A 288,358-nucleotide genomic window follows, 5' to 3' on the forward strand; every position below is an offset into this window, starting at 1 on the left:
ATATTCACATTAATCTATTTAATTATTATTATTTTATTTATTTATTCTAAAATTCTATTTTAAACAATTCATTTAAAACTTTCGACTTCCGAATTAAATTTCTATTTCTGAAAATTTCAATATTCACATTAGTTCATTTAATTATTATTATTTTATTTATTTATTCTAAAGTTCCGTTTTAAACAACTCATTAAAATTTCCGACTTCTGATTTAATTTCTAATTTCAAAATTCCAATACTCACATTAATCTATTTAATTATTATTATTTTAGTTATTTATTTCGAAATTCCATTTTAAACAATTCTTCAAAATTCAAAATTCGGAACTTAATTTCCAATTTCCAAAATTCTAATTTCTTTCAAATTTAATATCCAAAATTCCAATTCTTAAATTTAATTCTCAAGACTCCAATCTTCAAATAATTTTCGAGACTCCGATTTCCAAATAAATATCCAAAATCAAGTTTTCACTCCAATAGTTTTAATTCCATTTCGGTTCTTAAATAATCTTCTGATCTTCTTGATTTTACATAAGCAATAATGAATTCTTCATAATTCTAAAACACGGAATTTGTGAGACTAGTTCATGAACAATAAATTGGGCTTTGGTGGAGGGGGGCCATATGATTGATCCCTATTGATTGTCAACTGTTGTGCTTGATATATTTTGCTTGATCTACATTTTGCGCTCCGATATGCATGAGCTATAATTCGTATTCGTTAATTGTGTACTAATCCCGTTTCTTGATAGCGCATTGTGGCTCGTGGCTCAGGTACGCATACACTTTCATTTCGATCATTCTCTATGCATGTTCCGATTTTCATATGTGCATGATTTGACTTAGGCATCCATTGACTTTCTTATTGATTGCCACGTCGACTTCATTTTATTAGTAGAGACCCGACTTTAGGGGCTTAGAGGGGTGCTACGGTCTTTACCGTACCTTCCCGATGAGTAACCTGACCCCCGAACCCGATCCGGTTTTTTTTCACAGACCACCTTTTCCAAAATAAGGAGTCACACTTAGGGTTTTTCTTTCTTATTTTGTTTACCCTTTAAAAATAAAACAAAAATAAGTGGCGACTCCAAGTCATTTTCTTAAACAATAAAAAAATCAAATTTTCAAATGAAAATCAAGCTCGCCATCGAGTGGGAAACGCATTGAGCCGAAATGCGAGGTCCACAATTAGCTTTTTAAAAATGGATATTTGGTTAAGAGGTTTAGAATAATCCCTAATTAAAAAAAAACTTTTTTTAATGACAAATTAATCTTAGTTAAATTCATAATAAATAAAATTTAATAAAAAAGAATATTGGAGTGAGAATGAGTAGATGTGTTATAGAAAAATGGTGACATAAAGAGGAGGATTTAAGTGGAAAGATTTCGTGTTTGGAGGCCGAGAAAATAAAAAAGGACAAAATTGTTTTTGGAAAACAAAAAAACAAAAAAACAAAAAAAACAAAAAAATGGGAAATGAAAAAGAAAGGTAATTTCGGGAGAGGTTATTTTGACAGGTTGGAGTGTCATTTTGAAGCATGTTTCTGCAAATCCCTGCCCTGTGAATCACCAAAATCTTCCTAAACTCCATTCCTTGTAGTTATTCACCAATGTTCCGTTTTCTCCTCAACTCCAATTCAACTCTTCTTCGCATCTTCTCCTTCAGACCGCTCTCCTCCGCCACCGCCACCTCCACCGTAGATTACCTCACAAATACCCTGGGCTTTGCCCGCGAGTCAGCCGTCGCTGTCGCCGAGGAACTCAACATCAAAACCACCACCAGGCCCGATTTAGTTGTCCAACTTTTCAAAAGCTACGGTTTCACCCCAACTCACATCGCCACCATCGTCTCCAAGCACCCTTCTCTCCTCTTAGCCGACCCAGTTAAAACCCTCGCACCCAAGCTTCAATTCTTTTCCAATAATGGGGTCTCTGGTTCTGCCCTCGTCCACATTGTCTCCGCCGACCCTGTGATACTCAGACGAAGCTTGCAGAACCAAATCATCCCCTGCATTTCCTTCCTCAAAAAGGTCTTACCCACCGATCACAAAATCGCGTCTCTCCTCACTGCCAAGCGCGGCACTTGGGTCGTCCACAAGTTTTCTGAAAAAATGGTGCCAAACATTGAGACACTGCGAAGCCATGGCGTGCCGGAGTCGAATATTTTGCGGATGCTGATCTTGCGACCGCGGACACTGTCGTTCAATACTGGTGCGTTTAAGGGCATCCTTAAGAGGGTTAAGGAAATGGGGTTTGATGAAAACGGTTTGATGTTCATTCATGGGGTGTGCACATTATGTGGAATGAAGAAGGCAAAATGGGAGTCAAAAGTGAGTGTCTTCAGGAGTTTTGGTTGGGGGGAGGAGGAGGTTATAGCGTTATTTGTGAAGCAGCCCAAGTTTATGAACTCCTCAGAAGCAAGGATCAAGAAATCCTTGGATTTTTTTATGAATGAGTTGCATTGGATGCCAGAGGATATTTCCAAGTACCCAATTGTGCTTTTCCTTAGCTTTGAGAAGAGAGTGGTCCCCAGGTCTCGTGTCCTTCAGCTTCTGATTGAAAAGGGTCTTGTGACTAGAAGGAGTATGGGGAGGGCATTGATAATCCCTGAAGATCAATTCTTGAAAGTTTTTATGTCCAGTTATGAAAAGAAGATCCCAGAGCTGTGGGAGATTTACCAAAGTAATAAAGTGGGATTGCCCCGGTCAGCAGTTTCAGTTTGAGTGGGGCTTGCAGCTACAATTTAAGTAAGACATGTATTATTAAAAAATTTTGTTGTCTATTCTTGAGTATCATTAGATTTATATGGGTATTTGGAAAAGGATTTGTATCTTTATTGTTCAATGATATTTGTTCTAAAAATGATTAGCTTCAAGTAGAAATCATCTTATCTACTAACATTAGTGATGTTGTAGATGAGGTTTTTTTTTTTTTTTAATTAATAATATCTAATATTCATATTATTAGATCTTTTGTTTCTAGGTCTGTAAATGAGTAACATTTAAATTTCGGTAAGAAAATGTTTACTTGAGAACTAACTCAATTCTGGATAAGCAATTTGCAGTAGTACCTCCAAAGATATTATTCTGTTTTATTTTTTTCTTGAATTTATGTTTAGTAAATTTCACAATCAGAATTCTTTTTGTTTATTTTCCTTGGTTGTATATGTTGGTAAGATGAAAAAAATTTCAAGTTTCAAACACTAGAATTTTTCTTCATAATAGTTTGAGATTCTTTCTTGCTAGAGCCATAATGTAAGAGCTCAGGGACTGATCTTTTTCTAATCTGTTTAAGAGAAGCAGAAGTCTTACATGCTATTTTTGGGAGTGGAGTTTTATTTTTAAATTAAGAGTTTCACCTAATGTAGAAGATCCTGCAATTAAGGATGGTTCAGTAAGAACCTATGATTCCACCTTTTTTAATCTTGTCTTTGAGCCAACTAGTGCAACTATTGCGGATCTCAGCATTAGTTTTGAGAATGGCTTTATATTCATTTTAAGCAGCCATAAGGATATTCAAATTTTTGGAATTCACCCTCCTTTTTTGATGCTTGGAGGCATTTAGCAAATCTGATGGCCAAGTGGGAAGCCTAGCATGTTTGTTCTGGGTCAACACCTTAGGAATAACGAACAAAGAAATGAAATAAATCGCCAACCTTAATGGAGTGCTTTTAACTAAGATTAGTCTCCCTCCTTTTGAAAGATATTGTCTTTTCCACAATACATGTCTTCTTTGAAACCTCTCTACCACCAAATCAAACACCATGGTTGATTTAAAAGAGGCACATAGAGTAAGCCCCAAATATGTGGTAGGTAACCCTAGCCCAACACTAAAGCTAACTCTTCCACATTTGATACACCTTCTATTGGAATTAGCTAACTTTTTTCCAAATTAATTCTTAGTTAAAAAACTCTCTCAAACCACACTAGAGTCTAGCTAAGGGATGACACTTGTTATTGGCTAGTATCACAAAAGATGAGAGTATCATCCACAAAGAGAAGATAAAACACCTTCTTCCCCCCTCTACCTCATCCTCCCACCTTGAATCCCAAGATGACACCCCCTCTTTCCCACCTTTTTCAAAAGGCAACTAAGAGAATCCATGGCCAAGGCAAACAAGAAAGTGGAAAGAGGAACTCCCTACCTCAAATCCCTAAAACTTTGAAAAAAAAAACCAGCAGGCGTCCCATTAACAAGAATTGAAATCTGGTTGAGGAAATGCATCATTTTATCCATCCTATCCCCTTCGGGCCAAAGTTCATCCTTTCCATGCCAGCAACAAGGAAATCCCACTAACATGATCATAAGCTTTTTCGATGTCAAGCTTATAGAAAACACCACTAACTAGCTAGAGCCACCTAATAAAAGCGAGCTTGTGGCTTGAGAAGATTCAAAGAGACTTTTTGGGAGTGATCATTAGAAGTCAAACCACCTATTGTTAATTGGTCAATTGTCGACATGGAGAAAAAAGGGGGAGGTCTTAGTATTAGAAGTTTGGATGTGCTCAACAAGGCCTTGATTAACAAATGGACTTGGAGTTTTGCAACGGAAAGGGACCCTATTTGGAAAAGGGTTATAGTAGGGAACTTAGGGAAGAGGCAGGGGGATGAAGGTCATGCAAGGTAAAGGATAGGCCAATGGGCTTGTAGAAGGCAAGTAGAGAAGGATAGGATGTTGTTAAAAGTAGGTCTTGTTGCATAGTGGAGAATGGATGGGGGGTAAAATTCTTGAAGGATGGGTGGTGGGGTGAGTCAGCTTTGAGTGATTCTTTACATCTCTTTTTACTATTGCCATTGCAAAGAACTCTTAGGTGGCAAATGTGTTGGAGTAGTAGAAGCAAGGGGATGTTTGAGCCCTTGTTTTGTTAGACAATTACATGAGTGGGAGTTCGAAAGAATGGATGAATTTCTCTTAAGATTACAAACGAAAGCTGTAAGCAAAAATGGTGGGGACAGGGTGGTTTGCTTAGGATTGAAGAGTGGTATGTTTTATAGTAAAATCCTTATACTCTTATTAGATGATGAGATATGATTTCTTCTTGAAAGATACTATTTGGAACCCTTATATATCAATGAAAGGGAGATTTTTTGTAGGGAAAGCAACTAGCATCGTTACCATAGTTCAGTTGAAAAAAGAGGGGTCGAACCTTGTTGAATAGATGCTTCTTATGTAAAAACTAGAAAGAATCAGCCGATTGCCTATTTCTTCGTTGTACCAAGACGAGTATCTTGTGGCCACTAGTCTTCTCATTGTTCAGGGTGGAACTAGTGATATCAATTTCAACTAAAGAGACCCTTTTAAGTTGGTAGAGATCTTTTGTGGGGAAGAGAAGAAAGAAAGCATGGCGGGTTGTTGCCTTATGCATTTTTTTGGACTGTTTGGAAGGAGAGAAATAAGAGGTCCTTCGGGGACATGGTATAAATGCATCAAATGCTAAAATTCTCTTTTTCATGTTTATTTTGGAGTTGGTGAGGGTGGGGTTAAATGAAGCGACAATGTCTATGGTAGACTTAGTCAATTGGTTTGGTGTTATGTAATGGGAGTTTTTTTTTTTTTGCTTTTCTTTTTCTCTTTTTCAATCTTGCCTTTGATGCCCATGTCTACGACCAATGTACTTTAGTGCACTCTTGCTCATGGGGGCTATTAATATATCTTTTTGCTTGCTTGTCAAAAAAAGAAAAAAAAAAAGGAAAAAAGAAAAAAAAAAAAAGCTTGAAGTTTGTTTGAAGGTGTAGTTGCACACACTATTGTAGCTAGAGAATTAATTTGATTCTTTTTACTGTATTAAGTTGTTGTTGGAGCTGTATGAACGACATTTCCTCATCTTATTTTCTTTTCCTTTTTTTTTCTTTCTTAAAAAAATAAAAAGGAAAAGAAAAAAAAAAATTCATGCTTGGAGATGGTGGAGATTGTGGTCTAAAAGTAAGGCAAGGAAATTAAGATAGCTAAAATGTGGCATATGGTTGCTCTGCAGGAGCATTTAGACCGTGTTGGTGTGATAAAAATAGAATTGTTCTAGAATTAGGAATTGGAATTTGATTAGGTTATTCAATTAAGTTTCCTATGCTAATTAAGTCTAATTTATATTATATTATGATTTTGTTATATTGGTAAGTTTCCTATGCTAATTAAGCCTGATTTATATTATATTATGATTTTGTTATATTGGTTTCTACTTTATTTAGAATTCTAGTTTATGTTTCTCATTAGGAATAATTTCATTTTTTTTTATCAATATTGGTTTCATTAGGAATAATTTCATTATGATTAGGATTGCTTTCCTATTATATTTTGGATCATGATTAGTCTAAAATTGTAGACACTTATTTGTTCATTATTCATTCAATTAAATTATTTGCTTAGAAACTCTCTGGAATTTATAAAAGAACAGTTTTTTGTTCCTTTCTTTATTCTCACTTTCCCTTTCTTATTCTGCTGCTCAAATTGGTATCAAAAGTCCAAAAAAACCATAGATCTCTACTATGTTTGGATGTGGTAGAGGTGTGGTGAAAGAGAATACCAAAACCAGCAATGAAAAAGGACTAAGATGGCTTCAACAACATGAAATAAAGGAAGCACATATGGAAAGTCCAGAAGGCAATTGTAAATGCTTGGACATACTGAAAGGTAGTCATGAGGATAAAACTTTTGAAGTAGAAGAAAACGATTCCATGATGCCAGACAAAGAGATAGCAAAGAGTGGAGTCGGTTGAGAGATAAATTGATTTGTGCGCTTGGTTTGGAGAAGGGAGAAATTAGAATCGAAGTTGTTGATTTGTTTATAGATGATTCACGCTAAAGATTATTTGGATTGGGAAGCAAGTTTGGAGAACTATGTGAGTGAAAATCTATGGTTGGATAGAGAGTTGTTTTTTGTAAAGCTTAGGTTGAGGGTACTGCACTTCAATGGTGGAAGAGAGTTAAAGAGCAACATCTTCAACAAGCAAACTGGAAATCAACACATGGGAACATATGAAAGCAAAGATGTGGAAACAATTCCTCCCAGTGTATTATTCTATGAGTTGTATATGTGACTCCACTCATTGAAACAAAGAGGTACTTCAGTTGACTTTTGAGTTTAATAATCTCTCGATTCCGGTTGGTTTAGATGAGAGTAATTAACGAATGACATCTTGTTACTTTGTGGGCTTGAATTGAATCAATTAGAGATGAAATGGAAGTGGTTTGTTTGTTCAACTTGGAAGATGCCCTACAACATGCCTTCATGGCCAAAAAGAAGGAATTGTGAGGTACAGGAAAACCTATATTTAGGTGCTTTGGTGGTAATGAGATTATTGTTTCAAAAAGAGATTGTTGAAAAGTGAAGTTGCCCTTTGAATAGCATACTACCCATTGCAAAATTGCATGGTTTCAAAAGGGAAAAAAGATGTTAGTTATTTCCTGTTGTGTAGTGAAGTTTACTATGAGGGATGTTATTTATGATGATGCTTGGTGAGATGTTGTGCCTGTGGATGCTTGTCACATTCTGTTAGGAAGAATGTGGCTATATGACAAAGGCATGTTTCATCACAATAAACCCTGTACATTTTCATTCTACAAAGATGAAAAGAAGTTTGCATTAGCTTCGTAAGGAAGAAGATGCTAATACCTCCAAAACAACCACATTAACATAATAGACGGCATGAGTGATGTGAATCAGAAAAAGATGATGCTGACAGCAAAAACACTGTCCTTGAAGAGATACAATAGTAAGAGTATATGGCTTGCTGAACATAGTTGAGAAGGATGAAATGACTGAAATATATGTGTCGAAGCTGAGTCCCTACCTGGAGAAACTGATGCAGAAGCATTTAAGAATACTAAGGCCAGGCCCCTTTAGTGTAGTAAAATATAATTGTTTTGGAATTAGCAATTACAATTAGAATAGGTTGCCATATATCCAAGTTTCCTATTTTGAATAGGCTTTATTTATATTCTGACTAGGATTTATCATATTGGTTTCTGCTTTATTTAGGATTCTAGTTTATGTTTCCTATTAGGAATAATTCCATTATGATAAGGATTGTTTTCCTATTATATTTAGAATTAGGATTAGCTCTATAAGTACCTAGGATTATAAACAATTATTTGTTCATTATTCATTCAATAAAATTATTTGTTTAGATACTTCCTCTCTGGAATTTATTCCAGGAGTAGTTTTTTATTCCTTCTTTCCCATTCTTTTTCCACTAAGTCAAGCTGTCCTTTTTGTGCAAGCATTTTTTAAATGAGATGGAAGCCCATATGGAGATTTTGGAAGATAATTATGAGCTTTAGACTTATTGGACAGTAGGGTTGGATATGAATTGAAGATGGTTTTGTGAATTTAGATTTCCTACCGATCCACAAAACTTAAGATTTCCCACTAATCCATGATGACTACTCTGATTATATTGATAAAAAAAATGACGATTACTCTTATTGTATGAATGTGTGTGAGTTCTAATCTTTTCGTTCATTGATGATGAAGATGTCAAAGATTGGGTTGCAATACTTCTTCACTATGATGAACATCTGAAAGATTGAGTTGTAATTTCTTAGATGTACAAAAGATTGTCTTGAAAATAAAGCATTTCTAGAAGATTGTTTTGTGGGCTAGGATTCTCCACCAATGCAAATAAAGGCAAAAAATGAAAAATAAAAAATCAAGATAAAAGAAAAAGAAAAATGGAGGGGAGGGGTGAAACATTTTGAATTGAAAAAGAAAAAAAAAGAGTAAATAAGACTAAATGAAAATTTAAAAAATTAATAAAAAAAGAAAATTAAATATAAATATGAACTGAACTTGATTTTATTTCGACTACACTGCCAGAGATTGGGAGGAAATTAATAAAACTCAACTACATTGTCAGGGATTGATACCACAACAAAAGTACTGATTTTATCTTGATACAACATCTCAGTACCCAACTAACAAATGCTACAAAACTCTCACCTTCTACTACTATTTGACATTTATTGATATGATTTCAATACATCCTTCTCCTTATCGATTATTCATGACTATGCTATAGCTGTATATCTATCCTGGTGTCAAAATTTGCCCTCAACACCAACTACCAAATCTTGTCTTTTAGTTCATGATTTCTCCTGTCTCTTCATCTGGTTCTTGCCTTGCTTATAGAAGTGCGAGAAGACTATTGAAAGGAAGGTCAATGTTGAGGAGGAGAATTGAAGAAGCAACACGAACATTCAAAGGAGAGCACCACCAGTATTGTCACCCACCTCCTCCACCTTGCTGGAATTTAAAGTTGACCACCACCCCTTTCATCAATCAAGATCCAATATTGTTGTTGGTTACCACCACTGAAGAAGAAGAAATCTGGGCTTGAAAGGCAGCAACAATACCACCATTTGACAGATATAAAAGGGGGAGCAATCCTCCCATTTGGGCTTGTGAAGTGTTTTGATTAGTAGGTTGTAAGGTTAATACTTATGTTTGGAGCTTATTGTCACTTTTGAGTGCTTATTTTTGGCTTTCTACTTGCTTAACATTCAATATGATTATAAATTTTTTTTTTGGTTGAATATTTTGGTGATATATATTACAATATCTAGATATATTGTGGTTGCAGCTATAATCTCTAGTGTGCTATATCTTTACTATTTTTCTGTAATTTTTCGTTGGAGCCCACAAATATTTGGCCCATGGAGGCACTCTTGGAATGGATTTTCTAAATTACATCTCTAAGAACTATACACTGCACTTAGTGCTAACTGGAAAAGCAATTGGAAAGGAGTACCATTTATTATCATTCACATCCAGTGTTCAATTGCTGAATTAGATGGTACACATGCATATGAGATATAAGATAAGATTCCAATCCTTATTACACCATATAAGTCTGATAAGACAATTTCCTTGCTCAACAGTTTAGTAGCTTAACTGGAGACAATTTTATTCAGGGTGTACAGCTCTTATTCCCCTACCATCTTCTGCAATCCAGCTACAGTTTGGATTCCAATGCTTTGGGTATATTTTTTCTAGCAGGAAGTCGTAAATGTTCAATATCTGGAGCTTCAACTTTGGCAAAGTAATGATCAACCATTTCATCGCTAACTAGCTCCAGTTTTGAAGGCTCCCACTGTTGGAAAAGAGGAAAAGAGCAAGTTCATGTGTTACTTTCAAGCACTATAATTTAAGAGGTTGATGTATAAAGGAAGAATATTTTTCTCTACTAGTGTAATGAATGTCCTATAGCTCAAAAGGACCAGGGGGTCCAGGACTAACCCAAAAACATTTCTTTACCAAATCAGTACAATATGAGATTTTAAAGAGATTATAATAGCCCAAAACAAAGTATATCTATTCCCTAATGTCTACCCAAAAATTCTGTCAAGCAATAAATCTCAATATAACAATCCAAGCATTCAGATGTGATGTAAATGTACAACTGTCAGAAACTACCGCTTATGAGATACAGTATAACCTCCCATGGCATCTAGTTCAGGTCCATGAATATCATTTTTCCAAAGCTTTACTCCAAGCCATTCCACCAACAAATTCATTTTGTAAAATTGGTTTTTATACAAAGAAAACCATTTTGAAAAGTATGCTAACATCATTTTTGCCTTTGTCAATTAAAAATTAAAGTTATTTACCATCGACAAGGTGTGTTTAAAGAGGATTGCTAGCATAGATGTTAGGGATGACAATGGGGTGAATTTTTTTGAATACCTGCTTCCAATGAGACAGGTTTGAAATTTAAATAAATAAGTTTTGGACGAGTTTGATATATATATATATCTTTTTTTTTTTTTAAACCGGGGCAGGTTTAGGTATTATTTTATCCCACCTTGCCTTGTCTTATTTAATTTTTTTAATTGGGGCAGAGATAAAATTTATTTTGAATATATAAATGTAACAAGATTGGGAAAGGAGTGACCCATTCTGAACCCCATTATCATCCCTAATAGATGTTTCATTGCAAAATCTTCAAGAATAGTGCATAGATTGCACGGTCTTTGTGGCATTAAGAATAAATTGCAACTCAACCTTTTGGAGTAAAATTTTGAATAACAACAAAGGATACAAAAACCTAGCAATCTTTAGCTTTGGAAATTATAGGTCGAAACCTAAGTGCAAAAGACCCTAACCCTAAAGAGTACTAATGCTCCTTTATTATCTTTATTTTAAAACCTTTTGATGTGGTAAGTAGTTAGGTGATGATTAAAATGGAAAAATTAAATGAAAAGTCAAGAAATACAAAATCTTTTGCTCAACCCATTGCATCTTCTGCTACCTAGCAAGGTGATAAAAAAAATGGTAGAAGGTTTTGGAAAATAAAAGTAGTTTTCCAACCTCAAATGCCCCTTGAAACGAATGATTAAGAATGTTGTTAACTAAGGTGGTGTTTGTTTTTTTGGCCTTTTGCTGAAAATCATTTAGTTTTAAAATTTAGGTTGTTTGTTTTTTTACTTTTTCATGACTTATTATAAACTTTTTACTAAAAAGAAAAAGCCAAAATACGTGGCTTTTTCTAAATAGAAAAAATAACACAATGGTTTTTTTTACTTTTTAATACTTAATAGAAATAAAATACTACAAAAACAAACAACCTAATATTTAATACTATTAAGTATTAATGTTCTATTTAGAATTAAGTAAAAAAACAAACACCACCTAAGTCTAATGCTAAACCAAACTCTTAAGTCGCTAGCTCAAGTAAGCCATGGACAAGATAAGCCAATTTTTTTCTTCTTGCATAACTTTCATACCACAAATAACTAGCTACTTCACCGTGCAGCATCAGCAAGACTAAGGGTAACTCAAGGCAATAAGAAATCGAAGTGACCAAAAATCTAAGCATAAGCAAACTCAAACAAATAACTAGTCAAAGGATTTCAGAAAATTTTCAAATTCCGGAATCAATGCCAGTTCTATCTGAACAATTTGCACTTTTCCCAGGACCATATGGATCGAAGAGGATGGAAAACATCCAATACATGGGCAAAGTAAAGAAAAAGGTGAATTTGAAACATCAGTTTCCAGTTTTTTAGTTAGAGTTGAGAACACTAGAAACATGTAAACAGTTTGTCAAACAAATTCTAAACATTTGAACACACCCCTATATACATGTATATTCATTTTTTGAGCAGTGAAGGAACATTATTTCTCTGCTTGACATGCAGTGTTAGTCCAAATCTCAACAAACAATGCAAGCTAAATTTTCAATCTCAATAAAGATGATACCAATCCAAATGCCCATTATTTGAAGATCCACACACTCATATGGATCAAACTTCTCTAAATCAAGGGAAAGGCTAGACTAAAATTGTCTTAAGAGATCTTTGAGAGCAATTAATGCTAAGTGTTTTTGAGTTGCAATCTAAGCTTCTAGAAGATTGAACTAATACTTTCCTGGTTCATATACGTATATAGTACACAATTTGGAATATCATTTATTTGAGGATAGGGGGGTCTGTTGATCTTAGATTAAACACTTATGCAGAATATATATTTTTGGGCTGCTAGAACAATCATTTTATTGATGAAGAGTGCTGAATTTATACATGAGCTTGTAATTGAAATGACATTAGAATAGCAGAAAATCAAGCCACTAGATGATGAACAACTACTTTCTATAAAATAGAAACCAAATCTTGACCAAATAAAAAACAAGAAAATATTTGGATATTGCAGATTTTGTGCAAGACTCCAGCTGCAATATTTAGCTTCAAAATTCAAATTCCAGTAGATGCTAAGGCAAAATTCAAAATTCAACACTCCTCCTTTACTTAGTAGATGCAAACTCCAAGTCTTCCACGTAGAAACTCAAACCTTGCTTTAGGAAGAGGTTTAGTGAATATATCGGCATTTTGACTCTCCATGTTGCAATAGACTAGCCGTGATCTCCTTCCTTCCGCACCTCTCTTAGAAAGTATAGTTTAATCTTGAAGTGCTTTGTTTTGCTAGTACTCGAAAACTTGACATCTCTACTCACCACAATTTTATTAGTTTATGGTAAGTAAATTCTATAAGCCTTTGAAGTGTTATTGTATCCAACGAAAATTCTCATCTCTGATTGTTTATCTAGCTTGTCCCTTTTCACCTTAGGAACGAAAGAGAAACATCAGCAACCGAATGTTTTCAAATTCATTACTTTAGGTTGATAACCAAACCAAGCTTCGAAAGGGGTCTGCTTCTTTAACGCTTTTGTTGGCAATCTGTTCAGCAAATATACTGCTGTACTTGCAGCTTCAACCCAAAATTTTTTAGGTTGATCTTTTTCATACAAAAGGCATCTTGTCATCTCTAAAATCGTTTTATTTTTCCACTTCACGACTCCATTTTGTTGTGGATTGTATGGTGCAGTGAGTTGGTGAACAAGGCCGACATCTTCACAGAATTTGTTAAATTTCTTTGATGTGTATTCCGCACCATTATCTGACCTTATAACCTTGATTTTGCATTCGCTTTGGTTTTCAACCCTAGCCTCATATCTCCAAAATACATCAGCTACTTCAGACTTGGTGGTCAGAAAATAAATCCAGCAAAATCTAGTGAAGTCAATAAATGCAATGTAGTACTTACTCCCTTTCAAGGATGGCGTCTTTTAAGGTCCACCAACATCAGTATGCACCAGTTGCAGTTTTTGGGTTGCTCTCCAGGATGTTTTCTTTGGAAAGGGAAGTTTAGTTTGCTTCCCATATTGACAAGTAGCACATATAGGAAGATCTTTTTCTAAGTCAGGAAGTTCTTCAGCTATTTGATTTTTCTTCATGTAGAGCACAACATCATGATGAAAGTGCCCGAGCCTTCTATGCCAAATCATTGTTGTACCATCTTCTTGTAAAACAACAACATGCTCATCTTCTAGTAAATTCAAGGCAAAACTCTTGCCCTTCATTTTTATGTTAAACACCTCTTTGCCTTCAACATTCTTGATAATGCAATTCCTATCTTCAAACTAAACTTTAAATCCTTTCTCAACGAGCTGTCCAACACTGAGTAAGTTTTGGTCAATGTCAGACACAAACAAAACATCAGTAATGAGTTTCAAACTTGTTTGGCTTTCGATAGGAACCGTTCATTTGCCCTTCATTGGAATATACCCACCATTTCCAATTCTGACTTTGAAAATAGCTATTCTATCAAGTTCTCTAAAAAGATCTTGATCATTTGTCATGTGGTTTGTACAACCACTATCCACAAGCCAGTTTTCAGAGGTGTTTTTATTAGCAAAACACGTTGCTGCAAACAATTGCTCCTCCTGACATTGGTCAACTACTGCACTAGTTTCTTCCTACTATTGATTTTTGCAAATCCTCTTCACAAGTCCTTGTTTACCACACTTGTTGCATTTCACATTTGGTCTCCACCAACATTTTTGTGGAGAATGATTTGTCTTCTTGCAATGAGGACAAGGTGGAAAAACTCCATTTGATGGTTGTTGCTATTTGGCTTGTTGTTCTTCTTCTTGTTCTTCTTTCCATTTTTATGGCCTGCATTTTTCTGCATTCTTGCTTGAAATGCTCTTACAGTATCTCCTTGTCTCATGAGTCTTCTTTGTTCCACAACCTCCAAAGAATGTAATAATAATAGTTGACAGATCCTTTGAATTCTCCAAAGAGGAAATTGTAGCTTCATATTTTTCAAGAAGTGTAACCAATATCTTTTGAACAATCTTCTCATTGGAAAATTCTTTTCCAAGCAGCCTAACTTTGTTTGCTATTGAAAGAAATTGTGCAGCATAGTCTTTAACAACATCAGACTCCCTCATTTTCTCCATTTCAAATTCTCGAATCAAGTTCATCACCTACATGTTCTTGATTCTTTCATCTCCTTTGTATTCCTCCTTGAGATACTCCTAAATTTCTGCAGCTAAATCAATTTTCATGATTTTGATGAGAATTGATGGTGAAACTGCAGCAAACAAGCAACCCTTCACTTTAACCTTTTTTGTCTTTCTTTCTTTATGCAACTTCATTTGAGCCACAGTTGGATTGGCTCCTAGGGGAGGAACTTCATAATTTTCTTCCACTGTTTCTCAAACATCAAGTGCTTGTAGATGAATTGTCATTCTAACAGCCCAAGTTTCAGAATTGTCTCCATCAAGAATTGATGGTGCAACTGTGAGACTTGACTCCTCCATTGTTAGATGATTTTAGAAGGTGTTTGGGTTCACTCATGGTGTTTTGGTTTCACTCACCTCACGAGTCTTTAGGTGTTTAGGCACTCTCAAGGTATTTAGGCTCACTCAACTCACTGGTCCCTCAAGATAACTTCTGCTCTGATACCACAATGTTGATATTAGATTAAACACTCATGCAGAATATATATTTTTGGGCTGTTGGAACACACATTTTATTGATGAAGAGTGCTGAATTTATACATGAGCTTGTAACTAAAATGACATTAGAATAGCAGAAAATCAAGCTACTAGATGATGAACAACTACTTCCTATAAAATAGAAACCAAATCTTGACCAAATAAAAAACAAGAAAATATTTGGATTTTGCTGATTTTGTGTAAGACTCCAGCTACAATATTTAACTTCAAAATTCAAATTCCAGTAGATACTAAGGCAAAATTCAAAATTAACACCCCTCTTCTTTTGGGAACTCATACGTCCTAGTGGGGGTGAATTATGTTTCAAATTAGGTGGTGTCTGTTGTACGCAAGACCAATGATCATGAAGTGATGCTGAAATTGCTCAATGAGAATATCTTTTCTAGGTTTGGGATACCTAAAGCTATCATTAGTTACGGGGATTCTCACTTTCGTAATCAACCTTTTGCAAACCTGTTGTTGAAATATGGAGTAAGGATAAGGTTTCTACACCTTACCATCCTCAAATGAGTAGATAAGTGGAGTTGGACAATAGGGATATTACAGGCATTTTGATGAAGCTTGTTAACACCACAAGGATTGGTCCACGAATCTGGTTGATACTTTAGAATGTCTTTTTATTGAGTTGTCTATGGGAAAGCATGCCATCTACCCATAGAATTGGAGCATCATGCATACTAGGTGATCAAGAAAGTGAATTTGTGATTGGGATGATGAGAAAATATAACTTGAATGAGTTGGAAGTTTAAGGAGTTTAAGGGGAGAATACTATGAATGCCAGAGGAGAACGAAGGATAGGATCAAGTTCTACAATAATCAAATGATTTTGAGGATAGAGTTCAAGCCAAATCAAAAGGGGTTGTTATATGACTTAAAGCTTCATTTCTTTCCAAGTTAAGATCAAAGTGGATAGGACTTAAAGAAGTTGGTCCCTTTGAAGCAGTCACCATCCTCAGTCCCAAGTTTAGTAATGAATTCAAGGTGAATGGTCAGATGCTCAAACTTGGTCTGGAGAAGTATAAGGAGGTCCAGGAGGCCTCACTTGAAGACCCCAAGAGCTGAAGAGTGGAGAGTAAGTTTAGCTTTCATTTCATTTATTTTATTTCTTTTAGTTTGTTTCTTTTGGTGGATAGGTTTTCTTTTTGTTTTTTTGTTTGATGTGCATGCTGAGTAGATTTATAGAGTTGCAAGGAAGTAACTGAGGAGAATGAAAAGGAAACTTCTATTTTGAAGCAGTTCTAGTCGTGATAAATTGAGCACCAAGCAGGGACAAGACGATCACAATAATGTTCAATTGTCCCATTACACTGTGATCATCTCAGTGTTATGAAGAAACAATCATGAATAATCAATCGTCTTTGCCTATTTCTTTAACAATTTTTTGTGAAACAAGAGCAATGATTAATGAACAGATGGGAAAATGATCGATCGACTTTGTTGGATTCTTAACCATTCTAGGTGAAACAAATGGCAGCAATCAAAACATATTACACGTCCATGCAAAAATTATCAATGCACTCCTAATACAAAAACTATCATGCATAGCAACTGTTAGAAATTAGATTTTTCTCACCAAGGCACCACCTAAGGGAGCTTTATTTACTAAAGTGGGATAAAGGTAACTCCCTTTGACTTCAACCTTTTCTCTTACTTCTGAGATTTGTACACAATAAGGACATTGTGAAATTTAGGTTAAGGGAAAAGGAAGAAGTACCACCATTTTTTTTAAACATCTAATTAGATTCTTTGTTTTTTCAGAATTTTGCCTATTGATATCAGTCTCTTTCATTGCAATGTCTTAACATGCATCCTTGATATTGAGAATCCTTTTTAATGCTTTACAAAAGACCTAAAATTAGGTTAGAATAATTTTCTTCATTTTGAGGATTCTTTCGGGGGAAAAAGTGTTTCAGAATTCATAAGAATTAATTTAATTTGCTAAAGAGATGAATGCCTAGATCATTAGCTAGAAACTTTAAGAGTTTCAATTCTTTCTTTACTACTTAATTCTATGAAAGACTCAAAGAACACTGAGCATCTTTTACGTTAGTTGTGTCTTTAGGAGGCCAATGCTTCCTTGAGTCTTTGTTGAGGAGTGTGTGTGAGTGAACTGCATTGAACACCTAAAAAAAAAAAGGAGAAAGGGGAATGAGCCTCCTACTTGAAAAAAAAAAAAAAGAAAAGGATATGGGGCAAATAAACTGGAAATTGAACCTTGTTTTAAAGAGCTTAAGGTGAAACCCAAGGGGTTAGTGGCCATAAGTGGTCTCCAAAGCCTAGTACCCAAAATTGAATAATTAGGAGCTTCCAAGGAATCCTTTTTAAGCCACTAAAGGGATTACCAATTTGAAGAAGAAGAATATGTTAGCTGGTTCATGTTTGTCCCCGCCGCACCCCCCACCCAAAATAAAAATAAAAAATAAAAAAAGGAAAAAAATGAAAAAGAAAAGAAAAAAAGGAATAGAAAGGTGAGTTCTAACATGTGTTAGAGGATATAACCTTACTCGAGTTGAAGGGAGTTAGTCTTTTGATAGCCACAATGAGAAAGAACTTTTATACTCGAGTCTTTGATGGAATGAGTTGTAAAGGTAATTTGAAATGATCAAGGTAGACACTAGATATCTCTTGATTATTCATCACTTGATAAATTGATGCATATTGATGACACTACTACAAAAATAGTTTATGGTGTCACTATTTACGGTGTCACTTTTAAAATAATGACACCATAGGGTTTATAATTAATGAAGGTGACATATAAAAAATCTTCAATTGAGGTAGTTAGATGATATTAATTTTATATTTATAGTGTCATTTTTTGGGAAGTGACATCATATAAAATAAATTTTTTTAAGTATAATAACTTAATGAGCCCACTTTTAGAATTAATAATGATGGATACTATATAAAAATCCCATTGTTTCCATATCTCACCTACAATCCAAAAAATCTCAATATATAAATCCTATATATAAAATCATGATCTTCTTCAACCTTTTCTCTCACCCATCCATAGTCAACACGCTCAAAACCGACATTCTTCACTTTGTGGACTCCCAGGTAACCTAAAATCTCTTGGATCTATCATTTTTTTTTTTCTTTTATTAATATCATTATATTAATTGTTTCAACATCTTTGTATTATGGTTTTTGTGAATTGTGTTTTCTTGAGTTGTAGGGAAAAAAAATTTAGATTTAATCTTCTAGTATGGAAGAAAAAACTATAGATTAATTGATTTTTTTAATCTAAACCAAACACATGATCAAGTCCTTAAAAAAAAGTGAAAAACAGGAAAAAAAAAACGCGTTATTCCCACACATCAATGGTTCACTGTTTTAAGGTACAATAAAAATTCAATCGACCAAACAGCTTACAGAAAGCTATCCCTCACATCTTTGAAAGACAGCCAACAATAATAATAATTAGTGATGGAAATCCATTATTAATATGTGTGTATGGTTGTGAAGCATTGACTTGGAACGCGTCCAATTAATGATGATGGGAAAGAAGAAAATTCATGGAAACTTCTATGAAATTACAAAACTCTCCAACCTCTCTCTTTCTCTTCCCTGCTAAGCAAATTACGTCATTTTTTTTATATTATTATTTCTATAATAATTATCCCCATATCTCATAAAGTTCTTCAGAAGGTGGATCATTCTCTCTCATCATTTCACCAAGACAAGAAGCTCTTCGTCTTTGCCCTAATTTTAATCATTGATTTAGGGTTTGGTTGGATTCAATGGGACAACAGCAATCCAAGGACGAGTTGCTTCATCAGCAAGTCGTTTATGGCAACGTTGAAGGGATCAAGCACTTTCCAGAGAAGGCGCGGGCCTTGAGGTATTGCTGAAATTATTGCCTCTTTGTTTGGTCACTGAGATGGCTTTGGAAAATGATGGAAAATCTTTTGTGTTGTGTTTTAAGCCCAGTTGATTGTAGGGTGTTTTCCCCGCTAGTTTTTGGTTTGCTTCTCGGCAACCATTGTGGTTGATTGAGTCTATTTCGATGGGGTTAAGGGCTTGTTTGGGTTTTTTCTCAACGACCAGACTGGTTCCGGTTCCAGGATTATATAAAGATGTTTTCTGTTTCCTATTTTCTGTTCTAGAAACGTAAAATGACTTCTGAAAAACGTGCTTTTGGGAAACCAAACAAAACAGGTCATGGGTTTCTAACTATGATGGTTTTGGTGCAGTGGACCGACAGAGAAGGAAAGACTCCATTGATTGTGGCGTGCATGTTTTCTAAACTTTTTAATATGTATTTGTGTGAGAATGACAGGTACAAAATTTTTTTAAGATATACTATCACATAATCATCCTTTCTAAAAAACGAGAGAGGAAAAAAAAAAGAATGATTTTTCTGTTTGTATCTAAGTGGGAATGAGATATAGAATTTCGTTGAGAGTATCCAACCCCAAAAGGACCAATCCGGGAAGGCATGTGTGGTATTGATGGGAGATGATAAGATGGAAATCATAACCATAGCCATGTTCTCTCTGTGTCTTTCTATCATCTTCAATTAATTCATGGACATAAATATTTTATTTAGTTTTTATATTTTGTTTATTTATAGTTTATTTAGTTTCTAAAATCCAATTAGCTAGATATTTTATTTGATTTTATTTTTATATTTAAGTAGTTGAGTTTTGGAAAGTTTTTATATTTTGTTAATAGAAATAAAAATTTTATATTTTTTATTATTAGGAATTTCTATTTTGTTAAATTGTAAGTATCTATCTCAATAAGAGATTATTAATATTCAAATGAAAGTGATGAAAGAGAGTAAATATTTTAATGCTCAATTATATTTTAATGTTATTTTTTTTTACATAAGGGTTTATTTATGTTTTCAATTTTGAAGTTCCCTTTCCAAGTCCATCAACAAAAGTAGTGTCCAACCTTAAAATGGGCATGTGTGGTATTGACAGGAAATGATAAGATGGAAATCATAACCATAGCCATATTCTCTCTGTGTCTTTCTATCCTCTTCAATTAATTCATGGGCATAGATATTTTATTTAGTTTTTATATTTAGTTTATTTATAGTTTATTTAGTTTCTAAAATCCAATTAGCTAGATATTTTATTTGATTTTGTTTTTATATTTAAGTAGTTGAGTTTTGGAAAGTTTTTATATTTTGTTAATAGAAATAGATATGAGGACTTAAAGGGTTTATATTTAGGTAGTACTTGAGCCAAGGAAAATGATAGTCCACTATCTTGACCCTATGCATCACAAACCATGTGAGGACTTAAAGGATATCGTAAACATGTAAGTTCTTCCTATTATTTTTCATAGTATTATTTTTAAATAAAAAAAAATACATTCACCTCAAACACATTTTTTATTATTATTTATATATATTAAAACATATAACATTTACCTATTTTAAAAATGTACCCATTGAACTTATTTACATAGGGCTCTTCGAATATTTGCAAAGAAAACATCTAAGAGGGAGCCATCTTAGCAACTAGTGCAGGTGACATCCAAAAATTTTTCTTTACACATTAGCTTATGCATTTGCACCATTTATATATGTGAGTACTAATGTTATTTTATAATTGATCGATTAGTGTCCAAGACAAGGAAGGTTCGAATGTGGCTACTTTGTTATGAGATTCATTAAAGAGATAATTTTTTATCCTACAATTATTGCTTCAAAGGTATTACTTATTTAATGAATTGTACATAGTTTTAGGCTTCCAAATGTTATGCATTTTAATGTTATTTTCTTATTTGATTTCAGTTTGGTAATAAAAAAAAAAACATATTCTCAAGTAGAATTCAATGAAATTATAGGAGAATGGGCTATTTTTGTGCTACAACTAATCATGAATCATGTTTGATGCATCATGATCACCATGCATGGTGAGTCCCTTAGCTACTACATGAATTTTTCCATAGGTATTGTATAGTAATGCTTATTCTTTGAATAATGTTTCTATTTGAAAAAAAATAATTAATTCTTAGATTTGTTCATTTATGATAACATAGATCCATGTTTATTTTCTTCAATAAAAATCTCTAAAACTTATTAAATTTTGAAATGCAGGTATACACTCTTGGGAGGGTGAAATGGAGAATAAAAAGAAAGAAGAAGGCAACAAGATTTTGGGTTTTTAAATGCAACTCTTATGTCATACGTTGTAGGACATAAACGTTACTTTAATTGCAACTGAGAAATTTAGATTTTTAGATAGGACTTCTATGTCATTTTATGGTTAGCCGGTTTTATGCTTATGAAATGGAGGTATACATGAATCTTGGGATCTTTAACATTTCTAAATCATGTTTTGGTATGTATTCACTCTTCTTTTTTAGTTTTGATGGGTTTGATATGTTGGACGTACTATCCTTTTGTGAACATTTGATATACAAATATTATTAGATGATTAATGTATTATGAGTTATTCCAGAAACATTACAGAAAAATGAGTTAAATATAATATGATTGTTATATTTATGGACAAAATATAAACAGGTTAATCTTATTAATTCATAAGCATTATAAAAATCAACAACTAAAACCAATCATATATTCCACAATAATTTACAATGATGTGATACCATAACTCAAAGGTGATGCATTTAATGTGACATCATAACTCAAAGATGATGTATTTAATGTGACACCCTATCATCACTAGAAATATATGGTGTCACTTTTGAATGGGTCACCATTTATCTACTTTGGTGTCACTTCCAAATACGTCACCAATTGGTACCCTCTATGGTGTCAGTGGAGAAGGTGACGCTATGTTGTAGTGACACCTTATGTTTATGGTGACTCGTTATAAATGTCACCATATACCTTTTTCCTTGTAGTGTGATAAATACATTTGAGTTTTGAAGTGTCATGAAGTTTAAAAATCTTGTTATGTTCTAATTAAAGCATCTTGTGCAGTTTTGTTGGAAAATGAGGGTTATACTTTTGTTGTGATTATTATTCTCTTCTATTACTAAATACTATAAATATTTAGGTTTAAGAGAGTGATTAACACTCAAAACTGTACTATTTTCATGCTTAAAATCTTGATTTTATCCATACTTTTGAGTGTTAATAAGATCTTTTTAACTTGAATACTTGTTGAGTCTCATTTTGGGGCAATGTGTATTTAACTGAAAAATGCAGCAAACTAGAAGCAAGAGATGAATTTTAGGATAATTCCAAGGAAACAAGGTTGCATGGGGTTGATGGAGGAAAAGACAAGAGCCAAAGCTTTGCCCTTAATTCTAAGCAGCAAGTGGAAGAAAGAGATGAGGGCTTAAGTACTGTCAATTGTCCGAAGAAGTGGAGAGAACAATCGTACCTCTATGAAAGGCAATCACAGAATCTAGGAAGGATGATCAATCATCCTAGTGTATTACAATCAATCATCCTGATGTAAATGTGCATTAATTTGAAAATGAGGGAAGCTCAGTATACAACGAGAGATGATCACAATTGTCCTAGTGTATAGCGATCCTCCTAAACGACCCTATGATGGTCTTGTCGCTTTATGAAGAGCAAGTCCCCATGCACTGAAGTGTAGATCATCTTAGGGAGCTCCTGAATTTCCTTTCTCATTAAAAATCACTATTCATCTCATGTATTAAAAATGTGATCATCCTACATATTAAAGTGCAATTAAGCAGCACACTACAAAGGCTACTTATCATCCAGGTGAAATCTTCAATTGTGACTCCCAAATATCTTTCTCTTATTTCTCAGTAAAAATATGGATTTTGAGAGTTTGATCTCATCCATGAGGGGCTAAGAATACTATTTCTGGAGTAGTGGCAAAGTGGATAGAAGCTTCAGAGGAGAACAAGAGAGAAAGTGGTAATTTTTACTTTGATTCTTTCTGTTTTGATTTTATTAAACGGCTGATAGATTCTCTATGTAGTTCTGATTAAATAAGATGCAGTTGATACTCAATGAGGTTCTAGTGATGTTTGTGAATTACTTGGCCATTAGACGACTTAATTTGATCTATTGTGATTGCATTGAAGATGCACAAATCCTGAGGCACGTATCCTGATGCACGCATCCCAAGGCACGATCCGTTGCCTGAAACCCAATATGTCCTAAATTTCTATGTTATGTTAGCCTAATTCATTACCAATAAAAACATAATAGTCCAAATGGATTCTTCAAAATGGCTTCTCCTAAAAACATAATAACCCGACATACTTTCTAACATTTGAAAAATAAAAAAAGTTCCACACTTTGTGACTTGTTAGAGAGTCGATTGAGGGAACCCATTCTAAGAACACAAGTAAAGATCCTTGTTATAAAGATCTTTTTTCCTGGTTCATTTTAGAATAGAAGTAAAGATCCTTGTTGCAAGCTAATATAGAGTGCAGTTTCTCATGCAATAAGATATTACTGAACTTGCTTGAGTACATGATTATAGCCATTTGGATTGTTTTTCACTAAACTAAGAATTCTAGACAATGATTAATGCGAAAGCAATGCATGCAGGATGTGGAGAATATATATGAAGTCCTTGCTAAAAACATTATTCAAGACATGTTTCCATTAAATCAACAGAAAGTTAATTGAGAATCAATCATAACAAAAATATGAATGGTGCCAAGTATTTTCTATAAAGAACAAATATAGCAGTTTTTTGTACCTTGGGCTTTTTGCCTTTCTCAAATAATTTTGTTCTTGAACCCTGAAACATTAAAGTCTTTGTTATAGTAGTTCCACCTATGAAAATAGTTATATATACATATATAGATAGATAGATAGATGGATAGATAGACAAATACCTCAAGGAAATCAATGCTGTGTATCCCTTGAATGATGTGATAACAAATAAAATAATCACGGACTAAACAGTCCTCAAGTTCTTGCATTCGTGCTTCTCTAATCTAAGCATAAACCAAATTGAACTTTTGTTAAAGACAAATAGTAGAATTATTTATTAAATTCATAGTTAGAAAGAATAAGATAAATAATAAGTTTTAAATTCCCGATGAAAATGAAGAATCATTTATAATAGTCCTACCGATCTAAGAGTAATTTTAAGGCTTGTCGGAGAAGCTGATTTCATGGAGCTTATTGCCTCAATGATCCAAGCATCACTTCCATTTGCAACCTCATTTTGCTACAAGTGAAGGTTTAATTATGTGTGTAATCAATACTTCAAGCAATATCATATGGTTAATACTTCAAACAATGGAAGAAAACAATTTTAACATTTATACTCACCAGCAATAACAATATTTCTTCAACTGTTTTTGCAGAGAAACATTTGTTGATAATCTCCAATCTATTTTTTCAAAGTATATTTAGGTCACTAAATGTCAAGGAATGTCATCTAGAGTGTGTTGCCAACTCAATAAACATTCTTTATTAAGTGTATGAAAGAAAAACAAAAATAGGGATAAACAGCACTAATCACCTCATAAAAGCACTATCTTGTTTTAGGAATGTTTTCCTTGCAAATCTATTGATAACCTTGGGAATGGTTGAAGTATCTGAAGCTGCCTCAGACAGTGCAGTTTCCAATAAAAGGAGATCCTATAACAGGGAATACATAATCAATTTAAAATCCTTACCATTATTCCTTTTCATCAATTTCATTTTACCAGCACCTTTTGAAGATTACTCCAAATTAGCTTTGAATTAAAATACCTTTGAAAGGACAAAGTGAGTTGCAAGACCACAAGCAAGCATTTCAGTTCCATTGAGCTGTGCACCAGTAAGCCCTAAATATTCTCCTTCACACCAATTAACACAAATAAATGAGAATGAGATGAAACCTCATGAGTTGATTGACTCGTATAAACATGTGATTTAGAGTTTTGATATGGGAAAAGAATAATTTCTAAAAACTTACAAGAACCTTTTAAAAGATTAGATGACATAAGAATTATTTTGACTATTACCAATATTAAGGTAGTTTAAGTAGTTTTGTTTTTGTGTAAGCCAGTCTTGGGGTTTGAGTTTAATAAATGATCGCCTCCTCTTGTTTTCGAATCTATCACATTCTAGCTAAAATTAATAGTAAATCATCTTATTACTTGTTGTCACTATGACTTCAAAAAGCATTATAGGGAGTGAATAGAGGGATGGGTAAGGTTTATGTTGATGTGATAGGTTGATGATATTATTCTATCGTTGCAGTGAATCTCATACATCATACATTCTAGGAGTTTTATCGGTTATAAATGACCTCAAGCTCCTTGATTCATATTTTCAAGGTACATATGTGTTGGTTGTATTAGTGCATATGGCTATGGTATGTAAAGAAGATAGAAATTCAGAGAAAATATCAAAATATGAAAGAAAATTTGAAAAATCATAGGTAAACATTCAAACGCTAGTAGAGAGAATTCAAATATCATCCTGATGAATGTTCAAATGCCCTCTAAGAGATATTCAAACATCTACCTAATGTTAGAACATCCCCTACTAAGCATTCAAATGTTAGTTTGTTCCTATTGTTTTTAAAACCATTTTTACGTATTTTTGAGGACTTCTTGATAAATTTAATTTCAAAAAGCCTACTTTCTGTATCCTTCTAGCTATAAAGACCTAACATTTGAAGACTGAAAAAACTATGCATCTGATCTTTCAAGAACATTCTTGAAAGTCCTTTCTATGAAAGAAAAGGCACATCCATTTGCCTGACTAAACACAAGGTTGAGGTTGGCCTGGCCTCTCATTCATCTTGCAAAGTCTCCTAAAATTTCAATAACAATGGATCACACTAGGTTGCCAATGATCAAGTTATTCACAAGCATCAAAGGACCTACAATGAGCACCCCTTATATTTCAATCAAGGATGAATTGCATAGAGAATTTCCACTTATTTAGTGATTACCAACTCAAGAAAAAATAAAGCATAGAGAAAGTTTACCCCCTTTTTCTACTATTCCTCATCTGAACCTTCAACCTTCCTTCCTACTCCTCCAGACCAAAGACTCAGCCACGTATGGTTATGATAACACACTTAAAAACCGTGGTGGAAATTGATGGAACACAGAAAAATAAGAGAAAGGAATTGAATTGAACCATATTGAAAAGCTAAAAGCAAATTGAACTGTATTTATGTAAGCAAGTATGTCATTGAAAAACCTAAATGTCATATATCTGAAATACACGGAAAGAACCATATTGTTCTCAAATCATGGGGTTTTCTGTGCCCTAAATTTTAGATTTTATAATAAAATAAATTATAAATCTTCTTGCTAGTTCCGAATTGGTTACTAATGAAGAAATCCAACAGTTTGTATAGAAAAAAAATTAAAGGAAACTTAATATTTTGAACTTAGAGAGAATGACAAAAATCAGAAATAGAGAAAAAATTTTGAGCAGAGTTGGAGAAAGGATTTTTTTAGCATGCGTTGAAATATGCTCTCTATTTTGATACCAGATTCGACAAAGCATCATAGCATACTTCAGGAAGCTGGATGTTGATTTCAACAAAGTGCTGATTTTATTGAAGCCACATCAACACCAAAATCTTGAACCTGACTCTTGGTAGAGGGGTGGAGGATTTTAGCTCTAGGTTTTAATACATGGACACAAGTGCTTTGATATGGAATCAAGAAAGAATCAATAACATTATAAATGCATTGAGTTCAGGTGTCAAATTGTTCAATGATGGAAGGCTTGCCCGGATTTTGGAGTTGTTTGTCAAGGTGTATTGAAGTATGTATTGTAGTATCAAAGCATTTCAATACCAGAATATTTTTGTTGCCTATTTTTCATTCAAACTGATGAGGTTTTGCTGTAACTTTCTTTAGTAAGTTTGAATATATAGGCTTTGGGTTACCATTTGATGATATGGAATAATGAGATCTTCCCATTGGATGATTTGATTCTATAAATAGGTTAGGCTGTTAGTAATTGGAGAGCCTTTTGGAACATTCTAGTTCCAATTAGATTAATTTTCAATTTTTGAATTTGAATTCTCCCTTCACATTCTCTCTATTTTCGATCATTTTCTATCATTTCCTTTGGTGCCAAATAAGGAGAATAAAGGCCAATTTATCTATGCTTAGTGGCTGAACTCTTACACATTCAAAGGAGGGCTCCAAGGTAAAGATCAAAGCTAGAAAGTGTGTGTTTCATAGGTTAGAGTTTTGGATTTCTTCATCTTAAATAAGAATTCTCTGAAAATCCCTCTTGAAAAGGCATAGTTGATCTTTTGTAGATAATGTGAATGCTTGTTTAAGATATAAGATTCAATGATTTTCTCTTGGATTACTTATGACCAAACTTTTGATGGATCATAGGATGAATGAGCTCCAAATTCTAGAGATCCAGAATTCTAAAGATTCCGAGTTAGTTTGTCTTGAGAATGAATCCTACTTAAGGCTAAGATCTTATCCAAAGACACAAATCCATCTAGAGGGACTTCCACATCAAATTCATTCATTTTTATTTTGTTTTATAAGTCAATGCACTCAAATATCTTCTCATGGTACTAAAATTTTATGTTCTTCAATTTTCACAAGATTTTGATCTTAAGTTTCTAGTAAATTTTCATTCAAAGGTCTTATAATTAACTAAAAAAGTCCTTGTGGAGACAACCTAGCTGCTATAGTTAACTCTTTTTTATTAAATTCATTTTTGGTTTTGGGAACTATAGACTATGATCAATTCAAGATCAGAGTCAAATCTAAAACTTAATTGTGAACTTATTTTAAAAGAGATTTCAAAGAAATTAAACATTAACTAAACAATAATAATATGAAATAATCATTAATGAACCTAAAATTGACCTTTAATTGTTGCATCGATCTCACTCAATGACAAAGCAAAACCAAATGTTAGCATCATTGTCAAGGATTTGGTCAATCTAAGGTATAGATCTATGGAACTTCTAGAAAATTTTCTTTGGGTGATACACTACTATAGACTTTGTGGATCTAGCACAAGTTTTGTAGATTGTGTTTTGTTTGCTTTTGTTCTAGTCATGTGAAAGCAGATGTTGTTGTATGCACATTTTTTAGAGAAGGAACACATTTTGGAAGATTACAATGGATTTTAGAAGCTAATTAACAATAAAATCATGAAAGATCAACCACACAACCAACACAGTCATAATATGTCGGTTTAAGAACCTTTTCAACAATTTGGGTATATAAGTGATCATCTTACCCCTCTTAGGATGGATTCTTCATCCCTTTTTGTGCTAATTACTAAGCACATTGCAATCCACCCTTAGTTGGCACCGCCCTTGCCCATTTTTAGAGGAGGAGAAAGTGAAAATGCTTATGCACACCATTAGGAAAAGATTTGCTTAATATTTCAAGATGCTAATGGTCGCATTGATCTCAAGAGGATGAAACTCTTTCCCTTGACACTTAATGACCATGCCAAGCCTTGGCTCATCACTCTTAAGGCTAAGAAGGTTCAAAATTTGATTGGGTTGCAGGCTGCCTTCCTTCACAAATTCTTTTGTGCTTATAGAACCAATAGTCTCAAAAGAGAAATCTTGAATTTCATGGATAAGAAGGGGAAAATTTTTTTGTTAGCTGGGATAGGTTTAAGGAGGCTATTGGTGCATGTTCACACCATGATTTTGACAACTCTATGATGGGATGATACCTCAAATGAAGCAGTTAGTTAAAACAATATTTGGTGGAGACTTCTTTGCTTGAAAGTTCAAGCTAGAATACATTCTTAGCTAGAAGATTAGAGGAGCCAAAATCAAAAGAGAAAAAAGTGTTGTTCATGAAGTTGGAATAAGATGTCAAGCATGTGCAATTTATGAATCAATGGAGCATACTACAAATGCGTCCCACTATTCCCATCATTAAAGAAATCTTCAATGAGCAAGCAAATGCCATTAGGATGAGTATTGGTATCAATTGGAAGATGTTTAGGCAGCAAAGGAATTCTGGTTGGAGGAACCACGCAAACCTATCTTAAAGGTCAAGGAATGAATCAAGGGAGTAAGGAAAATCAATAGGAACAAGCTCAGTAGCCCTAACTTAATGCTTAAATTTTATGTGAGAGAAGAAAATTAAGTTTAATGCTTAAGCTTCTCAAGTGATTACACAAAATCCAAACAACCTTGAATAAGCTAAATATTGAAGGAAACATTGAAAGGAGGAAGTTTCTAGCTCAACCTCAACAAAACCCTAGAGTTGTATGCAAGTTAGGAGAAGGTAATGCTGGCAATTCTAGTCATGAGGAGGTTAAGGTTATAGTAACCTTGAGCAGTGGAAGGGTATTGACTTTAATAAAAAAAATAATAATAATAGGATGAAATTGAGAAGAATGTTACTATTAAAGGGAATTAGAGTTCTATAGTTTCTTATTTAAAAAATTTAAACAACAAGAAGGACGAACAAAAGCATGAGGAACCAGAAAAAGTGGAAAGGAGAAATCAAATGATAGTTGCTCCATTTCTAGCTACTTCAAAAAGGAAGAAGATAGATAACAAATATTAGGTGTTAGAAATTTTAAAGCAAGTTAAGGTCAACATTCCTTTCCTTGACATGATGAAACAAGTTCAAGTTTGTGCAAAATTCTTGAAGAACTTGTGTATTGTCAAGAGGAAATTTCAATTGATAAGAAGACCTTTTTAATTGATCATGTCTGTGCTATCATAGAATCCAAGACCTTGATCAAATATCAAGATCCTGGCTATGCAACTATCTCAATTTCAATTAGAGAATCTTTTGTGGAGAAAGCTCCAATGGACTTGGGAACTAGTGTAAACTCTTACCATGTTCACTCTATAAAATATCAAAGTTTGAGGAATTGAAAAAAAAAAAACACACATCACTATCTTTGGCAAATGGGTTAATCAAATTTCCTAAAGGAATGGTGGAGGATGTGCTTGTGCAAATAGACAAATTCTACTATCATGTGGACTTTGTAGTCTTGGACATTGAATCGATCTAAAGATAGGTAAATGTTGTGCCAATTATTCTAGAAAGGCCATTGTTAACTGCAACAAATGCACTAATTAATTGTAGAAATAGAGTTTTGCAACTCTATAGACCAACATATTTCATATGAGTAGATAACTAACTAAAATTAAAGAGGCAAATGATGAAAAGATGTTTCTTCTTGACTCAATTATCCAAAAGCATGTTAATGGGTGTTGAAAGATGAATTGAATAACCTTTTAGTTGAGTTGCAAGATATGGAAGAGTCATTATCAGGTAGATGATGATGTTAAGGAGTTGTGGAAAGAAGAGGATGATATATTCATTTCTAAAAGTACTAAAAAAGAGGCTATAAGTAACAAAGATGAAAATACATAAAGGAAGCCACTTACAAAAGGCCTTAATTATGCATTCTTGGAGGCTAATGAAGGAAAAATAGTGATTATTTTTGCTTCTCTCACATATGATCAACAAGAAAAATTGATGAAAGTGGTGAGGGGATATAAGATGGTTATAAGTCGATCTGTTGAAGATCTAAAGAGAATCAGTCTATTAATTTGTACTCATCATGTCTTTTAGGAAGGGGCCAAATCAGTTTGTGAACCATAAAAGAGGTTTAATCCTCATGTAAAAGGGATGGCTAAGCTAAAGTTATCAAGTTGCTGAATGCTAAAATAATTTACCCAAATCCAATGGGGCTTAGGTGAGTCTAACCCAAGTTGTGCAAAAAAAGAAAAAAAGAAAAAAAAAGTGGATTCATTGTGGTAACTAATGAGAAAGGGAAATTTATACCAACTAAACTAATTATTGGTTAGAGAGTTCATATAAATTAACAAATGCTTGATATTGTAGAGAAAGGGTCACTTTTCTATACCATTCTTGGATTAGACCTTAGAGAGAGTTTCTAGCTATCCTTTCTATTTTTTTTTTTTTTTTGGATAGGTACTTAGGCTACTTTTAGATTGCTACAACATCAGAGGATAATAGAAGATGAACTTTACATGTTCTTTAAGCACCTATGCTTATAGAAGGATTTCATTTAGATTATGTAATTGTTGACTACATTTTCGATGTATATGGACAACATTTTTCCATCCTAGTTTGTAGAGTATAATAGAGGTACTCATAGACAACATAACTATCCATGGGAATTTATTTGAATCATGTTTGGGGAATTTGTATCTAGTTTTGCAAAGATGCATAAAAAATAGATGGTGTTAAATTATGAAAAATGTCATTTTATGGCCAGTAAAGGGATTATCCTAAGCCATATTATATTTGATAAGGGGATTGAAATGGACTCAACTAAAGTGAAGCTAATCTTGAAGCTACCAAGTCCCTCTTCAGTTAAAGAGTAAAGCAATTCCTTGGTCATAAGGGTTTCTACAGAAGATCTAATAAGGACTTTTCTAAGATAGCTCAACTATTAGGTGTCTTATTGTTGAAAGAAGCCAAATTTAATTTTAGTGCTCAATGTTAAAGTGAATTTGATGTGTTGAGAGAAAAACTAAACTCTTCACCACTGGTGAGACCATCGAACTAGAATTTACCATTTGAGTTGATGTGTGACACTAGTGGCATAGCTCTTGGATCTATTTTTGGACAAAGAAAAAAATGTTAAATCTTACGTGGTTTACTATGCAAGAAAAATGATGAATGATGCATAAAGGAATTATAACTTAATAGAAAAGAACATCTAGTAGTAGTTTATGCTTTGAACGAGTTAAGATCTTACTCGTCGGTACATCTATGATATAGTAGTTGACTGTTTGTTAAGAGTTATTATTAAAGTTAAGAAACAAGAAAGAAGAACCAATCATTAATGCTTTTCCATATGATGTTTTAATGGTTGTGGGAAATCTTCATTGTTACACTCACATTGTCAAGTACCTTGCCATTGGTAAAATGCCACTTGAATGAAATATTGGAGCTAAAAGATTTCTTTCTCTTGAAGGTGAAGTATTATATATGGGATAATCCATATTTTTATAAGTATTGCTTAAATCAAATCATCACAAAATGCATACCAAAAGGTAAAACTCAAGCTATTTTGAAAATGTGGTATGATGATGCTTATGGTAGTCACTTCACCACCAAGAAAATAAATGCCAAGGTAGTTGAACCACAGAGTCTATATTGGAATATGATGATGAAAGATGCATGAAACCATATAAAGAGTTGTAAGAGATGTCAAAACATGGGCCTAATTAACAAGAGGTGATCTATGCCTCTTCATGATATCCTTATAGTTGAAGTCTTTGATTGTTAGGGCATAGATTTCATGGGCCCATTCCTAATTCCTTTAGATACATATACATATTGATTGTGGACTATGTATCCAAGTGGGTGGAAGTTATACCTTACAACTCAAATGATCATAAAGTTGTAATCATGCTCCTAAGAAATAATATTTTCTCAAGGTTTAGTATGCCAAGCTACTCAATTATGATGGAGGAAGTCATTTTTGCAATAAACTTTTAGAAACCTATTGGATCTTAAGATGTCACTCAGCTCCCACAACAAAATATGTATAAGGAAGGTAATAAAAGGTCTCTGCCTAACATGTGGCTAACCTCACTTTTGCAACAAAACAATTGGGAGAAACAAGATCATTACCTAGGTTTGAGCAAACTCGAATTGTAGATCAAATACCAACAATCTTGCCTTTGGTTTAGAATGAATTGTAGCTCAATACACATGATCTTCTAATCAATTCTACTCGGTGTATCATCGAGTGGGCAATGATGCTTTGAGAGATTTGAATTGAACTTGTTCTTGAACTAAGAGAAAACTCTTTGGTTTTGTTTTTTGATAGATTTAGAGATGAAAATGAGAGGAATAATTTAAATTTGATCTTTCCGGCCTCCTTTATATACTAAGGTGGAAAATACCAAAATATCCTCCTTTATTAGAAAACAAATCCAATCTCCAAGTCCCATAGAGTCTCGAATTTCACATACAAAATTTACACCTATGAAGGTAGCTAAACCAGAGACTAATGGAACATCTTATTATGGTTCCCATGAAATTAATAAAACATAATTTTATACTCAATCAATCAATCAATCCACTAAAGTAGACAAATTGCACTCCACTAATTAGGTCAAACTACATAAAGTTGATAGTTATCTCACAACCTACTAATCGTTATATTTGTTCCTCATGTATTGATGTTTGTAATATGGTTGGTATGTGTTATCCACCAATACCTTACATTTTTAGCTTTTGAGTTACAAATTCACATTTTCCATGATCAATTGATGTTACTATATCCTAGAAGTATAAAATATCAATTCCACTAATCAAATGGAATTACCCTTGTTAGAATTGAGACCGAGAAAGCATAAAATGATGTAACAAATTGAGATTCATTCATAAATTTATTTATACATGTTTCTTGGTTTCCCTTTATCCCGTATGCATTAATTGGTTATCTAAGCATGAATGCCTACATCACTTGCGTTGTACATAACTTGGGTGCATTAAGAGTTGCATAGAAGATCCAAGTCATGGGTTCTTTGCAAAGTGATGAGTAATCCATAGTCGGTTCATGGATTTGGGCAATCCATCCAAGATTGTAGTGCACTACCTCCAACAAATTGGAGGAATGACTTGTCTTGGTCATCGAGATGTTTTTCCCATGGTGAGTACACTAGTGTATGTGATGCATACAAGACAGGGTTTATGGTGAATCACGATGTAAAGATATCAATTGTCTTGGTTCACTAAGCTATTATACTGCATGGACTCTCAGCTTTGAGAGGATATTGAACCTATGCCAAAATCAATAGGAGGCTTTGACTTATGGGTGAGACCCTAAAGTGGTCATATATCCCTATGGATTAGGTCATTATTGATGGAGGCTAGTGACAATAGATATTCTTAATAGATATCATGGTATTGGAACGGTATGTCCCCTTAGGTGATCCAAAGCACATGTGATTTAGAAGACTATGGCCATAGCATTTCACTTAGTGAAATTTGACATATAATTTTTAGAGGTAGAGTATGTCAATTGATCATTTAATAGGGAGGACTTGTAACTCAAGGATTTGATTGGTAATCTTGATAAGTGATAGTACTACTTTGTTATATTATAGATATCAGTTTATGGGGAGTCTACATGCAGTGAATAATAAGTTACGGATTCGAGCTTTGTCATATTTTTATTTTTACATAGAGTACTAAAGTGTAGTTGATTCTATGTAGTGAGATGTTGAATCAATTTCAGAATTGGATTATGAGGGAGCCAATATTGTCTTATGATTGTCAATGGTCCCCATTTGAGCTCATATACCTTGATGGCATAGTTAATAAGGGTTAGATAAGCTTTAGGTTCATTTATGTGCATAAGGGTATTTGGTAATTACACAAGGTTGCATAGGGGTTAGTGAGCGGTACCTCTAGATTGGTTTAATTGATTAATTGGATAACTTTACTTGGTTAATTAATCAATTAAAACCCTTTTTGAGTTAGATTAAGTAACCCAAGCCTATGTGGGCTTAAGTCACTTAAACCCAGTAAGGAACCCTATAAATACCTCTTTAAGGGTTAAGGTTTCTAATGAGTCTTCTTTCACCATCAAAGAGTAGAGAAAGTTTTAGCCTCCAATCTCCTAAACACCCTACCATTTAGAGTGCTAAGGTTTGAGGTTGAGTCATCAAACAAAAAAATATGGGTTTATGAGGCTTCCGACAACTTGGTATTTGATATTCTCCAAACATATTTGATTTGGGAACATCCAAATCAAAGGTAAAGTTTTCTAAAAGATTTTTTTCTAGATCCTTGAATGTTAAAAATGTTATATATGCTTCTGTTGCATAGGATCTAGAAGCCTTAGGAAGTTTTCATGCACCTAACCTAAGCCGAGGATAGGAAATAGAGAGGTTTGGGATTCCCTACAATCTTGATCAAGGATTTAGCTTCATCATACATCTTAGAATTACTGAAAGGAGATATATCATTCCTAATACATGGCATATCATAATGCATATCTTAGGTACACACAAACTATATGTTGAATCAACAACCACCTAAGATCATGAGAATGTAAAACTTCTATGTGAGTCCCATTTGAATGTGATTCAAAGTGATTGTTAACCCAAATAGTAGCCTGAATACCTCTTAAGGTTAAGAACTTCTACAAGATGGTATCTAGAAGAATACATGTCATTTACACAGAAATAGACATGTTCTCCATAGGTGTTGTTCAATTTGTAACCATAGACATTGACATGCCATCTCAAAGACCCACTTTGATGACTAAGACAAGTTATCCTACCTACATGGGTTGGTGACATACCATAACACTACTAAATTTTCCCAGGTTCATGAATTGTTGTGAATAATAGTATCAATTTATTAGGAGCTCACAATTGTGTTCCCTATGTATCCACAAACTATGGACAATGTGAAATGATGAAGCTGAGTGTCCATCAAAACAATAGAAAGAAAGAAATTATCAATGCACATGATACAAGGCTTAAAACCCAAAAAAAAATTTGATGAAGTAATTACTCCATATCATCCTCAAGTAATTGATCAAGTAGAGCTTGCTAATAGATAAATTAAGGGGATCCTAATGAAGTTGGTCAACATAAGTAGAAAATACCGGTTAGTTAAGTTGGTTAATTTTGTAAGATGATAGAACTGCATATAAAACTAATCTTAGGATGTCTTCTTATTGAACTAATCTTAGGATGTCTTCTTATTGAACTAATCTTAGGATGTCTTCTTATTGAGTTGTATATGAAAAGGCTTGCCACTAACTAGTATCTTGAGCACAAATCATATAAGGTTATTAAAAGACTCAACTTTGACTAGGATCAATTTAGGGAGAAGATTAAGCTTGGTTTGACGCAATTAGAAGCATTGAGGAATGAGACATATGAATATAGCAAGGAGTCCAAAGAATAATAAATGTCATGATGTAGAGATTCTAAGGAGAGAATTCAAAAAAAGAAAGTGTTACTATATGATAAAAAGCTTCACATTTTTCTTGGAAAGTTAAGGTCTAAATGGATTAGGTCTTATGTTGTGAAGTTGGTGCATCCTTCTAAGGTCATCACTATTATCAATCCTAGATTTGGAAATGATTTTAAGTTTAATGGGATGAGTCTGAAGGAATGATTTTAAAAGACTTCGAGCTTAAGAAAAGGTGACCTACCTTTAAGATGAAGAATGAAGAAGCATGGTTGGTCTTTTGTGTATTAGTAGAATAGGCTTGCCTTTGTCTTGTTTTATTTTTGTTAATTTTAAAATTTGTTGACACTTTCTGTGAAGTTTTGCAAGAAATGATGAGTTTGTATATGCAAAGATGAAAAAGAGAAGATATGAGTGTTGAGTGAGGTATAATTTGAGAATTAAAGGGGGATATAAGTCTTGAATATCATTTTTGAAAAGTGATTTGGAGAGTGATTTGAATGTGTGGTTCAAATTTGGAAAAGAAAGTTTAGAGAATTATAAGTACTTGAAATGGATTTTGAAAAATGAAGTTGAAGGAGTATCTCAATAAAGGCAATGGAAAATCAAAGCATTTCAATATCATTTTTTATACTAGTTATTATACTTTGATGGTAGGTGATATATCCAAATAGTCATTTAAAGTTCAATAGAATTTATGCATGGAATTGATCATATTCAAAGTGTAGATCTAGTCTTAGGCATGAATCTATTTGGATGATACTTCATTCATTTGGTAATTCTCTACCTTTTATATGTTTCATCAAATTCTGAGTCACTACATATTCATTTCATCATGGATACTTTATCAGCTCATTATTTCAACTTTAAATTAATTTAATCTCATATTTTCATCAACTTGAATGAAAAATCTTAAGTTTTAGATGAACAATCCCTATGAAGACAACCAAATACTATACTAGCTGGTTGTTTCTTTAAAAATTCTTTTTAGCTAGGGAGATGAATAGAGATACACACAATAGTTGTTGCCAAAACATTTCTTTAAATTAAAGTTTTTGAAGGTCACAAAATAACATTATTATGCCTTGGCTTAGCCATATCAAAGCCTTATGTATATATATATATAGATAGACACACATTCTTTTCTACATACTTTTGGCTATGAGAAATAAAAATTTCATATTATGATAGTGTGAAATAATTAGAAATTACAATAGAATTAGGAAACTAATTAATATATAATATTTATTAAATGCCTTTCAACATAAGTTTTTCAAAGAAAGCAATGCTTGGAGTAAGGAATTCCAAACCAAGAAAACTCTCCCTACCTTATAATCATGTTGATAGCATAATGTACATGAAAAGAAAATAAAAAGAATAATTAAGAGAGAAATTGAAAAAAAAAAAAGTGAACTCTGAAGTTATATATTTTCAACTACCGAACCCTACAAGGTTACAATCATAATGACTATAATGAATACTTTCACAATAATTGTGATAGTTATATGAATATATATATATATATATATATATGAAAGGTATAACATGGAAAATTATGATATGCATAAATTTATGTATATGTTTATAACATATTTATTATTTTCCTTCATTTTTTCCTTTTTACTTTCCCCTCTACTTCCTTTCTCTAGTAGTTTTCTTGAAACCATCCAAGAAGAAATAGAAATTTGGTGATTAAGAGTAGGAAAACATGGTGAGTGTGAGAGCAGGAATAGAATTTGTAAGGACAAATCGGATGATCTTGTCTAGGGTTGGTAGAAGATGCTTACATCTAGGCCTGCTTATAAAAAAAGCCATGTAAAAAAGTATCACTTCCATAACATTACTTTAAATTTCACTCTAAACCAACCTCTTGATTAAGGTCTTAGATATGGGTGGTTCTCTATAGATATATTCTTATATGTTACATTTATGTATTTAATTCTCTTAGGTACCAAATCTAGAAAAGATGCTAAATCTAAATCATTGAAAAGTTAATTAATATATCAGTTCCACCAGTTTATTGTTCATCCTAAAATAGTTGCCCTATATTATTAGTTGCAACAATCAAATTTGACAAAGTTTGAGTACTTTCAAGGTATGTATTCTCAAAAAAGTATATGTTGAAATGCTACTAAAGAATTATAAGAACTAAAGACTTTAATTACCAAAGAATCCTGGGAGCCTAGAAAGGAAATACGATACACCAACATCTGGAAAATGTCCCATTTGTGCTTCTGGCATAGCAAATACCTACATAATTCAGCAAAGCAATTATTTGTTATCAACATTTTGATATATGGAAAAACAATAAAAATGCATGTATATTAATAAAATGATTTTGGTTCTAATTATGGTAATATTTCTAAACTAAAAGACAGATTTTGTGACTGAAATGAATTACAAAACTATAAATTATATCCTTTAATCTTAAGATATATCCTGGTATCTCCTAGTTTTCTTCTTATTTACATGCTTAAATAATGAAAGGGTTCATATATAACTATATACCTAATTCCCTTATGGAGAATGTAGACAATTGGAAATTACACACAAACCAACAGAATTGACTTCCCCAATTTCCTGTTGATTTACAGTCAAAATGGCTCCTTACTATTTTAGAAACAAATCTTTGATCTTGTTAGGTGGCTTCTAAAGCCTTCATTTTAGGCAATTTAGTCCCAAATCCTCAGTTTTGGTAGTAGTTCTAATGTCATAAATATCATACTTAATTTTATAATAAATTATCATGGATGACATGGATATGAGCTCCTTGATAGTGTGATCTAGGGTAGTGAGACCCTAGAGACCATGCTAATATGGGATGACCATGGGTAATATACTTGTGTACAGGTAATGGATTGATTAACATATATGCCCAGACCTACGGTTACATGTTTTACATATCATATAATTCTTTAAATGTTATTATGATTATGCTATGATAATTTCTTTATAGTAAAGTTATTATATGATATATTTTAGAATTGTTTTTACCTTGCATTGAAAAATCATAACATTTATATATCATGCCTAACCACTAGACTTTTGTTTACTTTATTTAATCCTTTTTTTTATATGAGTAGTTGAGGATGAGGGTACTTTTATTGCCTTAGGGTTATTCAATTGGGTTCCTAATCCTCAAATCTTTCCATTTCATTAAGTTTTACAAGCTTTTTCACAATTTTCTTTAAAAGTTTGGAAGATTTTGACCTTCCTTATTTTCTTCTAGACCTCACCTCCAAAAACTAATCAAAGAGTTTTCACTCATTCAAAATCCAATTCACCTTTCAAAACTCTCCACTTCCCTTACACTTTTTGGTACCTTTTCTAAGAGGTTCTACACCCAACTCAACAAGTTTTAAAGCTACATCCAAAACCCTATTCTTGGGGACACAACATTGGAGCATAATTTTGTAGGCAGTCATGAATGAAACTTTTTGTCTAACCACTATATTTAGCAATTAACTAGGAATTAACATATGAAGATGCTTGATAGTAAGTATTTTATCTATGTAATTAATAATCAACCCTAAGCAATAGGCAACTACCTCATGAAGAAAACTAAAAATGAATACCAAAAGAAACACAACTAAGAGTGCATTTGGGAGTGATTCTAGAAAGTGTTTCTAGCATTTTTAACACTTGAATGATAAAAATTTTCAAGTATTAGAAATATTAAAAGGGCTTCCTAATATCACTACCAAACGGGCTCTAAGATTTATAATAATCAATTCTTAAAAGCTAAACATGAAAGCTGATTGTAAAATAAGATGTATATGGTAACAACAATATTAGTTGAGAATACATATCAAAGCTTATAAAGAGAAGGAATAAGCTAGTACCGTGTTCTCAGTCACAACTCGAAACCTTGAATTCATGGACAATCCAACACCTCCACCCATTACAATCCCATTAATAAGTGAAACCTTCAAAGGTTATAGGGTAAATGAAAATTAGAATAGAAGGATTTATTTCTTATGTTTTGTTATTACCATAATAAGACAAAATCTCACCAGGGTCTTTTCAGAAGTAGCAAACAAGTAGTCTAAGGTGATTTGTTTCCTGTAAAAACTTTCACCAAAGCTCCAATGTCCTATGTATTTAAGAAACATATTAGGAAACAACAAATATGAATTCACACCTTAATTGAAGATGTGATTCAACCCAAAAGACAATTTTCCTGGTTTAGATGTTTGACTTTTATACATTTGAGAAAATACTATTTTTCTTATTTAAATGTTTAACTTTTGTGTATTTGAGAAATGAACATTTGATTAAGGATTGGAGTAGTAGATAAAAATGTACAGCACCTGTACATTTATTACAAAGATGGTGATAATGATGAAGAATAAAAGAAATAAATGATAAATTTCACCTCCATATATAGATAAGACCATAGCAACAACATCTCCACCTGAACAAAAAACTTTTCCTTGTCCCTACAATATTTAAAATAAAAAAGAATTAAATTAGAAAATAACATAGTAAATGCCATTATTATTAAGCATTTAACTCTAGAAATCAACAATAGATAACAACCATATATCTATCCCAACATTATGTAATAAGATTTTACCATAGATTAATTGCATAAAATTAATAATCTTAAACTACTATTTTAGCCAAGTTTATATTAAACAATGATTTATTCAAAAGAATACTATACAAGTCTTAGAAAGTTAAAAATATGGTGCTTAAAAAGAGTTCCATACTATGCAATTTGCAATTTATGTAATTCTTTTCATAAAAGGTGAACTTAGAGGACATATGCTAAAAATGAAGTTTGTGTAAAACAAGTTGAGATCATCACTTTTAAATTCTCAATATTGATCTCACAATCTAAAGTTTCAATTTTGTACATAGATTTAGTTAATTGAAGTTTAGAATAAATTCCCTAATGATATGGTTTTTTTTTACCTTTAGAATCAACAGCTTGACTGTAGGATCATTCTCATAAACTTCCAATTTCCTCAAAATTTGAGTGATCTGCACAAAAAATAGTATTTTATAGAACCATCAATCAATTGTATAATTTTAATCCAATATCTCATTTTTTATTCATAAATACAAAATTAAAATAAATGTGGCATTTATAAAAAGAAAGAGATGAGGAGAATGATATATGTGTAGAGATATTTAAGTTTAATATGACAATTATTATATTAAGTCAAATGTATGATGGCATAGAAAGTAATAACTACTTAAATCTAACAAGATACCTACAACTCAATTCCATCAACCTCATAGAAGGGCGAGGACATTTGGATTGACACTTTCTAATGATTATGAATTAAGATATTATTTTCCACATTCTCATTCAGAAGCGTTATTTCTTCAACTTGTCTTAAGAGATACCTTTCTTAAGCCTTTTGTTAATGAAACCCTATCTTCTTTTTTTTTTTTTTTTTTTTTTTGTCCACAATTCTCACATGGTATCAGAGCAATGATCAACATAGGGCCTTTGATAGAAGATTTCATGAAAGAACTATGCATTCCATCCATGTTTTTCATGGATCCAACTTTGTGATGGGTTGGCTAGGGTTGTAGGGGGCAGCGCACCCTTGCCTAAGGTTTGGGGTAGAGCCCCGCAAATAGCTTCAATAACTCTAAATCTATTTTGAAAAGGATTTTTGGAAACTTTGAAGTAGATATTTTTTTTGGGGAAGAGGTTTTCACAAGCAGAGGTTTCACAAGCAAATTTGAAGATGTTTCTTTTACAGCCATTTCGGAGGTTCGATTATTTGATATTTTTGCTTGCTTTGTTTTGTTTGAATTATATTGTGGTCAAATTATTAGTTGATAATGGTTGGTGAAAGAAATGACTCTCGTCATTCCATTAGTGTAAGATTAAATGGAAATAATTACTCGTATTAGAGTTATGTGATGAGAAAATTTTTGAAAAGAAAAGGAATGTAGGGTTATATTAGTGGTGTCTTCAGCAAACCTATAAATGATAGGGATGAAAAATATCTTGATATATTAGATAGTTAGAAAGCAAACAACTCAACTATTCTAACTTGGATTAATAATTCTATTGAGCATTCTATTGGCATACAATTAGCAAAATATAAGATTGTAAAACAAGTTTCAGATCATTTGACACAGTTTTACACATAGTCAAACATTGAAAAACAATATTAGTTGGAGTTTGATATTTAAGCAGTACAAGAAAAGTATATGAGTATCCAAGAGTTTTATTCTATGATCTCTAATCTTTGGGATCAGTTGGCCCTCACGGAGCCTACATCTCTTTAGAGCACTATTGATTATCTAGCTCATTGAGAGAGACAATGTCTTGTTCAGTTCTTAATGGCTCTTCGTGATGATTTTGAGGGGCTTTAGAGAAATATTTTGCATTGTCATATCCTCATCCCTTTATTGACATAGTAGTAAGTGAGCTTCTAGCTTAAGAGACACATCTCAAGACTTAGGTAAGAAAAGGCCCTTTAATCGAAGTGTTTCCTTCTCTGTTGCACCATTTGAGTCGATTCATTCTTATATGTGAGGACCCTCCCCTATTGCCACAAAATGGGGGGTCTTAATATTATGAATCTTTTTATTAATGATCACACTCGATATTGTTAGGTTTATGTAATGAAGCATTGGTATGATTTTATACATGTTTATACTACTTTTTGCTCATTTGTTAAAACTCAACACTTTGATGTTATCAAGTGTTATAGTGATTTAGGTGAGGAATATACATTTACAACATTTTCTGAATTACTTATCTCTGATGGTACTATGCACCAATCCTCTTGTACTAACACTCCTTAATAACATGGGGTCGTTGAAAGAAAACATAGACATATTATTGAGACCACTCACTCCCTTATCTTGTTTGCTAGTGTCCCAAGTACATTTTAGGACAAAGTTGTTCTCACTATTGTGCATTTGATCAATAAAATACCATCTTCTCATATATCAGGTTTATCTTGCTATAAAAAGTTGTATGGTCACCCTCAACTCTTTTTTACGAGTGTTTGGTTGCATTTGTTTTGTTCTTCGTCCTAGTGTAGAGTGTAACAAGCTATCTTTATGCTCCACCATTTGTGTTTTTCTTGGTTATGGTGAGGGTCAAAGGGTTATCGTTATTATGATCCTATTGCTCAAAAGTTATATATTTCTCGTCATGTCTTCTTCCTTGAGCGTATTCTTTTCTTCTCTATTCCTACCAAGTGTCATACCTTGCCAAAGTTTAATATTATCTGCATTAACCCTTTCTTTAATGATCCTTTTGACCCTATACCCCCTACTATCTCACCCATATCACATAATGTTCCCCCTCCTGTCACTCACTTACCTCCTCCAGGCAACTACGAATAATGGAACTCGTGATATTTTTTATGCTCCACTCTCCACAGATGATGCCTCTATGTCTCCTCCTTTGATCATCTTAGCACTTTCTGTGATTGCAAATCCTTTTATATCTCTCTATCTAAAGCGTATTTGTAAATCCACTCAATTATTAGATTTTGCTTATTCTTGTTATTCTCCTTCATTTACTTCATTTTTAGCATCTTTTCATAATCTTTGTGAGCCTACCACCTAAACAGAGGTTGTTTTTAATCCTAATTCACAATAGGCTATGGCTGAGGAAATTTCTACTTTACATCAAACAAATACTTAGGATTTGGTGCCTACAGGTTCTTGTTGGGTTCATAAAATCAAAACAAATTCAAATGGTTCAATTGAGCGGTACAAAGCTAGGTTGGTTGCAAAGGGCTTCACTTAAAAATATGGTATGGACAATGAGGAAACTTTTGCACTAGTTGCCAAGATGACCACTATCTATGCTCTCATTGCGGTCGCCTTTGTCCACTACTAGCAGATCTCACAAATGGATGTTAAAAACACTTTCTTAAATAGAGATCTTAAAGAGGAAGTTTATATGATACCTCCTCCTAGTGTTTCTCACAACCCTGGAGAAGTTTGAAAACTCAAAAAAGCTTTGTATATGGTCTTAAACAAGCCCCTTGATCTTGGTTTGAGAGGTTTTCTACAATGGTTACTTCCCTTGGTTTTTATTCTAGTGCTCATGATTCGTCTTTTTTTGTTAAGTCTAACTATGCTAGTCGTATTCTTCTTTCACTTTATGTTGATGACATGATTATTACTAGTGATAATGTTGATGGTATTGTAATGCAAAAGACTAAATTGGCTCAATAGTTTGACATGAAAGACTTAGGTTATTTACGTTACTTAGGTATTGAGGTTGCTCGTTCTCCTAAGGGTTACCTTCTTTCTCAATCTAAATACATAGCAGATATCCTTCAACAAGCTCAGCTTATAGATAATCAGACTATTGATACTCCTCTGAAGCTTAATGCTCGATATGCCCCTACAAATGGTACTCCTTTTCCTGATCCCAACTTTGTATCAAACCCTAGTTGGTAGCTTATTTTACCTCACTATTATTTGTCCAAATATTGTTTATATTGTGCACCTTATCAATTAGTTCGTTGCATTTTCCACTACAATTCATTAAGCTGTTGTTTTTCACATTTTGTACTATCTTTAGGGTAATTTTTGTTAGAGTCTTTTCTTTCCTTTGACTTCCTCTTTGGAGCTTTGTGCATACTATGATGCTGATTGGGTTGGTAATCCAATTGATCATAAGTTTATTACTGGTTTTTGCATCTTCTTAGGTGAATCTCTTATTTTGTGGAAGAGTAAAAAATAGAAAGTTGTCTCTCGATCTTCCACTGAGGTTGAGTACCATGCTATAGCAACTACCATAAAGGAGATTGCTTGGTTGCATTGGTTATTAGTAAGTATGTGTGTACCTATTATTACTCCTATTACTCTTTACTACGACAACAAGAGTATCATTTAGATTGCCCGCAATTCAGTTTTTCATGAGCAGATCGAACACATTGATATTGATTGTCATATTACTCGATAAGAACTCTAGCGTGGGACAATTACTTTGCTCTTTGTTTATTCTTTCATGCAGATTGTTGATTTCTTCACAAAGCCTCTAACTATTCAATAATTTCATTTTCTTGTTGGCAAACTCTTGATGTTTCTTGTTGCCACATCGTGAGTTTGAGGGGAGATGTTAGATAGTATTTTAGCTTAGTTATTTTATATTATGAATAAGGGTATGATAGTCTTTTAGCTCTTCTTGTTGGGCTATATAAATTTTTTTATGTAATCTCTTTCTTAAGCCTTTTGTTAATGAAACCCTTACTTTTCTTCTTCTTCTTCTTCTTCTTCTTTTTTGTCTTTAGAATTCTCATAGTTCAAAGTATTAAAACTCCTTTTCTCTAAAAAAAAACCTCAATAGAATGTTATGGCTTTGGCACATGTGATTAGGGCATTGGAACATGATTAAAGGCAAAAGTAAGAGCAAGTCAAGGATCTACTATAACCTAGGTTCTTTGTCTAGCATACAAATGAACTTAGAATTCTTATCAAATTAAGGATGGTAGGTTAAGTTAATGAAATGAATTAATAATGATGAAAAAAATATAAAAAATAAGTTGGATAAGTTAAAATGTATTTTTCATACAACTAGTCCCTCAAGTTCATTTACATAGCTATTACTTGTTTCTACTACCCTCATCCCTAATCTTTAAGTTTATGCATCTACCTATTCCAACCATAATGTGCCTCATTGATCCTCCCACTTTCTTTCAAGGCTTCAATCAAATTCTCTTTCTCTTATTCTCCTTTGACCTTTACTATTAATTTCTTGTTTGGTATGAGATCTTGGTTGAGTCTAGCTAATTAATCCCCTTCATAACATTTTGGTATCCCATTTCATCGATCATGGGTCATCTAGCTACTGCTTATCAACTTCAACACCTACAAATATTTTCTTAAAAGAGCCCAATAATTGTTTTTCTCAACATCTTTCTTCAAATTTTTCTCATTTTTAATTATAATTTGAAATATTGAGTTTGAAATATCCATTAAATTTATCTGTATGTTTCATTTAACAAATAGAAATGAATTTTCATCTTACTTTTTTCTCCTTCTTTCTAAGGGGTCAAAGAAAGCTTGAGATTCACTTTTCATGTCATAAAAATTATACAAATATGAAACCTATCTAGGCAACTGAGATTGACATATCCGTATTACTTTAATTTAAATCATTTATATATCAAAATTATCCAACTAATTTATTGTTCCCACTTCACTATTTAATCAAAAATCATAATGCAGAAAAAAAGAAAATTAGAAAATAAAAGTATGAGAAAATACCTTAAACCATGAATGCCTATATCAAGGAAACCACTAAAAGAGGCCATAGGAACCACTTTTAAAAGCTTAATAGAAATACAAATATTTGTCAACCTTGAGTAATAATGCTATAATTGAAGATGGAACTTGGGTTTGGAACTTTGATCTTCCATCGCTTGACTCCTTGACCATGTCATGAACCTATTTTACTTTGTAATGAAATGTATCTAGAACTTATTGAAGCAAGCATCTTAGCCTTTAAGACACCCACTCATCACAAAACCAACTTGATCCAAATTAATATACCTCTCTTAAGAGTTTAAGCTTTCAATTTCAATATCAGTAAGAGATAAGAACTCTTTAATTCTTAAAAGTAAAATCTTAGAAAACCAAATTCTCTCCAAAAATTTGAATGTTTTATCTAAGAGAAAAAAGTTATGTTTGTCTAGGCAGTTTTTTGTTTTAATTTTCAAAGAAAACAAAATTATGCCTAAGAACATGTTCAAACAATGTTTTATCATTTTCGGTTTTTAGAAAACTAAGCTCACAAAATTGAAAGGGAAAACACCTATTTAGTGTTTTAATTTTCTTTACGAAAAGTAAACCGTTTTCTAAAGGATTAAAAACAAAGAAGAAATCAAATCACATAAATGATCTCATAGAACCTACAATATAAAAAGAATATGAATATTATAGATATAAAACAAATGTTTCAATATGTTTTCATTTTTTTAATGACTTTTTTGTCCATAAAAGACATGTTTTTCTCTCACATGTTTCTTTTACTTACTTTCATGAATTGTTTTAATAAGTAGAATACAATGTTTGTTGGGTTGAGATACACATGTTTGTCTTATGCTTATGTTTTGAAGCATATGAAAGCATAATCTTTCCATGTTGAGTATGTTTTTTGTGTTCAAATAAGAACTTAAATTGTAATTTTTGTAAGTGTTTGATATGCAGGAAGTCTAGATAAGTTTCTATGTTCATTTCAATACATCGTGGTTTATGTTTGAATCAAACTAATTTTGTATATATATATATGTGTGTGTGTGTGTGTGTGTGTGTGAGAGAGAGAGAGAGAGAGAGAGAGAGAGGGAGAGAAAAAAGTGTTTCCCAAGATAAAAAAAAAAAAGCTACTTTGGTTAAATAAAAAATTAATATTAATAAACCAAGTATGAAAACCATCATTGGTGAGAGAGGGGGAAATCCCCTAAGGATAGAAAGGACCACTTCAACCATTAAAAAATATTTTTTAAAATCTAAGTGTAAAAGTCATTATCACTATAAAACAAAAACAAACATCTAAAGGAAAATGTTAAAAGAACCTAAGGATTAGGTTCATGTGCTTGTTAAATAAAAATCAGCACATTGTAAAGGTAGTAACTTGAATTTAAATAGCTTGTCTCATAGGGTGGCTAAGCCCTCAATGTGAGAGTTATAGGTTTGCCAAACTCATATTTGACAAGAATTTCACACCTATTTCCCACCATTCTTATAGTCACCCCAAGTGCATGTATAAAAAAGTGGACAAAAAAAACATACTTAGCTTTGTTTTGTTTTTTGTTTTTTACTTTTTTTTTAATCATGAATTTTTTTTTTTGTACAACTCTTAAAAAAGTTCTATTAAGTCATCCTTCCATCTTCAACACCAATGTCATGGGAGGTAACATCTTTTCATCATAATATGTTTCCATTAGAAAAGCTTACTATCTCCACATATAAAGATATGCCAATATGAAGTACAGTACAATGAGGAAAATATCAAACATATATCGAGCAATAGTAAATAGCATACTGGACAAGAACCCTAACACAATATATATAAATATGAAAAGATTGAATGAAAACATTAACTTTGAATGATTCTTTTGTTAAACCCTTAACTTTTGTAATAAGATAGAAATCGATTGAGGTAAAAAGAAGTAAAGAGTTTCAATAATCCTGCAATTGTTTAAAAGAGTACAACAACATAAAATTAAGCAACATATTATTCTATTTACGAGTATGCATATTGTGGATGCTTCACTAGAATGTTGAACAGTTTTTTTATTTTTTTTTTCTTTTACAAAAATATAAGACACCAATGATGTTTGATTTGATGTTTTTAGAAAATACAGTGTTTTCAAGGGGTAATAAATTAGTGTTCTCTAGAGGTCTTGTAAAAACTATTTTTAAAATTATTATGACATGGAGAAAATGAAGGCTTTTCAATGGTTGATGATGTTATAAATGAAGATATTAAAGTCCAAAACCCAATGTTATTATCTCCAATTAAGAGAGAGAGTTTGAGAAGAGACAAAAAGTTTTAAACAATTTAAATTATCTTATGCCTTAATTATCTATTATTTGAAAACATTGATCAAAATGTTTGAGTTAGATTAAGAGTATAGTAGTTGTTGAATATTTTATAAATATTATACGATATGATATAGGATATGCTAGAATGAAAAAAAAAATCAAAATACTTGTGCACACTTGCACATTTAATTTTTTACTTCACCCTCGATATTTCTATCCTAGTTCAATTTCAGGAGTCTTTTGTATGAAATTTTTATGAGGTGAATAAGTTGAAACCAAATAACATTGGGACTAAGGGTTTAATATCTTGGATAGAGGCCTAGTATCTAGATTCAACTCAAAATCTAAATTGATAATGATCCAGAAGAATATTTTTTGTACTCATTTTATCACACCTGGTGCACATAGAAAAGTGAGGTAGGTTAAAAGCCTTAAGTGTCTAAGTTGTTGTATGATGGATTTAAGTTATATTATCCTTAAGGTTGTTGGGTTTGATTTGTTTATACTAACAAAAAAAAAACATGGATAATAAACTTTTCCAAGAATGTCTATTGAGTAATAAAGCTCTTATTCTAAGGCAAGAGTTGAAATTCACATTAAAAGGTAAATATCTTAAGGTTGAAGCATATGAGGATAAGTGTATATTTGATTGAAAATCAATGTATGAGTTTGAGAGGAATCCTCAATGATCCTAGTGCATTGAAGTCTTTTTGCTTAGGAACCACTTACTTTGCTAACCACAACATGAGCTAAGAGACATAGTATAATGCATTGCACTTTCCATCCTAATAATAATTTTGTGAGGTAAACTCCACTTCTGTCCAAATCATTAGAACTTGGAATTTAGTGGAACCTTTGAACTAAAAAGCAAAGTTGATAATGCAACCTAGTTTGAACAATCTCGCCTTAAGAAGTTGAAATGCAAATAATTTTGTTAAAACAGATATATAAAGTAGAGGCTTTTAGTGGTGACTCTGTCAAAATGCATAGGGCATTCTTAGCTTGGTGTATTTTTATCTTCATTAGCATTACTAGGGGATAGAAATGGATTGGTTAAGGGTGTGATTGATGCATATATTGCATGGTAATGAACAAAAAAAAAAAAAAAACCACATCTTATGTTTGATTTTAGCATTAAATGAACTTCTCGAGTAATTGATTGTAGAATTCCCCACAAATGTTGCATTTTCTCATATTTCCCTTTGGTGCTTAATGTTTATAACTATTTTGATAAATAAACATGGTCATGAAAACCTTTTGACTTAATTCAAGAGGCATTGACATAGTAAGAGCATAGCCAGAGTAGCAAGGTTGCATAAAGCTTGATGGTACTCAACCCTATTTCAACAAATCATTAGTTAGAAGTTGGCTAAGAGGGTTAGATATGTCCAAACAAACCTAAATAATTTTATTTTTTTGAAACTTTTATACTCATTGAAGATCAAATTCATCCTCCCAACCTTTGAACATCATTACTTAAACATAAAAATCAAGAAAGATTAATGAAAAATAGAAAAACTGTTAAGAAAAGTAGATAGCTCTCAACAAAAAATGACGCAAGGATGGCACCACCACAATCCCTAGTGTCATTTCAACTTCCTTTGGCACCATTTTGCATTGTGCAAGTTCAAGCCTTAACAAATAATAATAATAATAATAATAGTAGAAGTAGTAGTAGTAGTAGTAGTAGTAGTAGTAGTACTAGTACTAGTAGTAGTAATAATAAAAGAAATAATAATAATAATTGTTAGAATCATGAGTCTACATTGTATGTTAGCACTTTTTTTTCTAGTCATTTTCTGGCTTAGGAAAATTTTTAGATAGTGACTTACTCCATTGAAGATTCAAGGTTGTTGTTCACTCAACTAGAAAGTCAGAGGTAATTTTAAAAAGGTTTGGCTTATGGCAATTTAGGTATTTAAATGGCTAAGGAATATCAATATTCTTTTTTAACTAAAATGCTAATGTATTGGTTTAGAAAAACAGGAGACACTCGAGATATGGAAGTAATGCTCAAACGGTGGAAGCATTACTCAAGCAATGGAACTACTTAAATACTAGAACCGCTTAAGCACTTATCCAATGCTCAAGTGTTTGAGGTTCTCAAGCAGTAGGTAAGTGCACTTGAACACTTGTCCCAAATATGTCAAAATATGGCAAAATATTTTTTGGAAATTCATGAATACTGTATTTGAAAATTTTGAGATACCAATCTCCAAGGGCTTGGAGGCCTATATAAACTCTTCTTTAATCCATTTAGGGTTAGACACTTATAGAGGGATTCAACTTAACTTACCTTATCATTCCCAATCTCTCAGAAGGATTCAAAGCATAGAATTTAAGGTTGTTGGAAGACCTATATCCTTTTAGCGAGGTTGAGGAGAATTCTCTGGAGAAATAGGAGATTGTCGCATCACGAATAGATCAAGTTGTAAGTTTTAGAGAGTAAGTCTTTAAGGTAAAACAACTAGATAATTCTATCTGACTAGATCTCATATAGTGGATTTAGATTTTAGGTCTTAGACCCTAGGGTTTTTTTATCTCCACAATTAGTGCGGGGGCTCTCCACATAAAAAAATCTTATGTCTCTTACATATTGATTTGATTTTGGATATTTTGTTTATTCCTAATACCTCTTAAATTAATTTGGGTTAATAAATTTCAATCTTTCTTTTATAATTTTTAAAATACATTCATTCATCCCCCTCTAAGTGTTACCCTACTAGACAACATTATTTCAATTAACATCAGAGAATGATAAAAATCAAATTTTTATAGATCCTACAAGTCCAATATGGAACAACCAAGGTTTGGAGCTCCCCTAAACAGTCCACTATGCTTTGATGAGAGTAACTATCCCATTGGAAGGCTCAAATGAAATTTTTTCTAAAAATACAAGGAGAAAAGGTCTAGAATTCAATGGAATATGGAGCCCCATTAAAGCTTGGTCTGAATGGTAAATCTACTAGTGAATTTAAATCCAAACAAGAATGGGACAAATTAAATAATGAAGGAAGTAAGGCCAATGCTCAGGCTCTCATTAGCATATTTAACGGGGTATGTCCTAACAAATTTCGCAAGATAGCAAATTGTACATATGCTAAGAAAGCCTAAGACATTCTCTAGGTTACTCATGAAGGTACTTCTATTGTGAAGTTATCTAAATTACAAATGCTTACTTCCAAACTTGAAAGCCTTAAAATGCAAAAAATAAAAAAAAATCATAATTTCTTTTTCTTTTATTCAAAATTGAGTGACATTGCAAACTTCTCTTTTAACCTAGGAAAACAAATCCCTAATTCTAAAGTGGTAAGAAAAATATTAAGATCCTTTCCTAAGAAATTTAGGGCTAAGGTCATTATTATAGAGGAAAGTAAGGACATTGATTCTATGAGAGTTGGTGAACTTGTTGGTTATATTCAGAACTTCCTAATTCTCAAAGTCCTAAAGAGTCCACCTTTAAGGCCTCTAAGAATGAAGAAAAAGAAATTGAAAATCCTAATGATTTAACTAAAGATAAACTTGCTCATATGGCCAAACAAATTAAGCAGGCCATGAGACTAAGAAGAAGATCAAATAAAAATCAAGACTTTGGAAAGGGAAAACAAATGAATAAATATTTTAAAGAAAATGAGAAGGGATTCTCCAATGGTAAAGAGATAGATTGTTTTAATTATGGAGGTTGAGGACATTTTGCTACTAATTGTCCTAACCCCAAGGACATTAAGAAATCCATGTAAGCTACTTGGAGTGACACAAATTCTAAAGAAAGTGACTCCACAACTTCTAAAGATGTAAAGTATGAGTAGAATGATTATTTAGCTTTTATTGTATTTGTTAAGTGCATGATAGTGATAGTGAGTGTGAATATACTATTGAAAAGAATGATGCTTATCTTGATAATCTTGTTGGTGAACATCAAAATTTGATTGAAAAATATTTGAGAAATCATGGTATTCTTGATGCTCACAAAGCTAAAATTGAATTGCTTGATAAAAAGAAGGCTAATCATCTTAAGAAAATATGATTTCTTAAGTTTGAACATTATTCCCTTCTTGAGAAAAAGAAAGTTATAACCCAAGAAATTGGAAAAATTATTCTCCCAAGACATGTGTGAAGTGATGAACAAAAAGGTAGAAATCATTTTCATAAGGCATAGAATAGTGGATAATTGTTATGCAACCATCATCTTTCTTGATTAAACTAGAAATGGTGAATCTAATCTCTATGCTTTTCAAAGACACATTTGTTGAGTATTTTTAGAATCACTAAATTAAAGCCATGATATGGCCTTGCTAGGAAGGCCTCTTAGAAAGACTGAAACCAAAAACAGTTTCCATTGAGAAGGTAAAGAATTCTCTCTTTTAATGAAGTCATATGGACAACTGTCCCTTTTTGTACCTTTTATACTCATTCAAAATGATGTTTTCCTGTCTCCTATACCTTTGGAAGTTAGACTCCAACATTGAGGCATCTTACATGGTATAAATGTAGCACCTAGATCATGTTTGATGGAAATTCTAATACTTCTCTAGTTTGTAGTAGGGCTAAATTTGATGTCATTGAGTTGTGGCATAGGAGGCTAGGTCACATAAACTATAGAGATTTAGTTCACATAGCTAACAAAAACCTAGTTAGAGGCATCCCCTAATTGAGTGGTCAACCCAAATCTATTTATGATGAATGCATGAAAGGTAAACAAGTGAAAAGTACACTAAAAAATATTCAAGGGATTAACATTACTAGGCCTTTAGACTTTCTCCATGTGAACCTCATGGGTCCAATGTGCATTGAAAGTAAAGATAGGAAAAGATACGCCCTTGTGGTAGTTGATGATTTTTTCAAGTATTCCTTTGTTTGTTTTCTTAGGGAAAAATCTAAAACCATTGAGCACTTGAAGTCCTTATGCAATAGAATTCAAGTGGAAACAGGTCATCCAATCATTATGATTAGAGTGATAAAGAGGAGAGAATTTGACAATATAGATGTTAATCTCTTTTGTAACTCAAAGGAAATTAAACAAGAATAACTAGTTCCTTGAACTTCTCAACAAAATTGAGTGGTTGAAAGAAAGAATTGAATCCTTCAAGAAAAGGCCAGAGTCATGCTCCACATGTATGATACCCCTATTTTCATTTTTTGGCTAAAGCCATTACTACTACTTGTTACATTGCCAATAGGGTTTTTCTTAAGTCTCACTAGAGAAAACTTCCAATGAATTATGGACTAGGAGAAAACCTAACCTTAAGTATTTTAGGACATGTAGCAGTGCGTTTTATATTCTCAGAACCTAGGAATGTTTGATTTAAAATCTGATTTAGGTATCTTCCTAGGTTATTCTAATAAGAGTAAAGCATATAAGAATTATAATCAGAATTCTAAAGTTATCCAAGAATCCTAAAATGTGATGGTTAATGATATAGGGTATGATTTTTTTGGATTAAACCCCTAAAATCAAGACATGATGTAACAAAGTAAGACTTAACTATCCCCCTGCTATCCCTCTGGTGTATTGACATTGATTTGAGCATTCAACACATATATCTTACATTGTACATGACTTGTGTGCATTAGGAGTCTCATAGAAGATACAAGTTGTGGGTTCCTTGTAAGTAGATAAGTTGTCCACAATCGGTTCATGGATTTGGGCAATCCAGTAGAGAATGTAGTGCATCACCTCCTAATTGGAGGGATAGTTTGTCTTGACCATCGAGATAAGTTTCCTATGGTGAGTGCACTAGTGTATGTGATGCACATTGGACAGAACCTATAGTGAATCATGACGCAAGGCTATCAATTGTCATGATTCACTAAGCTACTATACTACATGAACTCTCAACCTTTAGAAGATATTGAACCTATGCCAAAATCAATAGGAGGCTTTGACCTATGTGTGAGACCCTTAAGTGGTCATATATCCCTATAGATTGGGTCACTATTGATGGAGGCTAGTGGCAACAAGTATTCTTAATAGAGGCACCATGATATCTCATTGGATTAAGATAGTGTGTTCCTTTGGGTGATCTAAAAGACATGTGATTATGAAATTTGTGGCCATGGTGATTCCTTTAATGGAATTTGACATATGCTCCTTAGAGTTAGAGTATGTCATTTGATCACATAATAAGTGGGATCTATAACTGAAGTATTTGAGAGGTAATATTAATAGGTGATAGCACTACCTTGTTAGATTACGGACTCTAGTTCATGGGGAGTCTGTATGCAGTAGATAGCATGTCACAAACTTAAGCACTTGGTGTCTCGTTGTAATATACATAGGGTACTAAAGTACAGGTGACTCTCCATAGGGGGATGTTGAGTCAATTTCAGAATTTGATTATAAGGGAACTAACACTCTTATGGGTCCTAGTGGTTCCCACTCTGAGTTCATATTCCTTCATGGCACGATTTATGAGATTTAAATGGGTTTTTAGTTCACTTTTGTGCATAAAAGTGTTTTGATAATTACGTAATGTTGCACAAGGATAAGTGAGTGGTATCTTTAGATTGAGCTAATTGATTAATTAGGGCTTATATGGTTAATTAATCAATTAGCAACCTTTTTTGGGCTAGATTAAATGACTTATGCCCATGTTGTCCTTAAGTCATTTATGCCCAACAGGAATCCTATAAATACCCTTTTAGGGGTTAAGGCTTCCATGCCTTGCCATTTTCTCCCTACAGTCTAGAGATAGAACCCTAGCCTCCACTCTCGAGATCTCTACCATCTCAATGCCTAGACATAAGGAAGAGTCATTGGGCAAAATATCATGGTGTTTACGAGATCCGTTATGACTTTGAAGTTATCTACATCGATTGGAATCGATTCGAGAACATCTAGATCAAATGTATATTGCTTTATTATCTAGGTCTATGATTTTTATGGTATCTATATTGTTTTTTAATACCTAGTTATCCACTCCAATAGATTTAGAGGGCCTAAGACAGATTTGCATGCACCCTATGAGATCTAGGGTATGGGAACGAAGTTATTCAAGGTTCCTAACAACTATTATCAGAGCTAGGTTAGGTTCTAGCATGTTAGATTTGTTCTAGGGTGTGCTAACTCTGTGTTGTAGGGTTGTTTTATTCATCCCATGACCCTAAGGGATGAATGAATGCAATGTTTTTATTTATTCAATTGAATAAATCAATATATTTGGATTGATTATTTATAATTATGATGCCATCTATGCCTTCTATTTCTCTAGATTGAGTTGTACACCCCATAAGGGTTATAAGATTTTTATTTGGTTGTAAAAATCTTTTCTTTTCAACAGATGGGTTGTAAGCTCCATTATAGGAGCATGGGAATTTTTATTATTGTAAAAAAAAATCGTTTTTTGATATCCATTTATGGTGACCCAAGAGAAGAAAAAGAATCTTGAAGGTTCTTTTTAAGATTCTACGCTGGTTAAAAAAGAAAGAAGGATTATTGGAAAATGTTGTTTTGAGATCCATGGTTGCATAGTGATGTCAAATTGAAATCAAAATTGGGACTACCTTCCATTAGTTTCTTGGGCAACTCATATATGGATTTGAATCTTAGGAAGTCACGAATCCAATGGTTTAATAGGATCGCAATTCGGAGTTAAAACAAGGGAGATATGGTCAATTGAAGTAAGGTTGTGCAAAGTGCATGGCTGCACAGTGACATCAAATTTGAGCCAAAATCGAGACCACTTACACTGAGTTTTCTGGGGTAAACCACCTATGGTTTTGAAGCTTAGGAAGTCAAGAATCAAATGCTTCAAACAGATCGCAATTTGGAGTTGAAATGAGACAATCGAAACAATGTTGTGCAAAGAGCATGCTGTTACGGGATTGCATATGGATCCAATTCCTTTTGATTGTTTGGGCTGAATTTTGGGCTTCTCCTTTTGGGCTCACTTTGGTGGAAATTGGGCTTTTTGGGTTTTCTATTTTCATTAACCCTATTTTTGGTTGCAATACTATTTGTAGTAATTGGATTTTATCCAAATTTTAATTATCAAATATGCAATAGGATCCCTAATGCCATGGGAAAAACACTATTTATTAAGTTGGAAAAGTGGAAGGAATAAGGAAAATAAAACTCATGAGGATTTTTGAATATGAGAAACAAAAGTTCCTTTCTTGGATAAGGTGCTCTCAAGATTATTCAAAATCTCATAAATTGATAATTTCCTTATTACACAAGAGTTTCCAATTTGAAAATTAAATATTTTAGAAATTTTCATTAGAGATAATTTATCATTAAAAGATTATTACCAAAAGGTTTAGTAATTTGATGGGAATAAATTTCTTTGAAACATTTCCTAGATAAAATATTTATTAATTGGAATTATGTATAAAAGGAGAATTTTATGAAAATAGATTTTAAAATTTTGAGAGTGGATATTTGATCAAAATTCATTTTGAAAATTATTCTCATGAAAACTTTAAATTTTTCATGTTCATATTCTCCTATTACACTAGTTTTCCAACTAGGAAATAAATATTTTTAAAAATTTTCAAAATAGATAATTTATTCATCAATGAAATTACTAATGGTTTTAAAATGCTCTTATTTATCTCAAAAAATTAAGTGGAAGAGGGTCATAAGCAAGTCCACGACCTTCATTGTCGAGCCCATCTTGATTTGGGTTCATCACCACCCCCATGGTGGGGTTCTTTACTTGGTGACATTGATAGTTCAAGGACAATGGTTATACACTTGACATTGGATATGAAGTAGTAGAATCGCCCTATGCAGTCCCACTTGCATAGTCCATGGGCCAAATAAAAAGTATGTTGATTTTGCCTTTGGATAACTTTATGGTTAAGGCAGAGAGATCAATCTAAGAGGGTCTCCAACTAGTAATAAGGTCATGACCTACCCCACATAGGCTTTATTCCTATGATACTAGGATACCTTGGAAAAGGACATGTAGTTTAAGAGCGCTACATTTTTTCTAAATTAATTACCAATTGCCATGAATGTTCAATTATGTCATATGCTTGGTTATATTCTTTCTTACAGGTATCATGTTAATTTTATTATCACTCACTTTCTCACAATAGGCCAAGCACAACTAATCAATTGGATTAATTTTATTCTACATATAGTAACTAATTGCATAGAAGCTAGTTTAGGAAGAGCTACCTATTCCTTATGAACTAACCTAGCAGAAGAAAAGAGTGGCTTATCAAAGTGTATTAGACGGATCAAAAGACTAAGTGTCTAATACTTGGATTTTTGGGTAATGTGTCGCAACAGCAACACATGTCTATTATTAAAGACTTTGAACACCAATATTCATATGATGTTAAAGACCTTGCCATTTCCTTCAAGACGGCTAAGAGGATTCTCAAATATTATAGGGTGTTCATATGGAAGTTAGAGGTTCTTCAGGTTATTCTACCAAAAAGAACAACAACAACACCAAATAAGGAAATTTCAAGATAAGGAATAAGAGGGTAAGCTTAAGGGAAAGTAATTCCTTTGTGACCTTTTAGGACACTAGAAAAGGAATGTCCAGTTTACCTAAAATAAAAGGATACATCATTTTCTCATTGTTGAATATTTAATGGTGGATTTCACCATTATTGGTGGATAAATTCCAAGCCCACTATTTGTAAGTCCTTATAGGGTATTCAACAAGTGAGAATGTTAAATGATGGGATTAAACTTCCCTTAGCTTCAAATCCAAGGTTAGTTGTGCAGGTTAGTGGGAGGTAATATCTTCTTCTCTTATATGTATTCCTTTATCACTTTGCCAAGTGATGAGAATTGTCAAATCTCAAGATTGAACCTAGCACTAATTAAACATTTGGTATCTAGACCTAAGTCATATTAATCTAAATAGGATCCAAAGATTAGTAAAGTGTGGACTCTATGATTCTAGAAGATCTTTGAGTCTACGAATCCTATATAGATGGTAAAATGACTAAGAGGACTAGAGCCAAGGAATATTCAGAGTTAGTGCATACTAACATGTATGGAACTTTTAGTGTCCATGCATGGGGAGGGTATGGGTATTTCATCACTTCTAGTGATGATTACTCTAGGTTTGGATATGTACATAGGAAATTTGATGCCTTGGATACATTCATTGAATTTATGGCTAGATCGGATAACCTATTAGGTATACATACCAAGTCACTTCAATTAAATCAAGGTGATATGTCTACTAAGTTTGATTCTTTTCATTGGAGTACAGGATTATTTCTTAGTTATGTTTACCAAGGCCTATATTGCAAAATGGAGAAGTGGAAAGAAGATATCAAACTTAGATGGACATAGTGAGATCGTGGATAGGTTTCTCATATTTTTCCCAGATTATTTTGGGGATATGTCTTATAAATTGTGTAATACCCTTTTTTAAGAGGTACATCAGTTTATAAGATATCTAAGAGTATTTTTGGGTTATCATCTTTATAGTCAGGATCATTAGAAGATATTTGTTAACACAAATGTCAAAATTTTTATGAAGACTATATGATAAGAAAGAAGGCAAAGAGTGATATAGATTAGAGGATATATTAGAAGATAGTCCCCCATTTCATTGGATTCTATGGATCCAAAGGGTTAAAGGCATACCATTCTTATGATTTCTAGTACACCAATGCCTTATCGTAGTGGAAGGTTTATATCCCAAAGATTATGATAAAGCAATGAGCGGTATTTGTGCTCACTTAAGGCAATAAACTGTGAAGAGGTAGTTAGAATCTTTGTATTCTAACATAGCTTAGGTTTCTATAGAAGCACCTAAAGGGATAAAACCCATAGGTGTAAGTTGGTCTACAAGAGGAACATAGGAGTAGATGGAAAGCTTAAGTTTTATATGTCTAAGAGTATAGTTTGAAACTTTGTTTCAACTATGAAAAACCTTTTCAACAATGGTCATACTCAAATCCATCAAATTACTCTTATCTATTATAGTATGTCTCACTTATAAGATATAACAACCAAACATTTTCATAGCAAAGGGCCTTTTGTGTACAAGAAGGCACAGGAAAGTGTAGTGATGCTCTAAGATCTTGTAGGTAGAAGACAATGTACTCATTGGATTTGATGTAGGAATATTATCATTAGTCAAGATCTGGTAGTTTACTCATTTCTAGAAGAAAATATAGAGGAAGACACAATATATTCTTGGGGTTAAGGTCTTTTAGGACTGCAAGAAAAGAAAAATAGCACCATGTCACCTACATTGATAAGCATTTGGTCAAGTACATGATGCAAAACTCTAAGAGGGGTTTGTTACCCTTTGGGTTTGGGGTTGTCTTTCTTACGATCAATGTCCTTAGACATTCATGGGGAGAGATTGCATTAAGGCTGTATTCTATGACTATGCAATGGATAATCTTAAGTATGTGATGCTATGTGCTAGATCAGATATTGGCTTTTTTATAGGAATAATGAGTGGATATTAGTCTATTTCCTTATTAGAGCTTTGGGCGGATGTCAAGCATTTACTCAAGTATCTTTGGAGAATGAGAGATTATATACTTGTGAGTCTTTGCGATGAGTTCGTACTCTTTTCATATTGGGAATTGGACATTCAGTCTAATGAGAACTCTCGTAGATCTACCCCTAGGTATGTATACACTCTAAGTAGATTTTGTTGCTTCTATAGCAACAAAAGAAGCTTTTTGGCTTATGGGTAGTTCCCTTGGCTATATCATCTAAGATACTATTATGTGATAATAGTGGGACGGTGACATAGTCTAAAGAACTAAAGTACCACTAGAAGAGGAAACACATAGAAAGTAAGTGATACCTTATTTTGAGATAGTACATAGAGATGATGTGATTGTGGAGTAGATTCTTTCTACAACACTAGTCTGCTTTTAGGGTTAGTTAGAGTTTGTTGGGATTGAGCCCTTAAAAGCAAGACATAATGTAACAAGGTTAGACTTAACTATCCCTTTGCTATCCATTTGGTGTATTGACATTGATTTGGGCACTCAACCCATGTATCTTATATTGTATATGACTTGTGTGCATTAGGAGTTTCATAGAAGATACATGTCATGGGTTTCTTGTAAGTAGATAAGTTGCCCACAGTCAATTCATGGATTTGGGCAATCTAGTAGAAACTGTAGTGCATCACCTCCTAATTGGAGGGATGGATTACCTTGGCTATCGGGATGGGTTTCCCATGGTGAGTGCACTAGTGTATGTGATGCACATTGGACAGGACCTACGGTGAATCATCACGCAAGGCTATCAATTGTCATGATTCACCAAGCTACTATTCTACATGGACTCTCAACCTTGATAGAAAATTGAGTCTATGCCAAAATCAACATGAAGCTTTAACCTATGGGTAAGACCCTAAAGTGGTCATATATCCCTATGGATTAGGTCATTGTTGATAGAGGCTGGTGGCAACAAATATTCTCAATAGAGGCACCATGATATCTCATAAGATTGAGACAATGTGTCCCATTGGGTGATCCAAAGGACATGTGATCATGAAATTTGTGGTCACCGTAATTCCTCTAGTGGAATTTGACATAAGCTCCTTGGAGTTAGAGTATGTCATTTAATCACATAATAAGTAAGATCTGTAACTAAAAGATTTGAGAGGTAATCTTAATAGGTGATAGCACTACCTTGTTAGATTATGTATACTAGTTCATGGGGAGTCTGCATGCATGGATAGTAGGTAGCAAGCCTGAGTACTTGGTCTCTCGTTGTAATATACATAAGGTACCGGAGTGTAGTTGACTCTCTATAGTGAGATGTTAAGTCAATTTCAAATTTTGATATTAAGGGAGCTAGTACTCCTATAAGTCCTAGTGGTCCTCGCTCTAAGTTCATATTCCTTAATGGCACGGTTTATGAGGGTTGAAAGAGTTTTTAGTTCACTTTTGTGCATTAAAGTGTTTTAGTAATTACGCAAGGTTGCACAAAGATAAGTGGGTGGTATTTTATGGGTTAATTAATCAACTATCAACATTTTTTGAGCTAGATTAAGTGACCCAAGCCCATGGTGAGCTTAAGTTACTTAAGCCTAGTAGGAAGCCTATAAATACCCCTTTAAGGGTTAGGGTTTTCATGTCTTGCCATTTTCTCCCTAAAATCCAGAAATGGAACCCTAGCCTCGACCCTTGAGATCTCCACCATCTTAGTACCTAGACACTAGGAAGAGTCATCAAGAGGAAAATCATGATGTTTACAAGATCCATTACGACTTTGGAGTTATCTACATCGATTAGAATTGATCTAGGAACATCTGGATCAAAGGTATATGACTTTAGTCTCTAAATCTATGATTTATGTGGTATCTATATTGTTTTTGAATACTTGTTTATCCGTTATGATAGATTTAGAGGGCCTATGATATATTTGCATGCACCCTACGCGCTCTAGGGCATGGGATTAGAGTTATCCAAGGTTCCTAACAATGATTAGTAAGTGGTTAAATATGAAAATTTAACCTAGGAATCAACTAAAGATAACCTTAAAAAAATGGATAACTTAGAAAACAACATTGAAAGTATCCTTGAAAAAGTTATTAACCCCAACAAGGATAAAGAGGCACTTGAAATTGCTCGATCGGGTGAAGTAGGAAATAAACCTAAATCCAGAGTACCTAAAAATCACTTATCTCAAATGTAACATAGATAATCCCATGGTTACGAGGAGACAATCAAGACAAAATGAGATAGGCTTTGTTTGCTATACCTTCTAATTAGGGTAAAAGAATGTAGAGAAAGCCTTGGGAGATGAATCTTAGATTACAACACTACAAGAAGAATTAAATCAGTTTGTTAGGAATGATGTATGGTACTTAGTCCCTAAGCCTAAAGACAAAAATGTGATGGGTACAAAGTAGATATTTAAGAATAAACAAAATGAAAATAGGGTAATTATGAGAAACAAAGCTAGGCTAGTAGCCCAAGGATACTCCCATTGAAGAGATTGATTTTGAGAAAACCATCGCACCTATTGCTAGGTTAGAACCTATTAGAATCCTCCTAGCCATTGCATGCTCATTGAGGATGAAACATTTTCAAATGGACATCAAGAGTGCTTTTCTAAATGGGATTCTTAGTGAAAAAGTTTATATTGAGCAACCTAAGGCCTTTGAGGATCATCAACTTCTCAATCATTTTTATAGGTTAAAGAAAGCCCTTTATGGATTAAAACAAGCCTCTAGAGCTTAGTATGAGAGGCTTACAACTTATCTTTTAGAAAATAGTTTTGAAAGAGGAAGAGTTGATAGAACTCTATTCATTAACAAGTTTAAAGCTAAATTGTTGGATACTCAAATTTATGTACATGATATCGTTTTTGGAGCCACCTCAAGTGATCTTGCCCTTAACGCTGCCAAGAAGATTAAATATGAATTTGAGATGAGTATGGTACATGAACTCTACTTCTTCCTAGGACTATAGATTAGGCAAATTAAAGATAGTATCATTCTATATTAGTCTAAATAGACTAAGGAGTTAGTGAAGAAATTTGGTCTTGAATCCATCAAACACTCTAGGACACCTATGAGCACGACCATGAAGCTTTTCAAGGACACATCTAGAAAGGATGTTGAGCAAACGCTTTATTGAAGTATGATAGGGAGTCTATTATATCTCACTACGAGTCGTCCAAACATCTCATTTTAATGTTGGAGCTTGTGCTAGGTACCAGGCAAACCCCAAAGAGTCACACTTAACTTTTGTTAAAAGAATCATATGTTACATTAGTGGTACTCTAAACTTTGGGTTATGATATCCTTATGATTCCTCTCTTGATTTGCTGAATATTCTAATGCTATCTGAACCAAAAATGTAAAGGATAGGAAAAATGCTTCTAGCACTTGCTTCTTTGTCAAGGATTGTTTAGTTACATGGCTTAATAAGAAACAAAATTTGATATCTTCGTCTACTGTTGAAGTAGAATATATCACGGTATGGAGTTGTTGTACTCAACTCCTTTAGATGAAACAAATTCCCAATGATTATGGAGTTGAGAAATGTACGATGAACATTTTTTGTGACAACGCTAGTGTTATTAATATTTCCAAAAATCCTATTCTTCATTCCCATAATAAGCACATTGAAATATTTCATAACTTTATTAAGGATTTAGTTGAAAATAAGGTCATCTCTCTAGAGTTTGTCCCAACTGAACAACAATTGGCAAACATATTCAACAAACCCTTGGATTCTCTTAGGTTTGAATTCTTTAGGAAATCTTTGGGCAGATGCCTAATTGATCTATGTCATAGAGTTGGGGCTTAAAGGTTATGTTCTTTATCGCTTCTTTCCTTTATTCCTTTGGTCTTTACCATATCTTCTTTAGGCATTTGATTATTTGTGTTTACTTGTTTTATTAGCATGATTTGTAATATCTCAAGTGTTTGTTAATTAATCACTTTTAAGATACAAGATAATTGATAAATAAACATCTTTGTATAGTAGGAAATCAAAAAAAGTTACACTTTGTAATTGATTAAAAGGGAACTTCTTAAGTTTAGCTAAGAAAGTAGATTTTAGCTTCTTTGGTAGAATCAAATGTCATGCTTAAATCTTTTGTTCGACCAAAATCAATATTATTGTTTCCGAAGTGAGTTAAGGTGATACTGATTTATTGGCTAAGATCAATTCATATATATATATATATATATATATATATATATATATATATATATATATATATATATATATATATTCATGGTTGCATTTGTATCCACTTTGGGGGTGTTTCCAAATGTTGCAAGTGAGCAGCATATGTAAGGAAAAAAATATATAAGATCATGGTGTACAATGTCTCCACTTAGAAAAAAAATGATATCTAATTAAGGGGGAATTAAGTTGTGTTGTATGCAGATCAACAATGTCGTATTAAACAGAAATATGATGATCTTAGAACAAATTGACTAGATGTGTTTTTAATTTGATTGGGCATGACTTGATTCCTTATGAGAATTCAATCTAAAAATATAGAACTAGACAGTAAGCTATTGTCCCTTGAACATCAATGTTTATGCTTCTATGTTGATCTTCTTATACTATAATTTTTATACATTGAGTTTCTAAACTAAGATTGGGACTAATTATACTCTTTAGATTTGGAATATCATTTTTGTTCTAGTTAACCTATATTATCTGAGCATTCTACTTGTTTTATTACTTTTTTATTCTAATTTTCCAAGTTTTGTAATTTAAATTTTGCCTAAGTTAATTAGTTAACTTGCTTCCAAAGTTCCTTCTTGTGTTTTACATTTGTTCCTTAGTTGTTCAGTTAGTGTTCCATTTCTTTCCTAGTGCTGTCTATACTACTTCGATCACTTGAGCACTAGCACTGGTTCCACCACTCAAATGGTTGTGCTTAAGTGACCATAAATTGTATCCGGTGGTGCTTCACGCGGTCTCATTGCCCAAGCATTCTTTAAGTTGTTTCCAACGTCACTTCCAACATTCGCACCACTCGAGCGCTAATCCTACATCCAATGTCCTGAGCGGCTATTTAAAGTCTTTCAGCTTGCATTTTGAATTCATTTTCTCCTCTTAGCTATTTCAAGCATTCTAGGTTGTTGCTTTGTACTTTCTAGCTTTGTTTCATGTCATTTCTATTGTTTTGTTTGCACAGTATTGTTGAAGACTTCGTTTTAAGTATTTCTAGCTATTTAGTTTTCATTAGATTTTTTTTCTTAAGTTTTTGTAGCTTTCACTTCTTTTTTATGGCTAGACGTCGTCATCACAAGGAGGTTACTCTTACCACATCTCCAAAGTCTATTCATGGCTTTCTTTTCCAAGGTTTATTCAACCTAGATGACCTTTTTTTAGAGTGTTTTCACTTCGAGAAGGCTTATGATCATTACTGCTCTAGTCTTATGGGTCGTAGAGTAAAGGTAGAGCACCTCATTGATCTTAGGGCTTTCCATGACACTCCTCTCCCCACTCTTGTTCATGCTTAAGGGTAGGAAACCTTGTTTACTCTTTGCGAGACTTCGTATCCCACTATGTTCAAATGTTCTATGCAAACATCCACTCAATCTTTGGATATATGTACTTCATTTTCCTATATTTGTATCCAGAACCTGTTTTTATATTATATATACCTCTCTTATGTTTTTTCCTGTTTATATTACTTTGTCTATTTTGTGACAAAAAGAAGGAAATACATGCTACATAGAGGGAACATGATATATAGGGGGAGTATTTACTTTTTGAGATGGAGTGTTTATAATTTTGAGATATTGGAGGGAATTAACTTTAAGATATTGGGATAAACCAAATTACTTCTTGGTTACATATTTCAAAAGTTCAAGAAAGAACACGAATTTTTCATGTGATAAATCTTTAATATTCTTTCGAACTTCTTTGAATCATAAAATACATAGGAAGCTTTATTTCATGATCCTCATTGCATATATTCTAGTTGGTGAAAGCACTTGGTGCTTTTCTCTTGACCAACTACTACTTGTAAAGTTTTTCCTATGTTTGGTTGATTTGCATGTAATCAAGTGTGTTTCTCTTTGGATTTTGCACATTGATCTCCTTATTATCATGTTTTGCTTCCTTAACGATATTTTATGTCACACAATGCTTTACACTTGGTATAGTTGTTTTTTGTGCATGCAAGTTACAAGTTCGAGAGAACAAGTCTACATTCTAATGCGATTTTTGTCTTTTCTTGTGTTGTTTTTAGATGAGTGTATTTGAGTGTTATGTAAACTCCATTATGAGAGTTTAGAGGGATTTATGTAACAATGTTTTATAAAAAAAAATTCAAAATGGGAGATTGTTAGGACAATGAGTCTACATTGAATATTCAAGGTTGTTGTTTGCTTAACCGAAAAGTTATAGATAAGTCTAAAAAGGTTTAGCTTATAGCAAGTTAGGTGTTTAAAGAATTAAGGAAGATTGGTATTCTTTTTTAACTACAATGCTAATGTATTGGTTTGGAAAAATAGGGGATGCTTGAGCAATGAAAGCAGTGGTCAAGTGTTTATCCAACACTCAAGCGGCTAAGGTGCTTAAGTGGTGGGTAAGCGCGCTCTAGCGCTCATCCCGAATCTGTTAGAATATGGCAAATATTTTTTTGGAAATTCACGAATATTGTATTTGGACAATTCGAGATACCGATCTCCTGAGGCCTAAAGGCCTATATAAAACCTTCTTTAACCCATTTAGAGTTGGACACTTACAAAGGGATTCAACCTAACTTGCTCTATCATTCCTAATCTATCAAAAATGATTAAAGTATCGAATCTAAGGTTGTTGGAAGACATGCATCCATTCAGTGAGGCTGAGGAAAATTCACTTAAGCAATTAAAGATTATTGCGCCACAAACATGGATCAAGTTGTATGTTCTAGAGAATAAGTCTTTAGGGCAAAGTAGTCAAGTAATTTGGTGTGACTTGATTTCATATAGTGGGTTTAGATTTAAGGTCTTTGACCCAGTGGTTTTTTTTATCTCCATAATTAGTTTGAGAGTTTTCCACATAAAAAATTCTTGTGTTCCTTGCATATTGATTTGATTTTAGATATTTGTTTATCCCAAATATCTCATAAATTAATTTGTAGTATAATTTTTAAAATACACACATTCACTCCTCATCCTTCCCCTCCTTCTTCCTCCCTCTTTGGGTGTTACCCTACTTGGTATCACTTTCCTAACCCGTCTTAGCTTAATTTCATCTTAATCCTTCAAGATAGCATGTTGCCCACATTTTTAGACATGTCCTAAGCCACCAAAGGATCCCCCACCTTATTTTGATACCTCCACATGACATACTACTTAGGAAAACAATCTTTTTTAGCTAATGAAGAGGACTTGGAGGTCCCTTGGAAATGAGCTCTTCTATAATCCATTGGGCACTATTGTTGGAACTTGAATCTTTGTAATGTTTTGCATATTTTAAGAGTTCCATAATGCATCAAATACTTTTATCCCGATTTTATTTGCATCAAGTTTCATAATCTAGTTTTCTATTAACTTTGAACCTTAACATCATATATCAATGGTTATTGAATCATGCTTTATTTTTTGTTCTAGTTTTGGTACTAAGTTTATATCTTTTAACTACTTGTTTAGGCTAAAAAGGAGATTTTTTGGACCTCTCTTTTGCCTACAAAATCACCCTTAAACCTAAGTGATTTAGTAATGAACTTGGCTTATGAATTGAATGTCTAGGTAATCTCAACTATAGTGAGTCAATTGAAGGTCATTTCATAGAAAGAAAGGAACCAATAGATCCTCCAATCATTAGCTATTTTGCAATAGTTTTTTAATTCAATTTTACTATTTTGCACTAGTCTTATTTTCAACCTTGTTAACCCAAGCTTCTTACCCGTTTTCAACAAAATTCATTCTCCTCTTATGCAAGCTTCTTCCATGTTTTCAACAAAATTCATTATCCTTTTTTTGAACAATTGAGCTAAAGAGTTTTTCTTAAAAAAATTCATTCACATTTCAAATCTTTCCATTTCTCCTATACCATTATGATCATCAATCTCCTTGTGATTTGACACTCAATTTATCATAAAATTGGAACTACAACTAACTCCCTCTATTTAGGGATACGATGCTTTGACGTACACATTTGGGAGAAATATTTATGAACAATTAAAAAAAATTAATGACTATGGCATATCAAATTAATGCAAAACTATTTGCAATACATAATTCTTACTCTTGATGGAAATCATGAACCAAATAGCAAAGTGGTTGTACCATGCTATCAAGATAAGTTTTTTAATCAAAGGGTCTTATTATTCTCAATGTCATTAAGTCATATTAGAACATAAAGTTTGTAGATGCACATTTCACTCTATTGCCCATTTCAATAATCTCACTATGAATATTATCACTTTTGCCTCATATGTCAATCATTGATATAGTTGTAGTCAAAGGCTTATTCTGCGTTTGAAATTATATAAAATTAACACAACCATGTCAATCATAGCCGACCATTAATATAATGATTCACTAGATTATTTGTCTTGTGTAAAAGGACTTCTATGTTATTTTACTTGAAAGAAAAATACACAATTATCTATGTGCTTAACAGCAAGCAACAATGGCACCAATGAAACTCTTATTAGGATTTATATATATTAAGAAGCTAATTTAAACAATTGCTAGACTCCTGGAGTCAAAAACACAAAATAAAAAAAATATACAAAATAATAATAATAATAATAATAACAACAACAATAATAATAAGTATTCTAGAGCATATCATCCATGAAATAGTGAAAGTTATTTGGATTATTTAATAACATCGAATGACTTATAGATAATGAGCAAATTAGCAATCAAGTCCAACCTACCATTTGATAAGTGAGACTATTTAATTTGTTAAGTCTATATTGTATCATCTTTCACACACATGCCTTATAGATAATGAGCAAATTAACAATCAAGTCCAACCTACCATTTCGTAAGAGAGACTATTTAACTTGTTGGGTCTATTTAGTATCATCTTTCGCACACCTGGGCTTTCTTCAAAAAGAACCTGCCAATGACGATTTGCGTGAATTAAAAGCAATCAACACCAAATAAAATAAATGTAAGTTTGTCAAGTGAAAACCAGCCTCCATGTATACCGCACCTTTCACCTACCTATTGATAAGAGATTTTTTGTGTAAGAGAAAACTTGTTCACCTTAATTTTCTTTCTAATGTGATATGTAGAACATGCACACACTTATTGAGTGTTATATGGTGTATATACTATAATCCCATTTATCCTTTCTCAAGTGAAGTCGTGTTTATAAAGTAATACTCATTTTTATTACTTCTTGAAAAAAAAAAGATATTAGCATAGAAGTATGAAAAAAATACAAAGAGAATATATTTGATAAACTAATCATTTTCTCATCTTTGCATTAATTGCTAGGAGATATTCACCACTCTAAAATCAAACTTACAAGTTTTAAACCCTAGACTTGTTAAAATAACTAGGCCAAGTAGTTATTAGTATTGTTATTACTACTATCACTATCAATATTGTTATTATCACTATCACTATTATTGGCTAATTAATGTAACGTGGGAAAGGATAAGAGTTTAATAATTGTAGTAATTCTTTATATTAAAAAAATTAATAATTTCACTAATAAATGTTAGAATGGTGACTTGAAAGCAACATAGATAACTATTTAAAAAGCAAAACATCATTTACAAAAACTTATTACAAAGTATGGGAGGTTGGCCTATTGATTTTTGGTTTAATTAAGAGTTTGATATATATATATATATATTACGAAGTATGGGAGATTGGCCTATTGATTTTTGGTTCAATTTATTTTTGTGCCATGAGGATTATGATGTATATGTTAAGAGTCTCTGTCCTACAAGGATTATGAATTGGTTTTGTCAACGCATGGAGTTCTATAAACAAATCTAAGTCCTTTGATCAGAGTGTGTAAGAATCAGTTTAACCAGAGTTGTTAGAGTGACTTCAGTTAATCTTTGTGATTTTAGCCAATCTTAGTGGCTTTAGCCAATTTGTGTGGAGAAAGCTCTCTCAATTTGATTTTGTAATTTTGATTTGAAGATTAGTGAATTGATCATCATTGCCCAGGAAATGTAGGTAAAGACATTCTTATCGAACTTGGTAAATATTATGTCTCGTTTTTTTATGCCTATTGCTCTTGTTATTTATCTTTATATTATAGGATAATTTAATTTGTATTTTATATTATACTTTTGACGTCTTGGGATTAGGTTAAATCATGCACAACAAATGGGTATTAGAGCATTGATTCTATCTAGGGTTAGTTCAGGGCTATTTGTTATTGCACTAGCTAAAAGAAAATGGTAGAGACTTTGTTGTTTAAAACAACAATTATTAATGCAAAATTTGCAATAGAGAAATTTGGTAGAACTAATAATTTTAGAATAAACAAGAATTAATCAGTAGGTTTATAGTTTCATTTGCTTCTCATAAAAGCTTAGAAGTGCTCCGTTATGAAGGAGACATCTGCAAAATTTTGTGGAAGACGTTGGAGGACAAGCAGATGACAAAGAGTCTAAAAAATTGACTCTATTTGAAGAAAAAAACATTTTTGCTTTCTATATCAACCAGGTTTTTCTATGAATGATCATATACTTGCATTTGATAAAATCATAGTAGATTTGTTGAATTTAGATGAGAACATTACATATGGTAAAAAGACCTTATTGTTATTGAATTTGTTTCCTATTTCTTAATGAGTATGAACATCTCACCACCACCTTAATTTGTGCTAAGGATACGATAACTTTTGATGTCATGCCTTCTGCTTTGTGAAGCTTTGAATATAGGAAGAAGGACCAAAAGAATCATAAAGATATGTTAGTAGAAGCTTTAATAGTGAGTGATTGATCTCAAAGTTGGAAACAAAGAAGATAATGCTCAATCTAAAGGCAAACCTATAGAAGATGAATATGCCTTTTTTCATGAAAAAGAGCACTGAAAGAAGGATTGTCCTAAGCTATAGAAGAAGAATAAAAATGAGATAGTCTCTTATGCTTGTGTGGCTAAGTTTTGAGATGATGAGTTAAACTTTGCTTTGGTTGACTTATCCTTTGTTTATAACTTAGATGAATGGACTTTTTATACTAGATACACTTATCACATATGTCCTTACCAATAGTGGTTTTTTTGCTTTGAAAAACTAAAAAGTAGAATTGTTTACATGGGTAATGATAATGCTTGTGAGATAACAAGAATAGGATCATCTAGTTGAAGACCCATGATGGATCAACTAAAACTTTGACAGTTATTTGATATGTTCCTAGTATGAAGAAGTGTCTCATCTCATTGGGAATATTAGAATCAATGGGTTTCATTTTTACTATAAAAGATGAAATTTTGAAAGTTATGTCAGGTTAACTTGTGGTTATGCAAGGAACAAAGAAAAATAATTTGTACTACTTTCAAGGGAGTACAATTGTCAAATTAGTGGCTACATCAAAAATAATGAAGGAGATGCTTCAAATCAAGCACTTCCTTACCAACAAGATTCAATCATTATTAGTAGACCAAGAAGAGAGATTCACATGCCTACTTGATTCATTGATGTGGTGGCATATGTACTTTCAATAATAGAGAGTAATGTATCTTCTTTTTTCTAATAATATACAGTGATGTTACTTCTTACTAGTTGGAAGTGGTTAATAATTTGCAAATTTGAACACTTTGGGGCATATGACTCCTAAAGGCCCATTTAAGGAATCCTTTTGCCACAAAGATTATGATATGACAATTTGTTGTAGGTTAGGAGTCCTTGTCTCACAAGGATTATGAATTGGTCTTGTCAAGGCTTAGGGTCCTATAAATAATTGGAGTCCTCCAGTTAGAAAGTGTGAAAATGACTTCAACCAAAGTAGTTAGAGTACTTTAGTCAATCTTTGTGGTTTTAGCCAATCTTAGTAGCTTTAGCCAATTTGTGGAAGAAAACTCTCTTAATTTGATTTTGTAATTTTGATTTAAAGATCAGTGTCTCCTCTTTCATCTCTATTTCTCTTGCTATTTATCTTTATGTTATAAGCTAATTTAGTTTGTATTTTATTTGGTGCCTTTAAAAGTTGTGTGAGATTAGACAAAAGCACAAGGAGACCAAACTAAAGTTTTTCGTTCAAAAATTTATCACATTAAAATTAATTATGTTTTCCCAGTAACATCTTTTTGTTACTACTTAACCATATCAATTGAATGTGTTGATGCACTTGATCTACCTATCTTAGACGAAACAATAATCTAAACAAGAAAGTAAAATTTCTTGTCTTTGATCCTCAATAACATCCCTTTGTATTTTTATTTTTTTTATATAACACTTTCTCAATCTTTAATTTCATCTATTAAAACTCATATAATATGTTTTATTGTAATCAAAAGTGCCAAATATATGAAAAATATAAAATACCAAATACAAAAATAAAATCATCAATTAATATAACAATATCTTATATCAAGCCAATCATTATTCTTTCAAATAATAAGACAAGAAATCAGGCTATGTGCCCAACCAAAAGTACAAAGGAAGATAACAAAGTATACAAGAAAAACCAAAGAAACTTGCAAACTGCAGGTAGAGATTCACAACCTTATTCATGCAATCAAATTGCCTGATTAATATGCATAATCTCCTTTATATATTCACATTAGTGGATTAAAAAAACCAAAACAGAAAGGCTTCCACTCCAAATGAATTAAAGCTACACCCGATATATAGTGATCAATTAAAAATAAAAATAAAAATAAAAAGAATGTTCATTGTCTGTTTTAAACTAACAATCTGACCCACTTTCAAGACTAAAAGAAATGAGAAAATAATTCAACTTTCTTCCATTTTAGTTTCTTTTTCCATGCAAGCCAAACCCAAGATATCTCTCTCAGCAACAAAGCTACAGCAAGCATATACACAACAGAAAATACCTGGTCAGTCTCTGGTAAGGACAAGAACCGGGAAGCCATGAGAGATAATGGAAAGGGATGCGAGAGCTGTGCTTAGCAGATGAAGTTTTATATATTCAATAATCTTAGTAGGTGGCATACTAAGCACGGCTCTCGCATCCCTTTCCATTATCTCTTTAACAACAATAATCATTCACGGCTGCACAGCATTTAGTATGCCACCTACCATGTTAGGTGCTTTATAGTGACATGTAGAGTCTGCTTTATCCAAGCTTACTAGGTTGTCTTTTCTGCTGATTCAACTCTACCCCAAAATCCTGGCCTTACGGTTTAAGAAGATGCTAATTCACCCAAGTGGTACTTATTGAATAAGGCATCTCAGTTGTGAAAATATGCATGGTGGTGCCTTTTCGGTAGGTACGGGAAAAATACCCTTCAATGTTGTAGCAGATCCTATGTTTTAAGAGAACATTTGAGAGTAAGAAAATAAAGACAAAATAAATAAATAAATGAAAAATAGATTTAATAGTGATAAACTTTTTTATATTACTTTAATCGTATTTTAGTTTTTTTCTCTTTTATATAAAAATTAAATTAATTTGAATATATATACATTTTTAATTAATTTTAATTATATTTTTTTATAATAAATATTTTTTATTACCTTTTTTATATGAATATTAAATAATTTGAATATACATAAAATTTTAATTATAGTTAATTTTTTGTATCTTTTATAATAAATAAATAAATATGAGAAAACCATTTTTTAAATATATTTTTTTCTTTTCTTATTAATTTTGGAACCAAACATAACTTTAATAATTTTTTAATATCAATTTTTTTTTTTTTCATCAATGCCAATATTGAAAGACCTCTCTGATGCAAAATAAGGACACTTGTACAATCCACTCTCTTTCTCCACCTTTTTTTTTTTAAATTTTCCTAAGTATATTATTTGAATCTTAGATTTTCATCTAAGTATTTATTAAAACCTTATCACATTCACTAAAATTATTAACCCTATTTTCCTTTTTTTTTCTTTTTTTCTTTTTTTTGTGTGTGTCTCTTGTTCTCCATTATTTTATATCCCTTATCATGTCATTTAAGAAACTGCTTCCCCTTTTTAGAATTATTAATTTCCCCTTCTATGTGAGTATGCTTTTTATGTAGATAGTAATATTTCATCAAAACATATCCTATCTTTTCAATTAATTTATTAGACCACTACATATGTAGGCTTATTAGCTAGCATGTCACTTCAGTTATTAAGGGATCTATTTACACTTTGCTTTGTCTTTTCTCTCTTTTCAGCTGCTCTCAATCAACCCACTTCTATGCAAGAGGAAAATGTCGCGATATATCGCCGAAATATCGTGTGTCGGAGGGTATCGACATGATATTTCTTGGAGAAATGGACCGATATTTCGCCATTTATCGCGATAAATCGGCGATTTTTATCCGATATATCGCGTGGTCAACGGGGTCAACGAAAGTCAGATCCGCAACAGTGCCCGTCAACGCGCTACAGTGCCTCCCCATTTTGCTTGGGGCTGAGAGGATTTGAACCCCAAACCAAAAGGTTTGGGGTTCACCCGCTTACCACCTGGGCTAAGTTGCCCTTTCATACATAATATGCAACAGCTATATATATACTTAAATTAATTATATAAAGAAAATATAAGAATATTTTAAAGAGCAAATTAATTATAATTATTTTATAATTAAATGCAAAGTCTTTTAATTAATTACCAAAAATATAAAAATTATATAATTTTCTTCATAATGTTTTTAATATCATTAATAATTAATTAAATATTAAAAAATTATATATATATCATTATTTATTTTACATTGTTTAATACAATTGAATTAAATGGATCATATTTTAATACTAATATATATTTTAAAATTAGACATATTATAATCAAATATCATAATATTAGGTGTAATTTAATAATAAATGTACACTTATAAAATTCATATTTTTATCGATGCATACGATATTATTATCAAATATGATAAATCATGTTATACATATATCAAAATTTTCAATAAAATAACTTTAAAATGTCTATTATACTTCTAATTATATTATTACGAGGTTTTCCTTACATTTTCATGAGTTTTTAACAATTTTAAGCTTACCATATTTTTTTCCAAAATATCCACCGATATATCTCCGATATATCCGATATATCCGTAAAATCGAAATACCGATATATCTGTGATTACCGATATTTTCATCCTTGCTTCTATGATCTTTCTTTAAGTTCTTTCCCATGAATGTCATCATCCAAAGACCTAATTTTTGACACACCATTAAATACAGAAATAATCCTGCCCATACAAGAGATGAAGTGCTAGTGCTTTCATTGGATTATGTTACTTAGTTATTATTCATTCTAATAACTTTTTTAATAGAAGTAATATTTCATTAACCAACATCTTATCTTGTTAATTAATTTAACTTAATTTTGGAAAGATTTTAGTTCCCACCTGTCATGAAGATTGAATGTGTCTTCATGCCTCATTGAAATCTTATTTGAACCAATAAAATTATTTTTTTAAGTCATTTTTTATGGGTTTGACTTTGGTGCATAGCTATATGTGTATGATACATGGTGGATTAAATTTCCAATTTAAAAAAAATGTTGTGATTTTTCTCTAAACTTTTAATTTTGGGAGTTATGTTTAGTTGGGTATTTGTTACTAATTAAGGATCACCAAGCATGACAGCATGTTACTAAATTATCAATATTTTATTATAAATTGATTATCTATGAATTATAAATTTATGAGTTTATACTTGTATTTGATTAGTTTAATACTTTAATTTAAATATTAATTATACTTTAGAACTTTAAAAGTAAATTTATGCTCTTGAACTTGGACTATTAAAAATTTAATAATTCTTTTTTTTTTTTACTTTGGAATATGTAAATTTGTGTTGTAACTTAAAAATATTAATTTTGAAATAGTGATAAATTTATTATAGATTTATAATTTATAAAGAATGGATAGTGCAAGTGAAACAGTAATGATATCAAATTGGTATCTAGCAATTGGATTTTTTTTTTTTTCTATATAAGGCTACAATTGTTGTGAGTTACAACATATAGAAACTAGCTACACATTTCGGTTAGTTTGTTATAGATAGGATTAGCAAAACAATATTTTAAGCACGTTTTTAGCTGGATATGCCCAACACAATAGGCAACTCTATGCTTTTAAGTGAATGCGACAAAGGTTGTTTGGTTCCTATCAACATTGGGCTAAAAACCTGCTTTTAAGCACGTTTTTTTTTTTTTTTTGTATTCCCTTATAGATATATTTTTCTTTTTCTTTACGGTTCCAATTTTCTACAATTTGGCTATGGATTTTTAAAATTCTTAAGTAACTTTTGAATGATTCCTTATTGAAAATGTAACTAAATTGGCAATAAATTTTGTAGTACCATTTTAGTTTTCAAAAGGAAAACCTGGAGGCTATGTTTGATTCGGAGAGTTTGAAGGAAAATATGAGAGAAAAAAAATAGAAAGGAAAAGTATAAGAAAGGAAAATGTGAAGAAAATTAAAAATAAATTTAAAATCAATAAATTATTTTTATATGTTATTTCAAACTTTTTTTCATTTATTTAACTCTTTTACGGAAAGATTAAATAATTTAAAATTTTACAAATCTGTTAATAATTTTAATTATATTTTAATTTCTTTTGTATTTTCCATAATAATAAAAAAATCATTTTCCTTAATATTTTTTTTCTTTTCCTATTACTTTTCAAGAACCAAACATGGTCTTAATTAGGAAATGTACTAAATCTTAATGCCTTAAAAAAAAATTAAGTAGTGCATTTTTTGCTCACATATAAACTTATAATCATAAAAATATAATGTATACCTACCCGAAGTCTTCAACTAGATTTTGAGCCTTCAATTGGACTTAAACTCCGATCAAATCAAAGATTTAGCTATAAACTACTCAAAAGATTTTTCATTTCTTGCTAAATCATTGACAGTTCAGAATTGATTCCCAAACATTTCATAAAGTTGATAATTATTTTTATGAATTTCTAACTTGATTATTTTGTATGTATAGCGCATAGAAACTATTCTTTAATTTTCCCATAAATAAATTCAACCCAATTTTGAATTATTTCATTAATCCTACAATAAATGAGAATTATAATATCAAAATGATATCTAATAATGGAATATTTCACAAAATTATCAATTTGGCAATTACTAGAAAGGTCTTAATTGCATATTAATGGCACAACTGTAATAAGTTAAAACACATAGGAGCAAGCTACACATTTTTTCTATTTTGTTCCTTGTAGGTGGCCTAAACATATTTTGGGAAAGTTTTGTAAACCCATTAATCCTATAATAAATTTGAATAATGACATGGATAGATATCTAACAATTTAATATTTTTTAAAATATTAATTTGACAAAAAAGACTACATTAAAAATGTTGTCTTTTCTTGCTAATAATCTTATATGCTATGTTTGGTTCTCATAAAGTTTGAGAGAAAATGTAAGGGAAATAAAATAGAAAAAAAAAAGTAGAAAGAAAGAAAAATGGAAGGAAAATAAAAAGTAGATATAAAGTCAATAAATTATCTTTATATATTACTTCAAATTTATTTTATTTATTTAACTCTTCTACATAAATATATAAATAATTTAAAAATATATAAGTTTGTTACTAATTTTAATAATATTTTACTTTTCTTCATATTTTCCATAATAAAACAAAACATAAGAAAATTATTTTTTTAAACACTTTTTTTCTTTTCTTAATACTTCCCGGTAACCAAACATAGCCATAATAGATGAGGATTATAATATCAAATAGATATCTAACTATGACATATTTTACAAAATTATCAATTTGGTAATCACTAGAAGATCTTAAATTACATATTAACCACACATTTCTCCTATTTGGTTCCTAATAGGATAGGCCTAAAAATAATTTGGGAAAGTCGAGGTAAACTCATTAATGCTATAATAAATTTGGATTATAACATCAAATAGATATTATCTTAAAATTAAATATTAATTTAGCAAAAAAAATACATTAAAAGTGTTGTCATTTTTTGCTAAATCTTAAAACTATTAATTCTTCATGCAATCAATTCTAATTATTTGATTTTCTTTAATAACTACTCTCTTCTTCTTTCCAATTTCACCAAAAATAAAAAAGTAGCCACATTTCTATGGTTGTGTATAAACAAAGTGTAATACCTTCCATTGAGTCTTGGAATATATATAAACTATGACCAAATCAAAGATTTAGCAAAGAACCACCTAAGAATTCCTGCCAAATCTTTTAGTGTTCAAAGTTGATTCCCAAACGCTTCATGGAACGTTGCTTCGATTTTCCAATAATAAAATGTATCCTAATTTTGGCTATCCTCCTTACTCTTATACCAAATTTTGATTATGATATCAAATTGACATCTAACAATTGGATTTTTTTTTCTATATAAGGCTACAATTGTTGTGAGTTACAACATATATAAACTAGCTACACATTTGGGTTGGTTTGTTACAGATAGGATTGGCCAAAAAATATTTTAAGTAGGTTTTTAGGTAGATATACCCAACATATTAGGCAACTCTATACTTTTAAGTGAATGCGACAAAGGTTGTTTGGTTCCTAACAAGGATGAAAATATCAATAATTACGGATATATTTGTACTTCTATTTTACGGATATATCAGCAATGTATCGAACAAATATTTTGACATAAAATATTAATAAACCTAAAATTAATCAGAAATTATAAAAATATAAGAAAAAACTCTTAAAAATAAAATTATAAGTATAATTGATATATATATATATATATATATATATTATATTTGATAATAATATTGTATGTGATAACAAAAAAATATAAATTTTATAAGTATACATTTATTATTAAATTATATCAAATATTATTCAATAATAATATTGTGATATTTGATTATAATATGTCCAATTTAAAAATATATTTAATATTAAAATTATAATTCATATAATTCAATTGTATTAAATGATATAAAATTAATCAGAAATTATAAAAATATAAGAAAAAACTCTTAAAAATAAAATTAGAAGTATAATAGAATTGTAATTGATATATATATATATTATATTTGACAATGATATTGTATGTGATAATAAAAAAATATGAATTTTATAAATATACATTTATTATTAAATTATATCAAATATTATTCAATAATAATATTATGGTATTTGATTATAATATATCCAATTTAAAAATATATTTAATATTAAAATTATAATTCATATAATTCAATTGTATTAAATGATATAAAATAAATGATAATAATATATGTATAATTTTTAATATTTAATTAATATATTAATGATATTAAAAACACTATGAAGAAAATTATCATGATAATTTTTATATTTTTTGTATTTAAATAGATGAAAATTTTTCATTTAATTATAAAATAATTATAATTAATTTTTTCTTTAAAACATTTTTTTTTTAAATTATGTTTATATGTTGAATTAGAGTATACATATATTTGGTGCAACTTATATAATGGGGGGCAAGCTCATTGCATTGCAAACCTTTGAGCTGGGGCTTGAGTTTGACTGCACAAACCGCGTTGACTGCACCAAAATAACCTAATAAATAGGTAAAATATCAATAAATTCCAAAAAAATCGATGAGATTCACGATAAATTGTCAAAATATCGAGATATCGATATTTCTCCCACATATATCGTGTCGAGGTCCACTGATAGTCGATATTTTAATCACTCATTCCTAACAACACTGGCCTAAAAACCTGCTTTCAAGCAAGTTTTTTTTTTTTTTTTTGTATTCCCTTATAGATATTTTTATTTTTCTTTACAATTACAATTTTCTACAATTTGGCTATGGATTTTTAAAATTTGTAAGTAACTTTTGAATGATTCCTTGTTGAAAATGTAACTAAATTGGCAATAAATTTTGTAGTACCATGTTAGTTTTCAAGAGAAAAACCTTTAGGCTATGTTTGATTTGAAAAGTTTGAAGGAAAACGTATAAGAAAGGAAAAAGTGAAGAAAATTAAAAATAAATTTAAAATCAATAAATCATTTTTATATACTACTTCAAACTTTTTTCATTTATTTAACTATTTTACGTAAAAAAATAAATAATTTAAAAATATACAAGTCTGTTAATGATTTTAATTATATTTTACTTTCTTTTGTATTTTCTATAATAATGAAAAAAATTCATTTTCCTTGATATGTTTTTTCTTTTCTTGTTACTTTTCAAGAACCAAACATAGCCTTAATTAGGAAATGTACTAAATCTTAATGCCTTAAAAAAAAAATTAAGTAGTGCATTTTTATGCTCACATATAAACTAATAATCATAAAAATATAATGTATACCTACCCCAAGTCTTCAACTAGATTTTGAGTCTTCAATTGGACTTAAACTCTGATCGAATCAAAGATTTAGCAACAAACTACTCAAAAGATTTTTCATTTCTTGCTAAATCATTGACCGTTCAGAATTGATTCCCAAACACTTCATGAAGTTGATAATTATTTTTATGAATTTCTAACTTGATTAATTTGTATTTATAGGGCATCGAAACTATCTTTAATTTTCCCATAAATAAATTCAACCCAATTTTGAATTATCTTATTAATCCTACAATAAATGAGGATTATAATATCAGACAGATACCTAATAATTGAATATTTCACAAAATTATCAATTTGGCAATTATTAGAAAGGTCTTAATTAGTATTAATGGCACAACTGTAATAAGTTATAACACATAGGGGCAAGCTACACATTTTTCCTATTTTGTTCCCTATATGTTTAGCCAAAACATATTTTGGGAAAGTTTTGTAAACCCATTAATCCTATAATAAATTTGAATTATGACATGGATAGATATCTAACAATTGAATATTTTTAAAAATATTAATTTGGCAAAAATACTACATTAAAAATGTTGTCCTTTCTTGCTAATAATTAACCATTTGAAGATAATCCATAAATGCTCCAAGAAGATAAGGGTTTTTTTTTCCTTTTTTGGAAAAATTGATGATTCATTTGTATTCATAGGGCATCAAATGGTGTCTTAAGTTTTATATTAATAAATTTAACCTAATTCTGAAAATTAAATATAATTGGATATTTTTCTAAATTACCTATTTAGTCGTCAAAAGAAATATTTTAATTGGTAATAATTTATAACCAATGTTTTTAGAACTAGACTAGTGATTGAATTGGAAAAGTTATTAATTCATGGTTCACTAGTCAGACGCGATCGAATCAGTGACGTCGTAAATTATAATTTATGTATCATATAAAATTTAAAATAATTATAAGAAATTAAAATTATATAGAATTAAAAAATTCAATAATATTTCATTTTTATATTTGACATATCAAATTGAATGATGAAGATAAATATAAATATATCAACATTTTAAATTTTATTTAAATATAACATATATGATATTTAAATATAAATACATATTTAAAATATAAAAATTTATAATATTTAATTTATTTGCATGTATTTTTTATATATTATTTTGAAAATATTATATTAATTAATTTATATTATTTTTATATTCATCATTATATAGTTATTATAAAAATAAATGTGAAAGGGTATATAATAAAAATTTGAAGAAAAAAAAAACATTAATCATTTTGATTTGCAACTATGATAAAATGAAGAAGTTTCATAACTTAATGCTCAATCTTCAATTTTTACACCTAAATGTCTCAGGCTCAAGCATTCTAGCTTGCAAAAAAAATTTCTTCTCACTAACTAATCCCATATCGGAAATGGATCAAAAATATGTAGGGATTATGAGGTATAAAAGATATGCAAGAATCATTAACTTACAAGACTAAGAACTTATTGGGCTTGATGATAAATGGGTTAGATAGACTCCTCATGGAGTGATCGGATCCCTAGAAACGTCGTCGTTTTGGCCTTAAAAAAAAATTCGAATTTTTCGATTTGTGAATAACTACCCAGTTCGAGCTGTTCACTGGTTCAACCGTTGGTTTGTCCGATTCACAGGCAGTTTGATGTCAAACGATTTTTTGGGATGGGCTGGACAGATTTGGTCACCGATCGTCAATTGAATCGGCCAGTCTGAACCAGTTTTTAAAACATTGTTTATAACATATAGAACTAAATTACACATTAGGGTTTTTTGGATCCATCCTAACATTGTAGGTTAAAAAATGTTGTAGATATGTTTAATACATTGAGAGGCTTACGTATTTCCAAATGAATTCTACAAAGTAGATTTGAGGTCGAACATAGGCCCTAGTCAACCTATTGGGAATGTTAACTTAAAACCATTGGTACATTGATTTGGCTCATCCTCACTTGGTATGCTAAGAATGCATTATGAGTTCTTTTTCTATTAAAAAAGAAAGTTAAAAGTTGGGTTTTGATATAAAATATTTTTTTTTTCTCCAAAAGTATTCTCTACTATGTAATCAATTCTAACTGTTATGCTAGAAAGTATCTCAATTAAGTTCTTGTTGAGTCAATTTGTAAGTCATTGATAATTTTTAATAGGACATATTCATGTAAGGGACTTTCCTATTATTATCAAGGAAATATCCAATGAGATTTTCTCTTAAAATTAGGTATCTTTGATAATTATAAAATTAGTTTCCTATATGAAATATTCCTATGTAATTAAAAAATATATATTATAGGAAGTGAATTTGAGTAATAGAATGAGTCTCCATTTACATACATGTAATTGTGGCTTTAGGATTTGAGAAATCTCACCATGTAATCTCATTCAACTATAGTGTAAATTTTTCTTTCTCTTTGCTTGTAACCATGGGCTTTACGCCAAACCATATAAAGCGTTTTGTTTTTATTTATTTTCCATTTTTTTTAGTTGGAAAGTTTGTATATGATGAAATCTCTTACAAATCCCTTATATTTAAAAAGACAATTGTTCACTTTCATAAGGTATGTCCTTTAAAGACCACTTTGATGAGTTCAATAAAACTATGATGAATTTGTGGAATATTGATATATTAGAATTGATTATGAAGACCAAGCCATAATTTTGATATATTATTTACTGAATTCTTATGAACACTTTGTAGATAAAATGATGAATGGTACAGATACTCTCTCCATAGAGGATGTTATGGCAGCCCTAAACTCGAGGGAGTTGAAGAAAAGGTAGTTTGAGAGTAAAAAAGAAAGCTCAAACCAAGGTTTGGTGGTAAGAGGAGAATAAAAAAGAAAACTAAGGCTAAGAAAGATCAATCCAAATCTAAATCAAAGTCCTAGGGAAATAACAAGTGTTTTAATTACAACAAGGAAAGATACTATGTGAGAAATATCTATAAAATAAATTTAAAAAAAACTTCTAATTTTGGTGATGCAATAATTACATAAGAAAATTTGGATACTGCAAATGTCTTTTTACTTACGGTTAGTAGCTCAGGTGATAAGTAGATATTTGATTCAAGGTGATCCTATCATGTCTTCCAATAAAGATTAGTTTAGTACCTACTAACTAATAGATGATGGGAAGGTTCTCATAGGAAACAATGTAGCCTACAAGCTTATTAGGATAGGTACAATTTGAGTTAAGATGTATAATGGCATTGTAAGGACATTAACTTATGTAAGACATGTTCTAAACTTGAAGAAAAATTTGATTCTACTAGGGAGATAGATGCCCATATAAATATGGAGATAAATTAATAAAAATTTCAAAGGGTGTTCTCATTGTGATAAATTGATAACAAAGTAATGATCTTTATACTTTGCAAGGCAGCATGGTTATAAGTGTAGCTAATGTTTCAACTTCCAAAATCAATTTATGAGACTACCAAATTGTGGTATATGTGACTTAGACATATGAGTTAGAGAGAATTACAATTTTAAGTAAACAACATTTGCTTAGAAGAGAGAAAAAAGGAGAACTAGATTCTTGTGTGTGTTATATGTTCAAAAACATTGTAAGGTTAAATTTAGTGCACCTGATCACAAGATTAAATGTACTTTGGATTATATAGATTCAAATCTTTAAGGACCATCTCTAATTGTATCACATTGTGGTAGAAGATATATGTTAATCTTAATTAATGACTACACTAGAAAAATCTAGTTATATATCTCGAAACATGAGAATGATGTTTTTGAGAAGTTTATGGAATAAAAATCTATGATAAAAGTAGACAACAAAATAGATTAAGTGTTTGAGAACTAACAATGGCATGAAATTATGTGGGAAAGAGTTCAATGAGCATTGCATGAAGGAAGATATTATGATATACTGCATGGTTAAATATACTTTACAATAGAATGGTGTAACAGAATGGATGAATAGAACTCTTCTAAAAAGAGCATAGTGTATGCTTTTGGGTGTAGAGTTGTCTAAGGAATTTTGGGTTGAAGCAATTAATTTAGCTTGTTATCTTATAAATAAATCTCCTTCAATTTCTATTCATTGCAGGATTCTTAAAGAGGTACTATATGGTTCTCTTGGTAATTATACAAATTTAAGAATGTTTTTATTGTCTTGTTTGTACTTATGTAAATGAAGGTAAGTTGTAACCAAGGACAAGGAAACACATATTTTTACAATACATAGATGGATACAAATTTTTAGGTGTTCTTATTCAAAATCCTTTAAATTTCTTATTAGTAAGGATGTGACTTTAAATGAACTAGAAATTGTTGATAGTGAAAATAATAGCACATCTTGGTAATTTTACATGCTATTGAATGAACTTTTAGTTGATATATTAAAAAACCTTGAAATTAGGTTTCTTAATTTAGTTTTTATAAATAAATCTCTTCTACTAAGCCATGGTTCATTCTTTAAAAAAAAATGATATTTTAGACAAAGATAAAAGTGTGGGAAAATTTTCCAATTATGGGCCTACATATTAACGTCAATTGTACATGTGTGCTATCTATTATTAACCTATTAAAAGTGATCGGTTAGGTTAATTAATTTATTAGGCTTTTAAGGCATCTCTTAAGGGGTATGGGCTTTGCAATCTATAGAGACCATGTATATTAAAACAACCACAAACTGATCTAAGTAAGGTTTAAATACTCAATTCATCAAATCCATTAAAGCTACAAGTGCAATAGTAAAACCAAAGGGCATCACCAGAAATTCATGGTACCTATATCTAGTACGAAAAACAATCTTAGGCACATCCTTACCCTTGACTTTAAGCTAACGATAACCAGATCAAAGGTCTATCCTAGAGAAAACACTAGCACCCCGTAACTAATCAAACAAATCATCAATTTTAGGCAATGGGTACTTGTTCTAATGGCCATCTTATTCAACTCCTTGTAATCAATACACATTTTCAATGTCCCATCTTTCTTCTTAATAAAAAGCATCGGGGCCCCTAAGGTGACACACTAGGTCTTATAAAGCCTTTGTCAAGCATCTCTTGGAGTTGTACTTTTAGCACTTTGAGTTCTAAAGGTATCATATGATAAGGTGCGTTTGAAATAAGAGTGATCCCCAAATAACGTCTCAATAGTGAACTTCATCTCTCTTTCTGGTGGAAGCCTAAGCAAATCCTCAAGAAAAACATCATAAAAATCTTATATTATAGGAATATCATCCAACCTTATATTATTGTCATCGCTCACAACATACGCCAAAAAACCTTGGCACTCTTTCTCGAGTAAAGATTGAGCTTTCATAATTGAAATAAATTGCACCAGTATATGAACAAAACTCAAGCTAACTTGGAATTCAAAAGGTCACCTTCTTATGAAAACAATCAACTAGGGCATGATGAGTTGTTGACCAATCCACCCCCATTATAATGTCAAAATATTTTAAATTAAAAAGAATCAAGTATGTGGGTAAATTTTATCCCCAATCATGACAGATTGATCATCCCTAAGAAACTTACTAGCCAACAGTGACTTCATAATTGGTGTGGCAAACATATCAAATTCTAACAAGCCAATAGGTAAACAAGTGATACAGAAATAAAAGAATGAGTAGCTCCTAGATCAATAAGAACTTGAAGTGATTAGGAATGGAACTAAACAACACTTATGACAACATCAAATGAAGCCTAAGAATCTTGGTATGTCATTGTAAATACTCTCCCTTAAGCCATGGGCCAATAGGTAAACAAGTGATACAGAAATAAAAGAATGAGTAGCTCCTAGATCAATAAGAACTTGAAGTGATTAGGAATGGAACTAAACAACACTTATGACAACATCAAATGAAGCCTAAGAATCTTGGTATGTCAATACTCTCCCTTAAGCCATGGGCCTAGGTTTCCCTCCTTTCATTTTCTAAGCCTGAGGATCCTTTTAAAGTAGACAATCTCAAATCAAATGACCTTGTTAGCCATAACAAAAACATGTCCTAGTCTCTCTATAGCATATGGTACCATCATCTCTCTTACCACACTTAGTGCAAGCAAAGAGCTCAATAAGAGACCATTGGGACCCATGAAAAAATATTGGCTCCCTCATAATATAAATTTGAAGCGAACTCAACACTCCACTAAAGAGAATCAATCACACTCTAATATTCTATGAAATTACAATGAGACAAAGCCTAAGCTTGTGACTTACTATCCACGGCATGCAAAACCCCTATAAACAAGTGTTTATAATCTAACAAGGTAATACTATTAACCCATCAAGATTATCCCTATAATTCTTGAGTTATAGATCCTCTTGTTATGCAATTAACTGACATACTCTAACTTCAAAGAACATATATCAGATTCCATTAAAAGAATAACAACAACCATAGTTTTCTTAATCACATGTCCTTAGGATCACCTAAAGGGACACGTCTCGATCCCATGAGATATCATGGTGCCTCTATTGATAATATTTATTACCACCGACTTCCATCAACAATGACTCAATTTGTATGGAATATATGACGATCTTAGGATTTCACCCATAAGTTAAAGCCTACTATTAACTTTAACACAACTCGATATCCTCTCAAGATTGAGATTTCATGTAGTATAGCAGCTTAGTGAAGTTATGACAACTAATAGCCTTATGTCATGACTCATCGTAAGTCCTGTTTAATGTATAACCATACACATTAGTACACTCACCATGGGAATCCTATCCTGACAGCTAAGATAAGTCATTCCTTTTATTAGAAAATAGCACGCTATAGTCTCTAATACACCTAAGTCATGTACTATGTAAGTGATATGAACGTGAATGCTCACGTAATCAATTAATGCATAAGGGATGATAAAAGGGAATTAGAATCATAAATAAATGAATTTATTAACCTAAAATATGTTACATTATGTCATATTTTCCAAGGCTCCACCCAATATGGAGTGCCTTAATCATTCCCTATATAGGGGTAACAATCAAGTTGGAGTTCAATTAATGATGGTTTTGGTTTATGCAAAGATTCACATGTTTGTGGGTTGCTATAGTTGTTTATTTCAAATAAAGACATCTTTTTTAAAACCATTACATGAAGTCTCCATGGACACCAAGACTCCTTAGCTTTTTTATCTTAAGACTAACTTTTTTATCAATGAAACAATAATATACTATTGATGTGAATTAATAGAGTACATCTTTGTAGCATATTGTGAATCTAGTTGAGAATTAAAAAACTTGTCCAACTATGATCTCTCCACTTGAATTTCCCATAATAGTGTCTCCTCATAAGGTTTAGTCACTAATTCAACTTGACCAATGTTTTCAATATTTTTAAAATTATGGTGATGGTGTCAAATGATATTGAATTGAAGAAGACTCCACTAGGTGCTTTGAATCTGGATTTTTTAACATGTTACAACTTTTCTCATCCATAGCCACATATTTCCTTTAGTCCTTTTAATTACCTTATGAATAGCTAAAAAAGAAGTATAAATTTTAGCATCATGGTCTTCATCTTTAGGAAATTCAAATCCCTTCTCTTCATTACTTTGAACATCTTCAACTTCCATACTTTCATTATCACATTCTCTTTTTTCATTCTTTTCCTTATCTTCATTCACCTTATCCCATAAATAGATGGAATTAGAGCACTAGTAGGGCCACAACCATAGTCTAGTGTCATAACATCATTATTTTCTCCATACAACAAATGTGTGAAGTTGCCAATTTGTAAATAATAGGCACTTGTTCAACGAATAACTCAACTTTATATATCCCAAATTTCTTAGTCATTTTCAATTTCCAAATTGCAACTTGTTATTCCTTATTAGACAAGGTTGGAACTTATTTCCTCTTTCATAAGATACCTATAATAAGAACTAGTTGAAAATATTCTACATTATGTTAGTTTTGAGTATGTCATTTTCAATAACTATTCATGTGTTGTCCTAATAGGTCCATCCATAGGTTCAACCACAATTATATCCCTAATATATTCAACATTTATTTGTGTCTTCAACATTTCTCTATTATAAAAACAAAATATTGGAAGTAAAGAATACAAATCTACATAAAAAAAAAAAAACAAAATCAAATCAATATCCCTTTTGACCACAAAATTGCACAATAGAAACAACATCAATGATGTCTATCTTCAATTTAAGCATGCATAATTTAGAGGATACTTACTTTTATAGTAGATCATTATGCAATCACACAATGCAATATAAAAATCATGTGTGATCAACCAATCAAAACTTTATCACTTGATGACTTAATTTTAAACAATTGAAATTTTAAAATGGCAATACCAAACAAATCATAGAATCTTTATCACTATTCTTGGTATTTGAAGACATTTATCTTCTACTTTTCTATGCAAAACAACTTGAATAAGCATTCTCAATTTCCTTAGGTACATGTCCCTCTCAATATATAATTAATGTTCAAAGTATGCAAATACATGATGAATTCAACTCCCTTGAAACTATAACCTATAGGTACCTTCAAATTATTTTGCTTTCGAAATATTAACTATTATAAGGAATATGAGAACAACTTCACACACACACACACACACACACACATATGTATATATATAAGAATGGTTCACATGCTAAGTTTAGTGAAAGGGAGCATCAAAAACAAAAATAGGATGTATCCCACACATTTTACAATGTTTGGCTCCCAAAACCATTTCTTGTTGTGACAACATTCACCATAGCTTTCTTGAGAATCAACATAATGTTAGAATATACCCCACTACCACTTGTTATTTACTACAAAACATTTAAATCAATTTGCTAATGCACATTCCTCATAATAAAAACTTTGACCAAAATGACTTCTCAATGATGTTATTTTCTAGAAGCAATTGCTATTTTATGAAATCACACTCTTCATTATTTTTGTTTTCATAAGTTTTCTTAACAATTTGATGAAAAGAAAGTGTCGGTCCATTATCCTTACTTTTTAATTAAAGACCAATTTTTGCCAAATCACCAAGCTCTTAGATTCATATGAGCTTAAAGATTAAAATAAAATAAAATCACATTGCATGCAAATTCACTTTCTTCAAACACTTTTGAATGTTAGTTCATAAACAAAAACATAACAAGCCATAAAATTTGACTTTTTCGATCATTTGTGTAGTAAAACACATGGAAAAAGGAAATTGAAGACTCTAAAGAACAAAAGAAGACATTAAAGCTTATATCGATTTAGATTTGAATTCTTTGTTAATGCAAGTTTGCAAGATTAGGGTTAGGGTTTCATACAAGAAATAACCGAGAAGAAAGGAAAAGGAAATTAAAAGATTAGAGGAGCAAAATGGGCAATTTCTGCCCCTAAATATGTGGTCAATAAAATCATTGTACACCAAAGAAAAAAAGAAAGACATTAATGCACGATGTAGAGGAGATGGAACAATTTTTCAAAACAACTCATTGAAATTTTTAGTTCAAAAGGGACCAATTTTCCGCCAAATTCCATAAGCCCCTCCATATGCACTTGAAAAAAAATGCATTGATTTAATTTTATTAGAAAAACTAATTATTTTTAGAGGTCTAATGATGGGAAAAAATTACTTATACTTTCTTTTTCAACATAGCACAAAACTAGGCTTCAAAAAGTGCATTTTCCAATGGGAGAATTGTGCTTTACACCCACTTTGGCTTGATAATCAATAAAAACTCCTTCAAATATCCATAATTGATTACAAGGATATAAGGTAGGAATGGGCAAAAATAACCCTTTTGACTTACACCCATCATTTTTGTCTTTATACCACCACTTTTTACATGTCACTTCCATAAAATTCTTTCTTATTTAATCATTATTTATTTATTTTTCATTGTTTTTTTTAAACTCTTTTAAAAATAATTGAAAAATCAATTTTATTTTCTATTTTTAAATTATAAATAAACAAAAATTAATTATATTAATGATTCAAAAACTAATTTGGAAAATACTTTAGAAAAAAGTATCAATTTAAATGAATAAAAATTATCTTTTACATTTTAGAAGTAAATAATTTATTGATTAAAACACTATTTAAAATAATTATACTTACCATTTTTTTCTTTTATACTAAAAAGTATTTTAAAGTTTATTTTTATTTTTTACAATTATAAAATAACAAGTTTTAATTTTTTTTTTAATCTTCTTCCTTTCTTATTTTAATAATTTTTTGAATATAGACTCTTGGTAATAAATTATATGAAATGTTGCAAATTTGTTTATTAAGAAATTTTTTTAATGATTTGAATTAATTGAAAATTTATTGAAATAAGAAAAAGAGAGAGAGAGAGAGAAAGAGGATGGATGGAGAGTTTTTATTTTAAATATTTAATTAAAATGCTTTCGTATTTAGAAATGGATTATATCATTACATAGTACAATAGAGATTGAATTTTTTTTCATATAAAAGAGTTGAATGGTATATTTAATCATTTTAAATGAAAACAAGTAGTTCAAAATTATATAGATTATGTTTGAGTTTGGTTTTAAAATATTTTTCTAGTTTTTATTTTTTTAGTTTTAAAAATAACTTTAATTTTCCATATTATCTCTTTTTGAAAATATGTTTAATTAAAAAATGAAAACTATTTTTAAAAATAAAAATTAAAGACCTTGTTTAATACTATTTTTTCTATGAAAATAATAAAAAGAATTAAATTTCATTAATTGATTATTCTTTTTTATTTTTTCTATTAGTTATTTTAATAATAAAAAAATATAATATGTTCACAAAAAAATCGGATTTAAGTTTTTCGTTTTATTTATTTATTTATCAAACTACTAAAATCATGTTTAATTTGTGTCACTGTACAAGTGTATTCACTAACTGTAAAAGGAAAATGCACTTAGTGTACAAGAGGTGTAAAAGATTATCATTTGTAAAAAATTTCAATCAATTTTGAATCATTCCTTTATTTTCCTTGTTACTCACGATTGCATACCCATGTCATGCATTTTATTTAACTTTCAAATGGAAATTTCGATACTTTCCCCAATAATGATGTTTGAGGAAAAAAATTTAACCCTAATTCATCCACATTTTTTTCAACTAAACCATTAGAAATATGGTAACACACGTATATGGACACATTACTTAGTAGAGATATATTGCATCATTGAACAATGGTATTACACTAATTGTACAAGGTAAATGTACTAAGTGTATAAGGGTGTACAAGATTACCATTTGTGAAAGATTTTAATTGATTACGAATCATTTCTTCATTTTCCTTGTCACCCACGGATTGCATACCCATGTCATGCACTTTATTTAACTCTCACATGAAAATTCAGATATTTTCCCTAATAATAATGTTTGGGGAAATTTTTTTGCCCTAATTCATCCACCATTTTCTTAGTCAAACCATTAGAAATATGGTTAATATACTTACGTGGACACATAACTTAAGAGGGATATATTGCGCCATTATACAATGGTGTTATACTAATTGTACAAAGGAAATGTAGTAAGTGTACAAGGTTAGCATTTGTGAAAGATTTTAATCGATTTTGAATCACTTCTTTATTTTTCTTGTCACCCACAGATTGCATATGAAATTTACACTACTGTACAAGGGTATTTACATTGACTATACAAGACAAATATACTAACTATATAAGACGAATGTATTAACTGTACAAGAGGTGTACATAACTACTTTTTATATGTAAGATTTCAATCAATTTTGAATCATTTTTTTTCTTGTTACCTAAGGATTGGACATTTTCCCCACACACATTCCTTTATCTAAAAATTGTTTCAATTTGAATTTTTAAATTTCATCATCCCAAAATTGTAATTGCATATTTCGTTTAAGTAGTTTTAACAAAATTTTTTAGTACATTTACATCTCATATAAATGAAAATTAACCACAATATTTAGGTATTACATTTTTTGTAAAATAAAATTAATATAAATGGATAAAACATTAGTGTCATTGTTTCAAATGACATAAGACAAAATAAACAACATATAATAACTGTTTAGGAAAAATTATAAATAATTTTTACCAAACTATGTCATTTAAATATTCCCTACCAAAATTAAAACAAATGAAATAAAATTAAATTTAATCATATTTAAAGTGTTTATTACAAGTAAACAGAATGAAATATATATTTTACTATTTTACCCTTTAAAAAAAATTTGTCAGTAGAGATTAAAAAATAATATTTAAATAGAATTAAAAATGATAAAAAATTATCTTTGTAACATTTGTAATTTTTTTTAAATATTTAATTTAAATTATTGAGTTAATTTTTTTTTGTTGTAATTATAGTTTTGAAGATTCTATGATTTTTATATTATTACTTTTAATTTATTTTCTTTGATTTTTTTTATCTTAAATTTCATCTAAACTTGTTTTTTCTCATACTTTCATATTTTCTATTATATCCTTATTTAAGATGATTTTTCATTTAATTTGTGCTCCATTATATTCACTTTTTTATTTTAATGTGTTTTTATATCTCTTTGCATGATAAAAGATTTTGTCATTTTTCATTTACAAAACTTTATACAAAAGATATCATGTATGAGAAAAAAGAAGAAGAGAAAATTATGATATAATTACATGTACATCTCTTAATATGATACATTTGTTTGACTTGATGATATCATGTTTTAAAAATTTAAACTATGTCAAGTTTACATTTATTTCATATTGAAAAGAGTAGTTTAATATTTTTTAAATTATTAAATTTTAATACATTATCCAATTAAAAATTAATTATCACCATTAAATAAAATATGGTCATGTTACAAAATAATATATTAAGACAATGTTTATGTATTGTCTATAAAATAGAGAAAATATTCAAATAATTGTCTATAACCTTAAAGATATTTATATAAAAAATAGCTTATATATATATATTAGAAAAAAATAATAATAATATTTTTTAAGGTGTTTAAAAAATATTTATTATATAAACTTGACTAATATAATTAAGGGATAATGGTCACGTGTCTTGCACATGCAGACCACTCCAAACACCCAAAAGGGAACTTGGCGCGCAGGAGACCAATTTTTTAGGGTTTTAGACAGGGTTTGCCATTTCATTTCCCCGCTCTGAAGTGAGAGCACAACATTACAGATAGACTCTGCTGCATTTTAATGGCACTCGAATGAAACCCTACTTCACCCCCACCGCTCTCTTCCACCCACCAATGGCCTTCTCTGCAGCTTCTTCGCTCCTCCGCCACCAGTTCTCCCTCCCTCTCCACCATCGTCTCTCTTACCTCCGCTTCCTCTCCGTCACTGCTCCTCCGCGGAAACCTCATTTGGTGAGGGCTCGCCGCCGGGACGACGAGGAAGGAAACGGGAGCTTGGTTCTCAAGGAAAAGGATGGCCGAGACGGGAGAATTGTGCCCACCGAACTGCACAAGGAGGCCACCGAGGCCTACATGGCCTACGCCATGTCGGTGCTGCTTGGGCGCGCTCTGCCGGATGTGCGCGACGGGTTGAAGCCGGTGCACCGTCGGATTCTGTGAGTAGTGCTCCTTCCATTTTGTTCCTTTTTTTCCCTTACAGAGAAAATGTTGGAAGTAAAATGGTGACCGTTGGCTAAAGTGCAGCAAAAGAAGAGGGAACCCAATTTTGAATGTTGTAGTTGAGTTTCTAGTGTTTTTTTTCCCATTGAATACCCTGTTTGGTTTTTAGAAAAACTAAAGAAAGCGAAAAATTTTAGTCTTTTCTTTATGTTGGCTCATCGCCTGAAAATCAAAATCTCAACTAAGGAAGAACTGTACTAGGTTTAGTTGAGATGAGTGGAGGCTTCTATGATCTTGGGTCTGAAATGATGAAAATCAGTTGCTTTGAAATTGTATTATATTGCTAGCACGTCTTTTCTGACGTGAAATTTGTAACCTCAAACTTGTGCTATAATAGCAGCCTAAAGCCTTGATTGTAAGCAATCAACCTCATTGGTTTTTTGTTTGTTTGTTTGTTTGTTTGTCTTCCCCCCCTTTTCCCTTTTTTAATGTAAAAGAAGAAATATATTGGTAACAAGGCAAACGTTATGAGGAAGGATGTGCAAGTCTAAGCATGAGGGGGGTTTAGGTCTTCTTGGGGTTTCTTTAAGGAATATGGTTCTCTTTCTCTGTCACTACAAAAGGAATATGATTTCTTATTGGTAAATATCTATGAAATTTTTCTAAGGAGCAAAAATCTCTATCATGCATTTCATCTAGAGTAGGTGTGATTTGCTAAAAGCCTAAAATAGTGCTTGGGAGGTCACTTTAGTAGCAAAGCATTCTCATTATTGCCCTTAGAAATCCATTTCTTTGGGTTATCACCAATCCTCACCTTCTTTTTAATCCATTTTCATAGACATACTGAAATTAGCTTTTATGAGGACCTTCGAGGGAAGCTAGCTTTTGAAGTTTCTTTTTTCCTTGCTTGTTTAAAATTTAAGAAGGGGGAAAAATTATTACTCAAGGTCTATTACTTCTTTGACTTGGTACTTTGACTTCAACACAAATCTTAAAGATAGGAAATATAGGGTATGTTTGGACAATTCTCAAATAACAGTTTTTGAGAATAGTTTTCAAAAACAATTATCTTATGTTTTCTATAACAAAAGTTTGTTTGGGAACCTAGAATATTGACAACTTGTTTTCTATGTTTTCAAATATTTCTTAAAACTAATTGTTGTTTATAATGCTTTAATTTCAATTATGCTTTAATTTCTATGTTTCCCAGAATAAGTTCTCTTGAAACTGTTGTCAAAAATTTACTAAATGTGTTTTCAAGTCTAGGAAATAGTTTTCTGTTTTTAAGAACAAAAAAATGCTTTTAAAAAGAGTTCCCAAATAGGCTAATAGTTTTTTTTTTTTGGATAGGCAAATACAAGGTTTATTCTTTTGTATTTTTCTCCGAGTTCCTCTATCTGAGTTGTAAAATAGCCATTTGGCCAAACTAATTTGAAAAACAAAGATCTAAGGTCAAAGCCATTCCTATGGTTAATTTATCAAAGAAGGTTAGTATAAATAGTATGCTTCAATTCTAGAGGCAAGAGGATGAAGAGCAGAGTGCTTTGGCAGTTTTCTCTTTTAGCCACAGTTTAGGTGATTGGAATGAAATTGCTAATCTTTGAGGACAAGAAAGTGCTTAGGGATGGTACTTGGGAGCCAATCAATGAGTTTATTGGTATTTCTTTGATTCTTTTCTTTGTACATAACTAGTAGCGAAGCCATCATTGTGGGCCTGGGGGGGGGGGCCTTTAAAAACGAAAATATCTTTTTATTTGTTTAATAATTAGAAAAAGATAAAATGCAAAAATACAAGTTTGTCCCCCAAAGAAAATAATTGTGTGAAAAAAATAGAATGAAAACAATTAGATAAGTATGGATAGAAAATAGATTTTATAAAATATTTGTGTTTTGTTTTTATTTTTAATTTTATTTAATGTTTATAAAATTAATTTTTTTAAAGCCTAATATGCATTATAAAATAAATTCAAATTTAATGATTTTTTCTTTTAAGAATTTTGCATTTGATATTTTATTAAATATTTTTTGGTGATGTTGATTTTGAGCTTTTTAAAATGTTTATATTTTTAAGTTTAATCAAATAATTGCTAATTTACAAATGCCTACATAATTATTTAAATTACACATTGTTTAATTGTTGGTAAAATTAATTTTTATTTAAATATTTGCTATTTTATTAAATAGTTTTTAGTGGTAGGTTGTTTTCAGTTTGACATTAAATTTTTTCTAAATGTTTAGGTTTTTAAGTTTAATCAAGCAGTTGCTAATTTACATCTAACTACATAAATTTTAATGATGGTACTACATTTATAGTATCACATTACAAATAAATTTTAAATAAAAGTTTACAATGATCAATTGATCTGGGTAATTTATAAGACTTTATATATATTATTCCTAAATTATAGAATATATTTCTTGGATCTGGAGTGATAATTTTTCATTTGTTCGATCTCAAAATTCTCACTGCAGATTTGCAATGCATGAATTGGGCCTTTCATCACGAAAACCATACAAGAAATGTGCTAGAGTTGTTGGAGAGGTTAGAATCCACTTTCAAAGTCATTTCACATATTGAAGGAAGAAATAAGCATTGTTTCTTATGGACTATTATGGTTTTATTCTTTTCTTTATCTAATTGTTACTGTTGGAATTTTTGATGCTTTTATTGTAGGTTCTGGGGAAATTTCATCCACATGGAGACACTGCGGTCTATGATTCCTTGGTGCGAATGGCACAGGTAATTTTATGATTGCATATAATCGATTAACTGCTGATGGAGAGGGATATTGTAAGCAATGAATAACCGATTTACTCTGTTCACTTGCAATTATTATATCTATATATTCTGATCAACTTTCTCGGGAAGTATGAAATTGGGCTTAAGTCTGATTGCCAATTTGCCAATTTTATATTGTCATCCAGTTATGACATCTTTTAGTGATTTGATTTATTCTCCATGGGAGACTAAAAAAATACTGAATCAATTGAAAAATAATCTGAAGAGGAGTATATGCATTGTATGATGATGTAATACATATCATTTTACAGATATTTCAATTTTTAAAAATTTAATACAGAAAACTGATTGAAAAACTAAAAGTGTGAATGGATATGAGATAGGTATTACTACTATGATTGAAGCCAAAATGCTCAGAAAGCAATGCCTAGCGAGTGGATTGTAGATGGACCACATTGGATTTGGTGGAGCAAAGTGGGAAGAAAACTCCTATTAAAAGAAAAAGTGGAAAGAAAGGATCTTTTCCTTATAGTTTCTTTGAAGGGGAAATTTAATATTTCTGTGCATTTGTTCAGGACTGGAAGATGTTCTTCTGCACTTCCCCCTAGCCAAACCCAAGAGAAAGGGGAAACTTTTACTCTTCACTTTCAAGTAGTATTTGCAGTAACCTAATGTGCCTATGGCTTTAGCTATAACTTGTTCTTTTCACTTGCACTTGTTTCCTATCTACGATTGAGAAACTATTTCTCTTTGTACCAGCTACCATCAACTTCCAAATTGCTTGTAACTGTATATATTTTGCAGATTTTAGAAAAGGTTTTATGAATTGCTAGTTTTTATGAGTTGGCTAATCATATTCTTATTCATTGTGGGATGAGAGATAGTTTTTGTTTTTGTTATTTTCTCTATTTGAGATTTTCGGTTACTTCCTTGGTTGGTTAGGGAGTTGTTGGAGCTTGAGACTTTTTCCTTGGAAAGTTGGAAGAGGCTTTGGAAGCTCATCTCTATTTCCTTGTTTTATCTGTTTGGCAAGAAATAAATAGATTTTTGAGGGCATGGATAGTTTGGAAGTGTTGGGGTATCTGTATTAGAGGTGCCTTTCTCACACTTTGTGAGAATTGAATGGGGATAAAGCTCCTAGCCCTGATGGGTTCTTTTTGGCCTTTTGACAATTTTGTTGGGATTTTGTGAAAGAGGAAGTGTTAGGCTTCTTCATTGAGTTTTATGATTGGGAAAGGTTTGTAAAAGGTCTGAATGTTACTTTTTTAGTGCCAATTCCTAAGAAAGGTGGCATCAAGGATTTGAAAGATTAGAGACCAATTAGTCTGATGGGTGGGTTGTATAAGCTTTTAGCTAAGGTTTTGGCCAATAGGTTGAAGATGGTGGTGGGAAGGGTGGTTTCTAAGTTCTAGAATGCCTTTGTTGAGGGGAGATAGATCCTTGATGTGACTCTTATTGCTAATAAGCCTATAGATTCTATGTTGAGGAGCTATTCTAATGGAGCTATTTGCAAGCTTGATATTAAGAAGGCTTATAATCATGTTTATTGGGACTTCTTGCTAGCCATCTTGATAAGGTGGTTTTTGGTCAAAAAAAGGATTAGATGGATCAAAAGGTATATTTCTACGACAAATTTTTCTGTTCTATCACATGGTACCCCATTTGGTTGCTTCCAAAGTTCTAGAGGGCTAAGGTATGGGGACCCTCTCTCTTTCTCTCCTTATTTATTTGTGGTGGCGATGAAGACACTCAATTGTCTTTTGAAGAGGTCAAGAGAAGGTGGTTTTTGGTCGAGTTTTAGGGTGAAGGGGAGGGAGGGCGAAAGGATAGAGGTTTCCCATTTGTTCTTTGTTGATGATACCCTTATCTTTTGTGAGGCTTCTCAATCTCAAATGGTCTAATAAAGTTGGCTTCTAATGTGGTTCAAAACTATATTAGGTATGAAAATCAACCTTGAGAAAAGGGAATAAGTCCTCATTGGTGGGATTGTCAATGTGGAGGATTTGGTTGCAAAGTTGGGATGTAGGGTAGGAAACCTTCTGTCTACCTATTTGGGTATGCCTTTAGGAGCTCCATTGACAATAGAAATGGTGTGGGATAGGTTGGAGGAAAGGTTTTGATAGAAGCTATTAATGTGGAAAAGACAATATATTTCGAAAGGGGAGAGACTTACTTTGATTGATAGTATCTTGTCCAATTTGCCTATTTACTTTGTCTATCTTAAGTATTCTTAGAAAAGTCAAAATGAGGCTTGAGAAGATTCACAAGGATTTCCTATGGGAATGGGGTGCTTTGGAGAAAAAGCTGCATTTAGTTAAATGGTCATAAAAAAGAGAAAGGGAGGGCTCAACATCAAATGTCTTTCTAGTCTTAATAGGGCTCTTCTAGGGAAGTAGAGTTTGAGATATGCCTTTGAAGGAGAAGCTTTTTGGAAACAAGTTGTTTAGAAAAAATATGGAGAGAAGGAGAAGGGGATTGGAGGTCTTCCATAGTGAGGTGGGTATAAGGTTGGGCTATGAAAAACTATTAGGAAAGGGTGAGACCTTTTCAATAGTAAAACTTCTTTTGAGTTGGGGGGTGGGAGAAGGGTTAAGTTTTAGAAGCAGAGGGAATTGAGAGAGAGAGGGTTGCAGACGAACACTGGACAAAATAGGCGTGATCGATCTAGTGGAGGAAAAGCATTATCATCCGAAGAAACTATCAATGAACACATGGATAAGATCATGGGGGAAAGCTCATGCTTCTTCCGCATCGACTCCATATCCTTTGAGTTGTGGATTGATTGGACAAAGAGTAGGGGTGAGGTGCAGATAGTGGAGAAAGGCAAAGGCTTCCGAAGGTGGATCAAAGCAAGTAGAGGGGTAGTGGTGTGGATTCTGAAGTCTCTGGAAGCTTGCTGCAAATGGAGAGGGAAGAAGTTGTTCAAGGGAGACGTGAATGATCGAGGTAGGAGGTTTAGGATAGAAATGTGTCAAAATGAAGTTGGACGTTACCTTTTGCTTTCTGTCCTTTCAGAGGATGATAGGAGGAGATATTTCATTATCATCCCAGAGGGTTTTGACCTTTTGGGTTGGGACTTCATGAGACGTAAGTTGAAGGAATTAGCTAAAATTGGTGATGACTCTAAGTTTGGAGCAGAGGTCTCTTGTACCTATGGTGGAGGGCATGGACCTTCTCTTGTTAGACTCGACTTAAGCTATGTAGATGCAACCAAGAGCAAGGCAAAAAGGAGTGAGGAAGTTTGGGTTGAAGTTGGGAATGAGGCTTGCACTTCGAAGTTGAAAGATCTCAGCCGATTTTTGGTGGGAAGATGGGATATTGAGGACGAGGCAGCTCCTGACTTAAGGGTGGTGGAGATTTGGGCAAACACCCATTGGAGCTTCTATGGTCAAGTGAGCGTAGCTGCCTTAAGAGATTCTTTGTTTTTGTTTGAATTTACTAATGTGGGTGATGCTCAAAAAGTGTTGGGGGAGGGGAGTTGCTTCCTTAATGGTGTCCGATTATCCCTAGACTGGTGGGCTCCAACTGTGGGGTGTTCTAGGATGGAGTTCCAGAGGGATGTATCCTGGGTGAGAATCCCAGGGTTGCCTTTACAGTTCTGGAGTATGGAGTTCTTTAAAATGGTGGGGGATGCTTGTGGGGGTTTTGTAGATGTGGATGAGGAGACCAAAGAGCCCCGTTACAGGAAGGGGGCTAGAATCCTAGTTAAAAACAATGGAAAGGAGGTGCCTGGAAGATTAGAGGTGATAGCTGGGTTTGCCTCGTTCTCTGTCCCGTTGTGGTGGGAGGACTCGGTGTGGTTCTCAGCCCTTCAGGAGGCGAATGTTCTAAAGCCTCAAAGGGGAGTTGAACCGGTGAGCAAGGCTTCCTTCGAGCAGGAAGAAGGGGGGGTGCGATTCAAGTACTGTGGTGCGCGTGGAAAGGGTGTGCTATGGAGAAGGAACTCCTGCTGCAGGCGTAGGTGACAGAGTCATTGGATGGGGGCTTCGGATTCCTGAGGAAAAAGCTAGGCAAATAGACTGTGAAGGTCTTGTTTCTCTGCAAGAGGATGCTGGTTGGTGAAAGAGACTCCTGACGCGATAAAAAGTGGGGCAGCTGAAGTGGTAAGGAGGGATGGAAAGAAGCTTCTTGGCGGTGGAAGGGGTCCTGAGGCTGGACAGGGTGGGCAAAGCTCCAAGTGGGCCGAGCTGGTGTTTAGGGACTCTTTGGGAGGGCCTATTAGCACTCGGAAGCCTAGTCTCCATCGGGCCAAGTTTTCTTTTAAGAAAGTGGGTTTGGGCTTCTCTAAAAAGGAGGGGCGATGGGCTGTGTCTATTAGGCCCAATAGAATAAAAGGGCTTAAAAAGGGGTTAGCCCATGCTTCTCCTAGGGCTCCCTTCCTCTGAGTCCCGGGAGTTCAAGACAGAGCTCTCGAAGCCAGTTTATGCTGGGGAGATCTAAGAGCAGGAGGCGAGCTCAATGGAACAAGGCCGTAGCGCTTCGCCTTTGAAGAGTTATATTCCAGGTATGTTCCCCATCTCGTTTGCTCTTGGGGGGGTGTCCGGGGAATCTTCTGGCCTTTCTTCTCCTTTTCTTTCGGGGATGGGGGATTCTGTGGGGTACTCGCAGTCAAGGCAGCCTGAGGGGATGTATGAAGACCCTTTGGAGTTTGAGTTGCCGCTTTGTATGGTTCTCAAGGATGGACGCTCCTTCACCCTGCCAGGTAATGATGGGGCCAGCCGCTAAGAGGGAGGGGATGAGGCAGTAACCCTTAGGTCTCGAGGTAATGAGGTTCAAACGCCACATCTTCATACCACTGTAGTAGGAGAAGGGGAAAAGGACAAATCCCCTTGGGTAAATAGGAAATTCCTTGGGTTCTGTTAGTCGGTGGGGGTCTCGATTGAAGGTTTCAAAGATGATATTTTGAGAATCCTTAAGGAGATTGAGAATAGGTGATGTTTTATCAGGAAGCCTAATGAGAGCAAAAGAGGAACGTTGTCGGGTTCAAGGAAGGATAGAGAGTTGAAGAAGCTCGTCAATACTATTAACTATGATGGATTGGCTGGAAGAGTGGCAGAGGAAGGGGAGTTGGGAAGGCAAATTACTGTGGTCCCTTATGAAGCTTAGATTATTGTCCTGGAATGTTAGAGGCATGCATGACCCAGATAAAAGGATGGTCATTAAGTCGATGGTGAGAAAACACAAGCCAGATTTGGTTTGTTTTTAGGAGATAAAAATGAAGGAAATGCCTGATAGGATTGTTAGAAGTTTGGGGATTGGTAGGAATTTGGGTTGGGTGTCTTTAGATGCAAGGGGTTCGGCAGGTGGGGTGTTAGTAATGTGGGATAAGAGAGTTTTGGAAGGGTTGGAGGTCGAAGTGGGTTCTTTTCTATTTCATGCCGCTTTAGAAATTGCGAGGAGGGTTTTGTTTGGGTTTTCTCTAGGTTATATGGCCCGATCAAAGGAAGGGAGAGGAGGGAGTTGTGGGAGGAGCTAGCCGCTGTTAAGGGGCTTTGGAATGATCCTTGGTGTATAGTAGGGGATTTCAACGTAGTGCGGTTCCTAGTTGAAATGAGCAATGGTAAGCAGATGTCAACCACAATGAGAGAGTTTTTAGGCTTTATTGATGAGTTTGAATTAGTTGACCCACCATTGGGAGGTGGAGCTTTCACTTGGAGTGGAGGGGAAGGAGGCTCCCTAAAGGCTCGGTTAGACCGCTTTCTATTTTCAGGAGATTGGGAGGAACATGTGTTGGGGGCAATGCAATTTCTTCTTCTAAGACCTGTTTCTGACCATAGCCCGATTTTGTTAGACTGTGGTGGGATGAGAAAAGGTAAAAACCCGTTTAGGTTTGAAAACATGTGGCTAAGGGTGGAAGGTTTTATGGATAAGTTTAAAGAATGGTGGCAGTCTTACAATTTTAGGGGGAAACCTAGTTTTGTGTTTGCGAAGAAGCTTCAGGCTTTGAAATACGACTTGAAGATGTGGAATAAAGAAACCCTTGGCAATGTGTCAGTTAGGAAGGATGCAACCTTGGAGAAGTTAAACTATTGGGATAGTTAAGAAAGGCTTGGTTCTCTTTCTGAGGAAGATAGGAGTAGTCAGCGGATAACTAGAGATGAATTTAGTCATTGTGCCATCCTTGAAGAAATTTCTTGAAGGCAGAAATCAAGGGCTCTTTGGCTGAAGGAGGGAGATAGCAATACCAAGTTCTTTCACCGTATGGCTAATGCGAGGAGAAGGGGAAATTTTATTAGTAGCCTGACAGTTAGGGGTGTTCGGCTGAATAAAGAGGAGGAGCTTAAAGAAGGGATTGGGTCCTACTTTAAATCCTTGTTTGAGGAACCTCTAGTGAGAAGACCAGATGTGGAGTCAGGTCTTTTTAAAATTCTTGACTCCTTTGATAATGAGATTTTGGAGGAGCAATTTTCGGAGGAGGAGGTTTCCAAAGCTCTCTCAGATTTGGGGGGAGATAAGGCGCCAAGGCCGGATGGTTTTACGCTGGCGTTTTGGAAGTTTTGTTGGCCTATCGTTGGGGGGGAAGTGATGCAGGTGTTTGAGGAGCTCTATTCGCAACTTTCTTAGTGCTTATCCCGAAGAAAGAGGGGGCTAGTGACGTGCAGGATTCTAGACCCATCAGTCTAGTGGGGAGTCTTTTTAAAATTATTGCCAAAGTCCTAGCAAATAGGCTGAAAAGAGTGATGAGAAAATTGGTTTCGAACAGTCAGAATGCGTTTGTGGAAGGGAGGTAGATTTTGGTTGCAGTTTTGATAGCTAATGAGGAGATAGACTCAAGGAAGCGAAGTGCCGGTGCAGGTTTAATGTGCAAATTGGACATTGAAAAGGCTTACGATCACGTAAACTGGAGGTTCCTTCTTTCAATCTTGGAGAAAATGGGTTTTGGACACAAGTGGTGAAACTAGATTTTTTTTTTTCTGCATATCAATTGTGAGAATGGCAGTTTTAGTGAATGACACTCCCACAGAGTTCTTCTCAACGTTTAGAGGCCTAAGGCAGGGAGACCCACTCTCACCTTATTTGTTTGTGTTGATCATGGAAGCTTTTAGCAGTTTAATATCAAGAGCTGAGGATAAAGGTTTCATTAGGGGCTTCAAGGTAATGGGGAGATGTGGAGAAGGGGTTTCGGTTTCTCATCTGTTGTTTGCCGATGACACTCTTCTTTTTTGCGAGGATAATAGGGACCGGTTGGTTTTTTAGAAGTGGGTTGTTATCTATTTTGAAGTGGTATCAGGCCTAAAAATAAACTTGCAGAAAAGTGAAATTATTCCAGTTGGACGAGTGGAGGATGTGGACAGAGCTGCTGTGGTTTTTGGGTGTAAAGTAGGGAATCTCCCTATTACTTATCTAGGTTTACCTCTTGGAGCCCCTCATAATTCGTGTATGGGTTTGGGATGTTGTAGAGGAAAGATTCAAGAGAAAATTGCCTACATGGAAAAAACAATATCTTTCTAAGGGAGGTCGTCTTACCCTCATCAAGAGCACTCTCTCAAATCTCCCTATCTATTTTACGTCACTTTTTGTAATCCCAAGGAAAGTGAGACTTAGATTGGAGAAAATTCAAAGGGAGTTCTTGTGAGGAGATTTGGAGGAGAAAAGGAAGATCCACTTGGTAAGATGAGTGGTTATTTGCAAAGATAAGAGGGATGGAGGGTTGGGGTTAAGGCATTTGAAGGACTTCAATCATGCTTTGCTTGGAAAATGGCTTTGGAGATTTCCTTTAGAGAGGGAGAGTTTTTGGAGGAAAGTCATTGTTGGTAAATTTGGAGAGGAGGAAGGGGGTTGGACCAATAGAGAGGTGAGGGAGTCTTATGGGATGGGCCTTTGGAAAGACATTAGAAAGGGATGGGAGGAGTTCTTTCTTAGAACTAGTATTCGTATTGGAAATGGTAGACGCACTAGATTTTGGTGGGATATTTGGGTAGGAGATTCTAAGCTGAAGGATCTCTTCCCTTTGTTGTTCAAATTGCAACCCATAATTCTACTGTAGTGGCTGATCTTTGGGAGAGACAAGGAGGTGGTGGCGGGGGTTGGGAGGTGCACTTTAGAAGATCCTTTCAAGATTGGGAATTGGAGGAGGTGAATCGTTTTTTGGATCACATTTTTGCAGTAAAGGTTCAAGAAGGGGAGGATTCTTTAGTTTGGAAGATTGAGAGGAAAGGAAAGTTTAGTGTTAAATCTTATTATAGGTTTTTAAAGGATGAGAACAACCCCTTATTTCCAGCAAAGGAGGTTTGGGGTTCGTATGCCCCTTTAAGAACTCGTTTTTTTGCTTGGGAAGCAGTTTGGGGTAAAATTTCTATGGTAGATATGTTAATGAGGAGGGGTTGGTCTATGGTTAATAGATGTAATCTTTGTAAAGAGAATGAGGAATTGACGGACCACATCCTAATTCATTGTGGTAAGACAAGGGAGCTTTGGACTTTGTTGCTTTCTTCTTTTGGGGTGGTGTGGGTGTTCTTGGATTTAGTGAAAAATCTACTTCTTGAATGGAAAATTAAGGGCATAGGGAAGAAAAGGAGTGTAGTTTGGAGAATGGTGCCTATTTGTCTGTTTTGGTGTATTTGGGGAGACCGAAATCGAAGAATGTTCCAAGAGGAAGAGATGTTAGATACGAGCTTGAGGAACCTCTTTCTTCGGTCTCTTCTTGAGTGGTCTCAATAGTTTCTGGACTTGGACTATCTCTCTTTTCTGAATTTGTTGGGTGATTGGATTGTTGGTTAACTTTTTCCTTTAGGTTTTTTTCCTTCTTTTGTTGCCTTGGGTTTGGCTTTCTTTGTATACTGCTTGTGTACGTAGGGAGCGCCCCTTGTTTTGGCGTGTTTTAATTTAATTTTTTTTCTCTTTGTTTATTAAAAAAAAAAAAAATAGTTTTAGAAGCATACATGGTGTAGGGAGGAACCCTGAGCGTTTTCCCACTTTGCATGCCTTGGTTTTGACTAAAGAGGCATGAGTAGTAGATGTATGAGAAGAGCAAGGGAAGGGAGACATTGGAATCGGTGTTTTTCTAGTCACTTGAACAATTGGGAGTTGGAAATTGTGGGGTCTTTTTTCTTCATATTGCAAGAGAAATTTGTGGAGAGAGTAGAGGATAGGATGGTGTGGATGGGTTCAAGGAATGGGTGCTTTTTTGGTCAAATTTCTTTGTTCTATGTTGGAGCCGAGGTGCCTCATCCCTTTCCTAGAAGGCATTATTTGGAATTTGTGGGTTTGGTCTAAAGTGAGTTTTTTTGGCTTGGGAAGCTTGTTGGGGAAGACATTGATTTTAGATCAACTTCAAAAGAGAGGATGGTCTTTGAGAAACAGATGTTACCTTTGTAAAGCAAGGTGGAATCTATTGATCACATTCTTCTTTATTGTCTTAAAGGTAGGGAGTTATAACACTTGTTATATTCTTTATTTGAAGTCGTTAGGGTCCTCTTTTTAGTTAGGGAGACTCTTTTAAGTTTACATGGCTTCTTTGTGGGATGAAAGCGCAAGAAGATCTGGAGAGCTGCCCTGTTGTGTATTTTTGGACTTTGTGGAAGGAAAGAAACCGAAGAGCATTTGAAAATGCGGAGCAATCGATTCAATTGTTGAAGAGCTCTTTTGTTGAGAGTTTGTTGACATGGTTAGGATGTATATAGCAAAAGGATCAACGCCTTTAATTGATTTTATAGATTAGGTGGGATCTAGATGAGATAGAGAGCACTTTTTTTTTGTATTTTCCCTCTTCCTGGTTATGCCTTTTGGTATCATTTGTATGCAACTTGTGTACAAATGGATGATATATATATATATATATTCTCTTTGCTTACAAAAGAAAAAAGAAGAATAAAAAGAAATGGATGATATATATTTTTTTTTTGATAATCGAGGAACCTCACATGGCCAAACCCTTAGGAGTCTCCATGGGGACCCAAACCTCGGGGTGCTGACCGCATTGCAACAAAAAAGAAATGAATGATATATGCACATAGTTTTTAACTTTTTCTATATCCTCAGTTTTTGGTCAGTCCAAACTCTTTAGATTTTGGTGCAATACCTTTTCATTTTTATTTTATTAATTTTGTTCATGGGTGAATGTTAATTTTGTGTTTTGCCATGAATTACTTGGAAATTAAAATAAATTTGATTTATTTCAGGATTTTTCCTTACGGTGCCCGCTTATTCAAGGGCATGGAAATTTTGGTTCAGTTGATGCTGATCCTCCTGCCGCTATGCGATACACGGAGTGCAGACTGGAAGTAGGTTTACATATTTTCTTTTCATATGAATTGTGCCAAACCCATAGCAGTAGTATTAGAGGTTGTGATTCATCAATTCACATGCTAATCTGAAACTAGTTTTGGATGTTAAGATCTAGCTAGTTATCAAATGAAAATCCTAATCATTGAAGTTAAGATCTAGCTACTACCAAAGAATTTGGGGGTGGGGAATAAAAAATAAATAAATAAATGAAACTTGAGGGTCATCAAATTAATATAACTTATATTTAATGACAAGCCAAAGATATCATCGGATAGTAAATAAAACTAATAGCTAATTAGAAGGCAACTATGAAATCTCTTAACCCTCATGTTTATTGTTCTTGAATCTAGCGCACTTATTACACCTAACCCAATCGGGATAGGTTAAGGTTGACAGCTGAGTCAATGTATGACATTGAGGCAAGTCAAGCATTTAAAGGAAACATAATTTCCAAATGCAATTTGAGAATGCACTTTTGCATAAAAATTCCAACACCCTCAGTTATTTTTAAATGCTTGGAATCTAGATTTTTATTTTAAGTTTAATTTTTGCTTTGATTTGGAATTTTGAACAATATTTGATGATATGAAAGTATGAAATATGTTTGCATGTCCAAATTTACGATTATAATGTTGCACCTGTTCGAAGGTTGTGCCTTCGCTTAGGTGCTTGCCTTGGGTTGCATCTTATGCCTAGACTGTAAGAAGTCTTTTAGGCCTTATGATGCCTTTAGAATTTCAATGTAGTCGTAATTTGTCAATCTTTAACCTAAATGGATTATTATTTGGTAGTACTAAATCTCAATGGGTAATGGCTGTGACTTTTTTCTTTTTCCTTTCCTTTTATTTTTTTGTGTATGTGTAACCTCTTGTTCTAGTTTAGGAGGTATATCAGTGGGAATTCCATGTCCATAGCTGGTTTGTAGATTGCTTGGGGACTAGGTAATGGGGGGAGGGGGGTTTGCTTCTTGTTGACCCTTCTTTCTTTTTTCTCTCCTCTTGAGTCCCTTGTATATGTCTTGTGTACTTTGGTGTGCTTATTTACTAGGCACTCTTATTACATTTTTGCTTGTGTATCAACAGAAAAGGGGGAAAAAAGAATCATTAACAATGTGACTAGCCAATTTATGTATATGACTCTTGTTCAGATTTAAACTAATTACCCATAAAAAGAAAAAACCAATACATTATTATTATTATTATTATTATGATTATTATTATTATTAGAAACAAAAGATGTATTGATTAAAGATAACAAAAAATAAGAAGGATGAGAAATCGTCCCCATGAAATACAAACCTGATCAAAACACCCATGAAAACCTCCGCTTTACAAGGAGATTTGTACAAAAAGAATAAAAAGATTATACAAAAATACAACTCGAAAGCTCAACTCAACTCCTCACCAAGTAAGCTTAACCTTAAGGTGTACATGTTGATAGCCAACTAAACTGAATGACACTCAAAGCGAAAGGTTTTAAAACATCAATACAATAGGCTTGAAAAGAAACAAAGAAATGAATCAAGTTCCATATCATCTCAGGTGTCTTGCAAGTATCCTAAAAATCCTAGCATTCCTCTCTCTCCACACAATCTATATCAAAGTGAAAGAGACAATCTTCTAAAGAGCCTTGCCTCTAGTAGAGTTCCTAAAACATTTAAAGGAAATAACCATCATATCGCAAATACTCCTTGGTTGAACCCACTCTATCCCAACTTGTGAGAATAGTCTATGCCGCAACCCCAAAGTAATCGGACAATGTAGGAAAAGATGATCGATCATCTCTCCACTCTCCCTACATAGGATGCACCAATTAGGACTAAAGGTTTTGAAAGGCTTTCTCAACTATAGCATGTCATTGGTATCTATCTTTTTAAGTGCCACTAACCAAATAAAGGTCATGACCTTAGAGGGGACTCTTGATTTTCACAAAAAATTAGTTAGATGGAAAGGAATTGAATTTGAGAAATTGGTCAAGGTTAAGAAAGATTTTACTGAGAATACTCTTGAAGAAGAAGGTACTCAAGCTTTCGCATTTGGAACAAATGAAGACAAATGTACATGGGAAAGAAAAGTCATCAGTCTTTCAAGATCCTCAATCTCCAAATCAGTTAGATTATGATGGAAAAAAAATTCCAAGAAGCAGTATCAGTATCCAAAATAGCTGAAATGGAGAGGTTTCTAGTTGTGACAACTCTAAAAAGTCTTGGGAATTGTGAACACAAAGGTTGATCCCCTCCACAGATCTTCCTAAAAACGAATTTTTATCCCATCACCCACCACAAAGCAAGTGTATGTAGAAAAAACCTGAAAAATAATCGCAATGGCTTTACAGGGGGCAGCAATGTGACCATATGACTAAATTATTAGCATCCCATCTATTAAGATATGTCTTGTAGATGCTCAAAATAACATGATGTCAAAGGACAAAACTTTCCTTAGGATACCTTCAAACGAACACATTATTTCACTTATTTCTTGGGAGTTTTACTAGGTATGGAGTTATTGTATAAGGTAATAAGGCTCTTCTTAAACTTATTCTTGAACCTAGTGTGAAAATAGGTTTAGAAACTTTTCAATTCCCAAAATGCCCCTCTTGGATGATAACCTATATATTTTCTTACCTATAAAAAAAAAAGGGTTTAGAAACTCAAAGTGATTTAAGATACAAGAAAGATACAAGAGTCTAGCATGAATAATGCCCTTCACATGGATGTTCACAAGACTGAAAAATGTAAATAAAGCAAGAGTAATGTTGAAATAAGACTTATTGGCTCAAGAGACCCAAAATTGTAAGGGTTCTAGGGAAATTGGGGTTCACCTCTACATTATTCAATAAGGACTCTTCTAAAAACATATTTGGAAAGGGCATTTAGGTGGTGGGTGATGAGGATGATGAAGGTTAAAAGTTCAATTCTTGTAACATGCCAAAAAAAAAAAAAAAAAGAAAAAAAAAGAAAGAAAGAAAGAAAGAAAGAAAAAGAAAAATCATGCATTTATTAAAAAAAAAAAAAAAAACTGTGAGTCCAATAGTCCTAATTTAAGTATGACTTTATAAGGATTTAACAAAGTTAACTCTTCTATAGAAAATTTCCCAAATGTTAAAAAATGGTCAAAGATGGTAAGAGGACAAGTCAACACTAGATTTTTGGATCATTATGGGAACTGTTATTTTTTGCCCATAATCTATTTATGTTTGAGCTTTATTGTCTAAACAAATGAACTATTTGCTACTTTTTTTGATAAGTAAAGCAATTGTATTAAAAGGGCCAAAAAAGTGTCTAAGATATACACGGTGTATACAAGGCAACAAGGAGGGAAGGACAAAAAACAACACCCTCGTTTCACTTGCAACTCAACCAATCTATGAAGTGAAAAAGGGACAAGGACTTGACCCTAAATGTACCTTAACCCACTCCAAACATATGTATACATAAAATAACATGGTCTATTAGTGTTGAATCTTCAAGGGCTCTTCGGTTTTTGCCTTTCCACAAGGTCCAAAATAAGCACATAGGAGTTGTTTTTCAGGCTTTCTTTCTTTTCTTCCCAACAAAGGCACCCCGCGAACTAAAGAGGGCATCCTTGATTGAGAGAGGCATTACCCGCTGTACACCAATCATAGCAAAGACAAGGTGACACAACATGTTTGCCATAGGACAGTGAAGGAGAATATGGTTCGCTGACTTGTCTTCACCCTTACACAAATAACATTTGTTTGGAAGAGTCCACCCCCTCCTTTTTAGCTGATCCAGAGTTAGAATTTTGCCCAAAATTGCTTCCTAAGCAAAAAAGCTAACTCTCATCGGCACCTAGGAATTCCACACCATGCTTGTGGGGAATCCTTGTGAAGAACAACTTGCTAAGGAGGAGTAGAAAGATTTGACTAAAAAGGTGCCTCCCTTTGACAGTTGCCAAACCATAACATCCTCTAATCCTTCGTTGATCACTTGCCCTTGCGAGGAATTGTTTGCTACTTAAATATTTGTTTGTCATAAATGAAATTTCCATTAGGTGGGTAATGGTGGGAGGAAGAAAAATTTATCAAATCCTTAGAGTATGTGGAAGGGCCAAGGTTAGAGGATGAGCAAAGTATTTTTGAGAAGATTTTGAGTTTCTTTGATAGTTTTTTTGACAAACATGATGAGGATTCTTAGAGGATAGAAGGGTTCGATTGGTCTCTAATATTTGAGGAGAGTGCTTGATGGTTTTTTTTTTTGATAAATGAGCACAAATATATTAAAGGGCGAAAAGCCACAAAGCATACAGGTAGTATACATAGCATCCTAAAAACAAAAAACACATGAACAAACAACCTCACTAGCCCTTAAGGAACCGCCAGCCATTCCAAAAAGCTTAAAAGCGAAGAGGACTCCTCTCCCATATACACCTTAGCCCAACTCCACAAATTACACACAAAAGAATTTTTCAGTTTTTGTATAGCTAAAGAGCCCCCCCTAAAAGCTAATCTATTTCTCTTTCATTCCATACCGTCCAAAAAATACATAACGGGATGGAGTTCCAAATCTTTTTCCCCACAAAAGGGCCCCTCTGACCGTCTCTGGGAACACTCATTGAGCCCTAAACAAGGCAAGGATGATCTCCCAGAGGACCCTGGCCACTATACAGTGTAAAAGAATATGATTTACATTTTCCTTTTTACAACCACACAAAAAGCAACGATTAGGAAGGTGCCAGCCCCGTCTTTGGAGCCTATCCAAAGTGATGATCTTCTCCCACATGGCTTCCCAAGCAAAAAAAGCAACTTTGGTTGGAACCTTATCCACCCAAATGCTCTTTTTCGGGAAAGTGATGGCACTAGGAGCAGCTAACAGCTTATAAGTATCCCTAATCCGAAAAGAACCATGACCCCCTCCTTTTCGTATCATTGAGTCCTCTTCTGGAGAAATCCTCAAGTCCCTCAGCATATGAAACAGCTCTCCTATCGCATCCAGCTCCCAGTCATTAGAATCTCTGGAGAATCTAATGTTCCAACCTCCTTGACCAAGGCTTGAATCCCACACTTCATTGACCGTTGCGTTCTTATGGACCGCCAAGGCAAATAACTGGGGAAAACTTTGGGACAGCGCCTCATTACCACACCACTGGTCAGTCCAGAATTTGACCTTAGTCCCCTTTCCCACCTTGAACCCTATGTTATCCCAACACCAGTTTGCCTCCTTCAAAATCTCCTTCCACACCCCCACTCCAAACGTTCCGCGACCTTCATTAGTCTGCCATCCAAATCCCTCATGGCCATACTTCACCCCGATCACCTTCTTCCAAAGGATTTCCTTTTTAAAGACAAATCTCCAAATCCATTTGCCCAACAAGGCCTTGTTCAGGAGATCAATCTTCTGAATGCCTAGACCCCCTTTCTCCTTTTGAGTGCACACCACCTCCCAATTGATTAAGTGGATTTTTCAGATCAATCTTCTGAATTCCTTTCCAGGCTTCCCTCTCCCCAAAGAAAGTCCCTTTGTAATTTTTCAAGCTTTTTTGCTACTAACTTGGGCATTCGAAAGAAGGATAATTGGTAAATAGGTATACTGGCCAATGTACTTTTAATGAGGGTAATTCTCCCGCCCTTTGACATATATTGTCTTTTCCAAAGGGCTAACCTTCTCCTCATTCTTTCTTCCACCCCATCCCACATAGACGAGGCCTTGTGGTGGGCTCCAAGGGGCAGCCCCAGATATACAGAAGGAAGAGACCCCACTCTACACCCTAACTCCACTGCCATTTCGTCAATGTCTTCAACCTCCCTAATCGGAATTAATTCGCTTTTAGCTAGGTTTATTCTTAGACCAAAAGCCGCCTCGAACCAAGCCAAAATCCAACTTAGAGAGGTTAGATGTTCTTTCTTTGCTTTGCAGAAAATGATTGTGTCATCAGCAAAGAGCAAATGGGACACATTCATCTCCATCCCCCCCCTCCCTCGAAGACTACAACCTGAAATGAATCCCCCGTCAACAACCCTTCTTATAAGTACACTTAGCACTTCCATACCCAAGACAAAAAGGTAAGGAGAAAGGGGATCTCCTTGACGTAGCCCCCTGGAATTGGAGAAATAACCTGCTAGCACCCCGTTAACCAAAACAAAAAATTTTGCAGTTGAAATGCACCACCAAATCCACTCCATCCAACGAGACCCAAAGCCCATCTTGTGCAAGACCTTCATAAGGAAATTCCAATTAATGCTATCATAGGCTTTTTCAATATCCAGTTTACAAATCAACCCTTTCTCTTTACGTTTATGCCAAAAATCAATATCCAGCTATGAGCGAGGCATCCAAAATCTGTTTGCCCCTCACAAAACCATTTTGGTCCACAGAGACCACCTTGTCTAAGACCTTTTTCAGCCTATTGGCCAACACCTTGGCCAAAAGCTTGTACAGTCCCCTTAAAAGGCTGATAGGCCGGAAATCCCCAAGGTCCTCAGCCTCACTTTTCTTAGGAATGAGGACTAGGCGGGTAGTATTGAGACTCTTAGCAAAAGATTTCTTATCAAAAAACTCCTTAAACAGGTCGACAATCTCCTCCTTCACAAAGTCCTAGCAAAATTGCCAAAAGGCCACTGTGAACCCATTCGGGCATGGAGCCTTATTTCCATCAGTGCAAAGTGGATTTCTTCCTCAGTGAAGGGCAACTCCAAGACTTCAGCTTCATTGAGGTTTAGACTTTGAAGGTGCATCCCCTCAATATCAGTTCTCCAGCCTGACTCTTCTGAGAGCAGTTGCTGAAAAGCACTCACAATCCCCTCTCTCACCTCCTGCTCCTCAGCCAACCAAACCCCATTGATCTTAATTTTATCCAAGGAGTTATTTCTTCGGTGGGCATTATCCGGTGAAAGAAGCCTGTGTTCTTATCCCCTTCCTTAAGCCACAACTCCCTTGACAATTGTCTCCAATGGGCTTCTTCCAATAACACCCACTTTTTAAAGGTTTCCTTAGCTTCTTTTTTTAGCTCTGTTTCACCTTCTGACAGACTCCTTTCACTCTCCACCCCATCCCAGAATTCGACTTGTTGGAGGGTTGAGTTTTTATTAACTTCTAGCCTTCCAAACACATCCTTGTTCCAACCTTTAATTTTTTCCTTCATCACCTTCAGGTTAGTAGCCAATCTAAAACTGGCCCTCCCTCTCCCCCCCAACCCCTGCCACCAACCCCGAAGAAGATCCTTAAACCCATCAACTTTGAGCCACATGTTTTCAAACCTGAACGGGGATGGGCCCCGTCTTAACCCACCACCCTTCAGCAAGATGGGAAAGTGATCTGAAGTGGGTCTGGGTATCCTACTTTAGACAACCCACTAAAATGATTAAGCCAATTTTGGGTCACTAGGAATCGATCCAGTCTAGCCCAAGAATGATTGTTCCTACCTCCACTCTAGGAAAACACACCCCCTTGTAGAGGAAGATCCAGGAACTCTAGCTCATCAACAACCTGAGCAAATCTTCTCATTGCACCAGTCAGCCTTCCCTGATTGCTCCTTTCCCTTTGGGATAGGGTAACATTGAAGTCGCCCCCTAGACACCAGGGGTCATCCCAAATGCCCCTTATTGCCCCGAGCTCCTCTCATAGAATCTCCCTTTCCTCTTTAGAAAACGGCCCGTACACTCCTGTGAAAATCCAAACAATCCTATCTTCTACATTCCTAAGCTTACAGGAAATTGAGAACTGCCCCACCTCCATCTCAAGCACCTCTAGGGTCCTTTTATCCCAACATATCAAAATCCCTCCCGCAACTCCATGAGCACCCATGGCACCCCAATCAAGAAACCTCCCAGAGCCTAAACTCCTCACCATACCCTCTAACATTGACTGAATTTTCTTCTCTTGGATACAAAACAAATCCACTTTCTGGCTTCTGATCATGGCGTTAATCACCTTTCTTTTTGAGCTATCGTTAGCTCCACACACATTCCAACTCAACAACCTGAACTTCATTGGACTTCCATAATCTGGCACCCTCTTCCTTGCAAAGTACCCTTCTGCTTCTTCCCCCCCTCATAGTTGATGGAACATTCAAGCCTTTTCAATTCCCTTTCGAATTTCAATATCTCCAAAAGAGTTTTGCTATGAACTCTTTCCCTTCTCTTTTTGATTTTGACCAGAAACTCCAAAATATCTTTCTCCAATCCCTTTGTCGAAAATCCCAAAAACTTACTGAACCTAGCCAGATCGCTTTCCTCCCAACTTACTTCCTCCCATCCTCTAACTTCTTATGGCATAGTACGAACTAAGCACAACTCCTCTCTACTCTCTTCAATACTGTCAATATTGACCTCCATCAGCTCCCAGTGAGTGATTGTCTCCTGCTCTGTAGACCCAGTGACGTTACACAATCGACTCGGTGAAACCCCTTGGGTTAAATCCAAACTAGCCCTAGAAAGGTCGTAATACTCCCCCAATGGAGTTCGACTAGAAAGAGAAGAGGGAGAAAAAAGAGAACCAAAAACCATCGGTCCAATAATGATAGGGTCGTTTTCATACCTTACAGCTTCCTCCAACAAGGCACAATCGGTCTTTGCTCTCCCCTTGAACTGTATCTCCTCCTCAGAAGGCCTCCGTAGGCCATCCTTCACCCAGAAAGGAGATATACCAACGTCTGGACCCCTCACTAGGCTTTGGCCAGTTACCATGGAAGGGCGGGCCTCCCCCAATTGGGCTCTATCCTCAACTAAGGGCATAGACGGGCCTTGGCTGTCCAGCCCAGGCACCACAAGAGACTCCAAAGTCTTGGCCCACCCAGAATTCTTCCTAGACGACAACCCAAGGAGAGACGACCCATTTTCAAAAGAGATGTCCGAGAAGGGAGCAAGCCCAATGGACCCAGATTTCTTAGAACTCCAAGGAATCTTTGCTAGGCCCAACAAAGGAGGTCCACCCGATTCTTGGGGCCCACCCGACGACCCGTCAAAGCTTCAAATAGGATCCATAGACTGCCTCGACCCGCTTAACTGCCCCTGCATCCCATCGGCAAGCAGCAGCAAGGCCTCAAGCCTCGAACCGTCCTTTGCCTCCAGCACGCGCTCACCCGAGCGTGTACAAGCCTCACCCCCAACCTCACCTCCTGTTACGACTTTCTTTCCTCTCTTTCTTGCCGTTGCCGCTCTCATTACTGGCCTGATCTCCTACCAGAGAGTTATCGAGTAGCATAGCTCTTCAACCCAAACCTCCACCACATTGGGGAGTTCCTCGCCGTTACGCTTCACCAATATCCGGGCCCACTGCAGTTCCTCCAGCTTCTCCGTTTGGGAGTCGACTGTGAGAAAACCCCCACACTCCTCCCCTATCCTTCTCAGAATGTCCCGATCCCATAAGGAGACGGGTAAGCCTACAATTTGCACCCAAGCTTCGCTCTTTTTCTCCCCTTCCATCAGACATCTCGTCTCAGGCCTCCATTTCTCCAGACGAAGAAAGATCCACCTAACCAAGATGCTTCCAAGTTTAAGGGCTTTCTCTGCTTCTATCAAACGCTCAAATTCCAACAATACCTTGCCCCTCTCCAGTTTTGTTAACCCTAGATTGCCCTTCAGACTCCAGATTTTTGCCAAATGGGTCCCCCAACTTCTTAGGTCATCCCCCCTTGCTGCACTAGGGTTCCAGATCCCAACCACACAGTGAGCCAACTTGTTTAAGTTTCAGCATAGCTCCTTCTTTGTGACCTCCGCCCTGATTACTGCTCTTTCTTTGCCCCTCGGCATTTTGACCACTTCCGCAAAGGTTTTCACCATACTTGGCTTCAACCGTAGCTCTTCTTCTTTCTGGCTTGTCTCTCCTCCATTAGCAAAGCCCAAGCGCTGTAGCGTCTCCACCATTGAAACCCAACCACCCTTTGCTCCTCTTCTTTTGGGGATAAATATGCTAAACCTTTTGTTCTCCAGGTCCACAACATCTAACCGGAGGAAACAACCCCCCTTGTTTTGATCTCGCACCAGTGAATAAGCCCTCCCGTTTTCCTTCCACTTTCTTACCCATTTTCCAGTTCTCATATCCTTGATACAAAGAACCAGACAATCGAAAAATAGCCCAAGACTCGCCGGTCCCAGCCTAATCCACGAGGAGATCCCTTTTTTCCTCTCCACAATTGTAGCTTGCAATTTGCCTTTCTTCTCCTCCACCTCGACCTCAAACGACTTCGACTCCACTCCGAAGCCACCCTTCCTGAATCTTTTCCAAGACCCCGCAAGGACATCGCCCTCTGCATTCTTGGTTGTACTCAGAAAGCCTCGCACTCCTCTGTCGCTCTCTCTCTCTCTCTCTAACCCTCTCTCTCTCTCTCTCCTCCTTTTTACAAAATGTTATCAAATTTTATATCTCTATGAATGATTCGCCTTTGACAATGCTCGTGAAGGTACCGTGGATCAGGAGAGTGCTTGATGGTTGGAATGCTCTTTTTCAAAAGAGGAAATTGGAGGAGCAATTTTTAAGATGGACAAAGAAAAAACTCCAGCCCTTGACAATTTTACCTTAGCACTATCAAGAAAGATTTGATGAAGGTTCTCTCAAAATTCTACAATAATGGGGTCATTAGTAAGAGTATCAATGGTACTTTTATTGTTATGGTGATGGAGAGAAGTGACAACCAACTTTAAAAGTTTGTTAAAGGCGCAAAGGAGTGGGCTTCAAGGCCCAAACTTTAATTTTTTTTTTTTTTTTGATAAGTAAGCCAGAATTGTATTAAATCAGAGGCAAAAAGTCACACTGCATACAGGGGGTATACAAGGCAGCTAAGGCCTCACAAGCAAAAAAGAGAGCCAAAAGAGCCTCACCACCCCTTAAGTGGAAGCTAATCACTCCAAAAAGCCTATACGGGAAGGAGACTCTTCTCCAATATACGATCTAGTCCAACTCCATAAATTATAAACAAAAGAATTCTTGAGTTTCTGAATATCTAACACACCCCCCCTAAAGGCTAATCTATTTCTCTCCTTCCAAACCGTCCAAAAAATACATAACGGGATGGATTTCCATATCTTTTTCCTTTTCTTCCCCACAAAAGGGCCCTTCAGCAAAATAAGACCTTTTCAGTTTCTAGAAAGACCCACTGAACACCTAATAACCCAAGGATGATATCCCACAGGCCTCTAACCACTAGACAGTGTATAAGAATATGATTTATAGTTTCTTCTTCACACCCACACAAAAAACAACAATTAGGGAGCTGCCACCCTCTTTTCTGGAGCCTGTCAAGAGTAAGCATCTTCCCCCACGTAGCCTCCCAAGCAAAGAACGCAACTGTGGTTGGAACTCTATCCACCCAAATATAACTTGTTGGAAAAGCGGTGTCATTGGGGTTGGCCAGCAAGCTGTACGCTTCCTTAACCCTAAACTGTCCGTTTCTTCCTCCCTTCCAAAAAACCGAGTCTTCCTCCAAAGAAGGCCTATGACCCCTCAAAACGTGGAGTAAGTCCCCTACCATATCCAACTCCCAATCATTAAAATCCCTCAAAAACCTTAGGTTTCAGCCTCCTTGTCCAAAATTCTGGTCCCACATCTCCTCCACCGTAGCATTCCTATGAACAGCCATGGCAAAGAGATGAGGGAAGTTTTGGGACAGCGCTGTACCAGTGCACCATACATCAGTCCAGAATTTGATTTTGGTGCCCTTCCCAGCTATGAGCATCATATTATCCCAACACCAATCAGCTTCCTTCAAGATCTCCTTCCAAACCCCTACTCCGAACGTCCCATTAGCCTTCTTTATCCTCCAACCAAGACCCTCTTGCCCATCTTTCGCCATGATCACTTGTTTCCAAAGATCGTCTTTATCATAAGCAAACCTCTATATCGATTTACCAAGCAAGGCTTTGTTCAAAATGAATAGCTTCCTTAAGCCTAACCCACCCATATCCTTATACGCACAAACCACCTCCTAATTAACTAGGTGAGCTTTCCTCTCCAAGTTTCCCCCTCCCCAAAGAAAATCTTTTTGCACTTTTTCTAACCTTCTAGCAACAATCTTGGGCATCCGGAAAAGTGACATTTGATAGATTGGCATGCTAGCCAATGTGCTCTTTATGAGAGTGATTCTCCCACCTTTGGATATATACTGCCGTTTCCAAAGCGCATGTCTCCTCCTCACTCTCTCTTCCACCCCATCCCATACAGAATGACCCCATCCCATACAGAATGAGCCTTGTTAGGAGCCCCTAAAGGCAGACCCAAATACTGAGAAGGCTAGGAGCCCACCCTGCACCCTAACTCCACTGCCAGCTCATCAATCTCATCCACCTCACCAATTGGGATGATTTCACTTTTGGACAAATTAATCCTTAGACCTGATGCAGTTTCAAACCAGAATAAGATCCAGCTTAAGTGAGTTAGGTGCTCTTTATTAGCCTCACAGAACACAACTTTATCATCAACAAAGAATAAATGAGAGATGTTCAGAGTGGGCCTTCTACCTCCTCGGAGACTACACCCTGAGAGGAATCCCCCGGCAACAACCCTCCTAATAAGAGCATCCAACACTTCCATTCCCAAAACAAAGAGGTAAGGAGATAGGGGATCTCCTTGGCAAAGCCCCTTAGCACTTGGGAAAAAGCCAACTGGTACCCCATTAACCATGACTGAAAATTTGGAAGATAAACAACTCCACATCTAACCCAACCACTTTGATCCAAATCCCATTTTTTGTAAGGCCTTCAACAAAAACTGCCAGTTAATGCTGTCATACGCTTTCTCAATATCCAATTTGCAGATGAGCCCTTTCTCTTTTCTTTTCTGCCACGAGTCTATCACCTCATTTGCAATTAAGGAAGCATCAAGAATTTGTCTTCCCAACACAAAGGCATTCTGGGCTGGGGAGACCACTTTTCCTAACACTTTCTTCAGCCTATTAGCTAACACTTTAGCCAACAATTTATACAGCCCCCCCAAAAGGCTAATGGGTCTAAAGTCCCCAAGGTCCTAAGCCTCACCTTTCTTAGGAATCAGAATCAAGAATGTGTTATTGAGGCTCTTGAGAAAAGGCCCAAACTTTAATTTGACGCTCTCTAGATGATAATGGGCTCAGTTGGGATTTTATATGATTCAATATGGGTTCGCCCTAGAAAGTACTTTCTAGAAATCAAATTATGAGCCTAGTCAGTGGTCATAAGTTACTATTTTTAGTCATTAATATTGTCATTTTCCATGAGTCTTTGATATGGCCTTGTAGTAAGTCCAAGTTTTTGTTATTTTCAAGTTGCGTTCCTACTATGTGACTAGTTACAAGGAGTTATAAGTCCTTAAAAAAGTTCTATATAGTAGTTGACCTGTCTTTTGAAAATGATCAATCAATGAATGATAAAATTTCCAGCAGCCACCATTTTCTTTTTGTGATATAAAGAGCACTTGGATGTAAAGCCTAAAGGTTTCTAGGAGTGATTCCTAGAGTTCTTTGAATTACATTGCTATTCTCCTTGGATTTTAATTCTTGTCCTACATCATCTGGTTCCTAAATGAAATAAGATATCCACAGTGGCTGATTTTAGGCCTATAAGTTTGACTATTAGTCTCCATACGCTCATAACCAAAGTGCTTTCTCTCCACATTTGTAAGGTTGGTTTTACATGAGACCATCTATTGGTCTCAAGGTGCTTTTGTTGAAGGTAGATAAATCCTAGATGATGGTCTAGTTGCAAATGAAGTGGTAGATGAAAGAAGATGCTTTGGAGAATCAAGAGTTATCTTTAAGATAGATTTTGAAAAAGGTTATAAGCATGTTAATTAAGACTTCTTGGATCATGTTTTAGAGATGAAATATCTCAATCTAAAGTGGAGGCTATGGATTCAAAGATGTTTATCTTCTTTAATTTGCCATTGTAGTGAATGAGGGTACCAAAGGTTGAGTTAAAGCATCTAGAGGCTTAAGATAGGGCAAGCCTCTCTCCTCTTTTCCCTTCACTATCGTTGCAGATGTTTTGAGTAGGATGGTTGAAAGAGCTGAAGATAAAGGGTTTTTAAAAGTCTTTTTGGTAGGGAAGGACAGAACAAGGTTGCCACTTCTTCAATTTGCAAATGATACAATTTTTTCTCAAAAGCTAATTGGGAGGATTTTCAAAACCTTAAGCATATCTTAATGGTTTTTGGACACATAATGGGCTTGAAGATCAATTTAGCAAAGACTCCTTGGCTGGTATTAATGTGAGTGAAGATTATTTGAGACTTAGCCTCGTTGTTGGATTGTAGAGTCTTTATTTAGGCCCTTACCTATTTAGCTCTCCCTTTAAGGGGAAATCCTAGAGCCATTGCTTTTTGGGATCCAATGTTAGATAGGATCTCTTGTCATTTGGATGGTTGGAAGAAAACCTTTTTGTCTTTGGGTGGTAGAATAACCCTCGTGCAGTGTTGTTTATCTCTTATCCCCATTTATTTCTTTTTGATGTTTAAGGTCCCAATTAAAGTAACTTACAAAATTGAGAAATTATAGAGACTTTGGTCTGGGTTTGTGGAAAGAAAAAAAGACCACCTAGTTGTGTGGGATCTATTCTATAAATTGAAAAGGGATGGGGGATTGGGTTTAGGGAGAATATCCTTGAGGAGTAAAGCCTGCCTTGGAAAGAGGTTGTGGAGGTTTCTTAAAGAAATCAACGCTTTTTGACATAGGATTGTCCTAAGTATTTATGGGTTGCACTCCAATGGTTGAGACACTAATACAGTTGTTAGGTGGTGGCCCGATTGACCTTGGAAAGCCATTTCTCATGTTTTCAATGGTTTCTCAAATTTCACTCGATATTTAGTGAGAGGAGACATGAAAATTTGCCTGTGGGAGGATACTTGGCTGGTCGGGAGTCCTCTCGAGTTTCAATTTCCAAATGTGTTCCAAGTCATAAGGACAAGGAATATGCTTGTTTTCTCTATTGTAGATCGGTCCTCTACCACTCTATATTGGAATTTTAACTTTCGTTGAAATCTCTTTGATTTGGTCATTGAGGAATTGACTAGACTCCTCTCTTCTTGGGTCATGTACTTATCACCTTTGTTTATAGATGAATAAGGTTTGGTTGTTGACATCCTCAAGGCTTTTCATTGTTAGCTCTACAAAGGTCTTTCTGTTTTCCCTCCCTCATCTTCATTTATTTTGTTCCTGCTAACTTAATTTGGAACTCCAAAGCTCTACCTAAGGTTAAGGCTTTTGCTTGGCTTGTGGCTAATAAGAAGGTTAATACCAATGATAAGGTTCATTTGAGGAGGCGTCACAAAACTCTCATATTGGATTATTGTGTTATGTGTTTGAAGAGCAGCGAATCGGCCGATCATCTCTTTCTTCATTGTCCCACCACACTAGCACTTTGGCAAAAATCGTTTTGCTTGGCCAATCTTGATTGGTTTCCTCCTAAAGGCATAGTAGACATGATGGGTATCTCCTTTGAGGGCTTTGGAACCCTTCTAAAAGGGAAGATTCTATATCCTTGATATGGTTTATATGGTTGGAGAGGAATGTAAGGATTTTTAAGGATAGATGGAGATCGGTGGATGCCATTTGAGACTTGATTTAATTTTCCTCTTCCCTTTAGGCCTTAGAGACCAAGCCTTTTGCATATATTCCTTTATTCCTTTTAATGTTGGATTGGAAAAGCACCTTGAAGGTCGAGGAAGAAAGTTGTGATTAGTTGGTCCCCTTCTCTAGTAGGTTCAATAAAGTTCAGTTTTGATGAATGTTCCTTGGGTAACCTTGGTTAGATGGGTATTGGAGGGTGATTAGAGATCACTTTGGTACAGTATTAAGAGCTTTCTCCAAGCAAGTGGGTGTTGGTTGGCTATTAAGGTAGAGATTTTGGTATTGCTGGAGGGTTTGTGGTAGGCAAAAGCTTTAGGCCTCTCCACCCTATTTGTAGGGGGAGATTCTGCTATTATTATATCTTGATGCATTAATAAGGAATGAGGTTCTTGGAAGTTTGACAATTGGATGCACAAAATATTAGATGTTCTTAGGGTGCGAGGTTGCGCCCTCTCTTGGATTCCCCATTCAGCCAACCAAATCAAGGACTAGTTAACCAAACAAGGAGCTAAACGTTTGGCCTCCTTCGTAAGAGAATTTCTTCCTCCTTGAGTATGTGATATTTCTCTTTGTATTTATCCCCTCCTTGTGGGGATTGGCACATGGTTACTTTATAACCTCTTTTGTACATCCTTGAAGGATTGCCCATCCTTCTTGTATTTATCTTTTTAAGATAAATGAAGATGGCTGTTTTTGCTCCAAAAAAGAAAAAGAAAATGATAAAGTGAAAAAAAAGAGAGGCAGGTGTTCTATTACCTTCTCTATGTGGATGCTAAAAAGTTTGTGGTTTATGTGTTGTGAACCATGATAATGTATATTACTCTGATAATGACATTCTATATTCAGGTTTGATAATTTCTTCATTCCTGATGTACAGAAAAATTGTTACCTGTTAATTATTACAAAAATTTATATTTATTTTGTTTCTGTTTAGAAGCATAGGACAGTTTTCTATTGTGTGTTATATTGAATAATAGTTTCCCATATTTATAGATTATTTGAAAGGATCTCATTTCCTTTAGGTTCACTTTTGCAGGCACTCACGGAAGCAATGTTATTGGCAGATTTAGAGCAAGATACTGTTAAGTGCTGTTCCTTACATTGTTAACTCATCTATGATTTCCATGTTCTGACTTTGTCATCATTGTCACGATCTTAATGTCCTGGTGCTCTATATCTTGCAGGTTGATTTTCTGCCCAACTTTGATAATTCTCAAAAAGAACCCTCACTTCTACCTGCTCGGCTCCCAACTTTATTGTTGAATGGTTCTTCTGGGATTGCGGTGATTCCATCTCAGCATTTTTAGGGATTTAGCAGTATTTTATGCCTTGATTCTGCTTCTTTTTCACCTTTGAAAATTATGTTTCTTGTTCTCAACTACCGGTTTGTTTATTCATTGTAGAAACATTCCATGTTTTCAGGTTGGAATGGCCACTAATATTCCTCCACATAATATTGGAGAGTTGGTAGATGTGCTTTGCGTGCTAATTCGTAATCCTGAAGCCACGGTATATGTTTAACTGTTAATTTCACTAAACTGTTGTGTTTATATTCCTCAAAGTCAAGCTTTTCTATTTGTTTGTGTATCTGTGTGACTGCCTGTCTAGTTCTCTTTATTTTTTATTTTTTTCCTGATAGCAAGTCTAATTTTCTTTAGTTATAAGGGACATACCTTGGATTTAGTTCAAAAAAGAGGTCGGGCCTTAGCAAATAGATGTTTTATGTGCCATGAGAATGAAGAGACTGTAGGTCACCTTCTTATTCATTGTGCTAAAACAGGGGTATGTATCGTGGGAGATGTTCTTTTCTTTGGTCGGGGTATCATGGGTGCTTCCTTTGTTGGTTAGAGAGACTCTTCTCAGTTGGCACGGTTCGTTTGTGGGAAAAAAGTACAAGAAGGTTTGGAGAGCAGCTCCTTTACACATCTTTTGGACGGTATGGAAGGCGAGGAACAGAATGACCTTCGATGATGACCTGCTTTTGATCTAGAGACTGAAATTTTCTTTTGTGTATTCCCTTTGGTTGGAGATAAAACTGTTTATAGATGATTATCCTTCAACTTTAGTTAGTTTTATTGATTGGTTGGGCTCTTGTTGAGGTTTTTTTAGTGTTGTCTGTTTGGATGTTTCTTTTCCTCTTTTGGCCGTTTCGACGACGGGTGTATAGGTATTCTATACTTTGAGATGCTTCTTTGGTGTCTCTTTTTAATAGATCTTTCACTTTACCTATTAAAAAAAAAAAAAAAATTTGGAGGAGAGGAGCTGATTCCAGTAGGCAAAATGGAGAATTTAGACTCAGTGGTTCCCATTCTTAGCTGTAAGATAAGGAGCTTGCCTTTGGCCTTTTTAGAATTTTGGATTTGTCATTGTGTGCTCCATTAAATTTAGGGTGGCTTGGGATTCCTCTAGTTGTTAGCATAAGACTTGAAAATATTGGGAGTTCTTTTGCGGATGTGAGTGGAGAAAGACATCTTGTCAAATGGTCAATTGTTTGTTATAATGAGAGGATGTTTGGTTTGCCATTGGGAATATCTTAGTGCTAAATAGACTAGTTGTGGGAAAGAGTTGTAAATGTTAGAACTTCTGAATAATCTATGGAGGAGAGCAATTTTGAGTAAATTTAATGTTTGGACTTCTATAAAGTCTAAAAAGAGATAAGGTTGGTTTGTGGAAAGATATTAGAAGTGGATGAAAAATATTCCATTCTAGTGAGAGCTTCTCTATAGATGACAATAAAAGAACCAAGTTTTGGCATGATGCTTGGTGGCGAGGGTGCCTATAAAAGACTTTCTTGGTGCTGTTTCGTATAACTTTACACATAAATGCCTGGTTGGCTTTGACTCATGGCAGAAGCTGATTTGGGACATTGTAGCCTTGTTTTAAGGGAATTCTCATGATTAGGAGTTGGGTATGGTCGCATCTTTTCTATGGCACATCTAACTTGTTATCTAGAATAATAGTATTGATAAGTTGGTAGTTGGGAAAAAGAAGAGGAAAAATTTGGTGGGTTGGGTAGCTAAGAAAGCTTGCTTCCTTATTAAGTCCTTCTGTAACACATGAGGTGAGAGTGCGCCTTGTTCTCTTCTGGCTGAGGAGGTTGGGTCTCAAAGGCTACTCATAGGGTTAGTTTCTTTTCTTGGGAGGCAACTTGAGAGAATTCTTCCAACCGATTAGCTTGTGAGATGTAGTTGGATTTTGGTCAACTTGATGCTTTTTATGTGAACTAAGCGAAGAGACAACCAACTAGATCCTCATCCTTTGTGAGGTGGCCCACTGTTTGTGGATGCTTGTGTTTTCATGTTTCGGGTCTCTTGGGTGCTTTCTCATAATGGCTAGGAGATGTTGGGGTGGCACGACAAGTTTGCATAAAAGCCAAAGACATTTGAAATTAGCCCCTCTTTGCATTTCTTAGTGCTTAAAATGCAAAATTTGACCAATATTTGAAAGCATGGAGAGCACTACGTTGAAAATTAAAGATATTCCATTCAATCTTTATTTTGTTGGTTTAGGGATGTTATGATGGTTGTTATTTGTTTCTTTCCTAAATTTCATTGATAGCTTGAGCATCTTGAGGAGTTTAGGCCATCTGTAGGTGAGGTTTTTTTTTTTTTTTTCTGTAGTTGTTCTATTGCCTTTTGCCTTGTATGGAAACTGTGCATACATCCTATGCACATGGGTGCGCCCCTTTATTGGATCATTTGATAAGTAGTAATCAGGACATTCTTATTTGGTTGCTGATGTGCAAGAATGAGGTAGAGTTGGTGGAAAATCTTTTATTTTATTGTAAGCTTTCCTCAGATTTGTGGACTTTAACTTGATCTCTTTTCAGAATTCTTTGGTTTATGCCAAGGTTAGCATTAGAATTATTGCCTACATTGAGTTTGAGAGTTAGAAGGAACCGTTTTAGTGGTATTTGAGGGGACTCATGCCATTTATTTGACAATTTGGAAGAAAGGAGTGGGACAAAGCTTTTAGTGGATGGACAAGGCTTCACAGTGAAGTTAAAATCGTTTACAATCTGGAGTTTCTTTTCATGAGGTAATGCTAGGGAATTTGGTGTTGGTTCGTCTTTTATTTTTCTTGGACTCTCCGTGTGTGATTCTCTCTCTCTCTCTCCCTCTTTTCTCTTTTGTTTATTTGCTTTTTTTTCTATTTTTTTTTTCTTCTGCATACTTTGACTGTATGTGGTCTTTCCCCTTCTTTACCTCAGTATGAAGTAAAGGTTTATTTTATTTATTTATTTTTAATATTATATATATAGTTTAAAAGCAATTATGATATTCTGGTTTCCCCAAGAAAATGAGGTTTCTATTTGGACTCCCAATTAGTTCTTAAATATTGGGGCATGCAGTTATGTATAACCGTTCTCCTGCCATCTGTATTCAGGCTTAGGCTTCATCATGGTGAGAGATGATTAGAAAAGAATTTGAATACTTTAAAACAGGATTAGGAATGTTAACCTCTTCTATCAAAATTATTTTTTATTTTATTTTATTTTATTCTTTCTTATCTCTCACATTTATTTTTCTTTATAATAGCTGCAAGAATTGTTGGAATACATGCCCGGACCTGACTTTCCAACTGGAGGACTAATCATGGGAAATATTGGGTAGGTTGAATTTGATTAATCATTTTTTATTGCAAAGACTTAATCTTTACCTTCCCACAAATCTTTCTAATCTTGCAGCATCCATTTTTACATCCTCTAAGTTATATTTCAACTTGGGAGCTTGTTTATAGCAGTGAAGCATTGATCTCGCTCATATACGTCCATATATACTATAGACAATCCTACTGCAGGCATGAACTTGAGTAAAATGAGGGCATTGCTGAATTTTCTGATCTTCATGCTGTTCAAGCTTATAAAATTGAAGTAGAATATGTAGTCATGATCAGCTGAAGAGCTCTACCAGGAAAAACTAAAGTGAATCAAGGAGAAAAAAAGTACTCACTTTGGGCTAAATTGGAAAATTTGACCACTTTTTGCACCATTTTTCCCCTTTTATATATTTAATGTTTCTTTCTGATTTCATGTATAAGTCATTATGTAAACTGACACATGGAACATATTCTAATAAGTGTTAATCTTGTTAAGCATCTTAGAGGCATATCGAACTGGGCGGGGACGTATAATAGTCAGAGGAAAGACTGAGGTTGAATTGCTCGACTCTAAAACCAAGAGGACTGCAGTCATAATAAAAGAGGTTGGTATATTAGTTTTCAGGGGCATTTTATCTAATAAGCTTATCCAATTTGAAATTGTTATAGAAAAGTTGAGTTAAAAGCTATTTCTATTTCATATTTTATGAATAAGCAGATCCCCTATCAGACAAACAAATCCTCACTTGTGGAGAAAATTGCTGAGCTTGTGGAAAATAAGGTATGGTTATAGTATGTATAAGATTGTCCTAGATGTCATTTTTGTTATGAAATTATACCTGCTGCAATAATTTGAAAATAGAAAATAAAAAGAAAATAGAGCAATAAATAAAACAATGTGCAAAAGCACTTACGTGGTGAAACCCTTTTGATTATGATGGAAACCTCCACAGGGCTAAAAGTTTACAAAAGGATGAAAAGTTTTTTTGGGAGGAATAGTGTAGGGGGTGGAGGCCTCCTTTTATAGCACAAGGAAGATCCCCTCCTTTTGTCTCCTAATCGATGTGGGATGACTTTAACCTTAATGGGATGACTTTAACCTTAACATTTTTCTATGTCTTTTCCCATCACATGCTGCTTACGTTACTACCAAACTATAAACGGATCAACACCGGCTGAATTTGTCATTAATTGGTTTTGTCAAGACATTTGCTAGATTGTCCTCGTATAGATCTTTTGCATATTCACAATTTTTTTCTTCCACTACTTCTCGAACAAAGTGACATTGAACTCCTATGTGCTTAGTCTTTTATGGCACAAGGAAGCCCCCCCTTTTGTCTCCTTATCGATGTGGGATGACTTCAACCTTAACAATTTTGTATTTGTCTTCATGGTAACTGATCTGGTGATTACTGCGAGATGGTCAAGAACTCCCATCTAGATTGCGAGGATTATTATTATTATTGATATGATGATTACGACAAGATGGTCAAGTGTTCCCCCTCTAGATTTCGATGATGAATATTATTAATATTGTTGTTGTTAGTGTTATTATTATTATTTTTAATTTTTGCTTTTTGGCTTGTATTATGGATGTTTGTGGTAATGGCTTGCTGCGTCTATATGTTCGAGGTTCACATTGCTTTGTATTTTTGCATTATGGATGTTTGTGGTGGTGGCTTGCTTGTCTTTTTAAAATGCATATCTACTCTTTTTAACTTTTGTATTTTTGATTGGCATTATGGATGCTTATGGTAATGACTTGCTGCACCTATGCATTCTGGGTTCACATTGCTTTATGTTTTTGCCTTATGGATGTTTGTGGTGGTGGCTTGCTTGTCTTTTTAAAATGCAGATTGAAGGTTGATCACTTGGTTTACGACCCTATGTTTTCTTGGTTCCTTCATTTTTCCTTGTTCCTTCACAACAAATTCCTCCCTTGTACCCTTAATTACCTCAATGCATTGTCACAAGCTCTAAATGAAGCCTTTCAGGAGAGTGATTTGTGTTATATGGATCTTTTCTTGTTTAAATCTGTGGCATGAATCTTTGTTCACTCATTGGTACCGTTCAGAGTTGAATTATCAAGCTTTTGTACTCTTAGCTTATGAACACTTCGTCATGAATTTGAACTTTTCACGAGAATGGTTTCTGTTTGTGGGTCTTTTCTTGTTTCAGTCTGCGGCTTAAACCTCTCTACATATGTCAGAACCTGTTCAGAGTTTTGTAATGTCAGACTTTGACAATCAATTTCAGTATAGTATTGTGTGTGTGCACACGTGCTTGCTGATCAAATCTTTCTGTATGTCAGGCCATGTTCAGAGTTTGAATTATCAGCCTTTAAGAACTAACCTGCACTATGGTAATGTGTGTGCATTTTTGTATCTGCTGCTTAAATCTTTCTGCACATGTTTGGGCCTGTTCAATGTTTGCATTATCAGGCTTTACACTGCAGTCACACATGTGCATATGTGCACTATCCTGCCACTCCACTTTGAGATCTATGAATTTACTGTCCTTTATAATTTATCAGTCTAGCTAGTTGTTAAAGATTTGTTAGAGAAAAATGGCTCTATATATGGTAATGAAAATCCAAGAATAAATAGGTTGACTTCTATGCACTGCCTCTAAACACGCTGCCCTTATTATGTAGGGTGTTATTATTGTTTTTTCCTTTTTTATATCTGTTTTCTTTCTTAAGAAGGAATTGTGATTTTTCTCTCTATATGGCTCTGCCTCTGGTTTTCCACCTTTATACATAGGGTGTGTCCCTTTTGACGTATCTTTTGTTTCTCTATCAAAAAAATTCTCTGAATATCACTCTCTGTGCTTCCTTTTCTTGGGGTTCAATGTTATTTCTTGTTCCTGAGAGGGGGTCTGCCAAATATAAATTTTATGCTTCATAAAAATGCTAGATATAGCCAGAATCCTATTAAAGCTCTTCCTACCTAGCATATTTACATGCGAACACTCCATACTCCACTGGTATAACCATGGAAACTTTTAAACATAAGAAATTACAGATGTGCTTTTAAAGACTACTAATACCTCAACCTATCTGTTTTAAAAAAAATAATATAAAATAAAACATTTCCTTTCATATATGCTTGCCTTAGGCATTTTTATATCAGCATAATGTTATTCTTTGCATTTTTAAGTTGGACCATGTCTTATGCTTGCTTTACTGATTATAATACAGAGTTTGGATGGCATAAGTGATATTCGGGATGAGAGTGATCGTTCTGGAATGCGTATAGTGATTGAGGTATGAGAAAGGTCAAGTGCTGTGCTCTTGTTTCTCAAATTTTCTAATGCCTTACATGCTTATGATGCACCGAATATGGGATGACCTTTTCTGTTTCTTACTGAAAGAAAGGGAAAATTTTAATCTTGACAATTGCATTTGTTTTCATTCATTGTTTCAGCTAAAACGGGGATCAGATCCATCAATTGTTTTGAATAAACTGTACCGTCTTACTGCTCTTCAGTCTAGTTTTAGCTGCAACATGATAGGGTAAGTATTTTCTTGGTCATAAGTTGTTCCTATAAATATATAAAATCTAGAATGGAGACAAAATTAAGATGCCGCATGTTGATTACATTTAGATTCATGAACCTAAGCAAGTCTGTTTTACTTAGTAGCTTGCACTCTGTAAATAGAAGTCAGTTTTCTTGTTCACTTGCATGAGGTTTAAGTTCACCCAAGTATTTTTATTCCTTTTTGTTTTGATAAGAAATAAGTGATATTGATTCATGAATCATAAGTACAATGAGTTATGAGGGAAATAATAACAAATGAAAATTAGAGCCAAGACCAACCAGCCCAACCACAAAAATAAAAGTAAACTGCCTACCTACAACAGACAGTAAAAAGCTTGTGAGGGCATGTTCTCCCCCAAGAACACCTCCAATAGTGAGGCAACTCTCTCAGCTAATCTATCCACTAATTGGCTAGCTCATGTCTTATAGAGGTTGAAGTCCCATTACCAAGGTCCTGCTTCTTTTTAGAGACCTAAGTTATTTAAGCCAAAGAAGTAGCTTGAGTTGATCCTTCCAACAAAGCTATAATCTCTACTATGGTTCAAAGTCATGCTATCTATTGTTAACTCAGAAGTTATCGAGATGGATGACTTATAGAATCTTGGATCTATACTGGACATTCTAGTTCAATATGGTGTCAGCGCCTTCTTTGGCGGGAAGTCATGTGTTCAAGCCTTATTGCATATTTATTTCCCTTATTTATTAAGTCCAAAAGAGGCCAATTATAGTTGTTTGCTTATGGGATTGTGTATTTCTCCACATGCAGGTATGAGTCTGCATGTGAGGGAGAGTGTTAAAGAGCATGATCTACATTGTAAACTTAAATCCTATAAGGTTAAACTGTTTAGAATAATTGGTAGTTTACTAGGACATATGCACAAATCTGTGAGTAAAACACTAAAAATATTCTATAAATTAGTGAAAATTTGTAAAACGATAAATACAATTGGATAAATTCAACAAATTAATATTTATCACATTTGACATTGTTTAAGTAATCATAAAAGCTCAAGTTTGGATTGTTTATATTAATATTAAGAATTCAAAATTCTGTCATTTCAATTTGTTGCTAAAAAAAAAATGAAATTCATTTTTTTTTTCTTGTAATCACTTTAAGCTAAATTTAATTAATCATACTCTTTTTCTTTTTATAATCATGATTTTTGCTGTAAAACATTTTTCTTCAACTTTCAAGTGATTGTTAAATTGGTCACTTTAGTTTGATGTTAAAAACAACTCAGTTAACATATTTTTCATATAATCACTTTATTCTAAATTCAATTAATTATAATTATTATTTTAATTTTGTTTGAACCTTTTAAGTAATGATCTGTGTTACTTTTCTAACTTTAATTTATGCTAAAAACAATGGAATTACATTCATGCTCTAGGAAACTAAATTGATTTTTATATAATTTAAATATCAAGATGTAAGGAGACTAAAAGATGGTAGCCTAGAAGCTAAATGTTTATAATCAAACCAAGTATGACTTGACTACCTATTCTGTATTAAAACTTATCCATATCTATGATAGTATGATCCATGTTATATTAAATATTATCCATGCCCATCACCCATTTTCTATTAAAATATTACTCATTATCCATACCCATAACCATATGCATTACTAATTTTGTATTAAAATATCTTTCATATCCATTATTCATACCCATTGCCTATAAACAAATTATTATCATTTTCTTCGATTATATTCATCACAATGCAGTTGTAGACATTATTTTATTGATTGTTGAATGGTGTCTCAATTCTTTCATTGTATTTTTAGTTTTTGTCATAATGTGGTGCTGTCATTGTGTTGCAATTCACCATATCAATGAGACTCAACTTTGATTTGGTTGTCTTGGCTTATTCATGGGAGAATTTGGAATGTGTTTTGAACACATATTGGTCACTGCTGTTCTGGATACAACTAGGTCATGTCGTTATGGAAATGACCAATACTTAAAATCATGATCCCTGCCTCGATGACAAGCCCTTCCTAGTCAGTCTTGGAGTACAGGCCCTTCCCAGTCAATCTGGGACTTAATCTTCGAATGATCCATAGTCTTTGATTTTCCAAATTGCATGCTTAAAAATTGAACTTCTTCTCGTCTTTGATTGTTATTGGGCATGGGGAATGTGATCCGATGTGGTCATCATTGGTACAGCCACAAGAAAATTATTAATTGATGAAAATTTGGATGAAATATTAAACTTAAATCATGTTTAATCAATAATTTTCTTATGGGTGGACCAATGTTTAATCAATAATTTTCATCATAGTTGGATGAAAATTAACCCAAGCACCAAAATCCAACCCATTGTTGACTCTTTTTTATTCATCTCATTCTTGTACTTCTGAAAAATATCAAAAGAAAATTTTACTCTAGGAAATCTGATGGGTTGGGGAGTCTCACCTGATTCATAATCAAGTTGACCTGATTCACTTACCTTGTAGCTAAACTAACATTGATATTTAAAAAGGGATTATGAATTTAAAAGAACTAGTATGGATGTTTCAATGAAGATTTTTTAGGTGGAACGGATGATTTTTGAGAAGTTGAGGTGTTGTCTTCTCTTTAGATTTCGAAAGAGAAGAGAGATTGATTGGCTATTAAAGGAGTTGAAAAAGGCATTAGAGTTGGAGAGGTCATTGGTTTTCATATAGAAGTTTGGAGGAAAATCAAGAACACATATTTTGGTGGTATAATTTAGTAGTAGAGGAAGGTTGATCAAGTTGTTGGAATTTGCTTCAAATCGAAGAACCATAGTAATGGTGATTCTGAAAAGCTAGAATCATGAGAAGTGAGGTGGTTGAGAGGAAGACGGTAAAGGTCCTGATTGAGAGGAAGACCTTCTTGATTAGGCTGGAAGGAGATCAAGGAGGTGAATGGTGTTCGATGACAGAGATAAGTAGAGGCTCTGTTTTTGCATTAGGTTTTGAAAAGGAAGCAGTTGGGTGGTTGGTTGAATACTTGAAGAAAGGCATAGCATTGAAGAGTCATATGGGGTTCAACAAAAAATTCAGGGGAAAATGCAGGGCTCATCTGTTGGAAGTTGGCTTCAACAATCATGGAAGGTTCATAAGGATCTCGGAGTTTGCTACCAACAGAAAACCTTCCGTTCTGATCATTCCTGAGGGCGACAAGGGCAGAGGTTGGGAGAGTCTCAAAAATGCGTTAGCTACAATGCTGGTGGTCCCCAATCCGTATGCAGAAGAAAAAGGAAGGAATTTAAGAGGGGAAAGCTGGCCTCACTACAAAGTAGGCTCGATGCACAGATCCTACGCGAACACAGTTAGTGACGAAGGACCAAGAGGAGGTGGTCTAGTTCCAGTGGGGAGGTGGGCGCGTGCTGTGATATGTGAAAGCAAGTTTGACAGGGAGAATTGGGCTGAGGTTGGAAGATTGGTGGCGAGAAGCTTAGGGAAGAATGGAGTTGTAACGATTGTACCCTTTTCAGCTGGAAAAGGTGTATTTTTCGTTGAAACAACCAAGGAAGCCTTATTCCTCCATGATTTGAGGAAGTTAAGGGTTGGGGAAAGGAACATTATTCAGCTGCGAAGATGGTCGCCGAAGGAAAATGCGGAATTAGACCGGAAATTTAGAGAAGGATGGATCGAATTAAGGGGGTTGCCATTTCACCTATGGTCGGAGGTTCACCTGAAGAAGATTGTGGATCAATGGGGGTCTGTAAAAGAAATTGATTGGCGGACGCTGAAGTTATTTGATCTCAGCAGTGCGAGATTAAAGATTGTAATGAGGGATAGGGCAATCCTTCCAGCCATGTTAGAGGTGACGGATGGGGATTGGGCGTTCACAGTCGTCGTCGTCGTGGTCGGAGATGAAGAAAGACGGAGAGGTAGCGAGAAGGGTGAGTCGACTCGGGTGGCTATCGCTTCTCACATGGAGACAGGTGGAGGAAGGCGAGGGGAGTGCGGCAGATCAACGGAGGAGGGAAGGTACCGTGTCGGGGAGGATAACAGACATAGGAAGGAGGGAAATAGGGGTAAGGGCTGCCAGCTCCCGTCACAGTCTCGTTTGAAATCAACAGATGGGATGGACGGGATTGGAGAAGGAGGAGTTTGGGCCGGAGAAGATGAGGCTATTGCTGATGTGGGCTGTCGGGCCCGAGAGAGGAAGGCCCAGTTGCTGGCAAAGACTGATCCAAGTGGAGCTGTAATGGGCTGCAAGATTAAAGGCCTGCTGGGCTTGGGCCTAAGCCCAGATGGGGTTACCCCAGTTGTGATAGTGGCGTCGTCACGCGAGGAAGAAGAAGACGCTTCTTCTGCAAACGAAAAGGTGAAATCAGCTCCTGGACTCCTCGAGTTTCAGTCGAGCAGGTTAGCGGAGAAGAAGGTGTTGCACGGTTCAAGGAAGCGGTGGTCAACTTTCTTTCCCCCAAGCTCAGAGCACCGACAAGGTATCCGGAGCAATAGCGAGCCCATTTCGCGCGGAAAAATCAAGGTGGACAGCGAAGAGGACCCAAAGACAGATGATTTAGGCGCCAAATCTCAGGCAAACAGAGGATTAAATGCAAGCCCTCTCTTTTCTCCGTGTTTATCAAGGCCTCGCAAGGAAAATTTAGGGGAAAGGGACTCGTCGCCGAGAAAGGAAGCAGATCTGAAAATTTTTTCATCCAACGAAGATATGGAAGGTTTTTTGGGCCGAGTGGGGTCTGATTCTCGTGGCTCAGCAGCCATGGTTAAGCCTTCTTCGCCAGAAACCAGAGGTAAAGGGCCTAGCTTGATGGGGAACTGTGTTCCGAGGGTTGCGGAAAATCTGGAGGTAACGCCTTCACTTTTTAATTCCATCCATCCATTTATACCCTCTTCTAATTCCCTCTTGAATCCTCCCGTACACATTCAGTGTCCCTCTACCCCCATGTCCTCCGACTCATCTTCTCAATCTCTGGCACCCATGGAAAACCGAGTAATCTCTAAATTTTTTTCCAAAAAAGGCAACGATGAAGGTCAATTTCCGGTTGATATTCCTAGTTTAGAAATGGAAACGGAGGTGATCCAGCCTGCTTGTCCTTACCAGATGTCTGAGAGTGTCAATTCTCTCTCAGCTAATTTAAGATCACCTTGCAAGGAGTCCAGTAAGGCTACAGTTCACTTGGGAGGTATTGCGGGCTCTCCTTCGGGCGAGTTCCAAATAGAAGGACTGTCCCCTACGAAAATGGCAAAAGTACGCGAGGTTTTAAAAAATCTGGATATCAAGGTATATTCCAGGAGGAAGAGCAGATGCTCCACAGGATTGTGAGACTATCTGGTTTTGGTTCGGAGATTAGGGTCACAATAGTTTCACATGAAGATAATCAGTTGGAATACCAGGGGTTTGGGCTCAAAGAAAAAGAGAAGGGTGGTTAAGGATTTTCTGAGATCAGAAAAGCCGGATGTAGTGATGTTTCAGGAAACAAAAAAGGAAGAGTGTGATAGAAGATTTGTGGGTAGTGTTTGGACAGCCAGAAATAAGGATTGGGCAGCCCTTCCGGCATGTGGGGCTTCGGGTGGAATTTTGATCATATGGGATGCTAAAAAATTGAGCAGGGAGGAGGTAGTGTTAGGTTCTTTTTCGGTCTCAATCAAGTTTGCATTGAACGGTTGCGAATCTCTGTGGCTATCTGCAGTTTATGGCCCAAACATCTCAGCTCTCAGGAAGGATTTTTGGGTGGAGCTTCCAGACATTGCTGGGCTGGCTTCTCCGCGTTGGTGTGTGGGAGGTGACTTTAATGTCATAAGGAGAAGTTCAGAAAAATTGGGCGGTTCTAGATTAACCCCAAACATGAAGGATTTTGATGTTTTCATAAGTGATTGCGAATTGATAGATTTACCTTTAAGGAGTGCATCATTTACTTGGTCAAACATGCAAGTGAATCCAGTTTGCAAGCGATTAGATCGTTTCCTGTACTCAAATGAGTGGGAACAAGCATTTCCTCAAAGTATTCAAGGAGTACTACCAAGATGGACATCGGATCATTGGCCGATTGTCTTGGAAACTAATCCGTTCAAGTGGGGTCCAACGCCGTTCAGGTTTGAAAATATGTGGTTGCAACATCCTAGTTTTAAGGAGAATTTTGGAAGATGGTGGAGGGAGTTTCAAGGAAATGGGTGGGAAGGGCACAAGTTCATGAGGAAATTACAGTTCGTTAAAACCAAATTGAAAGTGTGGAATAAGGCTTCTTTTGGAGAGCTAAGTAAAAGGAAAGAAGATATATTATCTGATTTAGTTAACTTTGATTCATTGGAGCAAGAAGGGGGCCTATCCCATGAACTTTTAGCCCAAAGAGCTTTAAAAAAAGGGGAGTTAGAGGAGTTGATTTTGAGGGAAGAAATACACTGGAGACAAAAAGCTAGGGTGAAATGGGTAAAAGAAGGGGATTGCAATTCAAGATTTTTTCATAAGGTGGCCAATGGCAGGAGAAATAGGAAATTCATTAAGGAGTTGGAGAATGAAAATGGCCTAATGATGAATAATTCAGAGAGCATAAAAGAGGAGATTTTAAGGTATTTCGAAAAGCTCTACACGAGTCCTTCTGGAGAATCTTGAAGAGTGGAAGGCTTAGATTGGTCCCCTATATCTGGTGAGAGCGCGTTTAGGTTGGAATCCCCCTTTACTGAAGAAGAGATTTTTAAGGCTATATTTCAGATGGACAGAGATAAGGCTCCGGGGCCGGATGGCTTTACCATTGCAGTGTTTCAAGATTGTTGGGAAGTGATAAAGGAGGATCTAGTGAAAGTGTTTACAGAATTTCATAGGAGCGGAATTATTAATCAAAGCACCAATGCTTCCTTTATAGTTCTGTTACATAAAAAAAGCATGTCAAGGAGAATCTCAGACTTTAGACCTATTAGCTTGATCACTAGTCTTTACAAGATAATAGCCAAAGTGTTAGCAGGGCGTATAAGAGGGGTACTTCATGAGACCATCCACTCTACTCAAGGAGCCTTCGTACAAGGGAGACAAATTTTGGATGCAGTTCTCATAGCCAATGAGATAGTGGATGAGAAAAGAAGATCAGGGAAGGAAGGAGTTGTATTCAAAATTGACTTTGAAAAGGCCTATGATCATGTGAGTTGGGATTTTTTGGATCATGTGTTGGAGATGAAAGGGTTTGGTATTAGATGGAGGAAATGGATGAGAGGTTGCTTGTCCTCGGTTTCTTTTGCAGTCCTGGTGAACGGTAATGCGAAAGGGTGGGTTAAGGCATCTAGAGGTTTAAGACAAGGAGACCCTTTATCACCGTTCTTGTTCACTATAGTGGCAGATGTGTTGAGTAGGATGTTATTGAAAGCTGAGGAGAGAAACGTCTTGGAGGGTTTCAAGGTGGGTAGGAATAAAACAAGGGTTTCCCACTTACAATTTGCAGATAATACCATTTTCTTTTCCAGCTCTCGGGAGGAGGATATGATGACCCTTAAGAATGTCCTGCTAGTGTTTGGGCATATTTCCGGTTTGAAAGTTAATCTTGACAAAAGCAATATCTATGGTATTAATCTTGAGCAGAATCACCTTTCTAGGTTGGCCGAGATGCTTGACTGCAAGGCTTCTGGGTGGCCTATACTTTACCTGGGTCTTCCTCTGGGAGGGAATCCTAAGACGAGTGGCCTTTGGGATCCTGTGATTGAGAGGATATCAAGGAGATTAGATGGGTGGCAGAAGGCATATTTATCTTTTGGAGGCAGAATTACTCTCATTCAATCTTGTCTCACCCATATGCCTTGTTATTTTCTCTCCTTGTTTAAGATTCCCGCCTCTGTGGCAGCAAAAATTGAGAGAATGCAAAGAGATTTTTTATGGTCAGGCGTAGGGGAAGGCAAAAGAGACCATTTGGTTAATTGGGACGTGGTGTGTAAGCCGAAATCGAGAGGGGGATTGGGTTTTGGAAAGATATCTATAAGGAATGTCGCTCTTTTAGGGAAGTGGTTGTGGAGATATCCTAGAGAGGGTTCTGCTCTATGGCATCAGGTGATTTTAAGCATTTATGGATCACACTCCAATGGTTGGGATGTCAACAACATAGTTAGATGGTCTCATCGTTGTCCTTGGAAGGCCATTGCACTAGTCTACCAAGAGTTTTCCAAGTTTACTCGGTTTGTGGTAGGTAATGGGGATAGAATTCGGTTCTGGGATGACTTGTGGTGGGGGGAACAACCTTTGGGTGTCCAATATCCAAGATTACTTAGAGTAGTCATGGATAAAAATGCTCCTATTTCATCAATTCTTGGTTATACCCGCCCTTTCTCTTGGAATTTCACTTTTCGCCGAAATCTTTCTGATTCTGAGATAGAAGATCTAGAGGGCCTCATGCAGTCTTTTGATCGTCTACACATTTCATCTTCGGTTCCAGATAAGAGATCTTGGTCCTTATTTCCTTCAGGTCTTTTCACAGTCAAATCTTTCTTTCTGGCCTTGTCCCAATATTCTGAGTCGCCTACAATTTTCCCTACCAAGTTTGTTTGGAATGCCCAAGTCCCTTTTAAAGTCAAGTCCTTTGTCTGGTTGGTGGCTCACAAGAAGGTTAATACTAATGACTTGCTACAATTGAGAAGACCCTACAAAGCACTTAGCCCTGACATATGTAAGTTGTGCATGAAGCATGGAGAAACAGTAGATCACCTCTTCCTTCATTGCTCTTTGACGATAGGGTTGTGGCACAGATTATTTCAATCAACAAAGATGGATTGGGTTTCCCCAAGGAGCATCTCTGACATGTTATCTAGTAATTTTAATGGTTTTGGATTTTCCAAGAGAGGGATTGTTTTATGGCAAAACGCGTGCATCGCTTTAATGTGGGTGGTGTGGCGGGAAAGAAATGCAAGGATTTTCGAGGACAAAGCAAGGAATTCTGAGTATCTTTGGGATTCTATTTGTTTTCTTACCTCTTTTTGGGCTTTTTGTTCTAAGGTTTTTAAGGGGATTCCTCTTAACATGCTACAACTTGATTGGTTAGCGGCGTGTAACTAGAGTGTCTTTTCTCTTTATGTACTTTCTTATATTTGATTTCTTGTAGTCTTGTTTTTCTTTGCTGGGAGGATTCCTCATCCTTCTTTTGTACCTTCTTTTTATCAATATATTCCTTTGTCGTTTCCTATCAAATAAAAAAATAGTAATGGTGGTTCTTGAGGGTGCTAAAGGAAGAGGATGAGAAATCTTAAGGATGGAGATCTCTTCAGTTGAAGAAATCCCTTCCAGTGATTCCTTGGTTAGGTCGACAGAGGCAGTGATATTTGAGAAGTTAGTGGGTTGTGGCCTATGCAGAGTGAAGCGTTCCTATGCAAGTGTTATCAAAGAGGATGGGCTAAGAAAGGAGCTAATCCTAAAGGGTTAGTGGGCTAGGGTAGTGATTTGTGAAAGTGAGGGGCCTCTGTAGATAATCTTCAAAATATGTAAGAGGAAATAATATGATTTCTTAGAAATTTGTATTCTAAAGGTTGGGAGACTCGTGCAGGATAGAAGGGTTTGATTAGTTTCCCATTTTGGAAGAGAGTGGTACCAATGCTACCTTTATAGCTCTAATGTTGAGGAATCAGACAATCAAATTTTCAAATTTGAGACCAATAAGCTTGGTTACAAGTTTGTACAAGATTATAGCCAAAGTCTTATTAGGTTGTATCTGAGGAGTCCTTCATGGAACTATTCATTTATCTCAAGGAGCCTTTGTTGATGAGAGACAAATTTGGATACAGGAATGATAACTAATGAAATGATGGATGAGAAGTGACGATTAGGAGAGGAGGGAGTAGTGTTTATATTTTGAAAAGACCTATGATCATGTGGAGTGAGACTTTTAGGATTAAGCACTAGAAAGGAAGGGTTTTAGCACCAGATGGAGGTTGTGGATGAGGAGGTATTTTTTTTCAAAAAATTTCATGGTCTTAGTGAATGGTAGTGCCATAGGATGGATTAAAGAAACTAGAGGTATTAGGCAAGGAGATTATTTTTATACTTTCCTCTTCACCATAGTAGCCGATGTCTCAAGTAGGATGATGTTTCAGGATAGAGGAGAGTAGTCTCTTGTCTTAGTAGGGAGGAGTAGAACTTGTGTGACCCTCTTGTAGTTTGTGCTTGATACCATCTTTTTCTCAAGATCTAGCATGGAGGACTTGCAAAACCTTAACCTAATCTTATTGGTACTTGGGCATATTTCACGATTTAAGATCAATCTAGACAAGAGCACTTTGTTTGGTATCAACATGAGTCAAGATTAGATTGCTAGATTGGCTTCAATTCTTGAATGTGAAGTTTCCGAGTGACCCTTAAAATATTTGGGTCTCCCTTTAGGGGGAACCAAAAGGCTAATGTTTTTGGGGATCCAATGCTAGATGAAATTTCATGGAGATTGGATGGATGGAAGAAAACATATTTGTCTTTAGGTGGACGGATAACCCTAATTCAGTCTTGTTTGTCTCATATTCTTGGTTACTTCCTTTGTTTGTATGGGATCTCATTAGTAGTGGTGATAAAGATTGAGAAAATGAATAGGGTTTCTTTGTTAAGAGGCTTAGGAGGTAAAGAGAGACCTTTTTCATTAGTTGAGAATAGGTATTAAGCCCAAGTTGGAAGCGGGTTTGGGAATAGGGAAGATTCCTTTAATAAATAGAGCTCTCCTAGAAAAATGGCATTAGAGTTATCCTAAGGAGAGTGATGCTCTTTGGCATGACGTAATATTGCGTATCTATGAGACTCATCCCAACTGTTGGGATGCCAACATTATAGTCAAATGGTCACATCGATGCACTTACAAGGCCATGGCACAAGTTGTCTAGGATTTCTAATGTCATTCCTGTTTTGTGATGGGGGATGAGGCAATGATTTGCTTTTGAGAAGACTTGTAGTGGGAGAATTAACCTATTTGCTCTCAATTTCCATTGTGACAATTATAATTTCCCCAGTGGCATCTATTCTTGGCTCTTTTCCTTTTAAATGGAACTTCACTTTCGTCATAGCCTCATCGATGTTGAGATAGAGGACTTGGAAAGACTCATGTCCTCTCTCTCTCTCTCTCGTGTACTTTTGATATCATTTGTTCCTAATATGAAAGCTTCGTTTTTATATTCTTTAGGCATATGCACTGTAAAAATTAGTGAACAAGTGCGAAATACTCCCTAGGAAAAGGGAGATAAGCTGCACAGCTGAAAGATAGAAAGGAAAATGTATGATGCCTACAAGCGATCTATGAAACTCAGGAAGATAAAAAATCTCCTACATGAGAAGTTACCTGCTTGGCTACTCTCTTAGCCAGAAGATTCACTTCATGGTTCATTCAGTTGAGAATCCAAGAGAGAGAGCATCTCAGGTCTCGAGCAATATAAAAAATTTATTGAAGTCATGGATCATACTTCTAGAGACTTGTTTCCTTATTAGTTACCCATGAAATAAGAATAGCAGCATCTTCACTGGCCAAAGATTGGAAAGACTCAAGCCTTGGCTTGTAGTAGATGTTCTAAAAGTGCTAGTATCTCTACCTCAATGGCCAAATGATAATAATTGGAGATTATCATTAGTATCCATAGCTGAGAAACTTTTCTCTATTGTTTAATAACATGATCACTTTTGGATTAAAACATTCCCTTATAAACATCATATACGAGGACTTATTTACTGTCTCTTATCACATTATCAATGGTCCTTTGGTACAATGATATAAGTAGATTTGCCGTTATAAAGCGTATGATGGCTAAGGTAACTGATCAAATATCTGGCCAATGCCAACAGGAAACAATGCTGAATGCCATGAAGCTCTTAATACAGGTTATAAAGCTCACTGTGAATTGGGTGTGACTCAGATTTTCTTGAGCTCCGTCAACATTATGCTTTCAACAACAGTTCTTCTAATTGGTGGTTTTGATACTAAAATGAAGACAAGGCATACACTCATATAAACTAAGAACAAGAACAAAAGACATTCCAAAGATAAGTGTTGACATAGTAAAGTGAGCTGTGCTACTCTGGTGTCATGAACTGTTATGTTTTGTGTTTCATTTGTTTACTTTTAAGTATGCCTGCAGTCAAATTTAGATGAAGATGGATATGGGTGAGGAAGGAGAAGTTGTGAGTAAGCAGAGTTGTGCTGGTTAGAAATAGAGATGGCCCTGTTTTGTGCTATAATGCCAATTGTTTCTTATGATCCCCATCTAGAGGTCACAGTAAGATTATGATAGCGTGTTTGACTGATGTTTTTTCTTGGTTTTCTGTATACATCTCATATGCTTGCATTATATTCATGTACATTGTGCCTTTTTTGGGTGGCATGGTGTGTTTGTGGGCAAGAAGCGAGTAAAGGTTTGGAGAGCAGCCCCTTTGTGCCTTTTTTGGACGGTTTGGAAGGAAAGAAATAGGGTTGTTTTTTGAAAATGAGGATTTTTCGATCCAAAGGTTGAAATATTGTTTTGTTTGTAATTTGTGGTCTTGGTCTAAGTTGTGTATAGCTGAAGGGCCTATTTCTTTGATTAACTTTTTTGAGCGGTTTGGGCTAGAGATGAGGGTAGGTGAGTTTTTTGTATCCCTCTTTTTTTTTGTTTTCGCCTATAGGCACCTGTTGTATACTTCCTGTATGCTTTGGGTTTGCCGGTGGCCTCCCGGTTTTTATTAATATACTTTTTCTGTGCCTTTGCCTATCAAAAAAAAATCATGAACACTGTTCTTTGTTCATAAAATGGGTAAACAGTTCTTGTATCACAAATAAACAAGGTAAACAATACTTGTACAACTGCATTTGAGGCTTAGTATGTCTGTTAATAGGACTGACACTTTTTGGTGCAACTTGGTGAAATGGTAATTATTTGTGATATGACACCCTTTATATCTCTCTACTAGTATAATATTTCCATTTTAATTATTTCACCTTTTTCAACTAAGGATGTACCAAAATGAATTTGTTAAGACTTGCTTTGATGTTTCCTTATATCTCTAACTTATTCACAGTATTCTCGATGGACAACCTAAACTGATGGGTCTGAAGGAGTTGCTTCAGGTGACTAGTTACATGCAGTGTTTTCTTCTTCCTCTTCTTCTTGTGTGTGTATGTGTGTGCATGCATGTGTGTGAGTTGATGGTAGGGTATTTATAAGTCAGTGCATATATATATGACCTTATTTGTTTTGTTGCATTTTTGTACAATAGAATGAGAACTTTCAACACTTCATTCTATTGGGTTTACTCCTTGATTTACTTACAACTATGCCCATATAAAAAACAAAAACTTTATTAGGCATTATTGCCAAATGCACAGAAGAGGTATGACAAAGAGTACTTAAAAAAAAAAAAAAAGAGGGGGGTAGGCTGAGAGGTCCTTCGCTGGAAAAGAAAGAAACAGAACAGGATAGGTCTATACAGCACTTTCTGAATCTTTTCTTTCTTTCTTCTCTTTTTTTTCTCCACATGGTGGGGATAAGGAAGGAGGGAGGGAGGAAGAATGATGTGTGTACTGAGGGAAGGAGTTGGTTTTGTTTAGGTTTGATTTGGGTATGTGAAGGATTTTCCATCGAAGGGCATATAAAGATAGTAGATTCTCCACAGCCAGTTATCATTATGACAAACAGCTATGCTTCTTGTTGCAACATTAGAAATGATGGTTGGGTGAATTCTCTCCCACATTTCACTCTCTGTTCATATTTTTTGTTGAAGGGCCTCTTCTTTCCTTCCAGCCAGAACACCCAAACTCATAAAATCTTTTTGAACCCATAAGAACTTGGTAGGTCACTCAAGGATTATTTATTTATTTATTTAATTTTGTGGTCTAAACTCAGTTTCAGAAGTACTCAATTTAATGCTGCCCTCTTCTTCTTCTGCACACTTGAAGATGCCTACACCAGTTTTGCATGTGAACTAGTTGAAAATGCAGCCACCAGACTCTGACCACATGTAAAATATTCAGTTTGAGTTGAGCATCAGACCTTACTCCATGCATCATATATCATACTTGTCTTCTGTAAGTTTAAAGATAAACTAAAGATTGGTGAGCTTGAATATTTATTGCACCAGAGTGTGATGTTATATTACATATTTTGAAGCTTAACAGATCAAGCTGACTGGTTGGTTGAAAAAATCAAATCTATATCTGATAGATAAGGCTAAATTTTGATGGAAGCACACATAAGAAATAGCAACAACTATAAAGCAATAGATCAGCACAATGGCAAACCCAAATTCCTCTAGAACTCCAAACAAAGTATCCTGAACAAATTCTTCTTAAAATGAATCACATAGAAGGAATTATCTGTTAACTGACTTATCCTTTGAAAAGAATTTTCTCATGCATTTTCTCATACTTGTTTCCATATTAACCCTCTCTCTCCAACGTCTTAGAAGAAATCTTAAGGTATCATATGTATAATTTTCCCCATATAAAATATTCAACTTTGTGAATGTATTTAGATGTGCTGCTTTTCTATTAGAGCCCAAAATACATAAAATTTCAAGACACTTGTCATGTAGCATGAGAATACAACAAACACACACACACTCACACACACTTGTCATGTACCATGGGAAATGTAACAGACACACGCACGCGTGTGAATCTACTTTTGTGTTTTTTTGTTTGTGCTAGTGTCATGGAATGTATTTGAACTAACTATCTATATCCACAGGCATTCTTAGATTTTAGATGCTCTGTTGTTGAGAGGCGAGCAAGGTTTAAGCTGTCACAAGCACAAGAAAGAAGACATATTGTTGAGGTATGTTGGAGATACCTTAAAAGGTATTCTCCAAAATTATTTAATTAAAGAACATAAAATGACATGTAGTTCGACATGAAACTCCATTTCATTCTGATTCTCATAGCATTATACATGGCTTTTATTCTTTTTCTAATAGAATTTGCAATGATCTTTGCTTTCAAATAATATATAAGCATAGTTGTTAACTCTTAATCATATCACTATCAATTGTTATTATTTTATTTTTTTGCTTTCATGTATCTTGTATCACAATTTTATTTTATTTTTTGAGAGTGAAAAAAAAGTATGCCTACATAAATGAACGACATTTATATTATAAGAATGAAGTATAGACCAATGTCTAACCAATTTCATAAAAGATAGTAAGACAAAATGAGTTAAACCATAAGCATTTATCCATATCATACATATGAAAACATTGAATACGAGAATTTTCTCAAATTCAATTTAGAAAAATATTACATTTAATGTGTAAGAAATCTATTAGATGAACTTTTGAATGTTCAACTAGAATTTCTAGTTCCAAGTTTTAAATGGTCATGTTTACTCATTTGTTGTTGATATGTTGATTTTTACGTGTCACCTTTGATGTTCTAATCCAAACTCATCATTATTTCTTCCTCTAGAGAAAAAATGAATGCAAGAAAGAAAAGGAACAAAAAATGAATATTCTAAGTGAAAATTTTGATTTACCATCATATTCAAGGTCAACATTCAAATAGTAGTTCTCCAATTTTCATTGCAAGAATGAATTTACTAAATTTTCAATTTTTTTATGTGTTTCTATCACAACTAGTGTGTAGCGTTTTCATGTAACATTAGTTGATCTCTCCTTTTCTCTGTTATTATCAATTTCTAACCTTAAAGTACATTTTAAATAATAAATCCAATAACTTTTTAGGAAAAAAATCTTCAATAAACACCTAACAAAAAGAGAGTGTAACTCACGTACACATGAAATATACAAGCAACACACAAATAGAAAAGAATTGTAGACCCTATTGCACAAACTAGCTAACCAATTCCCATACTGTCAGGAAAGTCCAAGGCCCAGGGCACACATCTCCTTTTATCGACAAGCAAAGTCTTTCGGAGCACATCCTTCACAATGAAACAAGATTTATCCACGCCATGAAATGTTCTACTATTACGCTCCTTGAAGTGATTAGAGAATGGATAAAGGGATCAACTTCCAAATTATCTTGCATTGGCTCCAAATTTAAGAAAATGAAAAAGAAAAAAGAAGCATCAAGCCGATAAAGCAAAACATCCTTAACAATCAAGCAAAACTATTAGAAAACGTGGACTTTTAGGAATGGTAAATCAAGGAATTTATTCCCTTCCATATTGTATATATCAACTGTACAACTGTAGAATATTGTAGTTGGTGGTTTCACTAACTAGGTGCAGAATTATAGGAGTTAACTTCTTTTTTCTGATTGTATTATCTAGAAGGTAGTCTATAAATTGCACTCAATTTTCTTCAAATAATAAGAAATTATGATTTCCAACTTTCAAAAACCCCAAGGACATCAAATATTGAACACACCAAGGACCACAGACTAAGTATAACTAATGAATATGTTGTCAGCATATCTTAAATCTTTGTTGCAAAGACAACACCGACTGAGCATACTCCATCATCTCCTTATTAGTTGGTCGATAGTAAAAATCTTTTCCCATACAACTTCTTTCTCTCTCTCTCCCTCTCTCTCTCTCTCACACACACACCCATGCACACACACACAAAGAACTTAGCTGAGGCGTGGATGAAGATCTCCTAATACTCGGGATTTTATGATATGACCTTACTTGAAGGAGTCTATCCTTGTGTCTTCCATGTTGTTTGTCTACCAGACGACTAGAAATAGAATAGTAGACGACATAAATACTAAGGAATCAACGATAGCCACTTTTATATCCAAATGATTCCTCCTAAATCTAAGATTCTAGCAAGCACCATTCCAATAATCCCAAACCCAAACCCAAACCCCCTCATGGATTGCAAGGTGGAATAACCCTAGGATCACCACAAATGGTATATCCAAAATTTGACTCCACGATCATTACCAATATCAAACTTTGTCCTTGAGAAAAAAATCAATCCTACCCTTCCGTATTGCTTTCCTTAGGCTTGAACCATAGGTCTCTCTACCTTCCATTGTGCAACAACACCTCTTTTAGTTCTCCATAGTTCTCCACAATCATCTTTCTGTAAAAAGTGTCATGTTTTGAGAGTAAATCTCTACAGCCACTTTTCTAACAAGGGTTTATTGGAAGGTCCAAAGCTACTAATCCCTAGGCCCTCTGTCTGATTTGTCTAAATAATTAATTGCCCACTTTACTAAATGAATCTTCTTCTCCAGGAGGCCTTCAATCCACAGGAATTCCCTCTAAATGCTTTCCAATATGCTATATATTTTTCTTGGAATAACCAAGGCTGACAAAATATATATTGTTTTACTCTTCAAAAGAGTTAGTCTCCCTCCTTTTCGAGGATAATGTCGGTTTCAAGAAGGGAATATTCTTTTAAGCCTCTCTGCAACTTCATCCCACATCAAAACTCTTCAAAAGCGTGAGTCTACCACATTTTCAAAGATAATATGAGTTTCAAGAAGCAAATATTGTTTTAAGCCTCTCCTCAACTTCATCCCAGGCTGAAACAGACTCAAAAAGTGCACCCAAGTGTGGTTCCATAAACACAGTGGGAAAGTTGTCCATTCTGCAACCCAATTGATTAGTCAACTGGTCAATGTTATCCATTTGCCTATTAGGATAAGTTCACTTTTTTCTCAAGGTAATTTTCAACTGTGAAGTCATTTCAACTTCATCCCACACTAAAACAGACTCAAAAGGTGCACCCAACTGTAGTCCAAATGCTTACTAGGAAAGCTGTCCACTCTAGAAACCAATTGATTTCTATACATCGTGTATGCCTTGTTGCACTCTTTTCTAGTGTTTTTAATGTATTTTCTCGCATGCACAAAAAAAAAAAAAAAAAAAAAAAAAAAGGAAAAGAAAAAAGAAAAAAATAAACAAACAAGGTAGGCCTCAAAACTTCTGCATTTTTCGTCCATAATCGTATTAGCCATCAGGAAGACATCTAAGATCTATCTTCCCTTTACGAAGGCATTTTGAGACTTAGAAGTCACTTTGCCAATAAGTGTCTCAAGTTTTTTGCCAAGCCCTTTGCCAGAAACTTATACTAACTACTTATCAAACTAATGGGTGTAAAGTCTTTTATATTTTCTGCACCACCCTTTTTTGGAATCTGAATAGCATTAGGAATGAGGCATTCATGCTCCTTCCTAAAGTTCCATAAGAATGGAAGTCATTAATAAAATCAATCACGTCTGACCAAAGTACATCCTAACAGCTTTACTAGAAAGTCAAAATTGAGCCATCTGGGCCTTGTGCTGTCCCCGCTCACTTCACCAAGCACTGCCCGGATTCCATTCTCACTAAAGAGTATCTCTAATCCTGTATTGTCTGCCTCCACCAACTGCTTGAGAATCCCACATACTATGCTGATGACTCTCTGAATCAGCAAAAAGCTGCTACAAAAAAAATTACGAAATGCTCTTTCTCAGCTCAACCTCTTCTGTAAGCAAGGAACCTTCAATGCACAGTCTGCCTTTGAAATTAAACCTTTTATGAGCATTAGCTAATTTATGGAAAAGTCTGGTGTTTCTGTCCTATCTCAACCAAAATCTCAAGATTTTTGGATCCAAGCAGTTTCCTCTAACACAACTAGCTTGTTATATTCTCAAATGGCTGAACGCCTGTCCTCCTGTTTTGGAGCTTCCAAGCCATCCTCACTTTCATTTGCATCCTAGCATCTTGCATGAGCCTTTTTCGGAGCTTTCAATGTAAATGGAATCCTGAGACAAGTACTCCCTGTACACATAGCTTCCCTACCACCCAACTACTAGCTCCTTGAATCCCTCTTCCTTGAGCCACATATTTTCAGATCTGAAAGGGTATTTTATAGCTCTTAGGAATCCATCATCAAATACAATTAGGTAATGATCTAGGACTGGTCTAGTTCAAATGTTGAGTTGCATTACGAAACAGCTCTTCCCACTGTCTAGAAATAACAAAGGGATCCAACAGAGAAAAAGCTTGGCCACGTTGACCTCCATTCCAATTAAGGGTTCCCCCAACCAGCAGAATATTAATCAGGTTCCTGTCCTCTATGGAATCACCTAACTTTTCTTGGAAGGACTTCCTTTCATTTCATAAAACAAGAACATGAACTCCTGTGAACACCCAAGAAAAATCACCCCACAAATTTTAAGTTTACATAAGAGAGAAAGCCCTTATTTCCTTATCAAGCAATTCCAAGGTTTTGCTATCCCAGAAGACCGCAAGCTCTCCAGCAGTCCCCCATGCATCAATGGCACCCCATTCCAAGAATGCCTTAGCCCCAAGCTCCTTACTGCCTCTATTCAAATAACTTTCTTTTTTGACTCTTAGAGGCACACCAAATCAGCCTTGTAGGAGTGAAGCAGAGGTTTCACCACCTGCATTATCCCTGAATTATTCAGTCCCCTAGCATTCCAGGAATTGATTTGAACCTTCATTAATCTACCTTGATGAGAGCCTGACCAGAGATCTCTGTTCCTGTAACACAACTAACTGCTTCATACCTCCAATATTGATTAACCATGTCCGGTTATGAATTTGTGCTTTTTTTGGGGTTTGGTTCCACTCCTGTGCAGCCTTGTAGGACTGAAGCAAAGGTTTCACCACCTGCATTTTCCCTGATTTATTCAGTCCCCTAACATTTCAGGAATTGATTTGAAGCTTCATTAATTTACCTTAATGAGAGCCTGATCAGAGATCTCTGTTCCTTTGCCACAACTGACTGCTTCTTACCTCCAATATTGATTAACTATGTCCAGTTATGAACTTGTGCTCTTTTTTAGGATTTAGTTCCACTCCTGGGCTGTGGTGTGCCATCTTCCCCCCAGCCCCATATCAATCTATCATTGCATCACTGCATCTTGTCTCCTTTGGGGATCTTGTATAATTATATCATTTTATTGTCTATGGCATATGTATTATGATATACTTATTACATAAAAGAATGTATTGCTTTATATCTTATGGTTCATTGCATGTTTTTGTTAACTATGTAGGTTACTATGAAATTTCTTTGTGAATCATTGTTGTTGAATGGCTACATTGCAAATGATGCATCGGGACTATCAAATTTCAAATAGTTTGAAAAAGAAAAAATGGGTTTTTTTAATTAAACAGGATCTCCAGTCACTCCCTCACGAAATGCCTACATTTTTAGTAGTATAGTAACATTTCATGTGCTCTTAGGGTATTGTGGTGGGGCTTGATAATTTGGATGCAGTAATTCGTGTAATTAAGGAAGCTCCAAGTAATGCAATGGCATCAACTGGTTTGAGAAATGGTGAGGTCTACGTAGTTTTGTTTTATTAAATTTTTTGTTCAAGATGCCTATTTGATTGCATATTTTTTCTGCAGAGTTCAAATAGTTCTTGTTTGTTTTGTTTGACTTAAATCCATGTAACCTTTTGTTTGTTGAAATTTGTTTTAAGCTTTCTTTTCCCTAGAGGTTGTTCCTTTTTTCATGTTTGTGGTTTTGCAAGTGGTGAAATGCACCTTGATGGTTACAATACATTGTGCTATTTATTAGTGTTACAAAAAGGAGGAAACTAAATTCTCAGTAAATATGGAAAATTTTTGTGATGCTACATAGAAAAGAAAGCACTCATGATGAACTCCAAATATTAAAAAAATGTATAAATATAGAAAACCTGAATTTTGCTATCGAAGTTTTCCAAGCTTATCTGTTACAACTTAGGAGTTATTGAAACAGGTGTGGAATATTTTCCAAGCTTATTCCCTTTCATATGTTAACCATTAACAAAAGTATAAGTTGAAACAAGAGTCAGCACAAAGGAGGGATCTTTCAAAGCTTCAAGAGCAAGTACAATAGAACATAGGAACAAAATCTAGGGACAATGAAGTTGGGGGTTATGTGTTGCTTGGTTTCCAATAAAGTTTCAATCTCTTGGTGCTAATGTGTAATAGTGATCAATGGCGATCTATGGATCCAATATCCTTAGATTAATATCAATGTTTTGGGAGGAGTTGTGTTATATTTAATGATCATTCGAGTTTGACAATGTTATTCAACGTTCTAATTTGATGGACACCATATTAGGCACACTACTTTTCAGTCCAATTTTTTGGAGGATCTAGTTTGCAATGTGAATAATTGCCCCATCTTTAATATAGGTCTTGTTGCACCATTGCATACCACTTGCCCCGTCTTTGTATAGATTTTCCTAGCTCGTTCCATGTGTCTAACAAGAATCTCAACCTACCACGTCTCATGCTAAATGCCTTGCAACATCCCATGCTAGGTTTCATTTCCTTGATGTGCCAACAGTCTCTTGCTTGGGCTTTCCCTAATGCCAAGGTGCCACAATTTCACGTCTCTAGGTGTCATGCTCTTAGCATCTAACAACCCTTGCTTGATCTTTCACCAATGCTAAGTGTTGCACCATGTTGAACCCATGTGTGTCACTTAACCCATTGATGTACGCATAGGTGGTCCCACGTGTGCCAAACCTTTTATTGGCTCACTTTCTTGACGCAACGTAGCCATTGTATGCTAAGTTCTCTTCTTAGCCCATGGCCTACATCCATTGCATTGTGGGCTCATGCATGCCAACCTTGTCGATTCCTTTTATCTAGGCATGCATAGCTTATGTTATGTGCCACAGTTGTGTCCCATGTTGCAACTAAGGTCAATGTCTGAGGCTCACCATCACACCGTGCTCATGTTAGAAGCTTTAGGTTGTGCCTTTAAAGGGCTAAGATCCCTCTCTGAGGAAGATAGGAGAAATAAGAGGATAGCCAATGATGAGTATAGTCACTTGGCCATCCTCGAGGAAACTTCCTAGAGATAGAAATCAAGGGCTTTATAGCTGAAGGAAGGAGACAATAATACCAAGTTTTTTCATTGCATGGCTAGTGCAAGAAGAAGGGGAATTTTTATAAGTAGCCTTACTATCAGGGTGCACGTTTTGAAAATGAGGAGGAGCTTAAAGAAGGGATTGGGTCCTACTTCAAATCTGTGTTTGAAGATTCACAAGTGAGAAGACCTGATGTGGACTCAGGGTTATTTAGGAGTCTGGATTCCTTGGATAATGAGGGCTTGGAGGAGCCATTTTCAGAGGAAGAGGTAACTAAATCTCTTTCAGATTTGGGGGGTGATAAGGCACTATGGTCGGACGGATTCTCATTGGCGTTTTGGAAGTTCAGTTAGCCTATAGTGGGTGGGGAAGTGATGTAGGTTTTTGAGGAATTTTATTTGCAGAATGCTGTGCTTCAAAGTCTTAACGCAACCTTTTTAGTTCTTATCCCGAAGAAAGAAGGGGCAAATGATATTAGAAAAGGGTGGGAAGAGTTCATTCTTAGAACAAGTATTCGTATTGGAAATGGTAGACACATGGGTTTTTGGTGGGATAATTGGGTTGGGGATTCTAAGCTGAAGGATGTTTTTCCTTCTCTATTCAGGATTGCAGCCCACAAATATGCTACAGTGGCAGACCTATGGCGAGGCAAGGGGATGGAGGCAGTTGTTGGGATGTGTATTTCAGAAGATCTTTCCAAGACTAGGAACTGGAGGAGGTGACTGTTTTTTTAGAACACATTTATGCGCTAAAGGTTCAAGAAAGAGAGGATTCTTTAGTTGGGAAGAATGATGGGAGGGGAAAGTTTAGTATCAAATCATATTATAAGTCGTTAAGGGCTGAAAACATGTTTTATTCCTTGCCAAAGAGATCTTGGGTCTCTGTGCTCCTTTTAGAAGTCATTTTTTTGCTTGGGAAGCAGTTTGGGGGAAAATCTTGACAGTAGACACGTTAATGAAGAGGGGATGGTCCATGGCTAATAGGTACAACCTTTGTAAAGATAGTTAGGAATCGACTGACCACATTTTGATACATTGTGATAAGATTAGGAAGCTTTGGACTATGCTGTTAACTTCTTTCGAACCGGTATGGGTGTTCCCGGATTCAGACATTCAGTGAGAAATCTTCTAGAATGGAAAGTTAAGGGGCTAAGGAAGAAGATAAGAGCAGTATGGAGATTGTCTTCGATTTGTCTTTTTGGGTGTATTTGGGTAGAACAAAATTGAAGGACTTCCTAGGAGGAAGAGATGTCTGACCAAAGTTTGAGGAATCTCTTTATCCTTTTACTATTAGAGTGGTCTCAACAGTTTTTGGGATTAGACAATCCCTCTTTTTTTGAATTTTTTGGGTGTCCTTAATGGCGACTAGCCTTTCCTATCATAGGTCTTTTCTCTCTTTTCTGCAGCCTGGTTGGGTTTTTGGTTGTATGTTGCCTGTATACATAGGGTGCGCCCTTTTTTTAAGCGTTTATTAATTCAATTTGCTTTTGTCTATTAAAAAAAAGGTTGTGCCTTTAGAGTAGCATACTTCTTGTCAACCATGTTCTATTACTACCCTCAGAGAGAGTAAACACCCCCTCCCTCCCCCCTTCTCTTTTTTGTGGCTGCCTCTTTAAAGAGATTTTTAAGCATTCCGATAGGAAAAGACATCATAAGTGCTTCCATTGGCATAATGAATTTTTCTATAATTAAAAAAAAAAAAAATTGGAAAGAAATATTCATCCACTTGAAAACTTCTTCTCAAGGCATCCCCTTTGACAAAAAATCTCAGCCCAACAAAATCTCACACTTCAATTTTTGCCGAGTTGAGTCACCCATTCGGCGTCTTATGTGTGTATGCCACCCCTTGTACTGACATGCTACTTAGGCTTGTGTGCATCCTCACTTGTAACCTTGTTTTAAATATGACATGGTGATCCACATGCCATAGGCATTGAGGAGGGACATCAAGGGATTTGATTGGTTAGAGGAAGGGAAACTGGTTTTGCAGGTGGACCATCTGGAGGGCATCAAATTAGAAGATTGGTTTGGGGAATTTTTTATGAGAGAAGGTCCAGACAGAGACCAGAAACCAAGTTTAAGTATACCGTAGGTCTACTCTGCAAAGGAAAAAGTTTCTGCAATCTCCACTTGCAGCATCAGTCTAGGAAATCTACCAGCCACTGCAACCCATCTTCTTCACATTTCCCTCCTCTCTCCATTTTTTTTTTTTGTTAAATTTGTTTACTTTTATAGCACATATGGCCAATGGTTTCTTTTTGGAAAAGATCCTTAGTCATATGCTTTGTCTTTGAAGATGTTGTAACCTTACTTTGGCTATCTAAAGGACCTATATGCATCAATTGCACTTCTTCCAGTCCTTTCCTTAATGGTGTATTTTCTACGACTTGCTTTCTTTAATCTATCATTAATAGTCATCCTTCCTTCCCTTATTTTGTTTTATGCATATTTCTTGTGCAATGGTGCCCCCTCGCATGAAAGCTTTGGCATAAACTGTTGCCTGTGGTAAGGTTGATACATATGCCTCAAAAGAGGAGGTGTTGTGAAAGCCCTCTTCTCAAATGTGAGTGCTTTGTTGGTGTTAACAAACACTAGTTGGTCTACCCTTTATCAGCTTTTATCTCTTTTGGACTCTGTCATCCTAAGCTTTTGCTTGGATAAAGGCAAAACTTTAGCAAACATTTAATTTTGAAGGTTGTTCTCTTTGTTTTCTAGGTAATGATGCCATTGGGAAACTATGGGTTTTATATTCCTTTTGTCTTCTTTTTGAGACAGAATGGCTGTCAAAGTGGTGGTGGAACACTCTGGGTGTGACTTAGTCAAAAGCTTAAAGGTTAAAACTTTTAGTTGAGGGTTGTGATTTTATAGGATTAGTAAAGCAAGATGTATATGGAACGATATCTTGAACTTAGCTAGGGGATTAATGTTGGTTATTCTTGTTTTCATTGTTCAGAGAATGGAGAAGTAGAGTTTCCTCCAATGATAGAGGCTAGATGTGATGAAGCCTTTGTTAGGCATTTGTCTACCACTTGATGTTTCATAGTTTTCTTGCTTTTAAACCTTTGAGGCCTGGCTTAGGTGGTGAGGAATTGAGTTGCAAATGGGAAGATTCCTAGTTCAGTTCTACGTAAAATCGTTGCCTATAAATGGTTTTCTTACTTGTAAATTTTGTTCTTTTTTCCCTTGGTTGATGGATGCCTTTTCCTCGTGATTATTTTCATTTTGAGGATTGCATTATCAATAACTTGGAGTTAAGTGCTTCCAACTTTCAGTGCCTTTAACAACTATCCTGAGCTTAGGATAACTTCAGCATCATGTTTATACACAGGACTTTTTCCTGTCTCCTAAAACTTGCTGATGATATTATTATCTTTGAGTGCATATCTCATATGATCTATCTTTCGTTCAGTTAGTGTCAGTCTTTACTTTTGTTGCATGAGGCTTGTATTAATTACATGATGAAGTTGAGAATTATAATCAGATACTGCATCAGTAGCGAATTTTATATTAGATAAAAGAATCTCTAAGAGGAATTACTTAGAAGTTTGCAGGATTGATATCTTTTTATAAAAATGAAGATAAGTACTTCTGAGCCTTCGAAGCTTACAGATTCTTAAGCAGTAAATGATGCTGCTTAAAATTTTGTGTTGTTTTTGCTGATCGAATGCAATTCCATGTTGGTGACTGAACCTTGAAAATTAAAATTAGATTTTTATTATTGTCTCTTTTGCAGAGTTTGGTTTATCTGAAAGGCAGGCTGAAGCTATATTGGACATAAGCCTAAGAAGGATCACACGTCTGGAGGTGCCTGATCATGCCATTCATTGTCTGATTTCTGTTTTCTCAATTGGAATTGTTAAGCTATATTTTCATGGATAGTATCATATGAAGAGATTGTATTTCTCTTACTATGCAGAGAGAAAAGTTTGTAACTGAAAGTAAATCCTTGATGGAACAAATTTCGAAGTTACAGGAACTATTGTCAAGCAGGAAACAGATATTACAGGTAAACATATTTCAGTAAGTGCCCATTTATTATCTGCTTCATTGAGAAAAAATGTCTAATTATGGAGGCCACACCAGTTATGTTTTGCTCATGCTAGTGTCCATTCTCTCTTTGTGATTCTGATATTGGCTACCTGTGTGGCATTTGTTGTGCTGGGCTGAAAAGATTGAGCTACCATTTCTGACATATGGTGTTTGCATATCCCATCAACACAAGCATGTGTTCTTTTTGGATGATTGACGTGCACATCAACCAACTGTGCTCAATATCTTGAATGGCGGCTGTTGTGACAATTGTTGATTTGAATCTCAAGAAATGTTCTGAATCAATACTCCTGTTTATCTATCAATGAACTTAAATGGAAATATTTTTGCATATGTAGCTTCTTTCTGTTGTTACATTCTCATCTTCTTTATTTGTATATGTCCTAAATTCATATTCTTCTATGAATCCTTCCAAAACTATAATCTGATTCCTATGTTTTTTTCTCTTCCCATTTTCCGTTTTAAAATATTTGGCTAAGTTGTTAGTTGAAGAGTTGCACAACTCAGTGCACTATTTTTCAGCATCATTTTTGTTTTGTGGGAATTTACATCATGTAAATTTTCTTTTATTAATTTCTTCAACTGCTGTTAGCTTAGGGCTTTTTGTGGCATTTCTGTTTCTTTACTTTGCTTTTTGCGGGTGATCCTTCTATGCCCCTTGTGTATTAAGTTCCCTCTCTTCGGGTGCCTTTTAATATATTTTCATAACTTGTAATAATAATAATAATGTTTGGCTGGTACAAAATGCTATACTTTTTTTTTTCTTTTTTCTGTTATAGATGCAAATTTTCCATCCTTAGATGCATATGGGTCAGACCAAAAATTACGAAACGGTAGCACCATATGATTTACTGGGCAAACTATTAGGATAAAGCCCTTGAAAGCATGACATGATGTAATAAAATAAGAATTCATTAATTTATTTGTTATGATTTTTGGTCTCCCTTTTATCATTGATTGCATTAATTAATTGTCTGAGCATTCATGCTTATATCACTTGCATTGTACATGATTTAGGTGCATTAGGAGTTGCACAGAAGATCTAAGTCATGGATTCCTTGTAAGATGATAAGTTGTTTGCAATCAGTTCATAGGATTAAGTAATCCATTTGAGACTATAGTGCACTACCTCCTAATTGAAGGGATGATTTATCTTAGTCATCGGGGTTGTTGTCCAATGGTGAGTGCATTAGTGTGTATGATGATATATTGAACATGATCTATGGTGAACCATAACATTGACTATCGAGTGATCATGATTCAACGAGTTATTATATTGCATAAGATCTCAACCTTAAACAGAAATTGAGTTAATATTGAGATCTTCATTGACTTTGACCTATAAGTGAGATCCTAAGGTGGTAATATATTTGCTATGGGTTGAGTTATTGTTATTTAAAACAGGTGACAACAAGTATTCTTAAGATAGACACTAGGATATCTCATGGGATTGGGATAATGCGTGCTCTTAGGTGATCCTAAGGACTTGTGATTATTTAAATTGCAGTCAATGTAATTCTTTTAGTGGAATTTGATGTATGTTTTTTATAAGTTAGAGTATGTCAGTTGATTGTATAATAGGGGGATTTATGACTCAAGGATTGTAGAGGTAATCTTAAGAGGTTAATAACATCTAACCCATTGGATTCAAACACCAGTTCATGAGGAGTCTCAATATAGTGGATAGTAGGTCACAGACCTAAGAAATGGGTTAAATTGGATTTAATCAATTTATATCTCAATGTACTTTCATAGGATATTGGAGTGCAAATGACTCTCTTTAGTAGAGTGTTGAGTTAACTTCAAAATTGGATTCTAAGGGAGCTAGTCTATAAGTCCTAGTGGTGTCCGCTTGAGCTTAGATTCTTTGTTGGCAAAGTCTTGAGGTTTTATGAAGAATCAATCATTTATGTGCATTAGGGTGTTTTGGTTAAAAATGGAAGGTTGCATAGGATTTTATGATTAATTATTTTTGTCTTTTAGGGATTGGATTAATTAATTAATTGGAGTCTCATTGGGACAGTTAATTAATTAGGACCTAGTGAACTTAATTAAGTGACCCCATCCTTACATAAGCTTAAGTCACTTAAGCCAACAAGAAGGTTTATATAAACCCTTGAGTTTAGGGTTAGACACACATGACATTCCAAACTATTGTCTTCAAGATAGCCTCCATCTCTCTCTCTCTCTCTCTCTCTCTCAAGAGGATTGTATAGCCAATCTACACAATTGTCAAGGTCTGAAGAACGAGTGATCAGGTGGGAGATTGTTGTGGTAGTTGAGAGCATCTTCTTTAATTGGATTTTAATCTAGAAACATCTAGATCTTAGGTAATTTTTTAAGCCTTAGATCAAAAGTTTTGGTATTTATTTCACTGCAAATTACACCTTGTATCCCTAAATTACTAGAGAGCATGCACCTATGATCCAGGGGTATTCCAACACAAAGATTGCCTAATATTTTACCCAACTTTTTAGACTTGAGTCTAATCTCATTATTCCTGTTGGGTTTTTTTTTTTTTTTTGATAGGTAAAGAAAATTCATCAAGAGCCAAAAGGCTAAAGGAAGGGTATACACAGGGTATACCAAATACAAAGAAGCAAAATACAAATGAACAAACAAGCTTGACCCTTACTTGGTGGCTAGCCAGTCAATGAAATCTATCAAAGACAAAGTGTGTTCCTCTATGTATACCCTAACCCAATTCACAAAAGTGTACAAAAAAATGGATTTAATATCTTGATCGTTCCTCTCAATATCATCGAAAGCCCTTCTATTCCTTTCTTTCCAAATGGTCCACATTAGGCAGAGGGGGGCAGCTCTCCAAGCTTTCTCCCTTTTCTTGCCCACAAAAGAACCATGCCAACCCAGGAGGTTTCTTTTCACAGAGGAGTGCATCACCCATTGCACCCCAAAAAGGGAGAAGATCAGAAGCCATAACATTTTGGCTTTCTCGCAAAACATAAGAAGGTGATCTGTGGTTTCCTCATCTTGTTTACACAAAAAACATCTGTTGGGAATGCTCCAACCAAATCTCTTCAGGCGGTCAGTGGTGAGTAGCCTGTTCCAAGCCGCCTCCCACCCAAAGAAGCTAGCCCTAATTGGAACCCAAGGCGTCCAAATAGTTCTAGCCGGGAAGGGGGGCTTGGTGTCCCTTGAAAGTGAACTATAAAAAGACTTGATAGAAAAGGTCCCATTCTTGTTCTCTTTCTACCGGAACAAGTCCTCCACACCTCTTCTAATGGTCAAAGGATGAAGCTTACGTAATAAGCTTTCTACTTCTCCCACCTCCCAATCATTAAGGTGCCTATTAAAACGAAGTCCCCAGCTCCCCCCAACTTTGTCTTCCTCCCAAGCCTCAGTGACCCAGCCTTCTTTGTTGACGGAAAGATTAAACAAGATGGGGAAAGCTTCTTCCAGAGCTTGATTTCCACACCACAAGTCCTTCCAAAATTTCACTCTAGTGCCATCCCCTATAATGAAGCGGGAATGAGAACGAAAGTTCTCCCAACCATTTCTGATAGCCTTCCAAACCCCCACCCCATAACGGTCACTTACTCCTTTGGAGCACCATCCCCCCTCTTGAAGGTCATACTTACTAGAGATAATTTGCTTCCAAAGGGGCTCATTCTCATTAGCTAATCTCCACAACCACTTCCCAAGAAGGGCCTTGTTAAAAGTAGATAGACTGCGAATGCCCAGGCCTCCTTCCTTTTTAGTAGCACAAATAGCCTTCCAACTCACCAAGTGGGGTTTATTCTCTAAGGCACCACTGCCCCATAAGAAATCCCTTTGGATCCTTTCAAGTCTTGCGCACACCTTCTTGGGGATCACAAAGAGAGAAAGGAAATAGGTTGGGAGGCTAGAGAGAGTGCTTTTTAGCAAGGTAAGACGACCACCTTTGGAGAGGTATTGCCTTTTCCAGAGAGACAACCTTTTCCTGAATCTTTCTTCCACTGCATCCCACACCCTAGTAGATTTGTATGGGGCTCCAAGGGGAAGACCCAAGTAGGAGGTAGGTAAACTCCCTATCTTACATCCCAAGACCGACGCAAGAGTCTCCATAGGAATGCCTTCCCCCACTGGGATGGCCTCCGTTTTGCTTAGATTGACTTTTAATCCTGAAATCGCCTCAAACCACATGAAGGTCCAGCTAAGATATTGCAATTGATCTGCTTCGGCGTCACAGAAGATTAAGGTGTCGTCGGCAAACAAGAGATGGGACACGAGCAGCCCCTCTCTTCCTCTACCTCCCACTCTGAAACCAGAAATAAAGCCCCCATTTCTTGCACAAGACAGCAATTGGCTAAGGGCTTCCATGGCAAAAAGGAATAGATAGGGGGATAGAGGGTCGCCCTGTCTCAATCCCCTAGAGCTACGAAAGAAGCCCGAGGGGCTTCCATTAATGAGGATTGAGAAGGTAGTCGTAGAGCAGCACCAATTCATCCACTTAATCCATCTATGCCCAAATCCCATCTTAGACATCACATCCATGAGAAAGTCCCACTTGACATGGTCAAAAGCCTTCTCAATGTCCATCTTGAGAAGGATGCCCGGGTTGTTGCCTTTCAATCTAGAATCAAGGGCTTCATTAGCGATAAGAACAGCATCCAAAATCTGTCTCCCATGAACGAAAGCATGCTGAGAATCAGAAATCACTTCCCCCATCATCGATTTCAATCTATTGGCAAGGACTTTGGCAAGCAATTTGTACACACTCCCTACTAGGCTGATTGGTCTGAAATCTCTTAGGTCTTCGGTCCCCTCCTTCTTAGGAATGAGCAAGAGGAACGTGGAGTTTAAGCTTCTTTGGAAAGTCCCATGGAGGTAGAACTCTCTAAAGAGACCCAAAATCTCTGGTTTAACAACGTCCCAACAAAACAACCAGAAAGCCATTGTGAAACCATCCGGGCCTGGGGCTTTGTCACCACAGAAGCTGCTTAGTGCTGCAAAAATTTCTTCCTCTGAAAACATAACTTCTAGGCTGCTGGCCAAGCCTTCTCCCAGCTCCTTGAAGTTAAGGCCATTAATACTAGGCCTCCAATCCCCAGAATCTGAGAGCAAGGACTGGTAGGCCCTACAAACACCTTCTTTTATATCTTCCAAGGAAGAGAGATTCACACCATTCACTTTAATCTTAGACAGGAAGTTCCTTCTTGCCTTAGCATTGGCCATTTTGTGGAAATATTTGGTATTTTTATCGCCTCCTGTTGGGTTTTGTCAAGACCATCCCCATTTTTTTTTAATGCTATTATATATCTAACCAGCTAACGAGCAGAACTTGAAGATAACTTGTTGCTAAGAAGCTTTAAAGCCTTTGAAAACAGTTGCAATGCAATCTATGGTCTAAGAACTTTCTAGTAGATTCAAGAAATTATTTGCAAATAGGTGGGTGATATGTTCAAAACGTTTAACTTATTGTTATTATCTTGTAATTTTGCACATGTTTATTTATTAACAATAATACCACAATAAGTACACAAGCTTGTAAGTATATTAAAAAAATCAAATCTGGTTTTCTGACACATAAACCCTAGTCTGAACAAAATTGGGATTAGGCTGAGTAGTTTTTGGTCTAGGTCCATGAAAATCTATCAGAAGTCATCTAAGGTTGTTTAGAGGTGAGGTGGGTCTGGTTTGTTTACACTAAGTTGTATCCCTAGCATTGAATTTGAATCAGTCCCTTGGATTTTACCTATTTTTGTGCTTGAACTTGACCCAAATTTTTTTATTCCCACAATAAGAAGTAGCACAACCTATCCAAATATAAGATGGCGTAGTCCCTTCTAAATTTATTTTTTGGTGATTCAACCATGTGCTCTCTAACCATACAGCCATAATTATCCTGCAAGCTTGAAGACAGTGGTTTTGTTTGTTTAATAGGCTTTTGAGTTGGGTTAATCAAATAACTTGAATGCCCTATTTTACCCAATGAGATGTGTTAGGGAATGCCATAATGTATTTGGGAGGCTCTAATGATGTTATTAGTTTGAGTTAGGTTCATAATGGACGGAGGTCTAATTGAATTTGTTAGGTTAACTTTTTCAAATAATTTTTACATGTACATATCAACATAGGCACATAAAAACCATTTTCAATTAGAAGAATAAGGAACATATCCAATTCAGCTACTACTTGGATGAGATTGGTGTCCATTTAATTGAGCTATGGTCAGGGTTAGGGTAAATTCCATAAATTTTTGAAACCTAAGTTGTATTTGGGTCAGGTTAAGGATCGGTTGATGTTGACCATTTTGTGTTTTGAGAATTTCGCCCTTGTGATCTAATTTCTTGGCTAGGATATCTTTATTTATAGAAGAGAATTAGTCAATTAAACAAATAAGGAAAAAAGCTTAATTAAAAAATATTTCCCAATTAGAAAATTTTCATACATATTTTCTAACCCCCCCTAAGTCGGTGAAAAAATATTCTTCATTCCTAACTTGCTTGTGATGTCTTAGAATGAACATGTTGTATGTCTCTTGGTCATTATATCATCCAATTGGTCCTTAATTTCAAACTCACAGAAGAACGTGACATTAAAGATGGTATGGTTCAGGTTTTCCATTCTCTTTTGTCAGAAACAGATGAGTGGAGGCCCAGATGCAATGGGTTGTAGGTTGGGGTCCTGGAAGGGGAAGATGCAGCAATCCTAGAGGCTCCCTTCTCTGAGGAAAAGGTTTTTGGTGCTCTCTCGGACCTCAATGGAGATAAAGCTCCTGGTTCTGATGGTTTCTCAATGGCGTTTTGGCAATTCAGCTGGAGTTTTCTGAAGGAGGAAGTTATGGGGTTCTTGAAGGATTTTCGTGATCGGGGTAGGTTCGTCAAGAGCATTAATGCTTCTTTTCTAGTTTTAATTCCTAAGAAAGGAGGAACTGAAGATCTCAAGGACTTTAGGCCTATAAGCTTGGTGGGTAGTCTTTACAAGTTGTTAGCAAAGGTTCTAGCTAATAGGCTTAAAAAGGTGATGGGTAAGATAGTGTCCAAGTCCCAAAATGCATTTGTGGAGGGAAGGCAAATCCTAGATGCCTCGTTGATTGCGAATGAGGTGATTGATTTGATGCAAAAAAGTGGGGGTGGTGACATCCTTTGTAAGTTGGATATTGAGAAGGCATACGACCATGTAAATTGGAGTTTTCTTCTTTGGTTGCTGGAAAGGATGGGTTTTGGAGCTAAGTGGATTAGCTAGATTCAGTGGTGTATTGGTATTGTCAATTTCTCTGTCCTTATTAATGGAACTTCCTCCGGATTCTTCCAAAGTTCTCGGGGATTGAGACAAGGGGTTCCTTTATCCCCTTATCTTTTCGTGATTGTCATGGAGGCTCTCAGTTGCTTGTTGAAGAGAGCAAAGGAGGGAGGGTTTTTGCCGAGGTGGCAACTCAGTGGTAGAGGACGTGCGGGAGTGGAGATCACTCATTTGCTGTTCGCAGATGACACTTAAATATTCTGTGAGCCTTCCATTGCTAAGGTGTCCTATTTGAGTTGGCTTCTTATGTGGTTCGAAGCCATGTCAGGGTTGAAGGTGAATTTGGACAAAAGTGAGATCATCTCGGTGGGGAGAGTGGAGAATGTAGAGGGTTTGACTCTTAAGTTTGGTTGCAAGGTTAGCAAGTTCCCGTCTTCTTACTTGGGTCTTCCTTTGGGTGCTCGTTTCAAGGAGGTGGCAGTTTGGGACGAGGTTGAGGAAAGGCTGAGGAAGAGACTTTCCTTTGGGAAAAAGGTAGTATATCTCCAAAGGGGGCAGACTGACTTTGATCTGGAGCACTTTGTCCAGTATGCCTATCTACTGTATGTCCCTGTTTTATATGCCAAGGAGTGTGAGTTTGAGATTGGAGCGGATCCAAAGGGACTTTCTTTGGGGTGGTGGGGCCTTAGAGAGGAAGCCCCATTTAGTGGATTGGTCTATTATTTGCTCAGATAAACGAAAGGGTGGTTTGGGTGTGAGGAATTTGGCGTTGCTGAATAAGGCCTCTTATGTAAGTGGAGTTGGCGTTTTGCGGTGGAGAGGGAAACTTTGTGAAGGCAAGTTATTTGTGCGAAGTAAGGGGAAGAAGAGGGCGGTTGGAGGTCCTATGTTGTGAGAGGTAGTTTTGGGGTCGGTTTGTGAAAAGCGATTAGGAGAGTTTGGGATGTGATAGACGACAATTTGGTTTATTCTATGGGGAATAGTAGGAGGGTTAGATTTTGGAAGGACAAGTGAGGTGGAGATGATCCTTTGTGTACTTCTTTTCCCTCTTTATTTGCTATATCCTTGGCTAAGGAGGCTTGGGTGGAAGATGCGTGGAGCCATTCTGGTGGGGGAGTGTGGGCTCTTAGGTTCTCTAGGCGGCTTAATGATTGGGAAGTGTTCGATGTGGAGTGTTTTCTCTTAAGGCTGCAAGGGAGAAGGGTTTGTAGTGATGTGGAAGATCAAGTAGTTTGGACAAAGGCAAAGGACAGAAGATTTTCTATTAAATCTCTATATAAGGCTTTGGAATCGGAAAGACTTGGGGATTTTCCTTCAAGAGTTATTTGGAACTCTTTGGTGCCTCCGAGGGTGAGTTTTTTTGCTTGGGAGGCTATGTGGAAAAAGGCCTTAACCTTGGATCGTATTCAGAGGAGAGGGTTCTCTTTGGCTTCTCTTTGGCTAATAGATGTTATTTGTGCCTGTCAGAGGAATAGTCTATTGATCACATCCTCTTGCATTGTGTGGTGGCAAGAAGTTTATGGAGCTTACTTTTTTCCCTCTTTAGGGTTTCGTGGGCGCTCCCTTTTTCAGTTAGAGAGGCGTTATTGGGGTGGCTTGGGCCTTGTGTGGGAAAAGGGAGGAAGAAAGTGTGGTTTTCAGCTCGCTTGCGCCTTTTTTAGATTGTTTGGAAGGAAAGAAACAGTAGGGCTTTTGAAAACGAGGAGCATTCGATTCATGGGTGTAAATTGTTTTTCCTTTGTAATCTTTGGGTGTGGACTAAGGGGTTTTTTGGCTCTGGCCTCCTTTTCGTTGTAGATTTTTTAGATTGGTTAAGCCTTGTTTAAGGGGTTCTTTTTTCTCTCTATTGTATACTACCTGTATACTTTGGGCGCGTCCTTGATGTGCCTTTTTTTCTTTTAATATATTGCTTTTTATTCATAAAAAAAGAAAGTTATCTTTTGTGCCACCTCCAAATTATCTTTTGTTACCACGATTTTGTCAACATATACTATGAGAGTTGTTATCTTTCCCTCTTTTGAAAAGAGTTTGATCTCCTTGGCTTTGATTATAGCCTATTTTTTCATTGCTTTAGCATATCTCCCAAACCAGGCTTGAGATGATTGTTTGAGACCATATAGAGCCTTGTTTGGTTTACAAACTTTATTCCTAAGGAAATCTTCCTTTCCATATAGACCTCTTCCTCTAAATTTCAATGTAGGAAAGCATTCTTTATATCAAATTCCTGCAAGGACTGATCAAAATTAGTAGCTAGGGATAACAAAATATGAATAACATTCATCTTTGCCATTGGAGCAAAAATTTCTAGTAATCTATTGCATGAGTCTATGTGTAACACTTCGCTACCATTCTCACCTTATCTCTCTCCTATGTTCCCTATACTCTATGCTTGGTGGTGAATGCTGATTTACACTCCACCTCTCTCTTGCCCTTTAAAAGATCAACAACCTACCAAGTCTTATTTTTCTTTAAAGAACTCATTTCTTCCAACATGGCTTTCTTCCAATTGTCATCCCTAAGTGCCTCTTGAATAGTTCTAGGTATTTCTATGGAGTTGAGTTTGGAAACAAATGCTTGATAAGAGAATGACAAGTTGTCAAAGGAAACAAAGTTGGTTAGAGGATGTTGGGTGTATTGTTTTTTTTTCCTTTTTTAAGGGTGGTAGATTAATCAAGGTTGCTAATGACAATGGACGTAGACACAATTTGATTTTCAATACCTTTATCAAAGTCAAGGTTTGGAGCATGTAGTAATTCTAAAGTTGACTGCATCCTCCTTGAACTCTCCCCTTCTTTCCTTTGAACAATAGACTTAGGCTTCCTCATTGACTTAGGAGAAACTGATTCTAAAGTATTGTGGGGGGAAAGGTTTAGGAGAATAACTAGTTTTAGAAAGTGGAGGGGTTAGGTCAAGAGAAAATTTCTTATTTTATGCAAAAGGCTCCCTTCGAAGATGCGGTTGTTGTCTGTTAAAAGTGACATCCATAAATACAAATAAGCTTGGGGAATTAGGAAGATAACACTTATATCCTTTTTTTATTTGAGTATTACCAATGAATATATATTTAAGAGCTCAGGGATTCAATTTAGTTGTATGATGAACTTGAATGTGAACAAAGACCACACAACTAAATATTTTTGGGGCAATTTGACTAAAACCATCAAAGTTTCGGTTCAATTAAGTGAGAAGACTTATGAGGTCTTTGAAATCAAGCACTTTGGAAGGCAATCTATTGATAAGATGAGCAACAATTAAAAAAGCTCTTCTCAATGTCTTTAGATCATTGATTTGAAAAATCAAGGCTCTAGTTACCTTTAGCAAATGTCTATTTTTTTTGTTCAACTATCCCATTTTGTCATGGTATATCAACACTAGAAAATTGGTGAATGATTCCTTCTTTTTTGAAGTATGGTGATGGATATTGGTTGACATGCTCTATCCCATTATCTTATCTTGCTGTTTAGATTTTGGTATCAAATAGGGTATCAAATATTGGTTGACCCAACTCAGGCTATAATCCCTTCATAACATTGTAACACTTAGTTCAAATACCTTGTTTGGCATCATGGATTTTTGTCTTGAGTTCATAAATCTGAGCAACACCCTGTACCTTAGAATAGGTTTATTGAATTGCAAATCAAATTCCCATTGTCGGAGAGAGAAACATGCAAGTATGGAGCTCCACAACCAAGACATGAAATGAGAATCTTCTTCATCCCAGGAGACAAAATTTGGGTCATCCTTGTTTATCAAAGTACCAAGAAGATGACTTAGCTTCCCCTTTCCTTTAATATATGTTTTCATCAATTGAGACCAATGTAGATGATTTTCACCATTGGGTTGTTGATATGTTATTGCTGATTTGGAAAGATGGAGAAGAAAAATTGTCAGTCTTGAAGCCTATTAGTATAAAAGAAAGTTGAGTTACTAACTATTGAGGATATTATGTTGATTCTATAGGGAAGATTATGTCATTTCCTATTGTAAATGAGATTTAATTGTAGATATTTTTGTAATGTACTACTAGAGATCAAAATGTAATTAGGATAGGCTAGCTGCTAGCTGTTTCTCCTTATTTTTCTCTACTTGGTCAAACTATTTTGTATTATTTAAAGTATTGTACTTATTAAGAAATGTAAGAAAGAAAATTTCCAAGCTCTCTTCAGCTTTCTTCAACTTTCTTCATGGTATCAGAGCCCATTTAGGATTTCTAGAATTTTTTGCTACTCTTTTTTTCAATCCTCTTTTCAAATGTCTGAAATAACTTTTGAGATATTTGATACTTCAATAGGGCAAGTTGCAATCCCTAAATCAACAAGACCTAAGTTTCAATGCCTGGGTCATCAACTCAATGGAGCTCGATGTTAGTCAAGGTTATATGTTCTTTTCTATAGCTAAAGAGATATAGGAAGTAGTGGCACTTACCTACTCTGATTAGCATAATGACTCAGTTATATGATCTGAGAAATGAAGTCTGTGACACTAAGGAGAAAGAACTGTGACAGCCTCCTATAATGCCCTTAATCAACTTTGGTAGGAGTCAAATATCTATCAGGACTATGATTGGAAATGTCCAGAAGATAGTGTGAAGTTCAAGCAGATACTTGAAAAGGAGAGGATATTTGATTTTTTTGGGTGAGTCTAAATCTCGAGCTTGATCAGGTTTGTAGTCAAATTCTTGGGGAAAAATCACTTTCGTTTGTTTGAGAGGTATAATGAGGTTAGAAGGGAAAAGAGTAGGTTATCAATCATGATGCGCATCCTCAACACTGGAACTTCAGGATTGGTTATCATCAAACTGAGACAATCCTAATAAGTAGGCAACAAAGCAGTGGCAAAAAGATTAGTTACAAAGATATATTGTGGTTTGATCATTGCCACAAGTCTCATCATACAAGAGACATATGTTGGAAGTTACATGGAAAGCCTCAAGGGTGGGGCAAAGGGAACCAAATCTCCTAGTAATAATGGACACAACCTAGAAGTCATGACTGAATCAAGAATCAAGCTGTTAGGAGCTCTAGGAATCTAGAACAACCCTTTTTCACCAAGGAACTACTGGAGCACTTATATGGGTTTATGAGTTGAACACAAATATCTTCTAATCCTACCTCTTCATCTCATTTGGCACAGATAAGTAACTTCCTTACTGGCTTGCATACTTCAAACTTAAAATCAAACCCCTCGATCATTGATTTAGGGGCCACAAGTGGTAAGATTGAGACTAGAGAACATACAAAGGGACTTTCTTTGGGATGGGGAGGATTAGAGAATAAGCCTCATCTTGTAAAGTGGACGATCGTCTATTCAGATGAAAGAAAGGGTGGTTGTAGATCATGTGAAGCCCCTCGTAGGCACTTATTTTTCAGTGTGAAACTTATGACCTTGCTAAACACCACCAAACTCATTTTCCTACAAAAAATTATGAGAAATCCAACCCATTTGCTTTTGTGCATGGCAACTTACAGGGGGCTTCACGTGTTCCTAGTGTCATGGGTGCTAGGTGGTTTGTTACCTCTATTGATGACCATACCATAGTGTGTTGGGTCTATTGTGTCAAAGAAAAATTTGAGACTAAAAAGACCTAGAAAGTTTTCCACAAAATGATTCTAACGCAATTTCAAGCCAAAGTGTGTATCCTTAAAATTGACAATGGAAAGGAATACTTCTCAAAAGTATTGGGAATCTACCTTGAGGAAAATGAGATTACCCATCAATCATCATGTGTTGATACACCTAAACAAAATGGAATAGCCGAGAGAAAAAGTTGTCATTTGCTCGAAGGTGAGAGCCTTAATATTTCAAATGGGGGTGCCAAAACAATATTGGGGTGAAGCAATTTTGACAGCTTCATACTTAATCAATAGGATGCCTATTCCAGTGTAAAAATTTAATACTCCTCTTGATACCCTTAAACAATCTTATCCCATTTCCAACTTTATTTGGTCTCCCATTCCTCCTAAGGTTTTTAGGTGTGAGGCTTTCATTCATGTTCACAGTCATAATCGAAGCAAGTTAGACCCCAGATGTGTGTTTCTTGGATATTATTTAACACAAAAAGGATATAAATGCTTCCATCCTCCTCCTTCGAAATACTTTGTTTCTATGGATGTTCCTTTCTTTGAAGATAAATCATATTTTAACCAAACTTCTCTTCAGGGCGATAGTAGAGTGGAAGATCAATTTTGTGATGTTTTACCTATGCCAATGCCCTAGAGTCCCTTGCTTGTGAGTCGTGTATTGGTGCTACTAGAGAATCAAAAGAGGGAGTGTGTGTTTGAGAAAAATGTTAGTGTTAATTGTGAGGGGGAGAGTGTGACTATTCTTAGTCAACCACAACTGCAGGTGTACACTAGAAGGAATATAGAGGCTGAAAATCTTCCTCAACATTGCCAATCCTCTAATCCTAACATGGTGGAGCTGGACTATGGTGAGTCACAATTTTATTTTCTCAGCAATAAGTTGAATCTTGATGTGCCAATAGCCTTTAGAAAGAGTGTTAGGTCTTGTACGCAACACCCCATTGCCATGTTTGTCTCTTACCATAGACTAAATTCATCCTTTAAGGCCTTTACTACTAACTTTTGCAATGTGAATACTCCTAAGACTATACAGGATGCTTTAGAAAGTCTAAAGTGGAAAGAGGTAGTGATGGAAGAAATGATGGCCTTACACAAGAATCAGACTTGGGATTTTGTAGGACTATCCCATGGCAATAAGACATTGTCTGTAAATGGCTGTTTACAATAAAATTCAAAGCAAATGTAATTATGGATAGATATAAAGCTAGATTGGAAGCAAAAGGGTTTATTCAAACCTATGAGATTGACTACCAAGAGACATTTGCACCAGTGGCCAAGATGAATACAGTGTGGGTACTCCTATCTCTTGTAGCCAATTTGGAGTGGCCACTACCCCAGTTAGATGTAAATAATGCTTTCCTCCATGGTGATCTTTAAGAGGAAGTTAATAAAGAAAGATATCAGAGGCTAGTTGATAAGTTAATTTATTTATCACACACAAGAACTGATATTCTATTTGCTATGAGTATTGTTAATCAATTTATGCATGCTCCAAATGAAGAACACATGAATGCAGTGGTGATATTGAGGTATTTAAAGAGGCTTTATTGGGAAGGGTCTTCTATTCACTAATGTCATCTAGAAGTTGAAGCCTACTTTGGTGCAAATTGGTAAACTATAATTGATAGAAAATCTACTTTTGGGTATTGTACCTTTATTGGAGCGAATTTGGTGACTTGGAGAAGCAAAAAACAAGTTGTGGCTAGATCAAGTGTGGAAGTAGCATTCAGGTCTATGGCACAAGGAATTTGTGAGCTAATGTGGCTAAAGTCTCTAATGAAGGGACTCAAAATAGCTAATGGAGGGTCAATGAGGCTGTATTGTGACAATCAAGGAGCTAGTAGCATAGTTTAGAACCCAATCCTACATGATAGAACAAAACATGTTGAGATAGATTGACATTTCATTAAGGAAAAGTTGGATGTGGCCTGATTTGTATTCCTTTATTCTCAATGAAAGAACAATTAGCAAACCTTTTCACTAAAGGCCTTCCAAGATAATTATTTCAACCCATAATCATCAAGCTAAGAATGACAGACATATTTGAACCAGCTTGAGGGGGAGTGTTGAGGATATTATGCTGATTTTTTTGTGAAGATTATGTTATTTCCTGCTGTAAATGAAAATTAATTGTAGATTTATTTGTAATGTACTCCTAGAGATCAGAATGTAATTAGGATAGGCTAGCTGGCAGCTGTTTTTCCTTATATAGCTCTACTCAGTTAAACTTGACCAGCAATTAAGGCTGGTCTGGGAAAACAACAAATAACAGCCAAAATGCTGGTCTGTGGTTAACGAAATTTCTGTTAAGTAATGAAGACTGAACAAGCTTACAGTTGAGCAATGAAGGCTGAGCTATGACTGAGCACTAAAGGCTCTATGGTGGGAAGATGGATATCAGCAAAGTTAATTTTCCTGCTCTGATACCATGTTGATTATTTAGGGTTTTGATACTTTCTCCCTTGTATGTTTTCAATAGAATTACACCAAATATGTACAAATTGTAGGAAGTCAGAAAAAAGGGAGGAGCTAATTTTTAGCCTAGGACATCTCTATTTACCCCACAAAAAAAAAAGTAAAAAAAAAATTAAAAAATCAGGCAACCTGATTAACAAGGAAAAAAGATTCAATCACAAATATTTCCCAGTTGGAAATTCTTCATATAGCCTGTGTATTTTTTCAAAGAATTGATTGTAGTAGTGGAAGGTTGGCAATGATGGCCTAAGGTTGAGTAGAAGATATGTAGCTAAATCCATATGACAGACCTGATGGCCAGTATGCCTCAAGAAAGGAAAAAGGCAATGAAAGGATCTGTCTGAAAAAATTCTTCATATAGACAGATCCTTTCATTGCCTTTTTCCTTTCTTGAGGCATACTGGCCATCAGGTCTGTCATATGGATTTAGCTACATATCTTCTACTCAACCTTAGGCCATCATGCATTTTCTAGGGAGCTTGTACTACAAATTTTTTGATTTATGTTGGTTTTGTGACGCCTTTAATTTAAATAAAGCCAGTCTCTCGTCTCAGTGCAGTTATGAATTTGCATTGCACATGAACATTCATGTCTGCTAGTACCTTTACTTCTCAGTGATGTGTTGATATTGCTGTTTCCTTGTTTTGCCACTTATCCATGTCAACATCCACTCATTTTATGCCCATGTTTCTTGACTTCCACCGCTTGCCTAATGGCTGTTTTATAAAGTTTTAATTTGATAGCTATTCATTGATCACAGAATACTCCAAAAGAATCCAACATTGCCTAAGCTGATCTTGCCACAAATTTTTCTATTTCCTCATTCTCACTCGACAATTGATGCTATTTCCTCATTTTTATTCTACCCTTGATTTGTATTAAATCTATTTTTACAACATGTACACATACGTGCGCGCGCATACACACACACACACACACACACACACACACACACACACACATATATATATATATATTAAAATGTAATAAAAATATATAGCAAGAATGGACTTTAATACAAGACTGGGCTTATATTAAAGACCTCTTTGTGCCCTTTTAGATTGTCTCGTCAGCCTTTTCATGATTGTCCTTTTTCCTTGTTTACTGTATTTCTTTGATTAGTTGGACTCTAGACCGCAGGCTGTTTGTGGGTGTGGTTTTTGCTTCTCTTTGTCTGTTTTAGCTTCCTTTGCATGCCTCCTCTGAACTTGGGGGTGCCCCCCTTTTGGTTATTTTTGTTAGATGCTCTTTTTAATCATTTCCTTACTTTACCATAACAAAAATATTTTTCCTAGATCTTTTGATTCCAAAACATCTCTTACCTCTCAACTTTGCTTTTGAGATCATCTTTATCTTCTTCTAATGTTTTTTATTTATTTTAATTTTAATTTTTGTTACTAGCTAATCGAACAAGAAGCAATTGAGCTGAAGAACAGGTTTTCCACTCCGAGGCGTTCAATGTTGGAGGACACTGATAGTGGTCAACTTGAAGATGTGGATGTTATACCAAATGAAGAAATGCTACTGGTACACAACTGGGCCAGTGTTATAATTCATTATATTTGTATCTTTGTTTTTCTTTAAAGTTTAAACATTAGATTGATACTATCTGTTTTTTCATCGGACTCAGGGAACTGATGATTGATCCCATTTTTTTGCATACAATTTTCAGGCTGTTAGTGAAAAAGGTTATGTCAAGCGGATGAAACCTAATACCTTCAATCTCCAAAATCGTGGAACAATTGGTAAATCTGTTGGGAAATTGAGAGTGAATGATGCAATGTCAGACTTCATTGTTTGTCATGCACATGACTATGTCCTGTATTTCAGGTATCTTTAATCTGGTTTGAATTTCAAATTCCAATATTTTCCCTTTTGCAATTTGATTATGATGACTCATTTTATTTCTTTTTCCACTTTTTCTTTTTTTTTTCTTTTGATAGGTAACTTCCTCTTTCCTCTCCCCCACCTGAAATGCTTTCCAATCACTGTGTGTGTGTGTGTGTGGTTTGTAACTGTTGAAAATGCTAATTAAGGATTTTGACTTTGTGTGTGTTTTCGACCTTGGTATGACCAGAAAGCTTCTATATATTTATTTCTCCTTTATGTTAAGTAATATAGTTCTTGACAGTACCAAAATAAGATGAATGGTATTGAAGTTTTATTATAGGGAAGCCCAACAGTCAACTAGTTACCTTGTTTGTCTACCTCTTGAAGAACCACCAAGTTTTTGTTGATATTCATTTAAATACAGTTTGCATGGGGCTTCAGTTCCCATCTTATTCCATTTCTAAGATATAGCTATCTTTGCCAATTATGCTTTAGATTGTGGTTGATAACATAATGGACATTGTCATTTCTACCTCATCTGTTATCTTTTATTTTGGCCTGATGAACAAAAACTGCCATTCAGTGATAGGGGAATAGTGCACTCAGCTCGTGCATATAAAATTCCAGAATGCACCCGAACTGCTGCAGGCACACCACTGGTTCAGGTATCCACCATTTATTTTGTTTTATTTTATATTTTTTGTTTTGTCTTCTGCTCTAACTGCTTAAGAAGGTTGTTATAATTCTCATTCTCATGCCAGATCTTATGTTTATCTGATGGTGAGAGAATAACTTCCATAATTCCTGTGAGTGAGTTTGCTGAAGATCAGTTTCTACTGATGCTTACAATGAATGGATACATCAAGAAAGTATCATTGAATTTTTTCTCCTCAATCCGATCAACAGGAATCATAGCAATTCAATTGGTTTGTACCTCTCTTTTTCTTAATGAGCAGTTTTCTTTTGAAAAAAAAAAAAAGAATGGTCCCTTTAGACTTCAATGACTTGACAGGTTCCTGGTGATGAGCTCAAATGGGTCCGTTGCTGTACCAATGATGACCTTGTGGCCATGGCTTCACAGAATGGAATGGTTATTTTGAGTTCCTGTGAGATTGTAAGTTCACTAATTTCTTTCCATTCCATTAATAAGTGGGAAATTCTGTTCAAACGTTGACCATGTTGGCAGGAATCGAGTAATAGCTGTAACATGGGCTAAGAGACAGAAAATGAAAAATAAATAGGAATAGAAAAGAAAATGCCTTCACGCACTTATTTATTTTTGTTTTAGAAGTATTTGTTTCTTGTAATCCATGTTTTTGTATCCAAAGGTTAAGAATTTTCTGTATCAAACAAAAGTCAAGTGCAAGAACAAAAAGAGAAATATATTAGAAATTTGTGTAGATCAATTGCCAATAGTATATAGGAAACAAGAATATATGGAAAGATTTGTAATTGAATGATCATTTGGCAAAAAAAAGCTAATTAAATGATCACCTGGAAAAGAAAAATAATGTACCTTTAAGCTTCTTGAGTAAGATAGTTATGCTTCTTTAAATCTATTGGAAGGTGCCATATAAAATGCACTTGAGTAATGTTCTTCTATGTGTGGAAATCCATAGTATAAATCTGTGTTAACAGTTGTGTCACACTTGTGGTGCAATTGTATTTCCAATTCTAACTTATTCCCTGATTTTATAAGAGGCTTTCTCTCCTAAAATCAAATATTAAATTTCTTTTCTAAGGTATCCAATGGTCTTAGCCATTCATGTATAAATATTGGTACTATAATCAATTCGAAAAATAGAGAAATAGAAGTGTTTTTTTTTCTCCCTCAAATTTCTGCACTATGAAATGGAAGAACCTCTACAAAATGATGCAGAAATCAGGATTTTTTGCCTGAATTTTGGTGAAATATTGGTGTTTCAGAGGAGGTCGACATGAAATTTGGAGCAAAAACTTGGTTGGACCAAGTTTTGATGACTTTTTAGCTTTATCATTGATATTTCCCTGTTGTCCCAAAAAAAAACAATGATTATCACCAAATATTAAATTATGCATGCATATTGTTTATATGGATTTTTTACGTATTCATATAAAAAAATTAAATATTAAAATAAAATTTTAGCAAATATATTAATTTTAATTATCTATTTTTCAAATTCCATTTAATCGATTATTGAAAATATAGAAATCATTATGGTAATATTTTTTATGAGTATTTTTTTATGTCTTTTGTATAATAATTACATATAAGAGAAATGTATACTTGGAAATAAAATTATAAATATTTTTAAACAAAAAAAATAATAATTATACATATATCATCATTTATCTTATATCCTTAAATACATCCAATCTAGATAGATAAACATTTAGTTGTGTTTTCAAATTCTATATATTACTGTCACATATTTCAAATTTAATCATGCATAGATATTTTTCTTCAATAAAACAACTTCAATGTGTATTATTGCTTATTTTATCATTTCTTGGACTTTTTTTCAATATTTCTATGGGTTTTGATCAATTTCAATCTCATCAATATATTTTTTTTTTAATTTCCATTCAATATTTTCTTAAAATCCAACTGCCAATATTTCAGTATTTTTTGATATTTTGATCCTTACCTCTACAAAGGGTGTCTGAACTGTTCTTTTGTTGCATGAGAAATAGATAAGTAGGTAAATAAGTAATATGCACCAAGGGTTTGTATATTTAGAGCTCGTTTAGAAGTGATTTTGAAAGGGGTTAAAAATGCTTCCTAATGCTTGGAAGCACATTAAAAAATTAGGTGTTTGGTAAATTTTTTAAAATCACTTTTAAATATCTGAATAATCACTTAATCAATTCCTAAACAATCATTTGATAGGTAATTCTTTCAAAAAGCACTTTTTTGTCATATCAAAAACACTATCAAAACACTTTTTTTTAGTTTCTATTCAAATACTAAACAATTCTTTTTAAAAATGTTTCTAATGGAAGCGCTACCATAAAAAACACTACAGATAACAACACTTTAACCAGAATCACTCTCAAACAAACTCTTAATCATAAATCTTTAATGGTATAAATTTTGTTAATTTTATTAAAGTATATTTACATTTTAAGTGTTTGCTTATTAATTTGTGTTCTTGTTTTGATAGAGAAAAAGAAGATTCTGTTCTATGTATCCCTGTTACAAATATTTTTGGCTCAATTCCTTTGTTTGACTTTTAAACTCTATATTATTCTGGGTCTAATTTCATGAGTTTTAAACTCTATATTATTCTGGGTCTAATTTCATGATGTAGCAATATTCTGTGAATTGTATACAGAAGATTTGTATTCATAGTTCTCAGTTTTCTCCTTTACTTCCATGGTTGCTGTGGACTCAGATTCGAGCTCTAGGAAGAAATACTAGGGGGTCCATTGCCATGAGATTGAAACAAGGGGATAAGATGGCAAGCATGGACATAATACCAGCAGCAATTCGGAAAGACTTGGAGAAGGCATTGGAAGACCGCCAGAGCCGGTAATTTCCTAACCATTATTTTGGATGTTTGCCATATGTTCTACTGATTAGAATGGTTATATTTAAGTAAATATTCCTGATATTGGATGGTCTACTATAAATAGACCTCTGTTATTGTTTCGACAAAAAATCAAGTGGAATTTGCTGATTTTGCAATATGAGTATCAGTCTGATAATACCTGGTAATCATAAAATCACATTATGTCCAAATACATGGTGGGTTATGAGCAATTTTTCATCTTGACATGGTAAAATATAATGCTAAAGCATATAAAATCTACCGGGAAGACCTTTTGAAAAATTCATGAAACCAAAATTCACTGAAAAAGAAAATATAAAGACATAAAGGGGAAGACCTGTGCATTCCTTGTGGTATCAAGTTAATTTCATTACATCCTAGTATCTGCATAGATTGTACTTGAATCATTGTATGATGTCCTGAATACTAATAATTAAATAATGTGATATTAGTACTTGTAAGCATTTATTATATGCTGCCTAGCATGCACATTTTTGCATTCTATGTACAACATGTTTATTATGTAATACTCATAGATAACAATTTTTTTTGTTCATAATTATATAATATTATCTTTATTAACACTTTCCAAAGGTTTTACATAGAATTCCCATGTGCTGCTACTAATTTCTGTCCTCATTCCTCATGGGAATGAGATAACAATTATTTCTATTGAGATTTCTGTATTTGGGACAATCAGTTTCTTTTTCACCATCTATATTTAATTCCTAGGCTGCATATCTCACTTCTGAGTTGATATATTTGCTGGGGGTAGGGGTGACCAAGCCCATAGACTGTCTGGAGGAAAAATAAAAATATAAATAAAAAAACAAATAAAACTGTTGTTTGTTGGAATTTTCTGATTTTAGCAGGCTGATAACGTCTCTTGTTGTAGGGGGACCATTTTCCTAATAATCTTTTGAATCGGAATGCTTTTTGTGGGTTTGAGCTTTCTGGATGCTACCTCATCTATGTATATGGATGTATTATCAAAATAAAAAATCTGACTTGATTATGGTTCAAGGTTAAAATCCAGAGACTTCTAACCCAATTTGAGGTTTTAATATTTTATGTTGATAACTATTTTAATAATATTCTATTTAAATAGCCTCTATGGGCAGCCCAATTGGATGGCACTCCATGTCAAGAATGGGAGGTCCCAGGTTTTGAGTCCCGAGTTTATGTGATACATGGATCTTGGAGAATGGTCACATCTCTGGTTTTCCAATCTCATGTAAAGCAGGACTAATGAGCTTCCTCATTATAAAAACTGTGTGAACAGGTTGGGGTTTTAATCTTATAATTAATTTATCAGAATTGTGTCAGCCACTTTTGGATGGTCTTATATGAGCCGATCCAAATCTGGTCCTTTGTCTACCCTAAATAAATGGTTCCCTGCATAGTTGCTAGAGTAAGATCGAATAAGTGCTAAACTATTCCTCTGGCTATATGCATCATATCAGAATTATGTATTGAACCTTGTGTTTTGGCCCTCATATTGCAGTCTTGTTCCAGGCATTAGTATTATAGTACTGAAAGTGATCGTTTGGTACAGTTTATGGTTGTAAGTTCTAGTTCATGATAACACCACATGATCCAGTTTGAAATACTTATGCACTACTCTCTGTCCAATTTTCTGAAGGTTGGTAACCCTTTTTCTGATTGATCCTCTTCACTCAAGACTAGCTATACAGTAAGAGAGTATTGTGTTAATTGTACTGAATGACATCGACCTTTCCTGTTTTTTAGGGGATTGCATCTTTAAAACTTTCCTATTCTGATCTTCATCAAGTTCTATATATTTATCTTCAAAGTAATATCTCCATGATAAATTTGGCAAGCATTTTCTTCTTATTCTTCTTTGTTTTTTCCTTCGCACAGTGCTAGGAACCTCAATGGTCCATGGTTACTGTTTGTGTCTGAGAGCGGTCTGGGAAAGCGGGTTCCTCTGAGTAGATTTCGCTTGTCACCTTTGAATAGAGTTGGTTTAATAGGTTACAAGGTATTTTTTATATTAGATCGGCTTATTCATGAATTAAATGAGATCTCCTGCTGTCCATTTTGCTTTGTTTGCCTGACCTTTTCTTTTTGCTGTATTTTAGTTTTCCGCAGAAGATCACTTGGCAGCAGTGTTTGTGGTTGGGTTTTCACTGACAGGTAATATTATGTACTGAGTTACTTGAAGGTAGTTTGGTGACATTATGTACTCATTTTGCTCATATACTTAATAACAATGCTCCTGAATTTATTTTGCAGAAGATGGTGAAAGTGATGAACAAGTAGTTCTAGTGAGCCAAAGTGGGACCATTAATAGAATTAAAGTTTGGGATATTTCTATACAGTCACGGTTTGCAAGGTAAATTGAATTAGGATAAATTCTTGGTTCATTTAAATTTTGAAACATTTGGCAATGAGTAACTTCTTATCCTCTTCTGAAAATTCTTTTTAGGCTGAATAGGTATGGTAGGCTATGGGGTTATATTTGCTGATCTTTGTGATATGAGTTTGTTGCTTGGTCTCAAATGGGCTGCCTGGATATCTTAACGATGCTCAGAAGACATTGACAATGAATGTCATGATGCTACTGTGGTATGGTAGTAAACAATGACCTGAGTATTTAGAGTTGCTTGGTGTGGAAAAAAACATCAATACTTTTGTACGAAAGTCTCCAATTCAGCTGTTGAAAATGCATGACTTGTAATATCATGAATCACCAACTATTATATAGCTTGAAGAGGTTCAACTATGTTGAACAAAGAGTTATTTATAGAAAATGAAAATAGCAGTACAGAAGAAGGATGAGTTATCCTTCAAAGAGGGAACATCAGCACACTAGAACATTGAAAAGTTAAACCTACTCAGGGTGGTAAAATATCCCTGCCAAAAATTAGAGGCCCTGCCAAAAATTAGAGGCTTCTCCTTGTCTAGCCAACTTATTTTTAGGGATTTACCCTTCAAGGTATTCAGGAGGAAAACCTCAAAGCCCCAACTAAATTGATTGTATTGTGCACCCTAGAATCTAATTCCCATGGGCCTCACTTCCCATAAGCTATATTCATTATTTGCTTGTATGGTTCATGCCTTATAACGAAGCAAGGATCTCAGCCTCAATAGCCAACTACTCCCCAACATACTTGGAGAAGGCCTTAACCACCTAACTGGTATGGTCATTAAATACATCTCCAATCCAGGATGTCCTAGACTACCAACAAGCAGCCATCAAAATTAGGCTTGAGGTAATCTGCTGGAGGGAGTTTCCACTTATGAACAGATCCCCACAAGCCTCTTGCTTGAGGAGCTTGCAAATCTTTTGTCCAAACTGATCATGCTCACTGAATTCCCATGAATCATTAAAGAGACAAAGGCCCAAGGAGGAGAGAATACCGGATCCCACAGTGATTCTGCAGATCTGCATTTATCCTCAAAGGTCCTGAAGCTTCTTATGTCAACCAAGGAATAGTAAGAGTGGTGTCCACCTATGGGGACCCTACTCCTGGCATTGCCCCATAAGTCCAGGAAGGCACCCATTTGGTCCTCTCTAACCAAAAAAGCTTGTGTCAAAAAATCATGGTAACTGGGCAATACTTGTAAAATTCATGTAAGAATTATGTTTTTCCAGGCTCACCTCTAATCTAGATAACCCTCCATGCCATATGGTGCATGCTAAATATCTTGCTCATCAAATTTTGATAATTATAAACAAGAAAAGGAATTGTTTTGACACTTCCTAGTTAAGAACATCCCTTGGTGACCTTTGATTATTGTGACCTTAAATGGATTCCTTCTTGTTTTCCCGAACACAAATGGGTTGGTTGTATTCTGCCATTTATCTTTAAATATGGTACTAAAATTTTGATCAATATAAAGTTCCTTGTAAAAAATAGCATCAAAAGAAACATTTCTACGCTTCAAGCATAGCTTGAATGTCCCTGCATGTGTATTTCCCATCTTGTTCTTTGTACTAGAGAAGATCAAGAAGCATCACATATAGTTTCTGATTAATTATTATTTCTTAGTGTTCTAAAAGCCTGAGAATTGTGTTTTTGTCATTTTTCTTTTTTTTCTTCCATCTTTCCCTTATTGAGTGGTGTTCAGACTCTGAAACCAGCTCACTGTGTTAAATTGAGACTGGGAATTTTGTTTGTAGAAATAGGATTATAATTTTGAAGCAAGCAATATCAAATTGCTGATGATTTGCCTATCTACCCATTGAAATTATTCGAACTATAGTGTCTTCGTTGGAATCTATAGTTTCTATATTCATTTAATATTTCTTCTGCAACATACTCGTGTCATGATTTGTTAACATGATTTTTTTCATGACTTTCCTTGGTATTGCCTTGAAGTTGACTTCTTTTCACTTTATAATATTTAGGGGAGTAATTCTAATGCGGCTGGAGTATGCTGGAAAGATTCAGTCAGCTTCATTAATGTCAGCAACAGAAACAGAGACTGATGACGAAGAAGCTGTTGCTGTTACACAGTAAAAGAGTTCTTGCCATTTTGAGATGCCGAGACTCGTAGCAATCAACACACGCTACAGCAACACACCTTACGTTAGGAGTGATCAGTTTTGTTGATGACACTAAACTCACATATGAAGATATGTGACAACAGTGTAAAGAAAGAACCAAGAGGAAGTATTTGCTGTAACTATGCTTGTAACTTTTTTGTCGCTCCAATCAAGATTTGCAACACTAGAACTTTATCCCTAAGTAAATTATTTTTAATTCCACCATTTGGCTTGATTTAGAGCTATAACTTAAATCATAGAACATCCTCGCTTTGTTTACTACTTATTGGATATATGCTTTCATCTTTAACTTGTCAGTGTTGCATGAATCATGTTTGTCTTCCTTTACAGGTGCAGAAGTGTTTTTCATTAGGCATGGAATGCAGAAACGTAGACAATCTCTACTGGACAAAGTAATCTGCCCACTTCCAGTCCCTGCCCTGTACAAAGCATAGACAAGGGAAGTGAAGGCTGCAACTTGTCAAGCCATGGAAAAAACTAATGGCTCCATTGTAGTTAATCATCTTTTTTCTTTTTTTTCTTTTAATGTTATATCTCTTTTCCATGAGCATAGAGGAAATGAACCTGATCAGTTCAGTATTTACTTCTTGTCAATTTTCCCCCTTCATAAAAAGAGCTGATCGAAAAACAACGTCAAAGGGTGTCATTGCCTGAAAATGGTCTGAGGTAAGATCTTGTTCCTTATGCTCGCTGCATTATGCTCACCACAGGACTGGTACTTGTAACCATAAAGACAAGCAAAATTAGGTTTCAATCTCATTTTGTCCAATCTTTATATCCTCATATGTCCTCTCCCATTCCCTAGCTTTGCATGAAAATTTTCTCAAAATCAATGAGATGATAAGGAACTTGGTGCTCTGGACTTTGGATACAGTTGAACCCTCTTGGATAAAAAGATGATATACAATTTCCATAGGTATCTTATCACAGCAAGCAGAGGCTCAATCCCAAAGTGGTCTCTTGCTCGGGCTAACAAGGAATAAGGTCTAAACTAGGATGCCAATTTTTTAGTCATTGGACAGTGGGAAATTATATTTGCATCTATTTAAACTCTTTTTGTATGTGCCTTATTTATACATTTACTTAAAAATTTAAAACTAGTACATCAATCTTATAATTTTAAAAATACCCAAAACATCCTTCTCAATTTTCTCTTCTTAAGCTTATTTTCTTTTTCCTTTTTCTCTCAATCTATTTCTTTCAAACCATAAACTCTAGGAGAAAATCTTCTTCTTTGAAGCTCTTTTGATGTTAGAAGACCATTCATGGTATGTTCATAGTCAATTCTAATTTTTTTTTTATACCATTTTATTTGAATCCATAAAACATACTACATGTATATCTTTTAGGGTTTATTTGTTACGTTTTTTTATATTTAAAAAAATGGAGAAGTCTTTATAAGCAAGAAATAGTGAAAAAGTATAATAGAAAAAAGAAAAAAAAATCACCCTCATATTGTGTTGTGACCTCAAAGGTCAAGCACTGTAGCAAAGTTTGGTCCTTAACTAGAACTCTAGACCATGATAATATGTATGTCTGATATTAAAAGATTAGACAAAGTCCATACATATAAAATTGGATATCCTTAAGTTGTTCAAATTTGGTTGGCCGGATATTCTAAAGAGGTCCGATCCTTCAGAATCGGACATGCCATGGAATTTTGATTAATTTGACTAAATTTATTATACTTGCAAGTATAAAGAGTACATTTAAGTGTATTAGACCCTTAACATGTCTTGCTTAACCCATGGCCAACCATCCTCACCAATGCCTAAAGCAAAAGCTATAGCTCGATATCCACAATTATTGTATGCTACCACATCTTTTACATGAACAATACTAGATTCTGCAAATGCAAAAATTAGGTCACTAGTCCTACGTGATTGTCTGATTGCATCCTTGGCCTTCTCTTTTGTTTTGATGATGTAGTACCGATAGTCAATTTCTCATCCCATGTTGTCTTCACATACTCGAATGAGGACGGATCCCTATTAGTAGACAAACCATTATTTTTTAAAGATGTTAGTCCTTTTTTCAACTTTACCTTTTCTTATGGGGTATTATAGATGTGAGATTTCTAGAGTAAATATTTCTATCACCCTCTTTAGCATTTGTTGCCTACCCATTAGATTAGTTCTAAAGAATCACTCATGGAGGTGTTCCATAATAGTTTCATAACCCATCTCCCCTATATATTGGTGTTTAATAGGAACCAAATCAAGTTTTCTCCTATGAGTGTCTATTGGTGATGAAGGGATTGGTCAACCTTCAGTCTTATAGAACGAGATCTCATATGTACAAATTTGTGGGTTCATTCACTCTTAACATTTTCAAATCTTTTTTCCTTCATCAACTAGAATACTTAGTGCAATTTTGGAAATACTTTCTCTTAATTCACTAAACAAATGGCTTTTCCTATTGTGTTAGACACTGATTAGACTCATTTGAAATGATGCCTTTATTTTAGTGTGTAATAACTCTAACATACTATGGATTTTGACTGAAGAACTCGTAAAATCACATGGCTTGGATTTTGATTTTAAAAACTCTCAAAATCACCTTGAGATGTGCCTAATTGTCCCTTCCACTTGGCATATGAACTTTTAGTCTTATGTTATATTGAAGAATAGTTTAACTCGATATATAAGATCTTAAAAACATTATGCGGAAAAAAAATGGTTATAAATGATTATAAATTATTATACAAACTGAAACGTATGACTTCATCTGCTCAAGTTGCTACAAACTTCTCTTTATATGGAAATAACTATTGAACTTTACGGCATTTAGTTACTTTTGTGTACCTTTGGTTGTCTCTCAAAGGCATTAAGATAGTACTCATATGTCTTTTTAGTTTCAACAAGCAGAAACATTGCATATGATAATAAAAGTCTCTCACCTTACCTTTGACTCAAACTATATCTTGCAGTTTGTAAGAATATTTTTTAATATGAATCAACTACAAAAAAGATGTGAGGAGATTGAGAACACATTATGTAATGCATTCATCAGAGCAAGTTCCCTATCGGTGACAACTACTCTTAGAATGAAGTCTTCATCCATCAAACTCAAATTTTATAGGACTCAGATGTAGTTATCCTCTTTTTCACCCCATGAAATGCAAATGAAATAATAAATGTCTACTTTGTTGATGTTAAACCATGATCAACATCATTGGAGATGCTTGTAATAAATCAATGGATGATAGGTGTGTGAGCAAGTAGTCTCTAACGTAATCATTTTGTTCATCCCTTCTATGTCATTCAATGTAGTTCATCTCCATTAGCTTGTGCATCAATTGTTACATTTGTAATCCTACCATATTCATTTACTTTATTTTATTTTTATATTTTGCATTTTATATTATCTTGAACGTGTTACAATTCGGCTCATCCCTTTGCTTCAAATGATTCAATATCTCTTTCGACTTAATGTTGCTTTGTAGCATTTCAACTAGCATACTCATTTCTTTTTTACTTAAATGACTAACAAAAAAATGCCCTCCGAGATAGTGTGCTTCAATGTGATTTTGTCTTCCACATTTAAACCAATACCTAATCACAACCAATTGACAACTTCACATCCTTAATAGTAAATGGATACTCACATTTCTTTTTTCCTATCCATTTTCCTTTTCTTTTTACTCTCATATTCGATGAACTTCTATATACTCTAATTCTTTTACAAGTAAAAATAGTTCTAGGTTTTTGTCCACAAAGTGCCCCCATATCCCCTTTACTAATTATAACAACCATTCCATTCCTTGTATCGATTGCTCAAACCCATTCGATCAATGCTTTTCTACTATAATGGATGATATCCGTTGTGAAGACAGTTCTGTAGTCTATCATCATCAAAGCTTCTAGTATAGATGCATCATCCTATATTAAAAAATTAATAAAATTAATTATTTTTTAGATAAAAAAATGTTGTTCTGTATAGTGATGAACATGCTTATAGGTGTTTGAAATGGTACCTTTAGACATCCTTTGAGTGTTCATAACTATAGGTTTGGACGCATATGGAATGTCCAAAGGTAGAGTTCTAGACACCAATAAGAGTATCCAAAAGTACACTTATGAACATTCTTAAGATATCTTAAAGTACAATATTAGACAATTGTAAAACATTTGGCCTTGTGACTCTGAACACCATTCATGATACCTCTTTTTTTTTAACTCCAAAAATGAAATAAGAAATGCAAAAAAATTTACAAAAAAAACATACCTCCACACTTGTACAATTATTAGAGATGATTATTTACTTATCCATTGATGAGAAACACAACTCTCTTGCTAAATTTTGTAAAGGTTACAAAGAGATTAGAAGAGAAAGAATGGACAAAGGAAAAGGGATATGTATGTATTTTTGTGCTTAAGTGTAGTTTAAGTATTTCAATAAGGGGCATTTATGGCTTCAAAATTCATTAAAAAGGATTGATGCAACTAAAATTTTGGTGGATGCAAATATACTTTCCCTTCAACAAATATCACTTGAAGAAACATGAGAGCAAATGAATACTATGGTCAAGCTCCCTTTTTTCCCCACTTAATATGGTGAGAATAAAATAAAATCATTCATTTTCTATGCAAACATGACAAAGATTATAACAGAGAGAGTGAAGCTGGTGAAGAGGACCTCTGAATCATACTAATTTCATCATCTCAATTGGGTTAACCCCACTTTCTGTAGGCATTATCCTATAGAATAAAGAAAAAGCTAACAGCAAATAAGAAGGAATGTACATTTCACTAAACGATCAAACATCTAGATTATAAACACCAACCTTTCAATAGTCCTAATATCCATCTTACATTACCTCTTCCAATTTTTTGTTACATCTTTATGGAAGTTGGAGTCACTCAGCTTCAAGGGCTGCAATTTCATATTTTATTTCCTCTAAATGATCATTTATGGTGGTCACAGCATCCTGCACACCTCTAATTGCTTCATTGAGAGCATTATCATACTCAGCATCTGCCTCCGCCTCTTCAGTTCCAGCAGCTTCTGTTATCTCATGGACATGCACACATTCATGCCCTTCTGGATTCTTAAATTTGCACTTCTCATGGCTGACCAACCGTTCTGAAGGGCGACCTGCCTTCTTCAACAGTTGAATTGTTGCCGTCTTTGAAACAAGTAGATAAATTTGTCAGGAAAAGCAAGCACTAGCAGTCTTTTTGCACCAAAATCAGAAGTATTATTTCATAATGCCGTATATTATATCAAGGCTGGTTGTGAAGAAGAGATTAAATGAAAATAAAAACATTCCATCAAATAATCCTTATGCTGATCCAAAATGCAGAAAAATGTCAGTATCTAAGTTTGTAGAGGTAACAACCTTCATGATTGAGCAACTTTTTTTACCAGAGCTGCAACTACATATTTAATAAACTTGAAGCACAGTTGGCCCCTCAAATGAAAAAGTTAGATAATGCATACAGTTTAGCACATTGATGACATTGAGCCCAAAACTCTTCCATCACACCCAGAAATCAGAACCAAACAGGGCAAAGGACATGATAGTAATTTCACACACTAAGCCTAAGTCTCAACATGGAGTATTAACCAAGTACTTGGAACCTGTTTTAGAAAAGTAAGAGAGAAACTAAAATAACTCCAACAATAAATAAAGCCTATAAATACAATCATCTCAAAGATTAAAAAAAAATATTTATAATACTATGACACAGATTTTCTTTTCCTAATATTATGTTGTTTATTTATTAAATCATATTCTTGTCCAAGGATATTCGGCATGCAAAGCAGTTCTCTTCTCCCCTTCTTTTATATGTGTGCTCTCATGTATTCACAACTCCCTCTCTGTCCAAGTGTGGAGCTTGATGGTTGAGAAATGGGCTTTTGGGGAATTTGATGGAAAAGAGGAGTCTTGTGGCAACCATATATTCAAAAAAGTGCAGTAATGGGCAAATAGATGCTGTCCCTTCAATTACAATTCAAAGCCTTGCATGATGATAGAAAATCCACATATCCTCTAATAAATCTTGTTATTGCACAAGGGCAATATAGTGCATACAGGTGATACGAGAAAAGAATTAGCATTTGAGGAATCACCCAAAAGCTCAAGGTACGACTTTGTGTCATCAACACCTCACTAGTTCTCAGGATACATCTTACTGATGACAAACCAAAACCAAATCCAAATCCAACCTATCTATAATTGGTTAACGGAAATCACAATCCAAATCCAACATCAACCAAAATCCAATATGATGAATATTTAGGGAAAAAAATGGAAAAAAATAAGTGATAAACTTTGAAAATTGAAACCATAATCAAGTGAGACATGGATGTTTCAGACAACCAATTTAGCAAAAATAAAACAATGCTAGGCACCCCAATGGACTTCGCATGAAAGAATTATCTGAAGTAGGGAGACATACCAGATGTAATTTCTGCTTTTCCTGATTTTGAACAGATCTAAGCAGATGTGCTAGATCATCTCGACCATAATCAGGGTCCAAAAATAGAGATTCCATTTCAAGGACCTGTGGTAATGCAGGAAACACGACAGATAGAAAACAATTTCTTTTTCTTAAAAAAAAGAATAAAAATCAGAAAACTGATACTATAAGCATGTGTTGTACTTGTTTTGAGCATTCATTGAACTCTACTGTGATCTCATTGCAAAGCTGTTGGTAAGCTGACTCCCCTCCAGAAACCATATAGTCTGCAAACCCCCTGCCAGGACAAAATATAACAAATAAGTACCAGAATCCTGCTTCATTTTGATAGTGTCTACTGGCACATGAAAAATGCTTTGTTTTTTTCTCTGTTTAAAATCATTTAGAAACCATACTCGTTGAAGGGCAATGTTCAGGAACTTGATTTAAACTGATGTAGGTAACATATTTTCCTGTCACCTAGAAAACCAAGTAGGCTTTTATGGAGTTATCAAGATATGTTTTCAAGGATTTAAGCACAAAAGAGACATAATATGCAGATATGCTTCCTATGGAACCAAATAGGGGTTTAAGCTTGCTTTATTTTGGGTCTTTGATAATATGACAATGGTCAAGATTAACTTTTAGAAACAAACAGAATACAGTACAGCTTCAAGATACTGAACTAGTTGTGGAAACTCAAAAAATATTATTCCCAGCTAAACACAAAACAAGTAGAATTCAGGCTGTTCAGGACTTAGTGCTACCAAAACATCTTGGCTTTTAACAAAAATGCAAGAGCCACAAACCCTGCACTTTTTAATGCTATTTTTGTCTCTGTATATTAACAGTGATGCAAGAAAGAAACACCAGATAACTATTCAATTTTACTGGAGACAGAGATGGTAATGATCTGAGAGGCATACATCCAGTTCCCTCACGTCATGTGCCTACCAGTGGTGTCAAACATGGTGCAGAACACTTTTAAGGAGCAAGTGTTAATAAGAAAATGGCAATAGGATAATGCCCGTCTTTATAGCTTGCATAGAAGTTAGAAACCTCTTCAATCTGTTCAATTTAGCCACCATTTTATCCTGATATAACGTCATTTTGCGCTATTTTTGGAGGAGTTAATTTTCTTCTTCCATCCTACAAAGACCTCAAGGCAGGGTATGGGTCTTGGGTCAAAACCTGCTGAGGTAAACCAATTATGCAAAATAATTTTTGAGGATGTTGGGCCTATAGAATCAAAGAGTTAGTTTTGCAAAGAAGATTTTGCATGTTACCCAACATCAACTATCTTCAAGAACTAAGATACAAGGATACCTCATAGCTCTGGATGTTTTTCCTTTCATATGCAATGGAAGTGTATATCAAAGTTTCAGAAGGGTGGGAAACAGGAAGTAGAATTTGAGAAGATAATGTCATCAATGGGATGCTTAAATTAATTAAATATGTTCTTATTCTCTTTATGTTGTACTACCGTTACATTATTGACATATTTTTGATGTGTGACAAGCGTACAAGTAATACAAGGCTTAAACCCAAAAATAAATTATTCTCACATAGCACAATTTGAGCAATGTTTAATGAAAACTAATTGACAAAGTAAGTAAGAAGTATAAAGAGATAAAAGCCCTTTATTTGGGAGCTTTGATGGTGTTGATTTGTCAATGCTAGAATCCCTTCCAATATTTGGGAGAGCTGCACTTGTGGTTTTTTTTTCTTTTTCAGAGAAAAGCCCTTTAAAGGCTTCATATGAGTGAAACAATACTTACAAGTGATGGAATTGGGAAAAAAATTAACACCAAGTATCTAATACACATTTGGTACTTCATTAGAAAACCAGAAATTAACAAACCCAACTCATAATGATGTCAAATACACATGGAAACCATCATTCAATTTGTACATGAAATTGATGAATACTTCCTTTTAAAAGTGAAAATAAAACCCCCAAAGAAAACATATTATGCTGAGGCAAATGGGATAGAAACTTATGGAATTGGACCAAGAGAATGTAAGAAAATAACGGAACAAGGACTCTAGTCCTAACCATCACCCAAGTATGATGTAGATAACACCTGAAGAAGGTATGCTTTCCATAGCTCCTCAAATTGGAAGAAACAAACTAGGAAGAAAATACATCCTTCATTAAGACAATGGTTAGATATTAACTATTCATTAATCGGGAACAAGTCAAATTTTACCTTATATTTGGTTCTAGAAAAATTTGAAGGAAAATGTAAAGGAAAGAAAATAGAAATGAAAAATAGATTTAAAGTTGATAAATTATTTTTAAATGCTTCTTTAAACTCAATTCACTTATTTTTCGTCTTCAATATAAATAATCTATAAATGTATAAGTTTTTAATTATATTTGATTTTCTTTCACATTCTCAATGATAAACTAAATATGAAAAAATCATTTTCCTTAACTTTTTTCTTTCCTTCCTTAGTACTCTCCAGAAGCCAAACATTGTATTAGTGTTTTGTTTAGAAAAGTTGGGTAAAGAATTTAAGGAAAATCAATCATAAAGGCAGCAAGAAGCCAAAGCCATAATCAGTTGAGATTTTAGACTCGCATCCATCCACAATTCAATGCTTTATTTAGATACACGAAATATCAAATGAGAATTTACAAGAGATTCATATTAAATAAACTTCAAGACAATGCAATGCCGGCCAAGACGGAACAGTGCCCATATGAATTGAGCGTATATAACAATCTGCAGTATAAAATTCAATAGAAAGGTGATTGAAATAATTAATTTGAGCATGCTCAAAACCTAATTCACTGCCTCTACGGGAGTTTAACAGTCCACAGCAAATCATCCCAACCGTCCCCTGGTGTATTCACAAAGACCCTAAAGAAATTCACCCAATTCTGCAAAAGGGTCTGGTTGTTTTGTTAAAAAATTCGGAAAATTATTCCAGTAAATTGTGGTTTTCCCGGAGACAACAGAGAGAGGGAAAAGGCAGGAAATAATTATCCCCCCATTGTTGGGCTCCGTTTGGTTGGTGAGAAAAAGTAAGGGGAAAGGAAATGAAAATAATTAAAATCCGGAAACTCAGGAGAGATATTATATGTTTCCTTGGAACCAAACAGAGGAAAATGGAGAAGAGGAAGAAGTGAGGGGGTACCTTCTCATGTTTGCATAAGCTTGGGCTCGGCGCTGTTGAATTTGTAGAAACCTACGAAGCAATTGGAGGGTTTTGGAGGAATCAGCGCCGTTTTCGATGTCCATAGCCTCTGTGATTTTCACCTTCTTCTCAAAATCTTCCATTTTCACCTCCCACCTCCACTTCTCCTCTCTTACACCCTGCGCCCGTCCAAGTTTGAGTATTTTATTATTATTATTATTATTATTAGGAAGACATCCGATGGATTCGGGAGGGTTCGCCCCATCCCAACACCCTCTGTTCAGTAAAAATAATTCTCATCCTCGTCCAATTAAAAAAAATTAAATAGGGTGGAACCAGCAGATACAAGAAGCTCCATTTAACTTTTTTTAATTTTTTTAATTATATTAAAATAAATATATTTTATAAATAATTAAATTATTATTATTTTTTATAACTTATTTTATTGAAAAATATTATTATTATTATTTATATATTAAAAATAAGAAAATAAAAATAAAATAAAATTAATTTTTAAAATTAATTTTATATATAATAGAGATGGGACGAGGTGGGACAAGGCAACATCCAAACCTGCCTTGAACCCATCCCCGAGGGTTTTTTTTTTTTTTTTTAAAATCTCAAACCTATTTATTTAAATTTTAAATTTGTTCAAGTACCTAAAAAAACTCATCCCCATTATCATTCCTACTTATTATTATTATTATTATTATTATTATTATTTTAATATTATTATTGTGTTGATAATAATAATAATAATAATAATAAAAAGTAACATAATAAATTAGCATAAATAATTAGAAATTAGCATGATATATTATATATCATGAATAACATCTCACAACCAATGAATAACTATCGATGAGTTGTTTAATTTTTTTTAAAAATTCTATTATCAGTGGATAAATGTTTCTATATGGTATGCTATTTTGAAATGAGAAAAAATATTGGAAAAAAGATTATTTTTTATTTCAAAATCATTGACTCTCACCAAAGAAAATAGTCAATAGATCTATTTGTTGTAGGGGCAACAAACAATTTTGATACAACATGATAACTTGACAATGACATGATCATGACCATGTCAATTCGGATAACCAATTTAATAAAAGGATTATATTTGAGTTTGCTACTAAATCTGTTTTAACTAGTTTACTTAATAATGTCAAAATGATTATGTTTATGTCTCAATTTGTTAATACTATGTTTAACCCATTAATTAATCATGAAAAATTGACCTATTCATTACACAATGCATTTATGATTCATTTAACCATATAAATTATTAATTTTATATATTTAAAAAGTTAAAAATAAAATATCTTTTAGTTATAAATAATATATAGTTCAAAGAAGTAAATAATTAAATAATATTTTTATATTTCATTATAAAGATTAAAAATATTTTATAATTAAAATAATAAACAAGTGTCAAATTGAAATTTTAATTTACATTTTATATTATAGTTAAAATTAAATAATTAAAGTTTGATTTGTAGGCACTTCTTGTTTTTTTTATTGATTTTTTAAAATTAAAGTAACTAAAAAGTATTTTGAAATAATAAATTTTAAATAATTAAAACTATGTTAATATGTTAATGACTTATAATCACATTAACAAGTTTAACAATGTGGAATTGTACTAATGAGTTATCTATGTCCATTCATACACAACCTAAATCTATTTATTAAACATGTGGAATGGATTGTGTTCATATAAGATCATTTTAACACTATTATCAAACGAATGATATTTGAGTTGAATAATTTTCATTATTTCTTACTTCAACACAACATAACTCATTTGTAGACCATCCATTTTTTCCTCGTAGCACATGTTTATTTATCATCTTAGTGTCTTATATGCTCTTACTTGGTACGCATGTAGGATCCCCCTTTTGCTCAATTATTCTTGTACTTCTTGGTGGTTCATTTACTAATTGACTTTGTTATTGATTTTTGAGCCACTTTTTGGAGATCTTTTATGAGGAGTTTTGGATTCATATATAGTGTGACTTTAATAACACCTTAGGAGTCCCCAAAGTTTGAACACGTTTGAAGCTCATATAGGGCTTTGTTTACATAAAATTGGCCTTTTAACCCCTTTTTTTTGCCCTTTTCCTTGCCCAACTTTCTTTTTTCCCTTTTTTGGGTTGTTAGGCTAGTTTTAGGAGAGTTTTTATGGGTCTAAACTTCGGGCTTTAAGTCTCTTTGGTTAGGCTTTAATTTGGGAGAGTTTGGAAGAAGAATTTAGGCTTAGGTAGAGATGATGTGTGAAAATCATCACTCTCCCTTGGCCTATAAATATGGGTCTTGGGTCTATTTTTTAGTAGCTCTCTTGGTTTTTGAGGGAAAACTCTACCAAAATTTGGAGAGAGAAGAAAAAAAGAACATTGAAGAAATGGGAAGAAGGCTTGACTTAGAGAACAAGTTTGGTTCTTACTATAAGCCAAGTGTTTCACTTGAGATGAGATTTTTGATAAGTTCTTCTTGATTCCATTTTCTTGAGATTATTTTTAGTCCTTTTTTCATGTATTTATTGATTCTTGAGATGGTGATTATATGGGTTGTGTATATTGAGAAATCTATGGCTTGATTTTGGGTATCTTCTCTTCATTTTTGGATTCTATTATCATTTTCTTCATTTTGATCTCTTTGGGTGTTTAATATATGCTAGTTCATCTTGTTTAAATTTATGTTCAACTGTTTTCAAGCCTTGCTTGATTTAGTTTTATTCTTTTCTTAACTTTTCCCCCCTCTTTTGAAGCCTCGTTGAGTCAAACATGATATTGGACTTACTTTGATTTGAGACGTTGGATCTTCTTTTGATTCTTTTCTTGAGGATTTTGTTTTTATCTTTGTTTTAAAGCTTTTTGGAATCATTTGCGACTGATTTTGAAATGAAAATTGATGGCTACATGTTTGATTATTTGCCAAAATGAGTTTTCTATAAAAAAAAAAACAAAACAATGCTCTTTGGAGCTTTTTTTTTTTTTTCTTGTCTTCTTTGGTCTCTTCTTCGAAATTGATTGTAAAACTTTCATTTCATTTTCTTTTTGAATGAATTTCAAGCACCTTTTAATGACCAATCTCATGGCCAAAGGTCAAGTCCCTTAACATGAACTTTAGTTTTACCATTATGCTTGAAGAAATGAATAGTTGCTTTCATTATTTTTTTTGTGTGTGTGTGTGTGTTTTTTAAGGTATTCTAAACTAATTTTGGACAATCTTTTTTTAGACCTTGTGAGTGTATTTTTTTCATGGTCATTAGGGCTTGAAATTATGGTTCATTCATGTATTGATGACTTTCATACTTTTTTTATCACACAATGCATGAATCTATGTGAGAGCATTCCTCCCTAATGATGTCTTTTTGTACATTTCAGCCACTTTTTCCAAACTCCAATGTAATTTTGGCATTACATGCCTCATTTAAACCTAATTTCATGTTCATTTGAGGGTTAAGGAGTGTAAACCCTATAAACTATGACTAACTTCCCAAGCCTACATCACACATTTCCTAAACTTTCAATTTTCAAAATTTCTTGATTTTGGAAAATAGACTATCCTACAAATTCAAAATTAATGGATTATCTCAAGCCCTTATGAGCTTTCTTCTATGTTCATTAGAGGGCAAGGATGTGGATTTGCCCATGGAAATTAATTTAGACTTATATCAAAGCCCATGTATCTTGATTATAAAGTTTTAACTCTTTGCTACCCTATTTTTGAGCTTCAAAGTATTTTTGCAAATTTAGACTATTTGGCTTGTTCTAAAATATTTTTTAAGCTTGAAATGTGTTTTGAACATCTTGAACATGTCAAAAAAATCTTGTTTTATAAAAAAAAAAAAACCCCTCTCCAATTTTTTTGAATAATTCATTTTTTTTCCAAGTGATTGTCTGCTACTTTGTTTTTTAGCAACTAAATACTTTTGCAAATTAGTCCTAATTTTTTTTATCTTTAATTATTTTTTAGGCTTGGTTTGCGATCTAGGGTTCTTGATTAAACTTGAAAGATTTGGCTATATTAACAAATCCTTTGTTATACTTGTTGAATAATTTAATATCTTATATGCTTACTATGCTACCATGTTTTTAAGTTGTAAGGTGTTTAATTAAATCTATAACATATGGTGCATGTTTGGGCTCTTTGGCTTTTGAAATGTGTTCTAGATACCTTGAATACATTGTAAAAAAAAAAAAAAATCTTGATTTTTATCTTATCTTTAGCCTTATTAAATAATTCAATCTATTGCATTGAATATGTTGTAGAAATTTTATCCTGTTTTTTTTTTTTATCTCATCTTTAACCTTATCAAATAAATCAATCTTTTGCATGTTCATTGTGCTGCCCATTTTTGAGTTATAGGATATTTAGTGAAATCTATAACATATAGTGCATGTTTGAGCTCTTTGACCTTTGGAAATATGTTCTAGACACCTTGAATATGTTGTAGAACTTTTTACCTGACTTTGATCTCATTTTTAACATTATCAAATAATTCAATTTCTTTCATGTGCATCGTGTTACCATGTTTTTTAGCCATAGGATTTTTAGCGAAATTTGTATCTTTGGGTGTATGTTTGGGCTCTTTGGGTTTTTGAAATATTTTTGAGCTATAGGTTGTAGACCCTCAATTTTGTCCCTTTAGCACATGTCTTTAAAATTCGTTTTCAGTGCTTCAAAATAGTTCCTTGGTGGCCCATAACTACTCATACCACTTACCCTTTTTTGAGTCACCTCAGAGATTTTGGTTGAGGGATTATTTGATCCCTTATTGTGACCCTTGGCAGCCCTAACTTAGTCTTAGGCTTTTTTTTTTTTTAGGATAGCTTTTAAGCACACTTAGTCCACTTCATTTGCCCTAGCGCACTAGGACACACCCTAGGTCACCTTTAGATGTTTTTGCATGATTGCATGACTCATATTCTTTTGGTGGTTACATAGCTCGTATGGCTTGCATGTGGTTGATTTTTTTTATTTTTGTTTTTAATTATTTTTATTTTTTATTTTTATTTATTTTTTTATTTATTTTTTTTTTTTTTTTTTTTAGATGTGTGATTTAAATTTCTTTTGATTTTCAATTTCATGATATTTATTGATTTTAATCTTTATTCTATTTTGTCTTTATTTTATTCTTATTTCTATTTGTATCTTTATTTATTTATTTATTTATTTTTTGGGCATGAGGAAACGGACCACCATTTATTTGGAAGGAAAATCAACAGAATTTTGAAAAGAGGAGATTTTATTTTTAGAGGGACAGCACATATACTTCTTCCATGTGGGGATCGGCTACAAGAAGGAAAGAAAAGGAAGAAGGAAAGAAAAAGAAAGAAAGGAAATAAAGGAGAAAAGGAAGTAGGATTTTCCTTTTCAGCAAGATGGTTTCTTTTTGAAAAGTGGGACTGGCAGCACGCATAAAAGGGATTTTTTTTCAGAGGGGAAAAAAAGACGCATTGGAGGAAACCGTTTAAGAGGAGAAGAAGAAAGAAGCACAAGAAAACCAGTGGAGATTTTCTGAGGATAGAAACCAGTGCAGATTTTTTATTTATTTATCAGAAGTAAGCATTCCCAGGGGGAAAGATATTCATCCTGGAGAGGGGAATTGGAAAAGAGAAACAGGCTTTACTTCTTTAGAAAAGTTCTAAGGTAAGCTTTCTGTTTATTTTTCTGGCTCACCTTCCCAATCTATATTATTCATTCTCTCCTTTTATGATCGGGAACACTGTTTGCTTGTTGGGTTGAGGATGGTGGAAACTCTATGTGAACGTTGCTGATTTCTAGTTTTTTTTGTATATGCTTACAGATATTGTTTCATTCCCTATTACTATATTCATTTATTTATTTCTTATCATTCGAACTCGGTGAGACTCTGTTTTATGGTATACTATTTGATGACATTGTTTGCCCTATTTCTCTTTTACTCTTCCCACCAATCTAAGCCCATGGATTAACACTTGAAATGGGGCTACGTTAATTGGCATCCTCTGCTTATTCCTTCCCCGGTTTTTACTATGTGTCTATCCATGTCCTCTGTTCCCCTATTCATACTACCTTCCAGTCTTTGTCTATATATTTGGGTGTGTATTCGGGACTGATAGAAGTGCTGATATGAAAGATAAAGTGTGTTGCAAACGCGGTGTACTCAGTGTATTCCTGGTGGACTGCGGAGAACGAAGGGTAGTGATGGAGATTCCAATCGTGTGAATTTGGTTGAATTACAGAAGAAGGCTACCACTTTGAATCTTCTCTACGTAGCATATTGGGATTAAAAGAGTTCCACGCATAGTCCATGATGAAGACAGCCTGCAAGCATAAATGGGTATCCCACGTGGCTATCAAACTAAATGATATTCCCATACAAGTCTGCACCTTTGTGAGAGACGTGTCGCTATTGAAGAAGCAGCCGCATCCTTGAGACTGTCTGCGCACAAGGAGAATCTCCAGGGGGCTTTGAAGAACTTTACTGGCAACACTGATGGTGGTAGCAACTTTGCCAACGGCGAGGTTGATCAGTTTGTTGCCGATGAAAGCAACAGCAGTTTTGGGATCAAAGTACACGTCAAGGATTTGCCGCCATTATTTGAAGTCGATGATGTCATTGAGCTTGATTGCATGACAATTTATGGGAAAGAGAAACAAAAAGTGTTTGAGGTTATGAGCAGATCGCATGACGGAATTAATCTCACTGTCAATATATGGACTTTCCCTAAACAGACTAAATGCATAACTCGAATGTCGAATCGGAATCGGAATCAGCCGACGAACTTAACCGGAATGAAAAAGGAAGAAGTTTACAAGATTTTAATATATGACAAGTATTGCCAAAACAGTACTCTCCTTCAATTCATGTAGAAGAACTTGGTAAACATGGCGTAATCCTATATTTCCTCATTGATAAAGATCGAAAACCTATACATGATGTACCTGCCGTGTATTTTGTCTAACCAAGTCAGCCCAACATTCAATGAATTGTCAATGATGTCTCTCACTTACTTTATGATGGCTTCCGTCTCATCTTCTCTTCATTAATCCCTCTACTGCTTCTTGAGGATCTTGCATCTGGAACGTTGAATTCAGATTTAGTTAATTGGATATCTAAGGTGCATGATCAGTATTTGGAGTTTGTCACACTGAAAAAGAATTTGTTTTCGTTAGCACACAAATCGAGCTTTGTTCAGTTGAATAATTCTTCAGCATGGGACCGAGAAATCGATGAGATAATCGAAATGATTGTGAGTGGATTGTTGTGTTCTTGCCGCACTTGCAGTAGTGCCCATCACTCGATGCCCCCATGGTGGGCCCGTAGAGATGATTGCTTCTATTGATCTTCTCTTTATTGCATTTGACAAATTTTTTTGTCTCTACAATTCCCATAATTCCCGCTTGTGCATTACATTCATTGAAAATAGAAAAAAAAAGAAAAGAAAAAGAAGAGTTGGTATTTTCCATCCATAACTATCATGACTCCTAATTCTATTGGATGAGAGGACGAGGAGATGCTGGTTCCCCACACGGATTTGGCCGACGACCATCAACTTATGGAAGTTGTTGCACAAAAGCTCCTAAAGGACGCATTATTCGCCACAGAAAATTCGAAGGAGTCAGTTTACAATCACATGCTGTTATTCAATTCTGCGCACAACTCAGTTGACTTGCCAGAGTCTCAATCCCATGGCGTACCTAGACCCCAAGGCTAAGAAGCTTTCAGTGAGCACTCACATGAAAAACATCAGCGGAATTCCTCGTTTTCCCTGCTCTACAATTTGAGAGGTTTGACAAAATAATCTCTTCAAGTTAAAAGGGAAGAAAATTGATGATAATTCAATCTCAATGACCTTGCACGGAGCTGACCCACGTCAAGCAAAGAATATTCACTATGCACTTTGTCTTGATTCTGATACTGCACTTTCAATAGTTGGTGAGATGGTTGAACAACTGGATTTTTCTAACGAAGACACGGCAGTCATAACCGAGATTCAGTTAAGGGTACATCAGACGCAGTTATTGAACAACGTCCTATCTCAATGTTGGCTAATGGGAAGAACAGAGCACTGTGGAGCCTCCTCTTTCAGGAATGTCCACTAAAGATGAATGCCTTAAAGAGATTAATATTGATACAAAATTCGTTAAGGATGACATGTTTATTGAACAATTATCCCTGGAATGAGATGGCTCTCTCAGTCCCAGATTAAAGAGTAAACGGACGCAGTAGTTCAAGTACCTCCAATGGTGACTTAGGCTCTTCATCAAGTGATTCGGACCCGGGCACTTCTTCAGGTAGTGAATCAAAATGTGTTTCTATAATTTTGGTAATGACCCTGCTAAAGATATATGGTTACTGTAATCTTATAATGAGGACCCCCTTTTCCGTATAAGGAGAAGGTCTTGATCCGAGGTAGAAAGAGACATGGTTAAATCAATGACCAAGAGATGCTTGGTTTTTAAGATGGCTTGGTTCAGATTTTGCAGCTTTCAGTAGAGATATTCTGGTCAGAATCATGTATTCCAAACTATTGTGGGCGATCCACTTCCAACCCGCCTTCCCAAAGTCTCACAAGAAATGTAATTCTTGTTGGATAACAGTACAAAAGATTACTGCCAGTGACTCTAATGTTGATTCAGAATGGGAATCTTTTAATAGTATCATAATGCATATGTGCAAAAAGTCCAGATTGATTCCTCCAATGCCCGTGGATACAGTGCCATACACATCCTAGGAGTTTCTTATCGACTGCAAATTTCACAAGAACTACTCTAAACTTAATTTGATCACTCGGATCTCTTCCAAAATGTCACTTGAGTTGCAGAAATCAGATTCTTCTAAATCATATTCGGATGGTGGACGAGGCCCAGAAAAATTATCCTATTCTGAGCCTTTGAAAGAGACTTTGAATTCCCTCCATGCGGTATATGAAAGTTTGAAATTAGATAATCTTCGCAAAAAGGACTTGGAACTTCTGGTGGTTCTATTATGTAATGTTGCTAATTCTCTAGGAGAGGGAAGTTATTTGGACCACTATGTTCATGATTTTCCTGGTATTTCTAAGAAACTGGGGATGTGTAAAGACTGTCTTTCCCGGACAACTCCTCCTCGTCTATTCAGATGGCTTGAACATTGCTTGCAATAAGGATGTAATTCTGCTAACATAAATGACCCTCCACCTCTGATTCGTAAAGATGGCCATTCAGTTATCTGGGCCCGGAAAATAGTTTCCTTCCAAAGTCTGTTATCTGGTGCGAAACCAGTGGGGAGAAAACTTTCATCTGGTGTTTATGGTAACCTTGCTACAGGAGCATCTTCCAGTTCTGAGGAGTTGACAGCCTTGGCAATGGTTGGGGAAGAATTTGGACTTCAACAGCTGGATTTACTGCCTGCTGATGTATCCCTTTCTCTTCGACATGCATTGGATAAGTGTCGGGAATCTCCTCCCACTGATTGACCAGCAGCCGCATATGTTCTTGGTCAGAGGATTTGGCTTGTGGTCACCCTTGCAACGATCACAGGAGTCCAGAAGATGATGATGATGGTTCCGAGCATGAAGGTGACAATACAGATGGCTCAGATGCTGGAAACAATTTTTATAAGGATGAAGATGATAGTTCAAAAATTTATTGAGAAGTCAGATTGAATGGTGTTGGACCTGCTATCATATTGAACTCATGAAGTTTGATGTGGGGGTTCAATTATAATCCTAGGTGCAGCAAAAGCCATTGTTCAAATTAAACCTTCCGGAGTGGAAGTTCATTGCACTGTCATAGCTTTAAATGGAAAGACGATTTGAGGCCAATTTTTTTTAAAGAGGCAAAGGCTTATAAATCCATTACGGAAACAGACAGTTTGGAAACAGTATGGTGTACCTGATATCAGATAGGTTGGTGAGTCCGATAGAGGGAACGATGAAGCTGCTGATACTTTTGCCTCAAAATAAGAACAAACTTTGTTGGAGGTGATCTTCATAATGTGATCCAAATAGAAGAGCAAGGACTGTCATACCTGGAAAATCCTGGAATTCACTTTGAGTGTTGACCATCATTTCAAGGTGGGGACTGGATTGTTCTCAATGGATTCGACTATTCCAAGACAACGAAAAGAGCTGGTTCAGTCTAATCATGGGATAATGTTTACTATGTTCAAGGAAAATCAGCCACCCAGGATATGGAAAGGGTAAATGAATATCAAGCACAACCCATAGACCAATATGGGGCAGAGAAAGAAAACACAAAAAGAGCAGGAAGAGAAATTCAGAGGGAATAACGATAGCACCAACATCTTTAGTAATGCAGTCTCAATCACACCTCCAAGCTCCATCCACAGAATTGCCACCTTGCCACATATCATACTCCTGTTAATGTTTCTTTTCCTTTATTCTGTGATCTTATACATCTTAAATCTGGATTTCAAAACCTTATCTTTTTCCATCAAAATAACTTTGGTTTTCTTCAAAATTCCTTAGGAGTTTCTAGGTATAAAATCCCAATTTTAACATGCTATTTGCTGTCATTTTCCTTCGGGTATGCACTTTCAATGTTTTATTTGATTTTTAACTATTTTTGTGTTTTTCTTGATTTTCAATAAGCATGAATAAATTTTATGATTCCAAACAATGGAATTTATGAAATCAACTCATGCGAGATTAATTAGGGCTTTGGTGGGGGCCCGACATTCATGATACCTTCTTCAATATTGTTTGCTTGATATATTGATTTTTTATTCTTCTTGATGATATACATGAATTCGTTTCGTATTTATTGTTGAGATGCTTTTGATTCCCATAGAGGAGTACTAGCTTGCTATCCAGGTACGCTCTCTTCTCATCTATTTTTTAGAACTCTATGGACTTGTATGCCGTTGATGACCATATCCATATTTGACGTGATTCTTGGATGTCTTGATATATGCCTGATTTGCTTGAATACCACAAATGTTGTGTGCTACATTTCTACACTAACTTTTATATTTTATGATAGCGCTTGAAGAGCAGTTCAGGTACGCACCCTCACTCTCCTTTGTTGCAATTTGATTGTGTTTGGCATGCCACTCTCTAAAATCACCTAGCCTACTTAGGTATCCATAATTAACCGATTAATTGCCATATCCCCTTAACTTAATTAGTAGAGACCTCTTTAGGGCTTAGAGGGGTGCTACCTTCTAGAGGTACCTTCCCAATAAGTAACCTGATCCCCGGACCAAGACTTGGGTTTTCAAAGACACGCTTTTCCAAAAATTATGGAGTCATTTTTTTTAGGGTTTTATTTCTTGTTTTATTTTCCCTTCAAAAATAAAAATAAAATAAGTGGCGACTCCAACTTTTTTTCAAAAAATCAATTTTTCACAAATAAATAAAAAAGCGAGTCTCGCCGATCGAGTGGGGACGCACGTGAAAAATGCGGGTCCACAAATTGGCGACTCCACTGGGGATTTTGAGGATCAAGCTTGAACACTAGTTAAGGAAAATGTGGCGTTTAATTGGTCGATTAGAGGGTACCCCATTTTTTCTAGGCAAGGTGATTCGATTTGCTTGCTTGATTTGTTTTGCTATCTTGACATGTTTGATTGCCTTGGATGATCACTTGATTGCTTGCTCACTTCAGCATGATTCACTTTCACATATGTTAGATAGGACTTTGTTTGTTTGATATTTATTTGCTTCGCATGACTGTTTGATGTGATCACTTAATTGTTTTGCTCACTTTAGCGTGATTCACTCTCACATATGTTAGATAGGACTTTGATTGTATGATACTTATTCGCATGGCATGACTGCTTGTTGCATGACAATCCTTTCTCTTGCATGATTGTATGATTGCTTGTCTTTGTTCACTATCTCACTTTAGATCTTAGGTTTTTCGGATGCACCCACATCCTTCATTGTGCACTTTTGATTATCCCTGAGTGTTGAGAGATGAGAGAGTCTTTCCTTTTAAGAAACCCCCTGGGAACGTGAGGAAGTGCATGTGTGGAGGTAATGACCACCTTGCATGGAAGCACCCCGTCTCCTTGGAGGCATGCAGAGGGTTGCGTACCGTCGGAGGGTACGATCGCTTCTGCTAGGGATCCTTTGACCCACCCATTTTACCTTATAGAGCCACCTCAACCTTGTAGGTTAGCCTAGACCCAATTAAGATTTCATTCCTACACGTGGGTGCATCTGTGGACCTTCAGAGCTGCCTTGGTCACAATTGGGTTCAGTTATCCTCTTCATGGTCTCCTTTTGGTGTGCTCAGAGATTGGTACATGTTTGAGTCTCAGTTGGGCCACCTTTTTACATTGTGATTAGTGTGTTTCCACCTCTTTTGAGCTTCCTTCATGTCATTTCTCTTTCCGTGTCTTTGTACCTTATAGGAATGTTATTCGCTTCAGTTTGGATTCGACTCTTTATATTAGAGTTGGAAATAGATTGGTCAAGGTTTCAAAGCAGTCAGGTATGGATCCTCAGTATGATACAGTTGATCGACTTACAGTCACCATGACTCTATTCAAGAGACATTAGCAGGTTTGAGCCAGAGGATTGATGGACAGTTAGATAGATAGTATCCAGTTCAGGATGAGATGTCGTATGATTCATTACCACCCACCCCCACCACCCAGTTAGCCAGTGACATTGTTGAGGGTGACTTCATACATATGATGAGTTTAGTGGATTATGAGTCAAAGTTTATCAGATGAGAGTTCTTATAGTGGACATTAGTTTTTCTCAGATGGGAGATTTGATTGACATGGTTTTCTTCATGATGGGCTTGAGATGGACATATTGGATGATAGTTGGAGTGGGCCTTATGTTATCCGAGAGTTGACTTCAAAAGGGGCTGCATGGTTGACAGACTTAGATGGAAACCAATTTTCGGAAGCCTACCAATGTGGATCAGTTGAAGAAGTATTATGTTTGAGACCGTGGTCGCAGGATGGGTGGCCATCATTTCGGTTAGCCTCATACTTTATCACCTCTATATATTAGACCGTTGCTAGCCCATTGAGCTTCGCGTGGTATGTTATAGCCTTATTTCTTTCTTATAGCTTTGATTACCATTTCTATACTCGGGTTGGGGCCCTTTGATGTATATGCATGCTTTGCTAGGAAAGTCTCATGAGCTTTAGACTTATAGGTCTATCTTCTCATTTTGTTACCATCCTCTTATCACCCTATTTGTTCTATTTTATTATCATCATATATTCATTCTCTTTCTTTTCTCTATCATTATTTGCTTCATCTTATTATTCTCTTCCTTGGGTTGATGATTCTTCACGTCTTAGTGCAAAGAAGGCAGTCATATCACTCTATTCATTCCATCATTTGACATTGATTCGGAGATCTTAGTTTGAGAGGTTGTCTCATGGGTTGGGGTTCATGTATTCATCAGTGGTCAGAGAGAGTTTGTTCATTCCTTATATTTTTCCATTGGAGTTTGATTTATTGATGATCAGAGCATGCGCAAAAAAAAAAAAAAAAAAAAAAAAAAATCAAAAAAAAAATCAAAAAAAAAAAAAAATCAAAAAAAAAAAAATCAATCAAAAAAAAAAAAAAAAAAAAAAAAAAGCGCAATGATGTGCTCATGTATGGTATCTCGTTCCATTGGGCATTTATGCCACCTTTTGAGGTTCATTTATTGGGTATATTTGTCATTGTGGGTTTTTGTGAGTTTTTTATGAGTTTTTCACTCCTTGAGCCACTCTTGTTATGCATTTGGAGTGTCGAGGGTTCATGTGAGAGTTCTATGAGATCCTATGTTGTTTGGATCATGATTGATATATATTAGGTATGAGAGATGAGTGACCTTTTTACTGGGGTCTCCGGATCATTGTCTTACCCACCATTCCATCATTGGTGATATGACTTTCCTTTATTGTACTAACATGGGTTGATCATCACTCATTCCACTTTCTCATTGCTTTCTTTTGTATCCCATTACCGCATTCCAGATATTTGTTCCACCTTTTATTCATTCCCTACATATTGATACCCATTACTGATTTGATACCTTCTTCACATCATTCACATATTTCATTGATGGTTTGACAATTCATCCTTTCTCTCATTTCGTTATTGGCATTCCCTTTGGTTACTTCTAAGTCCATGACTCATGAGATTTTTCTATGCATTACATCTTGTACACGAGGGTACGGGTTTGATCATTGGGTATTTGAGCCTAGTTTCCCTTCATTTCTTTCACCCTATCACCTTGGTCTACGTTACGTCCTGTGTCTTAAGACCACCCTGAGGCCACGAGATCAGACGTTATCTTTGACAGTCTTCACTTGGACAGGTTTTTGGTAGATTGGTTGAAGTTTGGTCGTTACTATGTTCTCTTTTATGGAAGATACTTTTGGAAGCATTTGGTCTCTCTCTTGCTTGGCATATTGATGTTTGATGGATTTTTGGGTTTGGAGACAGTTCATTGAGGATATTAGATTCATCCTTTGGTTGTGCATTAGATGTCCATATTAGGGCATATTCCCCTTTCATTTGGTTGAGATGAGCCCCTAGTGGAGCACTTTCTTTGAGTCTGGGTATTTTCACCAACCAGAGATCCCTAGTGAGCTATGTTGAGACTATATCAGTTCTAGTGGAGCACTTTCTTTGAGTCCGGGCATTTTTCATCGATTAGAGATCCCTAGTGGGGTATGTTGAGACTATATCAGTTCTAGTGGAGCATCGTTGAGCCCTAGTGGTTCCATTCGCGGAGTATTTCTGAGATAGACTAGTGGATTGTTACTGAGTTGGAGGCAGTTTTCAGTGCAGTGTATAGATCTGGCATACTAGGGCATATTTCCCCATTTTGAGGTTACCAAATTCCTATCAGATTCAGTCAGGGATTCATCAGAGACATGTTTCTACTTTTGAGATTATCACATTCCTCATCATTTTGGCTATTCCTTTGAGATTAGATTTAGAGTGTCTCCCTTGAGGCATTGGTTGATACATCATTCTGACTTCTTAGCGGATTATTGTTGAGCTGAGGATAGTTGATTGATGATGTCGGATTCATCCTTTGGTTGTGCATTAGATATTCACATTGGGGCATATTCCCCCTTTTTCTGAGATTCCTATCTGTTATTGGGCGGCATGACTATCTTTATTCATGGTTATAGAGATGTTTGGTTGTTTTTGACAGACTCTTTATTGTGCATTAGATTATCCACACTGGGGCATATTCCCCTCTCTTTGATGAGATTGTGTTTAGACAGCGGTACGAGGATGGATGATCATTGTTAGTTTGTTTGCCTCACGACTTCGACATCCGATATCCATACTGGGGCATATTCCCCTCTCCATTACGAGATTTATTTGGGCAGTGATATGAGGATGGATGATTAGTGTCGGGTGATTAGCTTATGACTTTGACGTCAGATCTTATACTGGGGCATATTTCCCCCATTTTCTTTGAGTATCCTTGAGATTGAGACAGTGGCCAGCTTGGTTTTAGATTGAGCACTAGCCCAGAGATTCCGATGATCGACTGTATCAGGGCCTCCCTACATGGATTTGTTGAGATAGAGATGGATCGCATCAGGTTTCACCCGAGGAGCGTGGGTGGATCCTTTAGCCAGATGTTCATGAGACAGATTTGTTTTCATCATTGTTACCTTGCAGATTGGATTATCCAGATGAGCAGCATTTTACGTACTTTGAGGTTTACTTTTAGATGAGCCATGATATACACTCTTTGAGATTTACCTTCTGAGATTCACCGACAGAGCAGCTTTTCAGATATAGAGGGTTCCTTCAGTTTAGACTTTTCAGAGGTTTGTCACGATGCATCAGTTTCTGACCTATTGATTTCAGCGGATGATTGATTTACTGGTTGTTTCGGCAGTGTGAGCACCCTGGATACTGGGGCATATTTCCCTTCTTGGTTTCAGTAGTCCGACCCTTGACATTTTGAGTATATGACTTTGAGCCAATTTATTTCGTGTCCACTTTCGAGTTGGTCTTATCCTTTTTCCCTTAGACCTTGAGTCTTATAGCCCTGAGCTATCCTTTTCCCTTAGGCCCTGAGCCCGCTAGCCTTGAGCTATCCTTTTTTTTAGGCCCTGAGCCTCGTAACCATGAGCTATCCATTCCTTCTAGACCCCGAGTCTTATAGCCCTGAGCTATCCTTTTTCCCTTAGGCCCTGAGCCCGCTAGCCCTGAGCTATCCTTTTTTTAGGCCCTGAGCCTCGCAGCCATGAGCTATCCATTCCTTCTAGACCCTGAGTCTTATAGCCCTGAGCTATCCTTTTCCCTTAAGCCCTGAGCCTGCTAGCCCTGAGCTATCATTTCCTATAGACCCGGAGTCTTTCCAGCTCTTAGCTGAGCTTTCATCATTTGGTCGCCCATGAGTGGTGTGACCTGGAGTTTGCGTATCGCATTCTCCTTCTAGTCGATCAGTCATAGAGCCCGGAGCTCATAGCCCTGAGCTATTCATCGACCCAGAGTCATTTTCCATCTTGACCCAGAGTCATTCTTTCCTAGTTAGAGCCCAGAGCTCTCGACCCAGAGTCATTTTCCATCTTGACCCAAAGTCATTTATAGCACCCCGAGCCCTGAGCTCACGACCCGGAGTCATTTACATCATTCTAGCCACTTGTGAGTGGCCTCGACCCGACACCTTGAGTCGGAAAGTATCCTGATCGGCTATCTATTTAGAGCCCGGAGCTCTCGACCCAGAGTCATTATTTCTTATTTTAGAGCCCGGAGCTCTCGACCCAGAGTCACTTTCCATTTCGACCCAGAGTCATTATTTCCTATTTTAGAGCCCGGAGCTCTCGACCCAGAGTCGGTTTTCCATTTAGAGCCCAAAGCTCTCGACCCAGAGTCGATTTTCCATTTCGAGCCCAGAGCTCTCGACCCAGAGTCGATTTTCCATTTCGAGCCCAGAGCTCTTGACCCAGAGTCGATTTTCCATTTAGAGCCCAGAGCTCTTGACCCAGAGTCATTTCTTTTCCATTTAGAGCCCAGAGCTCTCGACCCAGAGTCGATTTTCCATTTAGAGCCCAGAGCTCTCGACCCAGAGTCAATTTTCCATTTAGAGCCCAGAGCTTTCGACCCAGAGTCGATTTTCCATTTAGAGCCCAGAGCTCTCGACCCAGAGTCGTTTTTTTCATTTATGACCCAGAGTCATTTCTGTTCCATTTAAAGCCTAGAGCTCTTGACCCAGTGTCGATTTTTCACTTATGACCCAGAATCATTCTTTCTGTGCAAAGCTTTGAGCTCACGACCTGAAGTTATTCCCTTTTTGTGATTGCGTCCCCGTGTTTAGATCTTACCTCTTCATGTGCTAGGACAAAATCTCTAGTCCTTCTTTAATTCTTCGGTATAGTTCACTTCATTCTGCTCATTACTCGTATTTCTACTCACATTCTCTACACTCGTGATCTATACCGAAGAGGGGCATATTTGTAGACCCTCAATTTTGTCCCTTTAGCACATGTCTTTAAAATTCGTTTTCAGTGCTTCAAAATAGTTCCTTGGTGGCCCATAGCTACTCATACCACTTACCCTTTTTTGAGTCACCTCAGAGATTTTGGTTGAGGGATTATTTGATCCCTTATTGTGACCCTTGGCAGCCCTAACTTAGTCTTAGGCTTTTTTTTTTTTTAGGATAGCTTTTAAGCACACTTAGTCCACTTCGTTTGCCCTAGCGCACTAGGACACACCCTAGGTCACCTTTAGATGTTTTTGCATGATTGCATGACTCATATTCTTTTGGTGGTTACATAGCTCGTATGGCTTGCATGTGGTTGATTTTTTTTATTTTTGTTTTTAATTATTTTTATTTTTTATTTTTATTTATTTTTTTATTTATTTATTTATTTTTTTTTTTTAGATGTGTGATTTAAATTTCTTTTGATTTTCAATTTCATGATATTTATTGATTTTAATCTTTATTCTATTTTGTCTTTATTTTATTCTTATTTCTATTTGTATCTTTATTTATTTATTTATTTATTTTTTGGGCATGAGGAAACGGACCACCATTTATTTGGAAGGAAAATCAACAGAATTTTGAAAAGAGGAGATTTTATTTTTAGAGGGACAGCACATATACTTCTTCCATGTGGGGATCGGCTACAAGAAGGAAAGAAAAGGAAGAAGGAAAGAAAAAGAAAGAAAGGAAATAAAGGAGAAAAGGAAGTAGGATTTTCCTTTTCAGCAAGATGGTTTCTTTTTGAAAAGTGGGACTGGCAGCACGCATAAAAGGGATTTTTTTTCAGAGGGGAAAAAAAAGACGCATTGGAGGAAACCGTTTAAGAGGAGAAGAAGAAAGAAGCACAAGAAAACCAGTGGAGATTTTCTGAGGATAGAAACCAGTGCAGATTTTTTATTTATTTATCAGAAGTAAGCATTCCCAGGGGGAAAGATATTCATCCTGGAGAGGGGAATTGGAAAAGAGAAACAGGCTTTACTTCTTTAGAAAAGTTCTAAGGTAAGCTTTCTGTTTATTTTTCTGGCTCACCTTCCCAATCTATATTATTCATTCTCTCCTTTTATGATCGGGAACACTGTTTGCTTGTTGGGTTGAGGATGGTGGAAACTCTATGTGAACGTTGCTGATTTCTAGTTTTTTTTGTATATGCTTACAGATATTGTTTCATTCCCTATTACTATATTCATTTATTTATTTCTTATCATTCGAACTCGGTGAGACTCTGTTTTATGGTATACTATTTGATGACATTGTTTGCCCTATTTCTCTTTTACTCTTCCCACCAATCTAAGCCCATGGATTAACACTTGAAATGGGGCTACGTTAATTGGCATCCTCTGCTTATTCCTTCCCCGGTTTTTACTATGTGTCTATCCATGTCCTCTGTTCCCCTATTCATACTACCTTCCAGTCTTTGTCTATATATTTGGGTGTGTATTCGGGACTGATAGAAGTGCTGATATGAAAGATAAAGTGTGTTGCAAACGCGGTGTACTCAGTGTATTCCTGGTGGACTGCGGAGAACGAAGGGTAGTGATGGAGATTCCAATCGTGTGAATTTGGTTGAATTACAGAAGAAGGCTACCACTTTGAATCTTCTCTACGTAGCATATTGGGATTAAAAGAGTTCCACGCATAGTCCATGATGAAGACAGCCTGCAAGCATAAATGGGTATCCCACGTGGCTATCAAACTAAATGATATTCCCATACAAGTCTGCACCTTTGTGAGAGACGTGTCGCTATTGAAGAAGCAGCCGCATCCTTGAGACTGTCTGCGCACAAGGAGAATCTCCAGGGGGCTTTGAAGAACTTTACTGGCAACACTGATGGTGGTAGCAACTTTGCCAACGGCGAGGTTGATCAGTTTGTTGCCGATGAAAGCAACAGCAGTTTTGGGATCAAAGTACACGTCAAGGATTTGCCGCCATTATTTGAAGTCGATGATGTCATTGAGCTTGATTGCATGACAATTTATGGGAAAGAGAAACAAAAAGTGTTTGAGGTTATGAGCAGATCGCATGACGGAATTAATCTCACTGTCAATATATGGACTTTCCCTAAACAGACTAAATGCATAACTCGAATGTCGAATCGGAATCGGAATCAGCCGACGAACTTAACCGGAATGAAAAAGGAAGAAGTTTACAAGATTTTAATATATGACAAGTATTGCCAAAACAGTACTCTCCTTCAATTCATGTAGAAGAACTTGGTAAACATGGCGTAATCCTATATTTCCTCATTGATAAAGATCGAAAACCTATACATGATGTACCTGCCGTGTATTTTGTCTAACCAAGTCAGCCCAACATTCAATGAATTGTCAATGATGTCTCTCACTTACTTTATGATGGCTTCCGTCTCATCTTCTCTTCATTAATCCCTCTACTGCTTCTTGAGGATCTTGCATCTGGAACGTTGAATTCAGATTTAGTTAATTGGATATCTAAGGTGCATGATCAGTATTTGGAGTTTGTCACACTGAAAAAGAATTTGTTTTCGTTAGCACACAAATCGAGCTTTGTTCAGTTGAATAATTCTTCAGCATGGGACCGAGAAATCGATGAGATAATCGAAATGATTGTGAGTGGATTGTTGTGTTCTTGCCGCACTTGCAGTAGTGCCCATCACTCGATGCCCCCATGGTGGGCCCGTAGAGATGATTGCTTCTATTGATCTTCTCTTTATTGCATTTGACAAATTTTTTTGTCTCTACAATTCCCATAATTCCCGCTTGTGCATTACATTCATTGAAAATAGAAAAAAAAAGAAAAGAAAAAGAAGAGTTGGTATTTTCCATCCATAACTATCATGACTCCTAATTCTATTGGATGAGAGGACGAGGAGATGCTGGTTCCCCACACGGATTTGGCCGACGACCATCAACTTATGGAAGTTGTTGCACAAAAGCTCCTAAAGGACGCATTATTCGCCACAGAAAATTCGAAGGAGTCAGTTTACAATCACATGCTGTTATTCAATTCTGCGCACAACTCAGTTGACTTGCCAGAGTCTCAATCCCATGGCGTACCTAGACCCCAAGGCTAAGAAGCTTTCAGTGAGCACTCACATGAAAAACATCAGCGGAATTCCTCGTTTTCCCTGCTCTACAATTTGAGAGGTTTGACAAAATAATCTCTTCAAGTTAAAAGGGAAGAAAATTGATGATAATTCAATCTCAATGACCTTGCACGGAGCTGACCCACGTCAAGCAAAGAATATTCACTATGCACTTTGTCTTGATTCTGATACTGCACTTTCAATAGTTGGTGAGATGGTTGAACAACTGGATTTTTCTAACGAAGACACGGCAGTCATAACCGAGATTCAGTTAAGGGTACATCAGACGCAGTTATTGAACAACGTCCTATCTCAATGTTGGCTAATGGGAAGAACAGAGCACTGTGGAGCCTCCTCTTTCAGGAATGTCCACTAAAGATGAATGCCTTAAAGAGATTAATATTGATACAAAATTCGTTAAGGATGACATGTTTATTGAACAATTATCCCTGGAATGAGATGGCTCTCTCAGTCCCAGATTAAAGAGTAAACGGACGCAGTAGTTCAAGTACCTCCAATGGTGACTTAGGCTCTTCATCAAGTGATTCGGACCCGGGCACTTCTTCAGGTAGTGAATCAAAATGTGTTTCTATAATTTTGGTAATGACCCTGCTAAAGATATATGGTTACTGTAATCTTATAATGAGGACCCCCTTTTCCGTATAAGGAGAAGGTCTTGATCCGAGGTAGAAAGAGACATGGTTAAATCAATGACCAAGAGATGCTTGGTTTTTAAGATGGCTTGGTTCAGATTTTGCAGCTTTCAGTAGAGATATTCTGGTCAGAATCATGTATTCCAAACTATTGTGGGCGATCCACTTCCAACCCGCCTTCCCAAAGTCTCACAAGAAATGTAATTCTTGTTGGATAACAGTACAAAAGATTACTGCCAGTGACTCTAATGTTGATTCAGAATGGGAATCTTTTAATAGTATCATAATGCATATGTGCAAAAAGTCCAGATTGATTCCTCCAATGCCCGTGGATACAGTGCCATACACATCCTAGGAGTTTCTTATCGACTGCAAATTTCACAAGAACTACTCTAAACTTAATTTGATCACTCGGATCTCTTCCAAAATGTCACTTGAGTTGCAGAAATCAGATTCTTCTAAATCATATTCGGATGGTGGACGAGGCCCAGAAAAATTATCCTATTCTGAGCCTTTGAAAGAGACTTTGAATTCCCTCCATGCGGTATATGAAAGTTTGAAATTAGATAATCTTCGCAAAAAGGACTTGGAACTTCTGGTGGTTCTATTATGTAATGTTGCTAATTCTCTAGGAGAGGGAAGTTATTTGGACCACTATGTTCATGATTTTCCTGGTATTTCTAAGAAACTGGGGATGTGTAAAGACTGTCTTTCCCGGACAACTCCTCCTCGTCTATTCAGATGGCTTGAACATTGCTTGCAATAAGGATGTAATTCTGCTAACATAAATGACCCTCCACCTCTGATTCGTAAAGATGGCCATTCAGTTATCTGGGCCCGGAAAATAGTTTCCTTCCAAAGTCTGTTATCTGGTGCGAAACCAGTGGGGAGAAAACTTTCATCTGGTGTTTATGGTAACCTTGCTACAGGAGCATCTTCCAGTTCTGAGGAGTTGACAGCCTTGGCAATGGTTGGGGAAGAATTTGGACTTCAACAGCTGGATTTACTGCCTGCTGATGTATCCCTTTCTCTTCGACATGCATTGGATAAGTGTCGGGAATCTCCTCCCACTGATTGACCAGCAGCCGCATATGTTCTTGGTCAGAGGATTTGGCTTGTGGTCACCCTTGCAACGATCACAGGAGTCCAGAAGATGATGATGATGGTTCCGAGCATGAAGGTGACAATACAGATGGCTCAGATGCTGGAAACAATTTTTATAAGGATGAAGATGATAGTTCAAAAATTTATTGAGAAGTCAGATTGAATGGTGTTGGACCTGCTATCATATTGAACTCATGAAGTTTGATGTGGGGGTTCAATTATAATCCTAGGTGCAGCAAAAGCCATTGTTCAAATTAAACCTTCCGGAGTGGAAGTTCATTGCACTGTCATAGCTTTAAATGGAAAGACGATTTGAGGCCAATTTTTTTTAAAGAGGCAAAGGCTTATAAATCCATTACGGAAACAGACAGTTTGGAAACAGTATGGTGTACCTGATATCAGATAGGTTGGTGAGTCCGATAGAGGGAACGATGAAGCTGCTGATACTTTTGCCTCAAAATAAGAACAAACTTTGTTGGAGGTGATCTTCATAATGTGATCCAAATAGAAGAGCAAGGACTGTCATACCTGGAAAATCCTGGAATTCACTTTGAGTGTTGACCATCATTTCAAGGTGGGGACTGGATTGTTCTCAATGGATTCGACTATTCCAAGACAATGAAAAGAGCTGGTTCAGTCTAATCATGGGATAATGTTTACTATGTTCAAGGAAAATCAGCCACCCAGGATATGGAAAGGGTAAATGAATATCAAGCACAACCCATAGACCAATATGGGGCAGAGAAAGAAAACACAAAAAGAGCAGGAAGAGAAATTCAGAGGGAATAACGATAGCACCAACATCTTTAGTAATGCAGTCTCAATCACACCTCCAAGCTCCATCCACAGAATTGCCACCTTGCCACATATCATACTCCTGTTAATGTTTCTTTTCCTTTATTCTGTGATCTTATACATCTTAAATCTGGATTTCAAAACCTTATCTTTTTCCATCAAAATAACTTTGGTTTTCTTCAAAATTCCTTAGGAGTTTCTAGGTATAAAATCCCAATTTTAACATGCTATTTGCTGTCATTTTCCTTCGGGTATGCACTTTCAATGTTTTATTTGATTTTTAACTATTTTTGTGTTTTTCTTGATTTTCAATAAGCATGAATAAATTTTATGATTCCAAACAATGGAATTTATGAAATCAACTCATGCGAGATTAATTAGGGCTTTGGTGGGGGCCCGACATTCATGATACCTTCTTCAATATTGTTTGCTTGATATATTGATTTTTTATTCTTCTTGATGATATACATGAATTCGTTTCGTATTTATTGTTGAGATGCTTTTGATTCCCATAGAGGAGTACTAGCTTGCTATCCAGGTACGCTCTCTTCTCATCTATTTTTTAGAACTCTATGGACTTGTATGCCGTTGATGACCATATCCATATTTGACGTGATTCTTGGATGTCTTGATATATGCCTGATTTGCTTGAATACCACAAATGTTGTGTGCTACATTTCTACACTAACTTTTATATTTTATGATAGCGCTTGAAGAGCAGTTCAGGTACGCACCCTCACTCTCCTTTGTTGCAATTTGATTGTGTTTGGCATGCCACTCTCTAAAATCACCTAGCCTACTTAGGTATCCATAATTAACCGATTAATTGCCATATCCCCTTAACTTAATTAGTAGAGACCTCTTTAGGGCTTAGAGGGGTGCTACCTTCTAGAGGTACCTTCCCAATAAGTAACCTGATCCCCGGACCAAGACTTGGGTTTTCAAAGACACGCTTTTCCAAAAATTATGGAGTCATTTTTTTTAGGGTTTTATTTCTTGTTTTATTTTCCCTTCAAAAATAAAAATAAAATAAGTGGCGACTCCAACTTTTTTTCAAAAAATCAATTTTTCACAAATAAATAAAAAAGCGAGTCTCGCCGATCGAGTGGGGACGCACGTGAAAAATGCGGGTCCACATAGGTCTTTGAATCTTTTTTTTTTTTTTTTTTGCATTAAGGTTTGTTGACTAAGCTCACATTTCACATACTAGCATTGCTGACTTGCTTTTGCACCATTTTGTGTATCTTGTTGAATTAGTCTTCATCGGTGCATTTTTGGCCTTCTTTGGCTTTTGATTTGAGTTCTAGATATCTTATACTTGTTAGATAAACTCATCCTTGTAACATGATCACCTCCTACCTATTTTAGATAAATTTATTTTATCAATGTATGTTTGTTGCCATGTTTTAACCTTTTTGCATGTTTATGTAAATTAATCCCTCTTTATGTTAATTTAAATACCATTGACCTTTGATTTGAGTTGTATATATCTTGTACATGTTGTTTGATGCCTACTTTGGTGTCATATCTCTTCTTATGCTTATGAACTAATCCTTTTTTTCTATGTAAGCTCGCTACCCTTGTTGTGGCCATTATTGAGTACACTTTCTACCCTTTTTTAATTATTTAATTTATTTGTTATTGTATGTTATATCTTTGGGTTCTATTTACTTGTTTAGCCTTGATCCTATGGTTTTTCGATGTATATGACCCACATATTGATAATCAGTTTCTTGTTCATTATCACCATGCCTTGTTGTACTTTTTTGCTTGTGTGTCTTGGTATCCATGGTTATCATTATTTCCTTTACTTGTTTAGTAAAGATCTCTTTAAGACTTAGACGAATGCTACTATATTTGTACCTTCCTAATAAGTAACCTAACCCCTAGACTTAGATTTGGTTGTTCATAGATATACATTTCCTTAAAAAATGAGTCACTTAAGAGTTTGTAATTCTTATTTTGTTTTTCTTTTAAAAATAAACAAAAATAAGTGGCGACTCCAACCTTTTTTTTGTTCAGATATTAGTTTTTCACTAATAAAAAACGAATCTTACCATTGAGTGAGATACATGCTATTGTCACTCTTAATTTGTTTTCATTTTGTTTTGTGCATGGAAAAGATATAAAAGTTATATGTTTCAATCCTAGTACAACACATTAGGTTAATTGGCCCATCAGATCGATTAAGACCACAACTACTCTATGAAGACTTAGGAATTAAGATTAAAACCAACAAAAAAATCACTTGATGCATAATTTGACCTAACTTGTTTATTAAATGGGTTAATAATATTGAGTTCATATTAAACCATTTGGTAGATGTCAATATTGAGTAAATTTTCAATATTTTTTATTTTGATATACCACCCCTTGCAAAATAGATAATGAGTGAGAGAAACATTATGAGAGCTGGGTGGTGGTTTGTTTTTTTGTTTTAAAGTCTTAATACATTGTTGATATCTTACTAAGATTTGCTTTTAAGTTAATTCTTATTTTTGAATATTTTTTTGGAATGCAAAATATCATAATTTAAAATTTTATCTTCATATGTTGAACGTATAAAAATAATTCAAACTTGTTTACTTGTTTAGGATTTAATTCATAAATTTTATTTTTTAAAATACATTTTTCATTCTTTTTAATTATAATTATTCAACTTTTTTGCAGATTAGGTTTAAGCCTTGATAATTTTTCGAACTAAATCAAAGTTGCCTTAATTGTTATCATAAATCTAGGAGTAGCTCTCTCCAAAACTAACAATTCATCAGCAAAAATGAGATGTGGTATACTTAAATTGTAGCACTTGGGATGATAATAAAAAGGTTTTTTCTAAATGACAACTTTAAAATGATAAAAAAAAGAAAGAAAAAAAAGAAAAAAGAAAAACAACCCTTTCCATGACTAGAAAGAACAAAAAGAGGGAGATGGGGTCTCTTTGTCTCGAACCCTTGGTGATACAAAAATTTTCTTTTCTAGGTTATGTTTATCTCATCTCTTCTTTGGTTTAATCTTTGGTAGTAGGTTCGATATTGAAGGAGTTAAGGGCAAAGTGCAAAAGCTTTATTCCCAATCTTAGTTGTATGTTTTCAGTAGTTCACTTGACTTGCTTTCTTTAAAGAAACTAAAAAAAAAAAAAACATATGAACAACGACCAAATATATACTTCAAAATGAGAGTAATTAGGGATGCTTCAAAATGAGAGTAATTAGGGGCGGGGGATTTAAACAAGTGAATGCAAAAGACAATTATAAGCAAATATATAATAATCAATATATAGACAATTGCATATAAATTAAAGAGTAGGGAAGAGAGAATGCAAACACAAGAGTTTATAGTGGTTCGGTGCAACCTGGCCTATATCCACTCTCCTCTAGCTTCAATCCCGAGCTTGAGGTTCCACTAATCTAAGGCTTCCAAACCAAGCCTTCAAGCAATACAATTGGATTGTGGTTCCAATTCACCCTCTTGGACTTTTGGCTTCAAGCACCCTTTACACTTCTCAAAAGATATCCCTCTCTTGAACAACCCCTCAAGTGATACCCCACACTTGAGAAACTTCCTCTCAAAGATTTACAAATGAATGATCTCTAAAAAATCCTAGCACAAGAACTTTAAGCTCAAATGATACAAGAAAAACTAGGATTGAATGGTGCACTAAAGATATGCAAGTTTTGAAATAATGGTGCAGTAAAAAATACTCTTCCAAGGCTCAAATATAATCAAGAAGGATTTGGGAAGGTTAAGCTCTTTTAACAATGAAGTTTGGAGCCTTTTTATAGAAGAGAAAAGCCAAACTAGCCTTTTGGGGGTTCGACCGGTTGAGTTAGGGGTCGACCGGTTGACTAGCCGTTAGCATTAAATGCTTGGCAGGTGACCGTTAGCCTCAACTGGACCTTGACCGGTAAGAGAATCACCTCGATCGGGAAGAGAAGGCCACTAGGAGAGAGATAAACTTTTTGGCCTCCCTCGACCGGACAGAAACTTCATCTCAAAGATTTACAAATGAATGATCTCTAAAAAATCCTAGCACAAGAACATTAAGCTCAAATGATACAAGAAAAACTAGGATTGAATGGTGCAGTAAAGATATGCAAGTTTTGAAATAATGGTGCAGTAAAAAATACTCTTCCAAGGCTCAAATATAATCAAGAAGGATTAGGGAAGGTTAGACTCTTTTAACAATGAAGTTTGGAGCCTTTTTATAGAAGAGAAAAGCCAAACTAGCCGTTTGGGGGTTCGACCGGTCGAGTTAGGGGTCAACCGGTTGACTAGCCGTTAGCATTAAATGCTTGGAAGGTGACCGTTAGCCTCAACCGGACCTCGACCGGTAAGAGAATTACCTCGATCAGGAAGAGAAGGCTACTGGGAGAGAGAGAAACTTTTTGGCCTCCCTCGACTGGTCCTCGACCGGACAGAAACTTCCTCTCAAAGATTTACAAATGAATGATCTCTAAAAAATCCTAGCACAAAAACTTTAAACTCAAATGATACAAGAAAAACTAGGATTGAATGGTGCAGTAAAGATATGCAAGTTTTGAAATAATGGTGCAGTAAAAAATACTCTTTCAAGGCTCAAATATAATCAAGAAGGATTTGGGAAGGTTAAGCTCTTTTAACAATGAAGTTTGGAGCCTTTTTATAGAAGAGAAAAGTCAAACTAGCCGTTTGGGGGTTCGATCGGTCGAGCTAGGGGTCGACCGGTTGACTAGCCATTAGCATTAAATGCTTGTCAGGTGACCGTTAGCCTCAACCGGACCTCAACCGGTAAGAGAATCACCTCGACCGGGAAGAGAAGACCACTAGGAGAGAGAGAAACTTTTTGGCCTCCCTCGATTGGATGACCACAACCGGTTGACCGGTTCCTCAACTGGTTGAACCGGCTGAGCCATTTTTTGGCCCAACACCCAACCTTTTTCAACTTAAAACCTTTTAAAACAAGTTTGAAAATCATTTAACACAAGGTTTTAGTTGAAAACATGAAATCATCCAATTCTAAAGATATTTAAAACAATATTACTCTTGGATGATTTTGGTGCATAAATAAAGAATAAAATGCATGAAAGTCCTAGTGCACCAACAACCTTATAAAGAGATCTTATGAAGCTTGGGTTCTTGAAAAACTCTTCTCTTTTAGGTGGTCTTCTTCTTCATGATTTGTCTTTATGGTTGCCACTTTGGAAATCGTCTTGCCTAATCACACTTGAAATATGATCATTAGTTCTAAACCTTGTATTGTTATCATCAAAATCAAGATTAACCAAACCTTGGTTTCACAATATCCCCCTTTTTTATGATGACAAAACCAAGGTTGCTAAAAAGCTCCCCCTCAATATATGCTCCTTTGAATTTAGAAAATATTCAAGTTTAGAAACTTCAAGGAGTATATTAAGGATGCTAAAAAAGATATAATCAAACATAAATAGCATAAAGAGCAATTTAGCAATTTGGCAAGACATTATTATTAAATATGATGCATACAAATAAAACCAATAAAGCTCATAGCATCAATTATGAATAGGATTGCTAAAACAATATTGAAATATCTTCGTAAGTTAGCAACCTACCATTACTTCTCCCCCTTTTTGTCATCAACAACAAGTTTTAATAAAGTATATAAGGGGAATCACATGTTATCAAAAGTTTAAAAAATAAACAATAAGCATGATATGTTTTCTCATGAAAACGAATCTCCCCCTTTTTCATTTGAGAATAGTTTCCAAATAAAAGATTGTTCATCTTTAGAGCATTCCCAATTTAAAGCATGATTTGGAAAAATATATATGGGAGAACATATGCATTTAAAAATATATATAACATGCATTGAATAACACTTTTAGGGCATACAAGCATATGAACATTTAGTTTTACCTAGGTGTAAAAAATTTTCTTTTTAATCCCAAACCTTGGTTTAACAAATATGCCAATTTTATCAAAGTGATACCAAAAAAAAAAAAAAATACCAAGTGTTAGCAAACATGATTTTGCAAATTAAGCTTTAGAAGGGATACCATTACCAATATTATCAATGCATTTCTTCCAAGGTAAGCATATCCTCCTTCTTGCATGGATCCCTACAAAACAAATTTAGTAACCTTTGGTACCCATATCCTTTTGGGTCCTAGAGGGTTAGTCTTTCTTCCCTTTGGAATCCAAAATAATTTAGAGTTTTGAAAAACATGAGGAGATTTTCTTAAGGGACAAATATTACTAATGTGACCTCATTTTTCACAAGAATTGCAAATAGTTGAAGGTGAAAAACTAGAGGCTTCCTTTTAAAAAAAAATTTTTTTTAATTGATTTTTTTTTTTTTTTGAAAAGCTTATAGGCTAGCCTCTTTTTATCAAAAATACATTTTTGATTTGCCAAAATCATATCAAAAGTCTTTTGGCCATTTGAGAATTTTTAACTCCTCATTTTCCTTTTCAAAAGAGATTTTTGCCTTCTCAATATTTTCAAAATTTTCATTATGCTCATTGAGCTCATTTTGAAGACAAGAATTCTTTTTCTTGAGAGAAATATTTTTGAAAACAAGTTTTTCAAGATCAAAATATATTTCTTGAAGTGCATCTTGAAATTCAAAATGGTTGGAGTTGGAGTTTACCTCATCTTGATGTTCTTCCCAAGCCATGAAGCACATGTTGGCATCTTCATTTGTGCATTCTTCTTCCATGGAGTCTTCATCACTTTCACTTTCACTCTCTTCCTCATCATCATCATTTGTTAAAGCCATGAAGGCTATACTTTTCTCATTTTCTTCAACTCTTTGATGATTGTACAATTCTATCTCATAAGTCATGAGTGACCCAATGAGTTATTCAAGTGAAAGTTTGGTGAGATCCTTTGCTTCTTGAATAGCCGTCACTTTTGTTTCTCATTTCTTTGGTAGAGACCTTAAGATCTTCATGACTTTCTCTACTTCGGTGTAGGTCTTTTCCAAGGCTTCAAGTTCATTCACAATCACAAGAAACCTAGAAAACATCTCAATAACAGATTCAAAATCCTTTATAGAAAATAATTCATAATCATGCACAAGAATATTGATTCTAGACTCTTTAACTTGGTTGTTTCCCTCATAAGTGTTTTCTAATAGTCTCCTAATTTCTTTGGCCGACTTACAATGCCAAATACGATTAAATTCATTTCTATCAATAGCACAATGTAAGATAAAAACGACTTTGACATTTAATTGAACTTTCTTTCTATCAAGTTCATCTCATTCATACTTAGGTTTTGGAACCATCGCTCCATTTTCTAATTTTGAAGGAATGTGGGGACCATCTTCAATGACATCCCATAAATCAAGATTAATAGATTGGAGAAACCAAGTCATTTTGGTTTTCCAATAGGGATAATCGATTCTCGTAAAAAGTGGAGGTCGGGTGGTTGAAAAACTTTCAATGTGGGATGAGCTTGATGGATTAGCCATTTCTTCTTAGATGGTTAAGTCTTAAATAAGAAGCCTTGCTCTGATACCAATTGTTGGGAATATTAGGCTAATCCAACCTATGGTAATCAACCTAGAGGGGGGGTGAATAGGCTGATGGTCTCTTTTCCAAATTTAAACAAGTGAATGCAAGAGACAATTATATACAAGTATATAATAATCAACATATAGACAATTGCATATAAATTAAAGAGTAGGGAAGAGAGAATGCAAACACAAGAGTTTATAGTGGTTCGGTGCAACTCGTCTTACATCCACTCTCCTCTAGCTTCAATCCTGAGCTTAAGGTTCCACTAATCCAAGGCTTCCAAACCAAGCCTTCAAGCAATACAATTAGATTATGGTTCCAATTCACCCTCTTGGACTTTCGGCTCCAAGCACCCTTTACACTTCTTAAGAGATATCCCTTTCTTGAACAACCCCTCAAGTGATACCCCACACTGGAGAAACTTCCTCTCAAAGATTTACAAATGAATGATCTCTAAAAAATCCTAGCACAAGAACTTTAAGCTCAAATGATACAAGAAAAACTAGGATTGAATGGTGCACTAAAGATATGCAAGTTTTGAAATAATGGTGCACTCAAAAATACTTTTCCAAGACTCAAATATAATCAAGAAGGATTTGGGAAGGTTAAGTTCTTTTAACAATGAAGTTTGGAGCCTTTTTATAGAAGAGAAAAGTCAAACTAGCCATTTGGGGGTTCGACCGATCAAGTTAGGGGTTGACCGGTTGACTAGCTATTAGCATTAAATGCTTGGCAGGTGACCGTTAGCCTCAACCGGACCTCAACCGGTAAAAAAATCACCTCGACCGGGAAGAGAAGGCCATTGGGAGAGAGAGAAACTTTTTTGCCTCCCTCGACCGGTCCTCGACTGGACAGAAACTTCTTCTCAAAGATTTACAAATGAATGATCTCTCAAAAATCCTAGCATAAAAACTTTAAGCTCAAATGATACAAGAAAAATTAGGATTGAATGGTGCATTAAAAATATGCAAGTTTTGAAATAATGGTGCACTAAAAAATACTCTTCCAAGGCTCAAATATAATCAAGAAGGATTTGGGAAGGTTAAGCTCTTTTAACAATGAAGTTTGAAGCCTTTTTATAGAAGAGAAAAGTCAAACTAGTCGTTTGGGGGTTCGATCGGTTGACTAGCCATTAGTATTAAATGCTCAGCAGGTAACCGTTATCCTCAACCGGTAAGATAATTACCTCGACCGGGAAGAGAAGGCCACTAGGAGAGAGAGATACTTTTTGGCCTCCCTTGATCGGTCCTCGACCGGACGACCACAACCGATCGATCGGTTCCTCAACCGGTTGAGCCATTTTTTGGCTCAACACCCAACCTTTTTCAACTTAAAACCTTTTAACACAAGGTTTTAGTTGAAAACATGAAATCGTCCAATTCTAAAGATATTTAAAACAATATTACTCTTGGATGATTTTGGTGCATAAATAAAGAATGAAATGCATGAAAGTCCTAGTGCACCAACAACCTTACAAAGAGATCTTATGAAGCTTGGGTTCTTGAAAAACTCTTCTCTTTGAGGTGGTCTTCTTCTTCATGATTTGTCCTTGGCTTGATTTGTCTTTGTGATTGTCACTTTGGAAATCGTCTTGCCTAATCACACTTGAAATATGATCATTCATTCTAAACTTTGTTTTGTTATCATCAAAATCAAGATTAACCAAACCTTGGTTTCACAAGTATCTTCAATGTTTGGTTATGGGAAGAGAATTATTTTATGTTGGGCCATAAAGAGATAGAGATGGATTTGACAAAGATCAAAGCTATCTAAGGAATTAACTGAATAGGACACAAGCATGTACTTTCAAGCCCATGTGCCCAATGCATTTATGTTGCCTTCACCTAAAGGAAAACTTGTTCATGTTTTTCGAGGCGTTACCTATGACTCAACATGGGAGAAGGGGGTTGGAATTGCATACTTTTGTTTGTACAGAAACTCTTGAGCCATGTTTGTCACCCTAGGCTCACCATTATTTCATTTTATTGATGGATTCTAGGTCCAAAGAACATATACATGAAGCTATGTTGACTAAGCTTCAAAGGTCGATCCCTTTAGTGTCTTACAGATCCGCAATCTTGTAGTGTGGAAGGTATAATGTTGCCTAAGGGCAACACTATGAATTAACCAAAGGTCAACAAAGGGGATTACCTTCTTGATAAGCAACAATCCTTAACTTAAAAGGGCTTACCTTGATTGCCCCTCTTAAAGCAAATCAAACTAATTTTTGTACTCTCACTAGACTCCATCAATCTTCATATCATCATATGTAGCATTCATTTATGGGTATGGGGATAAAGTAAAAGTACACTAGCTGCAAGGAAAGGGTTATGCTAACACGTTTTAGTTCGATTGTAGCTCATGCAAGCCTCACTATTAAAGGTTACTTTTTTTTTTTTCTAAGAATAAGAATCAAACTCAACTTGAACTAGGACTTAGGAAAGATTATGTTTCTTGGGTATCCAATCAATTAATCCCCTAAACCAACCATACTGTGGAAGCTTAAGTAGAAATGAAATAGTAGGGTAAAGGAAAATGGGGGAGCCATTAAATTGAAGGTTTCTCTAACTCTCTTGCTCTAACACTTGTTTAGTAGGTAACGAGTGGAGACAAGAAGTTCAATCACTCACAACAAGGGACAACCCTCTTTCTTTATGGATATTTTTTCAATGAGGAAGACTTTACTCAAGTCTCATTAATGTCTTCAGCAACATGGTCAAGCTTTAAAGCCCCCTATCTTTATTTATGGGATATTTGAAAAAGCCAAGCTTTAGCTTTGAGGCCCTTATTTTCTTTATAGGATATTTGAAGTTTGATTGTAGACCACCTTTTCTATAATAGAAAGGAAGCTCGAAGAGCTTTCTTCACATGTTTGAGTGCATCTTTCCCGTAGTAAGGTTGTCCAATTTCCTTTAGTTCCTTTATGATTTAAAAAAGATAACAAAGGTAAATGCACCATATGGATTGACAATAATTATAACAACCCATTGTGCCATGCTTATTTACAAGATAAAAAGTATTTTAAATATTTTTATTTTTAAAAATATATAAATTAATTGATTTATTTGGTTAAGTCCATCCTATGGGTTGACATGATAATTATGTCATATTGACACCACAAAATTAATGAGTTATAAATGATTTATGTCATAATTGTCTTATATAGATAATGATTAAAGGGTTAATTGAATTAAATGGATAAAATAAGCCTCAATTTGGAAATCTAAGCTTTCATATCTTTTAAACCTAAAAAATACTAATTTTGGCAAAAGTACTTGTTAGGACATTGAATCTTGTTTATATGTTGACAATTTTGTTCCAATTTATGTTTGGTTATAGAAGTCTTTTTAGATAGTGACTTGTTCTTCATTGAAGATCAAGAGTTGTTGTTCGTCCAACCAAAAAGTCACAGGTATGTCTAAAAAGGTTTGACATGTGGCATATTAGGTTCCTTTGAGGTATAAGAAGGTTCAATAATAACAATATTGAACTTAAAATATTTTTAAATGATTTTTAAAGAAAACAAGGGCCGCTCAAGCGGTTAATCCTACTCAAGTAGTGTAAGTCCGCTCAAGTGATCATGATAGTCCTACGGAGTTTAGAAACAAATTTTGAATGAATTTCACTCAAATTCTAATTTGAAAACTTAAGATATCGAAACTCTTTAGACTTTTGCCTATAAATACCTCCCTTATAACCCTTTGAGGGTTAAACATAAAAAAGTAGAGATATTGGACATTAGAGATTTTACTTTAGTTGAGAGGGTTTCATTGATGAGACATCATTCTTGATCTCTCATTCAAGGATTTGAATCTTTGAATCGTGGGTTAAAGACCTTAATCCATTCGGAGTGGCTGAAGAATCTACTAGGGAGTAATATGGAATTGTGGCGTTGTGGATGTGGATCAAGTTGTAGGTGCTGAAAAGTAAGTTTTTAGGGTAAAATGACTAGGTAAATCCGTGTAACTTAATTTCGAATAGTGGATTTAGATTGGTAGGTCTTATACCTCGTGGTTTTTTTTATCTCCACAATTTGTGGGGGTTTTTCCATATAAAAATCTTGTGCTTAATTGCATGTATTTTTATTACTGTTTACATTCTGATTGATGATATTGATAACCTTATGATTGATTGGTTAGTTGGTTATTGAGGTTGTTAGGTTGGTTATACCTATAACCAATTATTGTTTTCCTAACTGTCATAATAAATTTTGTTTGATTTATTGAGATTGTTATTGAGTTTGTTATGGTAGTTATTCTGATAATTATTATTATCCCTAACATATCTCAGTATATTTTAGATATTATAGTTATATTACATTATCCCTAATGAATCACAAGGTATCTCTTAAACATAAAAATCAAGTCTTTATCTATAAATATTTGGGGTGAACTCCTTTTTGGATATTTTGAATATCCCTTTAATATGTTGGGATAAGAAGATTTGAATATAACATATAAATCTTTATTTAAATTTTTAAATCATCTATTCACGCCCTCTAGGTATTCCTTATTGAACTTTCAATAGGTTTTCAAGTGGTATTTAGTGCTTTACCTTTTTTCAGTACCCTTATCATTTTTTGGTAAAAATGAACTTCTCTATTAAAACTTACCTATAAATAATCTAAGGATTAAAAGACATTTGTGTCAAAAATGACTTACTTTTCAAGTTCAAATGTGACAAGGAGGCTAGATTTACAAGATTGGAATCATTTCACCCCTTTCAATCAATTAATTCATGATTAAATAAATAGGTTAAATCAGTTCAAGACTCATTTATTAAATAAGTTATATGAGTTGATATCATTATGATAAAGACATGATAATAGATGGTGTTATTCGTTCATTTTAAATTTTCTCTCTTACACTTTTTCTATTTCTTCCTTTTTCTTTTTATATCATTTACCTTGTTTTTAGAAGTTTTAATAAATGAATACAGAGTTGAGAAACTTAATTATATACTAACATAGTAATTCAAACTGGAATTGTCTACTATTTATGTTTTCCAAAGTTCTTAGAGGGTGTTTGATAAAGAACTAACCTTTGAAATGTAGAAAACAATGGTGGATTCCACCCTTTTAAGTGCATTTGATAATGAAAGTCTTATACTATTTAAAATGAAAAACCACTTATTTCATTTAGAAATAGAGATCTAGTTAATCACTTAATAGCAAAACACGATAAGTGAATTATAAATTTTTATAATTTTTTATTTCATTCTATTGGGGTGGCATATCAAAATAAAAAATATTGAAAATTTTCTCAATGCTAACATCCATTTAATGATTTAATGTGAACTCGATATTATTAACCCATTAAATAAACAAGTTATGTCAAATTATGAATAGAATAACATGTTGACATAATTCGAACATGTTGAACTCATAAAGATGATTCTAATTGGTTTACTCGTTCAGATTCTAATACACGAATTATTATTTTCTAAATACCATTTTGATTGTCTTTAAGCATCACTATTTGACTTATTTTATTTTATTTTTTATTTAAGTCTTAATTGATTTAATTTTTTTAATTTATAAGATGTTTATAAAATAAAAGACAAAATAAACTTTTAATTTTCATTTGCATTAGTTTTTTTTTAATTCTTAATTATGAAATTTTAATCTTATTTTTTCTTTGTTTATTTTTATTTTATTTTTTTAAGTACCTTAAACATTTATAATGTTTAGAAATATATATGATTAACAAAGCTATATAAGTTAAATGCTCTATCATGCCATAATTATTTACAAGATAAAAAGTAAATTAATTGAAATATTTTTAGTTTTTAGTAAAATATAAATTAAAAAACTTATTTAGTTAAGTGCATTGTATAGATTGGACATGATAATTGTGCAATACCAACAATGCTAATTAACCTGAGATATAAATATTTTAGGACACTTTTATCATTACAATAGATGTTGATATTCTCTCATTTTAAACCTTCTCTTTCATACTCTATTTCTTGTTTATTTATATCATTTACACTTGCTTTTAGAACTTCTAATCAATAAAGTCACATTTAAGAAACATTATATGTTGACATAGCAATTCAAACTAGAATTGTTTATTATTTATATTTCCCAAAACTATTAGGAGGTATTTGATAGGTATTTGATAATAAAAAATAAAAAAAATTAACATTTAATAGGGAAAAAATGATGGGTCCCACTTTTTGAGTGCATTTGATAATTTTAAACCACTTAAAATTAAAAATGAATTATTTCATTTAACAATAGAGACCTAACTAATCACTTATAGTAAAATATAATGGGTAAATTATAAGTTTTTATAATTTTTTTATTTTATGCTTAAATTTTTGTTTTATTTTCTTTTCTTTTTAATAAAATAATCACTTTATTGTTAACTTCTTTTGAATTAAAACATTTTGTCACTAATTTCTTGATACAATAAAAAGAAATTCTAAAATCAATTTTAATTGATTTATGAGATTTCATTTCTAATAAATTTCTTTTAAAATAGAACCTTTCTTTTTTATTTATTTTTAATTTTTAATATAAAAATTTAGAACCTTAAATAATCTTTATTTAATTAATTTATAAGAATTACTTTTTCATGTCATTTATTTTTATATTAATAGTAATTAAACATGTGCATTGTATGTGAGTCAATGATGTTGATTTGTAGGTTGTCCAAAAACATTATCTGAATTAATTACATATAATATATAATATATAATAATGATAGGATACAAGCTTACATAATGGAAAAGATAAGGCTATTTTTGAAAAAAAAAATGTTTAAACTCTTCGTACTTTTATATGTAGTATAGATTTTATCATTATGCATATTTCAAAATAATTATTTTTATTTATTTCTAATTCCATAATATAATTGAATTAAAATTTTAAATAAATTCCATTTAATTAATTTAAGAAAATTAATTTTTCATTAAAAGGTTTTGAAATTCCTTGTTAAGTATAGTTATATAAAAAAATTAATTTTGAAAGGTAACATACAAGAATTTTTTTATATTATTTATTTATTTTCTGTATTTTCTATCATTCGAAAAATATTTTTATTTATTTTTAATTTCTTAATATGATAAAATTAGAATTATAAGTAAACTCTATTTGATTTGTTTATAAGAATACTTTTTCATTAAAAGGATCCAAAACTTTTTGTTGGTGTAGTTAATATATATATAGTGTACCATTTATTATATATTATGATAATTTATTTTAATTTATAAATTTGTTAACATAATTACATAGCTATGTGCTTCTTTAATATTAGATTTTCTTTAAGCAAAGAAATATTTTTATTATTTGTGTGGTAATACATAATATATATTATATATACTAAAGAAAAATGAGAAACAATGTTGTTTTTTACGTGTCAATAAAAGTAAAAGATGATGCTCCTCTAAAGCATCATGATCTTCCAACCTGTTAATGTATGTTTGAGCCAACTAAGACGCTTTTAGGACACGCCATCTTAGATTAATGTTTTTTTGAGTGACGGTAAAAAAAATATCATCTTTGAATAACATTAACAATGACACTTGTAACAAGTGTCATCTTTAAACATTTTCTAGTGAAATAATTTTTATAAAATTGATAATCTTGACACTTATAGGAGCATCATTTTTAATATATTTTATCAATGACATTTTCAAAAGCGTCATGTTTGATTCATGTTAACAATGATGCTTATAGAAGCACCATCTTTGAACATTTCTTATTAAAAATAATATTTGTATCCTATTAGTAAAATAATGATTTCCTATATAATAAATAAAAAGAAAAAACAAAGCCCAAAATTAAATTAAATTTTACTAATGAAAATATCTTCAAATATTAATATACAATAACCTAGTTCAAACCATCAATATAACTACTTATATACAATAATTACATACAAATTTAATAATTATATCAAAATATTTTAATAACAATTTCTAATCCTATCAACAAAGTTCAACTATTAACATCAATATTCTACAAAAAAAAAAAAAAAAAAAAAAAATACAATTCAACCTCCAAATGACTTTATTGATATAATCTTCGTAGTTTTTTTATATTGATTACCTCTTTTAGTACAATGATTTTTCCTCCTTTGGCAAACTAATTTTCTTTGCCACCTGTAAACAAATATGGGAAGAACATAAAACCTCTAAACTATGCTTGTAATAATCAATAAGTACAACTGAAACTATATGTAGCTTCCACAAAAAATTGAAGGAAAAAAAAACACTAGAACCAATATGAAATGAAATATAGAAAATTTGAAAAAAATAAATACGAGTTAGAGAAAAATAGTTAAGAGTTTATCACTTAAGGATAAAATATCTTGAATAGAGAAATTTTGTAATAAAATAGTGTTTCATTAGTAAAAGTAAAATAAAAAAATCAGGAGTAATATATTTCCAAATATGATATAACGTCAAACGTTTAAAAAAAATAAATGATTCATGTACCCTAAAACAATAAGAGGATAAATGAACCATAGTATAAACAACTAACACAAAACAAATGTTCTACAAACAAAGTAGTGGACATAAAAAATTCAAATACCAAAGGAATACAAGACTAGTTAGGTAACTTCTCTAGAAATTTAAAAGCTATAAATAAGGGGGGAAATAAAGAAAAGAGATGTAAAAAGAAATTTTCCTTGCCATTAATTTTCATGTTATATTTTCTTAGAAATTTTAAAATATGGAAATTATGAAGGTTAGATTTTAGGCAGGGTATTTCTTTCATTTAACCTTTTTATAGATTGCTTTCTTATAGAAGTCAAATTTCCCATTCAATCATCACTCATTTTTTTATTGATCAAGTGGAAAAACAAAAAAAAGAGACATAAATTTAAAAGCAGACTATTTCAATGTTTAGAGGTCAATTATTTATTAATATTAATAATATTTCTTATTTCTAAAAGAAACAAAAACAAGAATGAAAAATGGTTACTTTTTTTTTTTTAATATACATATACATATTCTGTAGTATGTCATTGAAGAGCGGGACTTTTAAGATTGCCTTAACAATCTTAAGGTGAATACACTTGGTCCCCTCATCTTTATATGATTTTTTTTTTTTTTATCTTTTTCATGATATTACAGTCCAACTTATATGGTTTTAAGAATGTTGTGTTATATTTTCATCCCACTAATTCTCTTATTTGGTTTAAGAATTAAAATTTGAGAATCTATTTTAACACCAAATCATCTCTCATAAGAACATGGATATTGAAAATTCACCATGTTAATATATTATAATAATCAGTATGTAGTTAATTTAAGTCTATAAACAAATAAAACTGATTATAACAATTTATTTAAGCATGGAAACAAATAAAACTAATTATAATTGATTTTATATCACATCTTCCATGTTTATTGCAAAAAATATTTTTTCTAATTTAATAAATTATTTATCTTTTTTAATCATTAATTATTAATTGTTTTAAATATCGGTGTCTCTTTATCAGCATTTTTGTTGTTTATCCTAATTTTTAGATAGTATATTAAAATAAATAAATAAAAATCAAACCATGATATATATGTTGTCTTTTTCTCACAATATAATATATTTATGTATTTTAATTCATAATAAATTGCAAATGCAATGAAACTAAGTAATATATAAATCTAGGTTATCAATAATAGTTTAAAGAAAATGAAAAGGAAATTTTATTTATACAAACTCTAATTTTTTTGCATAAAAGGGAAAAGGTATGAGGAAAAAAATTACCTTTGTTTCTCCAACAAAAGGCATTGGTATTCCACCAAATCCTTAGCCACAAGAAGATTTGGAGGAATCTTTAACATTAGAATCACCACGCCCAACAGTATTGGCTCATGCCTCCCATGCTTGAAGACTTCCAAATTAAGGAACATAAAAAGTTTTTTCTCTACTAAGTTGGTCCATTCATGACTTAAGTTGTACTTGCACTCATTGCAATATAAAGCAAGAAAAATGTAGGATGAACAAAAATGGGGAAAAATTACAACCATCAGTAATAATCATAACATAAAACTGAAATCCATTCCAATGCACTAGCCAAAAAAAAAAAAAAATTTGCTCCAACAAGTGTAGGAAAAAAAAAAGGTCAACAAAGAAATTTATCATATGTTCAAATTATTGAACTTTATAAGAATATAACACCAGAAGTTCATTACTTTAAAAAATGAAAAAATTAAGAGGAAAAGATCCAACCAGATAAAGGCTAAACCCCTTAGCATATGTAATTTATATACTAAGAGCAATACCCAAAAAATGTATTGAAAGGGACCTCAAAATTGTATTTTATTCATAATTTGCAAGAGTCAATAAATAATAAAAGTAATGAAAAACATTTGAGTACAACTGCAACAAATTTATTGACCTCAAGAAAATTATAAATTACCAATTTAAGGTACAGATTAAAAGTATCATGTTAATTTAACTTTCAAAAACATTATACATATAATTAGTCTATCAACCATGACTAGTTCTACTATCTTCAAACTTATATTTTATAGTCTACAAACAAACAAACAAACAAACAATAATAGCTTAGGAAATGAAAATGAAAAAAAAAATTGCAAAATTGTGAAACTCAAAATTTCAAATTTTAAAAGGAAAAAAAAAAGGACATAGAGTTGTAACTCATGATTGGAAAATTAATTCTCAACCAAGAATTGAGTTCTAATTATAAATTGAATTATTATTTTTATAGATATTATAAATTGAATGATAGGTAAATTAATTTTCTGTTTATATTCCTTTATCAATTATCTATTTGGAGTAAGAAAGATATAAACTGATTAGAACATCTTATGGAGCAAAACATAGCTATTGAGAGAGAAAGTAACCATGCTCCAATTGCAAGGATCTATCAAATTGAGGTCTTAATGCTCCAAAACACAGTTGTGATAAAGTGGTTTTTTTATTTGAAAATAATGAAAATATAGAGAAGAATAATCTATATATAAACATATAAATGAATTTTAAAAAATAAAAATTATAAATTACAGTTGAAAAATACAAATAGAGAAAGGAAGAAAAGATGTAGTGACAATGTTTGACATTTCTATTAACATTAAACTAAAATTAAAATTCTACATAATTAAGAAAATAATGAAAAAACAATAAAAAAAAAGTGGAAATCAATCATCGACTATGTCTCCCCATCACTCAAGTCTTCTCTGATTTTTAGAACTCTTGTAAAGAATGACAAATATGGTTAGTGGCCTCACAATCTACACACCAAGATATAGTAGAATCCACCAACAAATATGATTTAATGACAAGTGGCTAATAGTTTATGCTTCAAATACTCTTGACATTCATTTTTCTAGTGACCCTTTTTACCACAAAGGAAACATTTACCCTTGGTCCCTTGTCTCTTCCTTTCCTTGCTCTTGATATTTGGTAGACTTTACCTTATTCTTCCTTTTCTTTTGGAAAAACTTGGGGTAACCCTCTGTAACCACATTGATAGAGCCTTGAAAATCCTCTTAGTCACCTAGAGCACTTCCTTCATTAGTTTAAGCAAGGTCAAAATCATTTTGTTTATGGTATAGTTCAACTTAAACTACCTAAAGGAGTTCACTATAGTCTAAGAATCATATCTACCTTTATTTCACCATCAATCTTAGCTTCAAGGATCTCCATCTTGTTGAAGAGCTTGATCATCTAAATTATGTGCTCTGTTATAGGAGTTTCCTCAACCATGTTAGTATTCATGATAGTCTAAAAGGTTGTTTGTCTAGTAGATCATTGATTACTTTTCTCCAAATATCTCTTACAAATTATACAATATATGATATGAAGTAGCAGAAGATAAGTATTGTTTTTACAACATGTTGTTGAGTGACCCTATGATATGGTACTTAGTCATGTCCTCATCTTTATTATACTTCTAATATAGATCCTTCTTTTCTTATGAGAAGTCATTAGTAGGAGCCTTAGGAGCAAGTTCAAGTGTAGTCCAATATAAATTGCTTAATAGTTAAGACAATGTCTAGATTTTGTTTCCAATCCATACAATTTGTTCCAATTAATTTATTTTTGAGTGAAGTAACATCCGTTGGACTATAAGAAGACATTTTCCTTGAAACAAAATAAATAATATACACATTATTATAAACATTAGTAATAGCACAATTTAACATAATTATTAAAACATATTGCTTTCAAAACTATATCAAAATATGTATCAATATCCTATTATCATAAAAATGCTAGTGTAGTTTAGTCAAGTATAGATTTTATTACTAGGTAAGGAACTTGTTTAATCAATCTTCTATCCTTGTTCAACCACAAAATATTATTGAAATATATATCATTTCTTTGTTTACTTAAATCATGATAAAAGAAATTACTTTAGATAGTTATTCTATCATCTTTAAGTCAAGTATAGAACCATTATCATCAACATGTCACTAAGTGGAGTATTCCATCTTTAAGATATTGACCATTCTTACTAAAACCATATTTAATCTATCATGGTAAACCTTGAGTTTTATGATTCCATGACTTTGCTCATCTTTAGGATAATGTGAAGCTATCATCAAAATGAACTTGGTAATGGAGACCATGAGTTTCAAAAATCCTCTTCCTTTGATTTTTACAAAATTGAAAGCTTCTTTGATTTTATTCCATAGAACTTCCAGTTATGAAACCTTCTTTATATTGTCTTGGATTGGTCAACTTGAGAATATTGTTCCCACTTGCCTTTTTAAGAACCCTATATTCTTAGGAAAGTCAAACTTTGGATAGAATCCACATCCCATGCTTACATGTAAAGTGCATTAATTTAGCAACCTTAGTTCCATGAAGAACGAATTGCATAATTTCCTTCCATAGAAATTTGAAAATATTTTAACATTTTAATATTAAGTTGAAATTGGAAACTAATTAGTCCATCAATACTAGTTTCACATGGAAATGGATTACATAATTATTTCCAAAAAAAAAAAAATTAAATTAAAATTTTAAGAAATCCTTGTGAAAAAAGAAGCATAAATTATTTATGGAAATTTAAATTTTCAAATTTCAAATTTTAAATTTTAAATTTTAAATCCTTGTCAACACTAATATCTGAAATTTAAAATTTAAAATCTCAACTATTTATGGAAAGGATATCATCAAATACTCCTAATTCTTCACCAAATCTCAAAAACCATATTGAGATTATTCAACTTTGATTAAGCTACCATATACATATTTTATTCTATAATCAAGTCAAAATAAAATAAAATATTTCCCTTGATGTTTTAAAACTTTCCATTGAAGCATAAATTCAAATTCAAAATTTAAATAACGATGCTAACAAATAAGGAAAGCAAGGATGTTGCCCTATTTTTGATAATTAAAGTAGTTGATATCAAGCTTTTGCAATAGCTCCAAAACAAATGGTGAAGAGTAGTCTCATGTGACAAGAATGAGAACAAAGAATGGTGTTGCTAGAAAGAAGAGCAACAGTGGGCATCACTGTTGTAGAAGATTAAGGCATTAGTGTTGGAAAGGGTCTATTTATTGACATTGAAATTAGTTTAGAACATAGTTTGAAATACATGGGTTTGAAGCAACTACTTAGGGCATATATATGGTACCTATAGTAGCAACAAAGCCTACTTTAATAGGTCTTCGCTTTTCATTACCTCAAAAATTATTTATTTTTAAATTATTATTGTTTCTATAAATTCTTAAATATCTTAATGCAACTTACTTAAAATTTTAAATTAAAAAAAAATAAAAAATTCCCTAGTGTTGACTTTCAGAGTTAAGAGCAATGTGTGATTCAACTTAGCATTGAAGCTTCATACACAATATATCCAGTGTGATCATTTCTACAACATTTATTATGATATATTTATAATATTCAAAAGTGATAATAATAATATTAAATATTAAAAATATGGTACACAAATGGTTTATTTAAAATATTTAATATATAAAAGTGATAATAATTAATTATTGTACAACACTTACACGTTATATTTATATTTAATGATTTTGTAGATTTAAGTGCAAGCTAATGAAGAGAGTACTCCCTTCTATACTTTTTTAGCAATTTGAATTGAAAATAGTTTGACTCATTTCATCACAAATAATTTGAACATAAAAATTAATTTTACTGCCCAATAAAATCTTAATTATTTTACTAGTTAAATAAAACTTTATTCATATTATTGCCAGTTACATATGTAGTGAAACATTGTCGTCATAAAGTGTTATTAGTAAGAATTTATTCATATAATTAATATCATAATTAAATCTTGGAGTTACTATGCCACATATCACTAACAAACAACTAAAAATATTCAAAAAAAATTTAAAGTATAAATGTTAAAACTAATCTCTTTTACGTATCCTTTATCGAATAACCATATATGCATGTCATTAATGGTATGAGTGTTATCCCTATCTTTCAAATCCTTTTTAATTAAATATAGTATTTTGATGTACTAAAAGAATTTTAGTCTCCTTTAAAATGACCAAATGATTTTTTAACATTTTAATCCATTCAACTTGAATCATGTTTACTAAATTTATATGGTTGTCTTTCTCTACTTTCTTTTATTTAGATAGAGTTAGATGTGCTAATCAAGATAACTAGATTCATTTCTATGCTTATTGTTTTCTTTCTTTTTTGACTAGTACTCTTGTTTTACATAAAAAATTTCAATTCCTCTTTCTCTATATTTTAGTCTTTCATTGGCTAAGAACTTTTCTTTTTGATTTTCTTAATGATGATTCATGAGTTTTTATATGATATGGATGAAGATGTTCCTACTGTGGAACAACTTCTAGAGAAGTGTATGCCATCGCAAACTATGACCGAAGAAGGAACTCCAGCTAACACAAAAATTCATGCAATTGAAGAGCTTCCAGCAGCACCATTAGGAGCAAAACAAGAATCAAAGGTCTTGAGAAAGGCGACAAAACTAAAACCTAGGGTTTCGACCACAAAAAAACCAACAGATCGGCATGTGAAGGTGGAGGGACGTGGGCGAAGCATTCGGCTACCAAATGGATGTGCAAATGAACTCTTTGAGCTCACACGACGACTCAACTACAAGTGGGCTGGCCAAACCATCTGTTGGCTTTTGGAGAATGTCGAACCAGCAATCATCAAAGCCACCAGTACAAGGGAGAAGAAGAACTAGGTGAGAATACAAAAGATAATAACTACTTTTGGTGTTAGTTTTGTGTTCTTGGTGGGTGATATTTGTTTTAAAGGAAACTGTTGTCCCACAAAAAGGCTTAGTAGAAGCGTCTACTCAAAGAAAATGATTTAGATTAATTAGTTTCAATTGAATGATTTTTCATGAATCTTATTATGCCTTGATGGCCTTTTGTTCTTTTATACTATTGGATTGTATTAATGTTCGCTTTTTAATTAGAATAGTTCTATATATTTCCACTATTAATTTTCTTTTGCATTCAAATTTATCTAAATTATTAGATGAACATTGTTGGAAATTGATTTATGCTTATTGTGCAATTTGCCACAATTTTTTTTAATAAATCGGCATTAAAAGTCGCATATTATTAATGCGGCTTCGATTGAAAACATAATTATATTTGTGTAATGCAATTTTTCTTAAAATGTAAATAATTCATTTGGTGTAGTGAATATTTCATTACACAATTTTTTTTTTTGTTCAATAAATCAGTATTATAATTCACATATTCTGAATGTGGCTTGGATTTGAAAGCATAATTTTGTTTATATAATAAAAATTTTCTTAAAATGCAAATGATCTATTTGGTGCAATGAATAAGCCATTAGTTTTTTTTTTCATCTGAAATAGCTTTCCTTCATATTTTTTTTTTGAATATAAAAAAAAACTTTTATTTAATTCTTTTGCAAAGAAAATTGTTAAAAAAAAAATGAATATCAAATAGGAAATTAGGAAATAAAAAAATTTGAGAAGCTTGATTTAGATTTACCAAAAATCATATGCAATAAATATGACATTCTATAATATATAGAGACCCAAATTGATATTTTTGACACATTGTAAAACAAGCAAATATCTAATAAAAATCTTACATTAATTCTAACATTAGAAAAAGTAATGGCCTCCTAGAAATAGTGAATAGAAAATGTTTTGGTATTAAAAAATCACTTCAAGAATTAAACGAAAAACAACAATTTAGCTGATATAAGAAAAATGTTATCAACTTTATTATCAATTAATAATGGAAACCAAAATGGTAAACAAGAAAGGAAGAAAAAGGAAATCTTAAAAAGATCTTAAAAATTATAAAACTTCAATGATTAAAAGAATTAAAATTTCCAACAATGCATAAAAAACAACTTTCAAATAAACTTTATTGTTTTAATTTTTTTTTAATAACATATAAAAATAGTAGAAAATAGGAAAAAATGAAATAAGAAAAATATTTCAAGTAAAACAAATAATTTGTGTTCTGATGTTGCAAGTGGGTGGTTGTAACTTTTATTGAATTCAAGCCAGGAGATATAGATTATCATTAAAAATTATTAAGGCATTAATTAAAAGGAAGGAACCTTTGGTGGATTGAATATTTATAAAGAAGGAATAGTAATGGGTTTGGAAACCGGTCCTCAATAGAGGATATTTCCAGGTTCAAATTCCAAATAATATAATATTAGAATAGACAAACACCACCCATCTTGAAGCCTTTATTCCATGAACCAAGTATAGTTATTTGAAGACTTTAGAAATGGGAACATGATCTTTGGTGATTGAGTGTAACTAGTGTGTTGGAATGTTGTTTGATTAGTACTTTCTTGGCTAGATAGTGTCCTTCAAGAACAAATTTTTAGAAACACAAAAATATAAATGAAAGCCATAAATCATACATCCAATCATATCAATCAAATTTGACAAAGAACTTTTGTCATAAAATAATCTACCATCTCTAATATATTTTCTGGAACAATTTGAACTAGTTTTTCCAGGACCTTGTATCAATATAAAGATGGATAAAACCATACTTTCTTGTAGATTAGAGACCCTTTATCCCTTTGATTTTCTGTTGGGATATTCTTTCTATCAAAGAAGACAAAAAGAAGTTGAGTCTACTCTATATAACCATAATATCAAGAAAAAAAATAGGTAGTAGGAAGTTATTTAAAATTTAATTTTTTTGATAATTGGTCATAAGGATATACACATGACTATCCACTTGGTTCATATATCTTAATATATATTAATATAAGGTTAATATATATCCAATTTTTTTTTTCCCTTTAAATATTATATCCTTATATGTACCCAAGCAAAAGAGTTTGAATCACATGAATCATGGTGCTAAATCCTCTAAAAGCAAGTATTATCTTACATGTATTACAATGCAATTTTTTTCTCTTTTAAATGAGAACCTTGTGTGGTACATATATCTTCATGAATGAGCTTCAACCAAATTCTCATTCAAGGTCTAGTTAATATTCAAACTTCCAATAGTACAATAAAAATTGGAAAAGATGACTCTTTTCAAGCATCAAGAAAGGTATAAGATGATGCTTCTTTAAAGCATCGTCTTCTAGATTACCAAGTATATTTCTTCTTTTGTTTACACTTCTAGGATGCATCATCTTTTTTTACTATCAACCTTGATGCTCAAAAGCATCATCATTTAAATAAATTGGTGCCTTTTTGAGTGCCATTAGATGCTTGAAAAATCCTTCAAATCAGTCTTGACACTCGACAAAGTGTCATTATATAGATAGTAATAAACTTGACACTCAAAAGAAGGGTCATTATCCACTAACCTAAACCTTGACACTCAAAATAAGTGTCATCTTTTATTTCTCAACATTTAAATAATGACACTTTTAAAAGCTCCTACTCTACCTTCATGCTTTTAATAAGAATCATCATATGTGGTGTAATAATTTTAATATTTGAAAAATATTTGATGCTATTATAATTTCTCATATAATTTTCATACAAAATAAAGAAAGAATTAAGTCATTAGTAAAAACTTAATTAAATCATTACAAAAAATATACCAATTATGGTATTTTGCTTTTAGTATCCCATAATTATACAGTAAATATGATTACATAGCTCAATAGGAATTTTCTTAAATAAGTCGACATACTTTTACAAAATCTTCTTAAGCTTTGAGTGGTTCATAGTGTTTTACTATATTTAATTTTACATCATTTTGGTGAAAAGTGCATAAGGAAGAACCATATAAAACCGCAACTCACTTTTGGATGCTGAATCTACAAAATATAAATTAAAAAAAATAACATATTAGGATAAACAATAATTTAGAAAACAACTCCACAAATGAAAGAAAATGCAAATTTAATATTTTAAAAGCATAACAAACTCAATTAAAGATATATCCACATGATATACAAATTTGGGAAATTTATGACTACCACCAATTTCAAACATCCTAAATTTATATATATCCTAGACAACATTTTGATAGGTAAACTAATACATAATTTTTTTAATTTAAAAAAAAAAATTGGTGGCCAAGCTAGAAATTTAGCATATTCCTATAATCTAAAGAAAAATAAATTAACTTGATGCCTTAATGCATTACTCTATCACACTATTTAATAGGATTTAGATACTACATATTCAATGTTGTCTAAAAAGTCAACATGAATAAAATAAGAAGGAAATAACATTTTGCCTTACACAATCCCACTAGAAGTTGGTTTTGCTAACTCGTTCATCTAATACCATATTTCAAGATGAATTATTTGTGCTAACTCTCTTAAGGAAATAATTAATTACGTTGGTGATAGCTACATGTTAACTTATTTTTATGATTTGATGTGCCAATTAATAATTGTCTTCATTCACCAAGATATTGACAACTGTTCCAATATATAGGACAATATTATCCATGTTTATTTCATTGAATGCCAATTCAATACCTTATAAACTGAACAACCAAACAATTAAAAAGTGTAAAAAGAATTGATATTGGGAAATCCAAGCCTTGGAAGTTTAAGGGGAAGTGAAGTAAAATAGCCTTGACAAAGAAAAAAATTCAAAGTAACTGGTATAATATAGGCTATATAGCCATGTCCCTCTACTTGATTTTCAAGACCTTGAAACATGGTTAGCTCCTGCAAAAATTTTCATTCCCATGCTCTTTTATAACACTTTCCCTTCAATGTAACTATTTCAATATCCTTTAGTTTTTTAAAAAATATTTTTTCTCAACAAGTGAAAAGAATGGGATATCATCTGTTTTACCTTAGTTCAATGTTCATTCCGAAGAAGTGCTTATTCTTTATACTCGATACCCTCACTATGAATTAGTTCTACTCCATAAATTACTTAATGGTTGTAATATTTCAGGTGCACATGTGATTTGCTAGAGTGAGGTACTTAAAAGCCTACTGCATCACTAAGGAAGAACACCCAAACAAACCAACATAGTCCTAAGGCACTATAACATGACATACAGTAATTAGTAATTCTGATGAAAGAGAGGTTTTATTTTTATATTAGTAACTTTCGCATAGGTAACCTAAAATATATTGTTCAGGGCATGCTTGATATAAGAAGAGCAATTGGACTTTATGAATTAGCCATCAATTCCTTTCAATAGTAACTTGGGGAACATGAGAAATCTTTGGTCAATCTTCACCTATTTTCTTTTGGTACTTTTTTGTAAAGTATGGGCAATTATGGATTTCAAGTTGTTGTTGAATGTTGAGGGAATGCATCCCTTCTGGCAGTGATTTCAATTGGGGGCATTCAGAAATCTAGCCTTTCCCTAATATCTTTCATTCCATGAGTCATCCAGACCTAAAAAGCATCCCCAGCATGTCTTTCTTTCTCCACAAGTTCTCCATTGCTAAGTCATCAACATGCCATAAAACATCCTTAAGCTTCTGTACCCAAGTTGTTACTGTTGCTCCTCTTCAGTATCAATTTGATGGAGGATAATGTGTCCTTAAGCTTTATAAACTCCTCTTGAACCATACATCTCTGCAAAAACAAAATACCCTAACTTCATCAAAAGATTTTCAACAATATTACTGAATGAAATTTGTTCAGCCATCTTTTAAAGGTCCAAGGGAAGATGAAAGGAGTTTTAGCAACAGAAAAAATGAGAAAAGCCAGGTGAGGACTGAAGGGTCTGAATAAACTTGGGTGTGTTTGCTCTATTCAATTCAAGTGAGATTAATTACTTGATCCACATGCAGCCCATCTATTCCACATGATTGACCTACCCACCATAATTTTCAATTTTTTTTTCTTATTAAAATTTTCAGGCAAATAAAATTACTTGAAAATTATTGGATATTACTTATTATTTAAAAATAAAAATAAAAATTGCTAACCTTCTTGTAATATAATTAGTAAACATGTTTTCGTTTTATAAGTTATAATTAAACCGGTTTATATACATCCTATTTTTAAAAATAACAAAGATAGAAAATTGTCCATTGAGCACCTAAATATCTTTTAACTCATTATAATAAAAAAAAAATGTCCAAAACATTTATTAAAAAAACTAATTTAATTTTATAATCATTTTTCAACCCAAAAATTATCCAAAACAAACTAAAATCATTCTCAAGGTTTTTCTAAATAGAATTTAAAAATGAGAAATTAATATTTAGAACTCTTGAAAATCATTACAAATTTTGAAAAAAAAAAATTAAAAATCCTTCTGATTCTATTAGAAGAAAGCATGAGGTATCCAAGATGTCAAATAAGGTGGGGGTTGAAGGAAGTGAAGGGAAATTACCATAGGTGTGAAATCAGAAAGGTTGTGACCCCAAAAAACATCACTTGACAATATCCAAGAAAATGAATCACAAAACATCAGAATATCAACAAGTCGATTGCATACTTCATATCAAGCTACTGAATTGTTCTGATGCAAACATTTGAAATATTTGAAATTTGTTTGTTGTAGGAACTCAAACATTTCCCAATAGATCATTCTGGTGGGTTGATGCTAGAGATGTTGTCAATGCACACATTCAAGCATATGAGATCCGAGAAGCCAGTGGAAAATACTGCTCAGTACTCGTTTGTGCCATCATTACAAGCAAGTGAGATCAATTCAAATCCATTGGATTCATTGAAGAGTACTTGCCATTTTGTTTCCCCTTAAATAATTATGTCTTTGTTAATCTTCATGCAACGATTCCTAGTGAAGAAATTAGAAAAAAACAAAAAACACATAGATTTAACGTGGTTCGACGGATTGCCTACGCTCACGGGAACAAGGAAGAAGACTTTTACTATATCTCAATTAGGGTTACATAAAAGAGTATTTATACTAACCCTCAGGTATTGAAATTCCAAAAGTACCCCTAAACCAAACCGCAAGGGTTGTTGCCCCTTGCATCCCCCAACCTGTCGTTCGCCTTTAACAATAAAAATACAAGCTTGAATGACAAATATTATCGCTCTTCTTCGGCATTTGCCCCTTTTCTCCATATTTCTTTCACTCAATATGAGCCACATACTACAACAGTCTTGGTATCTTGTATAAATTAAGATCTAAAACCCAAGTTGACTTGTTTGAGATAATCTCCTTCAAATCTATTTCCTTTGCTTTACTGGAAAGGGATTCATGTAGTTCTGAAACTGTTGAGATACCAACACTAGCTCAGTTGATTTTTTTTAAATGTTTACTTCATATATCAAAATGCAGCAGTTATTTTATGTCACTGTTAATTAGTTGTCTCTAATTGAGAAAATTTTTTTGAGATGGATCCACATGTGTTTCATCGGTGGCAGATGCATAGATGACAAACCTTATGCACCATTCTTCCGGGTGTCCCAAGAGAAAGCAAAGAGTTTACGCATTCCACTTCACTCCTCTAGAAGTATGCTAGTTAGTAAGCCATATTGGAAAACTTTCTAGAAATCAAACATAACTTTAAGGTTATGCTTGATTCTTAGAAAATTTGAGAGAAAATATAAGGGAAAGAAAACAAAGAGAAAAGTAGCAAGAAAGAAAAAACAAAAAATAAATAAATAATAGATTTAAAGTTAATAAATTATTTTGATATACTACTTACAACTTTTTTTTAATTATTTTAATATAGAAATGAAATAATTCTAAAATATATAAGTTTTTAACTAATTTTTATTATATTTGATTGTTTTTTATATTTTTCATAATATAACCAAACATTAGAAAATCATTTTCCTTCGTATTTTTTTTCTTATTTTAGTACTCTTGAGAACTAAATATAGCCTTGATATGCAAAACAAAGGGAAATGAAGTCATGTTGTGATCATACAACATTAAATTCGATTTGATTATTAAATAGTATCCAATTATGACAAGGGCTAAATGAGTTACAATGTATTATCTAGTTAATAATTAAATTGTGTTTGACTTTATGTGTTTAATTATAATTTAGTTAAGTGTTTGACCTTTGACATGACACAAACATGACTAGCCAATATGAGTTGTCATCTACATCTCTACTAATATGCTATTTGTTTATTACAATTAAGAAACTGGAGAAAAACTTTGAGTGATAAAAATTTCTATGATAAATAGTAAATGTCACTTTAATTCCAATAATCTTTTCTCCCAATGCAATGTCTCAATGATTTGGAGGATAAAAAAGAATTTGTCTTGTCAATATGACTTTGAATTCCAAATTTTGAGCCAATTTCAATGCCTAGTCATGGGTTTAAAAGAAAATAAAAAATATGGAAATTAAAGTGGAATATAGACATGGTTTTTTACTTGTGAGGTGATGTTACAATAACTTATAATTACTTTGAAAGTGAATGTCATTGCATTGAAAATTGATATTAAATTTGACCAACTATCCATATGAATTGTTTTCAAAAGAGAGAGAAGTTATAAATATTTTGAATAAAAAAAAAACTATGATCATACTGTTAATGTGTCTATTTTTTTTTTAATAGAGATTATTATCTCATTTTGTAAAAATAAATTTCTTTATTTGTATAAATATTTTAGATCATTAAAAGAAAAAAGTTGTAACTTGAAGATAAATATGTAAAGTTTATAAAAGATAGTGATGTGGGAAAGAGTAGAAAACATCCATAGGAATGAAGACATGTGATTCAAAGTATAGATACAAATTAAGAATAAGGAAATATAAGATATTTTAAATTAAATAGTTGTACCTTCTTTTTTTAATCTTTTGTAATATTGTTTGTTGTAATAGTAGAATGATTGTTTCTATCCATTAGATGTAAATATGGTGAGACAAACCGTATTTAAAACCCTACATGCCTCATATTAATAATTTATTTTTTATCTTTGTATTAATGCATCAATAAATGGTATTGAAGAAATTACTAGTACAACAAAGGTTACAAGATTATAAGTGGGATCACTTTGATACAATGATGAGATAAAATAAATAGATGGGGTTATTGAATGCAAACCTCCATACATAAACGATATAATTAACTTGTTCAATATAAGTTCCTTGATGTAAAATATCAATTTTGTTTTCCAAAGTCTTTATGACTATTGGCCTTTCCATGGAATACCAAAGAAAAAAAAAACAAAACAAAAAAAAACCCTCCTTACCTGAGAGTTCATTTGAACCTTGTTCGAAGAAAAAAGTTTTATTAATCCAAACCCTATTGATTTATATATGGCCTATCATGGGACTATGAAGAGTTTTAAAACAACTCAAAGATAACAAAAAAATTGAGGTTAAATAGTGAAAACTGCATTAGATTCCAATAATAGTTTTTATGATATAATGTTTCATTGGCAGGTTTCATAAGAAAATGAATTATTCTATGAATACGACTTTTGATTCCAAATTTTGAATTTTCTAATTCCATAGTTTAGTGGTGGGTCTCGTAGAAATTGAAAGTTGTGGAAAAGTAGAATATGGACACAACTTTTTACTTAATGAGTAGATGTTATAACACCTTCAAGTAATTACCTTGAAAATAATAGGTCATTGCATTGAAAATGATATTAAATTTAATGGAGAGATTATTTATAAAAATATCATCATTTTTTAAAAGAATAATATGATCTTCCCATCGTCTCAGTTTGGAAAGCAATTTATGGTGGTGTTAGATTTTTCTTAATATTCTTGTGTGTGTGTGTGTGGCGCATATTGTAAGGTTTCAAGTTCCTTTAGAAATATGAACAACAATGAAGAGTTAGAAATTTTGAAACATTAACTACATAGTTAAAACCATGTTTAGATAGTTGAAATTCCTATAAAAAAAAATGAAAGAAGTTCAAATTTTATTTGATTATCTTAAAAAATAAAAGAAATTACAAATAATGAAAATTGTTTAGATTTTATATACTTTATAATGTTTACTCTTTATAGACAAAAAAACAAATACATTTTTTTAAGGTTCTGAAAATAATTAAACTTAAGCTTAATTTTTGTTTTTCTTGATTTTTAGTGCCCTTCATAATTTTCCTTTATAATATTTCCCACTTAATCCAAAACTTTCCAAGGTCTAAATTTCATAGGTGTTTCATCTTCTTTTTAATTAAGAAGTTTTGAATGTTTCAATTCAAATTCCACAATAAGGTAATAAAACCTTAAAATTAATATTACATCTTAGACGAATTAGGTTGACTTGGTAATCAACTTGAACCAAACCTGAATTAAAAAACATTCAGCCCTAACCTAACCAAATATTGTTACAGATAAAGAAAAGAAATAATAATGTTTCTGCTGAAACAAGTAAAAGGCGAACTGACTAAATATTGATCGTCTATCTTATTCAACCAAAAGGAACTGCCTTTATATAGTCTTATATATAACAAATAAAAGCAAGAAAATAGGCACTACATATCATGCCAAAACTAACACCTACAGACTAGGAAAATAATAAACTAACTTGTTGAACACAACAAGTTCCCAAAATACTAGGACAAAAGCTAGCAAACAACTTTTTCTCAACAAACTCTCCCTTAAACTGATGTGTTCAATCATACAGTTTAAAATACGTAGAATTCTCCCTCAAATTGAATCTTCTAGAGTGGAAACTCCAAGTAATTTCCTCACCTTCAAGAAGGCAGCCAATTTAAGGGGTTTAGTAAAAATATCAACAACTTGGTTTTCACTTATACAGTAGACAAGATCAATAACTCCATCATTGCTGAGTTCTCTTAAAAAATAATACTTCACGTCAATATGCTTGCTTCTTCCATGTAGAACGGGAGTTTTGGAGAGTTTGATGGTTGAGCTGTTGTCACAAAAAATTGTAGTAGCTCCCACTTGCTTGAGATGGAACTCTTCAAGAATTTTCCTCAGCCAGATAGCTTGACAAGCACAAGCTGTTGCTGCAACAAATTTAGCTTCAGTGGTGGACAAAGTGACAATCGGTTGCTTCTTAGATGACCATGAAACAACCCCTGTGCCCAGCATAAAAACATAACCCGAAGTGCTCCTCCTATTATCTTGATCTCTTGCATAATCGTTGTCAGTAAACCTAATCAAATCTGGCCTTTTACCCTTCTTGTAGAACAACCCAAAATCTTTAGTTCCTTGAAAGTAACGACAGATTCTCTTGGCAGCTAAAAAATGCAACTCTGTTGGATTCTCCATATATCTGCTAATTAGACTCACTGAGTGCATCATGTCTGGTCTTGTTGCAGTTAAATACATCAAACTACCCACAAATTGCTTATAGATTATGTTGTCCACCTTTTTTCCTTCGTGATCTTTGTTAAGCTTCAAGCCAAACTGAGTTGGTGTGCTAACACGATTACAATCCTTCATCTGAAACCTATTCAAAATTTCTTGCACATATTTCTTTTGAGAAATAAAAATTCCAATATCAGACTGCACCACTTCAATGCCAAGAAAATAATGCATCATACCAAGATCAGACATTTCAAATTCAACCATCATAGACTTCTTAAACCTCTCAAACATGACACTATCATTGCCAGTAAATATAAGATCATCTACGTATAAGCAAACAATGAGCATTTTCCCTCCATTACTAACTTTGACAAAAAGTGTATGCTCATATGGACATTTTTGAAAACCTTCTTTCAAAAAATAAGCCTCAATGCGACTATACCAAGCCCGTGGGGCTTGTTTTAATCCATAAAGAGCTTTCTTTAATCTATACACTTTATGCTCATTTTTAACCTTAATATAACCAGGAGGTTGATCAACAAATACCTGTTCCTCCAAGTTTCCATGCAAAAATGCCGATATGACGTCTAACTGGAAGATAGGCCATGAATTATGTGCTGCCAACTCGATCACCAATCTGATTATATCATGCCTTGCAACTGGAGCAAAAACTGCTTTATAGTCCACTCCAAACTCTTGCTTGATCCTTTAGCCACCAAGCGCGCCTTGTACTTGTCAACTTCACCATTCTCTTTCAACTTTTTCTTGTAAACCCACTTTACACCGATTGTTTTGTGTCCTTTTGGAAGTCCAGATAACTCCCAAGTATCATTTCTTTCGATGGCTGCAATTTCAGCATCCATGGACTTCAGCCATTTTGATTCTTTGACAGCACTTTCGAAAGTTGTAGGGTCACAATCTGAAAATAGAGCAAAATGAGTGAGTGGGTCTTCAGATTGATCAATTCCAGTTACCTCATAATCTGACATCCATGCTGGCCGCTTTCGAACACGATGAGAACTTAAACCAACTGCTGCTTCAACCTGTTCATCAAATTCTAGTGTTGTTGGTGAAGTTTTAGCAGTAGTAGGCGCTTCATTTGGTGGAATTTCAGCTGCTGGAATTCGTTGTTGTAGGGGTTGTTGTCTTTCTTCTTCATTTTCACCATCAAAATCAGCTTGTATTTGCTGTTTGGTAGTGTTGTCATCCCATTTCCAGAAACTTCCTTCATAAAAAATTATGTCACGACTTATGACAATTTTCTTGGTGATAGGATTGTACAATTTGTATGCTTTTGACATCTCACTAACACCAAGAAAAATGCATTTTTCTCCCTTCTTATCAAGTTTTTTTCTGTTTTGATTTGGAATATGAGCATATGCTATGCAACCAAAGATTCTGAAGTGGTTGACACTTGGTTTGCGTCCATTCCATGCTTCTTCAGGTGTCACGTTTTGAACAACTAGAGTGGGACTTCTGTTCAAAATGTGAATGCTCCAGATGACTGCTTCAGGCCAAAAACTTCTTGGGATATGACCCTTTGACAGAATAGTCCGCACCATGTTTAGAATTGTACGGTTCTTCCTTTCTGAAACACCATTTTGTTGTGGCGAATATGCTGCTGTAAGTTGCTTTTGAATACCATGGTTCTCGCAAAAATTTACAAATTCTTGTGAGTTGTATTCTCCACCACGATCACTGCGGAAAATCTTAATAGGTTTGCCTGCTTCTTTTTCGACCAGCATCTTAAAGCTTTTGAAAGTTGAAAAAGCTTCAGATTTCTCCTGCAAAAAATAAACTCAAGTTTTCCGACTATAATCATCAATGAACGTTATAAAGTAACGTTTACCACCATTGGATGTTGGATTAATGGGTCCGCATATATCAGAGTGAACTAGCTCCAACACCTTATTCGCTCTCCATGATTTTCCTTTAGGAAATTGATATCGATGTTGTTTACCAACAACACATTCTTCACAAATTTGAGAAGGAGTCTGAATTGGTGGAAGTCCAGTCACCATGTTCTTCTGTTGTAGCGTCTTTAGACCACCAAAATTCAGATGTCTGTAGCGAAAATGCCACAACCATCCCTCATCCATCAATTTTGCAGAGAAACAATTCTGAGTAGTGTTGTCTAGATACAGCGGGAACATCCGATTTGTAGTCATGTTGACTTGAGTAATTAAGCCTAATTTCTCATATTGGATGCAACAAACTCCATCTTTAATAAAAATCTCGTATCCCTTCTCTTGAAGTTGACCAACACTAAGCAAGTTGGTTTTTAAATCTGGAACAAAAAAGACATTAGAAATAATCTGATCAGATTTTTCTTTGGAGTGAATTCGTACACTTCCTTTGCCTATGTCAGAGACTTTGGAGTTGTCACCAAAAGTTACAGAGTTGCGAAATGTTTCATCCAAGTCCGAGAACGCGGACTTGTCCCCACACATATGATTACTACAACCAGTATCTATATACCACAAGTTCGGATGGGTGCCTTGATTCGCATGACACGCCATTAAAAGAGACACCTCTTCTTCCTTTTCTGCAAAGTTAGTTCTTTCTTCACCTTGTTTATTCATATTAGTTCGGCATTCAGACTTGTAGTGACCATACCTATGACATCTATAGCACTCCACATTGGACTTGTCTGTTGACCTTGATTTATATGTAGTTGAGTAGTTGCCACCTTGTCCTCTTCCTTGAAATCGGTTGTCTTGACGTTGGTGTCGGTGTTGATTTCCACGATCATAGTTTCCTCTGCCTCTACCTCGACTTCTACCTTGTCCTCTATCTCCTCTTGTCGCCAAGTGATTTTCTGTTGAGGCCTTCAAAGTTTGCTCCTCTTTCTCCTGCTGGTTAAATTTACACTCATGAACCAACAAAGAACTTTGTAATTCATCAATTGAAAGTTCATCAATATCATGAGATTCTTCTATTAAGCAAACAACAAAATTAAATGTTGGTGTCATGGATTGAAGAATCTTCTCAACTATGGTCACGTCCTCTGTCTTGTCCCCATGGATCCGCATCTTGTTCACGATCGCCATTGTTTGAGAGAAATAATCTGTAACTGATTCTCCCGATCTCATTCGAAGTGTTTCGAACTCCTTGCGAAGTGCTTGAAGCTGCTGCCGCTTTGCCCTTGCAGAACCTTGGTACTTCTTCTTCATGGAATCCCAAATATGTTTCGAAGTGTCTTTGAAAAGAATGGTTTCCAAGATTGAGCGATCAATTGCTTGGAAAAGATAATTATTTGCCTTGAGATCTTTCAACCGCTGCCCGTCTAGCTCCGTTCTTTGTGCTTGTGTCATTGTCGCATTATCTGTTGGTTTCGTAATTCCTTCAGAGACGACATGCCAATACTCCTTAGATCTTAGAAAGTTCTCCATTAACATGTTCCAATGATCGTAATGACCATCAAAACGTGGAATGGTTGGCTGCACAAAAGTTTCGAAGGCCATTGTTCTCTTCTACTGCTGCTGCAAAAAAAAAAGAGACTAGGTGAAATAAAAATGAAGCTACTGCTGTACGACTCTATCTCACACACTTCTTTTTGTTTTGTTTGGCACTCTCAACTTTACTTTTCTCACTCTCTCTCTACCATGCTCTGATACCACTGTTACAGATAAAGAAAAGAAATAATAATGTTTCTGCTGAAACAAGTAAAAGGAGAACTGACTAAATATTGATCGTCTATCTTATTCAACCAAAAGGAACTGCCTTTATATAGGCTTATATATAACAAATAAAAGCAAGAAAATAGGCACTACATATCGTGCCAAAACTAACACCTACAGACTAGGAAAATAATAAACTAACTTGTTGAACACAAGAAGTTCCCAAAAGACTAAGACAAAAGCTAGCAAACAACTTTTTCTCAACAAATATAGCCTCAAATATGAGGTGCTTAGTTCAAACTCAACTTATTTCTATATATTAAAGTTAGGCTTAAATTGACTCGGATATACTTGTAGTTGAGTTGAGTTGTTTAAGTTGTATGATCAGAGCTAAGTTTTGTAAGATTGAATTGGGGTGAACTCGTTCATAATGTTTATTTTTTTTAACTTCTTTTATATCATAATTTAAATAGCAAATAGGACAACATTTAAACATAATTAAAAAAAAAATGAGAATGAATTTATGTATCTTTCTAATAAAAATGAAATAATATAATTAAAATTTAATATTTTTTAAATACTAAAAAAAACATAAAATAGATATTATTATATAAAATAAAATAAATTACAAATATTATAAAAATATAAAATTAGGTTATATATGTATGTATGTATGAATGTATGTATAAAATAGTAGTGTGACGGGTGTTTGCTACTTGTTAAAAGTATTTTTGCTCATTTTTTAATTGAAATTAATAAAAAGAAAAAGAAATAAAATGTTTTCAAAAATATTAAATGCTTAACTAATATTATGCTAATGAAGTTTTTTGTTCTTTTTAATTTAGAGTTGTCTCATTCATATTTAAAGGTAAACTAATAGAACATTTAACCCCGATATTGTATCCATCTAGAATTTATCACCATTTTATTTTATATCATATCATAATTATATTAATTAGTGGCTTTAAGAAAAAAAAATATTTATATGTTAGACAACATGGAAAAGATATATTTTTTTAATGCTTATTAATAATTTTTCTTTCAAATTTTAAAACATGAAATATAAATTTTAACAATTATGAAAAACAATTTTTGAGAGTAATTTACGAAATTTTTTTTTTTTGTTTTTAAATATGTTTTAAAAATAACTTTATCTCATATATAGTACTTTATTTTAATCGTTCTCTATTTAAAATAACTCTATGAAAAGAAACGAAAATAATTAAAAGATTTATCTTAAAACATTTTATTTTTTTATTTTTATGAATAGAAAACTTTTTTTTTTTTTTTGTCAAATTGTGTCTTCTTGTTTTTGTTTTTTTAAAAAACAAAAAACTGTTTTAAAAAATAATTACCAACCATGATTGAACCCAAAGCCCGAAGCTCCCGTGGGGCTGGTTTTGGGCCTTTTAGGTTTGGGAAAAACAGTCGGGCCGGTTGAGCACAAATTCTTCTCTTTTAAGTCCAAAAAGCTCGTCTGAAGCCCAAACTTTCGGGTTGGGCTAGGAAGCTCCTGGCTTAACACAAATTCTTCTCTTTTAAGTCCAAAAATCCAGTCTGAAACCCAAAATTTCGAGTTGGTCCAGACGGACAGGCGGATATAAAATATAAGAAAATATATGATATTCAAACCCCAAGTTTACGAAATATGGAAAGCAATCATTAATGGGCAAAATAATATGAGAATTGTGCACTCTGTACTAAGTCAATTTTATCTGCCCAAATTGCCCCTAATGTCTGCTGTATTAGCATCCAAATAGCATCCACGTCCGTCTTAAATAAAAATAAATAAAAAATTGTGAAACTTGTTAATTTCATAAAAAAAAACCACTCGACCCGACAAAGAAATGGAAAAAAAAAAAACAAATTCTTTGTTTGAATTGGAAAAAATTCCCAAATTTGATAATTCTCCATCCCTAATTTGTCTCTCCCAAATCTGAACATTTGGTTGTTCCTTTCTCTCTCTCATTTTAGCAAAAAAAAAAACCTTAAGCCGAAATTGGAATAGACATATAACTTTCTTCTCAGAAACTCCCGTAGCCCTAAATCTACATTTTAGTTTGTCAACAACCAAATATGAGATTTTCCCTAAGTCGAAATCTAAAAAACTTGTCATTTAAGAAGGTCATTTGAAATCTGAATCAGCCAAAACCTTCACATCCAACAAACCAAACTGACATTTTCTCAGATTTCCCTTTACTTCGTCCTTTCAAAGTTTGGGAACATTTCTCTCCTTCATCTTCATGTCTGCAATCAACTAGAGCAAAGAATGTGTTTAAAATTGAAAATTTTCACACATTTCAAAGAGAAAACCATGAATCGAAAACCTCAATCTACATTTTTCTTTTTTGTGCACTTTATGAAGAAGCAAATGGAACACTTCATGGTAACAACATCCAATTAAAAAAAAACAAAAACAAAAGGCTTGAGGAGGCAACATTGTGATTCAAATTCTGGTTAAAAAGAGTGAACCCGAACGAAACACCAAATGTGAAATATTGGCTTCATGAAGAAGAAATCTCTTTTTCGTCCAATTAGGTTGCATTTTGGCCTAACCCCTACTGGAAATCTTAAGGTAATTAATTTTTATTTAGTGTTGTTTTGTTTGTTTTGTTTTGTTTTTTTTTAAATAGAGCACATCAGCAATTGTGGAGTGGTTGTTAGACTCCGAAATTTGTGTGCAGTGGTGAGGCGATAGCTTCATGCGCAGGTGGATTTTGGACCGCATGATTGTAGGCTCAATCCTTGTTTTTTTTACTATTTGGACATTGGGGTATTTGGAAATGTGAATGTTGCACCAAGGGTAACTTCCTTGATGTGTTACAATGGTTATTGTTAGATAGAATGAAGAAAATATGATACTCTTTTGTTTTTGTCATGGCATGAATGTCGTGAAATATGAATTTGATAATGTTTGAGTAACATTATAAGGTAATGTTTGTAAAGGTAGAATAAAGAATGATAAATGGGAAGTAATGGCATTTTCCATTCATTAATTTGTTTAGATTGTTTTTTAATATGAGAATATGAATGATGTATTCATTTTGATGGGAAACTACTCACACTCCTACTAGAATTTTGATTCATCTCTTCTATATAATATTATGATTCAGTTCCATTGGCATTCCAATTCCCGTATGTCAAACACATCCTACATGCTCTACGTCAAGTCATAAGGCTATTTATGGTTTTATACCTTAGCACACCTTGGCTTGTAACCTTTGTGAACCTTTGCAATGTGCTTGGGCATCATGTTTTTCAATTTTAGTGAGTTTGTTTACCTTAGGTGTAAGCACTGCCTGACTGAACCTTAGGTACTACCTTAGTAACCCTTAGGTACTATCGTAATGAACCTTAGGTACTACCTTAATGTACCTATTACCTTAATGTCCTATACATATTACCATTGTGAAACCTATAGCCCTACCCTAGAACACCTTAGGTACTACATTTGTGAACCAACTATATTACTTTGTCAATACTACGTACTACTCATGTTCAATCATAGGATGTATCTTTTGCATTCAATTACATCCTCGTTTTAAGATGAATCAAGAAATAAGTAGATAATACACAATTTCCTTAATTGAGCATGACATTGTTATGTTGTAATGGCATAGGTGAACATATGACCTTAGGCAAATGGCAGATTGGCCATGTGGGTAAATGTACCTAAGATAGTACATAAATGTTCCTACGGTACTACCCTACTGCAGCTTGGGGACTACCTATGTGAACCTTAGGTATTACCTTAATGGAGCTTGGGTAGTTGGTTGGTGAACCTTAGGTACTTACTTTATCAATCCTCCGTAGGAGCTTTCTTGAGCATAAGACGTATTTTTGGCATTGAATTCCATTGTAATTTGATAATTATTTGCTATATGTCGAACTTTTGAACTCAGTACACAATTTTATGAATTGTAGATGGGATTAATATGTTCTAAAATGATTTCTAGCATGTTCTCCTTAGGTACTACCCTAATGCACTTTAGGTACTATCGTCATGTACTTTACCTATGGAACTTAATGCATCGTAGTTACTATCTTATTACTCCTTAGGTAGTAAGGTCTATTTGGTTGCTCTTTTTAATGCACATTGGATAAATGTTCCACTTTTGTACTAAAGACACATTTCATAAAAACTGCATGCTAGATTGGAGCATGGCATTATTATGTTATAATTGGTTAGTCAATTGGTAACTTATGTAATCATAATAGTATGAAGGTACTACCTGAATGTACATTAAGTACTACCTTAACGTACCCTAGGTATAACTTTAATGTCCCTTAGGTACTACCTTAACGTACCTATAGTACTACATTAACGTACCTACGGTACTACCTTAATGTGCTTTAGATACTACCTCAATGTCCCTTAGGTACTACTTAAATGTACCACATTATCTCCACATTTGGGAACCTTAATGATGCAACTGAGCACAACTTGGATACTAGTTTCGTAAATGCTCCGTGGTTACTTTGTGAATCCTAGGTACTACCACGGTCAATCAAATGATGTATCTTTGTCATTCAATTTCATCCTAGTTTGATACAGAACCAAGCCATTTGGCTGAAAATGTTAGTTTCTTTAATTGAACATGACATTATTATGTTGTAATAGATTAGGCATCATAGGTTCTATCTCACTACTCCTTAGGTAGTAAGGTCCATTTGGTTATTGTCCTTAATGCACGTTGGAGAAATGTTGCAATTTTGTACTGAAGACACATTTCTTTCATTCCATTACAGATTGGATCATAGCATTACTCTATCTTAATTGGTTAGTCACTTCGTATCTGATCTAATCATAATAGTGTGAAGGTACTACCTGAACGTACCGTAGGTACTACCTTAACGTATTATAGGTACTACCTTAACGTACCGTAGGTACTACCTTAATATCCCTTAGGTACTACCTTAATGCACTCTATGTACTATGCCATTTCATTGTGATTTTGGTAATTTTTGGTATTCAATTGTTGTCATACATGTGTCAATGATAAGGATTTCAATGATTGTGCACATTACTTTTTGTTTTCCATGTTATGGGAAATTAAGGCAACGATTTTTTTTGTTAGCCCACCAAACATGAGAACAAAAAAATGAACTCTTGATCTATGTCACATGTCAGACTCATTTCACATTTTTCTTTCATCATGTACCTGCCTTCAATGCACTGTATATGGCCAAGCATTGTGGACTAGCCAATGTTGATGCCATGTAGTCCCTGTACATAGATTTTCATCCACATCTCTCTATTACTATATAGATATGTATACAATTATTTGGTACTATAATGATGGCATAATTTTACATGATAACAAATATCTGTGGTATACAACACTTTGAACCTTTTTCCAAATATGCAAATTTTGTTTAAACTCCACATTTGTTGGGTTTTCTTTCTTCATTTTTGTACCCTTGTTGTATTTGCAACTTTGCTAAACCAATGTTAATTGCTTTTTTAATAGGTATACACCATCCAAGTCATCTCCAGATTGTCATTACAGATTGAATGCAAAGACATCTTCTCCATGAACCATTATAGTAGCTTCCAATTCTTGTTGCCACTCTATCATCGTCTGCTCCTAATATGCTTGCATTTCTGCCTTTTTGGACCAATGAATGCAGTGACAATGAGAATACTAAGTTAACCTACCTAGATGATGCTAGTGGTTTTCATTCCCAAATGACATTTTACAGTTTCCTATAATTGGAAGACATAACAAAATCAGCCATAAAGCGAACCGGTTGTTTTATGCCTTTCTATCAACATCGTCCATCCTCAAGAACCTGTTTGGGCTTTATGTATAATTTGCATAAACCTATATATATGCATATGAATATTTCTACTGCACTAATTGAACTACTATATAAAATATCCAGAAGCACATTCAACTACTACCAAGGCCAGACTCTAATTATCAATGTTGTTCTTGTAAGAGTTGCCTGTAATTCTGTTAGGTTGAACACAAGCAAAAAAATTGTCATCCTTCCAATTTATCTATGTTATGCATATGTGCTTGTAATTCTGTTAGGTTGAACTCTAGTGAGCATAACTTACTTTCAAATAGAATGAAAAAATTTACTACTCTGACTGCTTGTTTGCATATGTGGACAGTAATTCATCAAACATGTCCTACTATCTTCAAACAAATGGCATAGGCAGAGCCTTCCATACCATTCATCAAACACAGGGGAAATGAAAATGAAACATACTCCTTCACTACATATGGCATATAAATGCTTACATGGCAAAATTATTACTTTCCAATTCTATATTAACTAAATTTGTTCTGATTTTTTGTCATCATCATTTAAGTCTAATTTATTTTCATATGTGCTCTCCTTAGGTCTTGCCTGCTTTGCCTCATTTGTTTTAGCACTTTCAGATTGTATTTCTCCAGTTTCTGAATTCAATTCTCCATCTCTAGCATTTTGTTTCCCATCTTCGGAATTTTCTTCGTTGTGTACCTGAAAAAGGAAACCGAAACCAATCCAAAATCAAATAACCTAAAGTGGAATCTCCTATGATTAGTTTCACTTAAGCTATCAAAAAGTGTAATAGGGCCATCGAGTAAAAACTCAAATAAATTTGAAGTGGAAACCAAGTAAAGGCAGACTGAACTATAGGCCACTGAGCAAGAGCAATTAGGAGCATGATCTTTAAATCCACAACTCTCATATCAAACCAAAGTACAATTTCATGTGAAATTCAGTTAATTTTTATAAAATTTTAGGCATTTCAAACTTTTATTTTTCAATCAAACACAAAATTGGCAACGTTATAAATTCACGCTTTATACTTAGTAAATTTTAAAGATAAACCTGACATCAATAATTAAATAAAATTATAAATAAGTCAATTCATTTTCATATTATATGGAAGAACGTTGAAAGATATTTAAAAATTTTTCCCCGATGTGGAATACAAATTTGTTTGTCTTTTAAAGTGGAATCCTTTCTAGCCAAACCTTTTTCAATTCATTTTTCACAGTTCAATTCATAATAAAAGAAAATATAAGTTCTATGAAATACCACAACTTACTTGACTACTTTCAAACGAAAAACTACACGTCATTCTATGAAATACCCAAATTTTACATTTTTAAGGTCTGTTAAGTAATCACAATCCACACACCTGCACTAAGGTAGTACCTACGGTTCACTATGGTGGTTCACTAAGGTAGTACCTAAGCATGGTTAAGGTACTACTTAAAGTCCAGTAACAACAATAGCAAAGGTCAACATACTAACCATACAATCCCTAACAAACCTTTAGTGGTTTAGTAATGGACTAATAATATAGATTTAAATTTCAGGTATAACCTTTGACCAGGTAACCTCTGTTGAACAAAAAGAAGTTTGCCATTTAATTGATACTCCAAACTTCCAAAATTCTTAAAATATGAGGAAATTATAGAATGAACACTTTTCCGTGCATGTCTCATTTGAGCATAAATAACTAAAGGGAAGTTATTTCAAACATGACATAGTCTAGAGTGCCAAAATTCTCTACACCACAATAAAGTTGCATAATTTTCAAGAATTTCAACTTATTTTTCCCAAATCCAGTGCCACTAAGGAAAAGGCAACCAACGTATAGAATGAACAACTTGTTAATTATCATGTTATTATGAAAGTAAACAGTCAGCATTCTAGCTGTCAACAACAAGATTTGTATGGTCAATCACTCTCACATTCCAAATCAAATTTACGATAGGAACGAACCTATTATACATTTAATGGTCCTTCAAATAATTGATTGGAAAAGTTAGAAAAACAATTCAAAGTAAAGATTCAAGTTGTTTGTTCAAAACACAACTTCATTAATAGGATGTAATTTGTAGTCATAACATTCTAAAAAGTTAGGTTATATACATTCGATAAGCGTTACTTCAAACAAAGTTACGTTGATAGAAAGAATAGAAACATTAAAATTAGAAGATTACTTTTGGGACCCATTTCAATATTTACCATTCCCTATTGCCGTAATGAATAAGCTAGTTCTCATAAACATCTATAAACCTCAACGATTGAAAAAAGTAACAACAAGATATAACAAACCATTAAGCACAAAGCTGAACTTAAAATTCTAGTAAAACAACATGCAAAAAAACAAGCTCATATGGATATGAGCAAATAAACCAAGCTCAAATGATTCTCAACAAAACTGTTCAACTTCTAGTTCACAATAACTATTAATTAAGGCAACTCCTCACAATACTAACAACTGTAAGAAAAACCAAATTTATATCATCTAACTGCATGCTTAACCCTTCCTCTATACCCAAGATGTGCAACCTTATTCGAAGTTATGTTTGTTTGATGAGAAAAGATAAAGGACCTCATAAAACTGTTTTAATTTAAAAATTTTGTTCACCTCAAAACGTTTATAAAGCTACCATTACATAAACCTAAAAACACAAATCCAAAAAGTAGTTAAACAACATTTATTCAGAAAGTAGTTATAAACCTACCATTATATTAACCTAAAAAGGCAAATCTACTCAAACTACCTTTTCATTTCTACTCAAATCTACTCTCATATATACCATTAAAATTGAAAGAAAATTTCCATCAACTAGTAGTAATACAACTGAACCAATTTCCCAAAAAATATCATGACAACACAATTCCTGGAAAGCCAAAAAATAAAAAATAAAAAATAAATAATACTTTTTTCTCTAAATACAAACATATCTTTAACTGAAACAAATTTATCATATATTTCATTTTACTGAAAATGAAGCAAAATACAAGAAACCCCAAAATAAAACACTTGAAAGCCTAAGATGTTCGTACCATCCAAACAAACCCATAAATGAAAACTCACCTGTGATTGATTAATCGGAAAACACGCATAAAAGGGAAAACTCCTGTTCCATTCGAGAAACCTTAACAAAATTCCAACTTTGATGATGCAATAAGAATATATGCCTCCCGCTCGATTTACTTCAAGGTATTGGGAATATGGGCATCAACTTCGGCTACTCAGGACGTTAAGAGACAAACATGTTCAACTAATCAAGATGTTAAGAGACAAACAAAGAAGTTTGAGAATCCGAGAAGATGGGTATCAGTTCAGTTTATTGGACGTAAAGGTTTTGGCCGATTCAGATTTCAAATGACCTTCTGAAATGGCAAGTTTTTGTGATTTCGGCTTAGGGAAAATCTCAGATTGGTTGCTGAAAAACTCAAATGCAGATTTAGGGCTACAGGAGTTTTTGAGAAGAAAGTTAGATGCTGATTCCAGTTTTGGCTCACGGTTTTTTTTTGCTAAAATGAGAGAGAGAGAAATGAACAACCAAATGTTCAGATTTGGGAGAGGCAAATTAGGGATGGAGAACTATCAGATTTGAGAATTTTTTCCAATTCAAACAAAGAATTGGTTTTCTTTTTTTCCATTTCTTTGTCGGGTTGGGTGGTTTTAATTTTATGCAATTGACAAGTTTCACAATTTTTTTTTTAATTTTTATTGAAGTTTGACGTGGAGGCTATTTTGATGAAGCATACATCGGGCCAATTTGGGTAGATAAAATTGACTTAGCACAGAGTACATAATTCTCATATTATTTTGCCCATTAATGATTGCTTTCCATATTTCATAAACTTGGGGTTTCAATATCATATATTTTAAGTTTCCCAAATAAATATCTCCGTAATATAATTATTGTTACGACAGTGGAATCTGAGAAAAGGCAGTTAGTGTACTACAATTTTGATCTTTTGCAGCAGCTGAATGTAGACTACAAGGAGAGTGAGAAATGGACGGGCAAGGCAAGGTGGTGTGCGTGACCGGAGCTTCTGGGTACATAGCCTCATGGCTTGTGAAGCTCCTTCTCCAACGCGGCTACACCGTCAAAGCCACAGTTCGAGACCCAAGTCAGATCTCTTCCCAATTACAAAACTTCTCATTCCCGAATCCCACTTGCTATTATCCCCAATTTTCTTCTTTCTTTATTGTTTCAGTACTTTTCAAGCATAATGTTAGTTTTATGCATGTGGGTGGGCCATTATTTAGCAGTGTGAAGCTTAGATTGAGTGGTATTTTGATGGGTCTTTATCCTTTTTCCTTTTCCAGAAGTTTAATCTGTGATTGAAAGTCAATATTCAGTACTCGGGTCTTTGTGTTGTCCTAATTTTCTTGGAATTATACTCTCTACATGGTTCTACAGGGCAAATTGATCGAGTTTATGCTATTAAAAATGATTTCAGATACTTTCAGAATCAACCCATCTCAGATTCTGCATGTGTTCCTTCTTAATTACTATTATTCTTGTATAAAAATTTGCATTTAATTTACAAGACACTGGGGAGGTCTAAAAAAGAAAAGCAAAGGGAAAGAAAGATTTTCCTTCAGCCATACCTAATTGTTTTGGAACCAAAAACTCTAAATATGGGCCTGTGTTCTTTTTGGAAACCTATTCTTGAAAATAATTTCAGAGAAACGAAGAAAATCAACAAATTTTTGTACAATTATTTGGCTTTATTGCAAGCTTTTGTTGTTATACAAACAAGACAAGAGGACAGTTTAGGTCTTCATTTTGTTTCTTTGCTGTTCTTCGGTTTCCTCTTGAATGCCTTTAGCTCTATTCTATTGTTAGTATTTCAACAAATTGTACATCACAACTGAAGTTTCTTGCACTTTGAAAATCCAATCATCTTGCATAAATGATCCAAAAGCTTGCAATTGCAGTTGAGAAAATGACTACTCTACACGCCCCATCCATTTTACTTCAATCCCCATTCTTTTAAGAAGAGCATAGTTGAACTTCTTAATATTCTAGTCATGCTTCCACTGTATACTCCTTCTGTACTAGGGTTTCCCCATTTGGGGTTGTTTTTTTCTATCACATAATATATGTTCTTACCAAAATAAAGTTTTTGTAAGCTTTCATTCTTCTTATTTCCATTTAACATGCAAGTTGTGCTTATATATGCCACAGATGATCCAAAGAAGACAGAACACTTGCTTGCACTTGAAGGTGCTAAAGAAAGGCTTCATTTGTTTAAAGCAAACTTACTTGAAGAAGGATCCTTTGATTCTGTGGTTGATGGATGTGATGGAGTATTTCATACAGCATCCCCAGTTGTGCTGATAGTTGACGATCCCCAGGTTTATCCTATATTGGTTCCATTCGCATACTGTAAAATTTAGCATTGTCTATATTCTTTTCCAATCAGTTACTGATCTTGAAATTACTAACTAATCATGAATTGTTAATTTGCATGATTCTTCTTTCTGTATGTGGTTTCTTCAACTGATCCAATGGTAGTGAATGCTGATTTCACTAAACCAATACAATGGTGGAAAAGAGAGAAACTGATATTGGATTTTTTATATTCTGCTTATGTGCAAAAATATTGAATAGCTTTTTTTTTTTTTTTTTTTTTTTCTTTCTTTCTTTCATTCTCCCCCCTAATCCTTCTTTTCTCCACTTGTTATGCTTGTTCAAAAGAAGATAAAGGCCCTTTGTCTTGCATCAATAAGAACCAAAAACCCTGTGAATATTTATTTAGGAATGTATAACTTCCTTGACAGCAGCATGGGAATGCTCACACCGTAACAAGGCTATTCCAATGGAAATTTATGGTGGCTGATCCAAACACTCCTTGTGCTTTTTTTTTTTTGATAGGCAAAAGAGCAAAAGACATGTTAAAGAGCCAAAAAAAAGGCTACACCAAGTACATAGGAAGTACGCATGTGCACACCAAAGAAAAAACACAAAAACCCTCTTCTTAATGGCAACCTAACCAATCGATAAAATCAATCATATAAAAGGACTCTTGCGCTAGACCCCCTTTGGTCCATTCTAAAAAGTTACAAAGAAAAGAGAATTTTAGCTCGTGATACGAAAGCTCAACATTATCAAAAGCCCTTCTATTCCACTCTTTTCAAATAGTCCAAAACAAACAAAGAAGTGCAACATTCCACACCTTTTTTTTCCTCCTCCCAATGGATCGGCTATGCCAACTAAGAAGTGTTGCTTGGACTGAGGTATGCAACATCCAAACCACTGCAAACAAGGAGAAAACTAATTGCCATAACAAACTAGCCTTAGAACAATGAAGAATGATGTGATTGCAAGATTCCTTCTCATCTTTACATAAAAAGAGTTTGTTTACCAAAGTCCAACCTCTCTTCAAATTGTCCATAGTTAGAATCCTCTTCCAAGTTGCTTCCCAAAACAAAAAAAAACTCACTTTTATTGGAGCCTAAGAATTCCAAATAAGCCTTGTCGGGAAAGAATTTGAACCCCTCTGAACCATCCCATCATAGAAAGATTTAACTAAAAATTGGCCTCCCTTTATAGCCATCCATACCACCTTGTCATCCATCTCCCTTCTCATTGATTTGCCATGCAAACGCAAAAGGAGTGCTTCAACATAACCTAACTCTTAATCTTGAAATTCCTTACAAAACAAGGGTTCCAACACCGCTCAAAATCAATATGCTTCCAAACATCACATACCCAAGCCTCCTTTGAAGTGGCTACAGGAAACAAAGAGGGGAAAGAGGTACTCAAAGGGGTGCCCCCACACCAAATGTCCTTCCAAAACCTTACCCTTCTTCCATTACCCAAATCATAGGAAATCTTGTTTTTGAAAGAATCCCATCATTTCCTTATAGCCTTCCACAATCCTATGCCATGACCCTTCCTTGTCTCCAAAGAGCACCAACCTGCTTCTTCTACCCCATTCTTACCAATGATTTCTTTCTTCCACAAGGTCTCCCCTTCTGACATGAACCTTCAACTCCATTTTCCTAAGAGAGCCTTGTTCAAAATAGAAAGATTTTGAATGCCTAGCCCTCCCTCCTTTCGCTTTTGGCTTACAAACTTGTGCCAACTCACTAAGTGAGGCTTATTTTCAAGAGAACCCCCCTCCCCAAAGAAAGTCCTTTTGAAGTTTTTCCAATTTACAACAGACCCTTCTTAAAATAACAAAAATGGACATGAAATAAATGGGTAGGCTAGACAAGGTACTTTTGATGAGAGTTAAACACCCCACCCCCTTGGACAAGCTTTGTTTCTTCCACCTTGTGAGCTTTCTTTCCATCCGCTCTCACCAAAGTCCCTCAAATTGTTGTCGATTTAAAGGTAGCACCCAAAGGAAGCTCAAGATACTTCGAAGGTAATGACCCCACTTTACACCCCAAAATATCCACCAACTCCTCCATTATTGGAACCCTTCCAACTAAGATTAGCTCACTTTTTTCAAGGTTGATCTTGAGCCCAAAAATTGCTTCAAACCACATCAAGACTTAATGAAGATGCAATAGTTGGTCCTTAGAAGCCTCACAAAAAAATCAATGTGTCATCCGCAAACAAAAGATGAGACACCTCCACTCCCTTGCCACCTCTACTTCCTACCTTAAATCCTAAAATAAACAAACCAACCCCATCCCCCCAAAACAAACAAAAACTCCTTGTGATTATCTTCAAGAGTGGAGAGTTATAGCATTTTAACTGACAACCACTGCCTCAAGGTGACTGAAGATGCATTCCACAAAATGTTAGACAAGTTGCTTATGATTTTCTCCGGACCCTGAATGCTATAGGTATAAGAAATAGGTAAATGTGCTTACTAATAGTGGATGCATTCCACAAAATGCTAGAGAAGTGGTTGTTTCCTTCTCTCTATCTCTTTCCTTACCTCCTTCCTCACCTCCCTCACCTTCCCAAATTCCCTTTTCCTTTATTTTCTCAAACAGCTCAGTTGCTCCACATGATTATTTTTTTAAAAATAGGAATGCTTCACAAGATTCATATATTACCTCGCTAATTTTAGTTAGTTAGGCACTGCCCCTTAAAAGCTCAATTAAGTCTGCATGATTATACCTTTGATGTAGTTATGAATACAAGGATCATCCATAACTCCTCCAATTGCATGACATATTTGCTATATTATTGATTCTAAATTGGCACTGTCATAACATGATCAGCAAAAAAATAAAAATAAAAATAATAGTTACTTCTAGAATTTGATGGATGAACCTTATGACTATGTTTGGTTCCTAGAAAATTTGAGGCAAAATGCAAGGGAAAGAAAATAGAAAGGAAAAGTAGAAAGAAAGAAAAATTGAAGGAAAATTAAAAATAGATTTAAAGTCAAAAATTATTTTTATATGTTACTTCAAACTTATTTCACTTATTTTAACTATTGAATACAAAGATTAAATAATTTGAAAATTCATAAGTTTCTAATTAGTCTTAATTATATTTGTCTTTCTTTGGTATTTTCTATAGAATAATCAAACATGAAAAAATTATTTTCCTTAGTGTTTTTTTTTTAGTACTTTCCGAGAACCAAACATAATCTATTGAGTTTGTCTATGATGATTGGCATGGGTTATTTTGTTTAGGCTCATTCACCAACCAACTGGTTTGTGGTGAACCACTATACTTCTTTTCCAATTTTATTTTATTTTATTTTTTTGGTTCATTTTAGGTTTAAAGAGATTTTATTTTATTTTATTTATTTATTTATTTATTTTTTATCATAATTCATGTGTAACCGCATTTCCTTTGTCACCATCACCATGTGACTCCATATAGTGGTTGGGAGAGTTAGATGCTGGAACAGTTATGGAATAACTCCATCAATGTTGTGCATCTTTCTTTGAAATGTAGGAATGTGGATTTTTTATTTATTTTATTTTTTAAATATCTCCTTCTCATAAATAGGTATGGTACGCCCAACAACATTTTATTTTATCAAAATTCTTTGATAACATAGCTTATCAATATGATTAAATGATCATAATGTATCTCATCAACCTGATTTCATATTACACAATGGAGCCTAGATTTTGAAGTTCTCTCAGTTACAAAGGGAAATCTTGTGTTGATGTAATGGCAGATATTGTTTTTTGTTGTTGGGATTCCTCAAGAGTTTGGGAGGTGGGAGGAGTCCTAGAGGGAGAGCACTGTGCAGAGAGACCAACTTAGCTGGCTAATGGATTATTCGGCTTCAGAGAAATGCTTGGATACTTAAGAACATGAGAAAATCTTTCATTGACTTGTGTGCTAATGTCTATTATCTCACAACTCTTTGAATGCTTGTCACTGTAGAGTTCTTTAGGTTGCCTTTAATGTATATACATTCTTTTTTGGATTGGAGATCAATATGCCTTTCCCGTCGGAGAGTGGTTTTGTGCTGGAGGAGGCACTGCCTGTGCTATTTCTAGACTCCTGACTGTGGCCAGTCCACTCTGCACTTTTTTCAGTTTCCGGACACAACATGTTATACAATTAACATACCAGCTTCTATGTGATCGAATTCAGCTCCACCTCAATCATTGTAATTAGCAGCATGCCAACAATCACAGTGTGGGCACCAGTTTTTAGTTATTCACCTGCCTTGCTTTTCTGGTGAAGTCAGGCAGCATCTTTTCATTTCAGAATGTGGCATGCTGTTGTTTGTGACTTTTTGGCCATAAGAGCAATTGTGGATGGCCCTTCAATAGACAAAACTTTATAGGTGTGTGTTTGTGCCAAATCAAGGGTCAAGTTATGAATGAAAATATGAAAATGAAAAGAGAAACAGAGCAAAAATTCATTTTACCATGTCTCTGTTCTTTCCATGAGGGATTAGGCTTGTACCTCTTTGGAAGACTCAGAATCTCCTTTCGGTTTTTCAGTGGCTCCTTTCTCCTATGACCCGTTCAAGAATGCTACTTTATTGTGGACCTTCTATGCCTTTATTGAAAAAGAAAAAGTGATAAGATATTTCAACTAGTTGAAAATAGAGGACCCTAAGGCCTGAGATAGACCGATGCTAGATAGAAAATACATATGTACGGATATTCAAACTTACCTAGAAGAAATAGAAGCAAATGATACATGATAAGTTAGTGTCAAAAGGTGAACTAAGTCTTCCACTAGATAGTGTACTTAGATGTCAAAAATGTAGTGGGCTCTTTAGCCTCATGGTAGCCTAAAGCTCAAGTTTGGTTGATGTTACCTGGCAAACTCGAGACAGATGGAAATTTCCAGCCTTTTACAGGTCCATAGATGTGTGATTATTAGGGCTTTTTAATGTCATTTGTGATGGGGTTTGCTATTGATGTGATGCAGAGGTCCTGAAACTATTAGAAGGGATGTAAATCTGGAGAAAGAGTTGGATGTTTATGATCTTATGGGGAAGGAGAATTGAGCAATGGTTCTCTCTTGCATGTCACTGGGTCAAAAAGGGTCAGGGAGATAAAACCACCACTTGTGGAGGATAGTGGATCTTTTTAGAGACATTGGCTGATCATTTCTTGAAAGTTTAGATTGAGAAATCAAGAAGATGAGAGGCTGATTAAGAGAGAAGTCATGTCCTATGCCAACTTTGTTTGAGTGAGCCATATCATATACTTCTACCTGGGGTTAATCTTTAAGGCTGGAGGGTTCATTGTCTCTTCATTTTTTTCCCTTTATTTTTTTTCCCCTTATTGAATCATGTTCTTGTACATCTATTTGTTTGAAGGATTTCTCATCCTTCCTTGTAAATAACTGTTTGCATAATATTATCACACAAAAACATAGATCATAGACAAGCTGAGAATTTCTTTAGGATCCATAATGTGATCTTATGTTTGCTTCTATACATAATTATTAGCTTTTAATTAGCTTATCTTCATTGGACTACTTATGTGGAGATTTGTTTTATCTGTTTCTCCGTGTTTCAGGCACAACTAATTGACCCAGCACTAAAAGGAACAATGAGCGTTCTAGGATCTTGTGCAAAAGTTCCATCTGTCAAAAGAGTAGTTGTAACATCATCTATGGCTTCAGTTGCATTCAATGGGAAACCTCTAGCTCCTGATGTGCTAGTTGATGAGAGTTGGTTTTCAGATCCAGTTTTCTGTGAGAAATCAAAGGTTGCTTAAATGAGATGATATCACATGCTATCTCTGTTGCATGTTCTTGTTTGTGGCTTTACAAAATGTTTTCTTTTCATGGCTCCACTTCTTTTACCCTGCAGAAGTAGCTGCCAATTTGTCATGCCCTCTTGTTTTTACACTTCTGCTAGCCAGCTTAGGGTTAAATAACATGATGGGAATGAGAGGATTATCCCTTTATTTTGCTAAGCCTGCCATTAGATTAAATAATCCTTCCATGTATGTCTAATATTTCACTAATACAGTGTTGGTAGCTGTCTGATCCATAAAGTCGCATTCCTCAAACAAGAAATTAAATGAGAACTCTAATTTGGATATTATATGAATGAAATGGATGTTAATCTCTGATTGTCTTACTGTCCATTAAACATGATGGGCTCAGAAACATGGGTTGACAAAACAGTTGTGACATATCTAATTAGTTTTAATGTGAGTGTGTATGCCTGCACAGCCTCCTATTGATTTTGCTTGGGTTCATAAGTTCATTGCTTGTTCTCTATGTTCCATTATCTACTAGCAATACATAGAAATGCTTCTCACTATATATTTTCAAACATGTTGGTTTCTACTAGCTATGGTATATGCTTTCAAAGACATTAGCTGAGGAGGCTGCTTGGAAGTTTGCAAAAGAGAATGGGATTGACATGGTTACAATAAATCCAGGGTGGGTGATTGGCCCTCTCTTACAGCCTACTCTTAATCTAAGTGTGGAGGAAGTTCTGAAGCTACTAAAAGGTACTCTTCTACAATTAATGAGAATCTCTTTTTTATGTTTATCTTTCTACTCCAGTAGCAATACATGCTTCACTTCAATATTGAGTCAACTCTATCCAACAGCCCTGCAAATGACTCAGAAGTTTAAATCAAAACTTATCAATAAACCGTCACAAGACTCTCACAGTTCCACATAAAAGGACTACATATGCATTTTGATATATGCTGACTAATCTTCTAACATTAAAAAATTGTTCTCTCCTCTGGTCATTATAGTTATATCGCCAAGATACTCATTTAGGGGATTTGCATATGAGATTAGATGAAGATATATTTAGTTTTGGCCTCCTAAGCCAGACTGGTTTGGAAGGACCCCTGGACTGTGAAAGGACTGAAAGCATGCGTATGCAATTACTATCCTGAACTTGAGGTATATTTACATGCAAGTTCAAGCCAAGGGCAAGAACTTCTTAAATAACCCATTAATCCTTTTGATCTACCCCATCTAAATATTACTGCAGCTCAACATAATTAGCATAAAGTGGGGGTTCCCCGCATCCAACTCCATTGCAAATGAGTTGTTCATGTGCAACTCACTTGATCAGTATTTTTATAAACTTCTACTAACTTTTTTGGACTATTTTACAGATCTTAACATTCTCTAAACATTTAGAATCATTTCTAGTGGCTTTATAGGGCAATATCATGTTACTTTATTGACAACTCTTACAATAATCAATACTACCTTAACAGCCAATATGGTTTGTTTCCTCACTAGCCAACCTCTTCTGCCTCCAACTAACCTCCCCTGTATCTTGCTTCAATTATGAGGGTGTTGCCATTAGGTTGAGCATTGGACGTATGATAAACCTGTGCCTTGATGGTTGTACTCTGATTCATGGATCCAGACCGTAGTAATTGGGATTAGACTTGTTGGTAGTTGCTTTAGTTCAATGCTTGCAATAACCAAAGTAATTTGTCGTGCTGCTTTAGAACCGTTCGATCTTTCGTATGAAATAAGAAAGGTATTTTGTACAAAATAATGTTTTCACTTGTAATTTCCAACATTACATAAAGTGATAAATATAAGTGTATTTGCTAAGTGTGATTGCATCATTTTCTAAGCATTTCTGTTTGAGACAAACAGTCTAAGACAAAAATGTGTGCTTCAAAAATTTCTAGCTGTAATACTTTTGAGATTGTGCCAAAAGCTAGTGGGAATTCCTTCTGTGAATCAGTTGACAATGACTATAAATAAATAAATGGAAAAACATCATATTATCATTGAGCAGATTGCACGCTAAACTTAAATAGGCAAAAGAAACTGATACTTTCAGTACACTTACGTAATACTTGTGATGTAAGCTTCTGAGATTTGTTTGCTGCAGGAGATATATTTCCCAATAAAACACATCGATGGGTTGATGTTAGAGATGTTGCCATGGCACATATTCAAGCATATGAGCTTTCAACGGCTAGAGGCAGATACTGTTTAGTAGGGAGCATTTTACACTGTTCTGAGACAATGAAGATTTTGCGCAAGCTCTACCCTGCTTTAAACCTACCTGAGAAGTAAGGTTTTATTATTTGCAGGGCGTTATTTCTAGTTTGCATTAGTGCCCTTTGAAATCAATATTGCAGCTTAGGCAATGCTACTTTTTTTTGTTTATTTTGGGTTTTTTCTTATATTTCTTGATAGGCTAATATATACGTATTCTGTAAAGAAGTACCTAGAAAAAGGGGCACAACTCCAGTGCAAGTAGTAGTATGAAAGTAGCACTAAAATGTAAAAATTAAAAACAAAAGGAAACAACTACATCAGGAAGGCAACAGACACAATAAAACAAGTAACCTGCATTGGATGAATATGTGATACATTGATTCCATCATTTGGTTGCACAGACAACACCAATTGACAATAGACTAAACTAAGAAACAGTTGTTCTAATAAGACTGAAACAACACCATCAACAAATTATTGAGATTTTCACAAAAGGCATTGCCTTGAGAATCAAACTTTGGAGAGGTGAATCCTCTCCATCTGTATGAGCTGGGAAGCTGCAAATTAGCCTACCTAGTCGGTCTGTGTTATCCTCTATGATGTGCCTGTGAATCCAGTAGGTTGTAGCTTGCATTTACTTGGGCCATGGCTGGACCACTGTGTCTTACTTTAAATACTATTGTATGTTTGAAATATTTCACATGTATGCATAGCCTTTCTCCATTCACGGTGGTCATAATGGCATGTCTATGCTATTTCAACATATCGCCTTCTTATGAATTGCATCCAATTCTTAATATGTTATCGAAGTGCTAAGGGTCTAAAAGTGCTTCAGTGATCGGGGCTCAGGAATTTTCTGATTTATATTATTTATTCTGTTTTGGCTGATCATATCCACAAATGTGTTTTCCTGTTGAATGAAGTTGTTAGTGAGCTATAAGAACCTTTCCTTGTTTCAAACTTTTCCTTGTTTCAAACTTTTCCTTGTTTCAAACTTCTATCATCAATATTGACCTTGGTGGAGTTTCTTCAGATTCACTGAATACTTTTTGCCATTTAGGTCTAGTTAAACCCATATTTCATTCTTCTAGTACAAAAGAACTAATCCCCATTGCTTGGGGATCTTCTCAATTACCCAAAGAGATGTGTTTTATGCTCTTTAACTTTTCATTGCATATAGGATTAAGCTTCAGGTCCATGTCCTGAGAGTTTTCTTTTCTTCAGTACCAGTCGTTTCACTGATTGATTAAGAAAATGTGTTTCTGTTTCATTTGTGGCAGATGTGCAGACGACGAGCCTTATGAACCAACCTATATGGTGTCCCAGGAGAAAACTAAAAGTTTGGGCATCGACTTCACTCCTCTGGAGGTGAGCATGAAGGACACTGTGGAAAGCTTGAGGGAGAAGAACTTTGTCAGTTTCTGACACATGGTATAGCCATGCAAATGAATCATAAACAAAAAATGGTGTCTTCTTGGTAACTTCATTGTTAAGTGTGTTGGAGTCATGTATCTTCTAATATGTTCATGGTAAGCAATTCCCAAGACATGCTGCAAGTTCTCCAAAAGAAAATCAACAGCATATAAAAAGCGGCAACTTCTATTTCTGCTTCTGCTCAACAACAAAAGCTATCAACTATCCTAAATGGGCACCAAGGAGATTCGTAGACCTTAGGCCCCTTCCAAACTAGGTTTTTTGTTTGGGAAGTAACTGAGGAAGATTTTCGCTTGTCATTAACTTATGCAGAGGTTGGTAGCTAACAAACTATGTAAGGGCAATGTTCTTGATTATACCATATGTAAGGACACAGTGAGCTCTGTCTTTGGAAATGTATGCAGTGAGGTGGCATGGCCCATTAACTTCATTCTGTGATTGGCTGCTCAACCATTCCAAAACAAGGGGAAATTATGCTTACTGAAGTTTTACAATCTATGGGGTTTGATACAATCTCGTCATTTTGTTTCTTAGAGTACTGAAATGATCAGAGACAATAAGATTGAAACCCCAAATTTTTGTTAATTACTGCTGAATATAAATATGTTTTATAAAAAATAATTCTCACTAACAAAAATAATATACTAAAAATGCTTAAGTTTCAAATTTCATTCATTTATTCTAATTCTAAACTCCGACCTGTTTACTTAAGTTTCAAATTTTGTGCCTTAAACTTGAATGATGTTGATATAAGACTCGATGGTAGTGAAGTTGTCTTCAAACCGCTAACTTAGAAACAAAATTATCAACCAAACCTTACACTTAAGACTTTCTTTTTTTTTTCATATGTGGGTGTTCTTTAAAAAATGCAACAATTATGGGGTTTTAAAAAAAATAAAATCTGGGTGCAAGTATAATTTCCATCCTTGCATGGTGAAAAGCAGATGATCCAAAAAAACAAAAAAATGGAAAGTCAAAGGAGAATGGACATCTTTGTGGAATAAAAACCAAGGGTAAAAGCAAGGGGATGAGGGAAGCCGACAGTGACCAAGGAGGTCCAAACGCTGACTCATTCTCATAAGCCTGCATTTTAATTCGCACACGCATTCGAATTTACATGTCACTCTCTCTGTATGTTATCTCTATATACACCAAGTGTACGAGTGGATAACATAGATTTGAAGGTTTCGTAAGACGTCAAGGGAGACGAGTGGAGAAGGAAAGGTGGTGTCCGTGACCGGAGCTTCTGGGTTTATAGCTTCATGGCTGGTGAAGCTCCTGCTCCAACACCGTTACACTGTCAAAGCAACCGTTCGAGACCCAAGTCAGTTCTCTATCTCAACCTCCGAGGGCATTTTCACTTATATATGCTTCCATTTAACTCACTGGTTGTGCTTACATTTATATGTATATATGCCACAGATGATCGAAGACACAGCACTTGCTTTCACTCGATGGAGCTCAGGAAAGGCTTCATTTATTCAAAGCAGACTTATTGGAAGAAGGGTCTTTTGATTCTGTAGTTGATGGATGTGATGGTGTTTTTCATACTGCATCCCCTGTTGCATTGGAAACCATTAACCCCCAGGTTCAACCTACACCACTTCCATTTCTGCACTTACATTGAGCTAACTTTATTTCTCTTTTCTTTTTTCGTGTTCAGGCAGAATTGATTGACCCTGCATTGAAGGGAACCATCAATGTCCTAGGGTCCTGTTCAAAAGTTCCGTCCGTCAAAAGAGTGGTTGTAACATTGTCTTTGGCTTCAGTTTTATTCACTGGAGAACCTCTGACTCCTGAGGTGCTAATTGATGAGAGTTGGTTTTCAGATCCAGTTTTATGCAAAGAATCAAAGGTTTGCATCTGAGCTTATTTCTTATCACATACCATCTTTTTTGCATGTTTTATGAAATATTTTACCGGTTTTTGCACTGGTAGTAGTACTAGAAGTAGTAGTACTGAAACCATTTCTAACCAAATGTCATTATTTGAGTTTTTGATAGCAATGGTATGTGCTTTCAAAGACCTTAGCTGAGGAGGCTGCTTGGAACTTTTCAAAGGAGAATGGGATTGACATGGTCATGATAAATCCAGGATGGGTGATTGGTCCTCTCTTACAGCCCACTCTTAATCTAAGTGCAGAGCAAGTTTTGAACCTCATAAATAGTACTCTTCAGCAAAATGTGTTCTAAGTTTTGTTTCTTGTTTCTCTACTTGAATATAAGTACATGTTCTGTTTCTTCTTGCGCTGACTAACAGTACTCCTTGTTTGGACGGGTTTAAACATCATAACCAATGTGATTAGTTTAATCACTTGACAATATCCAAGAAAATGAATGACAAAACATCAAAATATCCACAAGCACATTGCAGACTTTATATCAAGATACTGAATTCTTCAAATGCAAGCATTTGAAATTTGTTTGTTGCAGGAGCTCAAACATTTCCGAATATATCATCCTGGTGGGTTGATGTTAGAGATGTTGCCAATGCACACATTCAAGCATATGAGATCCCAGAAGCTAGTGGAAGATACTGCTTAGTAGAGAGGGATTTACACAATTCTGAGATACTGAAGATTTTGCGCAAGCTCTACCCTGGATTACCTCTACCTGAAAAGTTTCTATTTGTTACTGCTAGTGCTCGTTAGTGCCATCATTAGAAGAGAGTGAGATCAACACGATATTACTTCTTATTGTTCCATTGGATACATTGAAGAGTACCTGCCATCTTGTTTCCCCTTAAATATTTATGCCTTGGTATCATGCAAAAAATTATCAGATGGGATCCACATGTGTTTGATTGGTTGCAGATGCGCAGATGAAAAACCTTATGCAGCATCCTCCCGGGTATCCCAAGAGAAAGCAAAGAGTTTAGTCATTCACTTCACTCCTCTAGAGGTGAGTCTGAAGGATACAGTTGAAAGCTTGAAGGAGAAGAACTTTGTCAGTTTCTGACTCATGGTATTTACTGCTAGACTTGCAACTAAATCATAAACTAATGGTGCTTTCCTGCTAATTTTATTGTTATGAACCTCATTGCACCTATGATTTGCTGGGTTTTGGGGCTTTTATCTGTATCACCTATAGGTTTCCCTGTTCAAGTTTCCTATTTGTGTTAGAATAAGGTGAAACTCAATCACACTTAGGAAGAGGGAATTAGTCCAAGTGGATTATGAGGGTCCAAGAATGGAATCAGTTGATGGAAGTGGTAAAATATGTTGAAAAAAATTTATATACTGCAGTAAGACACAAAACCGAAAATTGCTTCATATTAATAATTAAAAGACACAGGAAACAAAAGGCTTGTGTCCTTGAGCATCAACCCCATTATTCCACTGGACATGTTGCCACAGAAGTCGGTATAAGGAAGCATATTCCGATCATCCAAGGACACTGGGTGTGACTTCACCAACAAAGCTCACAGCTGATATAAGCAAACCATGTAAACTTAAACTTGTTACTTCATTAAATGAGTGCCAGCAAAAATGGTAATATTTTTAATGATAGGAAAAAAAAAAACTTATTAGGCGTTTATCATTTCAAAATTTTCAAAGATAATTATTTTAAAAACATTGAGCAATGTTTCTAATTCTTCAAAAATCAAATCCTAAATAAACTCCAAAATTATGATAGCATGTAAATGACCGTAGAATAACATACCATTAGGATATTCTTAATTTGTGTGAAACAATAAAAGAAATATCACCATGCACCCATTTTGACTCAATTGCTTTGGACAACAAATGAAGGTTTTTTTTTTTTTTTTTTTTAATCCATGAGCCTAAGTTTGAACATCAGATTAATGATATGAACAAGGTTTTGAAACATTAAAATTTTACAAATTTGTTGAAGTGTGCCCAAACTACCTCTCATAGGAACAACAGTAGAATGGCATAAAGAAAACTAGGACTGTTTCACAAAATCGAAGGAATATCTTTGTGGGAAGAGAATAAAGAGAACAAAGAGGATGCACATATTCGAAATTTGTGGCTGAGCTATTTAAACCTTTCATGGATACTGGTTGTGCTTCTCCCGGTATTTGTAGGGTGTGCCCCCTCCTCTTTTGGCACTCTTTACTGCATGTTCTTGTTGTCTATAAAAAAAAAAAAATACTGGTTGAGCTTCTTAAGATTGACATAACAGTTTTTCTCCATTCTTAATTTATAATCAAAAGACTGGCTGAGCTATTTCTTTGTTCTTATTGAGTTTTGAGATGAACCCACATGTGTTTGTCACTCATGGCAGGTGTGCAGATGACAAACCTTATGTGCCAGCCTTCCAGGTGTCCCAGAAGAAATCCAAAAAGCTTGGGTATTCACTTCACTGCGCTGGAGGTGCCTAAAGTATACTGTAGAAAGCTTGAAGGAGAACCAACTCATCAGCTTATGAGCCAATTATTGGCTGTCATGATAGAATAAATATGGACCTACATTATATTAACCATTGTTCAGGATTTAGCTATCCATATATATACGATTTCTATTTGATCAAGAGTATGGGCCACCTATGTGTAGAGCCCAGCGCCGTCACGGGCCTTAGATGATGGGCCTAAGACTCGTGAGGCCTAATAGCCAAAGGGTATGGTCCCTAAGGCAGGAGGGTATAAATCCAAGTGTCAGTGTCTGTTCCTTGAATAATGACAACGTTTTGAAACAAAAAAACCTGTTCTCTCCCGCTCCCATCGTCAGAGAGAATTTAGAGGAAAGGTGGTGCCCTCCACAGTCTTAGAAGATCCATACATCCTCATCAAAAGTGAAAAATGGACTCGGGTATGTTCCAAAATCAAAAGCAAAAGGCATGTTTGAATGAATTCGTATATATACATATTTCCTGTATGTGAGTATGGTGATAATGGAGAATATATAAATTTAACAATTGGTATTAGATCGAGGTTCCGGTTCCATTTTCACCAAAAACAATCTTTAAAAACAAAAAAACGAAATATCCAGGGGAAACAATACAAAATCTGGGCCAATAAAAATAACAAAATCAAAAATGGATTCAGGTTGGTACCCTGTCCAGAGATCAAAGATCAAAGGAATGTTTTGAATGCTTGATATACATATATCCTGTTTTTGTGTCTTGGGTGATAATGGAAAATAAAGAAATCTAACAATTGCTATTTGTGCTACGGGAAAATTTTATGTTTGTGCTACATGTAAAGTGATCAATGTGAATAATGATAATAAAATATGGGTAATATTTCATCTAAATTGCACGCCCTTGCATCATTATTCACTTTGCAATTTGGGGATTTGAACCCTGGCCTAGGTTCAATCCAGGCCCACCCATTTGACTATGATGCTTTTTTAGACCAGTTAGTAAAATAATATAACCAAGGGGATGGGTTGGCTTGAACCCATGACCATTGGTTGTTGCCTTAAAATCAAGCCCATGCCTAAACCATTAGACAAAAGCTTTTATATATGTTTTATGCTTCAATTGTTATATATATACATGAGATTATGCATAAATAAATAAATAAATAATTTTGATTGAATTATTTCTTGTTGTATTTATGTTTAATGTTTTAAAATAAATGAATTATATATATTTGTTGCCAAAGTAACATATAATATATAATTTATTTATTTTATAATATGTAAACATGCTATTTTTATTATTATTTAACATAATCAGCCCAAAGGAAGATTATTTTAATATGATAATAAATAAAGTAGTCATAAATATGTGACATATAAAGTTTATCTTGTATATTGTATGTCAGTCCAAAGATAGACATATTGTTTCTATTTTATTGTCAATATTTATTAATTAATTTTGTATAAGGATATCAATTACAAGTTAATATTTTTTTGTCCAAAGACTGAATATTAATGTTTGTGCTAGGTATCTTATATGATGTTTATTTATTCATGTATATATGATGATTATATGACTGATTGTGAGCTTTATTATTATGAATTCAACATATTCTATATCTGTAAATGTTAATAACATTCCTGTGCTTAATGACACAAACTTCAAGAAATGGAAGGAGCACGTTATAATTGTGCTTGGGTGCATGGATTTAAACTATGCATTAAGAGAGGATCACTCTCCAGATCTTACTAGTGCTAGCACTGCTGAGCAAAAGTCTATTATGGAAAAATGGGAGCGATCCAATCGCATGAGTCTAATGATAATGAAGCACTCAATTCCAGAAGCTATAAGGGGTGCAACACCTGAGGAAACCCGAGTCAAGGCATTCTTGGACCAGATAGTAAACCGATTCGCTGCAAACAAAAAGATTAAGAGAAACACTATTCTTAGTAAGCTTGTCTCCATGCGGTATAAAGGGAAAGAAAATATAAGGGAGTACATTATGGAAATGTCTAATCTTGTGACTAGACTCAAGGCACTAAAGTTAGAGTTGTCGGAAGACATACTCGTGCACTTGGTCTTGATCTCTCTGCCTACACAATTCAGTCCATTCAAAATCAGTTACAATACACAAAAGGAAAAATGGACTTTGAATGAGCTTATTGCTCAATGTGTACAAGAGGAAGAGAGATTGAAACAAGAGAAGATAGAAAGTGCGCACTTGGCTTCCACATCTTAGGGATTTGGTACTAGCAAGAAAAGAAAGAGGGATAATAAAAGAAAACAAACTGCAGTTTCTGGGATATCAAAGCAGAAGAAACAAGATAAGGAGATCACTTGTTTCTTTTGCAAAAAGGCTGGTCATATGAAGAAGACATGTACCAAATACGCTACTTGGCGTGAAAAGAAAAGTACACTTTTCAACTTTGTTTGTTCAAAAATTAATTTAGCTTTAGTGCCTACTGACACTTGGTGGATAGATACGGGTACAACTACTCACATAAGTGTCACTATGCAGGGTTGCCTAAGGAGCTGAATGCCAACTGATGGTGAAAGATACATCTATGTGGGAAATAGAAACAAGGCTACAGTGAAGGCTATTGGTCTTTTTAGATTATAGTTAGACTCTGAATGTACTTTGGATTTGGAAGAGACTTTTGTAGTATTGTCGTTTAGAAGGAATTTAATTTCTGTTTCATGTCTGGACAAATTTGGATATTGTTGTTCATTTAGAAATGGAATGGTTAGTCTTTATCTAAATTCAAATGTTATTGGTACAGGTAGTCTAACAGACAAATTATACAAATTGAACATAAAGGCCACTAATGGAAATGAAACCTTGCATTCAAGTAATTATGGCATTAAGTGAAAATTAATAAATGAGAATTCATCAATGTTATGGCACAGGTGTTTGGGTCATATTTCAAATCAACGTATTCAAAGGCTTGTGTTAGAAGGAATTCTTGATACACTTGATTTCTCAGACTTTCAAGTATGTATAGAGTGCATTAAGGGTAAACAAACAAATATGAGGAAAAAGGATGCCAATAGGTGTAATGACGTCTTGGAATTGATACATACGGACATTTGTGGTCCATTTCCTACCCCTTCTTGGAATGGACAACAATATTTTATCACTTTCATTGACGATTACTTGTGCTATGGCTATCTTTATTTGATTCATGAAAAGTCTCAGTCATTGGATGTGCTCAAGAATTTTAAAGCTGAAGTTGAGAACCAACTAAGCAAGAAAATAAAGGTCGTCAAATCTGACCGTGGAAGTAAATATTATGGTAGATATGATAGATCTGGTGAACAACGTTCAGGTCCATTCGCCAAATATTTGATGGAGTGTGGTATCATTCCTTAGTACACCATGTTGGGGACTCCGAGCCAAAATGGTGCAGCAGAGAGGCGAAACCGTACTCTTAAGGATATGGTAAGAAGTATGATAAGTCATTCCACCTTACTGGAATCACTTTGGGGTGAGCCATCAAAACTGCCGTTTACATTTTGAATAGAGTCCCAAGCAAAACAGTAGCCAAAACCCTATATGAGTTATGGACTAGCAAGAAACCTAGTATTAGGCACTTGCATGTCTGGGGTTGTCTAGCTGAGGCTAGGCCTTATAAGCCAAATGAAAAGAAATTGGACTCCAGAACAGTGAGTTGCTACTTTGTAGGGTATTATGAAAGGTCGAGAGGTTTCAAGTTTTATGACCCCTCAACAAGATCCTTCTTTGAAACAGGCAATGCTAAGTTCATTGAGGATGTTGAGTTAAGTGAGAGAGAACCATTAAGAAAGGTGGTATTTGAAGAGAGGAATCTGTTAGTATTCCTATTATTATAACTGGACATGGTCATATTATGTTTGATGACACTATCCAGAGTGTACAGCCAATAATAGAGATTGAAGACACACCTGAGATTCCTCTTGCTGTTATGGAACCGGTTCAAGTTCATGAAGAAGTAACTCAAAAACCTCAAGAACTATAAGTATAAGTGCCACTAAGAAGATCCACTAGAGAAAGGAGAAGTACAATTTCAGATTATTATGTTGTATATCTCCAAGAACATGAGTTTGACATGGGTCTGGAAGACGATCCAATTTCAGTTAGTCAAGTCAAACAAAGTTCTGACTCTGAAAAGTGGATAGAAGCCATGAAGGATGAGACGAAATCAATGAAAGACAATGGTGTTTGGGACCTAGTAGAGTTACCTGAAGGCGTAAAACTGATTGGTTGTAAATGGATTTTTAAGACCAAGCGGGATTTAAAAGGCAACATTGTTAGGTATAAGGCATGCCTAGTTGCAAAAGGTTTCACTCAAAAGGAAGGCATTGATTATAAGGAGACCTTTTCACCGGTTTCGTCAAAGGACTCCTTTAAAATCATCATGGCACTTGTAGCTCATTATGATTTAGAGCTGCATCAAATGGACGTTAAAACTGCATTTCTTAATGGCAACATTGATGAGACAATATACATGGTGCAATCGGAGAACTTTGAGTCTAATGATTCAAAGCAGCTTGTATGCAGATTAAAAAGGTCCATATATGGTTTAAAGCAAGCATCCCGACAATGGTATCGAAAGTTTGATAAGGTGATTACTTCATTTGGTTTTAAGGAGAACACCGTTGATCAATGCATATACCTTAAGTTCAGTGGGAGCAAATTCATTATCTTGGTGTAATATGTTGATTATATTCTACTTGCAAGTAGTGATGTGGGACTTTTGCATGAAACCAAGTGATTTCTATCTAGTAAATTTGACATGAAGGATCTTGGTGATGCCTCTTTTATGCTCGGTATACAGATCTATAGGGATCATTCAAGAGGTATACTTGGGTTATCACAAAATTCCTACATCGATAAAGTGTTGAGTAGATTTGGCATGAGCAATTGTACACCAAGAGGCACGCCTGTGGAAAAAGGCGATAAATTTAGTTTGCACCAATGTCCGAAAAATGAACTCGAGAAGAAGGATATGGAGAGGTTTCTCTATGCCTCGGCAGTAGGAAGTCTCATGTATGCACAAGTTTGTACGTGTCCAGATATTGCATATAGTGTTGGAATGTTAAGTAGATATTTGAGTAACCCAGGTATGGATCACTGGAAAAAGGCAAAATGGGTTATGCGGTATTTACAAAGAACTAAATATTACATGCTCACATATCGTAGATCCAGTCATTTAGAGATCATGGGATATTCAGACTCCGATTTCGTGGGATGTCTTGATAGTAGGAGATCTACTTCAGGCTACATCTTCATGTTGGCTGGAGAAGCAGTTTCATGGAAAAGTGTTAAACAAACACTTATTGCTTCTTGCACCATGGAGGCAGAATTCATAGCTTGCTACGAGGCATCAAACCATGGGATATGGCTGTGGAATTTTATCACTCAATTGTGAATTGTTGATGGGATTGATAAACCATTAAGAATCAATTGTGATAATAAAGCTGCAGAATTGTATTCTAAGAACAACCGAAGTTTGTCAAAGTCCAAACACATTGACATCAAGTTCTTGGTTGTGAAAGAAAGAGTTCAGAGTCTTCAAGTATTGATTGAACACATAAGCACAAACTCCATGATTGCGGATCCGCTCACTAAGGGTTTGCAACCCAAAGTATATCATGAGCACGTCACACATATGGGTGTTGTACACATTGATGATGTGCCAGTATAGTGGGAGTTTGTATTTAGATTTTATGTTTATTTTCTTGATGTGATATTATGTTGTGTTATCTGTATGGACCTTGATTTTAAAAGACTATTGTGTTTGAATGCTCTGAATTGAAATGATGACTTTCAGAAGCAGTTTAGCATCAAGTGTTGAAAGTGGAATTTGACTTTTTTTTTTTTTAATCATAAAGTGGGACCAATTGGAAATAGACATATTAGAGATCACATTCTATGTAATTTCCATGCTACATATCCATAATTGATCCATGTTGCTAATTTTGTTATGAGTCTAGTTATAATTATGATTAACGAAGGCCACTTTGATACTATGTTAGCATAATTAGTAGATCAGATTGTTTAAGGATATTTGAATAGGATAGCAAAGATGAGCTCAATAAAGTACTATCATGAACATTGTTTTATAATATAATTGGTCCAAGTGAGAGATTGATAGAATAAATATGGACCTACATTATATTAACCATTGTTTAGGATTTAGCTATCCATATATATACGATTTCTATTTGATCAAGAGTATGGGCCACCTATGTGTAGAGCCCAACGCCGTCACGGGCCTTAGATGATGGGCCTAAGACTCGTGAGGCCCAATAGCCAAAGGGTATGGTCCCTAAGGCAGGAGGGTATAAATCCAAGTGTTAGTGTCTATTCCTTGAATAATGACAATGTTTTGAAACAAAAGGAACTTGTTCTCTCCCATTCCCATCGTTAGAGAGAATTCAGAGGAAAGGTGGTGCCCTCCACAGTCTTAGAAAATCCATACATCTTCATTAAAAGTGAAAAATGGACTCGGGTATGTTCCAAAATCAAAAGCAAAAGGCATGTTTGAATGAATTCGTATATATACATATTTCCTGTATGTGAGTATGGTGATAATGGAGAATATATAAATTTAACATGTAATTCAAACAAATCACAAATTATTAGTGTACCGAAAATACCATTATTGTTATGAAATAAATTAGTGGCTAGGATAGGGCTGATAGGTGATAGAAGGAGATTGCTTAGGAAGAATACCAATCAACATTATAGTAAGGCATCTATTGGAAAAAGACATGACTTCAAACTATTTTTTGAATAATTTCCAATAAACAAAGATGAGTTTTATGTTTGTAAAAATACTCAAACCTCCAAGCTTGTGATATAAAATCCAACACAAATTCAAAAACTAATTTGCATGGGAATTCAAGTAATTAGAACAGAGCATCAACACCAGTTTGACAACAATTTTGTATAGACTCTTTCTAATGAGAGTTTGTAGGGGACATGACCATATGTTCTTTACAAAATTTGATCTTAATACTTTTAATTATATTTTCACATTTTTTTATAGTAAAATCAAATATGAAAAAAAAAAATTTCTTTAATAATTTTTTTCTTTCTACACTTCGGTTGCTCCTTATTAATATTCCTAAGCCAAAGGTGGAATTCCAATTTTCCCTTGATCACTGCTAAAAGAAATAAATCCTGAGTTTTTGAACTGTCATTTTGAAGGTATGATGCTTTTCATTTGTAAAATTATCTAGAGGGAGATTGAACAGGCAATTTGGTTGTTTAAACCCAAAAAATAGATTTTTCCATCATACTTGAATTTTTTAGTTATTCAAATTATTTAGAAGTAAGAATGATATACATAAAAATCCGATTTCATATGACTACGAATATAAGAAAATTCAAGTCTAATCAACCCAAGCAAATTTGCTAATTCTAAATTATAAGTTCACAATTTTAGGAAGATTTAGATGCTAGTAATTTCAAAGAAACTTGTTTTGATTATTAGTTAGGTTTTGTTAGGTAACTATTTTCAAAGACAGTTCTGAAAAACAGTTTTTAAGAATAATTTTTTAAAAATGTTTTTCGATATTTTGAAAAATAAAAGTTTGTTTGAAAATCTGAAATATTTTTAACATGTTTTTAATATTTTTAAATATGTTTAAAAACAATTTATGTATCAAGTATTTTATTTTTAATCATTATATATGTTTGTATAATTATTTTTTAAAACAATTCTTAAAAAATAATTAAAAGATATTTTATGAAAATATCATATTTTTTATTTTTAAGAGTAGAAAATAAAAATATTTTTTTTTATTATGAAACGTGTTTATTCTAAAGAATAGAAAACTGTTATAGAAAACAGTAGTCAAACAAACCTTTATATTTTACTTTTATATTTTTGGCACAAACATATATATATATATATATATATATATATATATATATATATATATATATATATATATATATATATATATATATATATAAAATAAAAATAAAAATATCAGGTGATATTTTTTTTTTCCAAGGAAGGGAGGCATTTTTCTTGGCAGCATATCCTGATTCACAAAGTATAAACCCTTGCAAATTGAAAGAAAGACAATTTACATATCATTAAAGGGTGATCTGTAAGCACTCTTATAGGCTTACACATCTTCCTCATTTGGATTTGGAATTTAACGTCTGATAAGCATTTACTTGTTTTTAATCTGTTTTTTAGGAAGCCAATTAATGAGATTTTGCCAACTAAAAACAAAGGTTTGTTAGCCCTCTTACCCTCAGGCTGGTTCTCTTGCATATGCTTGAAGAATATTGGAAACCAATTAATTAGTCATTGCAATTTCATAATCTTACAAGAAATCTTGTTATGGTGGCAAGAGAACAGACTGCAACATAGTCTCATTCCCCTTCATGATTTAGACATTGTAAAGATCAAAAACCTATTCCTGGTAATATAAGAAGAAGAGCAACCAAAGAACAGGAACAAAATGTATTGGAACCTTATGGGCTTGAATAGTTGGTATTTAGGTGGCAAAAATATACAACAATGCACTAAACAAACTACTAATCAGTAGGCCAAGATTCTACTTCTAAGAGATAGGTTTTTCATCCATGTCAAGAAGGCTCGCACTTCATTTTTGTGGGACTTTGGCATCAACAAATTTATGGAATTCTTTTAGGTTTCTAAATGGAATGGTTCAAGTCATCAATACATTCCCAGAATTCTTTCGTAAATGTCATCATCCTGGCCAACTTTCTTTAGTGTTGAAAGAGGGAGTGATACCATGTTGCTAAAAATTGCAGTCCATATGTACTAGATGGACAAGAACAACACTTGTATTAGAAACATCTCTGTTGCCTAGATTTGCATTACCTGCCATAATTAAGAACATTTTTATTATTGTAGCAGAGTGTTTCAGAGTCACCCATACCTAATCCATCTTCATGTCTCTCAAACAACTAGGTCCATTGGTAGCAGAAGAAAAACAACTTGAATAGCTGGTCATTTTCTTTTATAATTTAGGGATAAAGGTAAAAAAACTACAGCACTTGAATAGCTGGTATTCAGATGGACAAGAACTGCAGCACTTCTCTTAGAAACATGTATGTTCTTTCTTCAACTCTTACTCTATTGCTTGGAGTTGCATTACCTGCCATGATTAATTGCCTTCTATCTATTCTTGTGGAGAAACAGGTTTTGGTGTATGCAAAGACTATACAGTTGTTGCACCTCTTGATTTTCAAGACCACCCAACCTCTTCTCAAGCATCTAGAATTGTCAAGCTGATTTATGGCTAACCTTCCAAGGTAGATCTAGTGCAAGAGATTCAGAATTATCTCTACCTAATCCTCTCCATTTCTTTAGAATAACTAGATGCTATGGCCAAAATCTCACATAAGGCGCCAGGTTCATGTTGATTAAGATGAATATAGCAGGAGATGTTCTTGATCTACCACCAGCCATGTTGTCAAATTGTTCAATGCCCTTGTGTTGACTATGGCCACAGTCACAGTTGTGTGTCATTTCCTGAAAAAAAATGTCATTTTGAAACTTTTAATGTCAACAACAAAACTTTCATGTTTCTATATTCAGGTACCCATAAAAAATTGAGTCCATGTTAGTATCCAATGATGGAAAGTAATAATATGAACAAGGAAACAAGTGCTCTCCTTGCTCTTTTTCAATAGAACACCAGTTCATTTCCAATCAATTGAGGAAAAAACTAATTCTAAACATGGAAGCCAGGTACTTGATTTCAGTTTGACTGGTGGAACAATTGAAACGTATTTACAGATTTAGCATTAGATAAGTTTAACAAAATCACTAATTAACCCCCAAACCTCTCCCCCCCACTCACCACAAAGGAAAGAAACAATAATTTGGGATCTTAGTAGCTTTATGTTACAAGATTCTGATCAACATATGCTACACAGTATTATGTTGGTCCAGTTCCTCTACCCTGCATTGCAATAAAGTATAAGTGAGTTTTCTCTTTTCTTCATCTTCAAATGAAACAACCCTCCTTAATAAAAGAATACAAGAAATTGAGAGCTAAGACCATTTCCTTTCATTGTGCTCTGTTTCCTTTACTCCTTCCTCTCTGGGGGGGGGACCTCTTTTTGGAGAAAAAAACCAGCTGCATAGACGTGTGGCTAAAAAGCATGGCTGCCCATGGTGGTGGTTTGGAGAGTGACGCATTGGCGAAATGATGCACAGTGGAGCAAGTGATGGCTTGTGGGGGAAGACAGAAACAGGGAGGGGGGTGATTTTTTTTTTTTTGAAAGGTATTCTTCCTTGGAGAAGAAGTCAGCTAGGAGGGAATAAAAGCAGGAAAGAAAAAGAAAAAAATGGAGGAATGGGTACTAAAAGGGGAGCGGGGTGAAGCTTAGAAAAGTTTTGTTGCTTAGAGGACTCCTCAGGTGAGTTTGCTGGATATTTTCTTGTTCACCTTCATTTTCTATGCCTATTGTCTTCTTCTTTTGCTATTTGAGGTTTTGGTGTGCACATTTGATTACAACTAACATAGTTTGCACATGAGTTTTGTCGTTTTTTTTTTTTTGCTTGTTCAATATGGTCTTTGTTATTATTTCAGTCACTGTTCTTTTTAGCATTATTTGAACCCAATGAAGCTCTATTTCACTTGGCTTTATTTGGAGATTTGTTTGTTGTTTTTTTTTTCTGTTTCAATCTGCTTGCCTCTCTCCCACCAACCTAAGTCCCTTGGAACGAAATGTGAAATGTAGCTTTCACAGGTTCATTTTTGTTTCTTTTCTTCATGCTCTGTTTTCTTGTCATTCTCCTCTATTTTCTATGGGTTTTTTGGGTGCATAGAATTGTGTGTATCACCGACAGATGAGGTTAGAGATTGGCTACTGGACATTTAATTAAGTTAAAAAATGGAGGATGGTGGGCTAGATCATGAGGGCAGAGAATTCAAGAACGTGAAGGAGATGTAGAGAGCTGAAATTGGAGATGGAGTAGATTCTCATAAGAAGACTGACGGGTACCATAAAGGCGTCAGCTATTGGGAAGGTGTGGACGCATCGGTGAATGGTATGTTAGGTGGATACTACCATGTGAATGATGTGGGTGTTCAGAGCAATGAGGTTTTCCTTAAAACACTTTTCTCTTAGCGGTTTGTATAGAAAGCCTATGTTTTTGGATATGCACAAGGCCGCCAACTTTTATTGTGTTCAACTTCAAGACTTCACTCTAGAAGTAGGGAGATATGGTGTTACATGGATTCAATGGTGTATTAGGCAGCTTGCAGACGATGATTTCATTTTATTCTTTAAGAGAGCAAAGGCTGGACTGAACTGGGGGAAAAGCAGAATAATGAAGACGTTGATGAGATGATGGAAAGGCTGTGAGGTGATGATTTGTTTGACTTTAATACCAAAAAAAAATAAAATGAGTCTCGAGGATGTTGGAGGACATGTCATAATGTAGGCTGCAAAAGCTAGTGTGGTGGAAAATACATTAAAGGAAATGGTCTCAAGGGGTTTTTAGTGGACCTTGCCACTGGAAGCACATTTATTAGATATCATGGCTTTTCTTTGGTTCTCTAACGGAAATGTTATTCTTTGAATTTGTTGACCACCATGAATTGCTATTGGACCCCACTTGCACTTAGAAATGACCATAGAAAAATGTTTATTATTATTATTATTATTAATCTTTTTAATTTATTTTTTTGTTGGGCAAACAACACCATAAACCTTAAGTGGGCAAGCATGTGCCTTTATTTATTTATTTATTTATTTTATTTATTGTTCTTTATCCTCACATGCCAACTTTTTATTTTTTGCAAATTCTCTTTAAAATGATTTTCAAAATTCTGGTTTTTTAAATAATCTTATTTCCATTCCAATTTTTAATTAATTTACTCAAAATTCCAGTTTTTTTTTTAAGTTTAATTCTCAAAACTTTAACTTTCCGAACTTTAATTATTTTTAAATGTAATTTTCCAAACTTTCATTTTCAAATAAATTTTCGAAACCCTAATTTTTAATTTAATTTTTCAAAACTCCAATTTTTAAGTTTAATTTTAAAAAAAAACTTTGACTTCCTAAACTTTAATTACTTTCAAATTTAATTTTCATTTCTATCTTTAAATAATTCTTCAAATTTTCGATTTCCAAATTTAATTTCCAATTTCCGGAATTCCAATTTCCACATATATTTATTTAATCATCATTATTTTTGTTATTATTATTACCTTATTTATTTATTTTTAAAATTCCATCTTTAATTAACTCTTCCAAATTCCAATTTCCAAATTTAATTTCTAATTTCCAAAATTCGAATTTTCACATTTATTTATTTAATCATTTATTTTCAAAATTCCATCCTTACACAATACTTTTAAAATTCCGATTTCCAAATTTAATTTCCCATTTCCAAAATTCCCATTTTCGTAATTATTTATCCAATCATTATTATTTTCGGGTTTCCGGTTTTCGAAATTCAATCTTCCAACATTCCATCCTTAAAAATAATTTTTCGGGTTTCCGATTTTCAAATTTCAATCTTCTGACATTCCATCCTTAAAATAATTTTTCGAGTTCCCGGTTTTTGAAATTTAATTTTCCAACATTCCATCCTTCAAATAATTTTTCAGGTTCTCGGTTTTCGAAATTTAATTTTTCGACATTCCATCCTTAAAATAATTTTTCTGGTTTCCAGTTTCTCCATTTCTTTTCAAATCAATTCTTCAAAATTCCGATTTCCAAACTTAATTTCCATTTTCCAAAATTCCAATTTTCACATTTATTTATTTAATCATTATTATTTTCGTTATTATTATTATTCCATTCATTTATTTATTCACTTATTCATTTATTTAAAATTCAATCTTTAAATAATTCTTCAAATTTCCAATCTCTAAGTTCAATTCCCAAGTTCCAAAATTCCAATTTTCGCAATTATTTATCCAATCATTATTATTTTCGATATTATTATTATTCCATTTATTTATTTATTCACTTATTCATTTATTTAAAATTCCATCTCTAAATAATCCTCCAAAATTCCAAATTTAGTTCCCAATTTTACAAAATTCCGACTTTCACATTTGTTTATTTATTATCATTAT

At 34.2% G+C, this 288,358-nt stretch overlaps 5 protein-coding genes, 4 long non-coding RNA genes, 1 other non-coding gene and 1 pseudogene across 13 annotated transcripts; 5 read left to right on the forward strand and 6 right to left on the reverse strand.

Annotated features, from left to right (window-relative positions):
• Positions 1 to 1,475: 1,475 nt before the first annotated feature.
• On the forward strand, positions 1,476 to 9,573 carry LOC104881242 (uncharacterized). 2 transcript variants are annotated; one of them, XM_059741548.1, is made up of 2 exons: positions 1,476 to 2,746; positions 9,127 to 9,573. In XM_059741548.1, exon 1 carries the CDS (start codon positions 1,610 to 1,612, stop codon positions 2,720 to 2,722), a length of 1,113 nt encoding a protein of 370 aa, XP_059597531.1. In that variant the 5' UTR covers positions 1,476 to 1,609; the 3' UTR covers positions 2,723 to 2,746; positions 9,127 to 9,573. The 2 variants fall into 2 exon arrangements, with proteins under 2 accessions (XP_059597531.1, XP_010658999.1); XM_010660697.2 differs by having other exon boundaries at positions 1,477 to 2,746; positions 9,124 to 9,573.
• Positions 9,574 to 9,728: 155 nt separating this feature from the next.
• LOC100245360 (3-hydroxyisobutyryl-CoA hydrolase 1) lies at positions 9,729 to 73,068 on the reverse strand. Its single transcript, XM_059741547.1, has 14 exons — positions 72,901 to 73,068; positions 68,912 to 68,992; positions 40,982 to 41,050; positions 40,440 to 40,503; positions 40,078 to 40,157; positions 39,907 to 39,990; positions 38,230 to 38,314; positions 24,924 to 25,009; positions 24,691 to 24,809; positions 24,498 to 24,558; positions 24,295 to 24,393; positions 24,056 to 24,157; positions 23,917 to 23,958; positions 9,729 to 10,084 (listed from the first exon to the last, which is right to left on the reverse strand). The coding sequence occupies exons 1-14, from the start codon at positions 72,937 to 72,939 to the stop codon at positions 9,947 to 9,949; spliced, it is 1,149 nt and encodes a 382-aa protein (XP_059597530.1). The 5' UTR covers positions 72,940 to 73,068; the 3' UTR covers positions 9,729 to 9,946.
• Positions 18,888 to 21,701, forward strand: LOC132254862 (uncharacterized). 2 transcript variants are annotated; one of them, XR_009467303.1, is made up of 3 exons: positions 18,888 to 20,961; positions 21,045 to 21,166; positions 21,351 to 21,701. It is a non-coding gene; the product is annotated as an uncharacterized LOC132254862 (long non-coding RNA). The 2 variants fall into 2 exon arrangements; XR_009467304.1 differs by having other exon boundaries at positions 18,888 to 21,166.
• Positions 72,925 to 73,074, reverse strand: MIR3628 (microRNA MIR3628). The gene has a single exon (NR_127874.1). It is a non-coding gene; the product is annotated as a microRNA MIR3628 (primary transcript).
• A 20,264-nt stretch (positions 73,075 to 93,338) lies between these two features.
• Positions 93,339 to 181,437, forward strand: LOC100250492 (DNA gyrase subunit A, chloroplastic/mitochondrial). Of its 2 annotated transcripts, none has more exons than XM_010660695.3 (27): positions 93,339 to 93,804; positions 96,281 to 96,350; positions 96,483 to 96,548; positions 106,670 to 106,771; positions 123,303 to 123,347; positions 123,451 to 123,549; positions 123,689 to 123,775; positions 126,805 to 126,875; positions 127,362 to 127,470; positions 127,584 to 127,646; positions 130,065 to 130,130; positions 130,291 to 130,379; positions 143,336 to 143,384; positions 145,003 to 145,089; positions 150,424 to 150,517; positions 155,784 to 155,854; positions 155,967 to 156,056; positions 172,744 to 172,869; positions 173,015 to 173,172; positions 173,756 to 173,837; positions 173,934 to 174,098; positions 174,185 to 174,286; positions 176,547 to 176,683; positions 178,584 to 178,704; positions 178,805 to 178,859; positions 178,962 to 179,058; positions 181,078 to 181,437. In XM_010660695.3, exons 1-27 carry the CDS (start codon positions 93,443 to 93,445, stop codon positions 181,187 to 181,189), a joined length of 2,775 nt encoding a protein of 924 aa, XP_010658997.1. In that variant the 5' UTR covers positions 93,339 to 93,442; the 3' UTR covers positions 181,190 to 181,437. The 2 variants fall into 2 exon arrangements, with proteins under 2 accessions (XP_010658997.1, XP_002271674.2); XM_002271638.5 differs by having other exon boundaries at positions 93,340 to 93,804; positions 178,959 to 179,058.
• A 4,519-nt stretch (positions 181,438 to 185,956) lies between these two features.
• Positions 185,957 to 191,115, reverse strand: LOC100255669 (uncharacterized). The gene is made up of 4 exons (XM_002274878.4): positions 190,785 to 191,115; positions 187,845 to 187,938; positions 187,641 to 187,745; positions 185,957 to 186,364 (listed from the first exon to the last, which is right to left on the reverse strand). Exons 1-4 carry the CDS (start codon positions 190,925 to 190,927, stop codon positions 186,095 to 186,097), a joined length of 612 nt encoding a protein of 203 aa, XP_002274914.1. The 5' UTR covers positions 190,928 to 191,115; the 3' UTR covers positions 185,957 to 186,094.
• A 7,760-nt stretch (positions 191,116 to 198,875) lies between these two features.
• Positions 198,876 to 201,262, reverse strand: LOC109123636 (uncharacterized). Its single transcript, XR_002031404.2, has 2 exons — positions 200,652 to 201,262; positions 198,876 to 200,359 (listed from the first exon to the last, which is right to left on the reverse strand). It is a non-coding gene; the product is annotated as an uncharacterized LOC109123636 (long non-coding RNA).
• Positions 201,263 to 211,634: 10,372 nt separating this feature from the next.
• On the reverse strand, positions 211,635 to 213,617 carry LOC132254984 (uncharacterized). The gene is made up of 2 exons (XR_009467463.1): positions 213,411 to 213,617; positions 211,635 to 213,118 (listed from the first exon to the last, which is right to left on the reverse strand). It is a non-coding gene; the product is annotated as an uncharacterized LOC132254984 (long non-coding RNA).
• A 22,398-nt stretch (positions 213,618 to 236,015) lies between these two features.
• LOC104881255 (transcription factor TCP19) lies at positions 236,016 to 236,408 on the forward strand. Its single transcript, XM_010660746.1, has one exon. The coding sequence runs from the start codon at positions 236,016 to 236,018 to the stop codon at positions 236,406 to 236,408; it is 393 nt and encodes a 130-aa protein (XP_010659048.1).
• A 23,620-nt stretch (positions 236,409 to 260,028) lies between these two features.
• On the forward strand, positions 260,029 to 274,009 carry LOC100259226 (phenylacetaldehyde reductase-like; annotated as a pseudogene).
• Positions 274,010 to 274,746: 737 nt separating this feature from the next.
• LOC109123767 (uncharacterized) lies at positions 274,747 to 275,304 on the reverse strand. The gene is made up of 2 exons (XR_002031612.2): positions 275,227 to 275,304; positions 274,747 to 275,057 (listed from the first exon to the last, which is right to left on the reverse strand). It is a non-coding gene; the product is annotated as an uncharacterized LOC109123767 (long non-coding RNA).
• Positions 275,305 to 288,358: the final 13,054 nt, after the last annotated feature.

Source organism: Vitis vinifera, chromosome 13 (genome assembly GCF_030704535.1).
Source record: "Vitis vinifera cultivar Pinot Noir 40024 chromosome 13, ASM3070453v1".
Taxonomy (NCBI): domain Eukaryota; kingdom Viridiplantae; phylum Streptophyta; class Magnoliopsida; order Vitales; family Vitaceae; genus Vitis; species Vitis vinifera.

Coding starts and splice junctions, on each gene's coding strand:
- LOC104881242 (XM_059741548.1), top strand. CDS start 1,610: ATGTTCCGTTTTCTCCTCAACTCCAATTCAACTCTTCTTCGCATCTTC.
- LOC100245360 (XM_059741547.1), bottom strand. CDS start 72,939: ATGGCTTCCCGGTTCTTGTCCTTACCAGAGACTGACCAG. Junction 24,810..24,923: donor CTCACTTTGTCCTTTCAAAG/GTATTTTAATTC, acceptor TCCCTGTTATAG/GATCTCCTTTTATTGGAAAC. Junction 24,158..24,294: donor TTAAAATTACTCTTAGATCG/GTAGGACTATTA, acceptor GTTTATGCTTAG/ATTAGAGAAGCACGAATGCA.
- LOC100250492 (XM_002271638.5), top strand. CDS start 93,443: ATGAAACCCTACTTCACCCCCACCGCTCTCTTCCACCCACCAATGGCC. Junction 123,348..123,450: donor CAGATTTAGAGCAAGATACT/GTTAAGTGCTGT, acceptor TATATCTTGCAG/GTTGATTTTCTGCCCAACTT. Junction 155,855..155,966: donor GAAGGATCACACGTCTGGAG/GTGCCTGATCAT, acceptor CTTACTATGCAG/AGAGAAAAGTTTGTAACTGA.
- LOC100255669 (XM_002274878.4), bottom strand. CDS start 190,927: ATGGAAGATTTTGAGAAGAAGGTGAAAATCACAGAGGCTATGGACATC. Junction 187,939..190,784: donor GCTTATGCAAACATGAGAAG/GTACCCCCTCAC, acceptor TTGTCCTGGCAG/GGGGTTTGCAGACTATATGG. Junction 186,365..187,640: donor AAAAGCAGAAATTACATCTG/GTATGTCTCCCT, acceptor CTTGTTTCAAAG/ACGGCAACAATTCAACTGTT.
- LOC104881255 (XM_010660746.1), top strand. CDS start 236,016: ATGGATGAAGATGTTCCTACTGTGGAACAACTTCTAGAGAAGTGTATG.